Source organism: Polypterus senegalus, chromosome 2 (genome assembly GCF_016835505.1).
Source record: "Polypterus senegalus isolate Bchr_013 chromosome 2, ASM1683550v1, whole genome shotgun sequence".
NCBI lineage: Eukaryota > Metazoa > Chordata > Cladistia > Polypteriformes > Polypteridae > Polypterus > Polypterus senegalus.
In genome coordinates this window covers 55,266,664-55,541,257 of record NC_053155.1, presented here as the reverse complement: position 1 = coordinate 55,541,257, position 274,594 = coordinate 55,266,664, and the positions used below count along the sequence as shown (strand labels likewise).

Below are 274,594 nucleotides of genomic sequence, written 5' to 3'. Positions count from 1 at the left end.
AATCTATTAAATCATCTTAACAGTGATCGTAGGCAGTAGCTGCAGTGTTTAAAAACTAAACCTTCTAAACCACATCACAGTGGCAGTTGCAACTTAAACAATATAATATCTGCTAATTTTTTTGCAATAAAACAGAACAAAACCAGTTAGCCCTACGCAGATCACCAGCCCACACTGTTGTATAGCACACTACTTGGCCAATTTTGAAAAGTTTATCAGTTCATTACTGTCATATGTATAGAGTGCAGTGACATTCTTACATGCATGTGCTTATCAACAGGCTTCACATCATCATCCCACCATTCCATCACAAGCACCATGGTTAGCGAATACATTTAGCTTACCTTGAAACTTGTCGATGTATGGCAGCTATTTAAGAGAAGGAAGACATGTGACCATGGTTCTCAGTGTGGGAATTTTCTAACTCAGAAAATGTACTTTTAACCGGCTTTCATTTGACAGCATGTTCTTAAAGAACACCAATAAGTGCCTGGTGTCCACCTCATTGAAGATTTCCTCATGGTACATGCCAAGCAATGCCAGAGTTCTCCTCCTCTGACACCGATATGTCTTCGCTTGTAATAAGTATACATTTTCAAAGTAATGATTGCCTAACAACATATGAATACTACTGTAACGTAACACATTATACTTGGTTCATTTGTGTAAGTCATTTACCAAGTCCACCCTCTCGAAACTTGTAATAAATGTGTAATCTTCATCAGGACTTTAAAAACTACCAAAAATGATTAAAAAGTACCTGGGATCAGAAGCTTGTAGGCTGAGAATTTCACATTGTATGACTGTCCATCTTGAAGTTGTTCTCAAATCGGCTGCTGTGCTTAGGTCATCTACGTACCACAACAACGACTAGTTTAGGAATACAAAATAATCCCGTTATTGTTGAATACAAAGGAGATTCTGGGGGACTTGTAGTAGCTGTTGGCAAGCAGCCCAGGAGTAACAAGTAATAAATGGGAGTCCACAGGGAGAGTCCCAGTAATGACAAAAAAAGCACCAAGCCATACTGGTAAAAGTGTACAGAAATGTATGTTTGCTTCCCACTATGTAAAAAAGTACACTGCAAAAACCTGAAAGCTTCCATTTTTTAATTTTTAAATATTACAAAATACATTTATAACCAAAGAAAGGTTTGACCAAATGTTTCAGTGTAGCTTTGGTAAATCAAAGAAAGAATGAATGACTTGACTGGTTTATAACCGTACCTTTGCAGTGTTTTATAAATCACTATGTGAATGCTCAAATGTGTGTGTTTCGCTGGAGCCCTTTATCCACCCTTACCCTGAATTGCTGGATTTTTCTTTTTGGACGTGGCAGATCTGTAACATTTAGAATATTGTACTTTGAAGAATTCTGACTTGTTTAAATGTTTTTAAATATTTGTTACACTAGCTCACCAAGTCTTGCAAACTTCCGGATGTATACAGACGTCTTAAGAGATTCTAAAGACACTTAAAGTAATCTGTTCATATACAGATACAAACTCTTCACCTGCCTAACACTAATCTCCACTGGTATACAACAGCTAGCTTGTGAAATCGTTATATCAAAATGTTGATTTAGTGTCATCTAGTGGTCACAGTCATAATTAGTATTAACAACTGAATCGAATTGACATGGCAGAACAAGAAGTAAAAACATTGTGTAAATTTCAAAACATTTTGGGTCAGGTCACTGGGGGTCTTGGTGAAGAGTTCAATTCTCATTTTGCTGACATTTTACTTAAGACTGAGATCGTGGAGTTGTGCACTTCACCATCACATGCTTCCTTTCTCTCTTTCTTAAGAGGTGTCTTAGGTTTGTTTCTGCAGTGATGTCTGTGACTTTATGAAGGTGCTGTGACATTGTCATTATGGTAATGTGGGAGGAGAAGCGTTCCACTAGAAAGTCCAACTAGAGGTCTTGGCAGGTCAGGGCCTGCTTCCCATGTATCGTTTTCACAGTTGTACACATGAACACTGCTAAGAAAACCTTCATACCACCAGGAGAAGCCCCCTATTATATAAATCATATTGTCTAAGACAGTGGCACCATGTTGACTGTGTCCCACAGGTAGAGGGGATAGCTCCGTCCATTGGTTTGTTGAAGGACAATAACATTCGGTTACTTTGACATCAGAGTAGGAGCGACTCTGTCTATTTGTTCTTATAATCAAAACTCCACCTGTAAAAGTCAAAAGGTATGATTTACTTTAAATTCTACATATGAATGAATAATTGCCGACATGAAAACAAAATGTGCTAATGTAAAAATTCAGAAGCATCCCCTTACCAAGTTAACAACATTAACGCACAGATTCAGCTAGCTTTTCAAGCACACTCTTAGATTAGCTTAGCGCACATGGCGCTTCTCTGAGCCATTCTTGCCAATTAGAAATTATAAATAAATGTCCTAATAAACGGAATGAAACACGACTCTGAAATAAGACAGCAAAAAGTATGAACTGGCACAGTTACACTACAAAACTGTATCAAAGTGTATCACAGATACAGGAGTGACATTTGCACTCCAGCAGGTCTGGATCAAATGGTACCAATTCAGAAACATTTTATGTAAAATTAAAACATTCAAACAGCCTGTGATGCTGCCTCACAGCTCTAGGGTGCCATGTAGGCTATTCAGCTCACTCCACACTTCTTACAAATGTTACAAATACATGAGGATCCAAAACAACATAAAAATATTTTCATAATTTACTGGCCTATAAGAAGTTACTTTAGGAGTAATCTTTAGCATATATTTACGGTGACATGCCCGGCTGAAAGAAATGTTTTCATTTAATGGAATGTATTTTATTCTATGATTTTAAGCCTCAGAAATTTAATGTGGACCACCACAGGCACACTGAGTCACAAATTTCTTTACACTGACTTTTGCAGAGTACAATCCACAGATCAGTTATATTACAGTTACATGACAACATGCCAACAGCGTGCAGGAGCTAGTCTTGTGCCATAATGTGCATAAGGCATTATACTGCTATGCCAACATAAACGCTTGCGGCATGCACAGCACGTCATTTTCACATCAAGCTCCGTTTATCAATTAAACAAAGGTTTAGGGACCAGATACACAAGCCTAGGGGTGCTTCAGTGTGGAAACTCTATTCACAACAGTGACACATAGATGCCAGTTCTGGACTTGAACGATTGATACAACCCAAGCTTCAGACATTACAGCTTTCACATAAGTTTGGACATGTTGAAAAAGGACTTACTTTAGATGCTGCAAAGATTCCAGAGAAATTAAAATGGCACAGCCCTTTGACAACTCAATTTTCAATGTAATGTAAAACAAATGATTAACTGTCCATCCATGGTTATGTTATACTGTCAGAATTTATTTATTAACTTTCAATCTAAGGTAACAGCTCCATATTGATTCTTATCTCGGGTGTATTCTCGCCTTCCTTCATTCCTTTACTTATTTTCTGTCAGGACTGTAAGTCTATAGTGACAACACAGAGGCAAAGCAGGGCCCAGTATTTAATGGGATACAAGTCAACTAAAAAACACACAAAAAGGCATACAGTTCAGAGCTGCCAGTCAAACTAAACTCATCTCTTTTAGATTTTTCATGAAAAGTCCGGATGTGCAACCTACTGTACACATGGATGTTACTTTAGAGCTGTGAGGCAGCATGTGTGACCTCTCTCTATGTTGCCCCTATTTCCACATATTTCATATAAAAGAGACTTTCTCTTACCACTCCCACCACTTTAAAAGATTCTTACAGTAACAGTTTATCTGCCACTATGCTTCCATTCTCTACTTACCAATAACATATATCTTATCTCCAGCAGAAGTCATGCTATGGAAGCCACGAGCATACCGAAGTGGTGAGAGCACTTCCCACTTATTTTCTTGTTCACTATATCTGTATACGGAGTTTGAAAAAATTTCCCCTGATGAGCCACCTGTAAAATAAAAATGAAAAACATTATTTGATAAACAATAAAATATATACAAGAAACTAAACAAATCTTTTAAATCACTATAGTTTCTTTTTATAAATGTCAGAAAATCTATTTATTCACTGGCTTAATTCAACACAGCACTGCAGTGGGCTGGAGTCCATCCTTGCAACACTAAGTGCAAAACAGGAACCATCTTTGGACAGGGTGCCAGTCAGTTCAGTCCCAGAACACACCAACACGCACATGGAACTTCACTCATATGTGGCAGGTCATGTTTAGAGTCACCAAATGATCGAACATGGTGAGAAAGCCTGTGTGAATATGTAAAGAACATGCAAACTTACACAGCGAGAGGCTGAGCTACACAAATTATTACTATGCTGAGCATTATTCAGAAAAACAACCTCAGGTTGGTGTACTTCATTGGTTTAAACAACAAAAATGATTTTTGTATGCTTATTACAAGAGTCCCCCCTCTGTGCACCCTTTGATTTATTTCTGCTGATTCCAGGTTGATCTTCTAACTCCATCTAATCATTTTATCTCCTAAGTAGTTGCTATATCCATTATAATGTTTCAAATTTTAGGTATCTGTCCCTTATTACAAACTTCACTGAGACTGACTACCTTCTTAAATTTGCCCTTATTTGAAGACAAGTTATATTATGAAGCTGTTATAACTTAATGGCATTTGGTTTGATACAGTAGGTAAAAGTAAGATTAAAATTATAGTTTCTAGCATATGTCTAATCTTATATAACACTAAAGAAAGGCTCTGACTTCTCTGCACTATCTGGATATTGAACTGTGGTTAAGATGTAGGTCAATAATGTATATATTTAGGTTACTGTCACATTAATGTAGGCATTCCTCACTCACACACACACACACACACATATACATATATATATATATATATATATATATATATATATATATATATATACACACACACATAGTGTACTTATTCAAAAGCCCCTTGTCACATATTCAAAAGTAAAAAAAAAAACAAAAAAAACATACAAAATAATAATTTACCAATATACTGCTAAACAGTACAGTCATCAAAAGGTAGACTTAAAAGATATCTTAAAGTCAGCATCAAAAACTAAATATTAAAAGAAATACAAATGAATATTAGTAAATTTCACATTTTTGTTCAATGAGAAAAGTGCTAGTGTATTGTATATAAGTAATCAATAAGATTTATGATGACAACTACTTCAAAAAAGTGACATTCAGAAGTTAAATTATAGTGGTCTATCGGTTAGCCCCAAGTGCGGGGTGCACATCTGCTTAGATACCATGTAAAGTCCAAGCTAGATTAACTGAAAATTAAAAATTTGGCCTTATGATAGATAGATAGATAGTGTGGAAAGCAGCCCGGACACAGACAGACGGACATCATGTTAAAGTCCAACACACATTTATTTACAATAATATTAAAGTGCACAACCCAGTGCCACAGCACCAATCACCCCAACAGTCCAGGCCACCACACAATGCCTTTCCTCTCTTCAGGCCGCCTCTTTCCTCTCCCAGACCTCGTCCTCTTCCACCCGACTCCTGCCCTGAATGAAGGGAGGCGGCCCCTTTTATGTCCCCCCGGATGTGCTCCAGGTGTGCTCTGACATTCTTCCACCGACACGCCCCAGTGTGGCAGAAGTGCCGGCTCTATCCCCAGAAGCACTCCAGGTGTCCCTGCCCCTCTTCCCTTCAACACTTCCTGGTGTGGCGGAAGTGCTGAGGTCCGGGGCTTTCCAGGCATTGGGGCACCCCCTGGCGGTGACCACGGGCCCCTGCAGGGTTGAGGGTTGAGCTTCAAAGCTCTGCACCTGTGGCCCCCAAACCAACCAGGACGTACACCCCCTCGTGGTCTGGAGGAGGCACAAGCCCTCCTCCGGTCCTCCTGGGCGTCCTGGCTGGGTACCACCCCCAGCCGCGTGCCACAATAGATACTTTATTAATCCCAAGGAGAAATTCACATACTCCTGCAGCAGCATACTGATACAAAAAAACAATATTAAATTAAAGAGTGATAACAATGAAAGTATAACAGACAGACAATAACTTTGTATAATGTTAACGTTTAACCCACCAGGTAAGTGTGGGGGACGAACGATCTCCTCAGTCTGTCAGTGGAGGAGGACGATGACAGCAGTCTGTCGCTGAAGCTGCTCCTCTGTTTGGAGATGATCCTGTTCAGTGGATGCAGTGGACTATGTGAGGGTGAGTTGGCCCTAGAGAAAACCTGTGCCTTCATTTGGGCCTTTTGACGATTCTGCCATGATAGGCTCCAAATCCTTGTGAATCTGAATTGGTTTATGTGGCTTTGACAAAGTTATGTTAAAAATATTTTGTGTGAGAATAAATTGTACTTGTGGCTTGAATATAATGAACAGGCATGGAAAATGCACTAAATGATCTGAAAGGTGAAGCACAAAGCACTGAACAAGTGCAAGCTGCAAGTTTTATATTTCTGAAGACACTCTGAAGTTATCCAAAAAAGCTATTAAAAAGTAAGAGATTATCAGGATAACTTACCTAACTAACTAAATAAGATTTTAACTAAACTAATGCATTGTACTAATACCAGGAAAGACGAGATTATTTATTTTAAACATTAAAAATATTTAATCTATAAACTTGTGTATTTTTCTGCCTCAGTTGTATATCTTAAATTACTATAGAAACTAAAAGATACAATAATTACACGGCAGTATGGCTTAGCACTCTTGCCACAGAGCTCCAGAGACCATCTTGCTCTTCTCAGCCCGAGTACTGTATGAACATGGGAATAATTTTGAAGAGACAAAGCCATTCCGCTCAAAATGCTGCAGTTCGACATTTGCTAACTTCTAACTAACCTCTCCACAATATCAATTCCTGATTGGAAAGTCCCAGAGCACTATTACCTATTGTACTACATGGTAACCACTGCTAACTGTGTGAAGAATACATTTGTAATGTTTGTGGAAAGTTTATGTTTAGCCAGCCTAATATGTGAAGGTGTGACTGAGTGGCTTGGCATAAGTGCATGTGGGTATATACATAGGCGGATCCTGTGAAACACTGGTATTCTGCCCACATTTGTTTCCTGTCCTTTGGTTTCTTGTCATGTGTTAAAAAGGAATTTATAAATAAACATGACTAGATTGATCAGACCAAGAGATCTGATTAGAACATTTTTATAATGTAAAGATAAACCGTAGTAAATAGAGGAAAACAAATCAAATCCAATTCTCTTACCAGATACATAGAGCTTGTTCTGGTGCACCGTTCCAGCATGGCTAGAGAGTGGACAAGGCAAAGTCTTAATGTATGTCCACTTATTCTCAGTAAGACTGTAGCGTTCAGCTGAAAACAATATCCCACCTTCTCCTCTGCCTCCTACTGCGTAAATGTGACCATGCAGAGCACTGCAATGAAATCGTCGACGGCGTACCTTGGAAAAGAACAGTTCATTTAGAAATCTTTACATCTTTGAAATGTCAAGACAGTATCCCTTGTAGAATTATATGACAAGATTAATTGCAACTTTTTAATATTTCTAGAACATTTAATTATATGTTGGTATTTTTGTTTATAACTTACATTCATGTCTGTAAGGCGTGCCCACTGGTTAAAACGAGGGTCATAACGGTGTACAGATGCTGTAGCCTCTTCCTCATGACTACCACTCTGCAAGGAATTCTGCCCCCCTCAAAAAAATAAGTAAGAACACACTTTACATGCAGATTGAAGGTGATGTTTCACTTAATTTTTATGGAAGTTAAATACTTACAATTAAAAGTAAAATAGAAAAAAAGTCTATGGCTGAAATGTCCAAGAGGAGATTACCTGATACAGATGAGTAAGAACTTACTAATGTGGGAAAGGAATCTACAGACAAACACTCTCACAGATTTTACAATGATACTATCAGTGAGGCGCATGCAGCGCACGTCCAGGCTAGAAGATACAAACGGTACAGTGGATCAAGTTGTAAGAAACATGGCAGAGCTCATCTGCACCCAGGAGGATCTACAGAAAAATGACAGCTCAAGTGAAGCATCACACAGGCACAACATGCTTTACTTCACTTGTTGAGAAATTAATTGCTGGAAAAAGATGGGAAAACACGAACTACCTCAATGAAGCTTTTTTGTACTCCTGTACAACTGGTAATATTGATGTCTAAAATCAATCTGTGCAACAAACCTCTTTCTGTCATATTCCCCAATTGTAACTGGGTCACAATGCACTGAACCGGCCATGCTTGCCAAAATGACCCATGAGACTGTAATTCTGTAACACCGTATTCAATAAGTGAAAAAAATGTTAACCAAGCGCCTCTCCATCTTTTTACTTACTGGTTGGCAACATCAGGTATAAAGCCTTAATCAAACCTGGAGAGGGTCCTAGCACCTTGGAGACAAAACACATTCATACACAAACATACAGGTTTAATACAGAGACATGCATCAATGGATATTTGTAGATTATTGTCAAAAACAGTGTAAAATCAAAAGAATTATAGCATTTCATTTTGGGGAATGTTATATATTATATTTATATATTATATTGTCAGCATGTTAGTAATTTAAGATTTTACATATACACTTCAAATATTATACATTGTCATGGATGGATTGGCATCCTGACTGTCATGGATCTTGTTACTACCTTGTTACTTGGCTGGGAGGACGAGATGATGGATGTTCTGGAAGAAAGGCAGGCATTCCCTGTCTCAGCCAAGAGGCTTGCACAGAATACCAGCATGGTGTTAGAAACAGATGGACGGGGTCCCAGTAAGTAAGGGATAAAAGTCCCTTACCTGGCAAGAAGGCTAATACAATAGACAAGACTGCATAACGGATGAATGATCCTGAATGTGATGGTAAAGATGAAGTGGAAGGCTGCCTCCCATCTGCATCTCATTCCACACTACACAAGGAGGTAACATTTCTCTTAGTGAGCACCATTTGGATACCTTCAGCATTGGTGCTGTGGCTCCATAGGCCTGCCAAGTTGGGTTCCATGAGTGCTGCCAGGAGGAGCTTTCAAAAGAGGGAACCCCTGTCTCAAGGTGGTTCCACCTGACCTAGAAAGTGCTTCCTGGAAACTATTGTTTGGCACTGGAAGTACCCCTGAGTCAGGAGTCAGGGGACAAAGCTCACCTGGGAGGAGTGGAGGTGGAAAAAGAGACAGAATTGTATTGGCCTATTTATACAAGGTATTATATGCAAATAAAGACAATTAAATGCAGGACTGTTGCTGTGTGGTTGTATTTGTGGTTCAGGTGTTTGTGGCCACTATGTGGCCTAAAAGTGCAACGACTTTATGTGACTTTTTTTTTTCCATGCTTTAAATTGGGCTTATTTTAAAACCTACATATATATGTTTGGCATCATTGTTTTCAGAATTTATCGAACTTTATTGTGATGTTGTTAGTTTTTTTTACATTCTTATTCTGTTTTTAAATTATAAACTAAAAAATATCAAGAACTCACATCTCGCGAGACGGGACTTTGTGCCAAAAGAATTAAGAGTAAGAGAAAGAGTAGATGACAAAGACAGCTGCTGTACAGGCTTTTAAATGTTTGAAGCGCCACACAAGATGTACATCAAACAGCAGCAGTAGAGGTGGAGCCGTGGTGGGGGCAGTGGCAGCAGCAATCCAGCAGTTGATTGAGCAAAGAGGAGGTAAAAAAACTATTTGTTTCCCATTGTATCACCGTTTAAGAGGGGGTTTTGGAGAAGCGACCGCGTCTCTTTGGTGTGCGTTCAGCCCCCCTCTTCACAACACGAGCAGCAAAGACACAAAGTGGCTGGTGCATAGCGCAGGCAAGGCGGGGTTGGCCCCCTAGTGTGTGTGTGTGTGTATATATATATATACATACATATACATGCATACACACGTATTTTATACTTTCATATCCTACCTATAATATACAAGTAGTCATCAAGTACCAGTGAACAGTGATTGTATTTTGCCTCTGCCTGTGTAATAGTTCTCCAGGAATTGTGCTCAATATCCTCATCATTTGTCAGAATCTAAGGAAAAAAATAAAAAGAAATAACACCAATAACTTCCTTTATTTAAATCAGTGAATACAGAACACTGATCTTTACTAACTGAATAGTCTCCTGATTGATGAATATAGCAGACCAACACATTACCAATGATGTCAAAGGGAAATTCAAATAAGCTAAGGCATGCATTCAAGAAATTCACGTCACACTTAACTGTCTTAGACACTTGTCTCAGCCATCTTCTTGGTGTACTGCTAAGCTTTCTAGTAAAGGGTTAAGTTGAGAGTCTCTTTGATGTTCTATTAATGCAAAAATATGTATTCATAAGGAATTTTTTGGATAAGTGTATAATGCCTGTGGTTACACTTTCCTTGCCTACAGTAATTATTAAGACTCTGACACAGCTTGCACTGTAAATATGTATTAATGCAGGATGTAGTGTTATAAATTGAACAACAACTAGTGGTTTCTTTATATTTCTAAGCAATACTACATAACAAGGTATTATCCTTCTTGTTTAGTGACAGTACATTACATCAACAACCCCAGAATTAGAAGTGTCAAACTGTTTTTCAGGACCTTGTGGAGCTGGACAGTGTGTCTCTCATGATTCTGAGGTGGTAGGCAGGAATAAGGAGCCCCAACAGGCCACCTCAAAACCAGTTCCCAGAAAGAGAGAGGTAGTGGTAGTTGGGGACTCAATCATTAGGGGGATTGAAGCGCAGGTTTGCTCCAGAGACAGAATCTCACATGGTGTGTTGACTTCTGGGTGCACAGGTGAGGGACCTCCCTGGAAGGGTGGGTAAGCCCTTGGCCAGAACGGGGGTGGATCTAGTTATCATTGTCCATGTTGGAACAAATGACATACATAAAGGTAGTCTGTCAGTTCTACAATACAAATTCAAAGAGTTAAGTGTCAGGCAGTGGAGCAGAACTGACAAGGTAGTCTTCTCTGAGGTTCTGCCTGTGCCACACGCCGGTCCAGGTAAGACACACGAGATTAGAAGGCTTAACATGTGGCTCAAATCTTGGTGCAGGGCAGAAAGGTATAGGTTTATGGGGCATTGGGACTCTTTTTGGAAAAGATGAGACCTGTTCCACCACGACAGATTACATCTGAACTGGAGGGGCACCAATGTATTGGGGAGGTGTATGAGTAGACTAGTCGAGGATTATTTAAACAAGGGAATTCTGGGGCAGGGAGTTTAGGACAGGCCAGGTGTAGAACTATACGTGGAGGAACAAACAACAGTGTAGGAATAAAAATGAGTAGTAATGTACAGTAAATTCTAACCCAACATTAAAAAATAAAAGGAGTAACACATTAAAAATAGCTGGCCTTAATACTAGAAGTATCAAAAATAAGAAAAGTGAGTTGGAGCTGTAATAACAAATAATTTACAAAAAACAAAGTAAATAAAACTAAATAACAAAGATGGGATGAATGTAACATAGAGGGATACACATTTTTAGGAAGGTTAGACAGAACAGAAAAGGAGATGGAGTTACTGTCCTCTTCAATTGGATGATGAGCCCCATCTTAGTGAGGACATGTGGCTTTGCCTAAAAAAGCATTAGAGAAAAAGGCCTAATTTTAAGTGTGGTATAGACCACCCAATGCAGGCAGTAACTGCAGCACACATCTTTTCAGTAATTTTAAAAAGGCAATTTTACAAGGGGATATTATAGTCATGTAGGACTTTTAATTATCCGAATATGAACTAGGATAACCTTGCAAATGGAGGGGTAGAAGAGCTGGATTTTTAGAAATAATCAAAGAAACTGCAAAGGAAAAAAACAGCTTTATAAAGCATATAAGATTAATAACTCCAAAGTGAATTGTGGGGCATGTGAGAACATGAGGGCAACCATTAAGAAGGATATCAGGGAGGCTGAAAGACAGTTGGAGAGGAATATAGCAGATAAGGTGAAAGAAGACCCTAAGAGATTCTTTCAGTATTTTAGTAGTAAAAGACTGCGGTGGGTTGGCACCCTGCCCGGGACTGGTTCCTGCCTTGTGCCCCGTATTGGCTGGGATTGGCTCCAGCAGACCCCCGTGACCCTGCAGACCCCCTGTGTTCGGATTCAGCGGGTTGGAAAATGGATGGATAGTAGTAAAAGAACAGTCAAGGAGCAGGTGAAGTGCATCAGAAACAGTAAAGGGAATTAAAAGATACAGACAGTGAAATAGCAGTCGTTCTAAACTTTTATTTGTCTGAAGTCTTCACAAGTGAGGAGGTGGTTAACCTCTGAGCGGTAAACGTGACTACTAAGGAGGTACTGAAGGATTTGGAAATTGTAGAGGGAGAAGTGCTGCTCAGATTAAATAAGACGAAATCAAACAAATCACCAGGCCAAGATAATGCTTACCCTTGAGTTCTTAGGGTGGCTAGCGAGTACATTTATAAACCCTTGACGCATATTTTTAGGCAGTGACTGAACACTGGGGAGATTCCGAACGACTGAAAAATATTACTCTGTTATATAAAAATGGTCACCGGGCATATCCAAGCACCTACAGGCCAGTAAGCTTAACATATATCACAGGAACAGAATGGAAGGAATTATTAAGGATAAGATTGAGCAGAACATGGCAAGTACTGGAATTTTTCTGAACAGTCAGCATGGGTTCAGAAGAGGGAGGTCGTGTTTTACTAACATGCTTGAATTCTATGAGGAAGCAACAAAAGGATACGATCAAAGTGGAGCTTGTGATATTATTTATCTGGACTCTCAGAAAGCATTCGATAAAGTGCCACATGAGAGATTGGGCATCAAACTAGAAGCTGGAGTTCAGGGTAATGTTTTTAGATGGGTGCAGAATTGGCTCAGACACAGGAAGCAGAGGGTGATGGTGCGAGGAACCTCATCAGAACTGGCCGATGAACATTTGTGCATGGATTAAATTACTGTATACTAACCCAGAAGCTTCAGTTTGCATCAATAACATTTGCTCAGACTACTTTAAACTAGAACGTGGCACAAGACAAGGATGCCCTTTGTCACCACTGCTGTTTGCAATTGCCATTGAACCACTGGCAATACATTGTCGAAATACCGATCAGATAAAGGGGATTAGCAGAGAAGGACTGGAACAGAAAATCTCATTATATGCAGATGACATGGTACTGTATATATCGGACCCAGAAAATTCTGTGCCTGCAGTCTTAGCAGCACTCACAGAATTTCAAAAGCTCTCTGGTCTCAGAATTAATCTGAATAAAAGTGTACTCTTTCCAGTGAATTCGCAAGCATATAATATTAGATTAGACACCCTTCCTTTTATCATTGCAGAACAGTTTAAATACCTCGGGGTAAACATCACAAGTAAACATAAAGCTCTTTATCAACAAAATTTATGTCTGCATGGAAAAAATTAAACAAGACTTGCATAGATGGTCAACCCTTCATCTCACACTAGCTGGAAGAATTAACACTGTTAAGATGAATATTCTTCCTAAGCTCCTTTTTTTATTTCAAAACATACCAATATACATTAATAAATCGTTTTTTAAGCAATTAGATTCAACAATAACCTCATTTATTTGGAATTCTAAACATCCACGCATCAAAAGAGCGACTCTACAAAGACAAAAGGTAGAAGGCGGTATGGCTCTACCTAACTTCCAGTTTTATTACTGGGCGCAAATATACAGTCGATAAGAACCTGGACACAAATAGAAGAACATACACAGGCATGGACCGCAATAGAAGTAAAATCCTGCAGTACTTCTTTGTATTCCTTGCTTTGTGCTCCAATAAACACACGTTATCGGCAATACACTAATAACCCAATTGTGCTCCACTCACTTAGAATCTGGAACCAATGTAGAAAGCATTTTAAGACGGAGAAGCTTCTTTCTGTGGCACCCTGCAAAAGAACCACCTCTTTCAACCCTCACAAACATGTGCAGTTTTTAATATCTGGAAAAATTTGGAATTAACTTGCTTAGGATCTTTATATAGACAACGTCTTTGCATCCTATGAACAATTACATTCCAAATTTAACATTCCAGCTACAAATTTCTTTTACTATCTTCAAATCAGGAACTTTGTTAAACAGAACCTTCCAGATTTTCCTCATCTGCACCCTCATCCACGCTGGAAAATTTATTGCTCAATTTCAAGGAGTTAGACTCCATCTCTACAATATATAAAATCCTTTTACAATCCCTTCCTTTCAAAGATCCAAGAGGACACTGGGAAAATGACCTCTCAATTAATATATCAGAAAAGGAGTGGAAAGTAGCAATGCAGAGAATTCACTCGAGCTCCATATGTGCAAAGCATACAATTATACAACTCAAAATTATATATCGAGCACATCTGTCTCGACTAAAACTCTCCAAAATGTTTCCAGGACATGATCCAACCTGTGAACGCTGCAAATTAGCTCCAGCCTCACTAGGTCACATGTTCTGGGCCTGCACCAAATTAACATTATTCTGGACAAAAATTTTAATTACCTCTCAGACAGTCTTGGACTCACAATCCCTCCTAACCCATTAACAGCTGTGTTTGGGGTTCTTCCAGAGGGTCTTAAAGTGGAGAAGGACAAACAAATTGTGATTGCATTCACTACACTGTTGGCACGCAGACTTATTCTGATAAACTGGAAGAACCCAAACTCTCCTCTTTAAGTCAGTGGGAAACTGATGTGTTATATTATTTAAAATTGGAAAAATCAAATACTCAGTTAGAGGATCTGTGCAGACTTTTTCAAAACATGGCAGGATCTAATCAGTAATATTTTGAAATAAGTTTATAAAGCACAGAGAATTTGTTGATTTAGGTATTTTTAAAAGCCTTAAATTTTACACCGTTTGGCTTGCTCTCTCTCTCAAGGGTGGGGATCGATCTGTTCTTAGCATAATTCTTTTTTTTTTTTTTTGTAAAAATGTGATTGCTATGTATTGATTGTAATAAAATTAATAAAAAAAAAAAAAAAAAAAAAAAGAACTGGCCGATGTTAAGAGTGGTGTTCACGGGGGTCAGTGCTAGGGCCGCTGCTATTTTTAATAAATATAAATGATTTAGATAGGAATATAAGTAAAAAGCTTATTAAGTCTGCAGATGATACCAAGATAGGTAGATTAGCAGATAATTTGGAATCCGTTATATCATTACAGAAGGACTTGGATAGCATACAGGCTTGGGCAGATTTGTGGCCGGTGAAACTTAATGTCAGTAAATGTAAAGTATTACACATAGGAAGTAAAAATGTTAAGTTTGAATACAGAATGTGAGGTCTGAACATTGAGAGTACACCTTAGAAGAAGGACTTCGGAGTCATAGTGGACTCTATGCTATCAACTTACCCACAAATGTTCAGAAACCGTTAAGAAGGCAATCAGAATGTTACGTTATCTACAGTGCATCCGGAAAGTATTCACAGCGCATCACTTTTTCCACATTTTGTTATGTTACAGCCTTATTCCAAAATGGATTAAATTCATTTTTTTGCTCAGAATTCTACACACAACACCCCATAATGATAACGTGAAAAAAGTTTCCTTGAGGTTTTTGCAAATTTATTAAAAATAAAAAAACTAAGAAATCACATGTACATAAGACTGTTACTACTTATAAATAAAACTTGCAGCTGAAAGATCCTGTGGAAATGTATCAATTTGGGATACTATAAAATAATTCTTAAATCTAAGCACACGCACATCACTGGACAAACCATATTGTAAAAGTTGCCACTCTTTATCCAGGTGTACAAATTTCATCCATCCATCCATTTTCTAACCCGCTGAATCCGAACACAGAGTCACAGGGGGTCTGCTGGAGCCAATCCCAGCCAACTCAGGGCACAAGGCAGGAACCAGTCCCGGGCAGGGTGCCAACCCACCACAGGACACACACAAACACACACCACGGCCAATTTAGAATCACCAATCCACCTAACCTGCATGTCTTTGGACCGTGGGAGGAAACCCACACAGACACGGGGAGAACATGCCAACTCCACGCAGGGAGTGTACAAATGTATTTATTTTTTTTACTGTGCAACCTTTATTTACACAGAGGTGTTTATGGCATTCATTTTGATTCCTAAATTCTCTACAGAAAATGAATAGTAAAAAATAATCCTGCCCTAGATCTGCTTCTGAAACTCCAAATCAAAACTTAGAAGCACTAAAAATTAACAGAACTCTAAAGTGGATAAACAAGGATTTAAAAGATAATTTCTAAAAGATGTGTAGGGCAAATAAGTCCAGTTCGAACTGCAGGGCATATGAGAGCATGAGAGGAATTGTTTAGAAGGATTGTTTAAAAAGCTAAAATGTATTTACAGAGAAATATTGCAGAAAATACAAAAGGCCCTGAGATTCTTTCAGTATACAACAGTAAAAGATCAGTTAAGGAGGAGATGAAGTGTGTTACAAATGGTAAGGGTAGACTCACAAAATACAGAGAAAGAAACTGCAAAATGTTCTGAATTCATGCTCTTTTCCAAAGTTTTCACGTGCATAAAAGTTAATATAACACTTCTGGAACCTTCCAAACTCTACTTGATTTTTCATTTTATTTTTAACACGAGCTGCATGAATAGAAATGAAAAAGGTTTTGGTGGACTGAATTGACAGTTCTCATCATAATTGTTCCAATGTTCAATTTAACATTTAGATAGACAGATAGATACTTTATTAATCCCCAAGGGGAAAATTCACATACTCCAGCAGCAGCATACTGATATAAACAGCATTAATTAAATAAAAATGCAGTGCAAGTTAAATAATGCAGGGTGGAGAGTGTGAGGCAGGTCTAACAGTCTATAATCCTGTGTTGTGTTAACGTTTACCACCCAATCTTGAATTGAGATGTGCTTATGTTTTATCTTCTCTGCCTACCACAGTGGCATTGACTCTGTTTTTCTGTGTCTTAGTAAATTTAGCTTCACTTTTTACTTTTATGGACACTTTACATTTTTTTGTCCTCCACTGTGGCATGTGTTTGATCTTTCAAATTACACATTTTGATATTACTTTCCTATTCTTGCCTAGAGATGTAGTGCAAGTTCTTATACAAAATATAAATGACCCTGACCAGACGTTAGAAAATGGACAAAAAGCTGATAAAGAACAACTATGTTTTATGAAAAGGATAAAGTACCAAGCGCTGAAGGTAACACTGGTCCAAGGCATGCAGTATGGCCTATCTGTGAAGGCACCCGACTGTAAACCACCTTATTCACCTATAACTCATTCACTTAAAAAATATCAATCCATCCATTTTTAACTTGTTTAAATCTAGTTTGGGGTCAAGGGAAACTGCTGCCCAACACAGAAGCAAAACACATACTCAATCGTACAACTACACTTACTGACATATGGCCAATTTACTTTTAGAACTGAATTCTATATATGGTTCAATTCTTGGGAACTGTATCAGAAAGATATTAACTATTGAATGGTCCATCCACCCATCAGGTAGTATAAGAAATCCTCCCAAAGCTGTGCATGACACACAGCTAAATTGTGTCTGTGGCAGTAACCTACTGGCTATGTGCCCCATCTACTTGTAGAGCAGTTTCAGCCTGATGTGTGGTGCTGCCAAAATGATGCCTCCATTGTGACATTAGTGAAAATAGAAGGTTGTAGAATGGATGTTGTTGCTGATGTTGTTGTTGGGTGATGCTTGTCCTGTGCACACAGAAAATTACCCTTTACCTGTTCATGCTCTTGTCCCTTTTCCCCCTTTTAAAGACATTATCCTGCCTTGCTTCCCTGAGGACACCCTTTTTAAGTACCATTATTTCTTGGCAGCCCTGGCTCCCGTTAGTTTTGCCACACGTGGCCAGGACCCCCTTGCGCGTTGATCTTATCCTGAACCAGTTTTTAAATGGACCCTCTTCTTCGTGTCTCACTGCTGGGCCCGATAGCACGCTGATGTAACTCTCCGCTCCGGGGAACAACTTCAAAAGCGCGACGTCGTCATTTCCACCGCTGTCTTCAAAGTTATATCCCGGTGGGAAAATTAAGCCAAGGCGGACACTATCGACAAGACAATCCAAATAAGGAAGACGATTCTCCAGATCATGGCTCAGCCACCTCCAAGCTAGAGACATAATGGCTCTTTCGTTCATTCGGGGGCTAATATCGTCTCTCTGCAGTAGTGCCAACAACGAACAGGCGTCCAGCCGAAGCAATGACAGCTCGTGCCTTTCTAAAATGACATGTAGGTTTTGGGAAATGAATGACAAGCACGCCTCCTTCAAAGGAAGCAAGTCGTACTTTTCGGACAGCGTGAGAATCGTCAAGAAGTTGTCCGTCTCCAGAGCTCCCTGCAGCAGTCGGGCGCAGCACTCCGTGAGCTGCGCGATCTGCAAGTATGTCGCCGTGAGCAGCACGTCCTCCAGGCTGCTCGGGTCTGCGCTCAGCTGCGACGTGTACATGAAATGCAGGGCCACCTTCAGTCCCGACGCCGTGACTCCCTTCAGCTCTACTGCGCCCATATGCTTCTCCCGCATGTCCGCGGTAAACATAATCCTGAAATACGAGCTCGCGGCCGCCAACACGGACTTATGCGCTGCGAACGTCTCATTTTCCGCCACAAGTCGAATATCACAGAGACAATTAGCCTCCCACAGTTCCCGCAATCCGAGCTGCAATGCTGTTGGAAAGTCCTGACTGTACAGACAGTGCTTCCCCATTTCATCACGAGAAACCATGTTACTTCGTAAGTGCTGCTGTTAAACACATGGAAGGAACCGCGCCCACCGCCGGGGCGGGGGAGTCGTAGCGCAAAGTCTCTTGGGAAATGTAGTTGTAGCTGTCCGGCTTTCAAATGTCAGGTAAGAGCGATGTGCATTTCCCATGTCAAAATTGTTTGATAACACTCTATTTAAGTGCGTATTGTATTGGCAGAATAAAACAATTCGAAGAGAACACGAAAAAAGTAATCACAAGTTTAAAGGAATTACTAAGAATTTACAAGCGGTGGATTTATACTGTTAAACTAATGAAGCTTAAGCTTCAGGGCCCCAGAAACGATTTTAGTCCATATTGCTTAAAAATTTTGGGTGTCTACTGTATGAGAAGGATTAAAAAAAAATAATAATATAAATAATATAGTGTAATTCAATGCAAAAGTAATATTTAAAATAAAAATGTAAAGGTTATTAAACTATCATGTCTCTCTATTAAAATAAAAAAATCCTGGGACGAGCTGTGACTTTTTCAGAGAGACACATTCATGTCCCGCGAAATGAGACTTTGTGCCGAGAGATTTAACCACACCTGGGGCCGGAAATAAAAGACAAAAGAGTAGAGGACAAAGCAGAACGCAGTATAGAATTCAAAAACGTTGGTGCTGTACACATGCAGAGCAGGTAAGAGATAATGAAAGTACTAAAATTCCAAAGTCTCAAAAAAATGCTACAAACAAACAGACGTTATTACAGACAGCGAAAAGAGATCGAATATATTGGCGAATATGTTGTTCAAAATTAAACTTTTAAGTTGTAGATCGTTTAATTTGTGTTGCCATCAGGGAAAAGTAGTGTTTCTTCCCAAGGAAGAGGTGTATCTGCGAGAATTAAAAGATTTGTCGTTTGTCGAAAGTAAAATCCACATACGCAAGCGGCAGAAATGCAAAGAAGCTGGCGTGTAGCGCAGACTGGGGGTTGGCGAGCAAAGCAAGCAGGAGGCAAAGCCCCTTAGTAAAAACAAAAAATAAGTTCAAATTAAACATGTTTCATTCTAAATTGATTGAAGATAATTAACTATAAATCATTTAAAACACTATTAACATTGTCACAGGCGGCTGGGGGCCAGACTCAGCCGGGGAGCCTGGAAGGACCGGGAGGTGGCATATACGTCCTCCGGGCCACGAGGGGGCAACCACCCTTGGTCGGGAGAGGATCATGGGAGAGGAGCAAGGAGACTCAAGCCCATAGAGGCCTGTGGCGACCACCAGGGGGCGCCCTGAGCTTCATGGAGCCCGGGAAACATTTACTCCCACCACACCTGGAAAGATGGAAGAAGAGCCTTCCAGGGACACTTGGCGTGCTACCGGGTGCAAGAGCAGCACTTCCACCACACCAGGAAGTGCTGCTGGAAGAACGTCATCAAGCACTTGGAGCACATCCGGGTGGAAATAAAATCGGGGAGCTAGAGTCAGGAGTGGGAGCGGGACGAAGCTCCCGTGGAGAGAGGAAAGGCGGCCCAAGGACATTTGAGAAAGAAGCCCGGAGTAGGGGTGATTGGTGCGGGACTCTGGTAGTTGTGGAGAAAATAAACGTGAAGTGTTTTATAAAGATGCGGTCTCAGTCTGATGGTGTCCGGGCATGTCTCACAACATTTATGACAGGAATTACATTTCGTATTAAAAGTATTCATCTTAGGCTAGCCATAATCAAAAGCTTTGTCTGTTGCTTGTGTTCATTGTAAAGGACAACATTTTGGGAACATTTTATTTACACAAATAATCTTATAAAATCTTAAAAAAATACTAAACATATAATAGTATACAATAAATAATATGTACACAATTAAAATACAGTAAAAATGAAAAGGTAATCTTCTTTGGTAGATACAAACAGTGGATGATGTCTCATAATAAGAAAGGGGAGCCATTATAAAGACGATCACAATGCTATACAGCAGTGAATCACGTTAGCATTGTGACTGCCTGCCTTTTCAACGTGATGGCGATCTACAAATGAAGTTTTTTCAATAAGATGTTCGTAAGGATACTATAGATTTTAATTAACCCATCTCAAAAATGAATGTTGTATTTTGAAAAGTAAGGTAAGCAATAAAGTTAAAATAGCATTAGATTAGCGTGAACTTGTTGGTTTTATGAACAACGGTTTCACAGACTTCATTGATGGTTGCAAAGGGGCCCCCATAACAGTTCAAACTTCAGGGCCCCAAAAATGTAGGCCTGCCACTGGAATGTACAGTGAAACAGCAAAATCAAAATGAGTTGTAATGTGTTCTTCACTAACTCTTTTAGTAAGGAGGAATATTTTTGAACCAGATATACCGAATCAATAAATTATATAAAAGTACTGTGAAATGTAACAGTAAAAAAATAATAACAACATGAAATGTGAGTGTAAATAATTAAATGTGCCATGAAACTATTGCGTATTTCTTTATGTATTTAATTATTTCTTCATATATTTATTTCGGTGTCATCCCAAACAATATGAAGGACAGTCCGAAATGAAAATGGTCTTTTTCACTTGGCAAAGTTTGGGTTTCTAGGAAATATTAGCTGTGGATTGGTGAATCGACTGTAGAGCACACGTAAACCTTCAGCCTTCAAGTGCCACATTTACAGCAGACACTTCAGATGTAAACTCATAATGAAGAATCGTGAGTTTCTTTGCAGATGTATTTTAGGGTTCCAACCTGATGTTTGGGAAATAAACTGCAACCAAAACTTATTTAGTCATTCAGTTTAACTACTAAAGGACAGCATAAGAAAACAGTTCAAACTCAATATCAAATACTCAACACCGAAAGCAGAAAAGCATTGAATATTCATTCAGTTTCTAATTTTTGTTCAATTGGGCAGAATGCTAAATCCTATAGCGTATGAGTAGTCAACATGATGTGCGAGTTGACACACTCTATAAATTGCATCACAAAAATGAATCCATGAGTCCTATAAAGGGGCTCATTCCCTCAAGCTCCACGGTGGTGCTGACACATTTAGTCTGCACATTCACCCAGCTGAGCAAATGTAGTATTCCAAGAACACTGAAAGGTCAAAGGGCCTCCCCTGGCATCACAGAAAGAGGCTAACAGAGAAAATTTCACATACTCCAAAAATAAAGTTAAAAAAAAAAGATCAAAAATTGCATAGAGCATTTCCTGGAAAATTAGAAAAAATGATTATGGTAGTTGAGCTGAATTTTCTATAAACATCGTAACAATATTTAACATTACAGTATTCAGTTTACTATTTTACAACAGCACCATCTGCTGGATGCCTCCTGCCTTTAATGCAAAGACTGCACTGGTTAAAATTGTCATTGTCCATCTCAAACATGTTGTTGGTAGTAGGGAATCCATTCCCAGGCTCGGATTCCTGGACATTTTTCATTCCCGCATGCCCGGGAGTGAAACTGCTGTAATTCCCGGGAAACCGGGAATGGCCAAGCTTGCATATATAGCATGTACTTTGTAAAAGTGTAAAAATCGATCAAGAAATAACAGAGTAATAGTTAAAAATAATTAAGTGGCACGGTTTTTTGGCCCACGGTGTAGTGTTTTGCAGACTGATTCAGTCAACCAGCAGCAGTCGTCAGTCTCTTGGCTCCGACTAAGAATGAGTACAGCAGACTGGGAGGAGTCTGCACTCGGCAGTTCACGAATGCCGGGACAGGGCAGACTTCATTGACGTCTGTCAGACAACAGCTTTGAACAGCAAATTGAAATTGCAATGTGTCAGTCTGTTGCATCTGCATTATCTGTCCCAAGAAACTTGCCATCACCGAATGATGACAAGAAACTGGATGCATCAGTAAAAGCTGAAATGGCAGTGTTTCAGAGCAATGGCAAGCGCAGGCGTTGTTTAGAACAAGTGTATCAGTATCTGATCAGGTAGATTGCATTGCATTCAAAAAAATTTTTTTTTAAACGTTAGTCTATCATATATCCTCCCTATGGCATTTGCCACTTGATTGACATACAGGGCGGGCAGTCTGAGATCTCTTTCCTTCTAATACACTGGTCATCCCACACGCACCCATACAATCAGATTGTGATTCAGACTATGAATGCCATGAATGTAATTACCCTGATCTACATGCTGCCAAATAAACGAACCACACGCCGTGGCGCAACGTAAAAGGTGAAACACGTGTCTCGTACTCTTTGTGTTATTTGACAGTAAAACTATGCAATATATATATATATATATATATATATATATATATATATATATATATATATATATATACTGTATATAATTTTTAATGTAGGTAGATCATTTCGACCTGGTAATTTTAAAAGTAGCTGTAGCTCGTAAGCCAAAAAGTGTGGGCACCCCTGAACTAGATACATGTACTTATATGACAGCATGAACTGGAGGGTGCATGGGAATTTGCCCAACCAGTCTACATGTGTTTTGTGGACTTGGAAAAGGCGTTCGACCGTGTCCCTCGGGGAATCCTGTGGGGGGTGCTCCAAGAGTATGGGGTACCGGACCCCCTGATAAGAGCTGTTCGGTCTCTGTACAACCGGTGTCAGAGCTTGGTCCACATTGCCGGCAGTAAGTCGAGCCCGTTTCCAGTGAGAGTTGGACTCCGCCAGGGCTGCCCTTTGTCACCGATTCTGTTCATAACTTTTATGGACAGAATTTCTAGGCGCAGCCAGGGCATTGCGGGAGTCCGGTTTGGTGGACTCAGGGTTGGGTCACTGCTTTTTGCAGATGATGTTGTCCTTTTTGCTACATCAGGCCGTGATCTTCAGCTCTCTCTGGAATGGTTCGCAGCTGAGTGTGAAGCAGCTGGGATGAGAATCAGCACCTCCAAATCCGAGACCATGGTCCTCAGCCGGAAAAGGGTGGAGTGCCCTCTCAGGGTTGGGGGAGAGATCCTGCCCCAAGTGGAGGAGTTCAAGTATCTCGGGGTCTTGTTCACGAGTGAGGGAAGAATGGAGCGTGAGATCGACAGGCAGATCGGTGTGGCATCCGCAGTGATGCGGGCTCTGCAACGGTCTGTTGTGGTGAAAAAGGAGCTGAGCCGTAAGGCAAAGCTCTCAATTTACCAGTCGATCTACGCTCCTACCCTCACCTATGGTCATGAGCTATGGGTAGTGACCGAAAGAACGAGATCGCGAATACAAGCGGCTGAAATGAGTTTCCTCCGCAGGGTGTCTGGGCTTTCCCTTAAAGATAAGGTCTCTCGGCTGGCCTGGGAACGCCTTGGGATTCTCCCGGAAGAGCTAGAAGAAGTGGCCGGGGAGAGGGAAGTCTGCGGGGAGAGGGAAGTCTGGGCAGCTCTGCTCAAGCTACTGCCCCCGCGACCCAACATTGGATTAGTGGAAGAGGATGGATAGATGGATGGACTTTTGCTGTTCTTTTAGAGCTGTGGTGACTGGTGCAGGTGCTCATATCTGGTCACATAAGGCCAAGTGAGTGAAAAAAGTCCATGTGAGCTCAACCATAGGACTTGGATTTAGATCATATTTCCAGAGAATTGTTTGGGCGTCTTAAGGATTTTTGCAACACTTCCTGTTATTGCTACTAAGAAGTGACTCAGTGCTTCAGGTTCTTTTATTTTTTTCACTTTTTTAATGCCAGTCAAGTCATAACTGTTGGATGTGTTTAGCTACCTCTAATGGATTGGCAGTGAGGAAATGCTTAATCTTGAAACATTGCTGGCTAAGAAGACTATGAGAACATGAAGTCGACTGGGCATCTTTGAAGTACTGACTGTGATGTTTAACTGTTCTGAACTAGAAATGGATCTGTACTGTCAGAAAACTGATAACTGATGATGTCCACTTTAAGTTCCATTTGTAAAATAAAAAACTTGGTTGCATAGTGTCTTTTGGAAATCTGTCCTTGCACTTACTAACAGGCAATTGATGACTTCTGAATTTATCACTTCCAGGCAGTTAGTATGTTTTGAAAGAACTGTGTAGGGTTCTCTGCCAAATGTTGGTGGTAGAACCCTTACCTTTCTTTACACACAACCTGCTGGAGTTGTCTGCTGAAAGTGCTGAAGTGTATTGAAATTTAATGCTTCATCAATAATCATCATAGTACAAGGCCCAAAAACCTCTTTAGAGATGCTGCACTTAGAGGTGCCAAGCATGCCATACTTCCCTGCAGAGTGAAGGTCTTGGCTTACTTATCTGGCCTCACCGTGAACATCCAGGCTTTCTCTGACCACCAAAGAGCTTACAAGGGTGCACTAACCGCTGCCAAGAACACCCACTATGGCAGAATAATAGAAAGTGGCCACGATAACCCAAGGGTTTTGTTCTCTGTAGTTAATAAATTACTTTAACCCACATCTGGCCCAATTACCTCCTCCACTAAAGTCTGTGAAAAATTCCTTCACTTTTTCCGTAACAAAATTAAAGATCTAAATAATTCAACTAACATAAATACATCATCTGTTTATATCTCTCCCTGTTTTCCCACTCCATCCAACTTCTTCTCTAAGTTCTCACCAGTCATATCAGCATTTGTTAATAACCTGCTTTGTAAGATGAGGCTGACTACTTGTGTACTGGACCCCATCCCCAACACACTACTTAAATCCTGCCTTCATGTCATAATCCTGACTATTACAACAATAATAAACTCATCCCTTGAAACTGGCTTTGTACCGCTCACTTTTAAAATCGCTTCTGTAACCCCCATGTTAAAGAAGTCTGGTCTTGATGGTGACAATCTTAACAATTTTTGGCCTATTTCCCACTTACCTTTTCTGTCAAAGTGTGTTGTATCCTCCCAGCTCACCAACTACCTAACCTCTAATAATTTGATGGAACCCTTTCAGTCTGGTTTCAGGGTGCAACACAGCTGTGAAACTGCTCTGCTACGGGTAACCAATGATTTGCTTATGGCAGCAGACTCTGGACAAACCAGCATATTAATTCTATTAGACCTCAGTGCAGCATTTGACACTGTCAGACATGACATTCTACTGTCCAGAATGGAGAACATGCTGGGTATCTCTGGCACTGCCCTCCAGTGGTTCAAGTCCTATCTGACTGATAGGCAAGAGTTTGTTAGTCTTGGCAACAGCAGATCCAGCTTGGCGCCAGTCACACAAGGAGTTCCTCAGGGCTCTGTCCTCGGCCCTCTTCTCTTCTGTATTTATATGCTTCTCCTTGGCCATATTATTCGTAGCTATGGACTGGGCTATCATTTTATGCAGATGATACTCAACTCTACTTCAATGTTAAAAGTGGAACTTCATCAGAGCTTTCTCAGCTCACAACCTGCCTTAGTGAAATTAAAACCTGGATGGAGCAGAACTCTTTAAAATTAAATTGCAACAAAACTGAACTCCTGCAAATTGGGACTAAAATGCAACTTAATAAAATGAGCTCCTTCCCAGTCAATCTTGGGTGATCTCATCAGACCTGCCTCTACTGCAAAGAATCTTGGTGTCATTTTTGATTCCTCCCTTTCTTACTCCACCCACATAAATCACATTAAGAAACTTTCTTACTTTCACCTCCATAACATATCCCGTGTTCGCTCCTTCCTCTCCTTTTCTAATGCTATGAAACTTGTCCATGCTTTTATCACATCCGCATCGATTATTGTAACTTCGCTGCTGGCAGGTGCTCCTTCTAATCTTATATCACAGCTCCAGCTTATTCAAAACTCGGCTGCAAGAGTCTTTACTCGAACCAGCAGCAGCGAGCACATCACACCCATCCTGCTCCGTCTTCACTGGCTCCCTGTGTCTTACAGAATCGAATATAAAATCCTACTAATAGCCTACAAAGCCTTAAATAATGTCGCGCCAAACTACATTGGTGACCTTCTCCATCACTATGTGCCTGCCCGCTCACTAAGGTCCTCTGATTCTGGTAATCTTGTTGTGCCCCACACTAATCTACACTCCATGGGTGACAGGGCCTTAAGCTCCATAGCGCCCAGACTCTGGAATGACCTACCGAAATTAATCAGGTCAGCTGACTCCATGAATTCTTTTAAAAAACAACTCAAAACTCATCTGTTCAGGAAGGTTTTTAGCTCTACTTGACTTTATTACCCTTCTCTCAGTTTACCTCTCTGTCAAGATGCTCATTCAACCTGTGTGTTTGTGCTTGACCATCAATTCTGTTGTCTGTTAGGTTTTCTCTGAATTTACTGTCTTAATCTTCTTTATTTATTTATCAGGTTTGTACAATGCTATATACTGTATACCCTGCTGTTCTATCTTAAACTCTGTGAAGTGCCTTGAGCTTGGGAATGGTGCTATATAAATAAAATGTACAGTAATCCCTCGCTATATCGCGCTTCGACTTTCGCGGCTTCACTCCATCGTGGATTTTAAATGTAAGCACATCTAAATATATATCACAGATTTTTCGCTGGTTCATGGATTTCTGCAGACAGTGGGTCTTTTAATTTATGCTACACGCTTCCTCAGTTTGATTGCCCTGTTGATTTCATACAAGGGACGCTACTGGCGGATGGCTTAGAAGCTACCCAATCAGAGCATGTATTACGTATTAACTAAACCTCCTCAATGCTATAAGATATGCTTGATTGTTTGCTTGTCTCTGCCTCTCTCTCACCCTGTCTGACATTCTTTGTGCCTGACGGAAGGGGTGTGAGCAGAGGTGCTGTTTGCACAGAGGCTGTTTGCTTAGCGGATACGCACGCACCTCTAAGAAATGCCGTGGCAAACTTAAAAGCACAAGTATTGATTTTTTGATGGTTTGCTTTAATCTCGCTCTCTCTGATATTCTCTGCTCCTGATGGAGGAGATGTGAGCAGAGGGGCTGTTTGCACAGAGGCTGTTTGCTTAGAAGATACTGACGCTCCTCTAAAAAATGCCGCGGCAAACTTAAAAGCACACGTATTGATTTTGTGATTGTTTGCTTTTCTTTGCGAGCGCTCTCTCTCTCTATCTCTGAAATTCTCTGCTCCTGAAGAGAAGAAGATATATTTGCATTCTTTTAATTGTGAGAAAGAACTGTCATCTCTGTCTTGTCATGGAGCACAGTTTAAACTTTTGACTAAAATGTGTTATTTCATGTCTAGAGGGCTCTAATAATGTTAACAGTGTGGGAGAGTTTATAAGGGCTTAAAATATATAAAAATAACTACACAAACATATGGTTTCTACTTCGTGGATTTTCATCTATTGCGGTGGGTTCTGGAACGCCACCCCCGCGATCGAGGAGGGATTACTGTATTATTATTATTATTATTATTATCAGTACCCATTCGAAGACCACCTGTGTTTCCAATATTCTGAGTACACTAAACCAATATGTTGGTAACACTTTAGTTTAAGTACTGCAAAACTGAATTTATTACTTATGTATCAAAATCTAAACAGTTACTTCTAGAAGTCCTTAATGGCACTTACAAAAAATCTGTAATGTAGTTACTCATCTATGTGGACTGTTAAAATAAATTCCCTTTGGAATGGTCAGAAGTGGCTTAAGTTGGACATATTTCTCTTGATATTTCATACTTCATTATGCAGCAGTGCTACCTAAAATGAACTGCAACCGGACTGTGTCATGGGTGTTTAACGTTTAGTGCCTGAGGTTTTGTAGGTTTTTGTCTGTACCTGGAATAGTACACTGGCATTAATAATAGCAAAGAGCCTTTGTTTTCCTCACATTAAGTTGGAGGTTCTTCTCCTGGCACCAACTCTTCTTGTTTTGGCTTATTCCTCAAAATGTGCCACATTGTTAGTGGTGTCATTCAATGTTGTATCATCTGCAAACTTGAAAGCTAAAACAAATACCGTCAGATCCTCTTAAGCTATCAATGTATAATGGACTAAAGAAATAAAACGATCAACCTTAACAATCTGCACCCTGTTAAGAAGAAAGTCCATAATCCATAGAGTGAGAAAGGGGTCCAACTGTAACTGGTCCAATTCACTGCAAAGTCTATCAGATTTCATGTAGTCAATAGACAGCCTTCTCACAAAGGAGTGTGGCTTCTCCAAATGTGTATATCTGGCATAAAGAGAAGTCCTCCATTCACCAGCTGTCTGTACGCACACTGTAGCAGTTCCAAAGAGAAGCCAACCTGTACAGTAAGGCAAACAAGAACCAGCCGCTCCAGACGTTTTTGCACAGTTGATGTAATGAGCTTCTGGACGATAATCATTTAATTTCATTGGACGGTTCTATTTTGGAAAAGGCCAAATTTCAGAGGTCTTCTAAAGCTCCTTCATTCTGTGCTCTTTAATTAAGCAATTGAAAAGCTGACACAAGATTCCTGAGAGCTCTGAGCAGCATAATGTTCCCCAACAGTGGCAAATGAAAAGCTTTCAATTGTTGATTGATATTTGTAAAAACTAAAATGAAATGTTAGATACATTTATTTTATTAATTAATTGTTAACATTTGTCTTTGTTCCTCATTATATATTCTTTTTCATTAGTATGACACTTTCTACAACTGTAATGATGGTACCCAAAAACCAAAATTAAACAAATTATCATTTTTGCGGATTGGACCACACAGAGAGGGAGAAAGAGACACACACAATGTGCAGACTTCTAACTGGACGTGAAGGGAGTGAGAAAGAAAGCACTCACCTGTTAAGATGAACTTTTTCACAAACATCACTCTGTTTTGACGTGAGGCTCCTGGGCAGTCTCGGTTCTGGCAATAAAAGGTGGAGACTCGAGAGTGAGGGAGTGGGGATACATCAGACTCCATCTAAGTGGAGGGAGACTTTGAATTGGCACAAAAGGTGGACATATAAGAGTACAGCGAAGTGGGGTGTGTGAGATGGGAGTGATGTCTCGTACCAGGAACACAGTATGGCGTAGTGGAGCAAAGCCTATAGTAGTATGGAGACAGTGTGAACCCACAGAACCAGTCAATCACTACATTGATTTGGGACTACTATACTAATATACTACTTATAGCAACAGTGAAGAACATTTTAAGTTACATATAAAATCTACGTGAGATAATTTACAAGTAATATTTAAAATTGTACTTTTTTTTTTTTTTTTAAAGCTGGCCTTAGCAGGGTTGCCGTGGATCCCCATGTATGGCATGGCGGCCCCCCAGTTTGAAAACCCTTGCTCTACAGCAGCACCTGACTGATGGCAAAGCTATAAAGCACCTTGTGTAGCCCCTGGCTACTTCCCTATAAATTGCTTATATTGAGCTTGCTGTTCCTGACTATGTGCACATTCAAGGAAGGAGGTCCTTTTCTACAAGAAATTGCACATGTCCTTAATATGACTAATCATACTGGAAGTTAGGGTTTTTATAATTTTAACACAGCCGATTCAACTAATCTACAATATGTGAGTTGTAAAACTTTTTCAAAAGTAACAAAAAACAGTCCAGTTTTCAACTCCGACTAGCTTTATGGCCCTGAGAAAATCTCTTAGCCTGCCTATGCTCCAGTCGTAGCAAGGATTTACGTAAACAGCTGGTCGTGATCTTTTAAGTCACCTTGGATAAAGAGACCAGTCACATAAATACACGATAATAATACATAAATCAGAACTTTTAGAAGACATGCAAGAATATATTGCAAAGCAGTACTAGATAACAAAGTAGACATGAACATGATTTAAACAGAGCAACAGAACCTAGAGTCGGGGCTAAAAAGCTTGAGTACAGTTCATGAAAAAGAGTAACACACACACAGACACACACACACACTGCCATACAGCCTACATATACTGTATATACAGTGCATCCAGAAAGTATTCACAGCGCATCACTTTTTCCACATTTTGTTATATTACAGTCTTATTCCAAAATGGGTTAAATTCATTTTTTTCCTCAGAATTCTACACACAACACATAATGACAACGTGAAGAAAGTTTACTTGAGGTTTTTGCAAATGTATTAAAAATAACTGAGAAATCACATGTACATAAGTATTCACCGCCTTTGCTCAATACTTTGTCGATGCACCTTTGGCAGCAATTACAGCCTCAAGTCTTTTTGAATATGATGCCACAAGCTTGGCACACCTATCCTTGGCCAGTTTCGCCCATTCCTCTTTGCAGCACCTCTCAAGCTCCATCAGGCTGGATGGGATGTGTCGGTGCACAGCCATTTTAAGATCTCTCCAGAGTTGTTCAATCGGATTCAAGTCTGGGCTCTGGCTGGGCCACTCAAGGACATTCGAGGGAGTTGTCCTGAAGCCACTCCTTTGATATCTTGGCTGTGTGCTTATGGTCGTTGTCCTGCTGAAAGATGAACCGTCTCCCCAGTCGGAGGTCAAGAGCGCTCTGGAGCAGGTTTTCATCCAGGATGTCTCTGTACATTGCTGCAGTCATCTTTCCCTTTATCCTGACTAGTCTCCCAGTTCCTGCCGCTGAAAAACATCCCCACAGCATGATGCTGCCACCACCATGCTTCACTGTAGGGATGGTATTGGCCTGGTAATGAGCGGTGCCTGGTTTCCTCCAAACGTGACACCTGTCATTCACACCAAAGAGTTCAATCTTTTGTCTCATCAGACCAGGGAATTTTGTTTCTCATGGTCTGAGAGTCCTTCAGGTGGGCTGCCATGTGCTTTTTACTAAGGGGTGGCTTCCGTCTGGCCACTCTACCATACAGGCCTGATTGGTGGATTGCTGCAGAGATGGTTGTCCTTCTGGAAGGTTCTCCTCTCTCCACAGGGGACCTCTGGAGCTGTGACAGAGTGACCATCGGGTTCTCGGTCAAGTCCCTGACTAAGGCCCTTCTCCCCTGATCGCTCAGTTTAGATGGCCGGCCAGCTCTAGGAAGAGTCCTGGTGGTTTCGAAATTCTTCCACTTACGGATGATGGAGGCCACTGTGCTCATTGGGACCTTCAAAGCAGCAGAACCTTCCCCACATTTGTGCCTCGAGACAATCCAGTCTCGGAGGTCTACAGACAATTCCTTTGACTTCATGCTTGGTTTGTGCTCTGACATGAACTGTCAACTGTGGGACCTTCTATAGACAGGTGTGTGGCTTTCAAATCATGTCCAATCAACTGAATTTACCACAGGTGGACTCCAATTAAGCTGCAGAAACATCTCAAGGATGATCAGGGGAAACAGGATGCACCTGAGCTCAATTTTGAGCTTCATGGCAAAGGCTGTGAATACTTATGTACATGTGCTTTCTAAATTTTTTTATTTTTAATATATTTGCAAAAATCTCAAGTAAACTTTTTTCATGTTGTCATTATGAGGTGTTGTGAGTAGAATTCTGAGGGAAAAAAATGAATTTAATCCATTTTGGAATAAGACTGTAACATAACAAAATGTGGAAAAAATGATGCGCTGTGAATATTTTCTGGATGCACTGTATAGTCAATCATTTTCTAAGCGGTTTATTCCTACACAGTCTCTCTTGGAGCCTAGTAGCAAGTAGCATAGGGCATAAGGTAGGAACAAACCCTGGACAAGGCACATGCACAGACAACCCACACACACACATGCTAGCGTCAATTTAGGATCGCCAATCCACCTAAGCTGCTTGTCTTTGGACTGGGGGAAGGAAACCGGAGCTCCCGGAGGAAACCCACGCAGACATGGGGAGACCATGCAAAATCCATGCAGGGGGAACCGGGACTGGTCACCTTACTGTTAGACAGCAGTGCTGCCACTGTGCAAAGATAGATACAGTAGAAAAGTCTCTGTCTCTCTCAGATTTCAATGGACATGTTGGTGAAGGGAACAGAGTGGACAAGGAGGTGATGGGTAGGTATGGTGTTAAGGAGAGGAATGAAGAAGGTCAGATGATAGTGGATTTTGCAAAAAGGATGGTTTCACACACGTACACATGGGAAACAGCTAAAGGGCCTAAATAATAGCAATTCTACACCAGACCAGGGGGCGGCGCAGTGTGCTAACTGTCTCTCTCAGTCTCTTGCGGAACTTTCTCGGGAAATCCTGCTTGGTTCCAGTGATGACACCACTTCCGGTTCCGGCACTGACAATGACATCACTTCCAGTCATGAAGACGTCACTTCTGGTTACGGCCCCGATGACATCATTTCCCATTCTTTCTGTTAAAACTGCCATCTTGTCAGAATGCAAATCAGTTCTGTTCTGGACTCTGTTCTATGCACATTGTGCTAATTCAAATCAACTTTTGCAGCTGGGAAATGAAAAAGAATGAAAAAACAACGTGTGGTGAATATGTATTTTAAGAAGAGGGAGGAAAACAGGGTGACATACAAGAGTGAAGGAAGATACACACAGGTAGATTATATCCCATGAAGGGTCAATCTAAAGGAGATTAAAGACAGCAAAGTGGTGGCAGGGGAAAGTGTAGTTAGCTAGCATAGGATGGTGGTCTGTAGGATGATGTTGGAGATCAAGAAGAGGAGGAGAATGAGGGTAGAGCCAAGGATCAAATGGTGGAAGTTGAAAAAGGAAGACTGCAAGGTTGAGTTCAAGGAGGAAGCAAAACAGGCACTGGGTGTCAGTTACCAGACAGCTGGGCAACTACAGCAGAAGTATTAGGAAGGGTGACAGCAAGAAGGTTGCTTGGCGTGACATCTGGACAGAGGAAGGAGGAAAAGGAAACCTGGTGGTGAAATGGTGAAGTACAGGAGAGTATATAGAGGAAGAGGATGGCGAAGAAGCAGTGGGATTGTCAGAGAGATAAAAAAGTAGACAAGAGTAGAAGGAGATAAGACATAAGGTGAAGAGAGGGGTGGAAAAGGATACAGAAAAGGTGTATGATGAGTTAAACGAAAGGATAGATACTAAGGAGGGAGAAAAGGACCTGCACTGATTGGCCAGACAGACAGACCGACCGAGCTGGGAAAGATGTGCAGTAGGTTAGGGTGATAAAGGATAAAGATGGAAAGATACTCACAAGAGGAGGGTGTGTTGAGCAGATGGAAAGAGTACTTTGAGAGGCTGATGAATGAAGGGAATGAGAGAGAGAAGGTTGGATGATATGGTGATAATGAATCAGGAAGTGCAACAGATTAGCAAGGAGGAAGTAAGGACAGTTATGAAGAGGATGAAGAATGGAAAGTCTGTTGGTCCAGATGACATACCTGTGGACGCATGGAGGTGTTTAGGAGAGATGGCAGTGCAGTTTTTAACCAGATTGTTTAATGGAATCTTTAAAAGTGAGAGGATGTCTGAGGAGTGGAGAAGAAGTGTACTGGTGCCAATTTTCTAAGAATAATGGGGATGTGCAGAGCTGTAGTAACTACAGGGGGATAAAATTGATAAGCCAGGAAGGAGCACCACAGATGCGATGTTTGCTCTGAGGGTGTTGATGAAGACAATGAAGTATAGAGAAGGCTAGAAGGAGTTTAATTGTGTCTTTGTGGACCTGGAGAAAGCATATGACAGGGTGCCTTGAGAGGAGTTGTGGTATTGTATGAGGAAGTCAGAAGTATGTAAGAGTTGTATAAGATGTATATGAGGGAAGTGTGACAATGGTGAGGTCTGCGGTAGGATTGACAGAAGCATTCGTCGTGGAGGTGGGATTACATCAGGGATCAGCTCTCAGCCCTTTTTATTTACAATGGTGATTGACAGGTTGACAGACGAGATTAGACTGGAGTCCCTGTGGACTGAGACCCTGGAGAAGTGTAGATATGTTCGAGAGAGGAGAGGAATGAAGTTCAGGAGGAACAAGGCAGAATACATGTGTGTAAATGAGAGGGTCAGTGGAATGGTGAGAATGCAGGCTGGCGAAGGTGGAGTTTAAATATTTGGGATCAACAGTACAGAGTAATGGGGATTGTGGAAGAAAGGTGAAAAAATGAGTGCAGGCAGGGTGGAATGGGTGGAGAAGAGTGTCAGGAGTAATTTGTGATAGACGGGTGTCAGCAAGAGCGAAAGGGAAGGTCTACAGGACGGTAGTGAGACCAGCTATGTTATATGGGTTGGAGACGGTAGCACTGACCAGAAAGCAGGAGACAGAGCTGGAGGTGGCAGAGTTAAAGATGCTAAGATTTGCACTGGGTGTCACGAGGATGGATAGGATTAGAAATGAGGACATTAGAGGGTCAGCTCAGGTTGGACAGTTGGGAGACAAAGTCAGAGAGGCGAGATTGCGTTGGTTTGGACATGTGAAGAGGAGAGATGCTGAGTATATTGGGAAAAGGATGCTACAGATAGAGCTGCCAGGCAAGAGGAAATGAGGAAGGCCTAAGAGAAGGTTTATGGTTGTGGTGAGAGAAGACATGCAGGTGATGGGTGTAACAGAGCAAGATGCAGATGACAGGAAGATATGGAAAAAAATTATCCACTGTGGCAACTCCTAATGGAAGCAGCCGAAAGAAGAAGAATATTTAAGAGCAAAAACATTGCCTACAATAGACAAACTAAATATCCCAAAGTCTTAAGAGGATTTCTTTGAAATTTGGTGTCATTATAAAAAAAAGAAAATTAGCTGATATTTTTTTTTTAATGTCTTAATATCTGTCAATAATAATTTTGTAACAAGGGGGTTATTTTAACGCATCGCAATGTTTTCTCGGCACAACAATGGTAAGTGCGCAGTTATGGGTTTGCCGCGTGTGCAAATAAAAGCTAGTGGCCAATAAGCTGCACTAGCAATAGGATGGAAGACGTGAAGAACTTGAAATGTTCTGCATAGGAGAAAAAGAGGGGATCAGGGCATGAAGGGCTCTTTGATTTCATATACTGTACTAACTTCAACACACTCTTGATATCAAGCTCCCTGCTCCACAATATCACATGCTAAAATAAATGTGTCCTGTCCTGTAAACACAAGACCTCATGCTGCTTGATGCCATATGCTAAAATAAATGTGCTCTGATCTCCAAGGGGGACCAGGACCACTAGATTAAAGTGTCATGTAAAATTTAAAACTCGTTGCAAGGGGGAATCAAGAAGTCGACAATACAGTGTAACCCCCGTATGACTTCACTTTAACCACTGGACTAGGTACAATGTGGTGTGAGCTGTGAAGTGGGAGGAGGAAGGTTGATCTAAACTCAAGTAAGACGTGTTTAGGCATAAAGCTCAAATGGTGTTGCCAGGGAGGGATGGAGAAGTACAGGAGAAGCGGTTTCTTCACGTCCAACACAAATAGTGACTGTGTCAGTTTAAATACTCACACAGCTCAGTTAACTCGTGCCACATGACCATAAAGGAGACAAGTAGACAATTTTTCTCTTCATTCTGCCTTATACAATTTATTTGTTAGTTTTCACATACCCCTTGGGGTCAGAGCGCAGGGTCAGCCTGATTCCGGAGCAACTGCAGGTTAAGGGCCTTGTTCAAGGGCCCAATGGATTAGGATTTCTTTGGCAGTAATGGGGATTTAAACTGGAAACCTTCCAGATACCAGCGCAGATCCTTAGCCTCAGAGCACATATACTGTCGTTCATGAGATTATTTCTTTTTTTTTTTACATTTTTATATTTATTGGGAAAATATTAATTTTTTTTAGTTTTAAAAGTACTTGAGTTAATTTAAGTCTGTGCTTTTATATAAAATATTACAGTTTATGCAGTTATAGCTACACTTTGATAATGCATTACAACCCTATTTTATTGCACATAAAATAAGCTTTTCATTTGATAATAGCAGCTTTTATATTTTAATATAAAAATGTAGTTCATAAAATAAGCCTTATTAACACAAAATAACCCCATTTTATTTGCAAGTAAAATGTATTAGTGATGGAACCTTGTAAAATACTGCATTTTTAAGACACGGTTTACAGGTACTTTATTTTTCACTTTTTTCAAGCATTATCAAAATAAGACATTTCTATTACTACTCATAACATGATCTTTACAGTACATACAAAGGGTGAGAAAATTGCTTCATTGATGTACTAATGATTGGTAAAAATGTTTAGAAGAAGGTTGGTTTTGTATCAACATTTCTGATTGAATTTCCTTGTAAAAGACAGACAGTGGAAGAAGCTAAACCAAGGGAAATAATTTACAAGTTACTGGACATAATCCTACTGTGACAAAACTTTGAGAGTTAGTATATAGGCTGTAGTTCCTGTATAGACTGGAAATCATTACAGAGACTAAAGTCACAATATTTTGAAATAGATATTAAAATATTGAAAGTACTATTTCAGAAATAACAAAGGGGTCTCTCATATATAAATTTATTGTGCAATTAGTACAGAGGTTAGCTAAAGCCTAGGACTCATAAAGTCCTGGTTCTTGTTTTCGGACCTGTGGAAAACTAAACGGTGGAGTCAGTGAGAACTTGAGGCTGTAAGAGAAAGCATGGTACCATTCAAGGACACTACAAAGGCAGGGGTCCTCAATGACCTTTGCTATTATATTTTACCCCAAGAGAATAAGAACCTGCATCTATCTTGTCTCTTTTTATCTTTCTTTCAGGTTTAAGTTCTGTTTCAGATTTCTTATATTGATGGTGTTAAGATGATCAGTTAAAGATTTGGCACTAATGCAACTCTGCATTAATGTTGTTAGAAGTCAGTGCTCACTTTCTGACTAGCCAAAAGCAGGACATGGTGTGTCTCCTGCAGCTCAGCTTGTCTGATAATACACATACAGTATTCCCTAATGCACCTTCTTATTCAGGCTGAGTGAATTTAAATTGGTAAGAAGTATAATCCTGACATTTTATAAATACTCTTAACACTATCTACAATTTATACCCTGTGTTCTCTTTCCTTCAAAACGTGGACAAACTGTACAAGGTCTCAAATATTTAACTTATGGTAAAAAATCTCTCCTTTAAAATGTATGTAATCCAGTCTCTACACTTCTTCAATCCCAGTGATCACACTTTGATTTATCGAGCCTCTACGAAACAGGAATTCTGCCATAACTTAAGCATCCATATCCACTCCCATTTTTACTAATAATAATTACAAACTAACATCATGGCTGTTTTTCATTTTAGTCACACAAAGCCAGTTAACACTCTTTTTTTTCAAATGGTCACTCACTTGAAGTTTAAGTTCCTTTGTTCTTGATATTTTTCAAAGGCAGCTTTGTGTGTTTTAAAAATTAGTCCTTGCAACAGAGATTAATATACTTAAGTAAAATGAGTGTCGAATTCTGAAAAATCTATTTGTTTCCCTGAATACAGCATTTCTTCTAAATTTACAAATCAATTGGTCTTTCCATACAGCATGTATAGCATATCAGCAAAAGCTCTGCCTCAGAGCAGCTGTAATATTCCATCCGTTATCCAACCTGCTATATGCTAACTACAGGGTCACGGGGGTCTGCTGGAGCCAATCCCAGCCAGCACAGGGCACAAGGCAGGAAACAGACCCCGGGCAGGGTGCCAGCCCACTTCAGGGCACACACCAAGCATGCACTAGAGACAATTTAGCATTGCCAATGCACCTAACCTGCATGTTTTTGGACTGTGGGAGGAAACCAGAGCACCCGAAGGAAACCCACGCAGACATGGGGAGAACATGCAAACTCCACGCAGGGAGGACCCAGGAAGCGAACCCAGGTCTCCTAACTGCGACGCAGCAGCGCTACCCACTGCGCCACCACGCCATCGCTGTAATATATTTAAAAAACAAAATATTTTCTGGGTATCGGCTCCGGCAGACCCCCGTGACTCTAGTTAAGATATAGCGGGTTGGATAATGGATGGATGGATGAATATTTTCTGGATATAAATGAAAATTTAAACAACAATAGACATATAACACATAAGTTAACGCAGTAATGCACGGAAATAATTCCAAAAAAATAGCATTTTCTCTATATTCTCCAGACATGGACTTGATCTACACCTTCTGAAGCCTCTGCTATAAAAGTCTGTATAGGATCTGCAAGAAAGAAAAACAAAATTAATATAATTTTTTTTATAATTTTAGAATTAAATTAACTTTTCAGATAGGCTTCATTAAATGACTTAGTAAGTAAATATTACGAGCGGCATTAAAGATTTGTGAAAAAAGTACACTTGTAATATTCAACCAGACTCTACATATATGGTATTATGGTAATAATAATTTATTTTAAAAATAATTTACGTTCTCCTAAAGGAAGAAACATTGGAAAAGGATTTAGGTGTTTATGTTGACACATTTTCATCATCTGAACGTTGTGCAGAAACAATTAAAAAGGCAAATAAAATGTTAGGTTATATTGTAAAAACGTCTGAATACAAATCAGGGGAAGTTATGTGCAGACTATTTAATCCAACAGTAAGAGCAAATCAGGAGTATCGTGTGCAGTTCTGGTCACCATGGTACAAGAAAGACATAATAACACCAGAAGCTGTGCAGAGAAGAGCAAGTAGGTGCATCCCCGGAGTTCATGACAAGTCGTACTCAGAGAATTAAACCTGTTTAGACTTCAGCAGATGACTCTGTGAAAGACCTTACTTCTTCAAAATCCTCAAAGGCATTAGTAAAGTAGATCCAGCAGAATCTATCCGCTTAAGGGTGAATCACAAAATTAAGGAGAAGTACAATTAGGGCTAAAGCAAAGAAACACTTCTTTTACGCAAAAAGTTGTAGGAATCTGAAACAAACTACCAAGGCATGTGTAGTTGAAGCAGAAACACTGGCAACCTTTTTAGAAGTGTCTGGATCAGATATTTGGGACAGCACAGCTATTAACTAAACAGATAAGCTTGATGAACTGAATGGCCTCCTTTCATCTGTCAAATTTCTTTTGATTTTATATTCTATGTCTTTATGTTTCCACCAATGTGCATTCTTGTAGACGTATTAGAAAGGCAAAAACAAAAATCGTAAAACAGAAAACACATTACAAATAATATGTAAAATGACAAACAAGTGGGACAGGCGAGTGCCTTAAGGGTCTCATTATACTGAACACAGGAGAAAGAATAAGGGTGTGTCAAAGTCTCTAATCTGTTTTCTGCTTTTGTTCTAAGAATGGAAAAAGATGTCTCAGAGGACTTTTGAGGTCTCTTCTGTCCTGCCATCAAAGCCATGCCTCTTCTGGTCCTGATCCCTAAAAGAAACCGCACCACCAGAAGTTGGTGTTTTGCCGGAACCATTGTCTGAAGGAGGCAGATCTTTCCTTATTTAAGCTAAGTGGGGTCTAAAACAATCTGAGGAATCATCCTCCCGTAAGCTCAGTTATTCTCTTTGTTAGTTTTTTGTTTGCCTTTGCCAATTTAAGGCGTGTATTCCTAGCTGTAACCCCAACAATCATGACATCTCTGTCTTGCCTTTGTATTTACAACAGACAGCTTTTTGACATTGACAACAGAAAAATATCCATTCATCCATCCATTATCCAACCCGCTATATCCTAACACGGGGTCAAGGGGGTCTGCTGGAGGCAATCCCAGCCAACACAGGGCACAAGGCAGGAACAAACCCTGGGCAGGGCACCAGCCCACCACAGGGCACACACACACACACACACACCAAGGACAACTTTAGGATCGCCAATGCACATAACCTGCATGTCTTTGGACTGTGGGAGGAAACCCACGCAGACATGGGGAGAACATGCAGACTCCATGCAGGAAGAACCCAGAAAGCGAACCCAGGTCTCCTTTCTGCGAGGCAGCAGCGCTACCACTGCGCCACCATGCCGCCCGACAGAAAAATATTCTTTAATTAAAAAGTGAAAACAGATCTATACAAAGTTGCCTTTTTAATTAAAAATATTAAACAGAAACTAATTGATCACTTAAGGATTCATCACATTTAAGTCAGTATTTAGTAGATGCCCCTTTGGTAGCCTTGGCAGCTTTCAGTTTGTTTACACAAGTCACTAACATCTTTGTACATCTAGACATTGAAATTTTTCCCATTCTTCTTTGCAAAACAACAAGTTTTGTAAGGTTGCTTGGGGATTGTGAGTGAACAGCTTTCTTCAAGCCCAGCCACAAATTCTCAATTGGACTGAGATCTGGACTACCTGTGTAGCTTTGACTCTATGCTTATAATCATCGTCTTGCTAAAAAACACATTTTCTTCCAAGGTGCAGGTTTTTTGCAGATTGGATCAGGTTTTTCTCCAGGATTCCTCTGTATTTTACTGCATTTATCTCTCCTTCTTCCCTCACAAGCCTTCAATGGCCTGCTGCAATGAAGCATCTCCACAGCATGTGCTGCTACCTCCATGATTCATGGAAGGATAGTGTGTTTTTAATTAAGTGAAGTGTTCAAACATGACTTTGATCTGATGCCAAAAAAGCTTGATTTTGGTATCATCACACCATAGAACCTTCTTCTAGCTGAGTACAGAATCTTTCATGTGCCTTATAGCAAATTCTAACCAAAATGTCATATTCATGTGTGCAACAGTGGCTTTCTCTTTACTACTCTCCCATAAAGCTGTGGCTAGAGAAGCATCCCGAGAGCAGCTGATGTCTGCACAGTCTCCAATCTTGGCCACTGTTGTCTTTAACCTCTTCACAATTCTCATATGTCCCTTTGATGGTCTCCCTCATTAGTCTTCTTCTTGTACAATCACTCAGTTTTTCTTGAAGACCTGCTCCAGGCAGACTTGTAGCTGTGTCAATTTCTTAATGAATGACTGAAAAGCACAAGTCAGTGAATGGAAACAAAAAATATTCAACTCAGTGAATATCCCTAGGAGTCCACTTAAATCATCCCTTATTGGAGTTTCTTGGAGTGTTATTTTGTCTTCATTGTGTAGGTTAGGCCATAATATTCACTCCCCACAAGTTGGCATGTCTACAAATAGGGGCATTTATACTAAAATCATTTGAAAATTCAGACAGGTGATCTCCACTGAAGTAATAATATGACTTCTAAAACCATCTGCTACACCAGTGATGAGTCACATTAAATGGGGTGAATACTTTTAGAATCAATTATTTTGTGTTTTATATTTGTGATTGGATCACTTTAAAGAGATCTGTTTTCAGTATGACTGCTGATTATTGTCAAAAAGTTAAATCCACTGTGATTCAATGTTATATAATAATACCATGTCAAAACTTCCCACGGGTGAGTAAATATTTTTTTTACAGGGACTCTGACCCATTATTCCTGTTGTGGAAATGGTGGGTGATTTTTTTTCTTTTTTCGTAGTACCAGAATTTCCATGCCAAAAATGCCACTGTTTTACAAACAATGTGTTGCAACATTTTCCCTGGTAGAAAAGGGTAACTGTTTATACCCATTTCAATTAATGTAGTTCAGGGGAGGGTTACGTCAGGAAGGGCATCCGGTGTAAAATTTTGCCAAGTCAATATGCAGACAATGTACAGTAGATGATCCACTGTAGCAACCCCTAACGGGAGCACCGAAAGAAGAAGAAGTAATACCTAGGGTTATCTGATGTCACACACGTGTGCATGGGAGGCAGCTGAAGGGCCTAGAAAATACTGCTTATACAACTGCCCGGGTTGGGTACGCTGACGCTCTTTCTGAGTTCTCTGCAGGTCTTACCTGGGAAATCTCACCAGGAGCTGCCATTTCCAGGAAGGACACATCACTTCCGGATTTCCAGGAAGGACACATCACGTCCGGTTCCGGATTTCCAGGAAGGACACATCACTTCCGGTTCCGGCCCAGAGGACGACATCACTTCCGCCCTCTGTGCTATAAAGCACACTGCCTTTGCTCTGGCAGGCAGTTCTGTTTTGGACTCTGTTGTATAAACTGTTTACAATGCCTCAAAGACGTTTGCAGCCAGGAAACCGAATTAAACGGGTGGCTGCCCCAAACCTTTCCATGCCTCTGGTCTCCACTTATTACACTGAGTAAAAACTTCTTAAACAACCTTAAAACTACTGATGCATATTTGACTGGCAATATTTATATTACTTTTAAATACGCAAACCACAATTAAAGACAGAGCTACGAAATGGAGAAGGTTTCTACGATCACTGAATATACTTATTACTTATCTCACTTCTGAAGGAAACGATAAAATCATCCACAAGTTTGATCATCCTGGCTGCACTTACTGAAGTTAGAAATTGTGAAATAAGGTTAATGAATTGTAGATGGTAATTGCATTTTTACACAAGGACTTTTCATTCATTTACAATAAATATACTTATTTCGTAATATAATTTGGATGAAGAAAGTTACGAATTGAATGAAAAAATATGCAAACATTTTGGAAAATAAGTATTATTTGTTATATTAATATTATTTAAGTTAATATATTAAATTAAAACATTAATTTCTCTTTAGCTTACCTTCTGGCCTATATAGGTTTTTATTAATAAAAGAAAGTATTTAAACAAAAATATAGACAGACAAACTTACATTATGTTCTGTGAGGCCGGATTATCCCGAGTCTGGAGGAGGGTGAAGCTGAAATCAGTTGAACTCTTGGTGCTGCCACTCCCTGTGGATAGCCCTTTGGCCTGTTTTCATATACTGCTTCTGTCAGAACTAGTGCTTTAATGTTAAGAACTCTACGCCAGTCATGGTAATGTATTAATATTTGATATAACAGTAGAATAGTGCTAAAGATGAAGGAAACTCCAACTTATTCAATATTCATTTATGTTAATTAAACTGTAATGGATAAACAGAGTAAAGTGAGCTATGCTGTAGTTTATTGTACTGATGGTGATTTAAAAACAACATGAAAACAACAGCTATGCTGTGATTATTTAGAGGCAATGCTTAGGACACAGATAGCATAGCCTAGCAGCCATAGAGCTGGACTGCAAACTATGAGGTTTCTGTTTCAGTCCCACTTCAGTGAGTGATCTGCAGCATGTTACAGCAGGTCTGGTGCTGGAAATATGGAAACAACAGTAATTAGCAACTATATTTGTACCTTTTTTGGATAAAAGGATAAGGTATGTCATACTGTACAATTATACATCTTCCAAAACCCATTCAGCTAAATAAAGATATGTCAGCAACATCAGGCTTAAGCCATGAACAAATGTGAATACAGTGGCAGTCCATATTAAGGCAGCTGACTCATACAGAGCAATTTACGATGTAAAGTTTAAACGTAGTCAGTGAGCTATTGTTGACTACCATTTCTTTCACCAGTGTTAATAAAAAGTTAAAACAGCCCTTGAGCTGTTTGGAGTTAAGAAGTGGCCAAAGCTTGAGTAACTGTTTTCCAATGCCAGAATCATGTCATGTCCCTTTCTAACCTGCTTAAAGCTTAAAAAAAAAAACTCACTCAGTAATCATTCCAGCTTGAAATCAGTTTAAGGAGTCCAGTCCTACCATTTAATGCAACAAGAGCACTCAGATGTACTGAGTAACTGGTATCTCATACACTTATTACCAAAAGTATAAAAAGAGCATCAGGACTTTGGGAAGAATTAGAACTCAGCATTAAAACCCAGCAGAGCCAAAAAATGTTCAAGAGAAGAGCTCAGTGGTATGATCAACAAAAGGACAGCAGCAACGAGAGCAGTAATCTGTTTTTATGTATAGATCCCTCCGAATGATCAGGGCGATTTAAAAGTGTGTGGAGATTTACAGATTATCTGTGTACTTCTGTATAAAAGATTTACATGGTCTAGTTCGGAACTGGCTCCTCGTAATTTTCCCTGTCCAGGTATGCTTAAACACTTTCAGTTACAGGTTGAATACTTAGGCTAGGTCCAGGTACCGTAATAAAAAGAAGACCAATGCCTTGAAGAACTACATAAGAATCATCGACTAAAAGTGTGACTTGGGAAATCATCATTAGCCAAATGTGTTTTTGTTTTATGATTTTTCACTTTTTGAATTTTCTTTTTTTAGAGTAATTACTTGTGTGGAGGTTAGCTGTTAATAAGGAAGCAGTTGGAAACATAATTGTTTGGTTTTCTTGTTTGCTATTTGATTGATTAATATAATTATATTTGATTGTAGCCATTTCTATGTCATTCATTACTAGTTATAACTCTGGATTGGTATTTGGTTAAATTTGTGTTTGTGCCATTGCTAAATGCTCATCACATGCAAACTGTAACTGCTACTGCAAAATTTGGTTACTACAACGCATACAATTAACTGGATGCATACATCAAGTGGCAGAGTGTTTTACGTTATTGTAGCCATCTCATTTAAAGTTAAGTTTACGTACAGTGGATGTCTAACTTTGTGTAACAAAGATTACAAGAAAAAGAAAACTACTTTAGTTTCCCAATACAGATCTTGTTTTGACTCAAGTCTGCCAAGTGGTTAAGAGTTTATTTTGTCCTTCTGTTCTGGACACCAAGTGTTTGCCATTGATATGTTTAACTATCCTCTTGAAATAGCCCCTAAACTATTTGCAAACTCTGCTTGAATTTCAGATATTGTTTTAATCTTGTATGGAAAGGATGAAAGGGTTTTGACCCTTATTTTGTCCTTAATATTTATTTACTACCATTGTATCACTCACCGCTCATCCACATTCTTGGAGATGCAGGTAACTTCATAGTAGTACATGCAGAGGCTGGGTTTGGGTTTTTGTTTAAGTTCACCCTTTTAGGTGGTCCTGAGACCTCAGCACGCTACTATATTACTGCTATAGGGCACTTTGTGTAAAATGGAGAGCATATTTTCATTCTTACACTCTTCTTGTTTCTTGTCAATAACAGTATATGACAGAAACCTAGTTTAAAGGTTTTGGTATACAGCAGAAAGCACCCAGGCAGTTAACTGACTAAAGGTTACTCTTTCACACAAGTGAGAGCTTCTGGGTGTTTCTTCCAGAAGGAAAGTTCTTCTACCCATTAGGAATAGTGGGCTTGTTATAAAGATTTTAAAAAGTGTGCTAATTGATTTTGGTGCAAGCTAGGCCATCAGCTTGTGGTCAGCTGCCTATCCAAGACCTCTGGCGCTATTCTCATGATAAGTCATATCTTAAACAGTCAGGCATCTTGTTAAAATTACTTTTTCTTTTCCTTTTCCAAGGAATGACCAAGAAATGGGAACTGTGGGAATGTGGCTGGCATCATTACAACTTTCTGCTTCACATCCATTTTCATGAGTGAGTGTGTAGAATTTATCTCCCTTTTCTGTTCCAAAGGGGAACCCTTTCAATCACCTGTGCTACACAGGGAGCCAAATGTACTCACTTGTGGCTCCATGATGTCTGTAAAAACAAATATTCTATTCTGTTATTAAAGGATATTTGCAGTAACAGGCAGAAAGAGCATCTCCATCTCTGTTTGAATTTCCACATGGTGAGAGATATATCCAACTCCTTCTGGTCTTCCCATGCCAATTGCCATTGCATACAATTCTATTATTAAATCAGTCTTCATTCCTGCAGCCACCTTTAAACAAATTATAATTACAGTAAATAAGGTAAGCTAAAGATAAAGGAAGGGAATAAAAAAACTCCCTTTTATAAAAATCACAGCTAAAAACAGTTTACGGGGGTCTTAGAGGAAGGACAAAGGCAAAATCTAATGCCCTTGTGCCAACTGACTGGCACGTACATACCCATTCATGCTACAATATGCTATGGTCCAGAATTTTGTCTAACTCAAATAATGATCTGATTCTGGGTCTGTTACCTATGATTCCATTCCAAGGTCAGGGATTTATTTTATTTTATTTATTGAAATTATTTCAAAGAAGCATCAAGTGCAAGAAAGTCCAAGTAAATACTTACAGGTCCAGGAGTATACAACACACGAAGTCCTGTACTAGGAGGAGGCTGCTTTACTTTAAATCTAAATAAAATAAAAACAGAAACACCCAAGTTTACAGGAATAACACCTATTTAGTCTTGAGAAGTAAAGGCTAGAACATGTATAGACCAGTTCTACATTTTCAAAAGTCTCAGAAACATTAATAAAGATGATATATCAGAATCCTTTCAACTAAATCATAGATATATACCTAATGCTGGCAAAAGAAATTAAGGGAAAGTGCTTTCAAGATGGAAGCTATGAACAGCTTTTTCTTGCAAAATCTAGAACAAACTGCCAAGTCATATAACTGAAGCAAAACCTTGTCAATTTATATAATGTACATGAATGAGATACTGGCTAAATTAGCTCTATAAGCAAGCTTGAAGGACTATATGATCTTTTGTTTATTAAATTTAAAACATTAGAACACTCTAGACGAGAACAGGCCATTCAGCCCAGCAAAGCTCACCTGTCCAATCCACTTATTTTCTTCCAAAAAAAAAATCAAGTTGAGTTTTGAAAGTACCTAACGTCTTACTGTCTACCACACTACTTGGTAGCTTATTCCAAGTGTCTACTGTTCTTTGTGTAAAGAAAACCTTCCTAATGTTTGTATGAAATTATCCTTAACAAGTTTCCAGCTGTGTCCCTGTAGCCCTGGAATCAGCCTAGTCGCTCTTCTCTGGACCTTTTCTAGTGCTGCTATGTCCTTTTTGTAGCCTGGAGACCAAAACTGCACACAGTACTCAAGATGAGGCCTCACCAGTGCATTATAAAGGTTGAGCATAACCTCCTTGGACTTGTACTCCACACATCGTGCTGTATAACCTTACATTTTGTTAGCCTTCTTAATGGCTGTCAGGAAGTTGATAGCTTAGAGTCCACTATGACTCCTAAATCCTTCTCATAAGGTGTACTCTCAATTTTCAGACCACCAATTGATCATATCCTTTTGTTGCATCCTCACAGAATTCCAGCGTGTTAGTAAAACACGACCTCCCTCTTGTTCTTGCTAAGTGTTGCTCAATCCTGTCTTTAATAATTCCTTTCATTAATTTTCCTGTGATGCATGTTAAGCTTACTGGCCTATAGTTGCTTGGATCTGCCCTGTCATCCTTTTTATATAATGGGATAATATTTGCCATTTTCCAGTCCTTCAGAATCTCTCCAGTGCGCAGTGACTTCCTAAAAATATGTGTCAAAGGTTTATATATGTATTTGCTAACCTCCTTAAGAACTCGAGGGCAAATATTATCTGGGCCTGGTGATTTGCTTGATTTCATCTTATTTAATCTGAGCAGCACTTCTCCCTCTACAATTTCCAAAACCCTCAATACCTCCTTAGTAATTTATTTTACCGCTCAGAGGTTATCCACTTCCTCACTTGTAAACACCTCAGAAAAATGAAAGTTTAGAGCGTCCGCTATTTCACTGTCTGTATCTTTTAATTCCCCTTTACTATTTCCGAAGCACTTCACCTCCTCCTTAACCATTCTTTTACTACTAAAATACTGAAAGAATCTATTAGGGTCTTATTTCGCCTTCTCTGCTATATTCATCTCCAATTTCTTATATTCAAACACATATTGGTATAGTGTTTGGAAATGATGATTTAAAGAAAATTTGAAAGAAAAAGGATCAAATAGATAAATAAATTTATGAGGGGGAGTCAAGATATAGTTAGAAAATGGGATTTATTAGAAAATGGAACAAACCTTAACACAACTGATAAATGGCATTTCTCAATGTAGTCTCCACAATTCTTAATGCACTTGCGCCACCTGCCTGGATTCCAGCAGAATAAAAGGTTTTGCCTTGTCCTTGCAACCACTCGTGCACTGCTTTCTTCACATCATCATCTGTCTTGAACTGACGACCACCCAGATGTCTTTTTAGCGGTCCAAAAAGGTGGAAATCACATGGCGCCAAATGGAGGATGTGGCTATACCTCAAACTTCAGTTTCTCCAGACAAGCCTTAGTGTTCTTAACAGTGTGTGGACAGGCATTGTCTTGCAGCAAAAGGACTCCTTGAGACAGCAGTCCCCACCGCTTGGATTGAATAGCAGGCTTCACATTGTTCCCCAGCAAGTCAGAATAACTTGCACTAGTGACCGTAGTACCCCTTGGCACGTAGTGTTTGACAATAACTCAGGTGCAAGAGTGGTTACGAGGACAAGATAAAACATTTTATTCTACTGGAATCCAGCTCAGTAAAATTTGGACTATTGAAGCAATTGATGTACCAGTTAAAATATACTTGAATAATTCACATTCTGGAGAAATGTTTAACTGCTATTCTAAATTAATACCAATTTACTAGAGAAAATATTCTGCTGAAATAACATAGAATAATAAATTGTACCTGCAGGAATCAATTCCAATATTCCTTAGAGAAACACAGAAGGAGTAGGTGTACCCTTCTCTAAGAATACCAAACTTCACATCTGCTGGAAATAAATCAAACCCACGTGATGGAGCCGACTGTGTACTGCGAGACTGTGGACCAGCCACTGATACAGTGTTCACTTTTCTTCTTACTGGGTCTTCTATGTCAATAAACTAAAAGAAAAACAAAATAATAAAATGTATGCTTACAGGAAGTATAAAAGAAGTGCTTTCTTTAATGTACATTATCAAAATTTTAACTCAATACATTATATTAAGCAAAATAATACTTTCCCGTTACTTGGTGGTATGGTAATGCACTCATAAAAAACAGAATGATGGCTAGATTTTTATACAGAAACATTACAATTAGTTTTGCATTTAGAATTTTTAAATGATGGTTTACTTTGCATTCGACACAAAAAGGATACAATTTTAAAATACAAGGATTATGCTAGTCTCCAGCATAGGCTTTAAATATGTTTGTCTTTTTTTACCTAGAATGACCATGCGATGTACAACACAAACTAACAGATTCTTGGTTTTATTGTTTGGTTCAGGCAGGTGAAGAAAGACCAAGACATAGTCTTAAAGGCAAGTGTTAGTACACTGGGTAAGAATAAGGTTGAAAACTAATCAAATTTAATAAATATAGACAAAAGTAACAAAATTCTTGAAAACATTAACAGTGGAGCCTGAACAACAACAAAATCCAAATTGAGGGTAAATAAGACGAATGATGAACATCAGAAAATTAGAACACTCTAGATGAGAACAGGTCATTCAGCCCAACAAAGCTCGCCAGTCCTATCCAAATAATTCTTCTAAAAAACATGAAGTTGAGTTTTGAAAGTCCCTAAAGTCTTACTGTCTACAACACTTCTTGGTAGCTTATTCCAAGTGTCTATCGTTCTTTGTGTAAAGAAAAACTTCCTAATGTTTGTGCGAAATTTACCCTTAACAAGTTTCCAACTGTGTCCCCGTGTTCTTGATGAGCTCATTTTAAAATACAAGTCTCGATCCACTGTACTAATTCCCTTCATAATTTTAAACACTTCAATCATGTCACCTCTTAATCTTCTTTTGCTTAAACTGTAAAGGCTCATCTTTTTTAATCTTTCTTCATAATTCAACCCCTGTAGACCTGGAATCAGCCTAGTCACTCTTCTCTGGACCTTTTCTAGTGCTGCTATGTCCTTTTTTTAGCCTGGAGACCAAAACTGCACACAGCACTCCAGATGAGGCCTCACCAGTGCATTATAAAGCTTAAGCATATCCTTCTTGAAGCATGAGATGATGCTCTGCAAGCAAATGTTAGTATACAATAGCAACAGAACAAACATCTTACATCACAGAAATTATTTAAAATGTAGTTTTAGTAAAATATGACTAAAAATAAAATCAAGGTGGACATTTAATCATATTGAGGCAATTGAGACTCTAAATGAAAATTTGATAAGTGCCCACAGTGAACTCATGCAATATTATTTGTTAGAAAATATGGATTGAAAGCACATAATTGTTTAGCAGGTTGCTCTGTTGTATTTATCATTTACGTCTTTATTACAAGCACCATCACAAGATGCTTTACAAAGGCACCACAGGCATACACTTCAAAGCAGTAAAGTATAAAGGGCAGTGGTTTTGCAAATTGGTGCTTTCAGGTGTTTACAGAAAAGATTTTAGTATTTTAGCAAACAGTGGATATTTTGACACAATCAGACAGTAATAAAATGACATGAGGTGTGTACATATCTGGAAAGACTCACATGGCAAATGACACTACTAATATGAGAAGCAAAAGAGTATGGATGCACTACATGCAAATTCTAGGCTGATACCAATAAATAAATCTTTTTTCAATTCCCAGACTGGTATTTATTATTTCCATTTTCTCTTCATCTTGCTTACATGCAAATTGCAACTAAACAAACATGTAATCTGATTACATTAAATCAGCACTGACTGCTTAAGCAAGATAAATATTGTGTTTACTTACAAATAATTAGCAAAGTTTCAGGTACAAATCAAATAAAACTTTGTTAATAAACAAGGAGTGCAGCAGAAATGAGTATCAGAGTAATGCATTCTGCTTTCTGGATGTTGTGACTTAAAGCCTTAACTTTCTCACATAACACGTATGTTGACGTAACAGCAGCAAAGTGCAGAGCATCCACTGTAAGTTGTTCCCCTTTAACATTTAGGTGAGCAATGTACTTGTCAAATTGGTTCTCTTTTATATGACTAATTAAATTCTAATTTATGTATAACTATTTGAATCTTTGTAAAACTGCTGAATTTAACAAACAGTAGAATCCATAAAGCATATCAGTTTATTATCAAGTTAAATCAACTGTGGATAAAGAGGCGATCTAAGAATTGGTAGGCTTTAGCAGATCCTGAAATACAGTAAATCTTTTTTTTTTCAAAATTAGTTTACATTTAAAATGTGAGTAAAGATTTAGCAGGTGCCATCTCCTAAGGTGACTTATAAAATTAAATTAAAATTAGCATGTCAAGTCATCTGGTAATGGAGGTACAGTGAGTTGGAGACAGCCTTCATCCATAGTTTGAGGTGTAATGTCCTAACCACTACACAACAGTGTCTACCAAGAAATATGATGCACACATCTCTTAATGTTTTAATCACAGCTGATGTGGTAATCATTGTTTATGAATGATGCTGCTACAGCGAAACACTACAAAAATATGTAAATGCTGTATGCTGAGATAAGTACAAGTAACTTAGTTAACTTAGCTGCGGTAACTAGAGCAGAGAAGGATGTGAAATGAGGAAATTACACCTGAAATAAAGGTAAACTCTTAACATTTATACTGACGAAAGGCTGAGTACTGGAATAGGAAACTTTTCACCATCTACTACATTTAGCAGAATTAGGAACCTGACTGAAAGTTTAAATTTCATTATTTCTGTTGCTCTTGCTGACACAAAAAAAAACTTCTTGGATTATCCCTAATCTCATTTTAACATAATACAGTAGCTACTTATTTCATAAAGATAAACAATAATGTTTAATTGCCTTCTAGTTGATCAAATCAACTAATGCAACTTGTGGAGATTTAATTAAAATAATGTGTGCATCTATTATATATTCTTGCCTCTTACTTAGGGTATACATAATCAGCAAATATTTACTGGGTCGATCTCAATTAAACTTGTAGAAGACATCTGCTAAAACCAATAATAGAACAATTCTTACCTTTAGTCTACCTATTCAGGGTTTGAGAGCAGAAATTAAAGTGGAGCATTTTCCAGTTAAAAAGCATTGTGGCAGATTTTACAATTCTCAAAGAATAATCCAAACTACATACAGTCACATAATTTTCATTTTTAATATACTGACAGTATGTGGTGCACATTATTGTCATCAAGATAGGCTTGATTGTTGGCATGCACTTTACCACAAGAAGGACACATTCAAAATGGCACATTCTTTGAACTAAGGTACATATTGCAATAAAAAAAATGTATATAATAGGTATGCTAAATTTACTATGGTACAGTTGGTCACATGGTCTCCTGGTTTCGATGTCAGAAAATGAAATGTATCTTCTCATAAGAAAAGCATGGTCAACAATATATTGATTTTGGAAGAAAGTATGCAAGCCAGGATGAAGAAAATGTTTGAGGTACATGATACTCTTTGATAGTATGTGGGAAAACCAAATATGGGTTCAACTTTAAGAGAAGCATATTTTAGACTTTGCATTCTCCATAAGAAAAGGATTGTAAAGGTCTTGAGACAGTGTATTTGGAAATCCGTTGATGATATCAAAGCAAAATACTGAAAAATGCCGATAGTTTGTGAGCATTCTGACAGTATTTTAAATTATAACAGTACTCTCTGTTGGATTCCAGAAAATTCACTATATCTCCCCTTTAAAAATTATGGAGGTTTTAAAAATATACAAGCCATAAATAAAGTTTCTGATAAATATTTGTAAAACTAAATATAAAAATGGATAGTTTTATAGAAAAATATGTCAGACAAAGTGGACAACCTCCCTTGCAATCTTAGTAAGGCTGGTTTATTCCACATGCATCCAGTCATGATATGTGTTATGATATATAGCTGCATAGCTGATCAATATTGGGTATGTAAATATCATGAGTTTCTTTTTATGAAGTCTAAAATGTAGCTCATTATGGAAGGAAACTTTAAAACAAGAATATCACTGTAAGATTCTAGCCTCTAATGGCCACAATACATCTTTCTAAGCTAAAGAAGTCTTTGATAAATCAAATAGTCTTCCACCATAAATTTTCTGAAAATACGTATAACTCCTACACATAAATACCACCTTCTGGTAGTTACAACAGTCTTTATACTTGATAATATATTACTAAGCTCTAATATATCTTGCTGAATATCTTATAACTAGACATTAAGCCCGTTACAATAACGGGCGCTAGAACAGTAGTGCATAAACATTAGTAGGAACAGTCTATATTAAATGGCAAGGGACCTTGACCTCATTCTGTTTGCTGTCTTAATTTTTTTTTGTCAAAAATATTTTTGCAAGAAGCCTAAAGTAAAATAATAATAAAAATAAAATAGAAACGTATATCACAATACAGTAAGTATAATTAATATTGCCTTAGTGTAAAACTTTGTAACAATCTGTAATACACAATATCTGAAGAAGATATATAGGAAAAAATTTCCATTTTTTTACCTCATGAAATGTTTCTATAAAATTTTTTTATAGACAACATTTCTTGTAAATATTCTGTCTGAGTTTGGCAACAGTTTGCCTTGTTCAGGAATCTCTACAACCTTGACAACAACATCTGGAAAACTTCTAACTCTTGATAATGCAACATAAAACTGACCATGGCTGAATAGTGGTTCTGGCAAGTAAATGCCAACTTTTTCTAAGGTTTGCTCTTCTGAGTCTTTCTCTTTTAGAGTTTTTGTGAAGCTCATTTTCTTTTTCTTCAATCAATCTATTTGCTCGTATTTTTCTTTGTCTTTCAGCCTTTCTTTTGTTGATGTTTACTTGTTGAGATGACCGTTCTTCCGGGAGATGTTGCTTATATAGGATTTGATTGTCTGTGTCTTTTGTCCTACTTGACGTGTCCTTTTTTTTTGGGTGGCATGTTGTTAGTAGATATGTCCGTAATATTTCCTCTTACAGTAATACTGGCTTGTATGTGGCTGTAATATGCGTCACTGTATTGTGTGCCTTTAATTTTCTCTCGCAGTAATACTGGTTTGTATTTCCGTAAAATGCCTGTAATTTTCTGTGACAGTAATACTGGCTTTGATGTCCGTAATATGACTTTAATTTTCTGTCACAACAGTGGGCAATCAGCAGTGTCCCCAGCAACTGATGTAATGTGTGGCGTGTAGCTGATAATCGTGCCCGTGGCGTCTCCCCAGCAAGTACTGTGCAGTTCCCCAGCAAGTATTTTAATCTGTGGTGGTGTGCAGCTGATTATTGTATGTGTGGTGTCTCCCCAGCAAAGGATTTTATATGCGTGGTCACGACTACCCAATCAGCACTCTCCCCAGCAATGATGTCCTTTATTTGCTTATCTTGCGCGGCCGCGGCTAGGCCATTCACTGTGTGCCCAGCTTCCAGTGTGAGTGCGTTCACTGTGCCGTGCGCATGGGCAGGGCACAGTGCGATGCGCGGTGCAGCCGCCGCGCATGCGCACTTCACCAGAAGACACACATATGGACACCTGGACGCACACAGGGGTTTTATTAAAGAGGATGAAGGAATAAGTATAAAAAAAGTAAATTTAAATAAAAAAAAAATTCAGCTATAATTGTCTATTTCTCATTACAAATGCACAACAGTATATATAATATGCATATAAATATACTAGCATGCCTATGTAATTGAAAAACTGGAAAAAAAAAATGAAGTAATATGTTAGCATTCCCTTTTATGGTAGAAAGTAACAAATTGGTAAAAAAAATAGCTTGACCTTATTAGACTTTATTGTGTTTGTTTAAAAATAAAACAGAAAAATATGGAAAAGGTTATCCAGTGTTTATATATATATATATATATATATATATATATATATACAGTAATCCTCGCTATATCGCGCTTGGCGTTCGGCTTCACTCTATCGCGGATTTTAAATGTAAGCACATCTAAATATACATCACAGATTTTTCGCTGGTTCGCGGATTTCTGCGGACAATGGGTCTGAATTTATGCTACACGCTTCCTCAGTTTGTTTGCCCTGTTGATTTCATACAAGGGACGCTATTGGCGGATAGCTTAGAAGCTACCCAATCAGAGCATGTATTATGTATTAAATAAAACTCCTCAATGATATAAGATATGCTTCCCGTGCGGAGCTCTATTGTTTGCTTGTCTCTGCCTCTATTTCACCCTCTGACATTCTCTGCGCCTGACGGAGGGGCTGTGAGCAGAGGTGTTGTTTGCACAGAAGCTGTTTGCCTAGTGGATACAAACGCACCTCTAAGAAATGCCGCTTTATCGCGGTGCTTCCAAACACACACTTATTGATTTTTTGATGGTTTGCTTTAATCTCGCTCTCTCTCTCTGACGTTCTCTGCGCCTGACGGAGGAGATGTGAGCAGAGGGGCTGTTTGCACAGAGGCTGTTTGCTTAGAAGATACTGACGCTCCTCTAAAAAATGCCGCGGCAAACTTAAAAGCACACGTATTGATTTTGTGATTGTTTGCTTTTCTTTGCAAGCTCTCTCTCTCTCTGAAATTCTCTGCTCCTGAGGAGAAGAAGATATATTTGCATTCTTTTAATTGTGAGAAAGAACTGTCATCTCTGTTTTGTCATGTAGCACAGTTTAAACTTTTGACTAAAGGGTGTTATTTCATGTCTAGAGGGCTCTAATAATGTTAACAGTGTGGGAGAGTTTATAAGGGCTTAAAATATATAAAAATAACCATACAAACATATGGTTATATATATATATATACAGTATATATATATATATATATATATATATATATATATTGGTATGCTGCAAATACAGTCTGCTGGATCTGCAGTTATAACCCTTAAGACAACTGAAAAAATAAAATGTAGTACTAAATTGTGAACTGGGTCTAAATTTCTGTTATAGATCGAGATTGTAACAAAAGTATATTTAATAAAATAAAAAAAAGAGTTTAGTCTCTGTATTGCATTGATTATGGGCAGGTGACTATGTGATGACTCCAAGCAGCCTATATCTCCTTATGCTTTATATGGCCACCTACTGAAGTACAGACAGCGTCAATACAAGCATTCATCTAAATGACCTCTGAACACATTAGCTTTCAGTACACATTTAGAACATTCACCCTCATCTGCTTACAGACACTATAAGCTATAAGCAGCTGGGTAGGATTTTGTTGACACCATGTGTAAAAGACTATAGTGTTTTTTGGTGGGACACAGAACAGCAAGAAAGGTAAGGCCTTGGAAAGACACATTACTCCAGTCAACATTATTTATGAACAGTAATTGCCAAAACTTCTATATAACGTCTATTTATGTTATGTTACTCTTTTGGACAGTTTCAGCCATTGCCATTAACTGATAAGCCCAATAACTCAGACAAGTAAGATTAGAAAGCTGGACCTGAATAATGTGATTAATTGAATCCTGTTTTGCTTTGTTTTTCCTTCGTAGTTCTATTTTCCCATTGTTCTCTTTGTATTCTTTTAGAAGTAAATGGATGTATCTGTTACTATATCTTTGACTGATTAGCATGCCATTGTAATATTCGTGTTTTCATAAATATAAAAAAAATCACCAAAAAAAATTGTAAGGCAATACATATAGCGGTTGAGTAGGTACCTTTTGGTTTATGACTCTTCCAGGTCTAGAACTAAGCATGGATGCTGGCAATCTTATTTTTTCTTTTCGGAGTGGACTGGTAGGATCCACTACTGAATTCTGAAAAGCACCTTCACCATTAACATCAGGTGGCACGGTCTTCATTTCATGCCGCTTTGATTGAAAGTCTAAACACAATGAAAGAGTTACAAAGGATTAACTGAATCTTTGTCTGTTTTAGCTAAATTGCAGCATGTTGTTCTGGACATCTGTATTAATCAACAGGAGAAAAATATTAATATATATTATTAAACTTGTTTGTAAAGCACCTCTAGTGTTGTTTATGAAAGGTGACGTAACAAATTTAGTGCTAAATAATTCAAATCTAAAACTTATATTTCAATGATTCCTTTTCCTTTTAAACAAATAACTTATTTTTCAAAAAAGGTAAGAAAGTATAACAAAAAAGGGAAAGGAAAGAAAATTTAACACAATACAACACAGACATTCAAATTGTGTGAGAGGACAGACACTGTCACATGCTTTAGGGTGTTCAATGATTACTCAAAAATGTGCTAGTTTAGGATGTGTAATAAGTACATAAGTTTAATATGTCACTGTGGTCTATACAAAAAATATTTTATAAATCCACTCATATGTACTGTACAGCTAACACAAGGCCAGATTTAGTACACAGGGGCTCATCATTTAGAACTGCTAGGCAAGCATTAGGAGACAAGAAAGGGACAACTGCGAAATGGGCATTGTACTATTTCTGTGTGTCAGAGTCAGCATGACATTGGATCTTCTTTTCCTTGTTTGGAATGGCATGATTTACCTAAGTGGGGGCCTGCACATGGAGAAGGAGTAAAAAGCCTTGGAACATTGCCTGGCACACCTTTGAAGCCGATTTTTCATCTGATCTGGAAAATCCTTTCAATGCAGCGATGAAAATGTCAGACTCTATACACACTTTGGTAATGGTCTTGTCATGGCTTCCTCGTCTGTTATGCCATGTAAACTGTCATTAAAGCAAACTAGGTTATTTCTCCTATGTGCTTTCTTACTGCTGTATCACTAAGGGAAGGGTATCACCTTTTAATATCATATCTATATAGTTTCGGGTTATGTAACATGCTGCAATTACAAAAGAACTTATTCTGGCATCCTGCCCAAGTTTATTCCTGCCTTGCCCTGTGCTGGCTGGGACTGGCTCCAGCAGACCCCCGTGACTCTGTGTTAGGATGTAGCGGATTGGAAAATGACTGACTGACTGACTTATTCCAACCAGAGAGTTAGCACCCGGTGCTGGATTCAGGAAGTTTTATTAATTAAAGCATAGACAGAGCCTATATTTGTAGATCACACTCACAGCGATACATACCCACACTGACTCATGCTAAGCCAGTTTTAATGACAGGAATTGACCTGTCTCCACTTCCTTGAAATATTTGTAAAATTGGATGGAGACAAAGTCCCCAGGAAAAAAAACATAAATAAAATAAAAGAGAATGTGCAGACTCCACATTGTCAGTGGCCAGGCGTAAAATCCAACCACAGTTGTTTATATGTAGAATTGTATAGGGATATGTACAGGCATTTTGATTAATCTCCAAACAATCTGAAACTGTAAGACAAATATTTTATTTGAAGCTTACCTGGAGATCCCATTTTCTCTTGTGCCTTTGCAGGTGGATTAATCTCCGCAGTTGCCTGATATGTAGTGGAATAAACTGGTGATGGAGTAATTGGTCTTGCAGCTGCAAATGTGTGTTTCAAAATTAAAATCATTATTCATGTATTACTATTTTAGATAAGCTTTATGGATGCTTCATTATTAGACTCTTATGTGATTTTGGTGAGGAATTAAAAAACAATTCTCTATATTATCACATAAAATAATTCTGATTTCACTTCAGTTGCTTTAGTGATACCTTGTGAATTTGTTCTTGATGTGAATGAAAATGTGAATGTCAAGCACAATTTCCACAATTGTGTTCAAGTTAATCTTGTAAATACCCTGTGGTTAGTAATAATTCTTTCACATGAAAAATGACCTAACTCAAAGACTGAAAGAATGATTGGCTTGTTACTGATTTTTGTGAACACGTGTTGCTCAAACTCAGTCATAAGTAGATCATTGAAGATCTTAATGTGGACATATAATTTGTCCAAAATATCCATGAACAGAAACACTGATTCTAATGTCTTTTGTGGTATCTATATGATTAACAGATGTGATCTCTACTAAATCATTGCAAAAGACATTAATTTAAAATAGCAGCTGTTTCGACTCCTTGTGGTAGAAGACTGACATACATACAAGAAAATCAAGAAATACTAACTGCATGGTTTACCCATCTCTCAATCTTCTTCTTAACTCATTTTCCCATTTCATGGTTGTAAAGAGTTGGGATCTGTCCTGGCAAGTCTTACTCAAGTCAAATAATGCACAGCAGCCAATATAAATACAGTACTATGCATGTGTTTGATCACTACCGGCAGGAAATGCAGGAGAAAGCCAGAAGAACATGGTAACTCCACATACATCAGGACAGGAACTGAGCCTAGGACCCCTGTAGCTATTAAGGAGCAGCTCCAAACACTTTGCCACACAAAAAATACATAACTTTTATTTTTACTTTAAACCTGCAAAATATAAGATATATAATCTATCCTCTGTTATCTGTCAGTAATAGCAATATAAACACATCAAAATTCTTAAACAAGTATACAATCTTATTGAGGATAATAGGAAGGGAGGAAAATAATTTTTGGAAGTAAATATTACTTTTCGTGAAGGACATACTTGTTTCTGATTCAGCAGTGGCTGGAGAAGTTACAGATCTGTTTTCTGTTTCACTTTTCTTTGGGAATGGAGGAAGCTGTTTAGACAAGTACTCCATATTTGGAATCTGAAAGAATGTGAAAAAAGCAGCATGTTAATTACTGCTTAGATGCTATGCATATAATATCTATACTAATAAAAGGCAAAGCCCTCACTCACTCACTCACTCACTCATCACTAATTCTCCAACTTCCCGTGTGGGTGGAAGGCTGAAATTTGGCAGGTTCATTCCTTGCAGCTTCCTTACAAAAGTTGGGCAGGTTTTATATCGAAATTCTACGCGTAATGGTCATAACTGGAAGCAGTTTTTCTCCATTTACTGTAATCACGCCTCCCACGTAATCACGCAGTACATAGAAAACCAGGAAGACCTCAAAAAAGCGCTGAAGAAAACATGCATTATATAATTGAGAAGGCAGCGAAACAATAAGCAGCAAGCGAGTGACATATACAACCATACTGATGAGTTCTGCTACTTCGGAAACAAAGCACGATGTAAACCTACACTTTAAATTAAGTTCATAGACAGGCTGCCGCTGGCGTTTGTAATTTAGTGCCTGCCCATATAAGGCCGTCCGTCAGCGGCAATCCAATAGCAAACTGCCACGGGTAAATATTCACGGGTGAAGGACTGTGTTTATGGAGAGGAAGATGAGATGGTCAGGGTGGTGTTTGACACAAACTCAGCGAAACTGCGAGAGAAAGTTTTAAGTGCCAGGACTAAGGTAACATTAAATACAGCCATGGACATAGCACGAGATGGCACCAGCACAGCTGGGAACCTTCAATGCATGTACACCGAGTGGCTCACGTGAACTGACGCAGTGCACAGATAAAAAGCAACAGTTCCAAAGAGCTGAACAAAACCGAATTACACAATTGAAAAGGCAGCAAAAAATATGAAGCGTCTGATAAGCATATTCATAAATCCAGCTACTGCGGAAACAAAGCACACGGTGGAAAAAGTCAATGTCCCGCTAAAGGAAGACAGTGTAAAAAAACCCGTGCATGCAGTGTGTCAGGTCTCAGATAAAGAAGAAGACGAGCTGTTTATTGATGCAGTAAGAAACGAATCGATGAATGAAACCCGTCATCTTTACAATGATTGACAAACACGGAATGTAACTTGAACACAACACATCCTACAAATACGAACCTGATTGAAAGAAATAATGATAATCAAATCCTTGATGACAGCAACACTCAGTAACACTCACAAAACAAATACTGTATATTGACAGTCATGTTACGTTATTTTTAAAATGTTCCCTTTTCTTTTCTAGCTTTTTAACACACTACTTCTCCGCTGCGATACGCGGGTATATATATATGTATATATAAAGCCCGATCTACATACTCGAATAATGGATACTTTATTCGCCATCAATGATTGTTTTGGTAAAGCCATACTCAGTGTATTCATTAGATGAGCGGTAAAAAAGTAAGAGCGAGGGGAGGATGCAGGCTGTAGTGCGCGTCAACTCTATCTGAATTGCGCGATCACATTTGAAAAATATATCTTTTCAAGTTCTATTTAGTCCATATGTGTCAAACTCAAGGGCAGGCCACATCCGCCCGGCGTAATTATATCCGCCCGAGATCATTTTATATACTGTATTATTGTTATTAATGGCCGGGTATATGAAGCGCTGGTAACACAATAAACTACAGATCCCATAATGCAGCGCTTCAGCTGCCTTGCCGAACACTTACCGCGTTAATCAAGTCTACCTTATGATGCTGCAAGTTATTGCGAAGCTAGAGTTATTGCGCACTGAGTTTGCACGGCGCTTTGGTGACTTTGAAGAACAAAAAAAGTCCGTCTACATGCGGCTCGAACCTTGTGCATGTTTGGTAGCACATATCTGTGTGAGAAGCTCTTCTCAGTGATAAAGACTAACAAAACAGCACACAGGAGTCGCCTCACTGATGAGCACCTGCAATCCATCCTGAGAATCTCCACAACACAGAACCTCACACCAAACAGAAACGAACTTGTGGCCAAAAAAAGATGCCAGGCGTCCAGCTCTAAAATGACATATGAGCAAAGACAACTGAATGATTTGATTTGTTATTGCACGTAAGAGCGGGAGTCAACCGTTTTAACAAACAGCGTATTGCACTGATACGAAATAGCTGTGTGTGTATATATGTAGATATGTATGTATATGTATATATATATATGTATTTGTGTGTATGTATGTGTGTGTATATATGTGTGTGTATATATGTAGATATATATATGTATGTATATATGTGTATATGTATAGATATGTATATATATATATGTTTATGTGTGTGTGTGTAAATATATATATATATATATATATATATATATATATGACAACAACACTCATCACTCACAACAGTGACAAAACAATTACATTGACAATCAGGTTACGTTATTTTCAAAATGTTTCCTTTTCTTTTCATTTCTTCTTTAACACACTACTTCTCCGCTGCGAAGCGCGGGTATTTTGCTAGTATATATATATATAGCATATGTTAATTAGTGTTGTCTTATTTTAATTCTGACTTTGTCTTTTTTTCTCTTTCTTCATCATGTACAGCACTTTGAGCTACATTATTTGTATTTAAATGTGCTATATAAATAAATGATGTTGTTGTAATGTAGCTAGATAATAAAATGAATCTGCACAGCATAGAAGCATGGATGTTTAATACTTAGCAGAATGTCTGCTGCACTATACTTGGCCATTTACTGTTTCTCCATTGCAGAATATATAATAATAATAATAATAATAATTATAATAATAATAATAATAATAACAATAATAATAATGCCATTATATATATATATATATATATATATATATATATATATATATATATATATATATATAAAATAAGGTAAATAATCATCAAAAGAAAAGATTACTGTAGTTGAATTCTACATAGCTCTTTTTGCTATACTTTGCAGTATTACCAGATATAAATGAAATTATTGAAGTGTAAGGGTCTCAACCAAATACCTGGAGTGATCAGAACAGAACAGTGCACTTTGTAAACCTCCATTTTATTACACTATGGGCAGAAGGACAAACCCATAAAATTATAAAGTACTAAATAGAAACAGGAGTACTGGATCTTGATGGTGTATAATTATTTAACTATTTTCCTTAAAGATCTCAAGGTAAAGGAGGTTTAAATTGTACTTACTAAGCAGTCAAAGACAGACCCTTCTCCCCCATGGATATTATAACAGCAAGGATCCTTACTTTACGTTTTTTATTGCTAGGATTTTACTGATGTTTTTTTTTTTTCTTTTGTTGAGATTCATATTATATGCAATTGTAAGGGCCTGTCAAAGCTTTTTAACACCCCATTTTTGTTTACCTTCTTGTTGCTTCTAAACATTCGCTGGTGGTGAGTCAGTGTTGTGTTTTTCTGCTGGTTTTAACAGACATGGTACTTTTTATTGAGTGTTATTTTGTAGTTAGATTATATTTGTAACTATATACAATGAGCAGCTGTTAGTGGTTCCGTGAGCTGCTGCTTCAAAGATTCAAAATCCTAGGTTTGAATCTGGCGCCTCGTCAGTGTTGGTGGTGAGTCTGCACAAGTCACTTAATGCAACACTGTAAGCTTGTAACAAGGAAATGCATGGGATTTAATTCTACATACAGTAAGAATCCTGTAGTATAACTGTATAAAGAGCAACATGGCAACTTTGAGGGTCTGTCATATTAGAGCTTTAGGAGCAGTTAGGCACTAGGGCTTTATACTATATATTTCTGAATTAATTTAGTCTGTGCAGAGCTGATAAATATGTGCAGTAATTATGGCTGCTGCCTTTGAATTTGTGACACTTTACTCTACAATCACATTATCAAAAATAAAGTTTTAAGTGCAAAAATTAATTTTCATAGCAGTAATTAATATTACACTATCAAAGTTCAGGTAAGAAAGACATTACAATGTTATGGTCTGCCTTGTCCAACTCCTAAAGCTCATTCTTTTTAGTCAATTTTTGTCTTAATATCGCCAGCTCTGCTTTATATTCTGGTTTGGGCATTACTCACCTTGACTATTTGCTCAAGCTACTAAGCCCTTTAATTTATTTCCAACCTCTGTGTCCTAAATGTCTTTCAAGTGAGCTAAAGTTAATTAGTACTTAATTAGTCAAGTGCATACATGCATGGTCTAAACTATAAAAGTAGAACCAATTTGTAGTGAGATGTTCAGGCGTTGTTCTGTTCTGTTTGTCGTGTCGTGTCATGTTAAGCCTTACTATTGCTAATGTTTTGATTCTCCGTCTAGTTTTAGATTTTTGTTTTTGTTTTCTTTTGCTGTCACCTAGCATTCTGTTTTCTAGAGAGTTCTGTTCCTTTGTAATTAGTCAAGTGCATACATGCATGGTCTAAACTATAAAAGTAGAACCAATTTGTAGTGAGATGTTCAGGCGTTGTTCTGTTCTGTTTGTCGTGTCGTGTCATGTTAAGCCTTACTATTGCTAATGTTTTGATTCTCCGTCTAGTTTTAGATTTTTGTTTTTGTTTTCTTTTGCTGTCACCTAGCATTCTGTTTTCTAGAGAGTTCTGTTCCTTTGTTTTCATTTTATTGATGTCTATGCTATGCTTATGTTTGTGCAATTTAGTTGTAGGTTTACTTTTGTTTCCGATTAATTTAGTTTAATTATTTAACTGCTGTTTTTTCCACCTACTGTAGTAAGACTCTCCTTTTAATGGTAAAATATTTTTTTCTTTTCAGTTTATACTTAGTCCGGTGTGTGTTCATTTTTTATTTTACAAACACTAATTTATAATTAACTATTTATTATAAGGAATTCAATTCATTTACCTTTGTTGTTCATTGTGACTCCAAACAATATGATGGCATTTTGCCAAATTAATTGCAGCTTGTTAAGTTAAACATTGGGTGGTTGTAGGGCCTTTGCCTGTATCATAATAATATCACAAATACTTTTGTTCAAATGTACAGATATCTTTCATTTGATTACCTGTGTCATCAAAAAAGCCTTTCCCATTTCTGACTGGAAGTATGGAGGGATGGTTTTAGTCTTCATTGATTCTCTGTATAGCTTTTCTTCAAACACGTCCTGTCTAAATTATATGGTTTACATGTGATTATTTAACTAATAAAGTAATAAAGCATTTCCAAATACTGTAAGATAAACCAATGTCTTAAATAAAATATGCAAATAATCTATATTGTTTTCTTTTTGCTAAAAAAAATCATAGAACAAATGCCACAAAACAATGTTGGTTTTAAAATGCTTAATGTTGGAAATCAAACTTCATATTTAATTACATTAGTTTATACCCATGAAATATAAATATACTGTAAGGAAATAACAAGACTTTGCACCCCCAAAAGGTTGTTAATACATAAATACTTTATATATAAAGACCAGAAAGCTGCTACTTGATGCTATCGTCCATATTGTCATCTTCAGTTTTCTGTGAGAGGAAATATTCTCTCATATTTGTATAAAATAACTTTTAAACTACTATTATTATTTGCATCCAATTCACAAGTTATTTGTTATTGTAAAACTTAAAATTAACTTTCCTGACTTCATTTAAAAAATTTCTATCAAAAGGCATCTTGTTAGGTATGGAGTTACTTATTTAATTAAATGTGTTCTGGTCTGGTTCATCTACTCCATGTGGAAATATAGGCCCAGGCAAAACAGCAAAGCAAAGGGAGTTTCAGAAGCCTTAAAGGGTAAGTTTGTCATTTTTCCAGAAATTTGTCACATCACGTTTCCATTTAATCAGCCCAAAAAGGTCACTTGAAAGCTCGGAGTAAGACGTAAACCATGACAGAACATGACCCAGCCTTCTGATTTCCTCTTGATGACAGTGACAGTTGGGAATGGTTGAAAAGACAGAAGTTTGCATGGAGTGTGAAAAGACCAATCAAATCCACTGATACATTAGCTCTGGAAACTCAAGAAACAAACAAATTTTCCAGGGAGATTGTCCAGACAGATAACTCAAAAGATCTTAGAATGAGACTAACTGCAGTGTCCCGTATCTTGGCTTGCTTGCCATCTCTTAGTTGTTACAAATTACTGTTCCTGCCGTTACCCTGTGTTGGCAGGAATTGACTCCAGCAGACTCCCGTGATCCTGCATTAGGATATAGAAGGTTGGATAATGGATGGATGGATGAGTTTCATAGGGGTTCTAAAATATGAATTGGTGCTAAATATACATTCATTCATGTAATAAGTGTAAATCAGGGATTTTATTAGACTTAGATAGTAAAGAAGGTGACTCAACCTAAAAAAAACATATTAAAGATAAACTAACAGTAAGTTTATTTTTCTTATCTAATACTGATGCAGGATAGATAAGGTACTCCTAAAAAATAACAGTTTAAGATGTAAGCAGCAAACATTGAGGTATTGCTATATAATGGAATATATTAAAAAATGGACTGTTTTGCTATTCTGTTTACTTTGTTGTACAAGTTACCTGATATGTTCTAACATGACAGCATACTTGGATACCTGTTTTATTCCATTTTTGCTGCATGTTCAGGGAAAAAGAAACAAAATAGAAATTGTGATGCTTTGTGTAAAAAGAAAACCAAACATACATTGTTAAGCCAAACTGGTACAAAATCATATAACTCCACGTGCACACCACACAAACCAGTTCAACAGAAGATGAAATACTAAAGTGTTTACCTGTTCATTTCACACACTCATGTCTGCTTCATTCAGTGTGTGGGGTACAGAAGGAATAAACTTAAACTGCAATCGGTCACAAGGTATCTACTGGCACATTACTTAAATGAATGTGGAATGGTGGCTGCTCATGGGTGTATTCTCAATTCCTGTTTATTTAAAAATGTGTGTTTTGCATCTTCCTGAACAATTATTTAAGGTTTTGCTTAGGTTAATTATGATGATTACTTATAAACAAAATTATTTATAATTATGCAGTAATAACTCCTGGGTTTATATGCCAAAGTGGATGATGTCTCTGTAGAGTTCACAAGTTCTCCTTGTGTCAGTATCAGCTTTTTTCTGGGTATTGCAGTTTTTCTAAAACATACCACATTCTTTGCTTAATTTTTCTTAAAATGAAAACAACTAATCCACAACAACAATATCATCATCCTCCAACCTGAGTAGAATAAGGGACACAGACTTTGCAAAATAAAGCTAAATGATCAACACAACAGCATGACTGTATCTATAGGCTTTGAATGCACTGCTAAAAACTTACATTAAAGCCTGCATTAAAACTTGGCAAATATCATCCTCTGTTGTTCACTATTATGTATGAACTAACTGATGACACTGCTCACATTTGCCCCGGTTTACTAAAATGTTCACTATAGTTAGCTTAAAAACTGTAGATACTGTAGTGTTAAAAGTGTTCTCTACATACACTGAAAATAGGAAACATAGGTCAGCACTTAAAGATGATCGTTCTAGTTTAATTGCATCAAATTTTGTAATGACATTGGACTGGTCAGTTTATTTCAAGGACCTATATTAAATTTATATGTTTATGGTTTGTGAGGCTACTTTGGTAAGGCTTTCATTTTGCTTTCACCATAAGCTACCTGTGAGGTTGACAGGTCAAGTGCAGATCTTCCTATAGCAACGTATTGACACAAACACATCTGTTATAGACATCTGGAATTTACCAAGTGTGACTTCCTCTAACATCCCTCCAAAAGTGGGGGACATCACCTCCCGAACTTTAGGATTGAAGGATCATCTGACCCAGTGCCCCCAAAGATGACACCTATGCTAATCTCATTACTTTGCAATTGCATCCATATAATTCATTTGCAACTTTGATTTGCTCTTACTTAATGGTAGGCAAAAAAGTGCGTATTTAACCTGGAGTGGGCTCAATTGACTATTTTTCTTCTAGTGATAATGTTCTGTTTTTGTCTAATACTACATTTTATCTTTTGTGATCTAAAAGGAATGCATGCAAATAAGGAAGAAATCAAATAAAATATGAACTCAGTATAAATCAGCACATACATTTATTTGCTTCCTTTTAGCATTCAACTTAACACAGATTGTCAGCATTTGGATATAATTTAATGGAGCAAACACCACAGAAAGAAAGTTAAGTGTTTAAAGCTATTGAAAAAAACACATTTCTGAATTTCTACAAAATTTTAACATCATACTAGTACTCTTTTTTATGCAACACAAGAGATGATAAAAGTAAGTTAATTAAACAAGTCAATTCAATGTAAGAATGACTCATTGATTTGTGAAACTGGTCAGAATCAAAATCTGTAGTCATAGTAGTATCCCAGGACTGAAGCTGGGAACCACTTCTCTCGATCATCAAAAAGAATACAACAACATGTAAAAATGTGATAAAAACCAGTGGACCAAAGCTACACACTTCCATATTGACTTTGAGATTAATACATTGGTTGGCTTGATTTTTATTTAGACATTTATAATTGTTATTTGTGTTGGGAAAATGTACCATCAAGGGTTGGTTCCTGCTTTGTGACCAAAGTCAGCTGCATGAAATTCAATTGGTGACATTCATAAAAATAAGATTTATTAGCAGAGTTTATGTACTCCCTCCCTGATCACATGGGATTCCATCCATCCATCCATCTTCCAACCCACTGAATCCGAACACAGGGGTCTGCTGGAGCCAATCCCAGCCAACACAGGGCACAAGGCAGGAACCAATCCTGGGCAGGGTGCCAACCCACCGCAGGACACACACAAACACACCAAGCACACACTAGGGCCAATTTAGAATTGCCAATCCACCTAACCTGCATGTCTTTGGACTGTGGGAGGAAACCGGAGCAACCAAAGGAAATACACGCAGACACGGGGAGAACATGCAAACTCCATGCAGGGAGGACCCAGGAAGCAAGCCCAGGTCTCCTAACTGCGACGCAGCAGCGCTACCCGCTGCGCCACCATGCTGTCGCTGTAATATATTTAAAAACCAAAATATTTTCTGGGTATCGGCTCCGGCAGACCCCCATGACTCTGTAGTTAGGATATAGCGGGTTGGATAATGGATGGATATTTTCTGGATATAAATGAAAATTTAAACAACAATAGATATATAACACATTAGTTAACGCAGTAATGCATGGAAATAATTCCAAAAAAATATCATTTTCTCTATATTCTCCAGACATGGACTTGATCTACACCTTCAGAAGCCTCTGCTATAAAAGTCTGTATAGGATCTGCAATTTCTTCCATATTTAAAAGACAAGTTAGTGCATATTGTCTCATAAATCATTGTGCTTCTTCTTGACTGTAAATATCAACTTCAAAAGAATGCTTCCCCATTTAAGTATATGATCTGTGTAGTTATCTTTTTTACTTGCGTTTTCAATGACAACTCTTAAGGTGACAAGCCTCAATTTAAACCAGCCTAACTCATTTGTCCATTAGTTTTTTAAGCTATCATACCTTTCTCTTTCCCAGCCTTCTGCTGTACTTTTAGGTGCGGCCCGTTCAGGAGGGGTTTTGGGACGAGGTGCAACTGCTTGTTCATAGACTTTAACAATATCAACTGCAAAATAACAAGCATAAGAGTTTTTTTTATTACATGATTTTGCCAAAAAAAACCTAACAACATTTATAGAAAATGTAAATAATAAAATAAAGTATATAGGATGTCAGTGTGTGCAGTGTTACGTTGCTGTCTCACAACTCTTGGTCCCCAGTTTACTTCTAGGTTAGTGTATATTTTGTGTGGATTTCGAAACATTTCCAGTGTCTCAGTGAGCTTTCTATAGAGACTATTGTCTCCTCCCAGTACTCCAAGTACATGCTGTTAGGATATGCGGCAAATCCAGATTAGTCTGATATGTGAATGTGTGCTCTTCAATGCACACTTTACGCAGAGATGATTCATAATTTGAGCCCATTGCTGTCAGGATAGATCAAGCAGATTTTTAAAATAGATAGTGTCACAGTTCACTCTCCCTCCTAGAAAAGGGATTTGAAGAGCTAAGATACCTCAGAGATAGTTTTGCTTCCTTTACAGGACAGATATAAATTTCTGTTGCACCATACACCGCCCTTAAGTTTGACAGTAAAGCTGTAGGGGCCACAGAGATCCACGGATGTCCAGAAGGAGATCAGGGGACCTGCTCCTTGTTCTCATATGACTCCCAGACCAGATACTGAAGAACAGCACAGGAGGATGGCAGGCACTTTTGTCAATGGTCACAGCAAGTGAGACAATTACTGTACACAAAAGAATGGGCTATGTCGGACTACTTCTTCTTTTTCTAATGAAACTCCCACTGTCCTAACTGGGATTTGATTTAGCACTTTTTTGGCTAATATGAGCCTTGTTTACTTATTAAGACAATATCTATATTCAAAATAATACGCCATTCTGGTAAATTGGTGAGTAAAGAAGAAAACCCTTTATTCTTTTTCTGATTGAAAGGAAAAAAAATCTTCAGCATGGCTGGAATTATACTTTCATCTTGGTTTGTTATAAACTCCCTCAGTACTAATACTGTAATACATATTTAAATTACTAAAAAGTAACTAGAATACATCTGAAATTTATTCAAACTTTCATCTGAAAGTGTGAAAAGGAAAAAAGTCACTAACTGCTTGCCTATACCTGATTTACTGTCCAGTTCCTTTGCAGAATGTCAGCTAAATACTCAAAGCCCATTGCATTTTATACCATGCTGCTTCCAGACTAAAGGGTCCTTGGGAGTTTATTCATGGTATGTGTAAAGAAAAGATCCACAGAACACACTGTCCTGATTTACTGTTATGGACTGCTTAAAGGTATTTTTTTTTTTTTTGTGAAAATGTAATTACCTGGGACCAAGTCACCAACTACATTGGACATGGCACAATGAGACAGAAAAACTGATATTGAAGTTGGGGTCCATTAAAGCTGGATACTTCTCTATACCATACATCTGGCACATACTGGGTTCACTGAGGTATCGTCTGTCACTATTGTAAATTATGGATATGCATTGTTAGTCATTTTTCCTCATGTTAATTATTCATTTGAAAAGAAACACCATTTTATCTGCTTATATGGTTAAACACTAGCACTCATTGTGCACAGAAAACATATGAGACAAATGAAAGGAACTGTCTACATCAATTGACTCCACAAATGCTTGTAATGTGTGCTGAGATTTAAAGGAAAATGGAGCTCAAAATAGACAATAAAGAGAAGTAAAGGGATGCTTAGAAAGCGTTCAAATCAATTTTTTTTTCAAATGAAATTCATCAAAGCATAATTAACCCTGCTTCAAACATTTGTATAGGTAAAGTTTTGTGACAACAATATCACTGTAATTTTAATGTCACAAAAGCAGATCATCCATTTAGAATGGGATGCCAGTACATCAAAAATTACATGTACACACACCTACACTTAACTCCTGATGGGCAATTTAATCTAACATGCACACCTTTGAGCACTAGGAGAAAGACCACATCAACCCAGGGAAACATGCTAACTTGAAATGGACAAATTCAAGCTAAAATCAAATTCAGGCCTTTGGAAAAGTGTGATACCAAGCACCCCCAAAACAGAACATTCCAAGTTCAAAACAAGTTTTAATATATATAACATTCAATTGTTTTGTATTGGTGATCATATTTCTAATTGTTTTCACATGATGGATGTTATTTTTTATGTAATTATCATTTTAAATTCCCAAATCCATCCAAATACCATTATGGATCATGGGGAGCTAAAGATGTTGATGTTAGTACCACATATATTCAGAAACCAATCTGGATAAGACCACTCAGTCTATTGCAAGGCACACTCATGCAAACAAACACAAATTTGAGCCTGCATTTAAATTGTGGGAAGAAAACTTAAGAGAGGGATGTTGTACAGACTCCATATAGACAGTGAAATCAACTCTGGTCACTGGAGGTAAAGTTTAAGTCAACACTGCTAACCACTGAACCAACATGCTGTCCAAGAACAAATGCAAATTACTCGTATTAACAAATCCAAACAAAGCTTTAAAAAACTATTTGGGATATTAACACAAACTCTTTTGTCAGTGTAAGTGAATTCCCCCACTAAATGATTTTTGAATGCTATTCATTTTTATACAACTGTACAGTTTAAATGCTCTGTCATTTATTTGTGTCTTCATTTTTGAACCTGCTTAATATAATTCAGGGTTATTGGGATTAGAGTCTGGATAGGGTACTAAACCATTGTCAGCAATACTCACTCAAAAAGGGCGACTTTACTTTGCATACAGGTCTATGGGGTGTGAGATGAAAACCACACTACCTGGAGGAAAAGCCATTCAGAAACAAGTAAAGCATGCAAACTCCACACAGAATGTGACTCGCCTGGGGTTCAAACCCAAGATTCTGGAGATGTGAGGCAGCAATGCTGCTGAATAATTGTGCTGCCCCTTGTTTGATCATTGCCTGTAAAATTATATTTTAGAAAACACAACTTTAATAACATCACTAATATACTGTCTACTGTATTTACTGCACCTTACTATACCATATACTGCATATGGATTTCTTTCATGAAAGACTGATATCCTTTTCTGGGCTGACTCCTGCCCTTTAGATAGATAGATAGATAGATAGATAGATAGATAGATAGATAGATAGATAGATACTTTATTAATCCCAAGGGGAAATTCACAATTTACTTAATTTAATTTACTGAGTCTATCTGAGGCAGACAATCAATCCATTCACCCATTATCAGCCCATCTTAAGCTACAGTGTGGTCCAGATCTAATTAAGCAATTTTCATTACACTGTAACTTATTAAGTTTATTACTCTGAATGGAGGACAAGTGGGACATTACATGGAAAACCAGTGAATTAATTCAATGTAAGTCCATTTTCATTTATTACAAGATATATTACAAGACAATTCTTTCGTCTTGTATTGTTTCCTGCATTGCATTAAAAGTTGCATAATTAGATCTGGACCACCCTATATTTTGGGGTTGCAACAATCCAGAACCTACCAGCTGCATTAGATGATTTTTTTTTTCATTTTTATTACTATTTAATTTAATATTGTTTCTTTGTATCAGTATACTGCTGCTGGATTATGTGAATTTCCCCTTGGGATTAATAAAGTATCTATCTATCTATCTATCTATGAAAGGCAGAATCTTACCCAGAAAGAGGTGGTAGATGGGTATTCTGATTCATACATATTTTTCAATAAATCTTTAAAAGTAAATAAACATACTAAATAACACAATTTTATTTAATGCTATTCAGAGTCTTTAATACTCCAAAATAACTTACTAATTACAGAAATTATGTTTGAGGAAATATTATCTTACCATGGTTTTGGTGTTTTTCATCAGTTTCCAAGGAATCATCAGAATCTGGGAGAGACTTTAATGGGAGAAAAAAAACAGTGAAAATGTCAAACAATATTCAATTACAGTTTGTGTTTTAATTTAAAAGTGAGACTTTGTGATTAGTCAGGAAGCTGTAAATACATTTTAGAAACATTTAATTTGATCATTTACAATCACATGAAAAACTAAATACAACCCATGGCAGGCAAGCATTAGATCATCATGCAAACAGATGAAGGTGATGTACTTGAACAAATGACCCATAAAATTGACATGACGTAGTCATTCTTATACTGTTCAATGAACAAAACTGCAGATTTGTCACATGGAAGTAAAATACCCTCCTATATTTATCACCACTTCAAGATTAGGTGTCAGTGATCTGAACCTTCTTAGGGAGTATGCAGGTGGACCCAACTATCTTTTTTAAGCTACAGATATCTACAGTCTGGTGTTCTCTTGACTATTTATGTTTCTGGTTTCACCATGCCAAGGCTAAAAAGAGCTCTCTAAGGCACTTAAAAAGAAGGTTGTAAACACCTTTGGGTCTGACAAAGATTACCAAATTATTTGAAATTAGTCATTTCACTGTAAGGAAATCATCTACCAGTGGTGTAGATTTCAAACAACTGATAACTTGTCCAGGACTGTACAGCACAGCAGATTAGTCTGATACTAAATGATCTCTCCAAGAAACCACCAAAATTTCAGGTTTGTGTCAAAGTGCATACATCCACAATGTTGAACCAGCAACTCCTTTCAGTTTTTGCTCAGATTACCCACTTGTACAGGGGAGGACCATAAAAAAACATATTCGGCGCACACACCCAAAATATCCCTGCTTGTGTTTGTCCATTTACAAATCCACACTGTTGAACTTATTTCCACCAAATTTTGTAAAGATTTTTCTTTTATACAGGAGTACATCTTAAGCTGTGTATTATTCTAAAATTTAGTTTGTGTCTCTACCCAAGGCAACTTTCAGTACCCCTGCTTTTTATTCTTCTTCTTTCGGCTGCTCCTGTTAGGGGTTGCCACAGCGGATCACCTTCTTCCATATCTTTCTATTCTCTGCATCTTGATCTGTTACATCTATCACCTGCATTTCTTGCATATCTCCTCTGCACATGTCCAAACCAACCCAATCTCGCCTCTCTGATTTTGCCTCCCAACCTTCCAACCTGAGCGGACCCTCTAATGTACTTGTTCCTAATCCTGTCCATCCTCTTCGCCCACAATGCAAATCTTAGCATCTTTAAGTCTGCCACCTCCAGCTCTGTCTCCTGCTTTCTGGTCAGTGCCACCATCTCCAACCCATATATCATAGATGGTCTCACTACCGTCCTGTAGATCTTCCCTTTCACTGTTGCTTATATTCGTCTGTCACAAATCACTCCTGACACTGTTCTCCACTCATTCCACCCTGCCTGCACTCTCTTTTTCACCTCTCTTCCACAATCCCCATTACTCTGTACTGTTGATTTCATGTATTAAAACTCATCCACCTTCGCCAGCTCTACTCCTTATATACTCACCATTCCACTGACCTCCATCTCATTCACACACATGTAATCTGTCTTGTTCCTACTGACCTTCATTCCTCTAGTACACATCTAGTTTCCAAAAAAAATAAATTCCAAAGCAGCGTACAATGAATTTCAGCAACCATTCAAAAACCAGACTCCTCAGAAGTGTTTGACTTTTAATGTTTAATGTTTCTGTTAAATACAAGCATTTCTGTGGTCCTCTGCTGCTGAATCTTCCAATATCAATCAAGAATCTCTAAACTTTGTCAATAAGTGTTGTCAATGATAAACTGTCCAATATGGACAAACTGAATTATTTTTATTTATGTTGCAGCCTAGAATTTGTATACTAATGAGAGTAAAATAAAATTAACTCAGAATTTTTCCTCCAAAAGACTGTTATTTTTCACTTTTTCAATTTGCTATGTTGATTTTACAGTACTGATCAGATTGTATACCTGTACTGTATTTGTGAATATATTGTAAACTTATTTGCTTAGTAAAGGATTTTATCATGTGTCTGAATGTTTCTTTAACTTTCTTTCTTAAAACTGACTATGGACCCCCCAGTGGTTTAAATTCTGCAGACATGCTGCTGACTGGAGTTTTTGTTTTCTTCTTCTCTGTTGCCATCAGAAACATAATAAACATAAGAAATCTGACAAACGAGAGGAGACCATTCAGTCCATCAAGCTTGTTTGTTTAGCTAATATCTAAGCTGTACCAATAACTCATCCATATTCTTCTTAAAGATTGTCAAGGTCTCTGCTTCAACTACGTGTCTCAGTAGTTTGTTCCACAATCCCACAACGATAAAGAAGTACTTCCTGGCTTCAGTCTTAAATGCACTTCCCCTTAATTTCCATTGATTTCCCTGAGTATGTTATTCACCCTTAAGCTGAAAAAACTGGCCATAGTTCAACAATTAATTAATAGACAGATATCGTTGGTTTATAATTTATGTTAATCAGTTTTTAATTATTTTGTTTTACAGTATATTTAAACAAGTTGGTATCTTCATGCATACTGAACATGTATGTAGCAACTTGTAAAATGTATACTTGCAGTTTACCTAAGAACTTGTCACAGTACCTACCCTGTGCATGCACTCAGCGAAGATCACTACACAAAAATATAGTGAACTGAATGGCACTACAGTATACAAAATAGAATGATTCACCGACAATGAGGCAGAAGGCTGTGATGATGATGAGCGGTATACACTTATATTGTGGTCACTTCTTTATTCTTACCAGAACAAGCTTCAGCAGGTCTGCAGCATGGACCTTTTCCTCTTCTGTTCTGGGTTCTTTAACCATAAGTTCATCATATTCTTGTTGTTTTTTCAAAATGTTGGTGATACATTCCTCAAAAAATTAAGAAAAGCAACATAAAAAGATGTAATTCAAAAATATGCTGTCACACATAAATCAATTCAATCTTAACAATTATAAATACAGTGCATAACATAACACCACCTTGCCATAGAGCTGCATTAGACTGCTAATTTATCCACTGTAAAAGTAAATACATTAAATGGGGAGTACTTTGTAAATTGAGAAATGTTCTGATTTTAGAGTCACTACAGAATGCAGTGGAGAATGGGCTCCATCTTTTGGAACTCTTGATTCATGTCCCCCAACATTGTGGCTTATTTCTGACTTACTATGTAAATGATAAGAGCTCAAAGACATTGAATTTGTATGAAGCACCTTTGTATAAAAAAATATTTGCTATTTTTTAGAATATCACTACATAGTTTTTAGGAGAAACACAACACCTGATTCATTGTAGAATGTCTACATTTATAATTTAACTGGGAAAATAACAGACTGCAGAATGTAAACCATGACACCCTTATAAACGTATTTCAGGGTGCTTACCTTTAGAGACTGCTCTAGTTGCTGTCGTAATGTGTTGCTGATTGGCTCATATTGGATAAACTGGCGTGTCTCAAGTACTTTTGGACATTTCAGAACATGAGTAGCGTCAGATGGTGTTGGTCTGTCTTTCACATAAAGACTTCTTCCGACCAACATGCCAAAAGGAGGTCCAATGGTCTTTTTCTGAAACAGAATAATATTAAATTGCAATGCTGACTTCTAATCTAGTAATAATTTCTCAAACCCTTTGATCCAGTTCAAGGTTTATTTCAGACACAGAGCCCACTCATGCACATACCCATGCACACAATATGTAATTTACAAAACGCAGAACAATACATTTTTAGTGTCTAAGATGGAAACAAGTAATACTCAGATAAAACTTGAAACACAGGGAGAAAATACAAATTCTTTAAAGACCGCTACCACGCACAAGATTTTAACCATGATGTTTAATCCATGAGTTGGCAGCGCCAGAACCTGATCCATCATGAAACAATTAACAATGTGTAGATGTTTAATTGGTTCTGTTATTTTTTGTATAAATTGCTAGACTGAAATTTCACTTGTGCTTTACTGTATATGTGTATTAGGAGAAAGATAGGCATATGTACACATGAGAACGTATTTAAATTCAGATGAAATTGTAACCATCACATTATATTGATCCAACAAGCTAGAAGCACAAATATATTATTACAGTCTAAGCATTTTCTGAATCTGCTGTTCTTTAATTTTATATGTTGTACAGTAAAATTATTGGACGTGATAATGGCTTTTTCGTTTCATCTCATACAGTCTTAATCATTTCTTCTTTGAAAAGCTCTGATCTTTGATGTTCCAAGTAGTATATACTCAAACGAAACCTAAATACAAATACAGTGGTACCTTGAGATACGAGTGCCCCAATGTATGCGTTTTTTGAGATACAAGCCCTCACTAGGTCGATTTTTTGCCTTGAGTTACGAGCCAAAATTTGAAATACGAGCCATCAAAGTGCTCGTCGCCTCACATTCCGAGGAACTGACGACAGAGGAGTTGACCGAACTACAAACGCGGCAATATATGGAGGTTCTGCAGGAGATCGGTATCGCGGAAGAGGCAGAGGAGGTTACCTCATAAAGTGAGATAAAGGAAGTGTTTGCAATGTGGGAAAAAGTTTTGAACTTTAAAGAAAAGAAACACCCTGAAAAAGTTACAACTGATAGTGCAGCGGCGCTATTTTATTACACTTGCCTAATGCTTGACTTTATTGAAAAGAAACCCTGAAAAAGTTACAATTGATAGTGCAGCGTTCCTATTTAATGACACTTGCCTAACTCATTTTAGAAACATTCTAAAGGGGAGGACTAAACAAAGCTCCTTGGACAGGTTTCTATTGAAATGCCTTGAGAATGAAAGTGAGGAAAGCGTGGCAAAAAAGAAAAAAAACTAGTGAAGAAGAAAATTAAGTTAAGCAAAAGTGAAAGAAAAAACATTACAATACGCTAATCGGCTTCGCCAACATCTGTTTATTTCTTGAGATTCTCTTTTATGTATTAGGTTTTATTTTGTTTGTATACAATATTTGTTCATTGTAAATACATTTGTCTTATGTTGAAAACATTTAACAAAAAATTGGGGTGGTTTTTTGGGGGCTGGCACGAATTAATTTCATTTCAATTAATTTCAATAGGAAAAATTGATTTGAGATACGAGCATTTTGATTTACGAGCTCGGTCACGGAATGAATTAAACTTGTATCTCAAGGTACCACTGTATTTTCAATTTTTTATGATGTTTTGCTTAAAAGTTAAAATATCAAAGCAACATATAGCAATGGAATAATGATAAACAAATGTACTGTATTTGATTTTGACATTGTTGCAATGCATATTCTTATTTTCAGTGATCACTTGTAATTTTAATGGCAGCACATAATGCTCTTACCTCAAGTGAAGGGAAGCCATCCCACTTTCTAGACTTGAGGTTTACAGGAATAATGTTTTCTAACTGTTTTTTAGTTATCCAGCGAGACCAAATATCCTCATTACAAGGACTGAGAACAGTTATTCCAACAACATCTACAAAAGACACAAGCAAAAACTTTCAAAATAAAAAGGGACTAAGGTTTCATCAGAGTCCATTTGGTTCACCCAGTGCAATTATTAGATTACACAGACTTCAACAGACTGCTTGGTATAGAAGACCTTCAGGATGGATAAAGCTGCTCGGTTTATACATTTGATATAAAATACTGGGATTATTGAAAAAGAGCTGATATCATGGAATTTATAATTGTTATACTTGACATGACAAAACTTAAAAGAATTAAAGTTCCTAGAGTAAGAGTTTCACATAATGATATATTTTGAGCTAAATAAAATGTTATTTTAAAATACATGTTTATACTCTAATCATCAAGTGGTAAGGAAGTGAAAAGACACACTCACGTACACATGGACACATGTTAACACTGTTGTGAAGAACAAAAAACAGTATATTGATTCATCTAAGAGAATATTGTGATTATAGAATTAGAAGAGAATTGTACCAAACATAATCAAGAGAATTGTACCAAACATAATCAGGACATTGGAATAATAAACAATACTAAAATGAGTTTTGTTATTTTTATCTAGCACAAAATATTAAAGTTCTTGCTGATTTAAAACAGGAGATGTTTTAAAGAGTTTTAAAAAATAAAAATTCATATCATGTATATCCAAATAAAACTTTCCATACCTGTAAATTCAGGCAGAGGTTCCTTAAGTACTGCTACAGTCTGATCTGTGTAGGCCTGGGATAGGTACCACTGGACATCTTTTGAAAGTAGAAGCTCAGTACCTGAGTCATCATCATGAACAATGAAAAACCTACAAAATTAAGAATGTGATTATATATCTCAGAAAAAAAAATGGCTCCAGTTGTAAAGCTGCTTTGCTCTTTACAATATCTGGACTTCATGTATTTACAAATTAGATCAAAAAAAGACAACACAAGCTTGTGTCCAGATTTATCATTTCTGTGTGATATGCTCCACTTTTTCATGGCTGTGAGTGGATCTATGTTCTCAGTATTACCATCTTATTTTCCTTGAAATTCTGGAACAAAATATACAAATAAATGTATATGGGATATCTTTATAATAAGAATAGTTTACAGATAAATAAATCTGTCTTTCTTTATGGTTGCACTGATTCTCAAATTAGTTGCATGCTATACCAAAGGATCTCCTAGAAACTGTTTAGTCTAGAGTGATGTTCATGGCATGCAGGCGTTCAATTTTAGTCTGTTTCTTAACAAGACGCTAACCTTTGATATTTAGAATTTTTTTTCTCAGTTTCTGATTTCACGATGAGGATTAAAAAGCAGTTCACTCTTTTGTACTTTTCTTCGATATTTAAGTTAGTCATTCTTCTCTTGCATTTCAGTAAAAAGGTGTTTCTGCCCACATAACCAAACCTCATTGGATGTTTTTTGTGATGATATTCAAAAATTTTATCTCACAGAGTTGTATTCTATATTCCTGTTATTGTCTCTCATATGCATTTTAAACAACGTTATGATAAATGAGTTCTGTTTAAGTACACAAATTTGGCTACATGTAACAAGGCCTCTCAAAAGGCTATATATTTATTTTCCCTTACACTTAATTTAAACTTCACTGGCACTTTATTACTATGTACAACTATTTTTTAATGTAAAGAGTCGTCTCCACTAAACAGCCTATCACGTACAGTTAGGTCCATAAGTATCTAGACAGTGATGTCATTTTCATAATTTTGGCTCTGTGTGCCACCATAAAAAATTTTAAATGAAGCAATCAATATTTAATAAGTCTAGACTTGCAGGTTTAATTCAAGGCGTTTCACAAAAACATTGTACGAGCCATTTAGAAAAGACACCCATTTTTATACTGTACATGATCTCCCATTTCCAGGGACTTAAAAGTATTTAGACAAACTAACATAATCATGAAAATGAAAATAACGATCATTTTCAATACTTGGTTGAAAATCTTTTGCAGTCAATGACTGCCTGAAGTCTGGAATCCAAATGCTGGGTTTCCACCCTACTGATTTTGGCAGGTCTTTACTATAGCAGTCTTAAGGTGCTGCTAGCTTGTTGGACTTTCTGCCTTCAGTTCTGTCTTCAGCAAGTGAAATGCATGTCCAATTGGATTAAGTCCAGTTGGTTGACTTGGTCATTGAAGAATATTCCACTTCTTTGCCTTTAAAGGCATTTGATTTACTGTTACAATTTTGGCTCATTGGTCATGTACTGTGAAGCATTGTCCTATCAGTTTTGCAGCATTTGTCTGAATCTAACAGTATACAGTAGCCCCATACACTTCAAAAATCATCCTGCAATTTCTGTCAATATTCATATTATAAATAAACACCAGTGACCCACTTCCATTGGCAGTCAGACATACCCATACCATAACAATGCCTCCACCATGTTTCGCAGATGATGTAATATGCTACAGATCATGAGCAATTCCTTCTCTTCTCCATATTCTTCTCTATGCATCATTCTGGTACATATTGTACTTAATTTCATTTGTCCAAAGAAAACTGTTCCAAAACTGGACCTTCTTTAAAAATATTTTCTGTCCTTTCTAAGCCTTAGGATTACCAATGATTTGCAACTTGTGGTAAACCCTCTATATTTACTTTCATGAAATTGTCTCTGATTGTAGTTTGGCAATGATAGGCCTACCTCCCAGAGATTGGTCTTGGTTTGGCTAAATGTCATGAATTGGTTTTCCTTTGCTAAGGAATACATTCTGCAATCATCTCTAGCACAGTGGTCTTCCATGATTGTCCAGGCCTTCTTCTCTTTAGGAATGTACCAGATGGTTGATTTGGTTGGTGTTTCTGTTATCTCTCAGATGGGTTTGTTTTGCTTTTTCTGCCTAATGATGGCCTGTTTTGGACAGCTCTTTGGACCTCATATTGAGAGTTCACAGCTACAGCTTCCAAATACAAATTTCACACTTAATGTCAACTTCAGACCTTCTACTTGCCTAATTGTTTATGAAATAACGAGGGACCTGCTCACACCTGGCTATGGAACAGCTTGTCATTTAATTGTCCAAATACTTCTGAGCCCCTAAAAATGGGGGGACCATGTTTAAAATGGCTGTCATTCTTAAATGACTCATACGATATTTACATTAAACCCTTTGAATTAGAGCTGAATGTCTACATTTCAATTATGTAATTATTTCTTTTTTCAAATACGTTGTGGTGGCGTAAAGAGCCTAAATAATGAAAATTGTGTCACTGTCCAAATACCTATGGGCCTTACTTTACATGAAGACATTGTCAAGAGGTTTAGTCGTTGCTTAATCAAATATTAGAAAGGACAAGACACAATATCTAAGTGACTTTGACTATAGAATAATTTGTGCTAGACATGGTAGTTCTCAGTAAAAGTTGTCCTCTGGGTAAAATCTTCTATCTTCTATAGTTTAATGACATGGCCATCAAAAAACACCCAATGAGCTTAAGTTTTGTGTGCAGAAACACTTTGTTATTAAAAAAGTCAGAGGGAAATGACCAGACTTATTCAAGCTAGCAGAAAGGCCACAAATGCTCAGGTATCAATCATATACACTGATGATAAGTATAAAAACATCTGTGGTAGTACATTATACTGCATCAGATTTTGAGCTGATAATCTTTAGCAGCAGACAACCATTTCACATCACAGACACTCAATCACCAGAACCAGACAACAGAGAATTGTAAAAATGTTTTCTATTCTGGTGAATCTCAGTTTTTGTGATGGACCATTCAGGGTAGGAATTCAGAGTAATCAGTTGGAATCCATTGACAGGATGATGAGGATATAATAATGTGTGGGAGAAGTTTTCTTGATACACATTAAAGCTCATAACATTAATTGAGCATCATTTAAATTCCTCAGTATACTTGAGCAATTTTGCTGATCATAGAATCTCTTTATAGCTACAGTCTATTGTTTTCAAATTTACACTTCCAAAAACATAAAGAGCCAGTTTAGAAATCAGACATTTCAAGCTTGTTCCCTGAACATGAAAGGGAATTTATTTTACTCCAATAACCAACACAGTCCTCAGATCTCAAATCAATAGAGCAGCTTTAAGATAAGGTGGAACAGGATGCTAATAGAATGAAAGTGTGGCCAAAAAATCGAAAGGAGTTGTGTGTCAGAATGGACTGAGATCTCTACAGAATGCTTCCAGAACCTTGTTGATATAATTCATCGAGAAGTTTGGCAATAATGTATGTGATAGCTTTGGTCTTTTAAAGTTCATTTTTACTTTACTGCAAAAAATGGTTTGCACTCCAGGATTGGCTCCTAATTTTGCACCTGAAGCTACCAAGATAAGCTAGGACATTACATGACACTACAATATACTCGGAAGAATAGGTTACAAAAACAGATGGAGGAATGGATGAATTTTAATACCAGAACAAAAAAATACCTCGGTGCATGCACTTTGTATGTAATTGCTTTGTCAGTTGCAGTATGTTCTTTAGGTGTGTCCTCCTCTTCAGTGATTCCCTCGGAATCAGAAATAATGACAGATGTGGTGCCATCCACCATGGCCTAAAAAACAAATATCATATTATCCACACTGTTATAATATACAATATATGTAATGCATTTAAAATAAAGAACAGAGCTGATTGAAGTGCTCTAACAGTTTATATTGGTAGTCGTAAACAATATAAACCTAAAATGCCTAACACAAAATGACTTGCACTTTTGTTTTAAGATTAAAGTTTTGGCTAGTAATACACCCATCAGAAAAATCAACTATTATTTATTTTCTTGGTGATAATTACTATGGAGACTGGCCCGGACACAGACAAGTGGACACCGAAGGTTCAACCACCAACACACGTTTATTCATTTCTAACTATTATTTACAGTGCACACAACCCAGTACCCTGTACCAAACACCCTCAGTCCAGGCCTCTCTCAGTGCCTTTCTCTCTCTTCCTGCCTGCTTCCACTCTTCTCCTCCAGGCTTCATCCTCTTTCACCCGACTCCAGCTATCGAATGGAGGGAGGTGGCCCCTTTTATCTTCACCCGAACGTGCTCCAGGTGCCTCCTGATGAACTTCCACCAGCACTTCCTGGTGTGGCGGAAGTGCCGGCTGAGCACCCGGAAGCACTCCGGGTGTCCCTGGTATTTCTTTCCCCAGCACTTCCAGGTGTGGTGGAAGTGCTGACGTCCAGGGCTTCACGGGCATTCGGACACCCCCTGGCGGTGACCACGGGTCCCTATAGGGATGACTTTCCATGCTCTGTTCCAGTGGTCCCCATACCAACCAGGGCGGCTGCCCCCTTGAGGTCCGGAGGAGGCGTAATTCCTCTTCTGGTCCTTCCGGGTGTCCCGGCTGGGTACCCCAGCCGCTCACCACAGTACATTCTGTATCATGTAGCATTGCTTAAAATGCAGTGTACATTTCAAGCTTATGGATAAGAACATACAGTAGGTAACAAGAGATTTTTTGATTCAACTAATTTGTTTGGTCAGTGACTACATACCTTATCATAATATCTCATACACAAATTTTTTTTAAAATAAATAATTACGCAAAAAAAGCATGAAATGCAAGAGTAAAAAATAAACGTGCCACAGAATATGTTTGTTGTTGCTTATTTCTTTTATATAATTTTTTCAGTAATATTCCTCCAAATTTAAAACTGTCACTATTACTTGTCAAAGCTGAGAGGGCGGGTGGCTCTAGCAATGACTGTTTTTTGATTGGTGAATCATCTGCGGGGTGGACAAACGCGCTTTGCTTAACTTTGGAATCTGGTGGCTCATACACATACTGAAAGTTGTGACTGTGTGCATTGACTATGAGTACAAGAAAAATATTCCCAGAATTACTGTGCGAAGCAGCTACTTTAATTATATAACTCCAAATCCATCATTAGGAGCCTCTGTCTAATGTGCCTGCTGTAAAGTAGATGTGGGATTTGATGGCTGAAGTGGTTAAGTCTGATGTACAGTTGATTCACAAATTAAAACACAGATTTTGCTGAAGTCTGCTCTCAGCTTTGATAAGTGAAAGTGACAGCTTTAAATTCAGGCTGTGTTTCATGTTGGAGTTGGAGGATTACTAAGGACCAAATGATACAAATAAATAAGGAACAAAAAACATATTAAATGATACATTTATTCATTTACACTCACGTTTCATGCTCTTTTTCTTTATTTATTGTCACATTTCACATAACTTTTATTTGGGCATTTATTTATTTAATTTTTTCCAAAAAATTCCCTCAAAGATTTAAGTAAATTTTCTGAATAGCCTTCAGGGATTTAGAATATTATAAATATTTGCAGTTTAATAATTTCCATGACAATTAACATATTTTGAGTTTTGCATCTTGACCAACTGTGCCTTCTGTGTTGGTAAGAACACTACAGTGTATTATTTTATTTTTATATTTTTATATAAAAATGAACTGTGTCAAAACAACTTTTGCATTAATGACTATACAACTATCAATACAACAGGTTACAATTTTATTCTTTGATCTTTAAGAGTGTTTCATCATTATTGAGGCAAAGATGTATTTTACAGTGTTAGTTCTTGCTCTTTATTTATTCTTTATTTTAAGGTTAAATTGCTTCCTTACTGATTATAAAACAAGCCTTTCGGAGTAACATTCTTTTCACTTCTTTAGTCCTTTACACCTGGGATTGGGTTGGTGCCATTTGTGTTTTATTTCTTTAACTGTTATTTCTGAGAAAAATAACATTATACTGCCAAGAGATGAAGGATGGATATACAGGTAGGTGTCATGTACAGTAAGTGATGTCACAAAGCGTGACATCAAGAAACCACATCCTCAGAAACAAGTCACTGCATTGTGGTGATGGAGTCACAAAACAGAAGTGTCCAAAGAAAGGCGATAAATATGAAATACAAGATAAACACAAAGCCTAATATTAATGAAAAATTAACTTTGGTCTAGAGACAAAGTAAAAAGAAAATACTAATAAATTTAGATTCTCTAAAACCAATAAGAAAACTATATTTGACCAAAATAAAAAAAATTTTATAATATCATAGCTGTAAACCATAAAACAGGAGTTATATAAGAATCCATTCCAAATATTTACCTGAAAAAGGTTGCCTTCAGGATCCATAACCTCACAGATAATGTCTGTAGTATGTCTCATTAAATAACTTCCGGGTTGTACTTCTATACTACCATCAGAGGATGGGGAAGTTCTGTTACTATCATCGTATGCATTGGAGTTATACACTACACATCCATCCTGATCGATGTTCAGGCATCCTTTACTTGATGGAAAAACCTGCCACAGATAAATTCATACACAGCTTTACTACTGAATGGACACTTTATTAGGTGCAGTTACATAACAACAAGGTGGGCCTCCATTTGCTCACAGAATTATTCATGTTTTAGAGCAAAAGAGGTGTTTAACAGTGCGGCACAACAAGCTTTGTGAACACAAAGTGTATTGTATAATAATTACTAATTAATTAGCTGTCCCTGAGCCACTCCTCTGTTGTCTTTAGTTAGTGCTTAGGGTCATTGTTCTGTTGGAAGCTGAACCTTCAGCTCAGTCTGGGGTCCGGAGCACCCTGTAACAGGTTTTCATTAAGGATATCTCTGTACTTTGCTCTGTTTGGTTTTCCTCAACCATGTCTTGTCTCCAAAGGTCTACCACTGAAAAACAACTTAACCCAATGATGCAGCCACCACCATGCCTCACCATTGGAATGGTATTGCATTTTTTGTAGTCTTCCCCATATCTGTACTCGACACAATACTTTCTCTGAGCTCTGCAGGGCTATTCCTTCAACCATATGGCTTTTACATGGTTTTTGCTCTGATGCATATTGTCAACTGAAAAGAGTGTGCCTTTCTTAAGAACTGACCACAGATGGACTACAAACAAGGCGTAGAAACACCTCAATCATGATCAAACATAATGGAATGCTGCTGAGCCAGATTTCAAGTGTCACAGCAAAGGGTCTGTGTCAACAATATACAGTAGTTGAGTTTTACATTGTAAAACATTGGCAAAACCTTCTAATATTCCGTTTTCACCTTGCTATTCGGAGATATTGAGTGCTGTTTAATGTGGGAAAAGCATAATATATTTGATTTTAGCAAACTGCTACCATAATGTGATGAAAGTGAAGAGGTCTGAATACTTTATGAAACCACTGTATGTATGTAAAGTAGCAGAAAGATGAAGAAGAATATAAAAAAACTACTTAAATTAAAAACTCAATTTATGAGGGATTTAATTTTCCTTTAATAATAAATGATTCTCTTGTCATTCACAGAGGAAAACATAAGATATTTGGTCTCAATAGCACTAGTAACTATGGTAAACTAAAGAAGTCTTTAATCCATCTATTCATTTTCCAACCCGCTGAATCTGAACACAGGGGTCAGCTGGAGCCAATCCGAGCCAACACAGGGCACAAGGCAGGAACCAATCCCGGGCAGGGTGCCAACCCACCACAGGACACACACAAACGCACCCACACACCAAGCACACACTAGGGCCAATAGAATCGCCAATCCACCTAGCCTCCATTTCTTTGGGAGGAAACCCACGCAGACACGGGGAGAACATGCAAACTCCACGCCAATCCAGGTCTCCTAACTGCGAGGCAGCAGCGCTACCACTGCGCCACCGTGCCGCCCTAGAAGTCTTTAATGTTCATTAGAATTTGCTACTGAATGTCCAAGTTAGCATGGATGGTTTTATTGACAAATAAAAACAAAAAAAAAAAGAAAAAACTCATGGTCTACATTTTTGACAATGCTTATCCATTTCTAAAAAACATTACTAATTAAGAAAATATAAAATCTCTAGAAATAAGTGGAGCCTGAAGGCAGATGTTGAAACCAATCATTTAAACTGTATAAAACAAAAATCATTAAAAAAATAAGCTAGACAGGTACACTAGGATCAACCAATAAACTCGAGGGTCTGTAACCATTCCTGGTCTCAAGGATTTATTGGATCATGTAATATTTCTAAGTCAACTGCAACCACAACATATAGCTTTCAGTGATAACAAATGGCTTTATCTGAGTCACTTGTTGCCAAACTGCAATCATTACAAAATATGATGACTAGTGCCTTTTGATATGCTGCTTTCAGTGCTACTGTTGTCCTCAGCTGTTAGTTGACAGTCTGGAGTGTGTCTTTTACTATGTATAGATTAAATACTATACATGAAAAGTCTGTTTACAATGGATGAATAATTTTTGCACTGAGACTAAGTTTGACTTGTTTGTGTGGAATGTTAATGTTTTTAATGTATTAAAAAAAAAAATCAGTCTTGTCCATTTTTTCTCAAGATTACACACACATACAATTTTTTGTTACTCACTTAAAGCAAAATTGTATGTACATGTTGAAAGTGGGTCTCATTGACTGAGCAGTTAATTACATGAAAAGAATTGTTGGATGGGGCGGCACGGTGACGCAGTGGTAGCGCTGTTGCCTCGCAGTTAGGGACCTGGGTTCGCTTCCCGGGTCCTCCCTGCGTGGAGTTTGCATGTTCTCCCCGTGTCTGCGTTGGTTTCCTCTGGGTGATCCGGTTTCCTCCCACAGTTCAAAGACATGCATTGCATTAGGTGCATTGCCAATCCTACTGTGTGTGTGCACCCTGTGGCGGGCTGGCGCCCTGCCTGGGGTTTGTTTCCTGCCTTGTGCCCTGTGTTGGCATGGGATTGGATCCAGCAGACCCCTGTGACCCTGTAGTTAGGATATAGCGGGTTTGATGGAGTTGTTGGATGTAATAAAATAAGCACTTGGTGTATGTTACATGATTTTACATTAGGCATGTGCTTTGATTTCCTTCAGATAACATATTGCATACAGTATTTCACATTCAGTATTGTACTTGGAATGTAAACTAAAGAATAATACGTTTAACATGAAGTAACAGCTTTTGTGTGGCACAGCATGCTGTCAGTTCTTACCTGGTATATCCCTTGTGGTTTAGTAATAATTGTAGTTTCATCTCCAAAAATAGTACTGCAAGAGCTGTCTTCACAGTTGAATATTACAGTTGCATATCCCAGGCTTTCAATCTGAACAAACTTGATTTTGTCAGATGCTGTGAGAAACCCACTCCCTAAAAGAAACAGACAAATTTTATTTTTTTTTTACAGTCTATTGATAGTGAACATCACAAAGCACTTTGAATATTATAGTACAGTTCATTACAATCATGTGATGTAAAGTATGGCTTACCAAGTGAATCACACAATGGAAGAGTAGGGGGTTTGATACAGCAACTTGTCTTATATATAAAAATCTACACGTGGAAGTGTGTGTGTTTCTGTGTGGCCCGGAAGTGAGAGGTGGAGTCGGGGTAAGGAAACCGCGTCCAAGGAAACAGAAAACTCGCTTAGTCGCTAATAACACAAGCAAGGCCAGCGCGTCAGCAAAACGAAACCTCAAAGTCTAATATCCATTAACATCGCCAAAATGGTATCCCTTTTACTTTTCCTCACGCCGCTAATACAGAAGTGTGGGGAGCATGCCGACAAAGCAAAATATCCGAAAAGAAAGACAAAGTCGCTTAGAAGCCAAAAAAACAATGTGAGCACGTCGGCAAAACGAATCCTCCTAGGAGAGAGATGCCCGGAGTAGTTCCTTTCAATTACCTGACATCTCAACATTTCATTTTCTTTCTGATGATTTCAATAGTTTCAAGGACCCCGGGCTTTTTACAGCACTGGCTTACACTGCTAGTAGTTTATATAATTATCGACATTATAAAGAACAGACATTTTCTGGGTTTACCTAGGTTAATTGGTTACCCCCAAATCATCTTCCTCTCTGTGATCTTAGAAATTCATTTTTTCAAATTATCTGACACAACCTCTGGACTTTTTCCTCTCCACCTCTATGTTATACCGCTTCACACATCTTTTCCATTTCATTCTGAACACTCAAACCATCTTAGTTTGTTTCTCCTCAGCAGACCCCTGGCTTTTTACAGCACTGGCTTACACTGCTAGTAGTTTATATAATTATCAACACACTGCCACACCAAAACTCAGTATTCGTCTTCTTTTCATATCACTCTACTTACCTACCTCATCACTCATCTCTATTCTTTACAGCTTTTTTTACCTTCATTGGTATGCTACACACAGCTTTCATAAAATTTGCCCTTCAATGATATAAGGGGTTCTTTAGAATTTAGAAAGGGGGCAGCTCCTGGGAATTTCTTCCATGCTCCTCTCACCCTCATTAGAACTATTTTATTTTACTAACTTATTAGATCACCATATCACCTTCTGTCTTTGTTTTTTGGGTGCCATGACATAATCACACCGGCAAATGCATGCTGACAAAATCACGGTCATAAAAAGGGCAGTGACAAATGAGTGCTGCAAGGTAATTTCCCTGGGTAATAATGTTTCTGTTACGTATACATAGGACTGTGTGTCTGAGTCAGGCCTGTCAAGTTAACTTCTCTAACTCCAACATTTCAGTCTCATATTCTCTAATAAGCAGGACTAGCACTCCGGCTTGACATCTGTCAGTTTTTAGCTGGCTCATATATTATTAAAAACACACACTGATACACCAACTGTAAATGTAATTTGGTTTCAGCCTTGCTGGGTATACCATGTAATTTAAGCTATGCAGTACAATCTAGACATACTAATGAGTGGCAGTGTACTACCAGGGTGTACATATACAGTACCTGTATGCTGGACTAGTTTTCATACTCTGACTGCATCAACCTGCATCCACCTGTTAACTGAGGATAAACCCTTGTAAAATTAAGAAACAATGCATACACACATCTTTGATGTGAAAATATGTTTATGTTTTAATGAAAGTGCTTGTTTGGCCAAAATATGGAAACTGTATCCCATTCGGTAAGACCACGTTCATGATGAGCACACATGCATTGAAGATGTATCACAGTGCTCTTTATATGGTAAGATCTTTATTTCGGAGATGTGTCAAATTAAATCAGAAACATCAAAATGTGCCTGGTTATAATTGTACTTTGGCGTGCATTGCATTTTGGAACAATATTAATATATAGATGTTAAATCTGTTGTATTTCACAGCCATGTCAACAAAGTATTAAGCAAATGACACAATGCCTTTAGTTGCTACAAAATCATATAAACCAAAGTCAACTGAAACAGGTTTAGTTTGGGATGTATGCTGAGCGGAGAAGGGATAGTACAGGAAAGAGAGTGGAGAAGGGAACTACAAAAGACAGAAGAACCCAAAGAACTTGGCAAGACCTCTGTGGACTGAAGAAAATCTGAAGCAGCTCTGCTCCTAGACTTGAAAAGACTCATCTCCCCTCATCTGTATTTTTACATAAGTATTTTTTAATATGACTCTTTTTCAAGAACACTTCCAAACTTTTTAAGATTATTTTTAATATACTTTTGTTACCATGGATTTTACTGTGTTTTTATTAATTTTGCTTTATAATAATATTGATGTTATATTGCTTGTTTAGGTCAAGGTATATTATGATGAACACCTGGTGTAGATAATTGCCACATTCTCACTGAGGTTAGCAGCTGAGAAGAGACGTCTTCAATAGAAAGCAGTGTGGTGAGCGGGTGTGGTGTTGTGGGTCCACAGCTTGTTTAGCAAAGGCCATTTAAATAAATAATCACCGCTCTCACGCCGGCTTAGCGAGGGGGCGTTGGGCCATAGCAAGCCACAAGGCGATCTGCGGTGTGGGCGTTTCTCACCGAGTGCACAGGAGAGGGACTGCCCACATCCATGATTGTTCCCGTGGCTAATATGCTGCAGCTGCTATGGCCCCTCGTTATATAAAAAGAAGCGCGAGTTGGATAGAGGGAGAAAAAAAAGAAAGATCAGAGAAAGAAAGGACGGAGGTTACAGGAAGCGGGAAGTGTTTGAACAAGTCGGTACAGGAGAACGAGCAAGTGAGTGGGCGAGCAGGAGTTAGGCTCGCAGGCAGCTGGACAGTGAGCCCTAGCGGGGTGTTCGGCCGACACCCATGGGCTGTAGTTAGTGGTCGCTTCTGCTGAGCATGTTTTAAAGAGCGGAAGTGATGGGAAGAAGGATGGCTGGCCGCGTAAGGCCGAGAAGGCTGTGGGAGTCGGGAGGCTTGGGCGATAAAATCCCTGGCATGAGCGTCCTGGTTGTCAGGGAAGCCAAGTCTCGGTCTGGAGGGAGCTGAACCGAAGCCAGGGATTGGGACCCCACCAGATCATTAGTGGAGAGAAGGTCAGCTGCAGGTAGAGTGGCTCCCGTGTTGCGGAGCCTGGACAGGGAGAAGCAGGGGAGTCACCAGTTAAAAGTAGGCACTGAACTTGTTGTTGATTTTTTAAAGACTGTTTCCTGTTGAACATTTTAACCTCGTCATTTTAAAAGGATTATTTATTTATTGAACTATTTATTTAATGAAGAATTCGAAGCACTACACTTTACATGGAACACTGTTTTGTTTTGATTGTTTCTTTTAATAAAAGCACTTTTGCACATCTTTACCACCCCCTTGCTCAAATGTTGTCTCATTGTTTAGCTCACTTGGTGACATTATCGACGGTGTTGGGTTCAAGGGCTTCCAAATATCAGATGGGAGCGTGGAGCCAGAACTCACATCATCACAGCAGGCACCTGCTTTGATAATTGGCACAAGTTTAGCTTATGCCTGAAGACAACTGTTTGGTCTGCATACGCAGAGCTAGTTAGTCTCTTTGCTTAAGGCGGCTTTCTACATTCAGGAAAGGCTGTACATGTGCGGTGTTATAAAGCAGATAAACCTATCACTCATATAAACAATATAGGTAACAGTGGCTATAGTGTAGGCAAACCAAAATAATGAACATACAAATTTCCATCATAATATATTCAAGGTATAGTGATAAGAGCACCTGGAGGGGGTGATTGCCATATTCCTATAGTGGTTAGAAGTTGAGGGGAGAAACCTACAATAAAAAGTAGCGTGGTGAGCGGGTACCTGTTTTGGTGGCTGGCACAGGTATAGCTTAACCATTTGGTCTGCTTGTGCTGAGCTAGTAAATCTCTTTGCTTTAAAGCAGCTGTCCATGCACAGATAAGGCTGTAAATAGAGGGTGCTATAAAGCGGCTATATTAAGGCAAACTTCCACAATAACATAACCACAACTGTAAAGCTAGCAACATTTTAACATGCAGAGGAACCTGTTTGTCATTCTAGTATGTTTCCACTAAGTTAGATTTCACTAGCCGTGTGCACTTGTTGCCTTTTAATTATTTTCTGTGCCCTTTTGTCGACACACACTTTTGACCTGCATGCTTTTGTTGGTGCACCATTTTCTGCCACTCCTTATAGCATCTCCTGTTTTCCTAAACTGCCATCTATTTCTCTGCATTTCAATACCATGTTTCCTTGTGCCTTGGCAGTTCTGTTTTCAAACCAACATTCCGCCTGTCTTCCCATTTGACCTTCATACTTGACAAAAACTCATTCGCTGATGCTACCAAATTCCATCCTATAGATTAGGTACATACTTACTAAAGCTCTTTCATCTTTTGACTGAAAGATCTCCAATAACAAAGTGATATTATGATACACTGCCTTCACCAGGGATCACCTTTATGTTTTTTTTCAATGCCCAATCAACGGTCCTGAATACCAAATAGTCTATTATACTCCTTATGTCACTAGATTCATTTAACACCAAATTATTTACTCCTTCTTAAAACCAGTGTTGCACACAACCATCTCCATTGCATTACCAAACAACAGGATCTTCTCGCCCTCAACATGAGGCAGGCTTCGACTCCCTGTGAACCTGAACTGGATTACGCAGGTTTGAGAATATTATGTAGTAACATATAACATACTTCTTTGATTACAAATGTTACATACATGACATGTAATACTCTGCACTGATTACAAATGTTACCTGCAAAGGCCTTTTTCTTACCATTCTGAGATTCATCCCTAGAAACTGTAATATCTTGATAGAAAGTGGTTATTCTAGTACCATCAGCATGTTCAACAATGACATGTCCATCATTACCCAAAACAGTGACGACCTTGTCTTCACGGGTTATCATAACCTAAAAGAATAAAAATACGTTATTATACAAGAATTGACTTATTAACATAATTTAAAATTAAGATGGTAGATTAATTCTACAGATTGTAAATATACAGCATGCACATCTTTGAATAAACTTGACTGGATGTGTTATAAGGGCATGGTTTTATAAAAATAATTACTAGTTTGAGAAAATATACAATTATCATAACAGAATAGCTAATTAACCTAAAAATTGCACAATAAAAAGTAAAATATAATTTTAATACATAAAAAGAAGGAAACTATAGCAACATAACAATTTTGATATCAAATTATGTAATCCACAGAAGAGGGGAGTCTGGTTCTTTTCAAAGTTTTTTTCTAACTCTTCAAATAACGAAAAATCTAAGAAAGGCAATACAGTGGAACCTTGGTTCAAGTACAAATCAGTTTACAACCAAAAAGTTCACCAAACTTTTGCCTCTGTTCACGACCACACACTCGGCATACGAACAAGCCAGTTTCCCTTTTGGTTTGTACGTGTTCAGTCTCTCCTTGTGTATTTCCTGTGCAGCGAGCAAGCAAGAGAGCGAGAGAGAGCGCGACACACACACACACAGGCGCGCGAGAGAGAGACACACACACACGCATACACAGGAGTGCGAGAGAGACACACACGTGCATTCTATGGTATAATTAACTATATTTGTGCTTAAAAACTAAAAATATATATATATATATATTTACATACAGTTTTTATGGTCTGGAACGAATTCATTGTATTTACATACAATCCTATGGGGAAAATTGCTTCGGGTCACGACCAAATTGGTTTACGACCAGAGTTTTGGAGCGAATTATGGTTGTGAACTGAGGTTCCACTGTACAATACTGGTAGTAAATAGGGTAGTTGTAAATAAAAATAGTAACTTCTACTCCTATTATAAAACATCTAATTTAAATTCAAATGTTATGTAATCAAATCTGTTAAATGAATTTTTTTTCTTTCAGTGCAGATTTTTTTGGCAAATGGATAATTTACAGTTCACTGGTGTACATAAATATTCCCCATTCATATTCAAAGATTTATATGTAAAAAATAATGTGAGATTCACCATTGGGTAGATACCACATCTCTCCTAAAGGTGATATGTTTAAAAGGTTTATTCCAATGTTACAGCAGGCCATTTTATGTCACTAGATCAGCAGTGCTTTTATTTAAAAACCAGCACAGCGAAATTCCTGTTTAGTAAAACTGCACAATGGTATATCCGTCCATTTCAATCACACTGTGCATTAAGGAACCTCAGTTGAACAGATATGCTAGCCCTCACTTCCCTCATTCGCTGCGCTTCCTGTTGTCTTTATACCTCTCGTGGACGGCAAATAACATTATGCCCAGCAACAGACAGATATGGATATTTTGTCATTTTATACATAGAAAGGCTGCAAAGTCCCTTTTCAGAATTTTTTTTTACCTATCTAAATGGTAAAAAAATCATTAATCTACATTCATCCCAATTAATGTCCACTCTATAAACTGAGTAAAACCCTTGTCAGTCTTACAAATGAATTTTGCTCCAAGGGTTAACATTTTAGACTACATCTTTGGCCACTTGTAAACAAAAAGATGTGCTAAGCTGCTGCATATTAGGATACGGGACACATTGACTGTTCATTCTATGGAACGCTTGGTCATACTGCTGTCTCTTGGGGTAGTTTGGCAGCATTTGAGAATAGGAGATGCTGTCTGAAAATGGGCCTTACTACCTACTTATACTTTACTTAATAAACACAGCCAGAACATTTTCAATGTAAACTGCAGAAAATCTGCAGCAGCAAAAACAAGTGAAACGGTTTGTAACATCTACATGCAGAAATAAATGCTATACTGTAATCAATCTAAGACTGCAGAGTGGAGATAAATGAGTAGCACAGAAACAATGTTTTATTATTTATTTATATTTATAACCAGTGAAATAGTCAAACATATTGGCTTTCCCAGCCCCCATGTAAAACAGATAAATCAAAAAAGGGGACTACAAAGAGTGCACTTTACAGGTGACATTTTCCTGGCTCTCAAATCATATGTATGCATGCATATTATCGATCTCATACAACATCACTGATTTGATGTTAGATATCTTTAAAAGTAGTTACCTTTTGCCTATATGACTTGTGTTGTGGTGACAAGGGGTGAGCAGCACAAAATTCTGAAAACAATCTTTTTTTTTTTATGGCTTCCAGGTTAGACAGTGATTGGTTTGTTGCACCAAAATATTATCATCTTAAAGTTACAAAAAATGTGTTACTACATCTCACATCCCCAGACATGCTGGTCCACCACAACCACTGATCTACTCAGCCCTGAGACTTACAAATTCAATTCAATTCATTTTTTTTTTTGTATAGTGCTAAGAATACTGTAACAAATCCAAAGATAAAATGCAATTATCATTTTAACAATTACTAATTAGATAATGCAAACTCATACACAGATTTGTATCTGTATGTAAAACTGATTAACATAAACTGAAGCTAACAATATCTGTCCATTAACATTATTGTTGAACTAAGACCAGTTAGCAATGGATGAGAGGAAAAGAAAAACTCCAGTGAGCAGCACACCTGAAGAAAACAAACCTCTGTAACCTTTATAATGCCATATAATATAATGGCATATAATGACAGCTAGAGCACCAAAAGGACCTCAGCTAACAAAGAGAGAGAGAGAGAGAGAGAGAGAGAGAGAGAGAGAGAGAGAGAGAGAGAGAGAGAGAAAGCGTGCGTGCGCGAGAGAGAGAGCATTTCCTAACAGCTACAGAACCATTCACCCTGAAGATGTTCATTGACTACACTAATTTACAGCCTACTTAAACAGACTGTATGCCAAATGACTCTTTAATACAGACTAAGTATAAAATTATTATTTGTGATGCAATTGGTTGTTGCTATTTTGTTGTGCCTTTAAGGTGTACTGTAAACATAACTTCAGTATCCTCCCTCAGTGTATTTCCAAACATTAAACCTGGTCCATTCGTGGAGTTAATGTTCCCTGCTGGACAAAATGACGAAGTAAATTGGTATGACATTACAAAAAAAAAGGTTTCTCCAAAATCCCCCAGAGTAGCATAATTATACTCTGATCTTCAATCTATATTTCCCTGTGAAAGACTTTGATATATTTAATAATACACCTAAGATAATGGGGGAAAAAATGAAAAACTGATATATAGGAATGTCTAATAACAGATAGATAGATAGATAGATAGATAGATAGATAGATAGATAGATAGATAGATAGATAGATAGATACTTCGAATGAAAAGAAATATATACTGTATATATACAATTCTAATCCTTGTTGTAGCAGTTTGGGTAAATGTGTAAACCACAATTTATTCAAGGCGTGCACTTGAAAATTGCTAACCTCTTTGGTGACTGGATCTGTGGCTTTGAAAGCATTCAAATTCTTCATTTCAATTTTTTCAGAACCCTTTGTTGCTATTCTATGACCAGATGGTGTAGTTGTAAGCAAAGTTACTATTGTCATGTCTTGTGATCCTCCTGTGGCAGGCTTTGCCTCTGAGCCATTAACTTCAACTGGTTCAGCCTTAATGGGGGTGGGATTTGCTTGATGAGAAGATTTTCCTGTAAAAAATAATGACATTTGGACATTCAGAAAATCAACTCTAATCACTTGAAATTAATGTGTAAATATAAAACATGCAGGAGCTAATAAAATAATCATTAAAGAAGCATGTGTAAAGCATGTGTATAAAATTATGATGTGCTAGAAAGGCAGAGAAAGGAATAAACCACAGCTATCCTAATGCTTGAGACCCATAGATGAAAGGGGGTCTATTTAGTTCACAGCTTCTGGTCCTGCATGGCACTCTGAGAAGTGTGACCACACCTAGAAGGCACATACGTCATACAGAGTGATAGCAAGCAACAAGGTAAGAGAGCTAGTTCATAAGAGGGCAGGCTTTAAATTGGGTTAGTCAGAGCAGATCTAAAGTTTCAATGTTGTTCTTTTGATTGTGTCTCCTGTGGCCCAGACATAAGAGGAACTGGGAAAAACTGGGAAAAATTGGGAAAAAAGGAAAATAAAGATGCCTAGAAGCATGTCTGCTTTACCCGTCAAACACTGTGACAGCATTCTTCATTCAATACAGCAAGTAAGGATATCAGTCCTCAAGAAAATCAACATCTTTAGAGAATATTACTAATATCTTTACATGGTTCACACCATTGAAAAGTGAAGTGACCCATTAACTTTAGATGAATCTTGGAAGTGGTCTAACTGAAAACCCTGACCTAGTGTATAGGGTAATAGATTAAGTGCCAGTTTCCTCCAAGAATCAACAAGGTTGTCAGATATCAGAAACTGGAAATAAAATATATCTGTCTGGAATGACAGTTTCAATAGGACCCTGTCTGCTTGTCCTTTAAAAGGTAATTTAGAGAAGGTGCTGTTATCTGTGACCAATAGAGGGCAGGACTATGGTTGTCACATTTTAGCATATTATGACCTATACTCTGATTTAACTCTACACCCTTCCTTTCATCCATCCAACCATTTATCTTTTGTTTTAATACTTTTTATTCTGTTAATGGCTTATAGGACATTGCAGCTCATTCCAGCAACACTTTTGGGTGCAAAGCAGGAACCAGCCCTGGACACGGTGCCACTCCATCACAAAACACAATTAGACACACATAAAAATGAATGTACAGATGTAGATGTAAATATAGAGTTCAGTAAACAGATTGATTTCAGTCAGTTGCACTATGAATCATTTTTATATCATTTAGTTATCTGGTACTTTATCTTTATTTGTGATTTTTAAATTCTTTGTCCTGAGGTCCATTTGTAGAAAATGGAAAAAGAATATTACAAATTATATGTTGTTATTCTGCGGTGCTCCTCCTTGAACCGTCACCTTATCGTGGTGGAGGGGTTTGCGTGTCCCAATGATCCTAGGAGCTATGTTGTCCGGGGCTTTATGCCCTGGTAGAACCACCAAGGAAAACTGGTCCTAGGTGAGGGATGAGACAAAGAGCGGTTCAACAAACCTCCGATGAAGAGCAAAAACTTTGGACAACGTTTTCCCTTGCCGGACGCTGGTCACGGGCCCCCTCTGGAGCCAGGCCTGGAGGTGGGGCTCGATGGCGGCGCCTGGTGGCGGGCCTGCACCCATGGGGCTCGGCCGGGCACAGCCCGAAGAGGTAACGTGGGTCCTCCTCCCCATGGGCTCACCACCTATGGGAGGGGCCAAGGAGGTTGGGTGCAGTGTGAGTTGGGTGGTGGCGGGCGGGACCTTGGCGGTCTGATCCTCGGCTACAGAAACTGGCTCTTGGGGCGTGGAATGTCACCTCTCTGAAAGGGAAGGAGCCTGAGCTAGTGCGAGGTCGAGAGGTTCGGCTAGATATAGTCGGACTCACCTCGACGCACAGCTTGGACTCTGGAACCAATCTCCTTGAGAGGGGCTGGACTCTCTACCACTCTGGAGTTGCCCCGGTGAGGCGCCGAGCAGGTGTGGGCATACTTATTGCCCCCCGACTTGGAGCCTGTGCATTGGGGTTTACCCCGGTGGGCGAGAGGGTGGCCTCCCTCCGCCGGGTGGGGAAGGGTCCTGACTGTTGTTTGTGCATATCGCCCGAACAGCAGTTTGGAGTATCCACCCTTTTGGAGTCTCTGGAGGGTTGCTAGAGGGCATACCTTCTGGGGATTCCCTCGTTTTGCTGGGAGACTTCAATGCTCACGTGGGCAATGACAGTGAGACCTGAGACAGGGATTGGGAGGAATGGCCCCGATCTGAACCCGGCGGTGTTTTGTTATTGGACTTCTGTGCTCGTCATGGATTGTCCATACGAACACCATGTTCAAGCATAAGGGTGTTCATATGTGCACTTGGCACCAGGACACCCTAGGCCTCAGGTCGATGATCGACTTTGTGGTCGTGTCGTGGACTTGCGGCCATATGTCTTGGACACTCGGGTGAAGAGAGGGGCGGAGCTGTCAACTGATCACCACCTGGTGGTGAGTTGGCTTCATGGTGGGGAAGATGCGGTCAGACCTGGTAGGCCCAAGCGTGTTGTGAGGGTCTGCTGGGAGCGGCTGGCAGAGTCCCCTGTCAGAAGTAGCTTCAACTCCCACCTCCGGCAGAACTTCAACCCGTCCCGAGGGAGGTGGGGACATTGAGTCGAATGGGCCATGTTCCGTGCCTCTATTGTTGAGGGGCTGACGGAGCTGTGGCCGCAAGGTGGTGGTGCCTGTCGTGGCGGCAATCCCGAACCCGTTGGTGGACACCGCGTGAGGATGCCGTCAAGCTGAAGAAGGAGTCCTATAGGACTTTTTGTCCTGTGGGTCTCTGGAGGCAGCTGATAGGTACCGGCAGGCCAAGCGAACGCGGCTTCGGTTGTTGCTGAGGCAAAACTTCGGGCATGGGAGGAGTTTGGAGGCCATGGAGAGCGACTTTCGGACGGCTTCGAGGAGATTCTGGTCCACCGTCCGGCGTCTCAGGAGGGAAGCAGTGCAGTGTCAACACCGTATATGGTGGGGATGGTGCGCTGCTGACCTCGACTTCGGGCGTTATGGGTCGGTGGGAGGAGTACTTCAAGACCTCCTCAATCCCACTAACATGCCTTCCAATGAGGAAGCAGAGCCTGGGGACTCTGAGGTGGGCTCTCCCATCTCTGGGACTGAAGTCACCGAGGTGGTCAAAAACTCCTTGGTGGCAGGGCCCGGGGTGGATGAGATCGCCCGGAGTTCCTTAAGGCTCTGGATGTTGTAGGACTGTCTTGGTTGACACGTCTCTGCAACATCGCATGGACATCGGGACAGTGCCTCTGGATTGGCAGACCGGGGTGGTGGTCCCCTCTTTAAAAGGGGACGGAGGGTGTGTTCCAACTATAGAGGGATCACACTCCTCAGCCTCCCTGGAAAAGTCTATTGGGGTTCTGGAGAGGAGGGTCCGTCGGATAGTGAACCTCGGATTCAGGAGGAACAGTGTGGTTTTAGTCCTGGTCGCGGAACAGTGGACCAGCTCTTCACCCTTAGCAGAGTCCTGGAGGGTGCATGGGAGTTTGCCCGACCGGTCTACATGTGTTTTGTGGACTTGGAAAAGGCATTCGACCGTGTCCCTCGGGAATCCTGTGGGGGTGCTCGGGAGTATGGGGTACGGACCCCTGATAAGAGCTGTTGGTCTCTGTACAACCGGTGTCAGAGCTTGGTCCGCATTGCGGCAGTAAGTCGAGCCCGTTTCCAGTGAGAGTTGGACTCCGCCAGGGCTGCCCTTTGTCACCGATTCTGTTCATAACTTTTATGGACAGAATTTCTAGGCGCAACCAGGGTGTTGAAGGGGTTCGGTTTGGTGGACTCAGGATTGGGTCACTGCTTTTTGCAGATGATGTTGTCCTGTTTGCTTCATCAGGCCGTGATCTTCAGCTCTCTCTGGATCTGAGTGTGAAGAGGCTGGGATGAGAATCAGCACCTCCAAATCCGAGAGCATGGTCCTCAGCCGGAAAAGGGTGGAGTGCCCTCTCAGGGTTGGGGGAGAGATCCTGCCCCAAGTGGAGGAGTTCAAGTATCTCGGGGTCTTGTTCACGAGTGAGGGAAGAATGGAGCGTGAGATCGACAGGCGGATCGGTGCGGCATCCGCAGTGATGCGGGCTCTGCATCGGTCTGTCGTGGTGAAAAGGAGCTAAGCCGTAAGGCAAAGCTCTCAATTTACCAGTCGATCTATGCTCCTACCCTCACCTATGGTCATGAGCTATGGGTAGTGACCGAAAGAACGAGATCGCGAATACAAGCGGCTGAAATGAGTTTCCTCCGCAGGGTGTCTGGGCTTTCCCTTAAAGATAGGGTGAGAAGCTCAGTCATTCGGGAGGGGCTCAGAGTAGAGCCGCTGCTCCTCCGCATCGAGAGGAGTCAGATGAGGTGGCTCGGGCATCTGATCAGGATGCCTCCTGGACGCCTCCCTGGTGAGGTGTTCGGGCGTCCAACCGGGAGGAGGCCCCGGGGAAGACCCAGGACACGCTGGAGGGACTATGTCTCCCAGCTGGCCTGGGAACGCCTTGGGATTCTCCCGGAAGAGCTGGAAGAAGTGGCCGGGGAGAAGGAAGTCTGGGCCTCTCTGCTTAAGCTGCTGCTCCCGCGACCCGACCTCGGATAAGCGGAAGAGGATGGATGGATGGATGGATATTCTGCGGTGGGCTGGTGCTCTGCCCGGGGTTTATTTCCTGCCTTGCACCCTGTGTTGGCTGGGATTGGCTCCAGCAGACCCCCATGACCCTGTAATTAGGATATAGCAGGCTGGATAATGGATGGATGGATATATTGTTATTATTCTAATGTTGGCACAATACGGCATTAATGCTGCTGTCTCACAGCTTCAGGAGACTAATGTAGAATCCCAAAGCTCACAGCCTGAAGTTTGGGTTTTCTTATATTACTCTGATTTCCTCCCACACCTCAAATTTTTTGTATTACTGTTAAAGTCAAAATTTGGTAGAATATGGGATGGATGAATATAAAAAGAGACAATTAAGAGGATATGGACAAGGATAATGTGAAGAAGGTAAGCATGTAACCTTTAAAAGACTGGGAGAGAGGAAGGGGTATGTAGTGTAGTGCCATCCCACACCCTTCAATGATAAATAACAGGCACTTTGATTTGGCATATTGTAGCCAGTCATTGTTTGTGTTAGGCTTGTGATAAATTAAATACTGACTCATTATTGTATTTGAACAGGATGGTGGCATGACAAAAGCACACAGGATAAAAGAGTGCAGAGAAATGTGTGGTGAGAAAAGGGGGCATTGATAAATGAGCAGAGGGAAATCCAGCACAGCCCGTAAAGGGCCACGACACTCTATAATTTATAGGATCATGAGAACACTTGCAAAACAAAATGTATAATGCAAGGAGAACCATCACTCACATATGGAGAAAGAGCAAAAATCATGTCAATTAAAGAGAAAACACAGTCGAATGCATAACATCACATTATGTGCAATGCCTTGCAAAAGGTCCATGTCAATATTAGGTATTGCAGATAGCAATTAAACTGGATATCTGTTGATTTGGATGCCTTAATTTCTGTACTGGAAACATTGTAATGTGACAGACAAGCAGACACCTCATATGATTAACAGTATGAGCTCTGAAACAAACAGGCATAAATATTGTTTTACTTCACAACAGAACAGAACTGCTAAATCCTAGTGTGCCTTTCCAAACTTCAACACTGTAAAGGGCCACAGGGAACACCAACAAAATGCAAAATACACATACCAGCACTGGGAGTCACATTTCACCTTACTTGTCCCTCTCCACATACTGTACATGGTCACAGACTGGATTCTATTGCACACCTAACAACTTGCATCCAACTTGTTCCGATCCCCTCTCTCTTTTTTTTTGTGGAAGATGAAATTTAATAAAAGTAAATTTAAAATCAGGGAGAGAATCTGCTTCCTCAATTTAAATGCTTATTCAAAAATGTACAGTAATTGATTAGATCCTGTCAGGTTTTAAAAAAATGTTTTGTACAGATCCTCTAAGTGAGAATTTGATTGTTCTAATTTCAAATAGAATAAATAGATAGAAAAAATTCAAAATTTCAACATCACTTACCCACTGAGGTGAGTTAGGATTCTTCCAGTTGAGCATGACAAGTCTACATGCCAGTGTAGTAAAGGCAATTACGGTTTGTTTGTCCTTCTCCACTTTAAGCCCATCTGGGAGTACACCAAACACAGCTACACACAAGTCATTAGACTTGCTTCTGACTCCTGTGTTCAAGACTGCTGATCGACTTGTAGCCTCTCTTAACTCTGTCCAGCTGCATAGCTAAACCTGGATCCTCACAGCAGCACTTTGGTTCCTCCATTCAACTCCATTTATTTACCTGCAGGCTGCTTCTTGCACTGACATACTACATGCTACTGGAAATGCAGGACCACCAGATAACTGCAGTACATTACCACAAGGTACCAAATGTACAGCTTCTGAAATTTACATTTTTTGCAAGGGACTGCTCATACAGTACTGTGGTGCTATAAATTGCACAATGCAGTTACTCTTTAATTTACATGGTTTTGTGTTGTGACTCCATTTGTGTTTTCTGCTTCCCCTCTAGTTTTATGTTACAACTTTTGTTTGTGGCATAATAACAGTACAGTGACCATTCAATAGCTGTGTGGATTTCTCTTCCAAACAACTGTCACTAGGCCCATTTGTCATTACTGTTTTGAACCGTGCAGTGTTGTTGGTGTACCAAAAAGAATATTTTGATTTGCAACATCATCAAGGTAATCCCCAAGAAGGATCACTAAACATCCCAAACTTTTCAGGTGTTGTTATACCTGTACCTTTTTTATCTGTATCTTCTTTAGAATCTTTCTTTGGTGGTGGTGGTGCAACCTCTTGTGGACTTGGTGCTGGCTCTTCTGGCTGAGGGACAGTGTAATCTGTCCGATGTATTACAGTACCATCAGCAAAAAGAAACTAGAAAACAAAGGGTTAAACAAATTGTGACAGTAACATTTCATAGAAAATTCTTATAGATAAGTGAGACATTTATGGTCACAAAAATATTGTGATATGCAGTCAGCCACTGATGGACTAATGGAAAAACAGAGTACTTTAATTGAGAGGGTTGTAAGAGGTGATTGGTAATTGTAAAGGGTGGGCATACCTCTTAGCAGATGAAGAACAAGGAGATGGTTTAAATGAAAGAGGAGCACAGGGTCCAAGAAGAAAGGAGACAAGGGATAGCAGTAAAGAAGAGCTGTAGTAACAAGTAAAAGAGCAGGATAAAATTTCATGAAAAAAGGGTGTCGAATGGCAAATTAACATAAAAGCAGAGTCTTCCTTTATTTTTTTTTTTTGAAGATGTGCTCCATGCTCTAGAAAACATTGGCATTAGATCACCTTTTGTTACAGTGGTAGGACAAAAGTAAAAAATGAAAACCCTCTAGCAACTGTGAGTCTTTTGTCGTTTCATTACATCAGTTTTTAGTGATGAAGAGTACTGTATTTTATTGTGATTTAAATGAAAAGTGTGGAAAGAAATGGAAATTAAAAACTGATTTTGTTTACCTGTATGGATCCATCTCTCATGCATCTGATTACAGTTCCTTCACTTGTAATGACTCTTGACAACTCTTCTATTACAGTGAGTGGCTTTCTCTCTAACCGATAAGATGTGTTGTCTTGCATGGGATATTTCTGCCTAACAAGGATTTTGTTAGAAATTTGCATGTTCTCGTACTGTATACCTGAAAGCAACAGTTACGTTGTGAAAACAGTTAAGTTCCAAGTAATTTTTAAGCCATTGATTACATTTTTAGCACAATTCACAATGTCAGAGTTTTCTCAAAACAAACAAAAATATACATTACAGTCAGCTTCCTGCCTTTTACTCTTTGAATACACACATTACATAACATTACCCAATCTGCTTAATATAATTCTGGGTCACAGAGTGCCAGATCCTATCCCAGCAGCATCAGGTGGATATAAAGAGTGCTGTGCAACAGTTTGCTCTAAGTTTACTAATTTGCACATAGTGATGGTCATGGCCAGGTCTCTTGGAGAACTTCTGATAAAGTCTGTAGGTCTTTAATGGACCTCATTCAACATCATCAGACTCACACTGGATGCTGATCTCAGGGAGCTCTTAGAGATACACACATGGTGAATCTAAAACTGCCAAACAACTTGAGAACAATTCATGTTCTATTGAATGTGTCGCTGGTGTGAGGGGTGTTGTCATGTTTTGCTGTAGGAACTGCCTGTCCCTGTGCCCTTGCCTACACCTTTAATGCATGACTTGTCTCTTGCCATTGTTCTTGTAAGTTGTGGAGTGTTATCAGTTATTATACAGCTATTAGCTATAATTCATAAATCTCATTTTGTTCCTGTCACAAAACAATATTAAATTATTGCAACTAGTTTAATTCTGCTTTCTCATAAGTACCTGTTAGTTCATATTTTGAAATTTTGTTTATCTCCAGTGTTGTTTCTGCTTTTGCTAATGTTTCTCCTATATATATGTGTTTCAAACTCCTTATCAGCATTTTGTCTGAATTTTACCTGCTTCTTGGTTTTGTTTTTGAAATGATCAGCATGTCTGATTTTTTTTTTTTTGTATTCTCTGGCCATACATGGCTGTATCAAGTCAATCTTTAAACAAAGCTACCACAAGGCAAACATTGAATGTGCCCATTAATCCCCAGCTTACTAGAAAGAATGGGCAAATCAAGATGCTAAAGTCTCAGTGCAGGTTAATGAAGCGAATGTATTGCAATTGTTGACATATGGATGGCTGGCGTAGATTATTGATTTTGGTCATGGCACAGGTTTAATGTTCATGTCTGTGCTACAAATCGTCCCAATTTAGTGATCCTTTATACATACATTTTCTTCATCTTCAACAGGATGATGGACTTAAGGACTTCTTTGAAGTGATTCCTTTTTGCCCTTCACTGCTGTTTGCCTGGTGAATCATGTGTTTGTAAGCAACAGGTGGAAGTTGCCACTTCTTAGTCAACAACCAAAATTAATGACATGGACAACATGAACAGTAGTGTAGGATCCCAAAATTGATCATTTATGTCTGCAGAATGTAGACAATGGCTTTGAAAGAATCCTTCCTGTAGGTTGATATATGATGGAACTTAAATACTTGGGCTAATTCAACAGCTGTGAAGATTCACTATTAAAGTACAGTATGTTATACTCGGTGCAATAAAGTCCAGTGCTCTAGATATATCTTGTCTTGTCAAGTTTCACTTGAAGATAATGTACAACAGTTCCCTTCAAGTTTAAATATTTTGCACATGGTCATGTCTCTTGGAGAACTTGTGATAAATCATGTAGGTCTTCAATAAGCCTCATTAAACATTATCCAACTCATATAGAGTCCATGGAGTAAAACATTCTTCCTTGCAAATTTGAACTAATAACAGAAAGACATTTGTGCTTTTAAGAATAATTAATTTCTGAGTAAAAATGAGGATTTCTTTCAATATGAGTTCCAGATAAAAGAATGAATAATAAGTATTATGTTTAAAAGCTCTTTAGACTTGAGAATACTCTCAATATATTAACCAGATTTCGTCACAAAGTATTTTAATTGTACTTTGCTTTTCGATTATGAAACTGGAAATTATTATTGTTATGCACATGATTACATAATTCTTGCTATTGTTCCCTCACTAGACTACTAGCATCCTGGGTCCAGAGTTTGTGCTTAGTTGCTTTTTGTTTGTATTTCATCTGCTCTTCTCTTTCTTATATGGACTTTTCTATATTTAAAAAATGTGCAAGAGTTTACATTGTCACGGTGTGTGTGTGTTACAATTACAAGTTACAATTATTTCCATTTTTTTCACAACTGGAGCACAGAGAGGTTAGGGAACATAATTAGGTACACACCGTGAGTCAAAGACAGGAAATGAACCAAAAGTTTGTGACTTAAGAGTCGTGCACTTTAAATGCTACACAATACTGACTACCTAAAATAAAAAATTCTTATATCCTTAAAAATTTCAACACAAACTAGACTGACCTAATGAAGACTCCGTAATATAGTTTACTAATAGTCCATTGGGAGTGCACACATTCAGGGTCTGGAAAGCTGGTCCTAGTAAACTATCATCTGTGGCTTCTGTAGGTGTAGTATCATCTATTACCTGCAATAAATCAGAGATGACCTACAATGAAACATATTTGTAAAAGAAAATAAATAAATAATATATATAAATACGTAAATATGTATTTATATTTATAAATATAAATATATATATGTACACACACACACATTTTATGAAATTTACTACACTTTTAATAAAATTGGCCACGATGCACAATGACATATGAATTGAGAGCAGTCCAAATTTCCCAGAAAATATAACAAAGCAAATGTAAAAGTATTACTACTACCATAACATTATCAAACCAGCATAATCCAGTTCGGGGTCAAATCCTATGGTGCCAGTACTGGGTTCAAGGCAGGAATAAGCCCTGTGCAGATGGTCAGTTTATTGCAGAATACTACCATGTATGAGACTTCACATTTATTAACATTAAACTTACTCTGCCATGTATATACCTAAATTTTAAATTTGTCCAATTTCACTTGCAAATACTTTAATGAAGGTATATAATGTATGTAGTAATTAACTTAAATTATAGCAATTTACAAATTTAAGAGTTTGCTTTATATATAATTTTCTCTAGTATAAGAGTCTGATGATCTGAATTAATGCCCAAAACTACCAGGACAGTTCCTGTAATTGAGAAAATACAATCACAAAACAAATCACCTGCACCATAATTACTATTTTTTTGCATTTCAGTCAATTCTGGACTTATTTATACGTCATCCAGAATATGTGCCACTTATAGAGCTAAACTGCTCAAACAATAGAATGTAAAATTCAGATTAAATAATAGCCATCTCCCCAGTGCTACCTGGAGTTTTTCTTCCCTCATAAAACCCTAGCATGTTAGTAAAACAACACCTCTATAATATGCAAACTGTTTGTTTGTCTTAGTTAGGAGATCCGGGTTCACTTCCCAGGTCCTCCCTGCGTGGAGTTTGCATGTTCTCCCCGTGTTTGCGTGGGTTTCCTCCGGGTACTCTGGTTTCCTCCCACAGTTTAAAGACATGCAGGTTAGGTGCACTGGCGAGTCTAAATTGTCCCTAGAGTGTGCTTGGTGTGTGTGTGTGTGTCTGTGCCCTTTAATTTAAAGTTGAAGAGAAAAAAATCACAACCAGTTCAATTATACTAGAAGTCCAATTTCAGGCAAGAGTTGCTTCCAGATTTTAAATAAATTGGAATATAAAAAGAGTATCTGATAACTATAGGGCTGATTTCAGGAAACACTGATAAAATGCATTAGAGTCCATTTAACAGTAGGCCATGCATACATGCACACTTCATGCTATCACATAAATGCTTACTGTAAATAATAAAAAAACAGATGTGGTAGTGATGATGATAGTCTGCCCTCTGTTTGCATGCATAGAGAATTTAGTTAAAGCATATGATGAAGGAATCTCTTAATACTGCCTATAGATACAGTAATCTAACATTAAAAGTTCAACTGTACAAAGAGTTTGTTTGAACAGCCCAGCAGCACATTACTGTTCACGGCTGGCATTTTAGAAGTGAATTAGTTATCATGTTGCTACAATACTAAAAAATTACTACGTCTGAAGTGTTACCTATGTTGTGCTTTTTTCTATCCTGTAAGAAAGGCACTATATTGTGCCCAACCCGACACCGATTGGACACGTGAGGCACCTGTAAAATAAACACTCTTTTATTTTTCTTCAGCTGGAGGGCACGTCTACCCCGTAATCCCTCCAGCCACAAAACAATCTCAAGCACAAATAAACACACAAGCACTATCCTCTATCTCTTCTTCATCCACTTCCACCTCCACCTCCACCTCCACCACCACCACCACCACCACTCCTCCTCCTCCTCCTCAGCAAGCTTCGTCGTCCTCCTCCTCCTGATTCTGGCTCTTGAGTAGTGGCTGCAAGCTTTTTTTGTAGCCCTCCCAGAAGTGCTCCAGGTGGTAATTGGCCTAATTAGGCTGCACTTCCAGGTGTGGCTGCATTCCAGCCCACAGAGGCTCATTAAGCTGTGCAGCTCCTCCGGGTGGTGGCCACGGAGCCCAACAGGTCTGAGCCCTGAAGTCCCACACCTGTAGCCCCAAAGTACGTCCTGGGGACGTAGAGTGCATCCCATGGCTGCTCCCCCGGATCCAGTGTGGAAGCGGAATCCCGGCCGAGCATGGGACCCGGCCGCCCATCACAATCCACTTATTTTTCTTAACCTGTTTAGTACAATAAAGCTTCTCCAAAAGCCATAACCCTCATAGCATTATCAGGTACAAGACATAAACCAACAATGGAAGGAAAGTCAGTCCATCACAGAAAAATACTCACATACATAAACACGGTCACACTATATTCATTCTTGCAAGGGGAAAATCAGTCTTACATATAATACCCAACTCAAGAAAAGCTGGATGATATGGAAAATGCAAAAAAAAAAAACAAAATATAAAGCAGTAATTTTGAAATTCTTTTTTCACTTGTAATCCATCACAATCAGTACAAAGACAAGATATTTAATGTTTAGTCTGGTCAATTTCATATTTTTTCGTAAATACACATCCATTCTTGCTGTTGAGGGCCAGCAAACATTACAAAAAAAAGTTGAGCAGGAGCAATTTAGGGCCAATAATAAGTTAAAAAAAGTAAATAATAATGTGAGTAGAAACAGATGTTTAACAGGTAATTGTAATCATGCTTTGGTATAGAGGCCTAGTCCTTTAAAAGAAAAGATGGGTCGAAAATCACCAATTTTCTCACAAATATACGGAAAATCATAAAAAAAATTAAAAAGCAATGTTTCTCAAAGAAAAAGAAAGATAGGAAGGGATTTGGGTATTTCACCCTCAACAGTGCATAATATAACTAAGTGATTTGTGGAATCTGGAACAATTTTAATGAGTAAAGGGCAAGGGTGCAAGGTTAAGCTGACTGCCCTTGATCTCCGATCCCTTAGATGACACTGCAAAAAGAACCATCATTCACCAATAAATGATATAACAAGATGCGTTCAGGAGTATTTTAGTAAACCTTTATCAAACAACACAATATGTAGTTACATACACAAATGCCAGTTGCAGCGGTACCAGGCAAAAGGGAAGCTGTATTTTAGCAGTGTGCAAAAGTGCCATCAACTTCTCTGTACACAGAGGCATCTGGGATGGACACAGTGGAAACATATATTGTGGATGGACAAATCAATATTTCAGGTCTATTTTGAAAGATATGCATGTTGTAACCTCCACACCAAAGAGGATGCCAGCTAAAAGTCCAGATACCAGTGTCTGTAATGGTACGGGGTTGTGTCAGTACCCAGGGCAAGGTTAAATTGCACTTTTGTAAAGGCACCAGTAATGGCAAAATTTACATCCATGAAGTACTATGCATATTTCAGCAAGACAATGAAAAACCATATTTTGTACGCATTACAAAAGCATGGGTGCATAGGAAGAAGGTACAGTTGCTTGCAGTACTAATCTGTCCCTAACTAAGAATGTGTAGTGCATTTTGAAATGGAAAATGCGACAGTGAAGACCCCATACAGTTGCATACCTTAAGACTTGTTTTCAAGAACAATTGGACAAAATTACACCCAAAACTCTCAATAAATTGGTGTCTTTAGTGCCTAAACATTTATTATCTATTTTGAGAAAGAAAGGTAACATTACAAAGTGGCAAACTTTTTTACTGTCCAAACATTTTTTGGAAGATATTCCAAGTATCAAAATCAAAATAAGTATTTTTTTTAAAAAGCAATAAAATGCATTAGTTCTAACATCAGTTATTGGGCTGCTATATTATTTTCAGGTCAAATATCATTTACTATTGTTTATTGATCATTGCTTTCTGTTTTTATTTTCTTTTTCCATACTTTCCCAACTTTTACTGTGTTGGGGTTGTACATGCCTTTTGAGTATGGGAAGAAACTGAACACTAGTTGAACACCAACATCAACACAAGTAGAACTTGTAAACCCCATACAACTGCAGTAGACCTTATGTACTGTGCCACTATTCCGACTGTTTGAATTCTTGAGCAAAACAAATTAATTCACTGGATCAGAGATAAATGCAGATGTTGTTGTTACTCTGAGTTTTATTGAAATAACTGAATTACGAAAATACATATAGTTTTACTGAAAGCAAAACCTACCTGTTCTTCGCATTTGATAGGTTCTTCTACTACTGGGGGTGTCGGAGCACCGCTTTTTCCCTTTTCACCTTTAGGGGAACGGGAAGATTTTAACTTTGGAGATTTGCCTCGTATTACTGGTGTTGTAGGAGTTACAGGCTGAGAGGGAGTAGGAGAAACCATCTGGACAGAGGGGATGTTCAGCATTGACTCTAAATTGGGATCTTTTTCCACTGTATCAAAACAAATAAATACATTTTTATCACATTTTGAAAAAAATCAGTACGAGACAGTCAACATTACTTTATTTGCTGTTATAAACTAGCAATATTTGTACCTTTGCATTCCCCTGAGGAGCCATAATTACTAAAAGAAAGGTGAATTCCATTTTCTAAAACAGCTGAAAATGATCCAAACTTGCTGACACATCTCTTCTCCTTCTTCACTTCTAATAGGAAGACAAGATATCTTTAATCTTGATCAATTACTCTCTACGTATTTACAAGGAACAGTGAGCTGCATGAAATTGAGTTAAATACAAGATAAGAAAATTAAGTAGATACTTTATGATGGTGCTTTATGTGAGATGTGACATTAAGTAAAGACTCCTTGAGGATGAATAATGAAAAATAACCTTGTGAATGCAAATATAAATTTGGCGACTCAGAACAGTTATGATGCTTCACATACCATATTTATTTTTTCTCAAAAGGTCATGACAATTCATTTATGACACACAGTCTACACATTTCACTACTTCTTGCCTTAGCCATCACAAGTGAACCCAGGTGAAGCGTTGTATGACTCAGGGTGTATTTTTGATTTCACTTGGAGCCACAAGTATTTCTTTTCCTTCTGAAGCAACACAGATCAGGGCTGGCATTTAGATGACCATTCACTCTAAAGAACTATAACACGATCTGACAAAGACATTCCTCAATGCATGTATTTTATATTATAAACTATTATAATGAACAACTTTCACTACATAATCATACCTGAAAAGTGTTGTAAATTTATAGTCTGAGAGACAAATACATAAAATGAAATGTGAAAATGGGAAAGGAAATGTACATTATCACATAATAAAAATATTATTAAACTGACTTACCATCCTCAGGTGCACTTTTACTTTCAGCATCCTTCTGTGGATCAATGATGTGTATATAAAATGAGTGTCCATCAATCATTACTGTAAAGTCAATTAATGATAAACCTAAAGCAAAAAAGTACTTTTGATTAGATTAAACAGTTACAGCAGCAAAAGTATTCTTTTTTGGTATCTAAAGTTTATAAAATAACCAAATGTATTGAAATGACATTGCCAAACTCAGTATAATTCAGAATGATGAGAGCCTGTGGCCTATCCATGTAGCTCTGTGTGCAAGGGAGGAAACAACTGAGACAGGGCACCAGACTATAGCAGTGTCCACTTACACACATCCACACAGGAGTCAGTCTAGAGCTGCCAATTAAACTAACTTGCATGTCTTAGGGACGTAGCAGGAAAACTAGAACACCCAGAAGAAAACCTACTCAAACACAGGGAGAAGACACAAACTCCATGTGGACAACATCCAGGTATGGGATTCAAACACAAGATCATGAAGCTGTCAATGCTACACTGTGCCACTTTGTTCTTGACTAAATGTACTTTTTAAACATTTTATATCTTTATGAAAGTTAAGATCACATATTTTGATCTATACATTCAGGATATAACTGTATCTAGCAGACAATGAAGAAATGAAACACATATTAAAGAGATTTAAAGATACAGTATGTCTCAAAAATATTCACATATATCAATAATGCATACATCTACGCAGATGCTCCTTGCAGACTTGGTTCCTGCCTTGCACCCGGTGGTACCAGTTTTAATGTTATTATGAGGGGGAGTCCAACTAAAGTTAGAAAATGGGATTTATCAGAAAATGGAATGAACCTTAACAAAACTGATAATGCCATTTCTCAATGTAGTGTCCACCCTTCTCAATGCACTTGCACCACCTGCCTGGAAGTGGCTGGATTCCACCAGAACAAAAGGTTTTGTCATGTCCTCACTACCACTCGTGCACTGCTTTCTTCACGTTGTCATCTGTCTTGAATCCTAAAAGGTGGAAATCACACAGTGCCAAATCTGGCGATTAAGGAGGATGTGGCAATTCCTCAAACTTCAGTTTCTCCAGATAAGCCTTAGTGTTCTTAGCAGTGTGTGGGTAGGTGGGTATTGTCTTGCAGCAAAAGGACTCCTTGAGACAGCAGTCCCCGCCGCTTGTATTGAATAGCAGGCTTCACATTGGTCTCCAGCAAGTCACAGTAACTTGTACTAGTGAGTGTAGTACCCCTTGGCATACAGTGTTCGACAATAACTCTGGTGCACAAGTGGTTGCGAGGACAAGACAAAACCTTTTATTCTGCTGGAATCAAGACACTTCCAGGCAGGTGGCACAAGTGCATTGAGAAGGGCAGAGACTACATTGAGAAATTATATTATCAGTTTTGTTAAGGTTTGTTCCATTTTCTGATGAATCCCATATTATAACTTTAACTTGACTCCCCCTCGTAGTAACATAGAATTAAATAAAAATAACATTAAAAAAGTTATAGAGTAGGTATTCTCTTAGGGTTGCATCTGTCCACTTCCTGCACTGGTGTCTCTACCATTTGCCCTACCTGGGCATGCGGTACATATATAGGACCTAAAGTAAACTAAATCAACATACTAGCATAGGTTTTACGCTCCGTTTAGGGTTCTGTCAGTGTTTTGTGACACATTTTCACCTTTCCAACCTCTTAAAAACTGTGAAACCCGTTCGCGTTGGTGATTACTGAGATTACGTTGCGCACTTGCTTGTGAATTTGTTGAGCTAAAAGCTTATTAGCTTTCTCTGCATGTTCATAGTAATGATGTCTGGATTTATAGATTAGTTGTTCAGTTTCTTTAGTTGTCAAGAGGTTTAATTCTGAATGTAGAGCCTGCCTTTTCCTATGTAGAGTCTCGCTTGGTAGTCTGGCGTGTTCTTCATCTATTTTAGTAATTTCGCTTTTTATCTCTGCTACTTTCTTGGCTTCGGATTTTTTTCTGTGGAAGATATGAGATAATCTGTCCTCCTAAGAAGGCCTTGAGAGTTTCCCAGAGTATTCCTGCAGAGATCTCGGGGGATGTATTTGTCTCTAGAAAGAATTTGAGTTGTTTGGATATAAATTCCGTACAATTCTCGTCAGCTAATAGAAGCGGGTTGAGGCCATCTCTTGGGGTGAGTGTATGGGGCTTAGTAATTTTAGCTCCAAGACCATAGGTGCATGGTCCGAAATAACAATAGCATCGTATTTGCAAGATTTAATCATAGGAAAGAACTAATTGTCTATAAAGAAGTAATCAATCCTTGAGTAGCAATGATGTACTGGTGAGTAGAAAGAATATGTTCTTGAATTTGGGTTTAAAAACCTCCAGGGGTCTGATAAGTTGTGATCAGTTATAAACTTTGTAATTATCTTTGCGGTGTTAGATGCCGTTCCCCTGTGGAAAAAGTCCTATCTAAAAGTGTATTTAGAACACAATTAAAGTCCCCAGCCATTATAACTTTATGAGTGTTCAGATTGGGAATGGATGAAAATAAATTTTGTATAAATTCCTTATCATCAACATTAGGTGCTGTGAACAATACCCGGGCACAGACAGGCAGACATGTTGTAATCCACCACCACACGTTTATTTACAATTCTATATACAAGATTAAAGTGCACACAAAACCCCCAAAAGTCCCCAAAGGGCATCCACCCTTCGATTCCTCCTGTCACTCTGGGACGCCCTGACGATCTGAGTCTCCTTACTGCGTAAAAAGAGACTCCTTCCCGTCTGCGTCCCTGTAGAGCGGCGCGAGACTGCTGCCGACTCGGGGCGGAGGGCGCTAGGACCTGGGGCACTCAACAGCCCGTGTCCTGCCAGCCCCCTCGCTGTCTCTCCCCTCATCTCGCGCCCAGCCCAAAAAAAAAAAAAAGATTATTGCACTTAAAATATATATATATAGTCTTCCACAATCTTAGTGCATTAGGATGCTACATCCAGATAATAAAGCCGGGGGATGGGGTTAAAAATGTGTCCAGAATAAGAATAATGAGTCTTAATGCAATAATAGCAATAACAATAAACCAAAGGTATGATATTGAACAGTCTCATTTAGGGTAGAGATGAAATAATTAGCTAATAAAAAAAGAGAAAAAAAAAGAAAAAGAGAAAACAGAAAAAGTAATTAAGCACAATAAAACATAAACAGATAGCGCCCTAGTAATACTAAGTAATAATGAGAATATATGAGAATATATGCTGATAAAAACCCGTATTTTAAACAAATAGATCAGACAGTAGATTATTAATCCTTGCTATATCATTAACCGCCATGATTCACTATTATGTATCAGAATAGTCCCGGGATCAGCTTTCTTAATTCCTTTTCTGCTTCTTCCTTGCTAGCGAAGACATAGAATTGACCCTGCCATTCCACTTTCAGTTTTGCCGGATACAAGAGGCTGTATTTGACGCTGGCTTGCCGTAACCTCTCTTTAATGTTGTAGAAGGCTGCGTGTTTAGTAGCTGTTGCTGGAGAGAAGTCAGGGAAGATATGAATGTGGTTACTTTCATATATAACATCTTCCTTGTTTCTGAGGAGTGCCATCACCTCTAGCTTAAATGATAATCTTTCAAAACAAATTATAAAAGATCTGGGTCTAATGGTGTTTGATCTGCGTACGCGGTAAGCCGCTGCTATCCCAGATTCTGCTTTAAAGTTGTCCCCGATTATTTTAGAAAGAAGTTCAGCTGCGAATTTCACAGGGTTTGAACTTTCTCGATTCTCAGGCAGACCTTTAATTCTGACATTATACCTTCTGCTTCCATCTTCCAAAGCAGCCAGTCTGTCTCCGAGTTTTTTGCATTCAGAGCTGACATTTACTGCTTTTTCCTCGGCACTGGCAGCTAAATTTTCGGCTATTTCAATCCGAGTCGTGAATGTCTCCTTGAGATCCTCCAATTGATCAGTAAGCATGCTCAGTTTAACCGAGTTTTCCTGAATGTGCTCTTCAATTTTACCCATCACCTGTCGCAGCTCAAGTTGCATCTCCTGTCGCAGCCTTTCATTTGCCTGTTGCAGTCTTTCATTTGCCTGTTGCAATTCCTGTCGCAGCCATTCATTTGCCTGTTTCAACTCCTGTGTCACCTCCTGTCTCAGTTTTTCATTTGCCTTTACCCTTGTTTTCTCATTAGCCTTCTCGCTTTTCTTTATATCTTGCATGAGCTCAGCGAACATCACCTGCAGTTTAGACATTTCAATTGTGCTTTCTTGTACCGTAGATGAAGTAGCCGGTGTCCCCACTGCTCCCGGCTCATGTGGAGTAATTGAAGCTGCGGAGTGCAAGGCCTTTTCCAGTTTCAGGTGATCTTTTCTGATCAGCGAGCTATCGAGATCTGCACTCATGATCGTACCTTCACTCCCCTTTTTGCTCTCAGCCGACGACGATGTAGCAGACCGTGGTCCCGAGGAGTCTGTACTTTCGCCCATCTGATCCAGGTCTGTCTCTACAAGGCCGTATCTTGAACTAGGGCTTGCTGATCTTAGCTTGGGTGTAGCTTTAGTTTTCGATTCTTTAGGACCACCTTTCTTGTTGGCCATGTTTATATATGCTTACATATATTGTAGCAGTCCCTCTTGGGTTGAATAAATACAGGATATCTCAGGATAATAAGCAAATAATACGAAAAATAACACCGCTGCTAGCGGAGCTCCACTTAAGATGTCTATCTCTCGCATCGGACGAGACCAAATAAAAAAAAAAAGTCGAACACAAAAATATAATGCACACTTTCAGAGACTACTATACAGTAGATCCCTATATACTACTGAGTTTAAAGATGACAATACACAATCTAATGCATTTCTGGATACATTACAGATACCACAAATAGACACTTTTAGTGCGAATCAACTGAATAAACCTCTGGTGTTACCAGAATTACTAGATGCTATAAAGTCACTCCAAGGTGGGAAAGCAGCAGGCCCTGATGGCTACCCTGCAGAATTTTACAAGAAACTCCTATTAGCAACATTTACAGAAGCCAGAGATAACCAATCTCTTCCTCAAACCTTTTGCCAAGCACTAATCGCCGTTTTTCCAAAACAAAATAAGGACTTATTACAATGTGCATCATACAGACCAATTTCACTTCTGAATAACGACGTTAAAATACTCTCTAAAATCATAGCTAGAAGGATGGAAAAAGTGCTCCCCTTGGTAATATCACAAGACCAAACCGGATTTATTAGGGGCCGACACTTATCTTCAAATCTTCGACACCTGTTTAATATAATATACTAACCAACTTAATCAAACACCCCAGAAATATTATTATCATTGGATGCATAAAAAGCATTCAACATGATTGAATGGAAATACCTTTTTACTACATTGGAGAAGTTTGGGTTTCGCCCGAACATTTGTGCGTGGATTAAATTACTGTATACTAACCCTACTACTTTAAACTAGAACGTGGTACTAGACAAGGATGCCTCTTGTCACCACTGCTGTTTGCGATTGCCATTGAACAACTGGCAATACATTGTCGAAATACTGAGCAGATAAAGGGGATTAGCAGAGAAGGACTGGAACAGAAAATTTCATTATATGCAGATGATATGGTACTGTATATATCGGACCCAGAAAATTCTGTGCCTGCAGTCTTAGCAGCACTCACAGAATTTCAAAAGATCTCCAGTCTCAGAATTAATCTGAATAAAAGTGTACTCTTTCCAGTGAATTCTCAAGCATATAATATTAGATTAGACACCCTACCTTTTATCATTGCAGAACAGTTTAAATACCTAGGGGTAAATATCACAAGTAAACATAAAGCTCAATATCAACAAAAGTTTGCCGTCTGCATGGAAAAAATTAAACAAGACTTGCATAGATGGTCAACCCTTCATCTCACACTAGCTGGAAGAATTAACACTGTTAAGATGAATATTCTTCCTAAGCTCCTTTTTTATTTCAAAACATTCCAATATACATTAATAAATCATTCTTTAGGCAATTAGATTCAACAATAACCTCATTTATTTGGAATTCAAAACATCCACGCATCAAAAGAGCGACCCTACAAAGACAAAAGGCAGAAGGCGGCATGGCTCTACCTAACTTTCAGTTTTATTACTGGGCAGCAAATATACAGGCGATAAGAACCTGGACACAAATAGAAGAATATACACAAGCTTGGTCCGCAATAGAAGTAAAATCCTGCAGTACTTCTTTGTATTCCTTGCTCTGTGCTCCAATAAATACACATTATCGGCAATATACAAATAACCTAATTGTGCTCCACTCACTTAGAATCTGGAACCAATGTAGAAAGCATTTTAAGACGGAGAAGCTTCTATCTGTGGCACCTCTGCAAGAGAACCACCTCTTTCAACCTTCATAAACATATGCAGTTTTTAATATCTGGAAATATGGAATTAACTTGCTTAGAGATCTTTATATAGACAATGTCTTTGCATCCTATGAACAATCACATTCCAAATTTAACATTCCAGCTATACATTTCTTTCACTATTCTTCCAGATTTTCCTCATCTTGCACCCTCTTCCATGCTGGAAAAAATATTGCTCAATCTCAAGTAAAATCATTTTACAGTCCCTCCCTTTCAAAGATCCAAGAAAAGGATCAGATATCAGAAAAGGAGTGGAAAGTAGCAATGCAGAGAATTCACTTGAGCTCCATATGCGCATAGCATACAATTATACAACTCAAAATTATATATCGAGCATATCTATCTCGACTAAAACTCTCCAAAATGTTTCCAGGGCATGATCTAACCTGCGAACGTTACAACCAAGTCCCAGCCTCACTGGGTCACATGTTCTGGGCCTGCACCAAATTAACATTATTCTGGACTAAAATTTTACCTTTCAGACAGCCTTGGACTCACAATCCCTCCTAACCCATTAACAGCTGTGTTTTGGGTTCTTCCAGAGGGGCTTAAAGTGGAGAAGGACAAACAAATTGTGATTGCATTCACTACACTCTTGGCACGCAGACTCATTCTGATAAACTGGAAGAACCCAAACTCTCCTCTTTTAAGTCAGTGGGAAACCGATGTGTTATACTATTTGAAATTGGAAAAAATCAAATACTCAGTTAGAGGATCCGTACAGACTTTTTTCAAAACACGGCAGAATCTAATCAGTAATATCTTAAAATAAGCTCATAAAGCACAGAGAATTTATTAATTTAGGTATGTTTACAAGCCTTAAATTTCACGCCGTTTGGCTTGCTCTCTCTCTCAGGGGTGGGGATCGATCTGTCCTTAACTCAATTTTTCTTTTTGTAAAAACTTAATTGTTTTGTATGGATTGCACTAAAATTAATAAAAAACTGTGAAACCCATCACAGACAGACAGATAGATGGATGGATTTTGTTTTTTTTATTTATTTTACATGAGAAATTCCTCAACATACATGAGAAAGTAAGAAAAACATACATCCTGAACTAAAATTTCAAAGTCCACTCCTGACCTACAGTATATAAATAAAAATCCTGTGCCATTATTGTGATTTCCTAAAGCTTTACAAAAAGTATTTCTATAGAAATTCCACCAACCCAAAGTAAAGGACATATTGCTGAAAACAGGATATAAGAAAATAGTAAATTTTTCCAAGACTGAAGCATAAAATCATTCAGTACAACATTGGGAATGCTTTGCTATCTTAGGACCCACATGACTTGCTGCTATTAAAGGAAACGTTAATTCTGGATTTAATTGTAAAGGAATGTACTAAAGTTAAAACTCGTGCAAACATGGAACATGAAGTGAGACATGAAAGAATCATGCCATAACTACAAGCAAGCCTACAACATAACTGCTGAAGATAAACCAACTCAATACTGTGGAATTGTAAGCAACATAAATGTCTAAACCTAAATTGCATACTGTAACATGAAGAGCCATTTAAACTATTACATCACTATATGACATAACAACAGCAAACAGAGTTTAGATAATCATTGCAGTCTAAGGATTTGCAACTTGTTAAAAAGCTGTGGTTATTTTGTCATGGCACATTTGAATTTCCCATTAGAACTTAATGTTGAATTTTGTTTTAGTTACTTGTTTAGACGTGCAGTCAGAAGTTGGATGGTGTTTAGCATCTGTGCATCTACTTGGTGGTGTTATTTAGATTTGTTGATTCAGGTGTTTTAAGCACTGAAATCTGCATCTCCTTTGGCTCTTCCTTATCAGTTCTCTTAACGGTAGTCCTTTTGACGGAGGGTGACATACTGTATCGTTTACTTCAAATGCATATTTTGCAGTTCATATTTTCATGAAAATAGCTGTCAATTCTTTCAAGATCACATCGACTCCTATACTATTGTCATAATGCTGAACAACAGAGATCACACACAGCATCTGTAATAGAATATCGTTCACATTTACCATTCGTGCAATCTTGCCAATGAGCGTTAAGGTATAATGTGATGGTATAGAAAGTTTTTTCCCATGCATCAGGTTATGTTTATTTTTAAAACTTGTTATGTTTATTTTTAAAATATGCAATGTGCGCTCTGCACACTTGACAAACATGTCTAATAGGGTTTTTAGGAGACTCTTTGACTGTAGATGGTTCATCGTAAACAGAAGCTTGCTCTCTGTTGGATCAAATTAATGTAAGTATCTGTGATCTTTGCAGATCTTTACATTCAATTAGCCATCCAATTGTCCCCACCCAGTATTAAACAAAATTCATTCATGATTGTCTCCAGATGTATATATTATATATATATTAGAGTGATTAGAGAATGTGCACACCTTTCCTTGGGTAAAACAGCAATGTAAACATCATTAATTTTTAAAATTATTTTACAATAGCTATAATATTTGCAATGTGTTTTATTATAAATGAATCATGTTTGAATTTTTATATTTAATTATGTAATTTATTAAGTAGGTAATTAATGAACTAACTGAATTATTATTCTTTATAGTAAAGAACATTTGGTTAGTTTTCCAAAAAATTAAATTTCCAAATATAATATATAAAATATAATATCTTGTACATTATATATTACAAAATTACCTTGGATGAAGTTTATGCGTTCTATCTTTATTCTTCCTCCATCTGTGGGAAAGAGATTTCGAATTTGACCAGAAACTTGAATTAGCTCATTTCCCATATTGTATCCTGTGAACTTAAAAAAGGCACATTTTTAACAATATTTAGTACAATGCCTATGTTGAGTTTGCAACAATATTATTAGTTTGTATTCTTAATGATAGCAACTAAAATTAAAGCTAAAAGTAAAAAATCATGACTAAATATGTAAGCATGTTTTTTCCAACACAGGAATCACATTAGGGTGGTGACATACCTCAGTATTAACCACTCGGTGCAGAATTTAATTTTTGCAGTGTTCATGTGGGGAGCAACAAATGGATACATTTATTGTCTATTTTTACACATAGACCTACTCCATACTTTTAGTTGTTATATCCAATATAATAATAATAATAATTCATTACATTTATATAGCGCTTTTCTCAGTACTCAAAGCGCTATCCACACGGGGAGGAACTGGGAATCTTCCACAGTCTCCTTACTGCAAAGCAGCAGCACTACAATATTATATATATATATATATATATATATATATATATATATATATATATATATATATATATATATATATATATATATATATATATATATATATACTAGCAGAATACCAGCTTGCAGGAGAAGTAGTTGTTAAAGAAGTTATGAAAAGAAAAGCAAACATTTTAAAAATAACGTAAGATGATTGTTAATGTAATTGGTTTGTCATTGATATAAGTGTTGTTGTCATATCTGTCATATCTATCTATTTATATCTATCTATTTATATATATCTGTGTTTGTGTATATATATATATACCTGCGCTTGGCAGCGGAGAAGTAAAAAGAAAAGGAAACATTTTAATAATAACGTAACATGATTGACAATGTAATTGTTTTGTCATTGTCATGAGTGTTGCTGGCATATATATATATATATATATATATATATATATATATACATATACACACACATACATATATATACACATACTGTATATATACACACACACATATATACATACTGTATATACAACATATACATATCTACATATATACTGTATATACACATATATATACAAATCTACATATATATATCTACATATATATATATATTAGGTGGGACTCGATTAAAAAATTAATCCAATTAATTAGAGGCTGTGTAAGAATTAATCTTGATTAATCGTATGTAATCGACACGTAAATTTGCCCCAAATCGCAAATGTTTTTTTTTTTTTTATTTAAAACGGTTTTAGTGGGCGACAGAATCAAATAATAGACATGGACATGAATATTGTAAACTGAAGCTGTTTTAATTTCTGAAAAAAAAGCTTTTAAACTGCATTTGAATTCAAAACAGAAACAAAAATATCATCCCTGGTTAAAATTGGGCAGACTTAAAAATAAAGTGGTAGTTTAAGTACTTTAAGTACATTTTCAGAATAGTATTGTCTTTAAATAATAATAACCAAAATTTCACCATAAAGTGCAGTTTTTCTTCTTAAAAAATAAGTCAGAAACATAAAAGGTAATTTGACCAGCTTACTCTTTAAACTCTGAGTAACATTAGCCAAAATTATTTTGTACATTAGGCTAAAACAGTGTGATCATTGAACATTTTGTAATTAGATGTATTTAGAATTACTAACGGTCACGGAAGTCCAATGATCCCCAGTAAGAGCCACAAAGTCCGCTTTCTGTAATGCATCTAATTTTGCTTGCTTTTCAGTGTGCACAAAACCATGCTTTTATCAAGGCTTCGCGGGTAGTCGAAATGATCAGTCGTAGGAACGCGCTTTATTCCGACTCTAACATTTTTGTAGCTGTGATGTGTGCATCAGTGTAATGGATGTACCAGGAAATCATGCATTGACAAAAGTTCCGTTTGCTTGGAATTGAAAGTGTGATTAAATGCGTTATTTTTTAACGCGTTATGGAGTACATGCATCGAAGCTTCTCAGCTGTGCTTGTGCTAAGAAAGGGAAAATTTTAAAATAACGTAACATGATTCTGCGTTAACCTAATATTTTTTCATACGTCCCAAACCAAGGAGATGCGAAGGTAAAATGAATCGGGTAGCGCGTACATAGTCAGTACATCCCTCTCGGGAATCGAACCTCGAATGTCGGCTTAGAGGCTTAAGACTCTACAATTAGCCACAGCGTGTGGCTTGTCTATGCTAAAGTATGTATTGTAGATCGGGGTATATATATACATTTATATATATACCCGTGTATCGCAGTGGAGAAGTAGAAGTTATGAAAAAGAAAGGGAACATTTTAAAAATAACGTAACATGATTGTCAATATACAGTAATTGTTTTGTGAGTGTTATTGAATGTTGCTGTCATCAAGGATTTGATTATCATTATTTCTTTCAATCAGGCTCGTATTTGTAGGATGTGTTCAAGTTACATTCCGTGTTTGTCAATCGCTGTAAAGATAAGAGGTTTCATTCATCGATTAGTTCCTTACTGCATCAATAAACAGCTCGTCTTCCTTTTATCTGTGATGTGACAAACTGCATGCACGGGTTTTTTTTCGCTGTCTTCCTTTAGCGGGACATTCACTTTTTCCACCGTGTGCTTTGTTTCCGCAGTAGCTGCACTTATGAATATGATTGTATGTATAAGACGCTTCATATTTTTTTGCTGCCTTCTCAATTGTGTAATTCGGTTTTTGTTCAGCACTCTTTGGAACTGTTGCTTTTGTCTGCGCATGCGCCAGTTCACGTGAGCCGCTTGGTGTTCTTGCATCGAAGGTTCCCAGCTGTACTGGTGCCATCTCGTAATGTCAGCTAAGACCCGCACTTAAAAGTTTCTCTTGCAGTTTCAATGAGTTTGTGCCAAACACCACCCTGACCATGTCATCTTCCTTTGCATAAGCACAGTCCTTCACACGTGAATATTTACCGGCAGTGTTTGTATTGGATTGCCGCTGATGGACGGCCTTATATGGGCAGGCACTAAATTACAAACGCTAGTGGCAGCCTGTCTATGAACTTAATTTAATATAAACTTACGGTTCACGCCGTGCTTTGTTTCCGCAGTAGCTGTACTTATGAATATGCTTGTATGCATCATTTGCTTCATAATGTTTTTCTGCCTTCTCAATTGTGAAATGGCGTTTTGTGCTCATCGCTGTTTGAGTTCTTCCTTGTTCTCTACGTACTTACGTAGGAGGCGTGATGATGTCACACTAAACTCCGCCCGCCATCTCCAACTCAAGACTCCATTACATTATATGGGAAAAATAGCTTCCAGTTATGACCCTTATGCGTAGAATTTCGAAATGAAACCTGCCCAACTTTTGTAAGTAAGCTGTAAGGAATAAGCCTGCCAAATTTCAGCCTTCTACCTACACGGGAAGTTGGAGAATTAGTGATGAGTCAGTGAGTGAGTGAGTGAGTCAGTGAGTGAGTGAGGGCTTTGCCTTTTATTAGTATAGAGATATATATATATATATATATATACAGTACAGGCCAAAAGTTTGGACACACCTCCTCATTCAATGTGTTTTCTTTATTTTCATGACCATTTACATTGGTAGATTCTCATTGAAGGCATCAAAACTATGAATGAACACATGTGGAGTTATGTACTTAACAAAAAAAGGTGAAATAACTGAAAACATGTTTTATATTCTAGTTTCTTCAAAATAGCCACCCTTTGCACTGATCACTGCTTTGCACACTCTTGGCATTCTCTCGACGAGCTTCAACAGGTAGTCACCGGAAATGGTTTATGAAAATAAAGGAAACACATTGAATGAGGAGGTGTGTCCAAACCTTTGGCCTGTACTGTGTATATATATATATATATATATATATATATATATATATATATATATATACAGTGGTACCCGGATAGAGGTGGTACCCAGCCGGGATGCCCGAGAAGACCGGAGGAGGACTTGTGCCTCCTCCAGACCTCGAGGGGGCAATTGCCCTGGGAGCTGCGGGTAAAGAGCTGGGAAGCTCGACCATGTAGGGACCCAGGGTTACCGCCAGGGGGACCCCAATACTTGGAAGACCCTGGACCTCATCACTTCCGCCACACCAGGAAGTGCTGGGTGGAAGAGGAACAGGGACACCCAGAGTGCTTCTGGGGAGACAGCCGGCACTTCTGCCACACTGGGGCATGTTGGTGGGAGATTGCCGGGAACACACCTGGAACACATCCGGGTGCTTATTTAAAGGGGCCGCCTCGCTTCAGAGAGGGCCTAGAGTAGGGTGGAAGAGTGGACAAGGTCTCTGGAGGAGGTAGGAGGCGGCCTGAAGAAGAAAACAGAGAGAAGGCATTGTGTTGGCCTGGACTGAGGGGTATTGGGGCTTGTGAGCATTAACTTTTGTAAAGAACAATGGAAAATAAATGTGTGTGGGGTAATACTAACGTGTCTGCCTGTCTGTGTCCGGGGCAATGTCCACAATATATATATCTATACTAATAAAAGGCAAAGCCCTCACTGACTCCCTCACTCACTCACTGACTCACTCACTCATCACTAATTCTCCAACTTACGCGTAACGGTCATAACGGTCAACAACATCCGCCATGTTGAACTTTCTTATTCATGGCCCCATCTTCACAAAATTTGGTAGGCGGCTTCCCTGCGCTAACCGAAACCAATGTACGTACTTAGTTCGGTGGTGTGACGCCGTTGTCAGCCGCCATATTGAACTTTCTAACGTCACTAATTCTCCAACTTCCCGTGTAGGTAGAAGGCTGAAATTTGGTACTTATTTCGGTGGTATGATGCCACGGTCGGCCGCCATATTGAACTTTTAAACGGTCTTTGTTACTTATTGGCCCATCTTTAAGAAATTTGGTACGCGGGTTACCAACGCTAACTGAATCCTACTTATGTACATATATACGTCCATAGCCTGCAGCTCGGTCATCGTGTGAGGCGGCGTTGGGTTGCCCATCCCAACGCCTCCCACGTTGTTGGCTGCCCCTTGCTATATAAGGCCTCTGTCGCTCCAGTCTCTACATTCCCTTCCTTGCTTCGCCACGGGATTCATGTCTCTCTGCTGATAACTACAGCCTTTTTATTTAATCCAAGGCTTCTCCGCTGTTTTATTGTTCATTTATTACGATTATAGTTATTGTGTAGGTATTTTACTTTACATTGTTCAGGTACCCATTTCCTTTATCATTCCAACCGTACCCGCATTAACATGTCTATCGAGGTGATCACCATCGATCAAAGAACTGTCACTTACCGAGTGGTTTCTATGCCCGGAGATGCCACCTACCTTTTCCATTCTCTTTGTTCCATATTGCACGGCCATATCAGGCTCACTCTTGATATCCGGAGGAACATTGTGTCTTATGTATTGAATGACTGGGACAGGTTTAAAGTGTGGACTGATGACGGTACAGGAGATAATTATACTACACAGGAGCACTATAAGAGTGAAATGCTTAAGCCCTTCACCTATGCATCTGCATGTGAGTTGATGTTAGTGAGTGAGTGAGTGACTTGACAACCGCCAATGCCTCTTAAACATCTTAGATTCACAGGTGACGATTTCAGTAGTGGACACTTTGATGTTTATAAATGTTTAAACTCTCAAAAGCTGAATGTGAAGTTATCAATAAAACTGGTTGTATACTTACAATGCTTGACAGATGCCGAATGTCTCTTCAACACAAGTCCTACAAATACTGTCGTAATTGAAACAAACCATGAAACTCAAACCGATTATGACAGCAGCAATCCAAGCTGTGAGATTTGAAACAAGATTACTGTTCACATTGCCAACTGTACGTTGCTTGCTTAAGAGTAATTATTATAGTTATAAATTATAATAATTATTGGTATATTTTCCCTCAGTTTAAAAAGGTTTAATTTTCTTCTTAATGAAAATTTTAAGGCAGTACTTCGCTGCTGCGAAGCGCGGGTATTTTGCTAGTATATATATATATATATATATATATATATATATATATATATATACTAATAAAAGGCAAAGCCCTCACTGACTGACTGACTCATCACTAATTTTCCAACTTCCCGTGTAGCTAGAAGGCTGAAATTTGGCAGGCTCATTCCTTACAGCTTACTTACAAAAGTTGGGTTTCATTTTGAAATTCTACGCGTAATGGTCATATTACGTGAACTGACTGTCAATGCAGTGCATAGAAAACCAGGAAGACCTCCAAAAAGCGCTTAAGAAAACATGCATTATATAATTGAGAAGGCAGCGAAACAATAAGAAGCGAGCGAGTGACATATACTACCATATTCATGAGTGCTGTACTTCGGAAAGAAAGCAAGGTGTAAACCTAAACTTTAAATTAAGTTCATAGACAGGTTGCCGCTGGCGTTTCTCATGCCCACGGGTAATGCGGGATACAAGTTTAATGAGAGGATGCAGGATATAAACGAGAGTTTTGATCACTTTGTAACTAAGTTAGAATTGCAGGTGAAGGGGTGTGCTTATGCAAATTCCGAGAGACTGTGTTTGTGGGGGATTGACAGTTAAGGCAGGTGGGGGAGTCACATCTTTATCTCCCCTCCCATTTACCTCATTTTGCTCTGAGCTGAGCTCCGCGGCTAACGCCATCTTCCGAAGCAACTTCACACTGCCACCAAATACTCACAGAAAAATCCACAAGTTAATACACACGCTGTCTCTAAAGTTTCTCCACACTGAATCCTCCAGGCACTACTTACAAAAGGTTACATTGACAATCGTATTACGCTATTTTTAAAATCTTTCCTTTTCTTAGCACAAGCACAACTGAGAAGCTTCGATGCATATGCTCCATAACGCGTTAAAAAATAATGCATTTAATCACACTTTGCATTACAAGCAAAGGGGAACTTTTGTCAATGCATGATTTCCTGGTACACCGATTACATTGATCAGTGCATTTTACCCTCGCACCCTCTTGGTTTAAGAAGAAGTATGAAAAAATATGAGGTTAACACAGAAAAACAGATCACCAGTTCAAGCTTTATGAATAATCGATTCGCCATCAATAATTGTTTTGGTAAAGCCATACTCAGTGTAATCCTCCTTCCATTTTATAATTTTTCTGCCACTAGCCATGATTAAATGAGCGGTAAAAAGTAAGAGCTAAGCGAGGGTGACTTATTTAGGCAGGCATATATATGACAGCAACACTGATGACAATGTCAATCATGTTACGTTATTATTAAAATGTTTCCTTTTCTTTTTCATTACTTCTTTAACACACTACATCTCCGCTGCGAGGGGCGGGTATTTTGATATATATATATATCATATAATATATGAATGACCTCCAAAGAGCGCTGAGACTTTTGATATCATGAACGTGTCTGCAAAAACTGTGGTCTCCTGCCCAGCAAAAGTCGAGCAGCCAGAGCGCGTGCATAGCTGTACCGGCCTTTGAGACGCTGACTGCGCTTCTGCCTTAAGTCAAAGTGAGCACTTTTGATTTTTTTCATCCTCCCCCTGAGTTATAGCCCAGACAAGTGCAAACACGTGACCCCTTTTCTACATTGCGGCAAACTAATATTAAGGCGATTCGCATTTTCTTTTGCACGTATACGATTATGAGGTCGTCAGCTCGGATTATGAAGACACGCACACGAGTGGAGGACTGACAGTGCCATCACAGCCGATTAATGGCAGGGACGTCTCACCAGTCTACACAAGACCCACGCGACTGTCCCCAAAAGGTGATCATAACGTCCAGCGAACACATCTCTCTATACTATATAAAAGAAAAAGGCAACTTTCCTTTCTTTACACCTTTTTCCTTTTATCCCAAACCAAAGCCTTTCTCTCTTAACACTGCAGAGGACACAAAACTAATTTTCTTTAATTGCTGGTAATGCCGGTAAGGCACATTACCAGAGGCAGAAATTTGAACGTTCACATAGAAAATGTCATTTTTATACCACAGCCGTCGTGTAGCGCCTTTCAAAAGGGATCTACTACCGAGAGATGATCCATATACAGTACATTTTAGCTGCTGTTAGTACTACTTACCTGTTGTGTTACAAAATCTTTAAAATGTAGTTTACCCGCAACCACTCCAGTAGTGCTCAATGTACCTGTACTTCTTGAAACCAGGACGGACGCCCCCTTGTAGTCTGGAGGAGGAACAAGCCCTCCTCTGGTCCTCCTGGGACCACACGGGATATTCCGGCATCGGGGCACCGCCTGGCTGGGCTTCCAAGCCTTTTACCCGAGGCCCCCAACATAACCAGGACGGACGCCCCCTCTCGGTCTGGAGGAGGCACAAGCCATCCTCTGGTCATCCTGGGCGTCCCAGCTGGACCACAATATATATATATATATATATATATATATATATATATATATATATATATATATAGATATGAGAACAACACTTATATCAATGACAAAACAATTACATCAACAATCATGTTACGTTATTTTAAAAATTTTTCCTTTTCTTTTTCATACCTTCTTTAACACACTACTTCTCAGCTGCGAATCGCGGGTATTCTGCTAGTATATATATACACACCAGTGCTCGGCATAAATGAGTACACCACACTACATTTGTCAGAAAACCTTTAGTTTCCTTTCAGTATCAACATTTTCTATGAGATACTGTACTACAAAATACTCCCACAAATGTGGGCCATTGATTGCAAACAAGATTTGTTAATTTGCACACACAAAAAAGTGATTTTCCTAACAAATTCATTCAAGCCCATGTTGCAAAAATGAGTACACCCCAATTATATTCTTAGGGGAAAAGCCACACTTAAGACTACAAAATTCTAATTAACAGGCATTCAACTACAGGTGAGTCTAATGATTCATTTAAGAGGTGTCCAGCAGACAGGTGACTATAAAAGGACATTACTTAACAAAGAAAAGCCCTTCATTTTTATGTTGTCAGCAATGGGTCCACATGGAAGAGAAATGTCAAAAAATCTGAGAAAGGAAATCATTACTTTACACAAAAAAGGTGAGGGCTACAAGAAGATCAGCAAAGCTTTACATATCAGTCAAAATACTGTAGCAAAAGTGATCCAAAAATTTAAGAAAGATTGAAGTGCAACCATCTTACAGAGACGTCCAGGCTGTCCACGGATGTTAGCATCTCGACAGGAGCGTCTTTTGATGAGAAGGGTTGAAGAAAATCGGCATGCAAGTTCACTGCAGTTAGCTAAAGCAGTAGACAGCCAAACTGGAGTGACCGTTTCCCGTGACACCATACACTGCAGAGGAATGGCATGCATGGGTATCGTCCACCAAGGAAGCCTCTCCTAAAGCCCATGCACAAAAAAGCACGCCTAGAATTTGCTAGGGCACATGCTGAAAAAGATAAAGACTACTGGGATTCTATACTCTGGAGTGATGAGACAAAGATCACTGTTTTTGGAACTAATGGTTTCAAAACTGTATGGCGTTGTAAAGGCGAGGATTTCAAAGAAAAATGCATGGTGACAACAGAGAAACATGGTGGTGGCAGTGTCCTTATGTGGGGCTGCATGAGTGCTGCTAGTGTTGGGGAGCTGCATTTCATTGATGGTATCATGATGTCAACAATGTACTGCACTATACTGAAGGAGAAGATGCTGCCATCACTCCGTGCACTTGGTCGTCGTGCAGTTTTCCAACACGACAATGATCCAAAACACACATCTAAAGCTACTGTTGCATTTCTGAAGAAGAACAGGGTGAAGGTGATTGAATGGCCAAGTATGTCTCCTGATCTGAACCCAATCGAACAGCTGTGAGGAATTCAGAAGTGACAAATTGAGCATCACTCTCCATCCAACATCCATGCTCTAAAAAAAGTTATTCTTGAAGAATGGAAAAAGATAGATGTTGCAATATGTCGCCAATTTGTTTATTCCATGCCTAGAAGACTTGGTGTTGTCCTTAAAAATCACGGTGGTCATACAAAATACTAGATGTAGTAGTTTTTGTTGCGGGGTGTATTCATTTTTGCTTCAACCAATTTGAGTAAAACTGAAGATTTTGTGATCTAAGTTATATTATTAACCTTAATTTCATGTTATGGAGTTAAACAAGTGTTCAACAAAACTCAGCCTTGTGAAAATTTTGGAAATTGTTCTTTTGTTCATTGAGCTACTGATTAAATTCGTACTTTTTAAAGGGGGTGTACTCATTTATGCTGACCACTATATATATATATATATATATATATATATATATATATACTGTATATATAAAACATATATATCTGAGAAGAAATATTTGTTGGCGTTCAAAATTCACATCAGACTGGAGTTTGTGTTAGGCTGCTGTCAACAAATCTTGGGAATTTGCCATACATCTGTAATGTAATCTTTAAGTGTGTTTTGACTTTTGAGTCATGTAATAATGACAGTAGCTATATGTGCATCAATCCATTTTCTGAATCTGTTAATTCAATTTTCAGGATACAGTGAAAGCAATTGTACAAAAGCAAAATCTCTGTTTATCACAAGACAGGAGAGTGTTGTAATAGGCCTGAAAGAGAATGAATGGTGTAATATTAAATAGGGGGATTTTCAGAGAATTGTTTTTGAGTTAGTACAGTTGGAGGACCACAAAGTGTCACATATAATATTTTGTCTTTTGCTTATAAACAGTGTGGTATGCGTGAAGGGAGGTTTTATGCGGTAAATATATGGAAGTACACCTGGTTAAAATTTCCTATTTAAATTCGTTCAATGTTAAATAGCATTTGTGCCTTTACTGAAAACACAGAAAAGATCTCACCATAAATATCATAAACAATTTGCTGTGTTATTACTTTTTGTTGACTAAAAATTTCCATGCCATATTAAAAGAAAAATAAAAAGTTTTGAACAGATCCATGAAGCAAGAATTAGATTTTCTTCCAATTTCAAATAGTATAGAACATCTATTACCCACTTACTTATAAAAGGCAGGTGGGGATTCTTCCAGTTAAGCAAGATAAGTCTATGTGCTTGTAGTGTGGTATAGGCTATTATAATCAATTTGTCCTTAAAGCTCATCTGGAAGTACACCAGCTTTACAGCAGGGAGTAAAAATATCATCTTACTTTTTAGAAAGGTTTAGAAAGTGAATAAAGTAACAAAATATACACAAAACCCTTTCATTGACTTACTTTGTACACCTGTTCAGGTAGTAATGAAGCAGTTGGCTCATGAATTACAATTGCAGGCTCTGGAGTTTTTGGATCGTCTTTGCTTTTATCTCTTGGAGATTTTTTTGAATTTGCCGTTATAACACTATCACTGGATTCTGACCGATCCTTGCTTTTCTCTTTTCCCTTCTTCTCAGCAGATTTGCCTCTTTTGTCTTTGTCTTTCTTTACTTTTTTAAATATCTCCTCCTCTTTCAGGCGATCCTGCTCGTCCTTCCAAGCCTATTGCAAAATAAAGTAAAATAAAATAAAAACCAACAAATTTACAATCAAGCCACAATGCTATATAAAACATGAATAATTCACTGTCAATATAATAACCAGTAGTATCTCTGCATTTAGGGCAATTGGGACACTGCTTCCTATCTTCCAGCTGTTGTATAAAAGTGAAATACAGTAAGTAGTAAACTCATCTCAATAATTTAATGCATTGTGAAAATATTCATAGAAAACTCAAGTTAGTCTTCATAATCCAATTTTTCTCATTTTATGGTTAATACAATTATTCATCTAGAAAAATATTTACTTTTGGATTTTGCTAAGTTCTGCTTTAAATGTTAATTTTCATGTTGGGGCTTGAAGGATAGAGCCTTTGAAGTGACTTATTGGTTGATTCTTTGTTATGAAATTTACAGGGTGCATGAACTTGTATATCTCACTATTTTGGTGTAGACATCATCATTATCATGAATCATGTTGACTTCTTGTGTACAATATGATATGGCACTGTGTCCATTGACCAAAAAAAAGTAATTTTATGAATATTAATTTGCACCTGTGTGATTTTTATAGCATTATTTATTATTTAAACTATATCATCATTGGTGCGAGTAGTTTAATATATTGTGAAACACAGTGTCTCTCCCTCTCTTCCTCATGTGAGATTTCTGATCTCATTCCTTGGCCACCATTCAGTGTTGCTTTTCCTGCTTTGATCTTCCATGGTTCCTCCCATGTACCTCCAATAATTTTTTTTTTTTGCCAGACCTACCACCTGTGCCTCCAATCACTTACTTGGGGTTAGAAGTATCCTACCCAAGATATCCAGTGGCCACATACAAAGGCCAATGGACTTAAGTAGAGGAGTGAGTCTTGTTATTCACTGACCCACACATATCATCTGCAAGGCTTCTCAAGGTGCCTGAGTAGAGTACAGTAGGCCTCAGCTATGTGTTGTTTATACTGGTAATTTTTTCCTTCAAATGTTAACATTTCTTTTAAGAAAGTATCACAATGACATGAATAGGGTTAATAAAACTACTAGATTTGAACTGAAATGATAAAGCCATATCCTGGACTACTAGTGAGATATGGTGACATTCACATTTTCAGCTATCCCTTATTATATGCAAAGTCTCTTTTTCACTTTTGTGCTAGTTAACCTTTTTGATCACTTCATGGTTGTTCTCGCAAACAACAATCATTGGGTACTTTGTGTGTCTACAATAATGTTAAATTCTGGTTGTCCTAGATGGTAACAATACTAAACTTTATGCACAAGCCTATGATTATTTTCCATTCTTTATTTATGATTGTTTTTACTTTTCTTTCAGTTGCAGCCATATTATTTTAGTAGTATCACTACTATTAGTAGTATCATTACTTTTACAACTATTTAAGATGATGGTACACATTTTTCAGTGTCCTAACTTTGGAAGAATGCTAATCAAACTGAATCATGTTACATTACTTAAGGAAAGGGACTTTTAGACTAGGAACAAACTTCTAGCTTTAACTTCTAGCAATGATTTCCATTTTTTGCTTTATTTGTGATCTGTAATGTTATTTTTTTATGTATATGACCACTGTTTGGCTATAGACTTCTTGCCCTTAAGGAAAGTCATTCAGCTTCTGTTCCTAAATAGAATTTTAAATAAATGTTACATATATATTAATTCAATAGAACTATTGGATAGAAGCAAGTCAAATCTCATTCTACTTAAACCACTATGACTAATCAAAGACATTAATAAGATTATATAGGCATAATTAAGGCAAGACTGTCAGGGAGCAGCTATTAACCCAATAAACTGTGTAAAGTTACTAGGAAAGTTGGAAAGATACATAAAACAACTTATCATATGATCAAACCTTCACCTTTCTTTAGGTGAGGCTGGAAGAAATTCTTTGATCTATATAAGCAATACTGAAGTATACATATGTATAAAACTGGCTATACACACTGTATACATCAAAATACAGAAAAATATGCATAAAATACATTAAACGTTCTTCACACTTAAAAACACATTTTAAATAATTTTCTATTCACATTTTAAATAATTTTCTATTTTAATTAATGATTACCTTAAGTGATCCTTCTCGAACAAAAGGACTTCGAATATTAAGAGGTTCAGGACTAACTTCTGTTTTGCTGGGCGGTCTAGATGGGGTGCCTTTACCACCTATGAGAGAAAACAGAAATTTAAGAAGTTCAGAAAATATTGAATATAAGAACATAAACTGTATGTTGCATTTATTGAGCAGATCAATTCTTTCACAGTTTTATTCCATAGACTAATGGCACATGTCAGAAGAAATGGATTACTGGTAAATATATAGATATCTTGTTAAAAGAGGTTTGCATTACTAATTCACAGAGTCACTTCTGGAAGTCTTAGGATTTGTGAATCTTCTCATTTTATTTATATTTTATACACTGTTTAATTTAGTTTGAAACACCCTATCTGTCATCTACCAGGTGCATTTTTTATCTACTGTATTAGTTTGGCACACTTAAAACATTAGCATACCAAATATGCTGATGAAAAAACTTGGGGCAGGTTTTTTTACTCTGCTGCTCTGTGTTTGGATTTACAGTTGCACTAAGAACACATTTTAAATGTTTCCCCACCACTCATGTTCCAATTCACTCATGAATCTGAGCCCCTTTATGCTAGAACTGTTAAGCATCCATCACAGCAAGCAAAGATTGGTTTCCTTTCTCATTAAAAATAATCTTTATATATAACACGCTACCGTGGCTATCCATTTGTCTGTCCAGGATTTAAAATCACCTGTTGCTCGCAAACCTTTTGACCTATTGACCTGAAATTTGGTACACATATACTATGTGATGTCTACTAACTGCTTTCGGGTGATGATTGACCTCCAAGGTTATTCCTATTTTTATTTTTATTTTATTTTATTGTAGAATCAACTCTCAGCAGCGGCCAGCAGGGTGGCTGTGTGGCGCATGCGTACTGGCGCCATTCTCATCCCTACCACCTTCGCCGTCACTTCCCCTACCTCTTCATATCTTAAATCATTCTTAAGTCTTTAATCTGCCTCAAGTGCCAACTTAAGTGAAAATTTAAAGGAAACGTACTAAGTAATAACACAAACACTGACTTAATCAGTTGTAATGAGAAAAGATGCCGACGAAAGAAGAGAAGAAGCGGGTCGCTAGAATGGAGAAAAGAAATGCTGCTCAGGAACCTCTGAGCAAACGAATGATAAACGTTCAGAGAAAGAGTATGAAAAGTATGAATGCTCAAGTCAAGTGTATTCACTGCACATTATCGTGCAGTGGGCCGTCACTGGTGGAAAACAATTACCATATTTCTGTTTTTTATTTTGTTAGTATAAAAAGCAGCATTTTAAAGTGTCTTTTCAATGTCATCAAGTCAGCTTAGCTACCTAAGCAAACAAGTATCTTCATACACAGTCTGTTTCTTACTTGGCTGCTGACTTGTCACATAAATTATTTGAAGTATAATGAGGCATAATGAAAACATAATTACTGTAAGTTTATCTATATTAACTTTTTGCTGCAAATGTAAAGATTAGAAAAAAGAAAACCTGTTGTTAGTTTAGTCCTGTATAGTAATTTGCTCCTGACAAACTACTTCAAGGTATCACGTTGGATCCAACACGCGCTCTCAACCACTAGCTGCATCCTTATTTTTTTTTAAGTCTATGACTTTTCATCTAGACATGGAACTAACTATAGCCTAAGCCTCTTGTGTGTTCATTTAAAATTGTGTTCTGTATTGTTTGTTAACTTAGTAGTTTCCTGATGAATACTTAATATGTAAGTACGTAATACATAATTTTATATATTTATTGTAAGTTACTTTGTTTTATGGCATCTGCTAAAAAAATATATATTAAAATGAGGATGAAAAGTATCAAGATCATTGTAATTCAGCATTTAGTACATTGAGTTCTTTCATTCATAAAACATTTTAGGGGCTCAGAGATTCTCCAGGATATGTCTCTGGTCTTTAGAATCAAAAGGAAAAATCAATTAAGTTACTTCCTTTAACATGTTGAGCAATCGTAAACAGTTTCCTCTAGGTTCTTATGTGCATTACAGGTAGAAAGAGGCAATGCTAAGTGTGTTCTCTTTTTCTCTTTGCAGATTCACCTTGAGCAAAAAAGTAAAAATATTAATGAAAATAATAAAAAAAACTGTAACTATAACTAAATGCACACATGGTACAAATATACATTCAGTACCCTACATTTTTAATTTACATTTGAATATATTTGAATATATGATCATTTAAATATGAATGTTCAAATTAGAGTTTTTGCCTAGCTTGACAGTCTTAGGGTACATTAGATTGATTGGTGATTTTAATTTAAGCCAGTCACCCTGACCAGTCTTTATGTGTGGGTTTTAAAATGGATGGGCCTCTGCCAAGAATTACCTCTTTCCTTGCACCCGATGCTGCCAGATTAAGCTCTGCCCCCCATTGACCCTCAATTGAATTTAGCAGGTTGCAGCATGCTATATTGTGTTAGAATAATAAAGCAAATCAGAAATATTCCAGAAACCATACACTGTACAGTATATAGAATCACTTGGAATCATACTTTCAGATTTTTTTGGCGATGGAGTTCTTCCTTTCTTCTTTTGTGCAGCTGCTTCTTCAGAAGGATCAGGTATATGAATTCTCCATCTGTCTAGTTCTTTACTGATTAGCTGTTTTTTCCATTTATTTTCTTCTTCTAATACCCAATCAGAAATGGAATCTGCAACGTGTTCGAGGTAATTTCTAAAAGAAGAACATAATTGTTAAAATGTTGTCTATCAAGTGATGCAACTCAATGGGAATTAACAAATGTGACATATGCTATACTGATGCACATATCAATTTCAACATTGTGTGACTAAATATTTGAACATATGCATGAACTAATATTGGAAGTGCAGAGTTGGGTTGGTTATCACAGGTATTGTGGTCTACTGTTCCTCATTATTTTGCTGTTAATAAATGTGTTGTTTTCCTTCTGGTTTTTACCTGAAGCCAGTATCAGAGTGGAGTGCCATATCCCAGTCTTCTTGACTCTGTTGCATATTATTCATAGGATTGTGGAAGACCAAAAGAACAGAATTATCCTGTTTCCGCTTATAAAAATCAATGCATTGATATGACTGTGAAGCATTCTGAAGAACCTGAAAATTCAGATGGAACAATGTTACTTTAATTCGACAAAGGTGGTAGCCAACCCTAGATGAGATGCCAGCTCACTGCAGGATAAACTTAATAAAGAAAATCAACAATAATTTATTATGGGTCTATTTGGAAACATAGTGGTTATGTAAAGCTCTACAGGCAGCGACTGAGCCTAAAGTCAAACCCATTTCCCTGGGGATGTAAGGCAGCAACTATAACTACTGTTTCAATGTCCCTCTCTCATTATTATTTCATAATTTCATCCATCCATCCATCTATTATCCAACCTGCTATATACTAACTACAGGGTCACGGGGGTCTGCTGGAGCCAATCCCAGCCAACACAGGGCGCAAGACAGGAAACCAACTCCGGACTGGGCGCCAGCCCACCACAGGGCACACACACACCCACACACCAAGCACACACTAGGGACAATGGCCAATACACCTAATCTGCATGTCTTTGGACTGTGGTAGGAAACCCATGCAGACACAGGGAGAATATGCAAACTCCACGGAGGGAGGAACCGGGAAGCAAACCCAGGTATCCGAACTGCGAGGCAGCAGCGCTACCCACTGCGCCACCATGAAAAACATACTAATAAAAACAATTTGTATGAGACCAAGGCTCCTTTGCAAAATGAATGATTTCACAAAGGCTCTCAGCTGTTTACTCATTGCTGGAATTTAAGAATACTAGTTTTTCACACATACAGAGCTGAACCACTCAACACTGCTTGTTCAGATATTATTAAGCATGTAGAGTATGTATTCTGGCTGTATTCATTTTCCTCAAGCCTGATGACTAGTTATGTAATAGACACTAAACAATAAATCTGCTGAATAGAACATACTGGCAAAAAAAAAAAGCAATGACCACATGGCACAAGATTCAATTGCATTCGGAGACTTACAAACTGTTTTGGAGCATTATTCATTTTTGTTTATTTACTTCATCAATGAGACAGAAATCAAAATTTTATTTATTAAATATTTTGGTAAGAATTGGTCATATTTAAAAATATAAGTGATATGGGAATGCAATTCCATGTTTTATTAGATTACATAAAATACCTGCTTTACAATATCATTTAGTTAAAAGCCAGGCCCATAAAGACATGTTATGACCGAAAATGAGTTCATAGACACCAGATTCCAACTCAGATGATGCAAAATTGCATACATTGATGTACTATTGCTATTTGTTTTCCGAGGACCATCTACTTCTTAAACACAACATTTTTTTAAAAAAAGTACTCCAGGGAGAGTTAAAATGTATGTTGAAGTCTCCAGGTAAAACCTTTGGCTGCAATGGTGTTAGAACTTTGTTGAAGATAACTCTGAAAAAATTTGGTGATGTTTTGGGTTGAAGAATACATATAGATGAAATGTTTATTGTTCGATTTCACGATGACTGCAGCTATGTGCTACACTCCATGTTTGGGACATTGATAGTTTGTAACAGAAAGTGTGAAATATTTCATGTGCATGATTATCGAAAAAAACAAATATTAGTTTCACTTTTGTGGTGCATTTAAAATTCATCACTAAATAAATGTCCATAAAGACAGTGCAGTAGAGTGTTCAAGAAATAACTAAGATCAATAAAAACAATAGAAAAATAGATGTAACATTTACACAGCAACAATCAGTCAAGTGTTTTTCCTGTACTCACTAAATGGAACTGTGTCCATCTCTTGCTCCTTTACAAATGAGAAAGCCAAGTGAAGCCTTGCTCACTCCATAAACTCTGTTTTTGCCCCAACACTTAAGGTCCAACTGTCCGCACTTCCCTCTCAAAAGAAACATGATGTCAATCTTGCTTTCCTTTAGCTCTTCTTCTGTCACCTCTAGTCAGTACCCACAGAAAGATTCCAAATTCCATTATGTCTCCTGCTCCTTACTGCATCGGGGCAGGGTTGACCCCACACTTCATAAAAGCACACTGCTAATTCCAAGAGATGACCAAACTCATAGTTCAGCCCCTTCTTCCAGTCTCTTTCTGTCCCATTTGGCTGTCAAGAGTAGTCTTTTTTTGCTTACATTTCCTCCCCCTAATGCATTTACTCAGACTGTTATATCTTCTAGTGTAGGTGCTATGCTAACTGACCTACAGAACTGCTAATGAGGGGAGGCTACACAAATCACTAACCCAGACATGCATAAACAAGTAATCCATGCCACCATCACCTCTTCATGGACATACGGCTTTCCTAATCATCTGCACTCCCTATGCTGGGTATCACTGTTTCTAAATAATAAAAACAACTGCACCTCGCTGTTCTGCTATGGACATGCTGTGCCACATATTGTCCAGAAAAATTGAAGAAAGAGACATTTAAGTGTTTCATTGCACTGTCTTGAAATATGTAAAATGTTTCTCTGTTTAATAATACACAATTTGAAACATTGCCAATTTTTTCTTATATGTGACTTTTTCAAATTTCAAAAATCTGTTGTGTATTCTGATTAAAATATGTCAACAACATTTACTGACAAATATCTCATGCTTCATTTGGACAGACATACAAACATGTGAATGGGTTCTTTTACATTTAATGTGAACATACCTAAATGGATGTGGCATTAGAAGTATAGGCAAAGACACAGAGGACATTCTGTGAAATAACATTTTACAGTTGGACAAGTTGGTACAAAGTTGGTGCAAGGAGAAGTAAAATAAATATTCTACAAATCTAAGCAATCAGTAATGTGTAAAGAATTATGTAATAAGTAATCATTGAACTGAGGCTAACATTAACCTCTGAATTTCAGAACGGTTATTGCAATTGTTCTAACAGTGCCTGACTTTTAGAAACAGCTGACTACTACATAAGTGACACAAATCATGTATGTACACAAAAGCAATGTTGTGGGGTAGGTAGGATTACCACCACTTTAGTCTTGGATTTCAGTTTGATTTTTGCTTAAGTTGCTTCGATGTGGAATTTGTAAGTTCTATACGTGTTTATAAGGTTTCTTTCAAAAACTTTTATTCAATCCAAATACAGAGATGGCATGCTGAATTGCTGGTTGAATGGTGACCCTGAATGAATGAATTTATATGAAGTGTCCATTGTGATGAAGTGAAATTTCACTCGATGTGCTCACCTCCATTGTCTATCAGCGGCTAAGTGAGTTTCTCTCTCCCCCAGAGGTTTTGTTTTGCCAATGTGCTCGCCTTGCTTGTGTATTAGCAGCTAAGTGAGTTTCACTTTGGCAACAGAGACACTTTCTTTGAGCATCATGCTGTAGCCTTGCACTTCCAGGCCAGACAGACAGGCACACACACGTCTACTCATAGACGTTTATATATAAGATGACTGTTACATACTGCACTAGCTAATAGTCATTCCATATGTTTTCAGGTAAGTTTCATGATCTCTGTCTCAATAACATAAATATAACTAAAATCACCCACAAAGTAAAATGAAACATTGTATAATGACACACAGCCTAACTATATTTCAGACTAATAGTATAAATACAGTATATTTTTAATAGAATGATATTGACAGTCACACACTGGACAGTGTCAAAATTGACCTCATCAACAATGAAGTCAACACCAGAAGGTTGTCTTTAAATTTAAACAAATGGCATGCTGGTCAAGATTGCTTACAATTTTCTAATTTGATAAGTGAATACTGTAATTGTGTCTTAGATTACTATTTGTATTCATTAAAAACAACTGAACAGCTTTGTCATAATAGATACTGAAGTTACCTGTAAAAACACATTTTTATCATGGTGTTCAGCAAAATACCAGTCATTAAGATATCGGACAAATGTTTGTTGAATTCTTTCAATAACAACTTGAAGAAACTTGTCATTTGTGCCATCTTCCTACAAAAATAAAGAAAACTTTCTCATTTAAGGTTATTTATTTGACAGTTATTATTATTATAGCCATTAACTGACGCAGTATTGACCAAGGACTTCATTTACAAAACTGTGCGTGGATTCGAGCATGAAAATATGCGTACAATAAAAAAAATCAGATTTATGAAACCTGGCTTTGACACATTTCTTCTCAATTTACGAAAACTGGATGTAGTGCCTCACCGGTCAGATAGCGGCTTCCAGCATAGCAGGCATTATGGAGTGGAGCTTAACAGAGATATTTCTGACCTGTCAGCCAGTTCGATAAAAGTTACCACTAAATTATCAGGTTTTAAAGTAGCAACAGGGACACTGAATGCAAATAAATGCACATGATGCAACAAGCCATAACAATCCATTAGTAGCCCAAAAGAACAGATCTAAATGACAGAGTTTTCAAATCTTAATATCTGTGATTCATACTAACTCTTGCAGTGCATCCTCTCCAATTTCTGGCTGCAGACACTGCCAGTCGTTTCTAAATCACACTGTGTGTTTTAGGCATAAATATTACACTAACCTGATGTTTAATAAACATTTCTGGAAATATCTCCTTGTATCCCATATATGTTAACATTATCACAGTTGAGAAATGTTAGGTATTAATTAACTTCACCTAATATTAAGTCTTGCATAACAAAGTAAACAAAAAGCAAAACAATGTACCTTATTCTTCAATGTATCTTCTGGAACACTGTGACAAAAGTGCACTTTAAAAACAAAAGATTTACTTGATTAATTTTTCAATGTACTTTTATTTAGGACATGCTTCAAGGAAAACATGCAGCAGTAAAAAAAAATATATATAGCAGGGGTTTTAGCACAGTGCTACATGTAAGCCGAACACAATGCAGATAAAGATAATATTACTTTGAATGGATACTAACATCAGTAGCCTGTTAAAACAGTTAATAAAACAAAAAGCATATTGCCTGTTTTATGTGGAGAGAACATCCCAAAATATTTCCCTTACTTCAAAACTTCAATCCAGGTTATGCTGAACCAGAAATTTGGGATCCCAGCCACATTTTGCAAATCATATATTTGGTTATATTTAATCTAACCACAAACCACACTGTTACAAACTAATGGATTCCAGGCGTTTTGCTTTTTCACATTCTGACTGATTTAGGACTTACAAAAAAGGTAACAGATGCAATAAGGTTATGACTCAAGCTTTCCATATAATATATCTAAAGTACAAGTGGAATTTAGATGACCAGATCTTCATGTACTTAGGTTTCACATGACAGGACCACCTATGTTTAATTTCCCATTTCATTTCAATCATTTAAGAAGCATGAACTGTAAGAAATAAAAAGCTAAAGTAAGCTCCTTTTACTAACTAAACATTTTATCACCTCAAAAATAATAATGCACAGTAGTTGCATTTTTAATAAATATATTTTACTTCAGTTTAGTTAAACCGATTATAATAAGTTATGCAGTGAGGTACATATTTACAAATAAAGACAATCACTTTTTGTACTGAAACAAACAAGAGGAGCATAGGGAGTACATAAAATGCACAACAAATAGCAAAGGACTAGCTCTGTCCTGTAAGTGGCTAAATAGTCAACCCTGACATGCCCCTAAGCCACGCTGCACTGCCACAGATATTTTATTTTCGGTTGCCCTTCACCTTTTTTAAAAATTTGTTGGATCACTAGTTCCTCACCAAGCTCTTTCGTCTGTTTCTCAAAAGCTGATCGAAAATCCTGGCTAACCAAAACCTTTTATTTCAAGAAGCATGGACACCTAAAGCTTTGATGAAAGTAGCAGTATTAAAACAAGGACCCAATGCAAAGCAATTCACAATAAAGAAAAATTAGATCATTTGAAAAATCAGTATAGGAAATATTGTAAAAAGTGAATGCACACTGAGGACTGCCCAGAAGGCTGTGATGAATGTTCTAGAATATGTCTCTAATTTAAGGGGAAGATTTGCTAATGTCAGGTCCTTGTTTAGGAAGCTTTTAGAAAAAGTTCAGAATTTGCAGAGTCACCTCTACAACCTTCTAGGAGATCAGTCCAGGAAATTGGGTCATGCTGTTGGTCCCCATGTCCCACTCTAAACTCCTCACCCATTGACAGGGTCTGTTTGAAGTAAATGAAAGCTGGGACTGGTGGACTACCTTGTGATTGAGCCTAGCAGGCACCCACAGGAGTAAATTTACCACGGGAGCATACTGAAGTCATGGAAGGATCGTGTGGAGAAGGCCAGAGCCGGCCCTAGTATGGTAGTGTGTGGGTGAGAGAATGGTAGGAGTTGGGAAAAGCCAATAGTATGGTTGACCACTCTGGTGTATAACAACATCATCACAGAGCCTGGAGTAGTAGAAGGAATGCCCCATCACCTCTCCTAGGCAAACAGAGATTAAGAGAAGCTTCAGGTCAAAAGCATGCTGGGTTATTAAGGAAAGTCATAGCCCCTGGTCAAGCCCAAATGTAGCCAAGAGATAGCACTTTTGCAATTCCTTCCCGAGTGGAGCATTTTCACCATTTTGGATGTCCTTTATTCCATCCAGGATGTGGGTCTTAAAATTAATCCAAAATATATATACCAAAAAGGCAACTCCAATGTACGCACATTGAACTGAGGGGCTATAAGCAAACCCACACCTACGCATCTAACCCTGCGCAACACCACAGGGAAAAGGAGTCCAGTCCATCTCCAGGGGTTCTGTTCCAGACCCTTTACTGTGCGTTGAGGTGAGCCTGACTGCATCTAGATGGTATCTTCCTACTTCATGCACTAGTTCGGGGTTCCTCCCACCAGCTAAGTCATATTCCATGTCTCTAGAGTCAGTTTTTGTAATCAGGGATTGGCCCGCCAAGTCACCTACAATTGATTGACACCCAAGTCAAAATGCACCAGACTATTATGGCTCCTCCTGCAGTTGGTGAACCCATGGGTAAAGGCCTGACCACCAGACACTCACCGACGAACTCCATCTCCAGGCATGGATCCAGGGCAGGGCTCCAGTTTCCATTTTCAGGGCGTGGTTACTGAATTCTTGATTTCACTTTTCATAGAGGTCAATATGAACTACACTTAGTCTGGTGCCTCACCTAGGAATGTGTAACACTACCAGGGGCAATGAACCATGGATAACATAGCTCCTAGGATCAATGGGACACACAAATAACTCCACCACAATTAAATGGCTATTCATTGAGTGGCTAAAAAGACAGAAATATTTAATAGTAATAAAAAAATAAATGGATATCTATTTTTTTTAATATTTAAAGTCTAGAACATATATAGTTTTAAGAGTAGTTTCTAAGACTACAAAATTGATTTTGTTGAAAATAATTTATTTCAGTTTACGTTTGCTGTGTGGCTATATGCATATATTCATCCATCCACAAATTTTCCTACAGCTGAAGCAAATTCCATTGTATTGCTTATTCATTTGTGTGGCTGCTACTCACAGTAAATTAATAAACTGAACAAACTGGATACTTCAACATTCAGAGAAACGTTTAATTTTCGAAATGTGCACTAGATATACCTGAGCTGGTTGATGATGAAGGCTGCTTCTTGCGCCCTTCTCTGCTTGAACTGTTCGGTAATGCTGAACTTAAATTTTTTTCTTGACCTGCAATTATGCCCAAAAATTAATTAGCCTTTATATTTTCATTAGCAGTTTATCCCAGAGCAGATTACAAATGCCTTGAGGGGAAGATTATCTATAAATTGTATTATTTCTTACAGACAAGATAAGACACCTGAGGACAAAGCCCAATAAAACTTTAAGAGAGAACTACTAAACTCCATGAGAAGATGCTATGTCCTATAAAAGTACCTCCACAGTCGATTCAATGTTAAGATTTTCTGGGGGTTTATACCCTAAATAGAAATCACTAATGGTATGGATATACTATCATGATAACACCTTGGTATAATTTGCAAGAAAACCACTGGGTCACTACAGAATACTTGGCAACGCTGCTTTAACTCATTTGTATATAGGACAATAAATATCTGTTGATGCCAGTCTTCTTGTATTCTAAATTTTCTCTACATAACTATTCGGAAAATACATAATAATTTGTGGCAGCAACTCTGTAAAACTTTCTATCAAAGTCTGTTCATGAGACTCCATCATTTACAACATTAACTAAAGACTGAAGATCTTAACAAAGATTTTTCTTATCAAGAATTGTTCTTTGTGTTCCATAACTGATTTCCCCTTTTGTGTACTGCACTAACAAGTGCCTTTTATTACAGTCAATGCTAAATTCCTGCTTCTATTTCAAGGAATTAATTTATAACTTACTCACAACTCTGTGAGTAATGCAATGATGTGTACCTATAGAGTACCTAATGATTTTGCAAGCTGCCAATAGTTCTATATAAACCACGGATTATTTGAATAAAGTTAAACTGACTAGGTGATAATACCTCACTTTATTCCTAGTACGAGTTCTGACCTTAGACATGAAGGAACTGAAAGTCGTAAATGCTGTTTAAACAGCTATAATGCACAGTAAGCTATAGAATATTTAAATACAAGACTGACAATGGTTTCAATGGATGTACTCTAACCATTTCAACAACTATCATATTTAACCTTGTATATAATTAGTATCACTGTAATTGACACTTGTAATCGGAATTAATGTATTAAAGTGTGACAGTTGACTTATGTATATTCCTACTGCATGGTAACATTAAAACTGTTTGGCGGTATTGCAGTTATATATCCATAGCCACCTCATGTATTAGGCAGAGAATAAGTACTTTTACTAAGCATGCTTTTATCTTAAACAACATACCATATGACTCAAGAAATATTCACATATTACTAAAAAATGCTTAAATATGGCAAGTAGTGAAACTGCAGTGTACAAGTAAACATCCAAGGATTAATAAAAGATGAACTGCGTAACATACTGTAAATACCAAGAAAATATTTTATTTTTCAGTCTTTTTTCAAATCTCATTATCTTTGTTTTGATAGTGTTAGAATTTAAAGACAAACAATTAAAAAAAACAAAATCTAACAGAACAAGCACAGCAATAGGGATTTGAAATTTAAATACAAAATATTACAGAAATATTAAAAATAAATAAAACAATATGTGATTGAAGCACAAAAATAAGAACATTAATAATAAAAACAACTTCAAAACAGCAGCAGAAACTGAAATTAAATCATAGATAAGCAATCAAATCGAAATGAGAAAATATTAAAGGATAAGTTTGGTATTTTTCAAGTCAAAGTTAATTCTTCACAAATATGCTATACATGCATTTTCCACATGAAATTGTGTTCTGAGGTTAACTGCTTTATATAAATTATAAAAAAATATATCTTGCCCGTACTAGCACTTTACATCATAGTCTGTAAGCCATGGATATAAAGTTTAAATATGTACCCAATACATCCATTTTTCAAGCTAAGGCAGTGGTCGAGTATTGATCCGCGTCTTGCGATTACACATACATTGTAAATGTTTATACATGTAATTTTTCAACAGAAAAAATCCCACAACATTATGAGATTCCACAATTTAAAAGAAGATCAGCTGTGTGTGATGGCTCAGCATTTAGTCTTCCTGCACAATAACATTTCACCCCCTTGGGATGACAGACCAAATCACAGTAAACTTTTCATGCCACATGGTCTAATTTTTTTATTTACTTCCATATTTATTTGAAAATTCACACAAGTGAATAGAAAATGTATCTTTACCATGAGAAAACTAGTACCAGGAATATGCAATAACATGATTATTTCTAGTTCTCTTTTGTTGTCATAAACATGCGTTGGAAACACATAAGGTGCAGATCAATACTCGACAACTGTCTTGGCTTGAAAATAAACATATTTGGTAAGCAATAAGCTTTTCCTCCATGCCCCATACCTCCATTGTAAACAGCTGGAGTGGGCAAAATATTTTTTTTAATTTATAGAAAGTGGTTACCTTGAGAACATAATTCTGTGTAGTAAATGCATATACATCATATCTGAGAAGAAATAACTTTGACTTGAAAAATACCAAACATAAAACATTTTCTAAGATTTAAAAATAACCTGTGGAAGGTACAGCAGGAAAGACAACATAAAGGAACAATACAGAGTCATATTTAAAGTAATCAAAATTAATTGAGTTTAGAAGAGAAGCATTAACTGTAAGCGAAATAAAGTTTGAAACAACACATACAGTAAACACAAATGTGGTTTGATCATCAACAAAGTGGAGACACTGTTCAATCCATGAAAACTGTTTAATATTACTCTCATCAAAGGGGAGTTTTACAATCGCCACGACCATAATTGACTGTCTTTTGCCAATGATATTACATGTAAATTCCAATCATTAACAATTGAAATATGAGAAATAAGAAACTGATTAAAGACTAACCTTTCAATGTCTTTTCATTTTTCATTGTTAATGCTCTGATTTCTTGTACATATCCTGAAGGATCATCCCATGGTATGGTGCCTGGGGCATTCGATGCGTTCTTTATCAGATGGCCACTGCTGTCCACTTCAGTCAGTTTCATACTTTCAAATACAAACTGACTGAGAATCCTTTCCACCTGTGACCAGCTAATAGATTCTATAAAACAAAATCAATATAACATTATTATTAAACAAAGTGATATGCCCTTGGCATCTGCCTAGGCTGACCCTGAACTTGAAGCAACCCATGCAACATGGTACTGCCAGATGGAGTCTCCTCCTCAGGAAACCTGAGCATTTCTTCATGTATTTATTAATAGGTATGCTCCAAAACTGAGTAAAAGGAAGTTGTAGAATATCCTGATGTTACTAAGCACAAGCCACTACTAACAGCAAATGCCTTGTATGGGAAGCTAGTCTGTTGCAGGATTCATTAACCTGCTAATACCAGGCCAACTAACTAAGAGTAATCTACATGACAACATTTCTTTAAACTAAGGGATTACATTGGAGGGACTGCCAGGGGAACCTCAGTTACTATTGGGAGTTATTGTCCTTTCCGTAGGGCTACCGGAAAGCATAAAAAATTACACTTTTTAAAAATAGTAACTGTTAATAAGTGTTTTTAGAATTGGTTCAAGAGAGTCAAAATCTAACATGGTGGTTAAAATTACATTTTTTTATCACAAGCAGATAGGGGTCTTCTTTATTGCTGAAATCAAACTAGAGGTAAAGGGGCCTACATACAAAAAAGATCTAAGACATCTTGGACTGCTGTATTGTTATTGTTGGGACTTATGCAGGCCAATAGTTGGACTGAATATACAGAAATAATAACAGAAAAAAAACATTTCTTTTTTGTAGCATTTTTAAAATAATTAAACAAACTATGCTTTAACATACCACTAGTAAAGAAATTGAAAAGTTCTTGAAGTGTGGCCAGACGTTTTTTATTTTCCATAGGTGATAGAGGCAAATTGTGAAGAAACTGTGACACTGGCAACTTTCGTAACATCTCCTTTTCAATTTTCATTGGGTCAAGTTCTCCCTGAGACTAGAAGGATGTAAGCATATTAGAAATGTAACAAGCTAGCAATTACCAGTGCCCATTTCAATTCTGAACATTTGTTTACACTTAAATAAATGTTAACCTTAATTCATCAGCGAATGTAACTTCACCACATATAATATGCTGACATCAGGAAATCTAACATCAGTTTTATCAATATCAGTTACGTCAAGCAACCAAATTTACTCTCATCATAATTCAGTGGTTCAAATAATGCAGCACAGTGGAACAGCTGTAAGGGCTAAGTTCTCAAATTGAGAAGCTTGCTTTAAAGGCAACATATCATAACCTTCTCAAACCCCTTTAAAACAATACAAGATTTTTGGGCTTCAAGCCTATTTTGACTAAACTGGAGGCAAGATGGGAAATAGACTTAAACAGTGTACTAATCCATCTGACAGCCAACTTCTCAAATAATCTGATGCCTTTGCATGTCTTTAGAAATATGAGAGGAAACCACATGCAGAGATGGGGAGAATGTGTAGACTTTACATGGACAATCACCAGTTGTTAGATTCAAGTTTAGGATTCAGGATCCATGAGACAGAAGAGCTAACCACTACACCACTGTGTCACTCTACTTGAGAAACAAATCTGAAATAAATAAATACATGTTAATATAACCTTATCAATGAGCCTTACTTGAAAAATGCACTACGTTTAAATAAAATTAAACCTAAATGTGCCTCATAAACATTTTTAATTCTACTTTAATATTCAAGTAAAATGACATTAAATGAAATGCTCACTTGAATTTTATGCCATCTTCGAGTAATTTCATCATGAAAGTTCACAAGTTTGGGGTATTTTTCCTCCTTTTTATAAAGTTGTTTTTTGATACCAAAATCTTCTTGCAGTTTCTGTGAAAAAGTCCAGAAACACACAAAAATATTATATCTTCTACTACAGTTTAAATCTTTGGCATCAAATGCATATTTAATGTATGATTGTGGATTTTCTTCATTCCAAGATAGCAATCAAGTTTATTGGTCTTTGAGACAAAAAATATTTAGTTAGAAAAGAGAATAAAGAAAAACAGAACAGTTTGAGTGTACTGAGAAAAACAAGAAGAAAAAATGAGGTTTGGTAAGAACATTAATAAGGACGAAGATAATGGTACTTAGTATGGACACTTTGTTTTATGTAGCTCAGAACAAGGTAGAATAGGTAAAGCACATAGAAAGCAGAGTGGCTTAGAAATTGTAATGCTGTATGGAGGCACATGGAGGCTTGTGTGTATGTTAAAAGCACAGAGAAATGTGGGTGTGGGAGAGTCATGTATGGGAAGAAGATTAAGGCATGTAGAACATGGAGATACTTTAGAACATTAGAACACTCTAGATGAGAACAGGCCATTCAGCCCACCAAAGCTCGCCTGTCCTATCCACTTATTTCTTCCAAAAAAACATCAAGTCAAGTTTTGAAAGTCCCTAACGTCTTACTGTCTACCACACTACTAGGTAGCTTATTCCAAGTTTCTATCGTTCTTTGTGTAAAGAAAAACATCCCATTGTTTGTTCAAAATTTACCCATAACAAGTTTCCAACTGTGTCCTCGTGTTCTTGATGAAATCATTTTAAAATAATAGTCTTGATTCACTGTACTTATTCCCTTCATAATTTTAAACACTTCAATCATGTCACCTCTTAATCTTCTTTTGCTTAAACTGTATAGGGTCAGCCCCTTTAATCTTTCCTCATAATTCAACCCCTGTAGCCCTGGAATCAGCTTAGTTGTAGCGTAGGTTTTTTGTCACACTTTAAATCGGACTTATTTTAAAACCTACATTTATATGTTTGGTTTTATTCTTTTCAGAGTTTATCGAACTTTAATGTGATGTTGTTAGATTTTCAGATTCTCTCAGGATTTTTGGTGGCAAATAAGAAATAATTATAGGTCTGTCTTCATTATTTGCATGTAGTGAACTAATGACTTGCACTCCATTGCTGCTAATCAAGTCAAGTTGGGGAGCATGCACTGGTACAGTGCGTTGCCACACCCATTATACGACGAAATAACTTGGGATCCTGGTTGGCAACATCCCAGGCAGACATGCGGTCCAATCCCACCCTCCGGAAATTACCCTCGATATGCCGCAGCCAGGTGTTACGTGGCTGACCCCTTGGCCTGGTCCAGCCACTTGGGTCCCCAACAATGAGGATCTTACGAGCTCGATCACCTTTGGGGAAAATGCGCCACATGGCCATAGTACCGTAAGTGATGCTCCCTCACAATGTAGGTAATGTGTCTCATTCGGGACTCCATGAGCAACCGCTCAATCGACACAAAGTCAAACCAATGGTACCCAAGTATTTTCCGGAGAGACACAGTACCAAAGGAGTCCAGTCTTTGTCTCAGGTCACTGGATAGCGTCCATGTCTCGCAACCATTTAGCAAGACAGGAAGCACCAGGACTCTAAAGATTTGGTCCTTTGTCCTTTAGCATAGATATCGGAAGTGCCACACACCCCTTCCCAGTGACCTCATAACCCCCCATGCTCTCCCAATCCGTCTACTGACTTCATAGGAAGAGTCACCAGAGACATGAATGTCACTGCCAAGGTAAGAAAACCTCTCGACAAGGTCAACACTCTCTCCGCAAACAGACACACTGCTGATTGCTGTGCCCAAGAGGTCATTAAAAGACTGGATCTGTTGTTAATGCACTCTATTTTAAATGGATTGAATTTCTGACTTACCTGAAAAGTAATGCATTCTTTAACACGTTTGCCAGTACTTTGATACTAATAGATTGATTCTTTAAGGCTGCTCATTTCATTCTGCTCAAAAATATACCCATGCGTATATCCAAAAACCCTGGTAAATGTTTCCTTGTTACAGATTTTAAATATGTCTGTCTTCAATTGTGTTAGGGATTATCAATACAATAATAATAATAATTCTTTACATTTATATAGCGCTTTTCTCACTACTCAAAGCGCTCTCCATGCAGGGAGGACCCGGAGAGCGCTTTAAGTAGTGAAAAAAACACTATATAAATGTAAAGAATTATCATTATTTGTATTGTATTGACAATTCCAAGCACACTTGAAAACAGAAATTGTGAGTAATTGTGCACATTATGATGGAAATATCTGACAAATTACTTTCAATGTTTATATAATATGGTGCTAACTAGTAAATCTCTTTTTGTGCAGTAATGTAGCACTGGATAAGCTTTAAGTGAAGTGGAAAACAACGATTTGACTTCTGTTATACCACTAAAGCATATGACATGTGTGCTCCCTATATGAGAATAATTTGTACATACTGTACTGATTAGAGTGGGTAGATTTTCCCTTAACAATGAGTAGTTTAGAAAGCTGCTAAAGATGCACTCGTTATTTTCAAATTCAAACAAACTCGCATTAATTAACATAAAGTTAATGAACTCATAAGAATGTATTAAAATTGTGGAGTGTTAAGACTTGTGCAGTAAAGAATCTGAAAATACGGTACCTTCTTGTCTTCATCTGAAATTGCAAGACTTAATATTGATGACATCATGTAATCTACAACCTTGTGATCCAGCCCATCGGCACGTGGCTCTGGAATGACTTCACTTAATGGGGGGATTTCTTCCTCTGTGGCAACCACCTGGACAAATTATTTACAATAAACCACTTAGAGTCATTGCTACTGACACCGATGTTGACAAGAACATTCTTTACTTCAGCAGACTTTTAGGTTGTTTATGCACTACACAAGCATGTTATACAGCTCTGTGTTGTAGGATTACATGCCAAAGAGGGCAGCTCTATTCACTCACTGCCAGACACCATGAATGCTCTTACTCATCTTCCTCAGCATTTCCTCATCTTCATCAGCATTTCCTGCCTGTAACTCTACTTCCTTAGTAGCTACACTGCAGAGAGTTGCCATATACTGCTAAGCACATACTGTAATGTCTAAACAGTGGATGAGCTTTTATTACCAGCACAGTAGTCACTGTTGCAATGTTAAGGGTCAAAATACAATACTGCTGAACACCAAAATTCCACCAGCTAGATGTCACAAATTAATACTGTTTTTTTTGCCAATAATGAAAACCAAATGTTTACAGTATATTAAATCCAATGGTGGGATTCAGATTTTTTGTATCTAGTTCTTCTTCTGCAACAGAAAAACATTCTGGATTGTTAACCCTTTAAACAGCACAACAAATTATTTAACTCAATATGGCAAGGAGCAGTACCATTAAGCTAACGTATCATGGTGGCTTAATACTACAGTTTGTAGTGACAATTTTACAAAATTTAGCATTAAAATATTATGTGACTTCACACAAATCACAAAATAAGAATATCTTAAAATGAGTTACATAATTGCAAAATATACTGCATGGGCAGAGAAAGATTTTCCACATGAATATAAGAAACATCCATCCAACCTTTCATCCACCCATTCACTTTTTGAAGCTTCTTTTTCAGTTAGCTTTGTTAAGGAATGATTTAGTCTATGCCATCAGAGTTAGACATAAGAAAGAAACCAACCCTGGATGGCACATCAATTCAGTGCTGCTTGAGAAAAGCAAAAAAATCAATTCCAGGATATTCACTCCATGAGTGAACTGTATTAACCACTATGTATATAAATTACCATTACCATTATAGATTTAAGGAGTTTTAGTGTGTTTTATGACAAAAACTCAAAATTGCTTCTGTGATATACAAAATTGACTGCATTTGTGATTGAACAGACCTTTACATTTCCTAATTTTGTTTCATCGAAAACATATGTTTGATTTTCATATTATGACACTGGTTTTGTAATACATATATTTGGAACAAATAAAATAACAATATACATTTACAGCAATGACATATCATATTGCATACAGCTGCTTCAAACCAGAATTTGCATACACTATATTAATGACATGCATAAAATATTAAAATTCTGAGTAAACTTACCTGTTCCAGCATGCAATGAAGCATTACAGCTACAGTGACATTCTCAGGAGGAATGGTGTTCAGTAAGTCTGCGTAGTACCTCATATCCACTTCATCAGTCAGAGACGGAGGAGGCTCAACTGAAATTAAACAAATCAATTAATTATAATTAGTAGATGAAATGTACACCCATCTAAACACTGCCCATAAATCTGTAGTACTGTACTCTTTGTGTGGATCTGTGTATTAAATTAAATTAAAGTTTTCTTTTTCTTAGAAACTTGGAAATTTTGGCATTTATGGAGAGAAACACTAACAAGTTATTTAGAAATATATACCACATAGGATAAAGTGTAAGGATTTGATTCACCTTTTGCTTAAGTGTTTCTAAGAGTCTGGGAAAGTAGTTGATATGAAGTTCAGTCTCAACTGCCTTGAAAGTACTCATAAGACTAAAAGATTTCTGCAAGATAAAAGTGGTAGTAGTGTCTCAAAGGGGATGTCCATCTTCATTTTGTAACTCATTTACTCAATTCAAGGATATGTGGAGTCAAAGCCTGGGAATGCAGAGTGCAAGGCACAAAAAACAATCTTGAATGTGGTGCCAATCCATTACTGGGCACTCTTGCACACATTCAGAGATAATTTATAACCACACGAGAAATGCAATTTCTCAAAAGCTAAACTTTCACTAATTTCCAATAATCACTCAGTCAATGTACAGTATCTTTTGAGATTATACTGAATATCTAGAATATATTTATACAATTTGAAAATTTTATTATGCCTCGCAGTTAGGAGACCCGGGTTCGCTTCCCGGGTCCTCCCTGCGTGGAGTTTGCATGTTCTCCCCGTGTCTGCGTGGGTTTCCTCCGGGCGCTCCGGTTTCCTCCCACATTCCAAAGACATGCAGGTTAGGTGGATTGGCGATTCTATATTGGCCCTAGTGTGTGCTTGGTGTGTGGGTGTGTTTGTGTGTGTCCTGCGGTGGGTTGGCACCCTGCCCAGGATTGGTTCCTGCCTTGTGCCCTGTGTTGGCTGGGATTGGCTCCAGCAGACCCCCGTGACCCTGTATTCGGATTCAGCGGGTTAGATAATGGATGGATGGATGGATGGAAAATTTTATTAAATTTGCTAAATCCATATAATCTTACTGTTGTTAGTTTATTAGAATTTCCAAAATGCACTGAAAAAATATAATTTGAAGTATTTGAACCGCATGAGAAAATGTAAAAATTTCCTAATTGAAAATGGCTGTCCCCTTTAGTATGGATATACTGTAGTGAGAAAAGTGAACACAAGGATTTAGAAATCCGTACAGCAGTTAAGTGTTTTACTATAATTAGGAGCAGGCTACAAGTAAAAGTATCTTCATCTGTGCTACTGTGTTACGCATAAATGCCCCTTAGCAGATTAAGTTTTGGGTTGAAGCAAGATGCATGAACTCCCCTCTGAGAATTCCACTTCAAAAATTGGTTATGTAAGCAAAGAAACCTTCTTGTAGAATGAAACTGGTCAATATAAGCCAAGTAACAAACACATTTGTTTACATAGACACTTTTGCTAGTAAACAACATCCCATAGCACTTTACAATTACAGAGCTATAGTACAGCTGTGCACAATACATATTGTAATTGTTTAACAAGTGGTGCAGTAATGTCTTAACTACATAGCCTTGTATTCATTCAGTAACAAACAATTGGTTTCAAAAGGCACTTCCATCACTATATTACAAATATTTTTTTATGTATTGAAATGTACAATTACATTTGATTAACACCCTTTTTTGGAGTGGATTACTGTGGGTGGAACCATCATAACACGTTATTATCATAATATATGAATCACATTACAATAAGTTTGTGCTTTTGCTTACATTTTCTAATATGTATATTGTGAAGGTCAGCAGGGTGCAGAGATGCACTGCAGGGGTTTTCTTGTGCTGTCCAGGAGGTGGTTAGGACCACAGCCCAGATAGAAAAGAGACATGGAAAAGTCTTTGATGGAGAAATGGAGGTGGCCAGAGGAGGACTAGAGACCATCTATTGGCCGTTTCAGTCATAAGTGAGCAGCAGAAAGCTAATTCCAGGTTACAGCCAAATATAGGTTTACCTGTCCCTTAAAAACAAAAGTTAGTATGGTCTGAAACTGCCATTTGGCAATGATACCAGAAATAGTCAAAGGCCACACTTTAAAAGAAGCCTCCTTTCCTCAGTAAAAGTGGAGGCAATACCTCCCCATCCAAGGAAGTGGAGAAAAACCTGTCAGTATCCTTGGGGGGACAGGAGAGCTGTGAAGAATATAGGCCATGGACAGAATATTGTGTATTGTAGTGATAGGCTCTGAAGTGGTAACTGTACCTCCCTGGAACCTTTCTTTATACAAATAAAAACCCATGTGACTGAACTTTGTGGTGTCTACAGGTCCTTTTAAGTGAGGGGTCACAATATATACTCCATCCATTAGCCAACCCGCTATATCTTAACTACAGGGTCACGGGGGTCTGCTGGAGCCAATCCCAGCCAACACAGGGCGCAAGGCAGGAAACAAACCACGGGCAGGGCGCCAGCGCACAGCAGCAATATATATTGGATATTGTAATTAAATTCTGCAATTTTCAGCAAATATATTCATTTCCTTTTCTCATGGGTGGAATTGTGGCTCTGAGGCTGGGAATCTGCACTGGCAATTAGAAGGTTGCTGGTTTGAATCCCGTAAATGCCAGAAGTGATTCCACTCTTTTGGGCCCTTCAGCAAGGCCCTTAACCTGCAATTGCTCCGTCCTGGGTTTGACGTTAACCTGCATCCAGCCCTGCCACCAGGTCCTCCAACTTGCAGTGAAAACTTGGGGATTGGTGGCAGGACTGGCACTCCATCCGCTGTTAAAAAACCTCACGTTGTTCCATTCCATTTAAATTAGTGTGGTGATGAGAAGTCACCTGTTGCACGACTGCACTCAGGTCCTAATTTGGGATCCTGAGGTGGTTCATCGTGTAGATAGATAGATAGATAGATAGATAGATAGATAGATAGATAGATACTGTATTAATCCCAAGGGGAAATTCACATAATCCAGCAGCAGTATACTGATACAAAGAAACAATATTAAATTAAATAGTAAAAAAAAAAAATGATTTTAGCATTTACTCCCCCGGGTGGAATTGAAGAGTCGCATAGTGTGGGGGAGGAACGATCTCCTCAGTCTGTCAGTGGAGCAAGACAGTGACAAAAGTCTGTCACTGAAGCTACTCCTCTGCCTGGAAATGACACTGTTCAGTGGATGCAGTGGATTCTCAATGATTGACAGGAGCTTACTTAATGCCCGTCGCTCTGCCACAGATGTTAAACTGTCCAACTTTACTCCTACAATAGAGCCTGCCTTCTTAACAAGTTTGTCCAGGCGTGAGGCGTCTTTCATCTTTATGCTGCCACCCCAGCACACCACCGCGTAGAAGAGGGCACGCGCCACAACCGTCTGGTAGAACATCTGCAGCATCTTACTGCAGATGTTGAAGGATGCCAACCTTCTCAGAAAGTAAAGTCTGCTCTGACCTTTCTTACACAGAGCATCAGTATTGGCAGTCCAGTCCAATTTGTCATCCAGCTGCACTCCCAGATATTTAAAGGTCTGCACCCTCTGCACACAGTCACCTCTGATGATCACAGGGTCCATGAGGGGCCTGGGCCTCCTAAAATCCACCACCAGTTCCTTGGTTTTGCTGGTGTTAAGATGTAAGTGGTTTGAGTTGCACCATTTAACATATGTATAACATATGTAGTGGGTTCGGCAACATGCTGTATCAGTGCATGCTCTCAAGCTAAAAACTAAAATCATAACCTATTACTGAAAAATACGACAATCTATTTACACCTACTAATAAAAAACATTGATTCAATTCAGCCCACTTATAAGATATTCATAATGTGGAAACTGATTTCAAATGTCTTTAGTGTCTACTATAAAACTGACAAAAATGTAACTCTGTGCGAGTCCTTGTAAGATGAGCCCTTATGTTGTAGCAGGGTATCCAAATAATATGATGGTTGATTGTTTAATGTTTAAAATACTATAACTTTAAAAATTTTATGTATTTGAATGTACTCTTAAAGCTGGGGAGGGCTAAAAATACATATATTGTTTTCATACACAAACAAAACATGATTTCCACATCAAAGGGAGCCAAACTTTATCTAATCATAATGTGTATGACCGTTGCACCTGAAAGTGGCAATCAGTTTCAGCAGATGTTTCTTGTATGCAAAATTCTAATAGTTCTCTGAAATTGATAGGAAGAAAGAGAACTACAGCTATAGTGGGGAATACAACCTCATAGCACCTACACGGAAGGGACAATAAGATGTGTCATGTTGCTGAGTAAATTATTTTAATCTAAAAATGTTTGTGAATTGCATGTTTACTATCACACAGTCTTTTCTAATAGCATTTTAAGATCCGCAATGCTCAGCGCATTTTGTATTGAATTTTGTACTGAATTTGCTAAGAGACCCCAGATCCAGGTAGAAATAATGATATACCATATATAACATCAAAATAAGTAAATTAAGACACTAAATGTCAAAATGTTTAATTATTATTATTATTATTATTGTACTGAACACTAAGATAGAAAGACTGAGGCACACATCAAATAGCAGCTAAACCCAACAACAGCTATGTTAATTTCATAATGTCAAATTGTCTCTTTGCCGATTGTAAAGATTATCATTCCTAGTCTCACTTTTTTGCTGTTATAGGCCATTGGAAATGCCTCATAATCACACACTTGACACAGATACCCTGGTGCTCTTCCCCAGTCTTGTAGGATGGTCAATAGGTCTGACTGTTCCCCCCACTCTCTTGCTCTTTCTCTATGACCAAAGACCAGCTGCTATCTTTAGCATGGAGTTGCTGTTTATTCTCTGAAAGTCTCCGCTCTCCACCAGCATTCTTAAATGTTCCTGGGCCTGTAGAATGTATTCCCAAAATTGGTAGAATACATCTCTCTCTGTGTACCAGTGTGACAGATCACTGGCAATCAGGCTTTTAGACCTGCCCATCGTCAGGGCAATCTGCTGGCTGCTACATTATACAGGTGACAGAAAAAATGCATTTTGTTATACAGGTACAAATACAATGTATTGCATTTAAATTTTCATAAACGGTGCACAAATTACAGTATGTTCCAATTATCCTGGAAGATGTGTTATTTATTATTTTGATATACTTTGTAAGTGCATTGTGATGGTATTCTTAGAGTCAGGCATTATGTAAAATAGTTCATCAGTTTATTGCCCAATGAATATAAAAGTCATAAGATCAAGCACAAATGACGACAGAACAGTTGGCCATTTTAATCAATTAAATATCATTGTATACAGTACATGCCATAGCATGCCCCATGACTACAATCTACAGGGACTAAATAACAAAAGTGCAATGAATAAAGATATGACATTATTACAATACAAGATAAATAAAGTAGGTTATTTCTTGGGCATCAGAATGCATACATTCAGTTCAGTAAAATAGGCAGAGAAGTGTATATAAAACGTGAAGGAAAAGGATCAAATTTACCATATATACATGCAGATAAGTTCAAGTCGGGACTTGATTTTACCATATAATTTCTGGTATTTTATAATGTCAGTCGTATACGTTGAATGCGGAAAACTCGCATTATTGGTCCAAGAGATTACGATATGCTATATGCCAACCTGAGAGAGTAACCACAGAGCACACTGCCTTTTTTTCCTATATATTTTGTCTATGTGACCACACGGTAATAACCAAACTATTTCGAAGCAACTTTTGCACTGATTTGTGTTTTTTGTACCTCACACCCTCATAACACCTTTATCATAAGAGCATCCCTTATCTATGATGGAGCATTCGATCAGAAGAAAATAAGGTATTAAATTAAATGTCGTTGAAGTAGCAAAAGAAATTGGTAACAGCGCTGCTGCAACAAAATTCGACGCATCTGAGAAACCGATGAGAGATTGGAGGAGGCAAGAAGATGTAAAAAAAAAAAAAAATGTACGTGTCGCATTTTTGAATACCGTATAAGTCGGGGTCTGATTTTATGATCGATTTTTTGGGTTTCAAGGCCTGTGGTAAGTGTTATGTGCTAAACACGCAAATAGTAATTTATGAAGGAAAGGCAGAAAAGGAATGACTTCGGCATGAGTCTGAATATTAAAATAGAAGATGCTTACACATTATTCAAAAAATTATACTGATTATTATATCACGTTTATATGGATATTCATTTCAATTGTTCATAAAGTATGTCTTTTATTGTACACCACTCCTTGCAAGCTAAACATTACAGAGAATGGAAGTGTCTTAAATAATTTTTGTGTTACATAATACATTTATTAAAAAAAATCAAAAACACATTCATCAAAAAAGATCAACAGACACAGGAGAACTCACCACCAACACCACAAGCACATTCAGAATGAACCGCAAGGGGCTGTGGGTTATCCCAGCCTTTATAAGGCTGAGGAATTCTGAGACAGTGATGGGTTTGTGGCCCTGGGTCTTGGAGGACTACCCACAAAATACATGGAACACAAAGGAAGATACACAGAAACATAGAAACTAAATGACCAAAAATATTAACATAAACAAAGAAATCAAAAATGAAAAAAAAAAACACACAAACATGTGTGTGTGAATTTGAACCCCTACCAGTGGAGGAACCCTGGCTGAAACATAGCAGACATATGACATTAAATACATAAATACGGAGATGTGCATCAAGTACATTAAATTACCTTGCACAGGAGTAGATGGTTCTTCTTCTACCACCTTCTTTTTACCAGGGGTTTGAGCTCCAGTATTCAGGACTGTCTGAAGAAACAAAGTGAAAAATTAGCGTGTCTCACTTTTCAGTTTTACAACACCATTCAAGATTAATTCAATTCTAAAGTACTCAATTTATACAATATAGAGTATAGTTTTATGGAACTTTGTGGCCTCTGGAGACTAGGGGATAGTTCCACTTCTGGTATGACTTCTTTGACCTCATGCTATAGATTTGAAGAAGGTCAAACCTTGACAACTGCTGTAATGCTTACCACTCTGACACACCATGAAAGCATTACATGATTCTTCCCAGGCAACTCATCTGCCTTATCTATGATGATGCCTCTGCCTAGTATGTTTTCAGGGCATGCACATATGTGTGGGGTACACTGCGCCCTAGTGGACTTTGCACTCCCACAGTGATATATGGACAATCTCTCCTGTTGCTGCCAGTGTCTTTATCCATCCTTCTCATTGTTCTGGAGACATTCTGTGGGAAAACAGTTTTATGTAATACTATTGTTGCTCTTACCCCTGCCAACATGTTTCTAGCCATGCACTCCATCATATGAGTGTTAAAAGAATGGTAGAATATGATGAAAGGCTGCCAATCAATTATTAAACTAGAGTTATGTGAATCTAACAAAAACTTTTTGATACCTCCTCCTAAAATGGAATTACTTCTTTATTGGCCCCTTAGACTAATGTAATTAAGGCAGTTGTAGATGAGGAGTTTAATCGCCATATCCTGTAGACTGTATGCCTCTGTCAAGCACTACAATTATATTATTTTCCTTTTTACTTTTACAAGCTAAGTCACTTTCTCAGGAATGTGTAGCTAATCAGTATAGCAATTCATATTTCCAGTGTTAAGGAAAAACAAATATAATTCATTAATGAAATGACCACAGTACACCAAAAGTATGTTCAGGATTATACACATTGTAATTGAAATAATGCTTTTACTAACATTCAAACATGTTACATATGCTGTGAATTGTTATTTTGTTTTAAAAGAACAAAGCAACAGAATAAAGTAGCTATGCATCCTAAAAGTTTTCTTTAGGGTGCCACCATTTCAAGGAATGTCACAGATACAATAAAACAATTGTGGATATATCTTTGATGCAAACACTGCCTAACTAAGCAAGGCAACCTTGTTAATTACAGCATAGGCAACAAAATCCACTAGACTACAATACCTGTTTAAGAGATCCTATGTTTTGAAAAAGTTAACTATTTGGAGACAGGAAAAGTAAATATGGAAGGACAGGAGAAGAAGCAAACCCTCTGAGAGTCATATTTATTTAAAAACAAAAACATAAAACTATTGCCACTCTACAGGATCCCAATTTGAAACCTGGGATCTAGGCCTTTTGTCCAAAGCTTGCTCCTGATCAGTCAATAATATAATGCAAGTAAAATTTCTGGAACACTTAATGTAATATGTGTTACGAGGAAGTCTTAGACAACATTTAAACCATTTACAATATCCACTGACAAATATTACCCAAATGAGTGCCATGAAGTAATGCCAACACTGCCAAAAATATACTTACATTTTTGTAAAAATATCAGTTGAAATAGGAAAGGTATTATATTTTTGAAAAAAAAAAAAGATTAAAAGAGATACACAAATAAGACAGCTAGGATTTAGATAAGTGACAGTCCTCAGTCTTGGGATCAGAATAAGATGTTTTGCTTCACTAGATACACTAGTTACATATGCTTTGCATTTAACAGAATCATTTATTTATTTTCAAGATTTTGTTGCCTATACTGTACTCTGCTTATCCAGTTTCGAAAGCAAATTTTATTATGACAGGGCTGCATCAGATCTTCAGTATATCCCACAGCACTTGGATGGAAACAAACCTTGGTGACCATTCGTTGCAGAACACATTCACACACAAATCCAAAATAAATCATCCATCCATTTATCCATCTTTATTTTATTTTATTTGAAGAAAATAACACTGCATACAAGTTGAACTTATATGACAAATGACTTCATAGTCAAACTACAAAAGATAGAAAAGAAGAAAAGACAAAACAATATTAGGAAGTTAAAAAAGTAAGCTTGAACAAAAAGAGACAAAACTTAACAAAACAGAATTCAAGTTCCACACAAGACAAAGAGAAGACTGTCAGGAGCACTGGCAAAAACAGTTAGAAAAAAAAGAAAAAGGGACAATGTCCTTTTCTCTGATATAATGCTATTCTAAAATTTTATTAATGATATCTTGCCATATATTAAAATTGTTTTAAACAGATCTATATACAGTTCTCTAAGTGTTTTAATCCCAGATGTTTTCCAGAGATTAAATACTGTGTAGATTTGAGAGAGTTGAAAAAGGTGATTATTGCGTAGAGGAGCAACCGATTAATTGAATTATTGGTATATTGACAATAATTAGTATTTACTGGAGCACAAAACATAGCATATAAAGAAGAACAGCAAGATTGCATTTCCATTACAGACCAGGTTTGTGTATATTCATCAGTTTGTATCAATTTCCATGTCTTTATTTCTTGTATATTTGCTGTCCAGTAACAAAATTGAAAGTTAGGTAGTGCCATGCCACCTTCTTCTTTAGGCCTTTGTAGAGTCACCATTTGAATGTGTGTCTGTATTCAATTTCAGATAAATAACATCATAATTGAGAACAGTTTCTTAAAGAACGGTTTGTTCATGCACATAGGAATACTCTGAAACAGGAAAAGAAGCATGTGAAGGATGTTAATCTTAAGAGTATTGACTCCCCCGCTAAAGTAAGATGGAGGGTAGACCATCTGTTCATATCTTGTTTCATTTTTTCCATGCCGATAGCAAAATTGAGTTGAAAAAGATCTTTATATTTACTTGTGATGTTTACTGATAGATATTTGAACTATTCTGATAAAATGAACAGCTAGATATCCAGTTTAGTACTGTGTGCTATAGGGTTCACTGGAAAGAACACTTTTATTCAATTAATTTTGAGTTCAGATATATTTTGAAATTCTTCTAATTTATTAAGGACAAAAGGTAAACATGTTTGTGGGTCTGACATATATATAGTACCGTATCATTTGTTTCTAGTGATATTTTCTGTTCAAGTCTGATAATCCCCTTATTCTCTAACACATTTCAAAAGTGAACGGCCAATGGCTCAATGGTGATTACAAAAAGGAATGGTGATAGAGGCACCTTTTTGAGTACCATGTTGTAGTTGGAAGTAGTTTGAGATCATGCCATTAACACAGACAGAGGCTTCTAAACTGGTATAAAGTAATTTTATCCTTTCGCATATATTTGGGCCAAACCCATATTTGTGCAATGTGTTGAAAAGTGTAGCCCCATTTAACTCTGTCAAAGGCTTCTTTGGTGTCCAAAAATAATAAGATCTCTGGTGTGTTTTTTGGGTGAATATATTATAGTATATTACATTAAACAGATTCCGAAGGTTTGAAGCTATGTGTCTGCCTTTAATAAATCTAGTTTGGTCCTGTGATAGTACAGAAGAAAGCACTTTCTCAGTCCTTCTAGTTAAAACTTTGGAGAGTATCTTAACATCATTATTCAGAAGTGAGATTGGTCTGTATGATGCACAATGTAATAAGTCCTTATTTTAGTTTAGAAAATGAGTAATTCATGCTTTGCAAAAAGTTTATTTTGTTGTCTCTAACTTCAATAAATGTTGCTAATAATAGCAGAACTAACTTAGTTGATTTTTTTAATAAAATTCCACTAGGTACCCATAGGGGCCTGTTGCTTTTACAGTTTTCAGTGAGTTTATAGCATCCATAAGTTCTGAGACTGTCAGAGGTTTGTCCATCTATCCATTTTCAAACCTACTGAATATGGCCCAGGATCAGGTGAACCTAAGCATATTCTTGTGGCATTCACCAAAATTCACGATCCACCACAGGGTACACTTATACCAATGTACTATATATCAAGTCAACCTAAGTGTTGACAAAACACTTTTACATGGAATGTTAGATAAACCTCAAAGACACACATAGAGAACATATGAACTTCATACAGACAGTAATCTGGCAATGACTTGGAATCAAAAAACCCTGCCAGTGTTCCATTGTACAGCCTTTTGATACTATTGACATTGAGACACATATTGTTTTTAAAGTAATTTGATTCTGTCTTCCCTCTCTATGTTAACTTTACTCTGCCAGACATAAATATAAAGTCATCACCCAAAAGCATATTCTGTTTAATTTCTCTGTGTCTGGTAAATGGAATGGGTCTTTCAGGACCACAACTAGCTGACTCTAAAATAGCACTTGCCTAGAATTGGTGACAAATTTTAACATGTTTACTTTAGTGCTTCCTGTGCTAGTTTGATAAATTTGCCCAAATGTGCTTGTGATAAATTGGTTAGTTATAAACTATTGGGGAACATTGATTACTGATGCCCTTAAGCATATGAAAAAGTTTGGGAACTCCTCTTAATTCTTTGGGTTTTTGTTCATCATTGGCTGGGCTTTCAAAGTAGCAACTTCCATTTAATATATGGCATGCCTTATGGAAACAGTACTATTTCAGCAGTGACATTAAGTTTATTGGATTAACAGAAAATATGCAATGTGCATCATAACAAAATTAGACAGGTGCATAAATTTTGGCACCCCAACAGAGATATGACATCAATACTTAGTGGAGCCTCCTTTTGCAAATATAACAGCCTCTAGATGACTCCTAAGCCTTTGATGAGTGTCTGGATTCTGGATGGAGGTATTTTTGATCATTCTTCCATACAAAATCTCTCCAGTTAAGTTAAATTTGATGGCTGCCGAGCATGGACAGCCTGCTTCAAATCATCCCATAGATTCTCGATGATATTCAAGTCAGGGGACTGTGATGGCCAATCCAGAACATTGTACTTCTTCCTCTGCATGAATGCCTTTGTAGATTTCAAACTGTGTTTTGGGTCATTGTCTTGGTGGAATATCCAACCCCTGCGTAACTTCAACTTTGTGACTGATGCTTGAACATTATCCTGAAGAATTTGTTGATATTGGATTGAATTAATCTGACCCTCGACTTTAGGTCCCTGAACTAGCCACACAGCCCCACAGCATGATGGAACCTCCACCAAATTTGACAGTAGGTAGCAGGTGTTTTTTCTTGGAATGCAGTGTTCTTCTTTCGCCATGCAAAGAGCTTTTTGTTATGACCAAAGAACAAAATTTTTGTCTCATCAGTCCAAATCACTTTGTTCCAAAATGAATCCGGCTTGTCTAAATTACCATCTGCATAAAAACAAGCGACTCTGTTTGTGGCGTGAGTGCAGAAAGGGCTTCTTTCTCATCAGCTTTCCATACAGATGTTCTTTGTGCAAATTGCGCTGAATTGTAGAACGATGTACAGATACATCATCTGCAGCAAGATGTTCTTGCAGGTCTTTGGAGGTGATCTGTGGGTTGTCTGTAACCATTCTCACAATCCTGTGCATATGTCGCTCCTGTATTACATTCCTTACAGTTGAAACAGACAGTTTAAAACTCTGAGATAGCTTTTTGTAGTCTTCCCTTAAACCATGATACTGAACAATCTTTGTTTTCAGATCTTTTGAGAGTTGCTTTGAGGATCCCATGCTGTCACTCTTCAGAGGAGAGTCAAAGGGAAGCACAACATGCAATTAACCACCTTAAATACCTTTTCTCATGATTGGACACACCTGTCTATGAAGTTCAAGGCTTACTTAACAAGCTAATCCAACCAATTTGGTGTTGCAAATGATCAGTGTTGCATAGTTACATGCATTCAAATCAGCAAAATGACAAGGGCGCCCATATTTTTGCACAGCAAGTTTTTCACATTTGATTTAATTTCATACAACTAAATACTGCTTCAATAAAAATCTTTGTTTGGAAAACACCCCAGTACTCAGATGTTCCCAGGAAATGACAAACATACCATTGTTATCTTTTTTGTTGAAAGTACCTGTAGAGTAAATTATTATGCAGGCTGAGAGGGTTTCCCAAACTTTTTCACATGACTGTATATCTTTATATTAGTGTTTTATTTATTTAAGTTTCACAAAAGCAAATTCTATACAACTGACCTTGTTACAGATGTAAAATCCATCCATCATCCAACCTGCTATATCCTAACTACAGGGTCACGGGGGGTCTGCTGGAGCCAATCCCAACCAACAAAGGGCGCAAGGCAGGAAACAGGCCCTGGGCAGGGCACCAGCCCACCACAGGGCATCCACACAAACACCAAGCACACACTAGGGACAATTTAGTATCGCCAATGCACCTAACTTGCATGTCTTTGGACTGTGGGAGGAAACCGGGCACCCGGAGTAAACCTACGCAAACACAGAGAGAACATGCAAACTCCACGCAGGGAGGGCCCAGGAAGTGAACCCGGGTCTCCTAACTGCAAGGCAGCAGCGCTACCACTGTGCCACTGTGCTGCCCATCAGCTGTAAAATAAGTAAGCTAATTTTAGAAACACACGATTATAGTGTACAGTATAATTTAGGTGTGTTTTTGTTGATACTTAGAAGTTGAGATTAGACCAACAACTTTATTCCAATAGAAAATTATACCTCTTGGATGACAGGCTGTACTGGTTGACTCTCTGGTTTTGATAGTGCAGAAACATTGATGAGTTTCATATTATTTAAATAATTTTTATGCTGCCTTCTCCAATCAAGGCAATTGTACACCAGACAAGCAACATCTTCAAAGAGAGCAGTGGCAAAACACACCTGAAATAAACAAAGGGCAACTTGTTACAATTATTAATTTAGTAATGTATATAATAATTTTATAGAGTGCTTTTTCCAGTACTAAACCATAAGGAGGTTGATGGATGATGCTACAGTCATATACACATGCACACTTGCTCAGGTAATGTTACGTTTAAAAATGATAAAGCAGTCAAAACATTTTAAATGCACAACTAAGAGCCGATAAATAGAATATGCATTACATTTAATATATTCTACAAATATTTTTATAGAGCTTAGTTCTTTTTATTTGAGAAATAATGAAACATAAAAAATTTAAGATGAAGTAAAAATATAAGAATGTATTAACTTTTAGGGTTATAATTTAACACGATGCTTTCCCTAAAGAAGTTTACACCATAAAAAATATTCATTTGGAACTAAGTTTGTATGCCTAGAACATTACTATGTAAAATGATCTTTAAACAAATATTACCAGAAAATGTATGTTTCACACATAAAGTCAATATTTATTTTTTTACTTCAACCTACAGTAGTTGGCAGAAAAAAAAGAAAAGCACTTTACCTTCCAATGCATACAACATAAACTGTTCACTTACCAGAAACAGAGCTTGTAAAATAAATCTTTTTGGTTTTTATGGTGGCAGTGGATCTGAGAGCCCTGCCAACACTAATTACAGACCTTCTTCTTAAAAAGTCATATTGATTCTAATGTCCGTTGATTTCTTGCAATGATAAACAAATGTGTAAATGCATCGTGGATTTATGAACTGTTAGCTGGGTTAAGGGTAATGGAGACGTACTGTTGGAAGCATGCATTCTAGCTGTGTGAAGTGTTGCTGAATTTAAAACATATTGAAAAAAAGTATAAAGGGTCTGATAAAAAGCACTTTTTCTGTAAAACCAGTTATGTTAATGTGTAGACCATGAATCCTACGAGCAGAAGGTTATTTTTGGGCCAAGGAGTATAGTTTAATATTGCACCCTATATTTACTTGTACTTGAGCAAACTTGGGGCAATTTGGCAGGTTATATCAGAAATGATTTAGTACATTATTTAGGTCAATCTGTGTTTTTACTTTGCCTGGAAGGTTTCATAAAATACTTTTTGTCACTTACAATTATTTTGGGGTTTATAAGTATGAGGAGGGTCAAAAATTTCATAAATGAAATTGCACTACATGCTTCCAGAATAAAACCTTACACAATGCCAAGCATACATATTCAGTTTTTAGCTAAGGTTAGACTAACTGCAACATGACTGGCAGACCTTTCGTAAGAATGTAGATTAGGAAAAAATAAAAGTTGAACTGTTAGATTTTGAAGAGCTAAACTTTTTAATGCTACAGAAATTTGCATAAGTGTTTAATATTGCAAACATTTTGTGAAGTAAAAGAACAACTAAAATGTTTTGAAAATATAACATTATATAACATTTAGAAATGTATAGCAAGAATTAAAAGCATTTTTTCATTATCAGCATTATTATTGGTGCAATGTGTAACCAGAGCATTCTTCCTGTTTTCTATTTTGTTCATCCATTACTCACAATTTGAACTGCTCATTAATCAGGCATAATGCTGTAATCTGGTGCTTTCTGTGTGCAAACTAGAGAGTCTCAAACATCAATTAGTCATTGCAAAAGGTGCATTAGGACAATACTTTTGATTGTGGTAAAGTTGATCACAAGGGCAATGAATATTTGGGAAATGCTGGCATGATGATCCTTTGAAGTACTTGCTCAGAGTCTGACAATATTCAGGATGGCCAGATGTACTGAACAACAATTGAGAATAATGATGATTAAATTAGAAAACAGGTACTTGTGCTAAAAGGTTGCACACTCACTCTGCAAAAATACTGTATTATACAATTGAAGTAGGTATTTTATTTTAAAATTGACCATAATTGGTCAATGATATAATGGAATTTGCTATTCACTTGTAGATTAGTATGTAAAGCACTGCCATGTAAACACTTGTTACCATGCGATAGAAAGTTTAACTAAAAACAAATGCTGATTGTTCATACCACTCTTCCAAATTGTTAGGGACAGGGATAGCTTTACTGGATAAAATACACCTCCATCCCTGAAGCATGACATAATAATGTTAAAAGGTTTAAGCAATAAGCATTTTGAATTGATTATAAACTGATTAACCCAATAGTTTTGAAACACTGTTCCACAACTGTCCCTGTTTTTGCCAGTTTTGGCTCCATTAGGTTTCCTAAGGTACTGTATACCATACCTTATCATACACTACCCTGTTTAATCCAGTTCTACTTTGCTATGGGCCAAGAGGCCAAAGCAGTATTGAACAGGTAGAAAACAACCATTCAATCACACAGGGCCAATTTACAATTGTCAAATAATTTAACCTGAACATCTTTAGTGATGTTGGTTGATAATAAGAATTATAATATATAAAACTACATGATTTTTCACCAAAATGAAAGCCTGTACAGAATTTTGGGATTGTAAATAAAAGAGTACTATGAATAAACAAAATCAAAAAACTGACATGTAACTAGAGAAACTTTAATATAACCATAATTTAATCCTAAGTATAAGAGAAACAGATGTTTCTGCATTTTTCCATTTCAAAAATATTTTCTGCTAGACTTGTTCAGATCATTACATTTAGTGTTGCAATTTGAAAGTAATAAAAGCATAACAAAAACCATTTAAATACAAATGATGAGCAGTGATATCAAATTAAAAATATACTATACAAGCTATAAAGCAAGGCCAGCCAGTATCATTCTGCACACATTTCAGTCATACAGAAGATCTAGAAGCTTACCATGAACTCTGTAACGAACTTTAATTATGCCTCCACTAACCAGAGATTCTGGATATGTGTTGAGGGACAACATTTGTTATTTTTTTTTATAATTTTCACATTATCAGCTCTCTGTCTCCTGAATTTAATACACCTTTATATTGGCAGAAATTATGTTTTTAAATAATTTTGAAGCATACTCACTAAAAAGGGTCTGCTACAAAGTTGCTTCTTACAAATCAAGTAAACTCAGGTGAATTTTCTTACCATCATTTCATTATTAGACCAGTCTTGAGGAAACACAGACTCCTTCACAACATATGTTAATCTGGCAATGTCACAAAGCTTAGAGGCAGCCTTGCTAGAGTTCAAAATAAACTCCAGATACTTCCAGAATATCTCCAAAGATTCACCTTCTTTTTCCATCTTCTGTTTCTGAGCCTCAACAACTGTTAACATATGAAGGGAATAAATGAATAGAGGGTCCAAGAAGGAATGTGATATTATGCTCAGAAACATGAACTTCAGTCATATGAAATGTACTTTACACCATACATTACACCTTCATTCAAAGTTTTATTTTTGATAAAAAATTTCAATTTACAAGACACAAAGTGTTTTAATTAGCAATTGTAAAATTACAAAAAACTCAAAGTTGAAACCCTTCTCAAACAGTATACGCACACAAGATTTGTGTCTCTCTAACTGGAAACAATTTGCAAGGCACACAGAGGAAGGACTTTGAGGTTGCAACGCAGCATTCATGCTCTTTTTCATCCTTTTGGAGAACCTGTGATATCTCCTTAAACCCCACCTTCTCTACCAGTTCTTCCAGTATGCTGCACGAACAACCCAACCACTTTAAGATTTCAAAGTCCTTTGTAGACAAGCTCAAGAACCAGACCTCAGAGTGTTGCCAGTACCTACCCTTACTACTACAGTACCACTGCTACTACACAATTAAATGAGGTAGCCTTTGGCAACCCGTCACTTCTTATCTTCTTTTATGTTACATATAATGTATATATATATTATGACCAGTAGTGGGCACTGCAGCCATCCAAACGTCAGACACAATAAAGCCCAAACACACTTTATACTCAAATAAAGGCTTTTAATTGAGCCCCAGCACCTTCTTCACATGAATAACAACAAAATAAAGCATCAAGCACAGTTCACCTTCCTCCTCCAGGAATGTAGGCCACTGCCACCCGACTCTGACTCATCCATGTGTTGCAGTGGGCTCCTTTTATCCTTTTATGCTGGAACCGGGAAATGCTCCCAGTCTCCTCTTCAAGTTATCTGGAATACTTCTGGGTCATGCAGGAACCAGGGCAGTCTTACCCTGGTAGCTTCCCTCTGGTGGTCCCCAAAGGGTAGCATTTATGGATTCTGTTTCCCATGCAACCCTTGCAGGTGTACTAATTGGGTTTAACTCTAAGGAAAACTGCCACTTGCCATGTGGAAGAATGACCTGATTCTTCTATTATGGCCTCCCGGTCGGATATGAAAAATTTCCATTATCCTGGTTAAGGTGCCTGTGTCATTAGAGGAAAATAACTAGAATTACAAGAATCAAAGGCAATATATAGCAGGTGAAGGGTGGGGGTGGGTGCGGGGATTAACAGGTTGGGGTTCGGAAGGTGTTGGTCATAAAGTCTTTTTTATTATTTGAATGTTTTTTGTTTTAAGCCTGCACATGCTGGGTTCAAGTCCAAGTGTTTGCTAATGGCGTTTTAATTACAGAGCCAATATTCAGCCAGTTCTCTGGCACTCTGAGCATTGGCCCTTAATTTTACTTTCACAGTATCCAAGTTAAATGTGAGTCTGCTGGAACTTGAATGTGTGTAAATCAGAGACCGTGGGTCTTTCCTTCTGATGGCATTACAATATTCCTGTATACGTGTTGCATATTTTTTAGATGTTTGTCCCACGTATACCGCTGGGCACGCATTGCATGGAATGCTGTAAACTGAGTTTCTTGTCTCTGTGGTTGATTTTTTGCTTTTGGCATTGAAAAGGACAGTCTGTAAAGTGTTTGCCAGTTTGTGTGATATCTTGACCCAAGATCTGAATAGGGCCCGTGCTATATTTTCTGACACGCCACAATGGTGGCTCTGAAGTTAAGGATCTGTGGTGGTATCCAGAAAGTTCTCTGTCTGAACCCCCGTTACTGCCAAAAGAGATCCAATTCTGCTGGACACTTGAGCAAGGTCCTTAACCTGCAATTGCTCGAGGGGTGCTGCGCAATGGCTGACCCTGCACTCTGACCCTACAGTAAGTGATTTGTGAAAACTAACAAATTCCTAATAAAAGAAATTGTATACGGCAAAATAAAGAACAAAGAATGATAAGGGAAGGTATGGTAAGTGCTGGACCAAGTTGAAATTGACTGTTTGCTGAGGTCTGGGGCTTCTCCAATATAGGCATTGTTTAATAAATGTCTTGGGGAAGCTGTTTGATGTAAACAGCTGAAAAAGATAACATCTTTCATTCTTTTTTGTGTCTATTGCGTTGCAATAGGTGTTAATCCTTTTGAGCAAATCCTAACACAGCTTCATTTATGTGATGAAGGGTGGTTGCTGTAAGAGTATAGTATTTTGTCTGTGTAAAATTCCTTGCGACAAACACGCGTAATTAACTCGTAATTAAGCCGGCATGGTTTCAATGGAAATGTCAAGGAATTTGATGTGTCCGTTCATTTCTGAGTTGATGTGGCTGTATAATTCATTCAGCTGGTTACTTTTTAATATGACAAATGTGTCAATGAAAGCACGGCTCTAGCTCAGTTCACACTTAAACTCTGGATATGCTACATTGATAGCAGACCTTCACTTCCATACATTATATATAATATATATATATATATATACATATATATATATATATATATATATATATATATATATATATATATATATATACAGTGGTGTGAAAAACTATTTGCCCCCTTCATGATTTCTTATTCTTTTGCATGTTTGTCACACAAAATATTTCTGTTCATCAAACACATTTAACCATTAGTCAAATATAACACAAGTAAACACAAAATGCAGTTTTTAAATGATGGTTTTTATTATTTAGGGAGAAAAAAATCCAAACCTACATGGCCCTGTGTAAAAAGTAATTGCCCCTTGTTAAAAATAACCTAACTGTGGTGTATCACACCTGAGTTCAATTTCCATAGCCACCCCCAGGCCTGATTACTGCCACACCTGTTTCAATCAAGAAATCACTTAAATAGGAGCTGCCTGACACAGAGAAGTAGACCAAAAGCACCTCAAAATCTAGACATCATGCCACGATCCAAAGAAATTCAGCAACAAATGAGAACAGAAGTAATTGAGATCTATCAGTCTGGTAAAGGTTATAAAGCCATTTCTAAAGCTTTGGAACTCCAGCGAACCACAGTGAGAGCCATTATCCACAAATGGCAAAAACATGGAACAGATGTGAACCTTCCCAGGAGTGGTAGGCTGACCAAAATTACCCCAAGAGCGCAGAGATGACTCATCCGAGAGGTCACAAAAGACCCCAGGACAACGTCTAAAGAACTGCAGGCCTCACTTGCCTCAATTAAGGTCAGTGTTCACGACTCCACCATAAGAAAGAGACTGGGCAAAAATGGCCTGCATGGCAGATTTCCAAGATGCAAACCACTGTTAAGCAAAAAGAACATTAGGGCTCGTCTCAATTTTGCTAAGAAACATCTCAATGATTGACAAGACTTTTGGGAAAATACCTTTTTGGAAGGCAAATGTCCCGTTACATCTGGCGTAAAAGGAACACAGCATTTCAGAAAAAGAATATCATACCAACAGTAAAATATGGTGGTGGTAGTGTGATGGTCTGGGGTTGTTTTGCTGCTTCAGGACCTGGAAGGCTTGCTGTGATAGATGGAACCATGAATTCTACTGTCTACCAAAAAATCCTGAAGGAGAATGTCCGGCCATCTGTTCGTCAACTCAAGCTAAAGTGATCTTGGGTGCTGCAACAGGACAATGACCCAAAACACACCAGCAAATCCACCTCTGAATGGCTGAAGAAAAACAAAATGAAGACTTTGGAGTGGCCTAGTCAAAGTCCTGACCTGAATCCAATTGAGATGCTATGGCATGACCTTAAAAAGGCGGTTCATGCTAGAAAACCCTCAAATAAAGCTGAATTACAACAATTCTGCAAAGATGAGCGGGCCAAAATTCCTCCAGAGCGCTGTAAAAGACTCATTGCAAGTTATCGCAAACGCTTGATTGCAGTTATTGCTGCTTAGGGTGGCCCAACCAGTTATTAGGTTCAGGGGGCAATTACTTTTTCACACAGGGCCATGTAGGTTTGGATTTTTTTTTCTCCCTAAATAATAAAAACCATCATTTAAAAACTGCATTTTGTGTTTACTTGTGTTATATTTGACTAATGGTTAAATGTGTTTGATGATCAGAAACATTTTGTGTGACAAACATGCAAAAGAATAAGAAATCAGGAAGGGGGCAAATAGTTTTTCACACCACTGTATATATATATATATTTATATATATATATTATATATAATGTATGGAAGTGAAGGTCTGCTATCAATGTAGCATATATATATATATATATATATATATATATATATATATATATATATATATATATATATATATATATAAATCATTTCCACATCGTGAGCTGCCTCAAGATCATTGATAAAGCCTGGGATGGAATCACCAAGAGAACCCTCAATTCTGCTTGGAGAAAACTGTGGCCTGATTGCGTTTTTGGACATGACTCTGAGGGGTTTGCTCATGAACAGGAGCCGTCAGTTGTTGATGAAATTGTGTCCTTGGGGAAAACCATGGGACTGGAGGTGAATGAGGACAAAATTCAAGAGCTGGTGGAGGAACATGGCCAGGAACTGATCACAGACGAACTGCTGTATCTGCATCGCGAGCAACAGCAAGAGGTTATAGAGGACATCTTGTCTGAGGAGGAGGAGAAAAAGACGGAGGAATCCCTCACTTCAAATGAGATCAGGGAGATGTGTAAAATGTGGGAAAGAGTGCAAAATTTTGTAGAAAATCACCACACGAATAAGGCGGTAGCAGTGCAAGTGATTAATCTGTTTAATGACAATGCAATGTCACATTTCTGCGAAATCCTGAGAAGGAGGCAAAAGCAGCTATCATTGGACAGTTTCTTTGTTAAATTCGCACGAAAAGAAAAAAATTTTAGCGAAGCCAACAGACTGCAGTGATTCCGTGAGTAGTGAAAGACATCCTACACAATAACCCTCCTCCTGCTCCTCTCTCGTCTCCGTCACACCAGCCACGATTCTTTTGAAAGGTAAAGTGCAGGTTATTTTGTTTTATGTATTTTTACTTTATACAAGTATTTTGTATTAATTGTTATTATATAAATATTTGTGGGTTGTGAAACGAATCATCTGAGTTTCCATTATTTCTTATGGGGAAATTCGCTTTAATATATGAGTGCTTTGGACTATAAGCACGATTCTGGAACGAATTATGCTCGCTAACCGTGGTTCCACTGTATATATATATATATATATATATATATATATATATATATATATATATACACACTGCTCACAAAAATTAAAGGAACACTTTAAAGAAACACATTAGATACATCAGATCTCAATATGAAGTTGGATATCTATACAAATAACTACAGGGCAATGTCTTAGGAACAAAAGGATGCCAAGTCTTTTAATGGAAATAAAAGTTTTCTGCCTACAGAGGGCTCAACTGTGTAGACACCCTAAAATCAGAGTGAAATGAAGATGTGGCAGGCTAGTCCATTTTTTCAAAAACTTAATTTCTGCTACTCAAAATGCTTTTCAGTATCTTGTGTGGCCCCACGGGCTTGTATGCATGCTTGACAACGTCGGGGCATGCTTCTAATGAGACGACGGATGGTGTCTTGTGGCATTTCCTCCCAGATCTGTATGAGGGCATCCCTGAGCTGTTGTACAGTCTGAGGAGCAACCTGGCGGCGCCTAATGGACCGAAACATAATGTCCTACAGATGTTCTATTGGGTTTAAGTCAGGGGATCGTGAAGGCCATTCAATTGTTTCAATTCCTTCATCCTCCAGGTACTGCCTGCATACTCTTGCCACATGAGGCCGGGCATTGTCGTGCATTAGGAGGAAACCAGGACCTACTGCACCAGCGTAGGGTCTGACAATGGGTCCAAGGATTTCATCCTGATACCTAATGGCAGTCAAGATGCCGTTGTCTAGCCTGTAGAGGTCTGTGAGTCGCTCCATGGATATGCCTCCAAGATCATCACTGACCCACCACCAAACCAGTCATGCTAAACGATGTTACAGGCAGCATAATATTCTCCACGGCTTCTCCTGACCCTTTCACGTCTTTCACATATACTCAGGGTGAACCTGCTCTCATCTGTGAAAAGCACAGGACGCCAGTGGTGGCCCTGCCAATTCTGGTATTCTATGGCAAATGCCAATTGAGCTCCCCGGTGCTGTGCAGTGAGCACAGGGCACAGTAGACATATGGGCCCTCAGGCAACCCTCATGAAGTCTGTTTCTGATTGTTTGGTCAGAGAAATTCACACCAGTGGCCTGCTGGAGGTCATTTTGTAGGGCTCTGGCAGTGCTCATCCTGTTCCTCCTTGCCCAAAGGAGCAGATACTGGTCCTGCTGATGGGTTATGGACCTTCTATGGCCCTCTCCAGCTCTCCTAGAGTAACTGCTTGTCTCCTAGAATCTCCTCCATGCCCTTGAGACTGTGCAGGGAGACACAGCAAACCTTCTGGCAATGACACGTATTGATGTGCCATCCTGGAGAAGTTGGACTACCTGTGCAACCTCTGTAGGGTCCAGGTATCGCCTCATGCTACCAGTAGTGACACTGACTGTAGCCAAATGCAAAACTAGTGAAGAAACAGTCAGAAAAGATGAGGAGGGAAAAATGTCAGTGGCCTCCACCTGTTAAACCATTCCTGTTTTGGGGTCATCTCATTGTTGCCCCTCTAGTGCATCTGTTGTTAATTTCATTAACACCACAGCAGCTGAAACTGATTAACAACCCCTCTGCTACTTAACTGACCAGATTAATATCCCATAAGTTTCATTGACTTTATGCTATACTCTGATTAAAAGTGTTCCTTTAATTCTTTTGAGCAGTATATATATATATATATATATATATATATATATATATATATATATATATATATATATATATATGCCTTTCAATGAGGAAGCAGAGCCTGGGGACTCTGATAAGTGCTGTTCGGTCCCTGTACAACCGGTGTCAGAGCTTGGTCCGCATTGCTGGCAGTAAGTCGAGCCCGTTTCCAGTGAGAGTTGGACTCCGCCAGGGCTGCCCTTTGTCACTGATTCTGTTCATAACTTTTATGGACAGAATTTCCAGGCGCAACCAGGGTGTTGAAGGGGTCCGATTTGGTGGACTCAGGATTGGGTCACTGCTTTTTGCAGATAATGTTTTCCTGTTTGCTTCATCAGGCCGTGATCTTCAGCTCTCTCTGGAACGGTTCGCAGCTGAGTGTGAAGCAGCTGGGATGGAATCAGCACCTCCAAATCCAAGACCATGGTCCTCAGCCGGAAAAGGGTGGAGTGCCCTCTCAGGGTTGGGGGAGAGATCCTGCCCCAAGTGGAGGAGTTCAAGTATCTCGGGGTCTTGTTCAGGAGTGAGGGAAAAATGGACCGTGAGATCGACAGGCAGATCGGTGTGGCATCCGCAGTGATGTGGGCTCTGCATCGGTCTGTTGTGGTGAAAAAAGAGCTGAGCCATATGGCAAAGCTCTCAGTTTACCAGTCGATCTACATTCCTACCCTCACCTATGGTCATGAGCTATGGGTAGTGACCGAAAGAACGAGATCGCGAATACAAGCGGCTGAAATGAGTTTCCTCTGCCGGGTGTCTGGGCTTTCCCTTAAAGATAGGGTGAGGAGCTCAGTCATCCGGGAGGGGCTCAGAGTAGAGCCGCTGCTCCTCCGCATCGAGAGGAGTCAGATGAGGTGGCTCGGGCATCTGATCAGGATGCCTCCTGGACGCCTCCCTGGTGAGGTGTTCGGCACGCCCAACCGGGAGGAGGCCCCGGGGAAGACCCAGGACACGCTGGAGGGACTATGTCTCCCGGCTGGCCTGGGAACGCCTTGGGATTCTCCCGGAAGAGCTGGAAGAAGTGGCCGGGGAGAGGGAAGTCTGGCCCTCTCTGCTTAAGCTGATGCCCCCACGACCCGACTCTGGATAAGCAGAAGAGGATGGATGGATGGATGGAGATATATATATATATATCTCCATCCATCCATCCATATATATATATATATATATATATATATATATATATATTACACTGTATATACTGTAGATAGAGTGTATATAGTGCATTTTCCAGGGATTACTTTAAAATAAATTAGATTAGGTAGACTATTAATGCAATGGAGAAATTCAGAATATTTTCAAATGTTATTGAGGAAAAACAATGTATGTAATAGAATATAGTATAGCATACTATATAATATATGATAGGTGGGAAGTGAACTGCTTAACCTTGGAACTAAATATATTTATTTATCTTACTTGTTTTTAACTCATGTATATTGTATTAAATGTGTTTGCTTTTAATCTGTATTTTCTCTCATCTCTGATACTATTTCCCCAGGAAAGCCAGTCCACTGCAGGGCAGAAACATTAACACTCTTTCCCATCAGTACAATTTACTGTCAGTAATTAACCTAACATGCACATCTTTGGGTTTGGGAACCAAGAAAAAAGAGCAAATACAGAAAATAATGACACCCACTTGGGCATAACATGTGGACATTGACCAGGATTCAACCGATTCTTCTAGGAGTGGGAGGCAGCAGAGATAAACTTTGCTACACAATAATATTTACTATTTTAACCTGAAAATCTAATTTTCATAACAGCTTGATATGATGTGAGAAGTGACAGTTTGCTTCACAATTTTCTGCTCTTCATATTTGTAAAGTTTATAAACATGATTGGCAACAAACTGAAAATTTTTGAATTTTCGTTTAGGAACGAGTTTGAAAAGACAACCATACTTTTTGCAATCAGGAGGTTTCTCTCGGTCAAAGGTGTCCAACTCAGATTCTGGAGGGCTACCATGGCTGCAAAGTTTCCTTATTTAATCAGTGACCAAATTCTGCTGTTAAATTACTTCATTTCCCTTCATTTGAATTTAATTTTTCAATATTCAGTCCTCTGAATTGCTTATATTTTCCTTAAATGACAGCCAAACAAAAATGAGATGTGAAGTGAGCCAACAGATGATCAGCAAGGTCAGATCCAGATCCTCAAACACCAATCAATTCTACTCCACGTAGTCTCTAAATTAAAAACTAATTACTTTTGTTAATTCAATCAGTTATTTCATTTAATGATTTGTTAGTGCTACTATCGATTTTACTTTTTTCTAAGACCATTGTCAAAATGTTTTGTGCACCCTTGAAGACATCACTAAGACCTTCCATCATCTTTCTTTATTTTCAGATAATGTATGATGGACACTGTTTTGTACCCCATTATTGTTTGGCTGGTAATGAAGGAAAAAATAAACTATTAAGGGGCCTAAATCTAAAATGGTCAGTAAATTAAAATTAAGGCAAGCAAATTAGCAGGAAAAAAACACCCACTAATTAAGAAAGGGATAGAATGAAAATGTAGCCCTCCAGGATCACAGTTGGACACCCTTGACCTAAGTAGTCAGAAAGACTCACATACCTTCAGGTGCCAATGGAGGATCTGTCTGAGTAGCAGTTTCTTCTTTTTTCAACAAAATTTCATAGTTCTCTGACCCAATCTGAATGACATTTGAAACGTAAATGCCTAGTTCCGCAAGAACAACCATAAGTTGGGGATGGTGAAAGCCTACAATTAGTATATAATGTTGAGGTCCATCATCTGGTTCATCATCTAAATAAAAGGAAAAAGGGCCTTGTTATGAATACATAGCAAATAAAAATGACAGGTCGACCAAAAGTGCTATAGCATTTAATCACAAAACATCTTCTTATTAAAATAAAATAAAACAAGCCATTAAACTCTGTAGGCAATTATTTAATAATGCAATTTCAGTGTGATAGTTTTCTATTTCTCCATGTATTTCAAATGCTTACTTTTCTTTCATGGAAATTTTTCTTATAACAGTAGGTATAAGACCTATTAGATTCAAAGGTAAACTCAACACTATACTTTTAAATTGCTTTCTTGTGTGCAAAATGAATTCAACATGAAATAAGTCTGTTATACTCACACCCAAAAATAAAAGATGGAATCGTATGTTGTGTTTTTTTATCTCAAATTTCTTCTGCTAATGTAAATAGTAAAGAAAGAAATTTTTGACTTCACTTTCCCAAGATTTATAAGAGTTATTACAAAAGGCTGAAGAAAAGAAAAAGAGCTATGTTTTGAAACTGACTTTCGTGCAGACAGACTAGCAGCTAAGGGAGAAAAGGTGGTAAGTTTTACCAATCCCTAAAGAGGAGTTCACATGTGCACCAAGATATCTGCATAGTTAAATAGGAGAAGCAATGTGCTCTTTCACTTTCAAGGGGCTTGATTAAGGAAGAAGCTCCCTAAGGTATGCACATGACCTTTTCTTCAGATGGTATTTCCAATCAAAGCACTCTGCTGTTCCAACCTGCATGTGATGTTGGGTATGTCATCAGCTGAGATGATTTCCAGCATCTTCATAATCACCCTCTGGCATACACTTATCAAGTCATCCACATAAGATCGAATTATTCTCATTTCCTGCTTGTTAACCTGCTAGAACATCTTTAAAGTTTGATATGTTGGGTCATTAAACCAGGGGATGGTGTTAAAGTGATGATTGACTGGATTATGCTGCATTAAAAGGACAGCATGCAGACCCGGTCTACTTTAAAAAGACTGAGATTATATAGAACGAATAACATGTGACATATTAGCATTGCACATTTAGAGTATTATCTAACAGATAAATGACTTTCAATTAGAATAATGATTTCTCATCTCATAGCTGCATTCACCAGATTTTCTGTGCCATAGGTCTCATTTAATTTTAGCACAGGTTATATGTAATTCCAGTGCTTTAAAGAAGACAGATTACAGACTTAATATGTGTACTTAAAACACATTCTTAAAAACTGTGGAAATAGTTTTAATCAAGGCTAATGTCGCAGATGATTTTATAGTATTCAGAGCAAGAGTCCAGCTATAATGCAGATTGTTATATAACTTTCAATGTGTATTTGAGCCATCATGACATTGGGCCACTATACAGTATTGGCTGATAGGCAAAGGTGTTTAAAAGTTCCTCAGTATAACAGGTGTCGGCCTGACAATTGCTGTTATGGTTGGTATTCATTGTTATTTTTTAAGCATTATTCTGAAAGATTTTGCTGTTCATGATGTGCAAATACAGAATTCTGGGTCACATAATTCAGTTGTGTTTTTGTTTTCTTGCTGGAGTGTTGTTTTGAGAGAGTTATGATTTTTTTGTTTCTGTCTTGTAATTAATCATACTCTGATCATCAAACTTTATTTGCCTGTGAAAGACTTTGATATATTTAATAATACACCTACAATAATGGAGGAAAAATGAAAAACTAATAGATAGATAGATAGATAGATAGATAGATAGATAGATAGATAGATAGATAGATAGATAGATAGATAGATAGATAGATAGATAGATAGATAGATAGATAGAACAAACTTTATTTGTCCCCAAGGGGAAATTTGGCTTTTAAAGATCTGAACATACTCCAGAATGACCAAAAAGCAAGAATATTAAAAAGAAAGAAAACTTCTGACTTGGCTATCACAGTCATCATGAGGCATTATGCAGATGTATAGCCATTGGTATAAAGGAGCCCCAGCAGCATTTTTTGACACACTTCTGCTACATGATTCGTTGACTGAAAGTCATAAGTGTGCCAGAGTGTGGTTGTGTAACATTGTTCATAATGGCACTCATTTTTGTTTTAATTGTGTTCTTTTCTACTACCTCCAGGGGTTCTAGATTACATTCGGTAACTGAGCTTGCACTTTTAATTAGATTGTTGATTTGGTGAGCCTTTCTTGAAGTGATATTACCAGCCCAGCACATTATAGAATAGAAAATTATTCTGGCCATCACAGAGTTATAGGGGCTCTTTGGTACACTGAAAGGCAATAACCAGTTCCACGGTTTTGCTGATGTTAAGATGCAGACAATTCTGTTTGCACCAAGGAACAAAGTTCTCCACTTGGCTCCTATTCTCTGCCTCATCCCCTTTATTAATACACCCCATAAGTGCAGAATCATCTATGAATTTCTGCAAGTGACATGGCCTGGTGTTATATTAATAGTCTGAGGTGTACAGGGTGAAGAGAAAAGGAGGCAGGACTGTTCCTTGTGGTACTCCCAATGTTGCTTGCATTCATATCAGCAACACAGTCCTTGACTCTCACAAACAGCAATCTGGCCCATGGACAGTCCAATAGCCAGGACACCATAGGCTCATCCAAATGCATATCTGAGTTTATTTATTAACAGGAATGGCGGGATGATATTGAAGAAACTAGAGAAATAAACAAAAAAAAAATCTGCTCTGGTGATTAGATTAGTAACTTGTAGTTGGGTGGTTCATAGAGTCGGGTTTAACTTGTTAGAGGAATGATTTATTGTATTGTGGTGAAAAAAAATGCTTTAGGCACAATGCCAGAGAGTAAAGGATGCGAGTAAAGGATGCAAACTGTGTTTAATCTAGGTTCAGCGAGGAAACCAGGATTTTTTTTTTGTATACTAGGGGGCTTCCCCGCCTGCTTTACACGCCAACTGCTTTGCTGTAGTTGTGTTGTGAAGAGGAGGGCTGGGCTGAACGCACCACAAGGAGATGCAATCGCTCCTCCGACACCCCCTCTTAAATGGTGATACAATAGGAAACACATAGTTTTTTTTTTTTTACCTCCTCTTTGCTCGATCACCTGCTGGATTGCAGCTGCTGTTATTCTGTGTGATCTGCATTTCGCGCAGCACATTTTTGTCATATCACCTATGTCCATATATTCAATCTCTTTTTGCTTTTATTCAATATCGCAATTGAATTTTGATTCCGTGTTTGGAATTACATCGTGACAATGCAACGTATGACTTCCGCCATTGTCATTATTGCTTTGTTATTAAAATTCTTTAATTTGAAGAACTTTGACTCTCTTGGGCTTATTTTGGATTAGATGATGATTCAATAGCAAACTCTACAAGACACATGCACACACACACACACACACACACACACACACATACACACATATATATATTTGGACACATTTATCTTGACAAAGTGACAAGAAAAATCACAAACAGAATTTCCAGTCCCAGTTTAGCTTTGTCAAATACATTAACAATTGACATATATTGATACCACTTCATAAATTTAAGTCTACATGTATAATCTAATTTTAGAGAAAAGTTTATTTATAGTTGCTTTTCATTGTTAACTCCTTTGACCTCTTTGTAAATACAAAATAACAACTGCATTCAGTAGTGAGTAAAATGTGAATTAGTATTGTCTTATAAGTTGTTGTCAGGCAGGGTCTGGCAGAAAAGCCGTGCTCATATGTAGCAATTTAAGGTTACTGAAAGTCATTTTACTAAACAATCTGAAGTAGCCATCTCTGCAAAAGAAGGTTGCTGCCTGATTTCTAAGGATCTTTGGCAAACTAAATACCAGTTTTAAGTCAGCTGATAAGACAAGACTGTTCAAATTAGATAGGTGCTGCTATGGTGATTCACAGGAAGAGTGATACATGTCCAGATTCTCAGCAGTATATGCTTAGTCTACCCTACTTGCCCAAGAAGGGAGGTAGAGGCAGAGGAGTTGTTTTAATCTTAATCTTACTGAAATCACAGCAGGTCAACCTCATGATTAATATCTCTCATCAATCAAATAGATAGAACTTTATTTGTCCTCAGGGGAAATTTGTCTTTTCACAAAAGCTCTTTAAAAAAAATAGATACATAAATAGGTAGGTAAAAAAACAAAAAACAAACAAACGGTCTGAACACACACCAGAATGACTACGAGGCAAGAAAATTAAAATGAAAGAAAAGTTCAGACTTGGCAACTACAGTCACAGTATGGAACAAGGCAACTTGATACAGACAGAGAAATAGGTAAATCATTTTCTTCTTCTTTCAACTGCTCCATTAAGGGGTTCCAGGACCAGATCATCTTGTTCGATATCTTCCTGCCCTCTACATCTTACTCTGTCACACTCACCACCTCCTCTTAGGCTTTCCTCTTTTCCTCTTGTCTGACAGCTCTGTCTTTAACATTCTTCTCCCAATATATCCAGCATCTCTCCTCTGTACATGTCCAAACCAATCTGACTTATCTGGCTTTGTCTCAAAACCGTCCAACTTGAACTGACCCTCTAATCTACTGATTTCTAATCATATCCATTCTCATCACACCCAATGCAAATCTTAACATCTTTAACTCTGACAACTCCAGCTCTGTCTCCTACTTTCTGGTCAGTGCCACCGTCTCCACCCATATAACGTAGCTGGTCTCACTACTGTCTTGTAGATCTTCTCTTTCACTCTTACTGATAGCTGTCTGTAGCAAATCACTCCTGACACTCTTCTTCACCCACTCCACCCTCTCTTCCATACTCCCCGTTACTATGTACTGTAGATCCCAAGTATTTAAACTCATCCAACTTCACCAACTCTACTCCCTGCATCTTCATCATTCCTCTGATCTCCTCATTCACACACATGTATTCTGTCTTGGACCTACTGAACTTCATTCTAGGGCTGAAATTAATGATTATTTTGGTAGTTGACTAATCATTCAATTTATTTTTCAATTAGTCACGATTATTTCATGCCTGACTATTTTGATGCCTGAAACCTGTGGTTGCACATCCTGTTCTGGGCTCCAGTGCATGCCTTACCTCATCTGCTCACGTCTGTCAACCTGTGAATGTCACCCAGATGTCTCAGGATTAACACGATTAAAATTAATAATAATCAAATTAAAAGAACAACCAGTGAAACATATGAATTTGAAAATAATCAGATGTTTTTATATTAGTGTGACAATCACAATAAAAAAGAAATACATTAAACAATAAAAACTAAAGTGCATGTAGTTTTTAAACAAAAAAGTGTATTTAACTTAACCAAAAAATACATTGTTAAAACTGAAAAGTTTTTTATATTTTAGTAATAAATGACAAAATATGTAAACATAAACTAATGTATATAATGTGTAAAGCCTGAAGTGCAAAGATCAAATAAACACTTTCACAAAAGGTTCAAGGTCGATACAATAGCTTCCATGGTGCAGTGGTAGGAATTGCTGACTTATAAACAAGAGTCCCCCGGTTCAATCCTGACTGCCTCTTAAATTTACCGTTTTGAGTAGTGAATTGCTCTTACTGTTAATATAATACAATAAACACATACATTTGATTTGTGTCTATAACAGCCACTGTAAATGTATAGTACTTGTAAAAGTTACCATTTTTTTTTAACTTTTATTCTCTCAGTCACGATCACGATACATACTACCACACCCCAGAGATATGACGCTGTTACTTTTTATCTGAAACTGGGAATAACTGAATATGTTAGTGGTGTTTTGAGACAATCGAACTGGAAATTCTCTGATCTGGATGGATAAAAGCTGAAAGCTGAGACACAAATGCTGGCAAATCTGCCTTATTCGTATCTCGTCACTTGATTTTTTTATTCAATTTTATTGAGTGTTCCTGCTTATGCTGAATTAGTATGCACCTTATGGCCTGTGATGTCAAAGCCACACTGACAAAAAAACAGAGACATAGGTATATATGAGATTTGGAATTATTCATTTTATGACCTTATAGTACATTTTGGAAAACATTGTGGCACGGATGCAACATTATTCATATTCATTCGCGTACGTTCTTGCGGTTGTAATCAGTGACCGCACTTTTTTTTCCCCTGATCTTGCCCAGTCTGCACAGGACTCCAGGACATGCACAGGAAAGAATGTTCCTCTGCAAGGTGAGCTATGAACACTCTTCTTTTCTCAGTGGACCCGTACATGCCTTGCATATACATGTGCTTTGATCGCTGCCAGGTCAAGCTTGTTATAGCACAAGCAACTGGCCACCTGAGTGCTCAGCTAGCACTGAATAAGCTCACGCCTTCTGGTGTCAGTGCGCAGCACCAGGGAGAAAAGAAAAATAAAGAGACAAATAAATGTGACATTTTGAAGAAATCATTGTATGACCTGAATAGTACCAATCAGAAAACATCATCGCACTAATGCAATATTATTTGAAAACGAATAGATTGGGTGTAAATTTATACTTGTAAAAGTTAGCTTTATCACTTTTATTTTCTCAGTCTTGTTCATGTTCTCCCTCCCCTCCTGATCTGACCCTAACTAACTAACTAACAGAGTCAGCATAAATTCTGGCTAATAAATTAAAGAGACAGCGGCATCACATCTCCAGGATGCTTTTGTTTCAGATGCTCATGCATCATGAAGGTGCTGCTGTGAAAAGGAAGTTCCGCTTTGCATAATCTGCAATGCAGATAATAATAATTCTTTTTTGGTGAAGTGCTCCCACACTTTAGAAAGTTTCTGTCTCAATTTTTTTCCATCTCCTTCCCCCTCCTCTATCCAACTCGCCAGTGCAACCACGTTTATTTTCCACTACATTCTTCTTCTCCTCATACATTCTTCTTCGTTGGTAGGACTGTGTGTAGTCTTGACAAACAATAACAAACGATACTGCCCCCTGACATTCATGTAGTGCATTGCAGTTACAAAAACCAATGTGGTTCTTTGTGACTGGAGCCTCTGTTGAAGGTTCTGCTTATGACGCGTCGACAATAAAAATATCTCTGTTGACAATTTTTTTGTAGTCAACGTCATCAATGACGTCAACTAATTGATGCAGCCCTACTTCATTCTTCTCCTCTCTAGGGTATATCTCCACCTTACCAGGGTCTCCTCAACATGCTCCCTACTAATACTATATAGAAATTATAAGTAAATTTTAATAATAATAGTAATAATAATACATAGAGAAATAATGTAAATCTAATTATACAAATATCACAGTTTGCAAAGGTAGGCAAACTACTGACTCTTAACAGATGCCAGATTTATTCAACAATATACTGTGTGAGGTAGATTAATTATTTTTATTAGTTATATCAAATCACAGATAAAAGTCTGCAAATGTAAAGCATCCATCCATCATCCAACCCACCATATCCTAACACAGGGTCACGGGGGTCTGCTTGAGCCAATCCCAGCCAACACAGTGTGCAAGGCGGGAACAAACCCCACCGCAGGGCACACACACACTAGGGACAATTTCGGATCGCCAGTGCACCTAACCTGTATGTCTTTGGACTGTGGAAGAAAACCGGAGCACCCGGAGGAAACCCATGCAGACACACAGAGAACATGCGAACTCCACACACGGAAGACGCGGGAAGCGAACCCAGGTCTCCTAACTGCGAGGCAGCAGCGCTACCACTGTGCCACCGTGCTGCCCATTGTAAAGCATTGAAAACCTTAATCCATGTGATAACTAATGAGAACTGAATACTTTTTCAAGGCACCTACTTTTTAAATAAATGTTTATATTTTACACAATGAAATTACCTCATGACATAGTATATGTGATTGGGAAGTTCAGTGCTGGATTTTAGGCGTATATAAAGTCATGATATCAACTTCAGGTCCAGTCATGGCCTTTGCAGAGTTTGTATGTTCTCTTAATGTCTCTGTGGTGTTTTCCCTGGGAACTCCAGTTTCCCTCTCACATTCACAGAGAAGTTATGTGATAGTTTAATTGGTGACCCTAAATAGACCCATTGTGAATGAGTTAGTTAGTGCTTTGGAGTCCCATCCAGTTTGGTGTAACTGTAATGGAAAAAGTAGATTCATAAAATGAATAGATTATACAGTGGAAAAGGGAATTAACATTAGGATAGAGGGTGTATTTTTTTTTTTTGGCCAAACAAAATACGATACAAATCAATAATTATTTAATGGAAGTTTCCTTTAGTCTTCTCTTGTGTAAGCTAAAAATCAGAGGATCTGTGTGATACTAGTAATAAAAACACTTTTAATTTTATGAAAATCATTTAAAGTAGGGATGATATATAACCTTAAATAACTTAAAACAGATAACATTTGTATTTTAACTAAACGCTTTAAGTATTTAGAGGAAGTGTAATTCAATTACCATTTTCAACAGGGCTTATTCATTATTTTAAACAATCCCACTCCAGATATACATTTTAAAATATATAAATATATATATTATTTTTGCTAAACAAGGAGCTGATAGAAAGAATAAAATGCAATGCCTATTCCTGAATGATGTGCTGAATTTTGTAACATTCTGTGGTTAAAATTCACCTAGAAAAATAAATAAATGAAGGGATTCTGTGAAACACCACAGACCACAAGTCAAACAGAAGTATTTCTTGACGGCCTCACCTATAAATTGGCTGATTTCATCAACCTCCCCTCTTCTTTTCAGTTTCGTATCCTTTTTAGCTACTGGTGGCTCTGAACTCTTCTTTCCTTTGTCAGGTTTTCCAGCCGATTTACCGCGGGCTTTATCTTTAGCTGGATCTACAGATTTTGCTTTGGCTTTGTCATCTGCAGCCTAAACAAAAATAGGTAATTCAGGTCAGCGTAGCTGTTAACACATTATTACACATTAAAATTATAAAGTTAACTTTAGTAGAATTGGAAACATTACTAATTACTAATAAATAAAACATTTCTTATATCAATCTATTTCATTAACATTTTGTAAACAAGACGTGGTGTTCTGGAGCTGTCCAGTCCTCAAACTCAGAATAATGCCCAATGACCAAAAGAAAATTTATTTGGAAATAGACAATGGGAAGGGATACATAGGGAGAAAATCAAAAAACAAAGTAAAAGAATAAACACAACAAACAATTGAAGCCACTCTGGGATTTCTTCATATAGTTTGGTATCTCTGACTATCTCTGGGGTGACTTGTCTGCAACTTTGTATTGTACCAAACTCTTAGAACTCTACCTTGACCTTTTATTTTCATTTTATCATCTCTGTCTCCCTCATGCCTCTCTTCCTTCCACTAGCTGAGTGCTTGTCCTTCCAATAACCTTAACTCCTTTTACTGGCCCCAGGTGTTCCTGTAGCCCTGTGCCAAAATTGAGCCTTAAAGAACCAGGCACCCCCTGCCATGTAGCACATGTTTCCTACAAATCTAATCCCAACCAGATACTTCTCTCCACTGTTAATTTCAATTTTTCTGATAATTTGCATTTATTTACAACTGGACAAACAATTGGAGCAAGAACATATCCTAACCACATTCATTGCAAAGTGGGAACCAACACTGTTGGGACACACACATTTACACTCACTCATACTTGCAAATTACCATGCATATCTTTGTAAGAAAATACTAGAGTACCTATGTAGACAATGGATGCATCTGAACAACAAACTGAATTAGATGGACAACACAGACATGCTTTACTATAAGGGTCAGAAAGGGCTGTTATTGTTTTTAAAGGGTCAAGTCCTTTAATGTACAGTATGTGACAAGTTGTGTGAATTACCTACCAGTCTAATTTGCTAGTGTACTATGCTGTGATGTGCTCATCTGGGGGAATAGCACCAGCTTAATAAATGTTAGACATTTGAATAATCTGCCTGCAATAAAAAAACCTGAACCTGAACTTACTGGTTAGAAAATACTTAGTGGTAGAAAATAAGATCATAATAAAATTAAAGTCATCATAACTAATATTATCTATACTCTCCATGACCTATTGTCTTGGGACAGCATTACTCACAAAGCCTTTATATTTAATGTTGATACTGAAGAAAGTGTATTTCCATTTGTGGATAAATAAGTAAACAAACAAACAAACACAAAACACCTATCTATGATTATACACTCCCCATCTATCAGTCTTTCAAGGAAAAGGTAGACTCTATAGAGATATTAAGAAAGACACATAATAATAATATTTTAAAATGTATATATGTCTCACGTCAATGGCTAGCAAAAGGGAGAAAGGTTTTTCAATCATCCAGTAAAATTGGAAATACTCAATAAGTTAATTACATTTAAGAAAACATTGTAAATAATCAAAAGCCAGGTGAAATTATTACAAAAATTTCCAACCTGTTCGTCCAAGCTAATAAAGATCATACATTTTTTGTGTTAACATGCCTTTATACACTTTTACAGTCTGCTAGCTAAAATGAGGATTTAAATCTCTGCTGAAGTTTACACAGTGAATACACGAATGGCTGTCATTCAGGCTCAAGAATCTACCAGCTATTCATATTTTGATACAACCACAAGACCACCCGGCCTCAAATCTTACAGAATCTGTTTATTTAATCTGCAAGTAGAGCACAGAATCAACCATTCAGCAGTAAGTCACCAATGCCTTACTTTACATCAATATAGGTGTGGATCTTAGATTTGCTGTATTTTTAATACAGTAGACTTTAACAATGGAAAAAGTTTAATTTTATGCTGTGCTGCAGGTTGTTAATTATTCTTTAATTTTCATTTCTGTTTTGAATAGTACTGTAACTCCATTACATAATGTCAAAACAAACCAGTCTGAGAGATGGGGGGCTCACACAAGCTGTGGCTTATTGGTACCTATCTATATACCTGTTTTGCAACCATTTGTATACATCAGTCAATATTGACAGGAACTCTCTTCAACTTATTGAATAGTTCATTTTAAATGCTCCTCTTGCTACTGCTGTACCACAGAGCAGTCAGTTTTTCAGTGGATACTCAGTTGGCTCTGAAAATGGTAGAGTGTGGTTTTGTGGTTTTTGAACAATTGACTGTGAACGAATTTCTTGTGGTAGAGATGAATCAGTAACAGACATTCATAGGTCTTTAAAAGTGTTTCCACTTTGTTGGAGGAGTCAAAAATACAATCCATAGGAAAAGGTTTGTGTGTGAACACGAGATTAGTGAAGAACTAAAGGGGTGGCAGCAACTGCAGGATTTAGACCAGCACAGGAAGGAGGCACATGTTCTTGATTCTTGATGGCACAAGGCTGCTGCATTTGACATAGACTATGCTAAATACAATACAATAAAATTTATTTTTGTATAGCCCAGAATCACACAAGGAGTGCCCCAATAGGCCTTAACAGGCCCTGTTTTCCGACAGCCCCCAAGCCTTGACTCTATAAGAAGACAAGAAAAAATTCCCAAAAAAACCCTTGTAAGGAATAAATGGAAGAAATCTTGGGAAAGGCAATTCAGAGAGAAACCCCTTTCTAGGCAGGATGGCGTGCAGTGGGTGTCAAAAAAAAGGGGTAAATACAATACAACACACAGAACGGAACACAAGTAATCCTCACTACAATAATACAATAGTAATAGTGCAAGTACAGAGCAAAATGCAAGAGTAGATTATATCACATAATAGGATTCTGATTTGTTCAGAGTCCTAGAGACCTTGGCCATCAAGCTGTTTCACTGGCCATTCCACAGCTGAATCAGTGTTGTGCTGGCCAAACTGATGAAAGAACCTTTCTACCCCATTCCAGTGCTCCCCTGTCAAAGATGACTTTTCCTTAGGCAGGCAAACAACTTGCCATTAGGCTGAAAGAGGATGAGTATAGCAAATACATCTAATAATCCTACGAGTATAGTCAATCAGTTCTATAACAAATTATTAGACCTAAAAAAATTGTTTTGCAGACTTTTCTGGACAAAACTAATACATTCAAAATGACATGGCTATGTAAGTTATAATACCTGGTACAATACTACAGAATTTTTACTCCTATGGATGTTATGACTGACCACTTGAGTTTAGTTTGAAGCTTCTCTGCAAAGTAGGCTATTATGAAGAAGATGAATTTGTGTTAGGTGTTTTTGCTTTTTTTGTTTCATTTTTAACAGTATTACTTGCCTTTTAAGGTTTCATTTTTTATTATTATTTTAGTGACATCACCAAGAATTTTTTAGAGGCTCTGCCCTTTTGTGTGATCACTCTGATATTTATTGTCTGCTAAGTAAGTGATTTACACACCAGGGCAACCATGATATATACAATGGTCTTTTGAATTAAGCAAGTATTCAAACCTTAGTAAAATTTAAATTAAGGAAGACTTACAATAGACCAGCACTGTAGTAAACTATAACATTCTTGGAATACTCTATGTTCTGACTTAACCAAGCAGCATTTGTATGATATATTTATTACTGGGGAGTAATAAGCTTGATTTTAGAAACTAAAATAGAAAAGATAACAATGAATATATTTTGAGATGGTGTCCATCTGTTTAGAGATTCCTGAAGGGAAGAACACTACTAGAACGGCATAGGGCTGGACTTAGTCTGAATTCAAGAGAGGGATAAAGTGAGAGAAAGAGAGGGAGAAAGTGAGAGAAAGAGAGAGAAAGACAGTGAGCGAGAGAGCGAGTGAGATAGAGAGAAAGCACCACAGGCAGCAAAACACATCTGACTTATGACTGTGTAGGAGCTGCTTGGGGCAGTATGTCTTGTATACTGTATACAGGCACAAAAACCAATGTGTTGGATACCTGACCCTCTAAATAAAAAGAGAGTAAGGCTGGGGAGGATACATACTCAGTCTCAAAAGGGAAAATATGGGACCATTCTGATCCTTTGCTATCTGAAGAGTTGCCATCAGTTGGTGTTCTCTTTAAGGGCCACTGGAGGTTTACAGAGTTTAGAACACCAGAAAATGCTACAATGAGTTTGTCCCTGGTATCTCTGCAATAAATATAGAGTGAGCTCTTACCCTGGAAATGATTTCAGGGCTTGAATGGAAGAAACCCCAAGATGCGATTTAAAATCTAGTACTTGTACGAAGTGTCTTGGGACAGAGAAAAAGTGGGGTATTCACACTACTGGCTGAAGGAAGAGAGGCCAGGATCAGAAGACAGAAAAAGACTGATTGGAGGTAAAGGGGGTGCTTTGTGTAGTACTGTGAATGGAACACAGGCAAGCAACCCACTAGCCAGACAGTGTCCATGATCTGCTTAGCTAAACATTAGGTTAAGGTAGCAAGGCAAAATCACTGCAAAAAAAACTCCAATAGTATTAGAATTTTCCTTACTTTCCTTTCCGCTTCTCTCCTTATCTGGTCTTTTTGTTTTACTATGAACAGCAAGAACTTTAGCAGCTTTCCAATCAAGGTGAGTGGCAGTTCCTCTCCAGTGGCTAGGATGGCTTGGGCTGATTCAGTTACCTTTTAAAACAGAAAAGACATTTTATACTATGTGCCCATAATTACAGCATTAAAACACTAACAAGTAACATTTAGAACACACACTTTAAAAATGGGTGCCACATAAGACTTTGAGTGGCCCTGAATATATAGTGTAGACAAGTAACACATAAGACTCAATGTCTTATAAAAAGAATTTTGCATTTCCATTTGTTTTAGGCAGATTTTCTGAGTGCCAAGTATTATCTGAACCTTTTGAACATTTACTGCCCTGAATCAATTACCAAGAACACAGTAGAAGGGATTTATACTACCCACACATCAAGTACTGTTTTGTTAAGCTTGTATGGTAGTTTGACCTACCCTGAATTGGCTGAGAACAAAAAAGAGGATTGATGTGCTTTTTTTAAATAACTTATGCTCTCAGTATCTCTTCCTTGTGAGAGATCCCTAAAAAGATTACCTACAAATACCATTCTTTAAGGGAGCCCTGCCAACTGCCCTTCTAGAACTTCCATGCCATACATATACACAGTCATAGTGCAAGAAAATTGACAAAAGACACAGATATTACATCAATGAAAGACAGGAAGAAATACTTCCACAATGTGATAACAACATTAGGAAAGATGGTGAAAGAGCATGAAAGACAGAGAAACTAAATGGCAGAATAGCGACTGGTTTAAATTAGATATGCAACCCAGAGTCATAATGGGGAAAAATTAAAAAAAAATCTTATTTATTAGTGCACTCCCTAAAAGTCATAAATATTGAAGCACTAAAGAGTATATTACAAAAGCATAACAACACTTCTCAATGAATTACAATGAAGTCAGAAAATTGTATATTGTTTTACAAAAAGGGTTGGTTTAAAGCTGAAGCCACGGAAAACATTGCTTTGTTATCCTGTCACCATTACAGCATAAATGATTCTTATGAAATGTACTCTATTCATTTACTAAGCCTAATTAATCTAAATTTAGTGGTCATGCAGAGCCACAATATCTTATGAAAACATTGGGTGCAAGCCAAGCTACAACCCAAGAATTGTAATCACTCCATTGCAGAGCACAATCACTCATACATGGACAATCTAAAGTTAATAGTACCAGTTAATGTAAGATGCATGTCTATCAGTTACCTTGGATAAAGGAAAGACAAAAATATAATAGTACATTTTTACCTTAAGATATCAAAGTACTATACAGTATATGCAATCTTTTACTGGCTTAGGCACCTCTCTGGCCATTATCATTACTGCCTTAATAATGGTAAACTGAGGAATGACAGTTTAGAGTGCACTTTTAAAGAACTGGGTAGAGTACTGATAAAAATAATTTCATTTATCAAACTCACCCAAAATCAAACTCTATTGGTCTTGGGCAGTAAAACTTGATGATTTCCTTTTTATATTATACTAGGGAGTTCGCCCCCTGCTCGCTTTGCTTGCCAACCCCCCAGCCTGCACTACGCGCCAGCCACTTTGTGACTCTGGTTAAATCTCTTGGAACAAAGACTCGTCTCATGGGATGTGAGTTCTTGATATTATTTAGTTTAAAATTTAAAAATGTAATAAGAATCTGAAAATCTAACAACATCACTTTAAAGTTTGATAAATTCTGAAAAGAATGATACCAAACATATATATGTAGATTTTAAAATAAGCCTGATTTAAAGCGTGACAAAAAACATGACATAAAAATGTCACAAAATCATTGCACAAAATTGTTGCACTTTTAGGCTTAGAATTAAATATACCGATATATAGAGGAGATATCACATAAGCATGTCATTAACACACGCATATTTGCAAACTGTGCATTTTTTAACTTCCGGTTGCTGATACCAATGTACAGGACATGAAAAGAATTACAGTATGTAATGCTAAAAAACACATTTTATTCTACATCATCAATCCATTCTTTCATTTCTGTAACCTTCTTTTAAACATTGCAGAGTCAAGGGAAGAAGGAAGGATCCAACCCTACTAGCTTCTTGTACAAAGTAGTTACCATTCCATCTCAGCACACCATTCCATCAGAAGACTTCCATCATGTTCATAGCTGCACTCGACCAATTTAATGTCAGTAATTAACCCCAGCCACACACCTTTGGAATGTGGCAAGGAAGAATAGAACCCAGAAAAAACTCACAGATGAATGTACAAACTCCACAAAGGCAGTAACTGGACTGGTAATTGAACCTAAATTCCTGGAAGAGTGAGGCATCAGGTCTGACCACTTTGCCACCCCTTACAGCATAAAGACAACTCTAAAGCCTCATATTACAACATTCTGGACAGTACCAGGGCTTTCATAATCCTTCAAAGAAATTGCCTCCATTTCTGAAAGTGTTCATTTTAGCACAGATGTAGAAAATAAACACGGCCTATGAAATATACAGCTGTCCACATGTGTATCTGACTTTTTTATTATAATGTTTTATGGCTTGTTGGCACTAGATTTTATTACCACTCAGTGACACCTGGGATCTTTCCTCTTGAGAGCCGTTAACTTGGCTGATATTATGAAAACTCATTTTAAACTTATTTAATTCTTTTTACCACTAGTAAAGAGTGGCTTGCCAGTGTTGGAGGTCATTTTTTCTTTTATTCTGTATGAACTGTTCTATTTTTCCTTCATCCGTAATCTTAAAGAAAAATATAATATTTATAAGAGAGACACAAATTAGGTGTGAATAAAACCTATGACATGATTTTTTTTCTTAGAAATATTATTATTTTCATATGGCATTTGCTATACAGTATATGATAATGATTCATGAAACATGTAAGACCAATGTTTTTACAGCAGTGAGTTTCAGGCTGGCAAAAGACTGTAAGGTTTAACAGGACCATGAAAATGGCAGAGGGCAGGATAAGGGCACAAAACTGCCTACAGGAAGAGTAACACACACTGGAAATCTGAGAGGCACTAATGTGGGTAAATAGATGTTGCCAAGGATGATAAGCTTTAAAAGTAGAGGTTGGCCCATAAAAGGGAACTGATTTCAGAGAAAGGCTCTAGTAGCGAGTAAGTAAGTTTTGAGTCAGATTTTGTTCTTGTCAATGGACAACAGAAAAACAAAAACCTTTCATTAGTATCTCACTCTATAAAAATAAATAGTAGGGATTCAGAGTAATCTGGGATTGCCAGTAGTATCAAGATGGAAAGGTATTTTGATGAGCATCCACTGAATCTGAATCTGTGGATGGTTTGAAAGTAATACTATGACCGAGATTAAATTATCTAAATCTGTCAGTGGTCATTGAGACTACATTATTTAGTGTGAAGGCTCATGGGCGAGTAGAAAGGGTTATCAAAATTACCCTTAGAATGCAGAGGTCAGGATGTGCAGTGAAAAAGGGATGCTGTGAAAACAGGTCCCAGACAAACCTTAAGGGAACCAATTAGTACTTGTTCCTATAATGGTAGTAAGCAAAAGGGAAGGATTTTTAATGCCTGGCCTTCAAGTCTTTGAGACTACTACTCAGACATTGGAGGTCCAGATGGGAAAAGAAATGGGAGTACAGAGTGAAGCAAGCTCTCCCATAATATGGGAGTTAAGATAGCTCTCCCTGCTACAAAAAGGTGTCATCCTACTCAGAACTTGTTGGTCCTTGTTTGGTACTGCCCCATGGTGTAGTAAAGGCAACAGAGATGGCCAAAGGCCACTCTTTAATAAATAGAGGATCCCAAGCCATCCCATTGTTGGCACAGGAAAATGAGGAGCCCAGTTAAACATAATAAATTACCCAACAGTGGGCAGATCATCAATCCTAAGACCTGATTGATATCACCTGAACTGAGATCTTCCCCAATCCTCACCATGTTGGCTTAAGGAAAACAAGAGCAAACTGAAGAGCAAGATACCAAATGAGGGGAACACCTTAGAATTTCTCCTCTGCTTCAATAAGAAAAATGGAAAACCCACTGAATGTTGAGACTGTTGAGTCCCAAGAGATAGGATATCATTGGAGGCACCATCCTTTTCAGCTGTCCAACAGGTCCTGCTTCATAAATGTTAAGCCACAGCCACTACAGACATGAGGCTGTGGAAAGTGTCTACTGCACCCACTAATCATGCATTGTGTCTGGGGTTCAGTGGTACCCCCTTGTGGTCACAATGTATATGATATACAGTATATTTATATGAAAAATAATAGTATATTCAACAAAGGTTAAGAAATTTCTCAATTTTGCCTGATTCCACTTTAATAGATTAAAAACATTATAAAAAGTAAAAACATACCTCATAGTACAGTGGCATATCTTTAGCAGGTTTCTTTGCTTTTGAAGATCCAAGTTCACTTATCTGAAAATGATTTTATAATAATAAACAAAATAAGACACACTCAGATTATTTTCATTTACAGTCATGTGAAAAAGTTTGGGAACCCCTCTCAGTCTATAATAATTTTTTACTATAAATAATAATTTACTCTATTTTCAACAAAAAACATAACAATGGTATGTCTTTCATTTCCTGGGAACATCTGAGTATTGGGGTGTTTTCTGAACAAAGATTTTTAATGAAGCAGTATTTAGTGAAAAATGTGAAAAACTGGCTGTGCAAAAATTTGGGTACCCTTGTCATTTTGCTGATTTGAATACATGTAACTGCTCAATACTGAATACTTGCAACAGCAAATTGGTTGGATTAGCTTCTTAAGCCTTGAACTTCATAGACAGGTGTGTCCACTCATGAGAAAAGGTATTTAAGGTGGTCAATTGCAAGCTGTGTTTCCCTTTCACTCTCCTCTGAAGAATGACAGCATGGGATCCTCAAAGCAACTCTCAAAAGATCTGAAAATAAAGATTGTTCAGTATCATGGTTTAGGGGAAGACTACAAAAAGCTATCTGAGAGGTTTAAACTGTCAGTTTCAACTGTAAGGAATGGAATCAGGAAATGGAAGGCCACAGGCACAGTTGCTGTTAAACCCAGGTCTGGCAGGCCAAGAAAAATACAGGAGTGACATATGCACAGGATTGTGAGAATGGTTACAGACAACCCACAGATCACCTCCAAAGACCTGCAAGAACATCTTGCTGCAGATGGTGTATCTGTACATCGTTCTACAATTCAGCGCAATTTGCACAAAGAACATCTGTATGGCAAGGTGATGAGAAAGAAGCCCTTTCTGCACTCACGCCACAAACAGAGTCGCTTGTTGTTTGCAAATGCTCATTTAGATAAGCAAAGATTCCTTTTGGAACAAAGTGCTTTGGACTGATGAGACAAAAATGAAGTTATTTGGTCATAACAAAAAGTGCTTTGCATGGCGTAAGAAGAACACCGTATTCCAAGAAAAACACCTGCTACCTACTGTCAAATTTGGTGGAGGTTCCATCATGCTGTGGGGCTGTGTGGCTAGTTCAAGGACTGGGGGCCCTTGTTAAAGTCGAGGGTCAGATGAATTCAACCTAATATCAACAAATTCTTCAGGATAATGTTCAAGCATCAGTCACAAAGTTGAAGTTGAAGATGGTTCGAAATCTACAAAGGCATTCATGAAGAGGGAGAAGCACAATGTTCTGGAATGGCCGTCACAGTCCCCTGACTTGAATATCATCAAAAATCTATGGGATGATTTGAAGCAGGTTGTCCATGCTCGGCAGCCATCAAATTTAACTGAACTGGAGAGATTTTGTATGGAAGAATGGCCAAAAATACCTCCATCCAGAATCCAGACACTCATCAAAGGCTATAGGAGTCATCTAGGGGCTGTTATATTTGCAAAAGGCTCAACTAAGCATTGATGTAATATCTCTGTTGGGGTGCCAAAATTTATGCACCTGTCTAATTTTATTATGATGCTTATTGCATATTTTCTGTTAATCCAATAAACTTAATGTCACTGCAGAAATACTACTGTTTGCATAAGGAATGTCATACTGTATATTAAAATGAAGTTGCTGCTTTAAAAGCTCAGCCAATGATAAACAAAAATCCAAAGAATAAAGAGGGGTTCCCAAATATATATATATATATATATATATATATATATATATATAAAATAGTGATGGGCGGCCTCAGCCATTACCTGGCTTGGGGAGAGAGCATCTGCAGGGCACTACCTCACCTGGGACACTAGAGGGCAGCCCTCCTGAGCAGCTGTTGCAACACAGATTCACGCAGGGCATGCCGGGACTTGGACTTTGATAAAGCCCTGTTGGGTTCCATGGGGGCTGCCAGGGGGAGCTGCAGAGCTATTCAATGGATTTCCACCACACCCGGGAGTGATTCATGGTAATCCTGATGAACCACCTGGAGCAATCCCAGGTGCTGAATAAAAGGAGCCGCCTCACTCCATTCGGAAAGGCAGTGTCAGGAGGAAATGGACAAAGCTTGCTGGGTGAGGAATGGAGGTGGCAGAGAAAGAAAGAAGGAACAAGAGGGCTGAACATTGTGAGCTTTGTGTTTGATGTACTGTATTGAGACAGGGAGCAAAGGAATAGCAGTCCTCTGAGAAATAAACGCGTGTTGCTTTGGACCTGAGCCTCTGTGCATATGCCTGCATGTCCCAAATCAGCATTCACATATTGTAAGCTATAGTGTACTACTGCTTTATTTCACTGTCTTTAGTACATGATTTAATTATCCTATATGTATATAGTATGCATTTTAAGACCTACACTTTCTCAAAACAAAAATAAATGTGCATATGAAAAAATTGACAACTCTCTTACCTTTTGCATCATGTCATTCCATGTTATCACACTAAACAGTTTCCTCAAAGGCTGCTGAACAGCAGATACAAGAGCTTTAATGTTAGTATCATCAAGAACATTTGCTCCAACAACAAATGAGATATCAGCCTTCCAAAACTCCTAAAAAAGATGCATTACAAATGATGAAATTCCTGTATAGTATGTGATACACACACACACTAGAATATGTGCATTTACAGTGTATACTAAGTATAAACACATACATTTTCCACACATATATAAAGTCAAGACAAAAGGTATATCTAAAGCAACTTTTACAAAACTTTGTTAATATGTCATTTTTATATTAAACATGTTCATTCAAAACAAGAAAATAAAAATTGAAAATACAGTACAGATCATGAAACGTTGAGATGAATGAATTAAAACACAAGATGGCAGTGTGACTTCATAAAATGAGGTGTTAAAATAGAAGCACTTAAATGATGAATTAGAAAGTGTCTCTGTACCAAATTTTAAATATATTTATTCAACTTACAGCTTTATCCAATGCAACTAAAGTAAGTACAATTGTTTCCATTTTTCCATGCCTAGTCCTGTGGCAGGCTCAGTTGAAGACAGAGTCAGTTGTGAAGATCAAGCTGGCAAATCTGTGGCTGTCTTTCTTTCCTTAGCCACTAAAGTGCACCCCCCTGCATACGTCAAGTACAGTAAACTTGACCAACCTGTTCACACGTTATGAATCTGCTTCATCCATTACAGGATTTCATTGCGCCAGATTTAGTCCCAGCAGTGACATGTGGAAGGACGTCCATGGCATGGCACATTCACCTTCACTCATACAGTACCAAGGGACAGTTTTAGAGTCAGAACTCTACCTACACAGTTGACCTTCAAAGATTCTGTTCAATCTTCATTATATGTTGTATGCAGATGAATGCTTAGCTTTACTTGTGATTCATAAGTAAACAACCTCAATGTTAGATAGTGTCTTTTTTATGATGGACACCATCCTAAAGTCCTTTACACCCATGCTCAAGGCATATATAATATTATTGTTCCCAAATTTATTTTTAAGCACAGGCAGGTCAAGTGACTTTCACAGAGTTAAAGATGCAGCCTGTAGTGATTTGTGAATCTTGATGTTTAAAGTCAAATACCTCAGTAACTAGATTCACACAATGTTTAAATATGACAATGGTATGACACCAGTGGAGTTCTTTTGAAACCTGACACTTCCTGTGAGGAACAGTACTCTGATAACTTTCTAATCTCGGGAAAGTTTAAAAAGACTGACGCTGATTTTCATTAAATGGTCCTTTCTCAAGCTAAATGTGAGAAAACAAAAACAAAAAACAGTCATATAGATAAGAGAAAAAAACACTATTCTCATCTAATCAGATAAAATCTTCCATGTTACCTCCTATACTTTACAGATATTCTATGTTCTTATTTTCCATGTTTTTCCTTTGGTCTGATCTGTCTTCTTAGAGATACAATATGTGTGCTCAAGAGAAAATAAGCTGGAAGCATGAAGTATGATTAAAGCAGCAGGCTATTGGGGTTGATCAAATGTCTGTGAAGCACCTGTATGCAGTCTGTATCCTTAATAACACCAGTGTCATCTGCACTATAAATTACATTTTAGTAAGCTGAAAAATTGCAAAGCAAAATAAGAACAAAATGAAATATGTGAAAACTTGTACCTTCAGCAATAATGAAATTTAAGGAGACATTGTATATTAACAAGAACTGTAATGCAGTAGGTCAGCTTTTTTGCTTTAATTCCACCATTTTCCCTTTTTACTTAATATTTTTGCTGTTCATTTGATTCTTGGTGAATCACTGTATTAATAACATAATAATAAGTTATTTACAGTATCAGTCTGGAACAGTAGAAAGTAATGCAGTGATGATTGTTGCTGACTTACAGATCCAAATAACTAGGTTCTAATTCTGGCCTGAAACAGGAATTGTTAAATTTTCACATTGGCGTTCCCTTGTCTCCCTCCCCTAAAAGTACATCTGACTGTACACTGACATTGGCCAGAGTGTACCAGTCAAGTGACGGATGGCTCACTCACACTTAGTTCCTCCTTATTAGCACCTATTGGTACACCTCTCTACAAATCTGTATTACAGTAGAAAAAGAAGTAATGCCTTATCAAAGATAAATATGGTAATTGCTAATGTAAAAGTTCAACTAAGAAAAAGTATATGTTGTAAAAAAAGATATTAACGTTTAAGTTAACATCATAAAGTACTTTGAATTACGGAAGTTTATTCTTTTTGCAGATGTTGATAAATTTGAATGACTACATGACCTAATAATTTTACAGACCTTGTTCACAACTGTATGAAGTAGCTTTGCGTTTCAGTTAGAAACGCGGGTGTCAAATGATGAGTAAAAGCTATAATGCCAGCATTTTATGTTCTGTTTTACAACTCAGCAGCACCCCGTCACTGTTTACATCATAATAGGTAGACAGATACCTTTCACTGTTAACACTTCGACAAGTTTTGAAGGCAGTAAGTTTACGTGTCCAGACAATGAAACATATAGTATGTCTATAGTTTCTTTTTCATGCTCACCTCCTCAAACGGAGCTGCAATGAGCGCAGGTTCCCAAGACGTCGCCCCGGCGGCCGCAGAGGACGCGGCACTTTTGGGTTTTTTTGGCATCCTCTTCGGTGGTTATTAGTAGATGCTAACTAACTAATAGCTTGGAGATATGTTTAAAGTGTTCGTAACCATTACAAAAAACATCGGGTAATGGCAAAAACAAAAATCCTTAAATGATAAAATAAAAACCTCACTATAAATTTAGTATGTATATGTTAGGTTGCAAACGACTCGTTCGGAAAGACTAAATTCCAAAGTTCGAAGCCGAGAAAATACCACAAGGACTCAGCCTTGACTTGCAGGATTGTGTCTAAGCGTTGCCTAGTAACAACAAGCTGCGCTCAAGAACGGCTTCCGGTCTTCGTGACACTAAGAGCATATATCAAAATAAAAGTCAACACGACGCACTAATTCGTTAAAATTTCAACCTGCAGTTTTCAAAAATAATAACAATGATGGTTATTAAAACATACATTGATATTATTAAATGGAACAATTATAAGTTGCATTAAATTCTGAAAGTGCATTTCAAACCATACATATATTAATACTTTACTATTAAGGTAGTAATTAAAGTGAGGAGTAAACTGGTTCGCGCTTTGCTATTTTCCATCAGCCCTGAGCGGCTTATTAGGTAAATATTACCGGTAAACGAATGATAATAATAATCAGCATTAAAATGCATTTAAATTTTAGCATGATATAGAGTTAGAGTGAAAATTGCTAATAGTTATTAATTCATATGTAAGACTACTACATCTAATGCGATAAGTAATATTAACAATAGTAATTGTAATAATAAATTAAAATCCTAAAAGTGTAATTTAGTTCTGAATATTTTAATTCATCAATTTAAAAAAAAAGTTTTTCAATTGTATATTTGACTGCGTTCTCAGGTGATACTTTCAAACTGAGTAATATTAACACAAATTATTATTATTATTGTTTTATTATTATTATTATAATAGTAGTAGTTGTTGTTTTAGTAGTATATCATTATTACTAAATGTATTTTTGTTATTATTAGTAGTAGTAGTAGTCCCAGTCCTCAGTTGGCCAGTTTAGAAAAGCTAATGAACCCATTGCTTTAAATTTGAGTAGAAAGCTGTCTCGATCTCATTGTGTCCAGACTACATGGGCCAAGATACAAATCCAGTCTCCTTCGTCATTGTGATTCTTCTGCCGCCACTAAATCAGTAAATTCAATACAAGTTTAACAAATAATTCTGAAGGAATCTTTCCATTTATATTTCTGTTCATTCTTAGCAAGAATCTGTTAAATGAATTTACCAAAAAATGTGACCATAATAACAGAATGATTTCTAACACCACCGGGCGCGCATGACTTAACGCGGATGTCCAAGTCAGACCCTGGAGGGCTTCAGTGGCTCCAGATTTTTATTCCACTTACTTTTTAAATTAGTAGCAGATTACTGCCATTAATAGAACACATTTCTTTGCCCTACTTTTAAATGAGTTGTTTTTAAAGATTCAAGAGATTTGTTTCTTTGTTCCTAAACCAGCGCCCAAACAATAACGAGATGCAAACAAGACAACAGATGCCTTGGTCCCATTTATGTGTCCCTCATACCACAACTGTTTCAATACAAATGCGTGAAAAATAAAAATAAGAAGGTCCGGGAAATATATGGTGGTCCACAAAACATTTTGATAGAAAAGTGCAATGTCTAATGTAGTAGAGAAAGAGTGTGCCATAAAATGAAATAATTGGTTTTATTAAAGGCAAGTTCTGGCTTTCAGTTAAGAAGCTTGCAAGAGCGAAAATACTGGTCTCCTAGTAACTTGAGTTTGAGACCTTAAGTTAGTTTGACATCTGTTGCTTTACATCTCGGTGTTTGGCTGGTGAAGAAAAAAAAAAAAACTCATCTTAAAAAGAGTGACAGTATAAAAGTAAGGCAGAAGAATGCCCCATTTGCATTGGGCATGTCTATCTCAGGTCTCTTAATATAAAAAAAAATCTCAGAAATGTGATATTAACATTAAAATTATTGCTTTAACTTAGACTCCATTTTCACTCAAAGTGCCTCTTGTTCTACGCATGGCAAAGCAAATTCCTTCAAATACAGTCTTTACAAAGAATATAGACAGACAGAATCCGTGTCTATCTATGCCGTCATCATCAGAGCGGGTATTAACCCAGTCAATGCCAACATTCCTCGCAAGGAGCCAGTTTTGAGTTTACTGTTTACCTAACGCGCACCTTTGGGATGTGAAAGGAAACTTTTTCTGTACGCAGGATAAAAATTATAACGATCTACCTGAAGATTTGCGGCAGGAGTGCCATACCTGAAGCGTATCAGAGTTATTAAAAGAAAAGCTGTTTACGTTAAGAAACATATTCGAGAGCCAGAAACAATGTGAAGTTTACATTCTGATAAAAATGCCAGAACGGCCGCCTGCCTGCAGGTAGCAGCGACTTTTACTCGCTTCTGCCTGCAAGTGAAATCGAGTCGCGGAATGCTGTTTTGAACGCGTAAGAGTCCCGGTGCTCCGCTCCAAGACGCTCTTTTGGTTGATGTAGCAACCGAAAAACACGAACAGACAAGCGCGAGGCCGGTAACTTTTGGGAACTTAGTAGACCTCTAGTGGCAATTTGTTATTAATGCAGTCATTGTCATCTACCTTGATAAATGGAAGATGATCCAAGCAAGAGTTAGCTAGTTAGTAATTATTTATAATAATACTGCATTATCCATCCATCCATCCATTCATTATACATCCCCGCTATGTCCTAACTACAGGGTCGCGGGGGTCTGCATTATCTATCCAATTAAATAACTGCTAAAATTATATCGATTAAACCATTCCAATTAAAATATACACAAGAGACAGGCAGAGAGATACTCTAGTTTTATGGAAAGACTATTTATGGATAACTAAATCAAAGAATTCAAATCCTAAAACATTGGCTTCAACAGTGATTGTGTATAAAAAATATAAATAATTTACAACACCATAGACGCCAGCGCTGTCATCTAAAGTGAAATAAATGAATATGTCCAACTGTGATATATTGGAAATACCCCCACACAAATTGGCATACTTTTGGTTTTTGGATTATGGCTCTAATAATCCCCATCTGTGGCATTCTTTGTCTGGTAATATTTGAAGCACAGAAACAGTTGACATTTTTAAAGTTTAAATAAAAAAATCTCTCTCTTTGATTTAGATTTTGCTTGAAAGTTCTGCCAAGCATTGCTGATTAGTAAAGTATCCAGTAGAGCTTACTACATATGAAGGACATTTATCAAATATATTGGTGCGGTTGGAAAGAAAGAAAGAAAGAAGGAGAGAAGGAAAGAAAGAAAGAAATTAAAAAAGAAAGAAAGAAAGATGAACTTATATTAATATCATATTACAGTTAAAGAGACTGTGCATTATTATAGCTCCTAAAACTTAGATTAATAGGCTGTTTTGCTACATCTTGAATTACATAAAGATGCATAGTATCTTTAAGAAAAGCAACATGTTATTCAAGTTAGGAGGCATTCTTGCTTACTAATAAGCAAAAAGAAAGATGGATACACAGCAAACACAGCATTATAGAGTATGTTTCTAATTTTAAAAAGGGAAACACCAAATGAGCTAATCCTTGGACTCCCTGGCCCTTATTTGCTCAGTCTGTTCCAAGATAATATTTAAATGAAAACAGGCTACTAGAGAGCTGGGCATCCCTGGACCTGCAGAGCAATAATATGCACTGTCTTTGAAATTGAAGGCTGATTGCAGTGGACTGAATGTCACAAATACAAGGCAGCCCCTTGTTAACTTTCATGCCCCTTCACCCAACAGAGGTTACCCATTATGAGTCAAAAGGTAATGTGTAATGTACGGTAGAAGTAATGGTAAAGATGAAACAAATTTGAGAATGGATTAAAAGAAAACCTGTATGTATTATTATGTTAAAATACTGAAGCTGTTCTTTATCTGACAACCCGTATAACAGCAAGGCAGATGAATGACAAAGGCAGTGACCACAGAGTAAAACAGGGGCAAAAAATGTTGCTAAGGTGGCAAAAGCCTGCACTTCTTTTGAGCGCAACAACCGTCGAAGTAAGCTGTTGTCAGACTAGCAGTCTTATTGTTTTATTTTACCGTTAGTAAGACAAACAATGAGTTGGATGACACACTTAATATCAGATGATAATATTTTCCATTTGCTGGTTTACTGTTTTTTCTAATGATGATGAGAATGATGATGTTATACCTTATTAACCTATTGCACCTTGCAGAATGCATTTTATACCTGTACAGTTTTTAATTTTTATTATGCTTCACAAAGACCTATCATGGTTTGGAATGGGAGGTTGGGTGATGATTCTGGGTACAAGGTGGGGACCAACTTCAGACAGGGCAAATGCTAAAGATTTGAATTCCAGCCCTTTCATTATATATGTGGGGTTATGTATATATCTTCCTCAATGTACTCTTGTTTTCCTCCCACATCTCAAAGACAACTTAATGATTCCAAATTCAGCCATAGATTGAGCTTTTGGGTGAGTTCTAGGTGTTCTGCAATGGACTGACCAACCATCCAAGGTTGTTTTCTGCTTCATACCCAGCAATACAGGAATATGCCCCGGCCTCCATAACCTTGAACTGGATTACATGGGTTTGATAACAGATGGATGTAATCTTATTTGGTCTGTAAATCACAATGAGATACTTTCACAATCCAATGACACTATATACATAAAAACTACTTGACAGAATGCTTATGCCTAAATTACCTGCATAAAATTCTTAGTCATTTTGCTCTTTATTGTTATTGCAAAGTGCTTTGAAGCAGAGTTCACAACTGCTGTTACATTTATACACTGCGTCAACTTTTGCTTTCATCCACTTTGATTTTCTACACTGTGGCGTGCTGGACCGGTAAGATCATTTCAACAGAAGCCCACCATATGAACAAGATAATTTACAAGGCATGTTCAGATATGAGACCCTACTGGGTATTGTGGTGAAAGTGAGAATGAAGCCAAAACGGAGTGCCATTATGAAGAATGCTGCACATCCTCTCTGCATCTCACTATCATGGAGTACTTTAAGCCAATGAATTACTGAATAGAAGTGTGTCAAGATACGCAGCTGGGGCTCCTTTATGACAAGTAAAAATAAATTTAAATAGTTGAAATTAAATTTAAAAATGCAGAATGTACAGCACAACTCTAAGAAGTAAAAAAATACCACAAACCAAAAAACAGTTGTTGATTTTACGCAGTGGGTTGAAAAGCAACTTCATTATCTCTGCAGAAATTCTTATGTAAGTGGAGTACAAGTACAAAATTTCTTTTTCCTACATTTACTTTTTATTGCATGGTAGAATAACATTATCTTCAAACATATTAGTTTTTGTGAAAAAGCTAACCCAATAAGATGAAAAAAGATTGTTTTTGGTAGATACGCGAAACAATTTTTGAGTATTCCAGTTTAGCCTTTTGTCATACTTGTCTATGGTTTCTCAATTTCATGAATGCCTTTAGTCAGTCATTTTCCAACCCGATAAATCCTAACACAGAGTCATGGGAGTCTGCTGGAACCAATCCCAGCCAGTATAGGGTGCAAAGCAGGAACACACCCCGGGCAGGGTGCCAGACTTCCACAGGGCACACACACATCAAGGACAATTTAGGATCACCATTACACCTAACCTGCATGTCTTTGGACTGTGGGAGGAAACCAACACAGACATGGGGAGAACATTCAGACTCCATGCAGGGAGGACCCAGGAAGCGAACCCAGGTCTCCTTACTGCGAGGCAGCAGCGCTACCACTGTGCCACTGTGCTGCCCCATGAATGCCTTTATTGTTACTTAAAACTTTAACTTACCTCACAATACTTGGACCTGAGGTCAATTACCGAGTGCAGTGCATTTGTACGGGGTTGGTTGTTTCTTTCCATGTTTTGCATTTCTTTCAACAAGCTAAAAACTTCATTGTTTAACTGGTGATTTTAAATCTTCACAGTGTGGGGTTTTCAGTGTGCCCTGCAGGGAACCGTTTGATTCTTTCCTTGTGCCTACTGCCTTCAAGATAAACTTCTGCTCTCATTGACCCTGATTAGAATATTTAGTCACAGAAGCCTCTTATTTGATTGTTTTATATGTGCTGATTTCCTATACCTGCTTTATGTAGTTGGGCTGCGGGTAGGCAGAGTCTATAGTAGCAGCATCAGTAGCAAGACAAAGACAAATCTCTCTATGAAATAGTAATCACTTGCTTGGCACATTAATGCACACAACCTCTTTTCAACTAAAGCACTTACTTTCAGGAGGAAATTTGCTTTAAATTAATTGTAGTTTTTTGTTTTGCTTTGTTTTTTATTGGCTATGTACTAAGCCTTTCTCATTTAAATTTTTGTCTCAGAATCAGAAGATGGCAATTGCTCTGCCTTGGGCATTGTGCCAGGACCTGTTTTCTGATGAAATAAGGACCAGTTTTCAGATGTTTTGTACATCTAAAATTATAATAATTTCCCCTCAAAGTCATCCATTTTGGACTTCATCTGAATTAGGAGAGCTGAAATCAGGACAAGTGAAACTCTATATGTATTTGAAAATTAATGCATACATGCTCAGTTTGTTATCACAAATAACTTTCCCCTCCACACAGCCAATTATGTGGCTGTAACTCAGAATATACCACATAGCATGCAGATGTGGTCAGGAGATCTAGCTGTTATTTGGTCAAACATCAAAATGGACGGGATGTAGATAAGGGGGTTCCACCATCTCAGAAACAGCTGTTCATCTTGGATTTTTATTCATTGCTTTATGGTGAATGATTTGATAAACAGAAAACATCCAACTTGAAATATTTCTAAACAAAGATTTATATTTATAATAATCAAAATAAGAACAAAAATGGCAACAACAAAAAATAACACAAGGAGAAAGAAAAATCAGAGTCCCCAATGTGAAATTCAAAATTTAAAAACCATAAAACAGAAGCAAAATATTCAGAATCTATAAAAAAAATACTATAGCTAGGTTGCTTGGGGTGAGGCCTATGGACTTCTGACCTAAGTAAAATGCTGATCTGGCTCTTTTATGTATTTTTTTGAGGCCTGCATTTTGTGGTTTGTCAAGTCTGGGATCAGAACAATATATACACAGTTTATACCTACATAAATTTCATAAGAGGAAGGAGAGGAACTACATAAGTATACAGTATAACAAAATTTCTTGATGTTTTAAAGGTTGTATTAACAAAAAAATCAAAACAGTAACAAAAACAAAAGGAACCAAAAAAGAATTGCAAAAGGTATCCTTAAAGCAGGAAAATCTTAAATTTAACAGAGCAAATCAAAAACATCCCAAAAAATTTGAAGTAAATAAACAAGCCAAAATCAAAAACTAGTGAAACAGAAAAAAGTCCTTAAAAAGTCACAATTAAAAAGAACATACATTTTAAAAAAGGATTGTGTTAACTTAGCTTATATAAGACTTGGAGTGGTCCTCAATTGACACAAGACAGCCAGTTCCCCTAGGCTCAACAATGACAAGGAACTTTCAAAAGTAACAAATGTATATATCATAAGGAAAAGATAATCTGAAATTAATAAACAATACAGTACATACTAACAAATAAACAAAAGCATAATTAATAACATAATACTTAAAATACAACAAAATAACTAGATATAAAAAAGCATCTGAGCCTGTGTCAAAACCCTGGCTATTCTACAGTATAATAGGAAATAAATGGAGGAAAATGATCAAACTGATGCATCGATGACTAAAATGCTGTAATTTGAGCCAAGTCTCGTGAATATGTTTGCTACCTTGCTGCTTCATAAATATTTTATATATAATGTATGGCAATTTTACATTTAATAATTCAAAATTCTAAATTAAAAAAAAATATATCTGTTTTTATGCTATTATATAGTGCACTCCTCACATATTGTTTTTTTATTTTTATTTATTTTTTATTTTAAAATTCTGCTGTTAACATTTAAGGCCATTCATAACCTCGCACCTCCATATCTGTCCAATCTTCTTCATGTTACCATTCCCTCCCATAACCTCAGATCCTCTTCCTCCTTCCTCCATCTGACTGTCCCTCTCGCCTGTCTAACCTCCATGTGGAGCAGAGCATTCAGCCATTCTGCTCCCACACTCTGGAACTCACTACCTACTGAGCTTAGAAATATCAAACCATTTTCAACCTTCAAATGTAAACTTAAAACGCATCTGTTTAAAATGGCTTTTTCTCTATGATTACAGTAGCTTTGTTTGGTTTTAATTTTTATATTTTCTGATGTTTTAAGTTGTTTATAATGTGTTTTTTTCTATTTATTGTTTGTTCAGTGTCCTTGAGTTCTTTGAAAGGCTCCTTGTATCAATAAAATGTATTATTATTATTGTTAATATTATTATTTTATAAACAAATTCCCAAAACCTGCATCTTCAACACTTAACCATGCCTTAGATGCTGTCCTGAGTATTTCTAAGATGTCCTAAAGATAACAGCATCCAGTTTAAATATGGAAGAAATATAACAATTTGTTAATAAATGCATTTATCTCTTTGAAATTACAACAGTTTAAAAGCATTGCTATCAATTTATAATATATACAGTATACATATACAGATATGTGACATTGAATTGTCTGATATATATGTTTATGGACATATATATATATAATAACCTTGCATAGGTATACAAAGTAACTTAAATATGTAAGCTTAATAATCTTTATATATGCATATTATATATATAAAGAGTAATTTGCATGCAGCTGTGTCAAATTATTATTCAGGATTGCAGCTGCTCATAAGCAAAGTTAAATTTGTAAATTAGAAACCACTCACTCAAAGATTTACTGTTCACAGGACTATGTTCAAAGGGTTTGGCACTTGTTTTTATGAGAGCTAGCAACATTAAAAATATTCTCACCAGAAATGTGAAGCAGGTGTGAACTAAAAAAAATACATCACACATTTACAATAAATCACACACAAAAAAACTGCTTTAATGAAGAGAAAAAATATTAGATGGATCATTCAATATTAAAATGTTATAATTATCAACCATATATATATATATATATATATATATATATATATATATATATATATATATATATATATATATATATACTGTGTGTGTATATATATATATACATATATATATATATATATATATATATATATATATATATATATATATATATATATATAGTCTTTGGCTGCAATCCATGGTAATATCACAAAAGGGATTTGGTCATGCTGTAGATGGAATGCACTGAATGTTTCTATCCAAGGGCAGCATGGTGACACTGTGGCAGCACTGCTGCCTTGCAGTTAGGAGACCAAGGTTTGCTTCCTAGGTTCTACCTGCATGTGCGGAGTTTGCATGTCCTCCTTATGTCAGCGAGAGTTTACTCCGGGTGTTCCAACTTACTCCCACAGTCCATAGACATGCAGGTAAGGCAGATTGATGCTGCTAAGTTGAAACAAGTGTGTGGTTGTGTTCACCCTGCAATGGGCTGCTACTGTATCTAGGGTTTGTTCCTGGCTTGCACCCTGTGCTTTCTGGGATAGGCTCTAGCACCCCACGATCCTGCTCAGGATTAGGCAGGCTTAGCAAGTAGTATGATATGGCATGGGTTCTATCTACTGTAAGTGGAAGAAGTCTCTCTCTCTGTCTCTGTTTTAAATATTTTTAATTTTCTTCTTGTGAAAAATAATAACTATCAGAAAGTGACTGTTGCCAAAACTTACTTTTCTTTCACCCTCTGATGTTTTGTCAGACCAATATTGCTACATAAGACGGGTCTCCATTAATTTGAATTCAGGAAGTGTGACAAGAAAGTATATCATACTTTTTACATGTAATAAGAAATTGTTTGCTCTGCAATAGTTTGATGTTTGTGATTTGTTTTACCAAAAATTTTTTAATGTCGGTCGTATAAGTTGAATGCGGAAAACTCACATTATTGGTCCAAGAGATTATGATATGCTATTTTACTTATTGCACAAGTTTCCTATACTGAAAGCCCTATACAAGTGCATATTTATAGTATACTAAGGGGCTTTGCCCCCTGCTCGCTTTGCTCACCAACCCCCGTTTTTTTTTTCTGGATACACACTTTTAAGGTTTTTTTTTTTCTTTGAATTGTTGCCATTTCATTAGTTTCACTTTTATTTCAGAACTTCTACAAAAACAATACTTGGAATCTTTCGAGTCGCAATGTGCTGAATCTTTTTAATGAGGTCAGTGAGACATGTGTCTAATGACTTGGTACCATAATTCAGGATAGGTTTCTCTGTTTGGAATTTCAGCACAGACAAGATGATCAACATCATCAGCAGTTAATTTTTTTTTTGCAAAGTAACCAATAAATGCATGTGCGGTAAACTCCATTTTTGAAATTCTCTTGACTTAAACTTCAAAGCCTTACAATATTTACACACTTCTGACATATCACCTTTGTCTGTATATTCAATCTCTATTTGCTTTTTCGTTATTTCTCTGAGTAATAATTTCTCTGTTTGCGCTAATGCGATGTTTACTTTCTTTGTTCTGACACTGTCATTTTTTTTCTGGTTTCATATTCTGTATCTTGCTTCTTGCTCTGCATGTGTTTTGCACCTACACTTTTTTTGAGTCTTTTGAATTCCAGTTTTCATTATCTCTAACCTTCATTGCATCTGTTTGGCCCCCTTGTTTTTTAACCTCTTTATGACATTTTACTTTGTTTTCTACTCTGTCTTTTATTTCTGACCTTGCTTTATCCTGCTTTTTTTTCAATGACACCTGGTCTGTGGTGATTATTTTCCCTTTTTCGAGTAATAATTTCCATTTGTTTGCACTACTGCGATCTTTACTTTCTTTTTTCTATACTTATTTTCCTACTTTCATATTTTTTAACTTTCTCCACATGTGTATCACGTCAATGTTTTTTTATTTTGAATTCCACTGCTTTTATAATCTCTAACCTGCTCTGCATTTGTATAGCGCCAACGTCCGGATTGGACGTGCTTTTTTTTCAATTCCACTTGCTGATAATTACTTTCCTTATTTTCTGAATTTGCACCTAGATTATTCTTTTTCTTTTTTGCTCTTTTTTTCTCTCCAATGCTGCTTAGTCATCTACATTTCATTTATAACGTATTGTCCGTATACACTTTAAATGCGCTGAGACCCTGGATCTGTGTGTGCTCAAATCCTTTACACGACTGAATGTTTTGCTGCCTGTGCTCCTATTTGATATTGGTTGTAAGTAGTGTGTGTCTTGCAAGGATCTCATGTTCTACATCGTTGTGAGACAGTCCTGAGTCAATTTCTTGGTACAAAGCCTCATGTTTAAGGTCCCTGTGAGACTCTCCGTGGCCAATCTCTTTAATCTTACGGGTCTTTTAAGTGTCTTCCGTGATCTTCCTGAGAAGATCACGTCTCGTCGCCCTAGTGTTTCTCTCCAGGATTTTTTTTTTTTTTATAATAGAGAGATACTGTATGTTTTCATGGAGAATGGAGATACAAAATTCATGACAAAATGGGCTTCAATGGAGACCAAAATTGAACAACAGCAAACTTATCAGAACATCAATGAAAAAATCTCAAATTACTGTTGTGAACTAAACCAAATGTTAGGTGCCCTGTCATATACTCACAAATTCCCTAGCAGATGCATGTTTGCTAAAATATTGTTAAATAAATAATTTCTGGAAAATCTGCTTGTGCACCATGGTGAAGCTCACTCAAATGTAATTTAGTTTTTTGAGGTGGTCCTACCTCTCCACCTGTTTATTGGCCAGGAGTCCTGCCCAGGATTCCATGTAGAGAAAGTAAGTGATTACCATATATACTTGCGTTTAAGTTCTCCTGTGGATAAGTCGGGGCTTGATTTTACCCTATAATTTCTGGTATTTTATAATGTCCAAGAGATTATGATATGCTAACGCCCACCTGAGAGAGTAACCACCGAGTACACTGCCTTTTTTTCTATGTGGGTGCGGCAATGAGCTGTATCAGTGGGTGCTCCTAACCTCTCTGTCTCTCTATTGTGCCCAAACTATTCTGAGGCGACATTTGCACTGTTTGGTGTTTTTTGTATCTCACACCCATATGCACCTTTGCTGTAAGAGCATCCCTTATCTATGATGGAGCGTTCAATCAGAGGAAAATTTGAAGCTGGTTGTAATTTAAAAGTTTTTGAAGTGGCTTAAGAAATATAACTGTGCTGCTGCAACAAAATTCGATATGTCTGAGAAACTGGGGCGAGATTGGAGGAAGCACGAAGATGTAAAAAACAAATAATAATTTAAGTGTCGCATTTTTGAATAGGGTCTGATTTTAAAATTGATTTTTCGGGTTTCAAGACCTGACTTATACATGAGTATATAGGGTAAATATGTTTGGTATTTTTCAAGTTGAAGCTATTTCTTCAGAGGCATTGTATACAGTATATTAAATTACCAAATAAAATGGTGTTCTAAAGTGAAGCATTTTTGATACATTTTAAATAACATTTAGCCTGTCCTACTATTCTACTATTGAGTTCAACAAAAGCCTTACCATTTACTCAATATGTTAAGTTTGATCAAATATTGATTCACATCTTGAGATTGCTCACATACACAGTGCATCAGATTCATTTTAGGAAGGAAAAAGAGCAAAATGCAAAACATTTTTTGAGACTCAGCTATTTTAAAAGGAGGCTGGCTATACGCTTCTTTCTGCTTGTCTTTCTTCTGCAGCAACCTTTCAGCCAGAGAGATATCTCTGTTCTGTAGACAGCTAGAAAATTAGCACGTTTACATGCACTTCTATAACCCAGTTATTCATAGAAAATTCCTAAAATGCCACGCAAGCCCTTATTCTGATTAAAGAAATCAGGTTATTGGCCTCTAAGAAACCTGATTAAATGAGGTAGATTTCTCCACGAATCACCCGATTATGTGGCCATGTAAACCAGTAACTAGGTTAATATTAAGGATTTTGTATTCTGTCCATGTCTGTTACACTCTGTCAGCTTGAGCATGTATTTGCATTGCACACTGTTTCAGCCTCCACAAAATAAATTTCAAGAGGCAAATCTTTGGGCAGTTGTACTGTTCCTTTTCCTGGCTGAAATAATCCATCTCAACATTACAGAAATTTCTAAATTTATGTTGAAGAGCTGAACATACAGTGCTAAGCTCAGCAATGAAATCTCAAGAGCAGTAGGGTTATGTGTTAAAAGTAATGTGCATTAAGCAGTCTCATTACTTTAAAATAACGAGTAACCTAATGCAGTACTTATTTTACTGATATAAAAATACCTGTGTTATTATTATTTCAGCAGTGCTGGGTGCAAGGCAAGAAGCACACGTGCTGGGTCCTTTGCTGGGCTCAATAGCACAGCCAAGCAGAAAAGAGTGTGCGTCATGCAATCCAGTCACAGAAACGTATAAATAAAGCATCAATTTAACTAAACATATTGATAAAACACAAGAATTTTACCTCAGACGCCATGCTTATTTTCTGAATCACAGTGAACAAAGATGACGTTTAACTCCCTTTTCTCTTTTTTATTAAAATCGCAATGCATTGTAAGTGGTACAGTTTAGATTTTTTGTTATGTGTACAAAGTACAATGAAAGTCTTATGTGCATCCATCACCAACACGCACCACACTGATAATCTTGCTCTGTAGATTATGTAAAATAATCACACAGATTGTAATAAGTAAAAAGCAGATGCTGTGGAAAAAACTCATCATGTGATTTGAGCTTTAATCTGTCGATAAACTACTGGCTGGCTGAATGGATAGTATTATGCTGTCCTTTTAGGAAAGTGGAGAGCTTTAAAAGGAACTAAAATACCCTGATTTTAAGGCTATTTACGGGTTCAGGGATGCAAATAAATTAGTGGTGACTGACACAGCAGGTTCCACCCTTAGCAAAGGTAACCTCTCACATCACAGGAAAGGTGATTCTGGGGTTTACTCAGAAGTGATCCTTGGTAGGAGTATAAATCTGTCTAATGACAGACAATTGGGCTGAAGGGTCACTGGCCAGAGGAAAAGGAAACAGTCATTAGAGAAAGAGAGAGGGGAAGACGGAGACAGAGAGGAGTAAGGGATGGGTGATGAGAAAAGCCAATACTGCTGGTGGAACTTATAAAGTGAGAAACTGGGTAAACCACCCTCTCTAAGTAGTACTGTAAGTAGACAAGCCCAGATGAGCAGCATTTTTTTCTTGTTTGGTTTTTACTTTTGATTCTTTGCAGCTTGTGTTACCTCATTGTTTAGTACTCCCTTGTGTGGTTTATTTTTAATAAGCACAACTTTTCTTCTATATATTTGACTTCCTTCCTTCTTTCATACTACTCTTTGTGGAGAGGGTGGTCCTGAGGACATGCCCTGCTGTTAAAATACACATATGTTATAGGTTTTTACATACCCACATATACATAATGGCTTTGTGGGAAAGAATTTTAAGCAAACACAGTAAGAGGTGTCCATACATTGTTTATAATGGATTATTTCTAAAAAAAGTTGGGACAAATGGGTAAAGCATGGATGCAAAATGCATTAAAGGAAGGTACTTCTAATGAAGTATGGATCTTAAGGTAATTTATTAATTGATACCCAAGCATTCTCTGTGTCATGTGCAACAGTACCAGGCTGGTCTCATCAACTTACCTTTTTGTATACCTAGAAAATGAGATAGAAAATGACTCAGGATGTTGTGGGTCGGTGGGGGGAGTACCTCAAAGACCTCCTCAATCCCACTAACATGCCTTCCAATGAGGAAGCAGAGCCTGGGGACTCTGATGGGCTCTCCCATCTCTGGGACTGAGGTCACCGAGGTGGTCAAAAAACTCCTTGGTGGCAGGCTCCCGGGGGTGGATGAGATACGCCCAGAGTTCCTCAAGGCTCTGGATGTTGTAGGACTGTCTTGGTTGACACGTCTCTGCAACATCGCATGGACATCGGGGACAGTTCATCTGGACTGGCAGACCGGGGTGGTGGTCCCCCTCTTTAAAAAGGGGGACCGGAGGGTGTGTTCCAACTACAGAGGGATCACACTCATCAGCCTCCCTGGAAAAGTCTATTCGGGGGTTCTGAAGAGGAGGGTCCGTCGGAGAGTCGAACCTCGGATTCAAGAGGAACAGTGTGGTTTTCGTCCTGGTCGCAGAACAGTGGACCAGCTCTACACCCTTAGCAGAATCCTGGAGGGTACATGGGAGTTTGCCCAACCAGTCTACATGTGTTTTGTGGACTTGGAAAAGGCGTTTGACCGTGTCCCTTGGGGAATCCTGTGGGGTGAGCTCCGGGAGTATGGGGTACTGGACCCCCTGATAAGGGCTGTTCGGTCCCTGTTCAACCGGTGTCAGAGCTTGATTCGTATTGCCGGCAGTAAGTCAAGCCCGTTTCCAGTGAGAGTTGGACTCCGCCAGGGCTGCCCTTTGTCACCGATTCTGTTCATAACTTTTATGGACAGAATTTCTAGGCGCAGCCAGGGTGTTGAAGGGGTCCAGTTTAGTGGACTCAGGATTGGGTCACTGCTTTTTGCAGATGATGTTGTCCTGTTTGCTTCATCAGGCCGTGATCTTCAGCTCTCTGGATCGGTTGGCAGCTGAGTGTGAAGCGGCTGGGATGAGAATCAGCACCTCCAAATCCGAGACCATGGTCCTCAGCCAGAAAAGGGTGGAGTGCCCTCTCAGGGTTGAGGGAGAGATCCTGCCCCAAGTGGAGGAGTTCAAGTATCTCGGGGTCTTGTTCACGAGTGAGGGAAGAATGGAGCGTGAGATCGACAGGCAGATCGGTGCGGCGTCTGCAGTGATGCGGGCTCTGCATCGGTCTGTCGTGGTGAAAAAGGAGCTGAGCCTTAAGGCAAAGTACTCAATTTACCAGTCAATCTAAGTTTCTACCATCACCTATGGTCATGAGCTATGGGTAGTGACTGAAAGAACGAGTTCGCGAATACAAACAGCTGAAATGAGTTTCCTCCGCAGTGTGTCTGGGCTTTCCCTTAAAGATAGGGTGAGAAGCTCAGTCATCCAGGAGGGGCTCAGAGTAGAGCCGCTGCTCCTCCGCATCGAGAGGAGTCAGATGAGGTGGCTCAGGCATCTGATCAGGATGCCTCCTGGACACCTCCCTGGCGAGGTGTTCCGGGCACATCCAACCAGGAGGATGCCCCGGGGAAGACCTAGGACACGCTAGAGGGACTATGTCTCCCGGCTGGCCTGGGAGCGCCTTGGGATTCTCCTGGTAGAGCTAAAAGAAGTGGCCAGGGAGAGGAAAGTCTAGGCCTCTCTGCTCAAGCTGCTGCCCCAGCGACCCGACCCCGGATAAGCGGAAGAGGATGGATGGATGGATGGATAGAAAACAAGACTACAGTGACTTTGAAAGTGGGGTGATGGCTGGCAGTCAAGACAGCTCAGATGTCCTGCACTTGATGAACAACAGTGTCTAAAAATGTGCTAGAAATGAACTCAAAAAGAAAAAAAAAACGAAGGCAAAGTCACCTTGTTGCTGAATTAAAGTGAAGGTTATTTTTTTTCCTTTTGTTAGATTTATTTGGATTGTTTGTATTGCAGTTTCCTCTCAGTTTCCAAAATTTGAAATGTTTTTTTTTATTGAAAAATAATGTTTGTATTTAGGTAGCTGTGTTAATGTATTTTAGAACTATATCCATTCATCCCACCATATCCTATCTACAGGGTCATAGGGGTCTGCTGGAGCCAATCCCAGCCAACACACACTAGGGACAATTTAGGATCACCAATGCACCTAACCTGTATGTTTTTGGACTGTGGGAGGAAACCAGCGCACATGGAGGAATCTCACACAGACACTGGGAGAACATGCAAACCCTACACAGGGAGGACCCAGGAAGCGAACTCAGGTCTCCTAACTGAAAGGCAGCAGCACTACCACTGCACCACTGTGTCATCATTTTAGACCTATATGAATAATTGAATTATTAGTTAGTAGCTGTGTAAGCCCATGCTGTAAAAAACCTGGGCTTCTAGAAACTATTGAAATCGTCAGAGAAAAAATTGAAATGCAGAGTCGGTGGTTTCGTTTTGCAGACATGCTCACCCCCTTGACTATCAGTGGCTAAGTGAGTTTCTCTCTCGTTTGTCTTTCCTCGGTGGATTCACTTTGGCAGTGGAGTTACTTCCTTTCAGCTTCATGCTGTAGCCTCGTACGTCTTTTTTCTTCTGACTTGTTAACTTGGGGCTGCCTTACCGGCTCTTTGAGCTTCAAGCTGTGGCACTGCACTTCCTCGCGTAGACGCTTATATATAAGATAGTGAGAGCGATTGGGCAAATATGGATTAATGAAGGCCAGTTAAATTTTTTCCTGACTTCTGTCCTTTCTCCTCTTACCAGCATTTTTTTGGACTTGCAAGAGATTTTGGTCCAGAAACCTGGACAAAGATGTTGGTGACAACTAGTTAAAGAAGTTACAGTTGATTTTAGAAGACATATGGCTTTTGGTTCTATTTTAAAAGTGTTTTTCACTTGTTGAACTGCTTTTAGTGTGAAGACTGTCCAAAGAGTTTTGTATACAGCCCTTGCAATTAGTGGAGGGAGAAGTTATCAGTCACATCAAGTAATTTCTAATGTAACATAGAAATAAAGGAAACCTGTAAGTAGCAGAATATCAAGCTAAAAAGTGTGTTATATCAATCACACCAAATGATTTGTAATTAGCAATTTAGTTACAGAGAGAGCAGCTCTTCAGGACTAGACCTTGGTGAAGAATAACAAGGAGTCCTATACTTGTCAACATTGACAGCTAATAGTGTTTTCTTAAAATTAAATTATCTAAACCTGCAGGAGCTCAAAAATAAAGCATTGATCATAGACCTATTTAACAGCATCCTTGTCTTTCCGTATGCAGACACATGTGCGCTGTAAGTAATATTACGCTTTCTTCTTCTGCTGGTATACTGCTTTAGGTACTTAATTCAACTCAAAATTTCAGTTCATTGTTTAAATTCCTAAGTGCATTTGTTTGATACAAAGCTTTCCACGCCTGTTGCTTTATTTACTGTGAATGTGGAACAGCATCCGGAGAAAATGCAAACACAAGCCTAGTGCCCAACGAATCTCTCTTGTACTGTTTAATGAAAACATAGAGCAATAGAGGACCATGTGTTCTTATGGTATGACTTACATTCTGACACGTTCCACCTGTCTTTTCACAGAATTAATGAATACATCATGTCAACTAATGAACATTCTTGCTTCACTACATCATAGTTGTGGCAAAAAAACTAAAAATATTTCAACGTTCTGCACGCTTCAGCTCTTCGGTGCTCAGCATGCAGCATGAAAAGATAAATTATACACTGGATGCTATAAATCTGGGGGTTTGGTTCAATTCAAACATGGGTCTTCACTGTTCCATTGTGTAATATTTTTTCTGGCATGCTACATCATGTTAATGATGCATTTTTCTCCATTTTTTACACTTCGGCTCTGGAGCTCTGTCCTCAAGAGATGCTCTTTCATTTGCCATAATGTTGTCTCTTTTTCCTTTTGCCAAATAAAACCTACAGGCTAAAGTATGTTGGCTTGTTTTCCTGAAAGATTTGCTAGATTGTTTTGTTTTTCTCCAATTCTTAAAATTCCACTTCAAAAAACAATATAATCAATTAATCAATCAATCAATCAGTTGCTTTTGAGATTAAGTTTTGGTTTCATTATTTATTTTGTCCATTAAAGTCTTAAAAGTCCATTGCATCCTCTTATGTTCACCATTAAAATGGTACTTACATATTTTTTTCCCTTTTTAGATTCAGATTAAGGCACTTTGTGGGTACCTTGTCTGTTGTCTCAGTGTATGCTCCAACTGCAGTGACTGAAGTCTTGGTGAGGGAGACACTCTATTCGCAACTTCAGTTGGTGGTTGATGTGTGCCAGCGAGGTGACACTCCACTCGTCATGGGTCACTTCAATGCGACCACTAGCATTGACAAGGCTGGCTATGAGGATTGCATCGGTCTCCATGGGTCTGGCGACCGTGGTGAAAGTGGTTCCACGTGCCTTGATTTTTTAAAAGGTAAAGGGCTGTGGAGTGCAGGATCCTGGTTCCATTAACCTGAGCCACATCATTGGACTTGGTACGCCAATAATGGTGGTGTGGTGAAGGAGATCGGTCACATTCTTGTGGGCAGAAGCTGGAGGCTCCTACAGAACTGCAGGGTCTACAGAAGTGCCCAGTTCATGAATTCTGATCACAGACTTGTTGTTGCTACTCTGAAGATCCAGCTTAGGTCCAGCAGGCTAACCCCTTCTAGAAGAATGAGGCTGGACCTGGCCAGACTCCAAGATCAGGCTGCTTCTAATGAACTTGCATGTAGTTTGTATGAGGAGCTTGCCGACTTGGGTGTGAATGCTGATGTGATGTAGGAGACCTTCTGTGACCAAACCCTGAAGGTTGGTAAAGGTTGTGTTGATGTTGCTGGTGTTCCCAGAAGGAGGTGCTTCATCTCCCAGGGCATCCTGGATATCATTAAGAGAAGTCACAGCATACGGCTTGATGGCAACTCCATTCTGTACTGGGAACTGAGAAGGATGGCTGGGAGAGCTCTGAGGGTAGATAAGGAGGCGTTTTTTAGAGGAATCTGTTAGCAAGTTACACACCATCTATGGTCTAGTGATCCACATCCTGCTTAAGGGGAATCGAAGCATTACGCACATCTGAATCTGATTGTTGGACATTTACAGCCAGGCCAGGTGATGGAACGGTCGTTACAGATGATGCAGCAGTTATGGCCCACTGTTTAAAGTCGATCCTCCAGTTAGTATGCTGGTCATCTCTGGGTCCATGGTTCTTGAGGCCGATCCTCCAATTACAACAACAAAAACAACAACATTTATTTATATAGCACATTTTCATACTAACAGTAGCTCAAAGTGCTTTACATTATAAAGAATAGAAAAATAAAAGACACAATAAGAAAACAAAATAAATCAACATTACTAAACATAGAATAAGTAAGGTCCAATGGCCAGGGGGGACAGAAAAAACAAAAAAACTCCAGACGGCTGGAGAAAAAAATAAAATCTGTAGGGATTCCAGACCATGAGACTGCCCAGTCCCCTCTGGGCATTCTACCTAACATAAATGAAACAGTCCTCTTTGGATTTAGGGTTCTCACGGAAGAACTTGATGATGATGGTCACGTAGACTTCTGCCTTTTAATCCATCCATCATTGTTGGAGCATCATGATGCTTTGAGTAGGTGGAGGTGGCGCAGGCCACCACCACAAAGAAACTGGAAAAAGAAACAGAAGAAAAAGTAGGGGGTCAGTACAGATTTTAGAGCCACCATGAATAGTTATTATGAAAATTTGAACATACAGAGTATCAGGATTAAGTTAAATTAAATTAAATTGTAGTTATAAAAAGGCCATGTTAAAGTAATGTGTTTTCAGCAGTGTTTTAAAGTGCTCCACTGTATTAGCCTGGCGAATTCCTATTGGCAGGCTATTCCAGATTTTAGGTGCATAACAGCAGAAGGCCGCCTCACCACTTCTTTTAAGCTTTGTTCTTGGAATTCTAAGGAGACACTCATTTGAGGATCTAAGGTTACGATTTGGAATATAAGGTGTCAGACATTCCGATATAAAAGATGGGGCGAGATTATTTAAGGCTTTATAAACCATAAGCAGAATTTTAAAGTCAATCCTGAATGACACAGGTATCCAGTGTAGTGACATCAAAACTGCAGAAATGTGTTTGGATTTTCTTTTCCTAGTTAGGATTCTAGCAGCTGCATTCTGCACTAGTTGCAAACGATTTATGTCTTTTTTGGGTAGTCCTGAGAGGAGTGCGTTACAGTAATCTAGTCGACTGAAAACAAAAGCGTAAACTAATTTCTCTGCATCTTTCAAGGATATAAGATGTCTAACTTTTGCTATGTTTCTTAGGTGAAAAAATGCTGTCCTAATGATCTGATTAATATGCGATTTAAAATTCAGATTACAGTCAACAATCACCCCTAAGCTTTTTACCTCCGTCTTGACTTTTAATTCTAATGTATCCAGTTTATTCCTAATAGCCTCATTGTATCCATTATTGCCAAATTAGCAGTCAACCAACCAGTCGCAATGAGATTGCACAGGTGGTGAACCAGCTAAGGGTAGGGAAGGCTGCAGGAATCTGTGGTATTCCAGGCTGAGCTTCTCCAGGCTGGTGGAAAGGCTATCCTCCTGGCATTGTAAGCAATCTTTGCTTCCATTTGGGAGATGGGCATCATCTCAACTGACTGGAAAACGGAACTTGTCTCTATCTAGAAAGGGAAGGGTGATCACCTGGATTGCTGAAACTACAGGGGGATAACACTGCTCTCGATGCCGGGTAAGGTCCTCACTAGGATCATCCTCAATAGGATCCGTGATCACTTGCTCACCTAACAATGTCCGGAGCAGTCTGATTGTACGCCTAAGAAGTCTACCATTGACTGCATCCTAGCACTGAGGGTTCTTATTGAGCACAAACATGAATATCGGCAGAGTTTCTTTGCAGTCTTTGGTGATTTTAATAAAGTGTTTGACTCAGTTGATTAAGCTGCCCAGTGGGACATCCTGAGACTTTGTGGGATCACCTCAAGGTTGCTGGAGATTATGGCTGGTCTGTACAATGGTACTGTGAGTGCTGTGCAGAGTGGAGGCAGGACCTCTTTATTTTTCCCAGTTGATTCTGGGGTTCGTCAGGGGTGTGTTTTTACTCCTACTCTCTTCAATGCTTGCATGGACTGGGTGTTGGGCAGAGTCATGGGGTTCAGTGACTGTGAGGCATCTGTTGGTAAAGAAAGATTCACTGATTTTGACTTTGCCGACGATGCTATGATCTTAATGGAGTCAATGGAGGCTCTTGAGAGACTCAGCAAGGAGTCTGAGTGTCTGGGCTTGCATGTGTCCTGGATAAAAAACAACATCCAAGCCTTTAATGACCCTTTGGGCACTACCATCAGCAGTGTGTCTGCCTGCATAGAAAGTGTTGACCTCATCGTGAGGTTTACTTACCTCGGCAGCGACATTTCTGTCACTGGTGACTTTTCCTATGAAGTCAGTAGACAGATTGGGAGAGCATGGGGGGGGTCATGTGGTCGCTGGAAAGGGGTGTGTGGTGTTCCCCATGCCTCTACAAAAGAACAGAGGTCCAAGTCTTTAGACTCCTGGTGCTTCCTGTTTTCCCATATGGCTGCAAGACATGGACACTCTTCAGTGACCTGAGACGAAGACTGGACTCCTTTGGTACTGTGTCTCTTCGGAGAATCCTTCGGTACGGCTGGTTTATCTTTGTTTCGAACAAGAGGCTGTTCATAGAGTCCCAAATGAGACACATTACCTGCATTGTGAGAGAGCGTAAGTTACAGCACTATGGCCACTACGATTCCCTGAGGGTGATCCGGCTCGCAGGGTCCTCATTATTGAGAAACTGAGTGGCTGGACAAGGCCAAAGATATGCCAACATAACACCTGCCTGTGGCAGACAGATGGTTATTTCTGTGATCATTTCATGTCTGCCTTGGGGGTAGTCAAACAGGATCACAAGGTGTTTTGTTGTGTGGTGGGTGTGGCAATGTGCTGTACCAGTGCATGCCCCCCAACCTGACCTTACCTGACTTTTTATGCTGCTTCTGAAGTCTTTCACGCTCAGTATAGCACTTTTATTCTTTACTAATTATTTCTGCTTCCAAGTTTTACTCATATGCAATAACATTATGTAATATAGCGATGGACATGTGTCACTGAGAAGTTAGATTCCATGGCACTGCATTCTTAGGTTTATAAGGTCATTTTGTCATATGTACAGAGTATAGTGAAATTTTTGCTTGCATGTGTAAATCAAGATGAAAACTTCACATTTGATGTGTACCTACAACATATCTCATGTATATATGATGTGTAGTGTCCCAAAAGAAATACAGATCCTAAGCCAATGTGTCAGTTATGACTGGCAAGGAAAAATACAGGCAGTATATAGTTGGATGGCTGTACGCAAGAAAAAGCACAATTGGTGGACTGAAGCAATGGCTAAAGTTGCTCCAGGTCAATATGTCATGCAGACAGTGGGCAGCATTTTTCACGATAACCACAATATTTGCTATCGTCTTCTTTCTTTAGTGAATCACGTGTCAGTCCTATAATGTACTTGATTTTCACAATCACCATCTTCTGAGCTCAGTACATATATTGTGGCCTGTAGGGGGTATCTTACAAACATGAACAATGGAATTACAAAAAAAATTAAAAAGGATTTAATAACAAAACCTAAATAAATACTACAGGTCAACAGCAAAGTACAACAAAAGACAGAAAAAATAAACACTTCTGTCCCCAGGGACTAGTATCAATGACTATTCTATTACCTGTTTCCCCTGTTTACCTTCCACTAGTTTGGTTCTGCCTCCTCCCTTTGACCCACTGAGCTCTTCTTGTCCACTGCCTCCAAACTCTATGCTCTCTAAGCAAAGGAAGCAAGGCCCCTATATAGTGTGCCCCAACAGCCTTCCGAGTACCCTACCATAAGCACTTCTTTGATGCTGGCTGACACCATTACTCACTTGTCTCATATGGGTAGAACTCCACCTAGCTGCATCAGAGATTCATGCATACCAGCCTCACCCCAGAGGTGTCCTGAGGATGGCCAGATTGGCTATTCTTCCCGGTACGTCTGTGAGGCCATTACATGTCATCTGGAGATCCTGAAATCCTGTATTAAGGCTTATTTTATGACCTATGGAATCTTGAATGACCTCCTTTTGTGATGGTAGGGTCCTCTGATTGTCAATAAGGGTACCACTACCTGGGTTAACTTCACAATAAAAGAAAAGAAATCATAGCATCATTGAAATTTGATTAATCCAACTCAAGCGAGCGGTGGGCAAAGCAGGACAAGTCCTAGAAAGGGTATGTGGTTATTATGGTGTCCAAACATGCACACACTTACATGCACAAAGGTTTCATTTAAAATCACCATGAGGATGGCGCAAAACAAAAACAAAATATTAAAATGAAAATTTAGTAAGAAAAGACTGACAAATTTGGAATGCACCAGCAATTTCATCTGTTGTTTTACTCTTTAATGAAAAATGGCATTGCCTGCCTTAGACATGTTATAATAATTCAGGGCTAGAAAATTTGTCACAAGAATCTGTTGTTTCGATACCATCATGTGATAGAAATTTCTTGCGAAGGTGGAATTCACTCATTTACTGTTATGCTCATTCATTTGTTTTGTTGCTCTCAGTGGAAACAGTTTGCTGACTGTCATAGGACTGGTTGGGAAAACGCAGACCTTCCTTAAATGGAATGCAGTCATAATATGTTGTTTTCTGTGCAGTTATTGTAGGCATTAACTGGTTTGTAACAGGGACAAGCACTAGAGTTCTGAAAACAAAAGAATGAAAGAATGGCAAAAAGAAAAAAAACGTAGCACCTTATATGTAGAAGTTCAGGGAAACTAACTAAAGCTACAAAGACACAAAAATGTCAAAATGACAAAATCTGGTTTTTCCAAGTGTTTGGAAGAGCTGTCATTCTTACCATTATGCAGGTCTGCTTTTTATAATAGACGTGCCTACATGACGACTTTCAAGGCATGCGAGAAAGACAGATAGATAGAAACTTTATTAATCCTGTTGAAGAGGCTGGACATCCCTGGAAATGCATATATTTTGTTTTAAAGAGCTTTTTTTTGGAAGTTGGTAAATGAAATTTGCCATACATCCTCCTTTATGTTGTTAGGACTGAACTAGTATTAAATCATAACATTAAACAGAAGACAAAAATAGTTTTTCATCCTCTAAAATGTTTGTTTTCAGTTGCTGTTTGAGCTCCCGTCTCTAACAAAGTCTTTTCAGTGACTAGTCAATGTTTAGATGTCTACTTGACAGCAAAACATGTGGCCACACCTGAGACATGATGCAAACATCTCGGAACCTTGGAACAATGAAAGATCAGCAAATAATAGAAACATAAAGGTTAAAACAAAATAAATAAATAAATCATCCATATTGCAAACATGCAATAACAGTGATACTTTAAGCTTTTCAACTAATTGATTTCAGGTAACAGGTAATTCTCTTTCTCTGTCTGGCAAGAAATCTTTCATTTGATTTTTTGATTAAGGATATATGAATTGTATCTAAGGAACTGGACCACCTGGAACATCTTGCTGATATGGAGTGTCACACCTTTTGTGCGTGGAAGGCAGCTAAAGGGCTCAAATAATGCTAATCCCACACGGGACCCAGGGGTGGCAGTGTGCACTAACCCTTTCTCTCTTTCTCTGCAGACCACCCAAAAGGAAATTCATCCTAGGCCTATCGACAACACTTCCGGTTCTGGGCCCAAAGATGTCACTTCCAGATGACCTCACTTTGTCCATCCGACTTTAAAAATGGTATTTGGTTAGCCATGAATTTGTTCTGTGTCTGTAAAGACTGATTGATGATCTTTTTGCTCTCTTTTTCTGGCTAAAATCAAGTATACAAGGTGGCTACCCCAAACCATTTTCTGTGTTCTTCTCTTTTATTTACAGCAGACCTAACCCAGATATTGTAATTTTTTTTGTACTGATTATGTTTCCTGCTATTGTTTTTGATGTGAATAAATATAATTTTTAAGTAAAAGCCTATATGTCTCTGTTCCCTACCAGCAAGTAAAGAATTTAAGATTGTTCATTTTTTGTCTAGTTGTGGTCCCTTAAGATCTTAAGGAGATGTGGTTGAGAAGCCCTCTATTGGTGGTAAACTGGACTGAAGTAAAGGATTAAAGATAAAAGACATTGAAGATCCCGAGGGGTGAATATGAAGGGTAAAGTAAGGACAGTGATACAGGTGAGAGGTTACAGATAACAGTTATATAGGTGGTGTGATAATTGGGCTTTATTGCACCCGACCTGGCACAGACTGACCCAGAGGCATTTGTCAACACACAAAGACTTTTTATTTTTGTTCACCTGTGGGGCACGTCTTCCCCGTAAACCCCACAGGCAATACACAGTCCCAAAAGCACTTAACTCCACACCAACAAGTCTCCACCTTGCACACCACTGCTCTCAGGCAACCTCGTCCTCTTCCTCCCAATTCTGGCCGCTCTTGAAGGGAGGCAGGCCCTTTTTATAGTCCTCCCGGTGCGGAATCAGCTGGTGCTAATTGCACCTCCGGGCAAGGCTGTAGAGTTGTCTAAGTTGGCTCTGGGGTCCCTGCATCCTCCCTGGTGGCCACCCCAGATCCCCACAGGGTTGGGGAGCACTCCAACTCCCATGAAACCCTGCGGGAAACTGAGGCACCATCATGAGCCAGGGAGGCTGCCATCAAGCGTCCCGGGAGAGGTACTGAGGAGCCCCTGGCTGGATCCGGCCACCCGCCCCAGTGGTTTAGACATTTTTTCTCATCTCCAATTAAGGAAAGAACCTAAGAAGTTAGTTGGTACCTTTCATGTCATGTCATGTCATGTCATAGGAATTTTGATAACATAATAAAACATTCACAATTATAATCTGTAAGCACACTGACACACCTGGCAAACAGGAAATAAACCCTGAAATGTCAGAGTTACTCTACATTTCATTACACAAATCTATAAATTCTGAATTAATCATCTGAGAACTTTATATTCTCTTTGCAGTTATTTAGACTTTTCCTTAAAACAAGAACTTGCAAAAGTTAGATATATGGCTGCTGTAATGTCATGTGCCAATGTATGTGTCCTCACACACCGCAACAATAATGGGTAGTTGTACTCTTCTAAAGGCAGTAATGGCTCCCAAATGCACAACATAAACAAAAATAAAATATTTAATTCTCATTATAGCGAAAAATAAAAATAACTGAGGTAAATGGTGGTCAAGAAGGGGAATATACTGTATGACTCAATTAAAATATGTTTCTGCTTTTTTAAGAAATATAGGAAAAACATTCCATCTGTATTTTATTTTTATCAGAAAATACCTACAATACCTTAGTCCAGATATAACAGAAAAGGTGGGAGAATCTGGCCTTTTTTCTACATTTTATGTATTTAGACCTTATAACTCCAGAAGTGCTTGAGCATTATGGCAATGTCACAAAGAATGAACTTATCTACAATTTAACTTTCAAATGTTTTAAAAATAAAGTTAGAAAGATTGAGATTTCTTTTAATTTAATTGAGCAGTAAAATGTCTCCCCAGGTGGATAATACAATTGACTCCATCTCTGTATTTATTGATTACAGCTTGCATTCCAATGGGCTGGGGTCAGTGTTACATCAGTGATATTATTTTTACTTACGATCTGTTTAATAAAATCAGTAAGTAGTTTCATCCCTTCACAGACATTGCATACTTTTGGCTACAGATCACTGCTCTAATAATATGTAACCTTGTTTTGAACATCTGACTAAAATTGTTCTGTTAGTTTTTTGTTCAGCAGAGGTCCGTTGTATGATTACAGAACTTTATATAACAGAAAAGGGGATTTAAATGTAATCTCCTTAAAAATTACCACCAGGTAACAACACTGTTGTGTAAAGTCTTTTTCAGATGTCGTTGGAAATCTTGTTTAGCAGCGGTTGATTCACTTCCACATGTCAGCTTTATAAAAAGAAGGCTTTAATGGGGTCAGAAAAACTTTGCCTTTGCTAGCGTTTTTTTTATCTTAATACAAGGAATGTTTCCTCAAACTCCCAGCTGATGTCATTTATTTGATTGTACTCAAATTACCCTTTCATAAAACTCACTATCCCAGAGATTCACATAGTTGTTAGAAAAGACAGTGAATATTAGATCATTGTATTCAGCAAGAGAATTAGGAGTTGGATAAAAAAATATTTTATACATTTTGGTCAAGACAACAAATCTTTGAAAAGTCTTTTTAATGTACTGACAGAGGTTAGGAAGCATAGCATAATGTAACATTCTCAAACCCACCTAATCCTTGTCAGGTTTATTGGAGGATGGAGCCTGCCCTAGAAGCACTGGGCACAAGGTATTAAACAGCCATTCACAGGGTGGCAATCAATTACAGAGCCCACACACACACACACACATACACACACATTCAGACTTGCCCAGGGCCAAGCTAGAATTGCCAGTTCGATTAACAGGTTACTCCCACACAGGCAACAGGAGGACATTCTCATATAACACAGTCAAAATGGAAGTGAAACTCATGATGTGGGTTTATGATTCAACAGTACTGCCCACTGAAACAAAAATCAAAACCTAAGGAAAAGCAAAGGTTGATCAATGGAGTGAACTCTAGTAATGGGGAAAATACAAATACAGTAATCCCTCCTCGATCGCGGGGGTTGCGTTCCAGAACCCCCCGCGATAGATGAAAATCCGAAAGTAGAAACCATATGTTTGTATGGTTATTTTTATATATTTTAAGCCCTTAGAAACTCTCCCACACTGTTAACATTATTAGAGCCCTCTAGACATGAAATAACACATTTTAGTCAAAAGTTTAAACTGTGCTCTATGACAAGACAGAGATGACAGTTCTTTCTCACAATTAAAAGAATGCAAACATATCTTCTCTTCAGGAGCAGAGAATTTCAGAGAGAGAGAGAGATCGCTCGCAAAGCAAAGCAAACAATCAAAAAATCAATACGTGTGCTTTTAAGTTTGCGCGGCATTTTTAGAGGAGCGTCAGTATCTTCTAAGCAAACAGCCTCTGTGCAAACAGCCCCTCTGCTCACATCTCCTCCGTCAGGCGCAGAGAATGTCAGAGAGGCAGAGAGAGAGAGAGAGAAAAGCAAACAATCGAGCACCACACGGGAAGTATATCTTATAGCATTGAGGTGTTTTAGTTAATATGTAATACATGCTCTGATTGGGTAGCTTCTTAGCCATCCGCCAATAGCGTCCCTTGTATGAAATCAACTGGGCAAACAAACTGAGGAAGCATGTACCATAAATTAAAACCCATTGTCCGCAGAAATCCGCGAACCAGCAAAAAATCCATGATATATATTTAGATATGCTTACATTTAAAATCCACGATAGAGTGAAACCACGAAAGTCGAAGCGCGATATAGCGAGGGAATACTGTAGTATTTGCAAGAATGTCTTAAAGGATAAGTGTGCCATTGTTCATGCCTAAGTTATTTCTTTAAATTAAAGGCATGTTTTAAAAAAATAATCAGCCTCCTTTTACATTTTATAATGGACCTAATGCGTACTGGGTCCCCATTCTGAAGGAAAAATCTTTAATCTTCCCGAATATGTCCACTTTGAAGCAGCAAAGGTTTTGTAACTGGCAAAATCACAATCAATTCACAGGCACGATTTAAGAAAATCAAAAGAAGTAATCAAACATCAGAGAGAAAAAAAAGTCCAAAAGTCTAGGAAAATGAAGAAAAGATCTTAAAAAAAGAGTTTTCTTGGAATCCTTTTAGCTTTCTCTGTATTAAACGAACCTGCAGTAATAAATAAAGGAATCTGAAAGCATGGATGTCTGGGATGACTGGCTGCAGTCTTGTAATGATGTCATATGTCACAATGCTGCCCTATCACAACACATCACTAACAGACAAAGTGCATTATGTACTGTACATAAACAATATGGCTGCAGACATCAGAGACTAAAAGAGGATGTTCAGGTCTATCAGCAGACATTCTTCCAAAACGGCATTGCTGTGACATCACTGTCACAATGTTAAATATTATAAACTAGTAACAGCGCACTGCACGAATACAGTTGACTTGACCATTCATAGATTTCATCCTCTTTTTCTGTACATTTATCATTCGTTTGATCAGAAGTTGATGACTTATTTTCTCCACCCTAGCGGCCCCGTCTTCTCTTCTTCTGTCAGCATCTTTTCGCGTTAAAACTTATTAAGTCAGTGTTTGTGTTGCAATTACTTAGTAAGTTTTCCTTAACTTTTCACTTAAGTTGGCACTTAAGTCTTCAATCTGCCTCCAGAATTATTTAAGATATGAAGAGGTAGGAGAAGTGACGGCGAAGGTGGTAGGGAAGAGTACTGCGCCTGTACACATGTGCCGCATGACTGCCCTGCTGGCCGCTGCCGAGAGTTGATTCTACAATAAAATAAAATAAAAATAAAATGTGTAATAAAAATCATCACCCTGAAAGCGGACAGTAGAGGGCACGTAGTATATGTGTACTAAATTTCAGGTCAATTGGTCAAACGGTTTGCGAGCTACAGGCAATTTAAAATCCCAGACAGACAAATGAACAGCCATGGTAGCGTATTATCTAAGAAGACAAGGAGGAAAACATCAAGTCTAAAGAGTCCCAAAATCAAGTTGACTCAATCTTAGATGATCAAACATGACGTGAAAGATAATAAGACAGATAAAACTGAATTTTAAAAATCCAAAATACTGTAACCTTAAATAGCTGGATGTCATGACAACATCTAAACAAGGATTTATTTCAGTAAGCAAGAAGCAGCAAAAGAAACCTTATGCATCGGCAATGGTGGTAATGATGATATCTGTCACTAAAGGCAATTTAATAAAACTGGGAGCTTGCCATGACATCTACTAAAGAATTTTGCCAAAGAACAGTGGCTTTCCAAACCTTGTCAACAAAAACAGCACCATAATCCATCTAAAACATTTAACTGGCTTTGAAGACATATTACATTTTACGTCTGTGCTATTTTTAACAAGTGTCTCTCCATGATATCTATGCAATGTACAGTATTTGATTAATCTTTCCTCCACAAATAAATCACTTCAAATGTCTCCACAGAATAAGGGCTGCTTGTGAAAACATTTCTATTACACACTTTTGAGAATAATAAAAAAATTGCTAAAGTAGATCAGGTTGTGTGTGTCAATAGCACCTGCTTTGAAGATGAACTCAGCCATAACACTTACACATAGAATTCAGTCCTCCTTTTTGATTGTTAAAGAAATAATGTATTTTTAAAGAGCACTTTGGACCTCTTTTGGGGTCTCTTTTTTTATTTAGCAAATAAGAATTCAGTCACACCTCCTGTAAACCTGCTGGGTTAAATTAGATTAGATTAACTTTAATGTCATTGAACAAACTGCAAGCACCATGGCAACTAAATACAGTTTTGCATTTAATCAAAAGTGCAAATAGAAATTAATTACAATTAATCAGATACATATAAATATGTATAACAGTGAGGGATTCTACAGACAAAATGAATCAAGAGTATATACAGAATGATTGATTAGTGAGAGTTAAAATACAATATAAACAGTGCATAAAGCAAGTACAGTATGAATAGAATAGATTCAGTATAGTGAAGTATAAAAACAGTTTAAATAAAAGAAACAAATGTGCTTAGGGTGGCATGGTGGCGCAGTGGTAGTGCTGCTGCCTTGCAGTTAGGAGACCCGGGTTCGCTTCCCAAGTCCTCCCTGTGTGGAGTTTGCATGTTCTCCCCGTGTCTGCGTGGGTTTCCTCCGGGAACTCCAGTTTCCTCCTACAGTCCAAAGAGGAGGTGGATTGGCGATTCTAAATTGACCCTAGTTTGTGTGTGTCCTGCAGTGGGTTGGCATCCTGCCCAGGATTGGTTACTGCCTTGTGCCCTGTGTTGGCTGGGATTGGCTCCAGCAGACCCCTGTGTTTGGATTCAGTGGGTTGGAAAATGGATGGATGGATGGAAATGTGCTTGTACAGCAGAGCCCTGATAGTGGTGAGATAGTAATAGTCCAAGCCTATAGTGCAAAAATGTTAGACCTGCAATCAGTACAGAGTGCTAGGGTTTTAAGGTGAGGTGGGAAGGGTAGAGGTGGCCTAGCGCTTGTTAGTTTTGAGTTCAGCAAGGTGACGTTAAGAGGGTAGAAGCTTTTATTGAGCCTGCTGTAGGTATGTAGGCACCTGTACTGCTGCCTCCAAGAAGGTAAAAGGGTACACAGACCATGGCTGGGGTGAGAGTGGTCCCTGATGATGCTACATGCCCTCCACAAGGCATCGTTTGCATGTGAGGTTCTCAATGGCAGCTGACGAGGCCCCAGTGATGTCCTTAACACTTTTCACCACTTACTGCAGAGACGTCTGGTCTGATAGTGTGCAGTTACCCAAATAATTCGTCCAAATGCTCTTGATGATGCAGTGGTAGAAGTTCACTCGAATCTGAGGAAGAAGGTGGACTTTTCTCACCCTCCACAAAAAGTATATATGCTGGTCACAATGGTATGATGACAATTGCTTTTGTGGGCAAGCTATATATTAATTCCTCACTGTTTTGTAATTTACTACAAATTGGTTCAACTTGTTCTACCTTCTAAAATGATTGAAATTTTTAAATGTATTGTCAGGGATGCCTGGGGCGACGACCCAGTCGGGACGCCTTGGAGGACTGGGTGCGTGCCCATCTCAGACCACGTGGGGGCAGCTAGCCTGGTTGCTATGGGGACCACAGGTACAGAGCTTTGAAGCTCAACCCTGTAGGGGCCCATGGTCACCGCCAGGGGGCGCCCCCATGCCTTTGGAGCCCTGGACCTCAGCACTTCCACCACACGTACAGGAAGTGCTGGGGGGAAGAGGAGCAGGGACACCCGGAGTGCTTCTGGGAATACAACCGGCACTTCCGCCACACGGGGGCGTGTCGGCGGGAGGTTGCCAAGAAGCACCTGGAACACATTCGGGTGTGGATTAAAGGGGCCGCCTCCCTTCATTCGTGACTGGAGTCGGGAGAGAAGGAAGGACAAGGTCTCTGTAGGAGACAGGAGGTGGCCTGAAGCAAAGAGGCAGTGTGAGGCCAGGAGTTTTGGGGGTTTGTGCACTTGTGACTATAAATAGTGATTGTAAATAAACGTGTGGTGGTGGATTTACAACATGTCTACCTGTCTGTGTCCTAGGCTTAGTCCACAGTATGTAATTTAATTTATTATACTAACTATAGTAGGCCTCCATTTTTCAATACGTTTCTGTTACTTATTAAAAAAGTGATGTTATGAATTGTGATGATTTGATGGGCTAGATGTTTGGGTCAGGGCTGAACATTGATGACACTCAGTCCCATTCTCAGTTATTTCCACAGCTTATGCTGCTGTGTTCGGATGTTGTGCTCACTACAGTATGCCAGTCAGGGTGGAGCTGATCCACAGGCTGCAGTGCGGTGTACTTGTGCATTCACATGCTATGGTTCCCTCAACTTGTTATGTGTGTTCCATGCATGTCTTCTCAAATTATTCTTGGCATCACTTCTCCAAAACAGATCATGAATTAGTTGGAAAACCGTGAGGAAAAACTGAGAGGCCATTCCTTTGAATGTGAAACTAACTAAACTCTTTATTAAACATTATTTGTTTAAATGATTAATGTTTTTATTAAACCAATTCTGGCTGTTTTTATCTAGTTTGTTGTTATTTGAACAAAAACAAGCATAATGTTTGAAGCCAGGGAATTGTTAAATACGTTTTTCATTTAATTAAATATAATTAGTTGTTGACATACAATACAAATACAATACAAATCAAACAGAAAAATAAATTAGTCCTAATTATTTTAACTTTACAAGAACATTGTTTTGACTATTTATAAATTATGAGGTGGCACATATGTAGGGCTGCTGCCTCATAACAAGAAGCCTAGGGTTCAAGCTCTGGTGTTCCCTATACGGAGTTTCCATGTTCTCCCAAGGTCTGTTTAGGCTTCTTTTGGGTGATATGGTTTCCTCCAATAGTCCAAAGACATGAGAGGTAGGTTGTGTTCACCCTTTGAATGGCCGGTGCCCTGTCTAGGGATTGTTTTGTGTTGTGCCTGATTACTTGCTGGATAGGCTCCAGCTGCTCCATGACCCTGCTCTGGATAAACTGCCATCAAAAATGGATGGAGAATAGTTTTAGGATGCAGAGAAATCCTATATTTACTTCTATTAAAATACATTTAATATCAGATACTTTAAAACATCTTGATGAGTAAGGAGCACATCTTAGTTTTTACAAATATAACTTTAAATCTACTAAAGTATGGTTTTTCAGTAGTTTATACAATACTGTTACAAGTTTTTGAAAAGTAAAAGTAAATCTGTGAAAAGAAAATTCTTTCCACAGCACTACATGACTCAATCATCTTTGTTTATGACATAATGACATAAGGAGGATATTACATTTTTTGTGACAAATATTCCATTTCAAAACGGAAGAAAGAATATTACAACCAACAGTTATTACCAAAATGAGTAGTAGCAGTATAAACTAAATCTCTAAGTAACACTGTATCTTCTCAGTATCATACTGTATATACAATGATATATGTACACACATTTATTAAGAATAGAAAGACTCCACCTATTCACTCTTCCTAAAGACCAGATGATTGACAGCTGTAATATCTCTGATGTCTCCATCCACCTGGGCCTGCCTCTTCCTGCTGAAAGGCGGGCTGAAAACTGGAAGGTTTGCCATCTTTGCTGTTTTTGACTGTTTATTTGATTTTTTTCATTGCAATCGAAGTATTTGGGGTGCCGGGCTTTTTCATTGTTCTGTCATTCTCTTACATTACTGACTGATGGGGCTCACTCCCTTTGTGACATTCTGAATTGCCTGGACTGCTTGTGGTTTGCATATTACCACTATACATTTATATTCCTTGAACATCATATCATCCCGTACATCTTTCTATTATATAAAAAAATCCTGTGAAGAGATGAGACTTTTTTGAAGAGATTTTTTCAAGTCCCTCAAGACTTTGGCCATGAGATTTTTTTCAAGTAACTCCATCCTCTCAACCATATTCAACCACGCACATGGTACTCTTGCCTCTCATTTGTGTGAATGCTTTTGTCAGACACAGTTGCTGCTCTCTCAGCTCTTATAAATTTTAATGTTTTCCTCACTTTAAGTTCCCAATTAAAGAAGACGTATTATGTCCAAATCTTATTGAAGAATTTCATCACGAGGGGTTATCAACAGAAAAAATGAGTACACGGGCAATCCTAGCACCGAGAAATGATGAAGTCAAACAAATTAACACCAAAAATGTCGATTACACGAGAAATTGGTTAAATGCGTATTAATAGACTATGCTGAAACAGTTGTTGGTGATCATGCGGAAGATGGAAACATCAACTTACAATATCCTGAAGAATATCTACAACTGTCTTCCACCGCATGAATTACTGTGGAAAGAGGGATGTATCCAAGAAAGTTAATGTAGTACATCTTCAGGGGATAAGATTAGGCAACAAGGGAGATCTTGATATGCCATTCATTTTAAAACATTAACAGTTTGCCGTTAAAATAGCTTTGCAAAGACTATTAATAAATCTCAGAGCCAAACATTCGAAAAAGTCGTTTTATGTAATAGAGAGAAAGAAACGAAATTCAATCACAGGTAAGTTACACGTCACATTGTCACAACGAAAGTCCAAACACTGAATTACAATTCAGTGTGATATTGGCGAAAATTAAATTAAAAAATTGTGTTTACTGAAGTTTTACAGTAAAAGTGTAAGTTTAAAAAGTATTTGCGTGTTAATTTTAAAGCCAAACAGAACAAAATTGTATTACTCAACGAATAACTAACGCAACATGAAACATAATTTACTTTCAAATTATTACATTTTTTAATGTGGTTAATTAATCGCTGTAATGTAAAATAGTTCTATTACGCAAATGTAACAATTCCTATGAAAATAAAAATCTGTTTTCATTGTACATCTGCATCCCCACGCGTGAGTGTCAGAACTGCAAAGAAGCTAGTGTGTAGTGAGGGTTGGCGAGCAGGGGGCAGAGCCCCCTAGTTTAAATGATAAAAGTTGCTACACTAGAGTTGTTTATAAATTACAGCTCTTCCATCAAAGCTTATATTCAAGCTTCTAGACTTGGGGATTACTGAGACCCTCTGCATATTAATATTAGCAGCATTACTTCCTTAATGCTGATCTGGAACTCAGGGACCCCATAGTGCACCAAGCGAACCCCTCCAAGTTTTCCTTCTTCATCAATGACTCAGTGGCCGAATACAAATTCCACTGCATGACATTTACACCACCATCATAGGCTTGATCGTGAACAATGATGAAACAGTTTTTAAAGAACAGATTTGTTTCATAATACAGTGTTGTTAGGAAAATAATCCTCCTTTAATACCAGAACCAACGAGTTGGCCTTGGACTTCATGAAGCAAGAGGCAAATCATTCTCCCATCTGCATAAAAGGGAAGCTGTGGAGTAGACTAGTAGCCTTAAATTTGTTAAAAAAAACACCATTATAACGAGCTTTAGTGGGCACAACACATTTAGGCTACAGATGTGCCAAGTAAACTCACCAAATCTTTTAGTTTCTCAGATGTCTCTATCTGTGCCCATTTACAGGTGCACAGTGGAGTCCATACTCTGTGGCTGTACTCCATCCTAGTATGGCATCAGTTCTGCTCCAAATCACAAAGCACAACAGAGGGTAGTGAAGTTGGCTAAGAATATTGTTGGCACACTGTTACCTTCTGTTCAGGAATATATACAGTATAACACAAGCTATTTTTGAAAGGCAAACACTATTATTAAATACCTCAGCCATCCTGAAGAGTCATTTGTATTCCTCCTCTCTTCTGGCAAATGGTTCAGTTCAATTGGCATATTCCTTGGTCATAAAAAACACTGACCAGTTCCTTATAACTGTCTTTGATGTTAACGTATTTTCTTTATATTGCCTAATGTTGCATTTAATTTTTGGTGCTGTGTAATTTTGTACTGTTACATTGCTGTCAGGATTCTGTAGAAGACATTCAAGAAAGAATCTAAACATAACACTAAATTTCAATTTGAAGTTCACATTGAATTTAATAATCACCCCCATTTATATGCGAATTGAGTTTAAAACAAGATGAAACAAGAGAATTAAGAAGGAAGTTATGTGCTTGCAAAAACAGAGAAGAAAAAAGTTTTGACAACAAAAAATTAATCAAGAGGAGACATTGAAAGTATTATGCAATCTCTGAGAAAATGGATTGCTTTGGAAAAAGATGAAAGTGAATGGGAAACAGATGGAAGGAACAAATAAAAAAGAAGAGGACAAAGTGGGAAAAATAAAAGAAGTAGAGAACAAGACAACTGAAAAAAGCAAAGGAAAAAGAAAGTGACTAGAGCATGAAATAATCAAATCAAAATGAAAAGAACAAAGGACTAAACTAGGAAAAAAGAAAAGGGACCATTAACAATACGAATGGCCCATACTGGAGAATAAATACAAATAGCACAATAAAAGGAACTTCAGAACAGGAAATTAATGAAATTCAGACAGCATTATCAAACCTGTTTAATTCAATTTGGGAATATGAAGGGCAGGAGTTTAGTACTGGGTGCTGGGCATAAAACAGCTCTGGACGGGACACCAGTCTGTTACAGGGCCCACTCACATACACACTAACACTCAACCAATTTAGAATTGCCAATTTAAATTAAAAAGTCTCTGTGAGAGTGTGTGTGAAAAACTGAAGTGCCAAGAAAAACCCACACAGACAATGACTGGGCAAGGGGTTGGAACCTGGAGGGTTGGATCAATGAGGCAGCAATACTGACCACTGAGTCAACATGCTTCCCAGAAATGCATATGTCAGCTTTGCAAATACCAGAAATGGTTGAAAGAGTATTGTGCAACTGGGAAATCAGTGCAAAGTCAAAGAACAGGGGATAAAGTTACCAAAGCATTTGTGTGAAATTATGAGAGTTATTGCAGATTTTAACCAGTCACTGCAGGTTTAAAGATGAAGTAGAATGAAACCACTAGTCATAGGACCTCTTGAAGACTAAAGAAGTATGACCTGCAAACATAGAAAAGATGAAATACATGCACAATTAGCAGACGTTCATTTTGTATGAGATTTGAATTTAATGTTTGAGATATGGCAACTTGTCTTTGAGCTAGGAACAAGTATGTCTGTCAAGTCACCACATTTTCTCATATGACTACTTTCAGACTTATCTCCTGACTAGTACCATCTCTATACCCTCTATGCCGAGTCACCACATTTTTTTGTAATACATTCATTTAGAACGGCGGTTCTCAACCTGTGGGGCGCGAAAATATGAAAAATACATCTATTGAAACCAAAACAAATGAACTTAAACTACATTCTCATACTAGAAAAATAAATATAGAGTTAGATAAATGTCGATAAAAGTTAAGTAGGTATAATAAAACTTGTAGCGGTGAATCGGCAGAAAAAATAAAGGAATACATTTTATTAGGGTTCCAAAAAATGTTAGGGGGTATGATTAAAACTGTTATGAAAACTCTGGTCGCAAATACTTAAAGGTTGAGAAACACTGAAAGCACGTGTGAGTAGGAAGGAGCTGTATGGACCAAGAGAAGGTAATAACACGCCAGGCCAGGGGGTGGCAGGGTGCATTAAACCTTCTTCTGTTGTCTCTGCAGTCCAAACATGGGAAAACCTGCCTGATTCACCCTTGATGATGTCACTTTTGGTTCAGCCGCCCTGAAGAATGTCATTTCCTGTTCTGCCATGTCACTTCCAGTTCTGGCCTTTAAAGCTTCCATAATTTTACTAAGAATTCAGTTTAACTGTGGACTCCAACCTATGCACATCAGTGCCATTTGCATAGGCTTTTGCAGCCAGGGATATTTTATGGGTGGCTGCCCCAAACCTTTTTTTGATTGTGTCGAGCCTGTTTATTTCACAGTACCCTAAAGCAATTCAAGCAGGCGACTGAGGAACCTCCCTTTGAAGTGATTCCAAAAGTACAATACTCTCCCTCTGCTCTTTGCTTATAAACTTAAAGGTTACTTTCATGGCTCTCTGACTTACTCACATCAATCCACACGTTGACACAGTTGTTTAAGCAGGCACACACATGAAACCGTCTCATTCATAATGTGTGCCTAGCATTTTTGAAGTCATTTTGTCAAACAGAAGCATGCCAATTTGAGTATACAGATGTGTAAGGGTGGTATAAACTTGTCCAAAGGTGCCTCTAGTTAATATTACTGTGAAGAGATTTGGAGTTATGGATTATTAACATTCTACTGTTTCTTCATAGTTAATTTACAAGGATATTTTAAATACTTTAATGTTCCATATTATTAAATTATAACATGCAACAGGGCCAAGGAGTAAATGTTTGTTATGTTCTCTATATAAATATCTTATGTTGACAGCGCTTGAGCATACGTGAATAATCCTCTTTAGTTTCTGCATATTAACTTTTTAAACTTGCAAAATACACACGGTAACACGAGGAACATTTTGTTATTATGAAGTAATTTTTGCTGATTTCATCATGGCATTAAATGTGAGCAGATTGTTCTTCATGTCTACAAGTCCTGCAGTGTTTGCATCTCAACTTCTGGGTCGACATTTGGCTGACATTTCAATTATTAAGCCAGTAGGGATGCACTCCAACAGGACTAGATTTAGTTTTAAATTACATATGTGACAGGCCAACCTGAGTCCTTGGGTTGACAGTCAGGTGCACAAACAACCAGAGGAAAAACTCATGCTTTAACAACTACATATTTTTTAAAAAGTAGAATTTTACTTTAACGAAAGTAGGATCACAAAGGTAATTCTTAGCCCCAAGACACTTCTGAACTAGTGTGTTAGATCCTTTTAAGTTACTAGTTGATTCTCAGTTCTTTAATCCATTTTAATCAGCTGTTGGAGCATATGAAAGCTAAGCGCCACACTGTTCATTTACTGAAGGCTCTTCCTTTCACAAAGTATACACATTTTGCACGGTAGATTTCCTTCATGTAGGCTGCTCTGATGTGAACTGAACCTGTGTGATGGACAGGGGCAGGGGTGGGCTGACATCCCAGCCGGAATAAACCACCATACCCTTACCTAGGCAGGGAGGTCAGTATAGTGGATGGAGAAGGCATACTGCCTCCCAAGAATACATGCTCCCCTGACACACTGGGTGGCAGAATTCCTGGACTGGTATGCCCATTCATGTGTCTGTAGGAAATGCTGGGAGTTACAGTCCCATGGGACCGCCGTGCTGGACTCTGTGAGGGCCAAGAGGGGGGCCTCCTGGGGAGGACTTCATTCAAGGGCTTTCGCCTGACCTGGGAGTACTTTCTTCTTGACACCAAAAATATTATTCCTGGATCTGGCATAAAAGGGGCTGCCTTTGTTCACTCAGTAGTCAGAGTTGGGAGGAAGTGGATGAGACTGCAATGGAGGTGTAGAAAGACAAGGAGGAACTTATTGCTTTGTCATGTGGAATGGAAAGGAGGAAACCAAAACCCTGTGGAGGTATTGTGTGAAATAAACGCTTTGTATCTGAAGGCAGGACTGAGTTGGGTAGTTGTGTCTGGGGGTTTGGGGCACTGCAACTCCCCATTCAGGTCACACCTGCCAGTTCCAGTCTCTTTCGTCATCAGTACCCTGGTGGGGTCACATGACCCAAAGGAACTTGTCCTGCACTCTGTATCACTGCCCTCACTGGGAAATCATTGTGCACTTGGTGTCTGGTGACCCTACTTGGTGTGGCTTCAGTTGCTCACCTGGAATGAAAGAAGAACACACAATCCTTGTCTAGGAAGAGGATGAGAAGTCAACCAGGACAATTATACATAATGGATTAGTGAGTGATTTGAGCAAAGATAAGTAAGGGTTATTTCCAGACTAAAAAAATAGAAAAAAGGTTATTGGTGCAACACTTTGGCTGTATATGCTTCACCAGATATTGCTTCATTTTTTCAGTGTGGAAATAACCTTTACCTATTTTTTTCTCAAACAATGTCACTGCATACCAACAGAATGCATCAGCATTGCTGAGTTCTTTTTAAAATTCCACAGGGTAAATTTGAACTGGATATGCTTTGAATTTTCCAGATGGATTTGAGACTTTAGTACAAGTTCAGCTGTTGCTGATATTTTCTGAAGGTGGCTTACAACTAATACCAACTCACAACCATGTATGAGCCAAATGATATTCGCTTACCTCCAGCTTTGATTTTTACATAAGGCGTATTAATAATAAAAAGTACAGAAGTTGATAACAAAACTATTTTAAAGCTACTGACATGCTGACAAAATAGAAAATATATTACTAAAGTGGTAAATGCTGTTGCTTCTCATCTTTACGGACCTGCGTTCAGATTGCACCCTAGTCATTTTCTCTGTTCACATGGCTCTTTCTCCTTTGGCTTTTCCCAGGCATTCATGTTTCCTCAGTGTAAACATGTAAAATTCGAAAATCTTTTTAGGTGTGGGCTCATATACTGTAATATTTTGACAAGACCACAGTTACTGAAGCATTGCACCTTAGAAACATTCCAATTCCCACAGAAGAAAGCCTTCTTGGCATAAAGGAAAATCCCTATGAACTAAGAGGAGCATTTTTACAGTGCCATGGAGATGCCTACAAAGAAGTGGTTTTATGGTTCAGAGATCCTATCGGACACTGAGACCAGGAATGCAGAGACTAGAGAACGGTTCTCTGCATACAAATGTCTCTTGTAGTATAGACAGATTTAAAATATTGGAGATAAAGGTCCTAGTCATTCTTATCTCATCAGTCTTAAAAGGTGCTGGACACATTTATTGACAGTTTTGAAGTCAGAAGGGAGGTAGAATATGCAACTTGTACACTTATTGTGGTGGAAGGCATTCTGTCACATAGTCCAAATGATATAAACAATAATACTGCTTAAAGTGTTTTTGGATTTTTTTTGCTATGGTGATCAATAGTCAATCAAAAAAGAAAACACATAGAAAGAGCTGTAGCGTAATAAAGCATGACCTGGCAGAACAATTTAGGAACACATTAGCATATGAAATAAGTGCATCTTTCATTGAATGAGCATCCGCAAATAAAAGACATGGCCAACCCTTGTGATAACCAGGTCAATTAAACAGGACATACAAGATCACATGTAGCACTGTTAACGTGCAGAGAAGCAAGGCTTTCATGTCGCATACAGAACAAGATTTTATAGAGAGAGATATGACAGAGGAAAGGCCCATTCTGTTCTCCCACATAAACCAAATCAAAGGGTTGCAATAAGCAATTAGAGCAAGAGTTCCTAAACTTTTTTCGGCCGCAGACCCCTTTACCAAAAACGTTTTAAAACCGTTGACCCCCTAGTCATTTATAATATTTCACTAGATATCAAACTTTTCATTTTAATCACTTGTAATTAATGATTGAAAAAGATAAAAGGACTATGGAATACGGCATTATCTTGTGCAACATTTAATATCGAAACCTGCACTAACGAAAATTAAAGCAAAAAAATATGAGCATTTTTGACATTTATGAAATAAATATGTAAATTCAAAATAAGTACAAATAGTCCAAGCTGTACTGTCTGCATTTCTTTTTTAGTTCAGTCATATTATTATCTGAACAATTTCGACAGCCCCTGTGATAAAAAAAAAAAACAAATAAAGTATGTACTGTGAAAGCTGGCCCCGGCACAGACAGACGGACATCATATTGTCACCACACACCATTTATTTACAGTATTATTTACAGTAATTGTGCTCACGTGCACCCCCAGTGCCTTCTCGCACCGATCTCCCCAAGTCCAGGCCCACAGTCTTTTGTGCCTTCCTGGCCGCCTCCCGTCCTCTCTCCAGTTCCGTCTGCTTCCACCCGACTTCCACCAATGACTGGAGGGAGGCGGCCTCTTAAATAATGCCCCGGATGAGCCCCAGGTGCTTCCGCCATCCTTGGCCACGCCCCAGCGTGGCGGAAGTGTCGGCTGCCTTCCTGGCAGCTCTCCGGGCGCCACACAATGTCTTCCCCCCGGCACTTCCTGGTGTGGCGGAAGTGTCGGTTCCCGGATAATCAGGCACCGGGCGCCGCCTGGCGGTGGCCACGGTCCCCTACAGGGCTGGGCTTCAAAGCCCTGTACCTGAGGCCCGTGCCTAACCAGGACGGACGCCCCACTCTGTCTGGAGGAGGCACTCGCCTCCTCCGGTCCTCAAGCGTCCCGGCCGGGCTCCTGCCCGACCGGCAACCGCCGGGATAAACCGGCATCGGGCGCCGCCTGGCGGTGACCACGGGCCCCTACAGGAAGGGCTTCCATGCCCTCAACCCGTGGCCCCAACAGAACCAGGACGGACGCCCCCTCGCGGTCTGGAGGAGGCACAAGCCCTCCTCACGTCCTCCTGGGCGTCCCGGCCGGGCTCCCGCCCCGGCCGGGGGCCACAGTACTTACTGAAACAGAAGATTTTTTTTCAAACTCGAATATATAAATTGTGTCCTCTGATTTTCTTTTTTGTAGTACTGCTCCTCAATAAATAATTATATTCAAAGTTTAAATTACAAATAAGTACATGTCACATCAAACGAACCAATTTATAGTGTTTTATGAAAGCATGACCGTACAAGATTGATAGATTCTGCTAATCTTTCTATATAAAAGCGGTCAGGATTGTCCTTCCGTCCCGTGAGTGCAATGCACGATGGGATTTGTAGTTTCGTTTTTTCCAGGTAAATGATGATTTTCTACTCCAGACTGTGCGATATCTTCTTCTTCTTTCTTACTATATAAAAGCGGTCGGGATTGTCTTTCCATCCCGTGAGTGGAAAGCGTAGCGGTATTCCGCTTATCACAGACTTACTACTTGCAGCTTGCGGTACGAAGCGACATGATGTGAGCAGAGTTCTGGTGCTCCCATCGTTCCCTTGCTTTTGTGTGTGATGCGCTGGAAAAATAGACAAATAAATGTCTCTGGAAATAATTAATGTTGATGGAGTACAAATGCCTCACCGCATAGTAAATATCAGGGGGGTTCAAATGGGCGACCTCAATATAGAAAAAAAGTTTAAATTTCATCACAAAAATAACAGAAACTACGAGTATTAAAGTAATACCGCTCAAATGCAATATAACCAAATTAATGAGTTTGTATAAAATATCAAATTGATCTACATATTGAATTGCCTTAAGAAGTGGTCAACTTAAAAGTCGGTCGCCTTAAAAGGCGGGTCAGCCTAGTATCGAATCTCCATCGTCTTGTCCCACCGCGAGCAAGTGCGGACATGCAACAGTTTTTCATGTCCGTACTTGCTTTGATACGTTCAATAAGACAATGCACAGACATGTTTGTGCTACATGTATTTTCATGCGTTCTTATGTGTGACTCTTTTAATGACACATTTTACGTTTTCGTTTGCAAGTTTGGTATGTAATGTATTTTTATCAAAAAATTTTTTTTTGAATTATTTTACTTCTTAATTAGATACCTATTGGAATCGTAGATATTTTCAAGTAACACAAAAATAGCAGTAATAACGGGGTCTATTTTTGCTGTCGTTGACCCCCAAATTTTTTTATTGAAACTATCGACCCCCTAGAAAGTTCAAATTGACCCCAGGGGGGTTGATATCGACCACTTTGGGAACTTTTTTGAATTAAATTATCAGGGACAGAGACAATTACTGATAGCAGTAGTGAAAGCAGATAATTGGTAGATTGAAAGCAGTTTGACAGTCATCAAAAGCTTAACGGGTAACATCTTGGAGATATAAAGAGTAAATTCCTGAAGATTACTTTGAAAAAAGTGACACTATTTATGAAGCCATCTTGACAAAATGAATCAGCAAAGCTATGATTATAAGAAAACTAAGCAGCCAGAATGAAAAATTCATATTTCTCTTGCAACACTGATCCTTCTATCTTCTATCACAAAGATTTAAAAATACATTTAAATGAAACATAGCAGAAAACAAACCTCATTTTTATCTTTGGTCATATTTTAAGTAACGAAAAACTACCAAATCTTTTTATCCATTTACATGACAACTTTTTGCACTTATTTAGGATTTAATCTTTTTTCATCATCTTTCTTTAATCTCCTTCATTACTCTTCTGTTAACTCCATATCATGTTTTGCACTCCATATAATATTCTCAAGCCCACTTAATTCAGTTCAGTTCAGTAAAGCCTGTTCCTGCAGCACTGTGTGCAAGGTATGAAACAACAACAACAACATTTATTTATATAGCACATTTTGATATAAATGATGCAACTCAAAGTGCTTTACAGGATGAAGAAAGAGAAAAAAAAAACAAAATAAAAAAATAAAACTAGGCAATATTAATTAACATAGAATAAAAGTAATGTCCGATGGCCAGGGAGGACAGAAAAACCAAACAAACAAAAAAATAAAATCTGCAGGGGTTCCAAGACCATGAGACCACCCAGCCCTCTCTAGGCATTCTACCTAAACAAAAATGACCTCAATCAGTCCTCATGGTATTCAGGGTTCACATGAAAAAACTTGATGATGATGGTCACCTGGACTTCTGGCCTTAAATCCATCAATGTAGGTACATAATGGTGCTTTGATCAGGTGGTGGTGGCGTAGATTGCCACCACAGAAAACCGGAAAAAGCACAGAAGATAAAGTAGGGGTTAGTGCGAAGAAACAGCACTCACAAACTCTAGTGCATTTACATAAATCTACATTATTATTATATACTTGGCGATTACAGGTTTAGCACACAGTATAACTGCTTACATGTGTATATTAATTTTGGGACTCAAGAAGGTTAAGTGAGTGCTTCAGGATCACACTTAGTTTTAGACACTGAACTGACAATATTACTTACCTTAACTACATTACCACAGATCCTGCCTGCTACACAAAAGTGAAATTGTAAAGTTTTTGGTTCAGTTTTAATTTTTTAATTTAGTTTGATATCATTAATATATTGTAGTTGGTAGTGCCTTCCTACTTTACATATTATTGAAGAGTTTAATTTTAGCTCTAATAAACAGCCTCACATCCTGTAATCACAAACATGAGAGTGACATTCCAGGGATGTCTGGCAATACTCTGACTAAATATTGGTACTGAAAATTTAATAACAACTTTCTCAAACCTGCTCTAATAAAATTTTACTCACTTCATTATGTGAACAATGTGCAGACTTGTATTATATGGGTACCATGGATTTAAAAGATTTTGTCGGCATCTTTGCTCCCACGCTTCCCTTCTGACTTTTCTGAATCCTAAATTAAAATGTATGTAATTGAATCTGAATTCCCAGCAGGGTTTTCATCACAGCAGCATTTTACTGCTGTCGCCATTAAAGCTTCACTTTACAAAAGTGCAAACCTAGTAGCTGAGCTGATGTTTTGGTCTTAAGTTGCAAGTGAGTTTGTGTCTTATGAAGTCGAGCCTGAGAAAGGAGCCATAAATTAAAGTACAGATGGCATAAGCATAGGGAGGTGTTCTCACAGTTACTGACAAGATTGATATGCAGTTGATGGGAAGGTTTTCATGAGAGGGTGCCAACAAATAAACACAATTCAAAAATATCACCCTACCTCCCCCATTTTCCTTGCAATACAACTTTTGGGAGTGCAAGGAAAGAAAACATGGGCAGAGTAGAAAGTATCATTTCCCAAATTCCTAGTGACAGATCAGATAACATAACGGTTCCCACACCAGCAAGGTTTAGTAAGATTATACCTTTCTCGAGAAAAAAGGGACTAATAAAATTATAAGGTTTATGTCACTTTCAACAGCTGGTAGCTGCAGTACTCCATCTGTTAACCAAGAGTGAAGATAAAGTATAGACAGTTGAGTACTTGTATTTTTAGACTCAAAGGGACTGCAGGTTGTTAATTACAGTATATCTCTTTATATTTCATACTTTGTTGTCTACCTCTGTTCATTCCTTGGTTCTCTCTTTTTATATATGTTCATTTCTGGTGCAAAAGAAACATGTATATATATATGTATATTTCTACTCTCTATATATAAAACCCTAAGCCTAAAAGTGCAGCAATTTTATGCAACGATTTTATGTGACTTTTTATGTCACATTTTTTGTCATGCTTTAAATTGGGGTTATTTTAAAACCTACATATATATGTCTGGTATCATTCTTTTCAGAATTTATTGAACTTTAATGCGACTTGTTAGACTTTCAGATTCTTATTCTGTTTTTAAATTATAAACTAAAAAATATCAAGAACTCTCGTCCTGTGAAACGAGAATTTGTACCAGGAGATTTAACCATGCCCAGGGCTGGAAATAAAAGACAAAGAGTAGATGACAAATACAGCTGCTGTACAGGCTTTTAAATGTTCGAAGTGCCGCACTAGATGCAGATCACACAGTATGGCAGCAGCAGCAGCAATCCAGCAGCTGATTGAGCAAAGAGGAGGTAAAAAAAAAACTGCATTTGTATTTGTATATACATATATACCATAGATATATATATTCATACGTTTTGAATCGCAACCTGATTATTTGGATGGTTACCTTCCAGGTAACGCTTTATGGTTGGTCAGCCATTGGACAAACATCTGCCATGTCCTCTCAGTTGTGACAAGAAGATCATAGATATGCGATACAGTACCTATTTGGAGCTCATCAGGTGTATGCAGTTTTGCTTCCCCTTACAGTGATTGAACCTTGGACATCAGCACCTGAAGCAAAGCCAATCACGTGGCAGCAGCATAATGCATAGCATCCTGCAGATACAGATCAAGAGCTTCGGTTAATGTTCACATCAATACCAGAATGTGAAAAAATCTGATCTCAATGATTTGACTGTGGTATGATTATTGGAGCCAGACAGGTTGGTTTGAGTATTTCTGTAACTGCTGATCTCCTGGGATTTTCTCAAACAACAGCCTCTAAAGTTCAATCAGAGTGCAAATATCTAAAAAACATCCAGTGAGCTGCAGTTCTTCAGGCATAAACACAAGTCAGAGGAGAATGGCTAGACTGGTGTGAAGTGACAGAAAGGCCAAGCTATCTCAAATAACCACTCTCTATAACTGTGATGAATAGGAAAATATTGAAGAATACACAATACATTGAACATTGTGGCAGATGGAAGAAAACAGCAGAAGACCAAGTCGGGTTCCACTTCTGTCATCCACATAAAGCTGAGGTGGCTCTAGCCACATACTCACAAAAAACTGGATGGTTGAATACTGGAAAAATGTATTCTGCTCTGACGAATCTTGATTTCTACTGAAGCATACAGATGGTAGGGTCAGAATTTGACTCCAACATCATGAAACCATGTACCCAGCTTGCCTTGTGTCAACAGTCCATGCTGGTGGTCATTGTGTAATAGTGTGGGGAATGTTTTCTTGGAACACAAAAGTGTACTGTGCAAACTGTTAAACCACTAGAAGCAAACATTTATAAGTAATTTAAAATTCAACCACATAGCCCAGTATGAAGAATGCATGAAAGCTAAGCAAGCAAGCAGCATTAAGTTTGAGTATGGCTAGGTCTACAATGCAGAAAACATTAATTACCTGTTTATGCTAATGCATGCACGTATATAGCAGTCTATCAAAAGTAAAATCAGATATCAGCAGTCATCACCTTTTAATTATCAAAAGAAAACGCTCAGATTAAAACTGTGTACAATAAAAGTTTTAAAAAGTTTTAAAAAGGTAAGGGAAATCTTGCCCTGTAAGAGTTACTCTTCTAAAGTCATGTTGTACTCACTTTATATTGAATGTCAGACCAAAATCAAAATGGATCTAATACAAGTAGCACTTTGTGCAACCACAACTGGTTTATAATGGAGTAGAATTATGGAAGCATGCCCAAGCATAATGGTTTATTGTATTAATGAGGAGTATACTCTGAAAATCAAATGCTTGCAATGCTATGTCTTTAAATGAGTGCGCCTTTAATTACAATACTTTCTTTTAAGAAGGGGGGCCACCACTATTCCAGGACTGAGTCCAGAAGAAATATAATGTTACAATGTGTTACTATCGGGTGGCATGGTGCCTCGATGGTAGCGCTGCTGCCTCACAGGAAGGAGACCCAGGTTCACTTACCGGGTACTCCCTGTATGAAGTTTGCATGTTCTCCCCGTGTCTGTGTGGGTTTCCTCTGGGTACTCCGGTTTCCTCCCACAGTCCAAAGACATGCAGGTTAGGTGCATTGGCGATCCTAAATTTTCCCTAGTGTGTGTGCCCTATGGTGGGCTGGTGCCCTGCCCGGGGTTTGTTATTGCCTTGCGCCCTAGGTTGGCTGGGATTGGCTCCAGCAGACCCCTGTGACACTGTGTTAGGATATAGTGGGTTGGACAATAACTAACTGTATACTATCGAAATACTTCTTGAGCTTACTATGTATTAATATTGTTACATTTAATACTTTTAAATACCAGTACACTAAAACTCTCAGGTTTGTGTTTATATTAACTTCATAATGGTATGTTACTGTGATTTAAGATTTCATCATGTAGTTTAATTTTTACATCACGTAAAATTTGTTTTCCCTGAAACTAAAAAACTTATCTTGGTGTCAAAGTGGGAGATTTAACACCTAAGGATTCCAATTCTGCAACTGGAATTTTGTCTAGAGCTTCAGTTTAGAAGTTTAATATTTTTACCATTCTTTTCAGATGCTATTTTGTTTTGCCGAAGTGCTCTTATTTTGTGGGTTTTGTGTTGTCTCTTTCCACTGGGATTGCCGAGGTTGCCCCCAGGTTGTGCTGTTTATAATGTCATCAACGTACCAGTATAAAGGTCACCCTGAAATAGTTATGAGTATATGAGATTGAACCAAGCTAAGCATACTTCTGATTTCTAGTATTTTGAAATAAAACTCTTCTTTGCCTTTTGGATTTCGATTTTGCTCTGACCTTTCTCTCTTTTTGACTTTTGACCCTTGCTTTTGCCCTTTGACACTGTTCTTTCTCCTGATCCTCACTTTTTAACTTTTTGGACTGACTGCCCTTTTTACCATCAGCCTGGAACAGCCTCTCAAGTAGAATGTGGGATTGTCTAATAAAGGTTGTTGAACTGACTCCTCCCTTTAATTCTTTCAATATTTCAGTAGACCATGACTGGAAGGGATATTCCTTTCACCTCCTCTTTAGCCTTCTTGGGCTGGGTTGTCCTGTTGTTCTTAAACATATAAATGTGCCAGTTTTTTATACTTTATGGCTTATTCAGGACTATTTATCCTAGTCAAAACACATCCAAAATGCTGACTTCCTGAATAGATTTGAAAATTATGTTTACCCTAGGAAAAAGGAGCCAAAAGCGTTACCTTTTGTTCAACAATATTAAATGGTATTATGTATAAAAGAAATGTTTAAATACCAAAATGTCATAAAAACAGCAGAAAAAGTATGCCTAGTGTTCAATGATGTACTGATGCAGAATTAGTACACGTTCTTTGCACAATATACAGTATTTTGTTAACAGTCACCAACGCACAGCCTGATGCTGCAATCAGGACAGTAGAAGCAAGTTTCTTTTCACATCTCTCTTCATTATAAAAAAAAATCCTGGAAAGGAAAAGCAGGGCGACAAGACATGATCTTCTCGGAAGTTCTTGGAAGACACTTAAAAGACCCGCGAGACGCAAACAATATCAAATAAGAGCACTCAGTCGTGTAAATGCATGTAGCACACACAGATCCTGTGCTCTCAGCACATATAAAGCATACTGTATAAGGACAATACGTTCTAGTTGAAACAACAACGACTAAGCAAAGAAGAAAGAGCAGCGCGGAGAAAAAAGACCCAAAAGCATTGGAGAGAAAAGGCAGATAAGAGATTATGAAAGCAGTGGAATTCGAAAGGCTCAAACAAATGATGGTGCGATACACATGCAGAGAAAGGTAAAGAATATGAAAGCAGTTTAAATTCTAAAGTATTGTAGTGTCCCAGCCAGGTTGGAGCCTTTTTTGTTTTAAGTGACTGTTAGGTTCGATTGAGGGAGGGCGGAGTACAGCACGAAAGACTGATAGCAGCGCGACAGCAGCAGAAAGACAGCAGATAATCCAACGACACTTCCTTATCATGCGTTCAGCCTTCCCCCCCCCTTTGAAAACACGAGCAGCATTATACGTCCTGAGAAAGCAGATGATCAGACTGCTTCTCTTTAGCGTGTGTTCAGCCAACCTAACCCTCACCCCTCCCCACCTTCATAATGCGAGCGATAGAGATGTAAAGTGGCAAAAGGACAGCTGCTGTAAAGGGTTTGAAATGATCGGGCAATGAGACAAGCAGAACAGGCAGCTCGCCAGCAGCAGAAAGACAGCAGATTATCCAACGACATCTCCTTAGCGTGTGTCCAGCCGCACCCCCTTCACAACGCAAGCAGCGTTATTTGTCCTGTGAGAAAGAGATGTAACCATGCCCGGGACCAGAAATAAAGTATTGTTTTTACAAAAGTTTTAAAATAAAAGTGAAAATAATGCATATGTAACAATTCCCATGAAACTAACAATCTCTTTAAATTGTATATCTGGTAAACCAAACCCCGGGGTGGGCAAGCGAAGTGAGCAGGGGGCAGAGTCCCCTAGTTTCTCTTATAATATTTTTTATGTCAGGGCTAAATCTGTATGATAGACATGCTTCTTGTGTTTCTGTAGTCTACCACAATGCAAGGCTTAGTGACTTCAACATTTCCCTCACACGAACATTGACAGTTGCTGCATTATGAGCAGTGCTTTAAGGGGTGACGTGGTGATGTCATGTGTCACGACTTCCATTTGTTACGTGGTAGCTGTCATGACTGTTTTTTATTTAAATGCTTTTTCTGCATTTAATTTGTGTTTGTGGTTCAGATATTCCTTTCAGACAGATTGACACACCAAACTGTCTCAAAGAGATTCATTCTGCATCGAAGAAATGCTTACAGGCCTTTATTAACCAATTCACTTTTTTCAATTGATTTTAGGATGACAGTCAATTTAATTCGTAATCTTTCGCAAAATTAGTGCCAGAAATGAGAAATAAATTGATGTCCTTGATCTGAATCACATGAAGTGATGAAATATTTTTATATGATGCTCTACAGAAAAAAAAATGTAGGGTTAGGATGATCAAATAATAAACATAAATAGAACCCCAGGGCCTGCTCCCCTGGACTTCCAAATACAGGTTTAAGAACCAGTTTATATTGTAGGGACTCGACATACATTGCCTCTAGAGCCAAAGCACACTCCCGGTCTACTCCAAAGACTTTTTCTTTCCTTCAGGCATTTTATTATGTCTGTGCTACCTTGCTGCCATTTGATACCATGGTGGTCATCTTCAGAATAACGTGTGAGATCAGAAGCATTTTCAGAGAGTCTTGAGAATGACTGCATTTCATTCATTTAAAGAGACAGGCATCCATGGCGTCTTTGATATCATAGAAGCTGTATGTTAGTATGTGCCAGTTTAGGATAACTCTGTTAGGCCTTTGCCCATCCCCTGTAACTTCCTTGCCCAGTCTATCACTGTCTGTATGGCACTGGCACATGAGGGGCATAAGTTAGGAAAAGTCTGAGCATGTAGATATGCAAGAAGACTTGCAATTTCTGTTGGACTGTCACAGCATGCAAAACCAAAACCCTGTGGAACTACTTCACCATCTAAATATTATGGGAAATGTCACCATAAACTAGCTAAAACACAAAAAAATGTGTTTATGTTAAATGTCATGTAGTTACTTATAAAAAATATATAAGAAACAGTAACAATTTAAGTGCACAAATTCCCCATGGGATTAATATAGTTTATTTTATCTAATCTAATCTAAAAGTTCATGTTGCAGTCCTATGCATAGCAGTAATTTGCCGACCTTTTCACTCTTTTACTCTTTTTGTCAGTGCAATGCATGTCAACTTTGTAGCAAAACTTACTATTATTAAATATATAAAATCAGTCATAAAGCACACCCGTATTGGTAATAATATCAAAAAGTGATAATAATACAACCTCAAATCAGAAAATGTTGGGACAGTATGGAAAATGCAACTTAAAAGAAAGAAGAGGATACAGGTACTGGACTGGCCTGCCTGCAGTCCTGACTTATCCCCAATAGAAAATGTGTGGAATATTTTGAAACAAGAAATGCGATGACATCCCCAAACTGTTGCACACCTTAAGACATGTTTGCAGGAAGAATGAAACAAAATAACACCTGAAATGCTTCATCGCTTGGTATACTCAGAGCCAAAATGTGTTTTAAGTGTTATAAGAAGGAATGGCGACAATACAAAGTGGTGAATGCTTTACCGTCCCAACTTTTTTTGGAATATCTTGCAGACCAGAAATGCAGAAATGAATGTATATTAACAAAAGAAACGAAGCTGATCAGACAAAACATGAAATATATTATATACTGTCTGCAATGAAATAAAAGTCAAAGTAAGTTTAAAAATCACAGTATTTTTTTTTATTTGCGTTTTCCCTACAGTCCCAAGTTCTTCTGATTTGGAATTGTACGAAAATAGATGTATTGATTAAACTGCTGAGAATGCAATAACTGAGAAAAAAAATTTGTCTGGTAAAATGTGAGAGCTTTTACAAAAGATCAGATTTACATTCACTCACTAGTTCAGTTGGTGCGTGTTGCATTTAGATGTGTTATTCACACGTGGATATCCATTTTTCCATATACCTACACAGCTACCCTGAATGTGTTTTTCTTTCTTAGTGAAGTTCTGCATAAAGCACTTCACTGTACTTTAAAAAGGACAGACACACTGGCATGCCAGTGTCAGTAAATGGACACTGCTACAGTTAGGCCTCAGAGGCAAATACTCCATTTGTATCAGAAGGGTAGAGGGATCATGAAGTAGTGTTAGATGGCCTGGTGAAATTCTCCAGGTATCAGGTGGCTTCTGTCTGGAACTTGTGAGATGGGAGCTATCAAGAGTGCTTGACCTTTTCTTTTGGAATTGTTGTTTAGGAATGCAGCAGTGGTACCTGCAGAGGGAGTACTAGTGAGACAGCTCCCGAACTTTTAAAGAGTATTCCCGACCTTGGAAATGATTCAGGTATTGTCTTGGTAGTATATCTTGGATAAAGATTAAAGTCCAGAGTTGATTTTTTGGATAGGTACACAGTGCAGGTGACAGTTTGTAAGTACTGTAAATCATTAGGTTTTCTCTTTAGCATGGATTCATTTTTTAGATGGGGGGAAAGAACAGTCTGCTGAATTAAAATCACAGCTGTGCCAACACCTGCACTTACTTGTTGAAGTTTTGTCTCCAAATCACTCAACAGCATCAAGCCAGACTTGGCTTTTCTGTAGTGTGTTTTGGCATCAGTGACAACAGAAATGAAAGTTTATTTGCTGTAGGATTTAAAATAGCAGCGTGCCGCTCATATTTTTAGAAATGCCTATAATGCAACTGATTCAGGGCAGTTCTCTCTTGAAAAAGTGTTTGCCGGCAGAATAAGAAGTTTATGTCAATGTCATGAGCTTGTGTGTTATGTACAGACTGCAAGGTCGAGGACTTCAGTTCACGGATGTGGGAATGGCAAGGATGGTAATAACTCTGCTGACAGATGCATTTCACCAACTGTCACTTCTTAACCCTTACATAACCACCTAAAGCAAAAGAACAGAAGCTGTTACTCTGTCTCCTGTCATCAGGTAAAACTCTAATAAAGAGGAACATTAACACAAAAACAGGATAAGACCCTCTTTCTGGTACTTCATATAGAATAATTTGCCAATAAACAAATGAAATAGTTGTACAGAAGAATCAGTGCATTTTAATGGACAATTTTGCCTGTTGATATGAAAGGAAAGTCTAAGGGAAATGGTTTGTGATTCTACTGGGTTTTGTAAATATAATCGCATTAATATATTAAAATGGTTTACACAGTTTCTGCAAAAATGACGGAAATGCTTTAAACATTTTTAACTACCACCTGACTGTTACCATTAGTCATCTAAACTGTGTGTAGAAAGGGGCTTCCTATCATCCGGAATTGCATCAAACATGCACAAAAGTTGCTACAAACTAACCTTTGAAACAGTAAAGAGAGGATACAAAATATTAAATGAATTAAAAGGAAGCACATTCTGCTGACTCCTTGGACTTGCCAAAATGATTTAGAACTCTGTCTGTCAGGAGGGGTGGCTCTCTCACTTGTGTACCTTCAAGTGGCACACTGATCCCCATTATTACCTTCCAGTTCCAGCCCTCTTCTTCCATCCATTCAAGCGGTTGCATTATTCACCTCCTGAATTCACACTCAATAAGAAGATCTTATAGGGGTGGCCTTTAATCCAGTTCAAGGGTATATTTTTATGGCGATCTCATAAATTAACCTTGGGGTGCCCTACTTTGTCTAGATCCCTTTCTTATGGTAGACATCTCATCTACAAAACCAAATCCACAATTAAATAGCCGGACACTATTGGTATCTGCAATGTGACCTGACCTCCATAATATACAGCAGGCACCTATATATGTCCAAGAGAAACCCCTTGTTGTCACCTTTTGTGCTGGGGGAGTGCTCCTCCTGACATCTTAGCAATTGCTCATACTGTCTTTACTCCATTGCACTTTTTCAATGGATGTGTCTCAGCTCTCCTTGGTGAAGCTCATCCTTCTGCTACTACTTGTTTTCGCTATGGACTAACTTCGTTTCCATCCTGTGCTGCCCTTTCTAGTGTGCAAACCCATTGTTGACCTGTCCATCCATCACAAAAGAGTAACTCACCCTTTCATTCAGTAAATTACTTCATTCCAGTTCTGGACTGAGATGAAGTTGCTGTTTGTCTGACATGGCAGGATAGATACACACAGAAATCCAATTCGTGTTAACTATATCTGCCTGATTTTTGAATATGTGAGGAATCTGGAGTACCCAGAGGAAAACAGAGAGAATTTGTTAATATTGTACAGTGTGGAACAAGCCCTGGACACAGACAGATGGACAACGCTTGGTTACCCAACACACACATTTATTTTACTCCAATATTTACAAGTTTGGTGCACAACCCAGTGCTTCCAGCACCAATCCCCCAAAGTCCAGGCCTCTCTCTCCAGTGCCTGTCTTCTTCAGGCCGCCTTCACTCCTCTCCAGCAAGACTCTTGTCCACTTCCGCCCAACTCCAGTCATCGTATGGAGGGAGGCGGCCCCTTTTATACATGCCCGGATGGGCTCCAGGTGCTTCCTGACACTCGTCCTCCGACACTCCCCTGTGTGATGGAAGTGCTGGCTTCACACCCGGAAGCACTCCAGGTGTCCCCAGTCTTCTTCCCCCCAGCACTTCCAGTTGTGGCAGAAGTGCTGAGGTCCAGGGCACTCCCTGGCGGTGACCACGGGCCCCTACAGGGTTGAGCTTCCAAGCTCTGCACCTGTGGTCCCCAACGCAACCAGGGCGGTCGCCCCCTCGTGGTCTGGAGGAGGCACAAGCCCTCCTCCGGTCCTCTCGGGCGTCCCGGCTGGGTACCACCTCCAGCCGCACGCCACAACAGGCAATGCTTTAGCTGAACTTTGAACCCAGTAGAACTAACATTGCACCACTTCTAACACATTCAATTTAAATTTGAAAATAAATGCAATATAAAACTTGTTACAAATTGTAAAAAATGGCTTAATAATTGACCTATAACACCAGACCTGTTCTTAAGCAACATTTTTTTTCTATAGCGGTGGACATGACATGGTCTATCAATACTAACCTGTAAACAGCAAACAAACAGCTGAACCAGGAAACATGCCAAAGGTAAAACAAAACAAATAAAATATAAAGAACAAAACCCAGACGCAAAGCAAGAATTACAGTCAAAAATCAGAGAAGTCTAAACCTGACAAAACATAAATATTAATAAGAAAGAGAGAGTTTGTATTACAGTTTTAAAGGATTTACCTGAAGATTGGATAAAGCTTGGTGCAAACAATGACCTTTTATCCTGTTGGGATGATGAACTCAAGGTCATGACCCTGAAGATCACGCCCCTAGAAACACAGGAAGCAACCCTAACAACTGTTACTCAAAATGGTGTCTAATAAAGAAAAAGTCCATAAGACCCTATAATTTAGCCCTGATCATGTCAAATGCCTCCTCCTTGACCAAGAAAGGACAGCAGCAACGCCACTTCCTGTAGCACCTGAAGAGGGCAAGCCTTCCAGGCCATATTCTATACAGGCACCATTGAAACCATCCCAACCAGTTCCATCACTATCTGCTTTGAGAACTGCACTGCGTCTGATCATAGGTTCATACAACAGATAGTGAACACTGTGGAGAATGTCAACAGGACTTCTTTCCCTTCCTTCATGGACATGTTCACAAAGAACTGCATCCGTAAGGAAATCAGTATTGTGGGGGAATCCATCCCACACCTCTGACAATTTCTTTTCCCTCTTTCTGTCAGGTAGAAAGTATTAGAGTCTGTGGACCAACATTGCTGGACTTAATAACATTTCTTTCCCACAGGTAGTCAGGCTCCTGAACACAATGTATGTTCACCCTTATTATCAGCTCATAACTAATAAATATTCTGCTCTGTATTCCTTTGAAGTCCTTGTTCATTGTATGTGCCTCCTATTATCACTAATTGCGTTTGTAAATATAAAAATTTGTATGGGTATTGTTCCTTGTTGTACACTCCCTTTTGTAAAATTACACACCCATCTGTATTATAACATTGTCATATATATTGTCTTGATATTGAAATGTGACCCTGATAAATGGAATTTTTTGTATAATGAACCAAGTTATTTGTGTAGATGGTATGACCACTTGACTTGAAGTGACATTTTCATACAAAATATGCAACTCAAATTGCTTTACAAGAAGTTAAAAGAAAAAGAGAAAAAAAAGTATGCCACTTTTCCATAACTGCTTTGCCAAATTCAGGGATGTGGTGACTGGCACCTACTGTATTCCAGCAGCATCAGACACAAGACAGGAGCAAGCCCTGAATGAGGTGTCTGTTCATCAGAGGGCACACCTTCTCACTGACTGATATGAAACAATTTACAGTTCATGTCATGTCTACAAACAGACCGCTGTCCAGCATGCATAACTACGAAATAATTAAACTATACATTCAGATATAATAATGAAAAGTTTTTAAATGACATGTATGGGTAGGTAAGCAACACGGTGAAGCAGTGGTAGCACTGCTGCCTTGCAGTAAAGAGACCAGGGTTTACATCCTGGGTCCTCTCTGCATATAAAATTAATGTTCTGCCCTTATCTGTTTCCTCTGGGTACTCTGGCTTCCTCCTGTATTCCAAAGACATGTAGGTTAGTGGACTGGCAATGTTAAGAGTTTGTTCCTGTCTTGCACCCTATGCTAGCTGGAATAGGCTCTAGCACAAATGACCATGTTCAGGGCTAAGTGGGTTAGAAAATGAGTGACTGATGAGTGGGTAGGGTACAATCAGAGCATAAGCTACCTTTATGACTACGTAACATTTAATGTGTTACCATGTTATAAAATTGGAAATAACAAAATTATAAGCCATTACAAGCGAGATCCTAGTGGTGCAGCAAAAAGAAAAATTAAACTGAGAGAGAGAGAGAGAGAGAGTGTCAAAAGTCACGCTTTTGGAAAAAATTAAAAAATAAAACAAACATCCTAAGCGATGATCTCAATAAGTTGTAAATTTCACAGCTGAAACTACTGACCCTGACATTACACGGAGTCGATAACACCAACATAGATGTGAAGAACAATGTGTGGGACAACAAGGAGGAGACAAGACACACCAAACAAAACTTAACCTAAACATAGGAATCCCTCTATATGGTCTTTTATTTTATTAGATGTTAATATGAGAACCCAAAATGATCAGTTACATATTACCTTCTGCTACATTTTTGGGCATAAGCCTTTTAAACTTTCATCAATGTTCGCTAACTCTGCAATCAGAAGAAAGCTGATTTCCAGCAGGCATGATGTTTGTTACATTAATTTTAAAGCAAAAATGAACAAAAATGAAGCTAAAACTGGCCAGATATAAACTTCTAGATATGAGTGTGTTTGATGGGGTAGTGTAAGTGAGGTGGGGGACTTTTTCAGTCTTAATCCAACTATGGGTGGCTGGCTCTCTTCTTGTATCTCATACTGAAAAGTCAAGTTCCAGAACCTCATAATGTGAAATGAGTGGATTCAGTATTATTATTTTTTAGTTAAATTTGATGCAAAAAAGTAAATTGATACTGAAATATTTCATTCATAACTCATTTTAATTTTAGGGCCCTGCCAACCATTTATACTGCAACATGATTTGACAGTGTACTTCTCTGCAACAGTTTGCTTCCTGTTACAGACTCATAAATAATTATTTTTCTTAGGAATGAGCCGTTTACCTTTAGATCAGAAAAAGCAGCGTTCCAAAAGTGATTACAAATGTGCACTGATTTATGGACAAAGGAAAAGCTAGAGTAAAATAAAATCACTATCAAATACTTGTCCTTTACTGTAAGTACACTGATTTTGAAAGGTTGACTTATTGTACAATCTGCCAGAAGTACCTTGGGTCTCGTTCACAGAGCAGCTGGGGAAATATGACTCACATGAGACTTGTTTCTCCTAAACAGCTGGGAAAACAGTGGATTCTTCAGGCTCTTGTTCGCTCTGCTACGGTTCAAAACACTTTTGCCATATTTATAGCTGTGCTAATAGGTCCACATATTAAATGAAAATATACATGGAGATTTTTCTTTTAACCTAGTTTTTTGGGAGAGTTTTATGGCCAAAAGTATAACAGCACATCATGAAAATATAAAACAGTGCTTCAAGAGTAGCATAAATGTAGATAGGAAATAATTTTTCTATTATTTAGTTTAGTGAAATATTGTTGAGCACATATCATCAAAAATGGAAAGTAATGAGACTGTCATTTCAGGTTAGAATTATATAAATTGATCTTATTTTGCTTATTATCTTTTATTGAAAATTGCATTTCTGTATTAGATTAGAGGCCATCAAAGACACACTCATGCATTGGTCCAATTTACAGTTGCTAAATTTACCTTATATATGTATCTTTTAGATGTCAGAGAAAAATGGGAGAACCCACAAAGACACAGGGAGAACTTGAAAACTCTACAGAGTGACTGACTGATCTAGGACTTGAACCCAGATATCCTGGTGTGGTGAAGCACCAGGACTAACCACTGTGACACCAAGTCACCTATATTAAGCATAATGTACAACTAGATAGAGATACAGTTTTCTCTTAGCACCCCAACCTCATTTGTAACTCTACACAGAAGGCATCTACACTGGCTGGAATAGAACTGCAATTTGTATTTGAGTCATCTTACCTTGTAACGTGGACTGACAAGGATGAGTTATATGGGCAGAACATTAGAACATTAGAAAAGCTGAGATGAGAACAGGCCATTCAGGATAGCTTGTCCATCCTATTCATCTAGATTGTCCAAAATAATCTCATGTCTCGATCTGAGAGGTCCCTAAAGTTTTGGAGCCTCAATTATAAAGGTTGTGTACGCACAAAAAGAGGCAGTTTCCATGCAAATATCAAGGTTTATAAATAAAAACTTAACGGGGCGAACATGTGTATATTTACAGCAACTCTGGGTCACATTACAGAGAAACTGGGGAATTATGACACCCTTGATCAAGTAGGGAAATGCAGGCAAATCAGGTAAATGACATAAGATATTAAATGATTAAATGATATTTATAATCTATAAATATAATTCACTAAAGGCATGCAAGACAGTGAGCGCAAGCAAGACAGAAAGCCACACCCGCCAACTCACAGAGCCCCGCCCACCAACTCTAACCCTCCTCCTATGTCATGGGATACGCACGACAGAGCCCCGCCCACCAACTGTAACCCTCCTCCTGCGTCCACCGTCACTCTCGAGGCATGTGCACTGCCTGCTCATATGCCCACACACAACAACTCACCAAACACAGCCTCAGTCGCTTTCGTCTGTGCTACAGTCCACATGAGAGAGACACACACACACTGGCGCGCGAGAGAGACCCACACACACACAAGCATGAGAGAGAGAGACACACACACACAAGCGCACGAGAGAGACACACACACAGGCACACGAGAGAGACACATACACAGACACACAGAGGCACGTGTGTGCATTGTTGCAATGTTACTTTTCTTGGTTGTTTATTAAATTACGGATTTTTCAAATGTTCAATTTTTTCCCTGTGCTTAAAACTCACTAAAAAATGTTTTTAGCGAGTGGTTTGTAGCACTATAGCACGAACTCTTGCAGAGTTAGTTTTCTCTGTTGTTCAAGGATTTCTGAGTGTTATTCAATGTTTTTACATTTAGTTTACTATTACGCTATGAATTCTATGGTATAATTAACTATATTTGTGCTTAAAAACTTAAATAAATATATATTTACATACAGTTCGTACAGTCCGGAATGGATTAATTCTATTTACATACAATCCTATGGGGGAAATTACTTCGGTTCACAATCATAATTCATTCTAAAATTCTGGTTGCAAACCGATTTTCCACTGTATATATAATCGACCAAGTCGGCCAACCATGGGGTTACGCACGACAGAGCCCCGACCACCCACTCTAACCCTCCTCCCGTGTCCACCCTTGCTCTTGAGGCATGCGCACTGCTTGCTCATGTGCCCGTCCCCAACACGTCACCAAACACATCCTCACTCGCTTTGGTCTGTGCTACAGTTCACATGCAGCTGTGAGCCACGTTGACTGTTCACGTTGATAATTATGCGGCGTATGCTACGATGCGGGTTGGCTAGTAATTTATACTACTGAGCTGTTATAATAATATGTATTGACGTGACAAACATATTAAAGCTCAAAAGTGTTGAATATGATGTGCAGAATGTATTTTGGTTCCCTTTTAAGAGGACCAATGCTGCGTATTTGCACTGGAGAACTTTTTTGCTTTTGTTTTCATCAGTTTAGGCTACTTGTTGCCACTTCTCAGAGAGCTGGCTGACAGGTCAAGAATATCAAAGCCAAGCTTCACTCTGTCATGCCCACTGTGCTGGAAGCCTTTAACTGACTGACAAAGTGCTATATCCAGTTTTCATATGAAGTGGGTGGATGTAAATATAAAGGCAATTTGCACCAGAGTCCATTTTCCTAACATAATCGGAGCACTTTAATGCACTCATATTGTAATAAGGGCAGTTACATTTTATTAATATGTAAGACATCTGTGATGCCAAGATAAGACTGACAATTGTCAGGACTGCTCCGAAAGAATGCTGCCTAAAATGGCATCTCCAATTGCAGAAATCGAAATCAGAGAGAGTAGATATGTTTTTATCCTCTTCTCATTACGCACACACTCTGCAGGTAACTAGTGATCCACTTCATCGCCAGAGATTGGACCTTTTTTTATTTCTGGCATGTGTGGCTGGAGCTCATTACATTTACAGCAGCAATAACATGTTGTCGTTTAACATATTTGCACTTGTTGCCGACACCCGCGCTTAGGCCTTTAAATAAAGGTTCTTTGTGTGTTTCTACTACTGGATTTGTCATGTGACTGCACTACCGACAAATGAAGGCATGCATCATCATAATTGCATATGTACGAGGTTGATTAGCATGGTCCATATATGGTTGTTTCATGGTGGAATGGGGCAGGGTTTGAGACACGTTCACAAACACACACTTTACAAGATGACTGTGATTTATAAATTTGTAAATTGTGTAGAAATGTGTACATGCCAGGTTTAATAAATCTGATTAATTTTTGGCCTCACATGTTTTTCTGTTTTTTGCTGTATGCATGTTTTCATGCTCAAAGTTTTAAAAACGAGGCCCCTGCTCTCTACCACATGCCTTTGTGCCATACAGTATATCTATTGTTTTTTGCATGAAGAAAAATTTTGTAATATTTGTGCAAAATCTGCCCTCATCAAGTTTCCTTCTGTGTCCCTGTGTTCTTGTTGCTGGATTTATTTTGAAAGCAACAGCTGAGATCCACTTGTACTCCTTACATAATATCATTGCGGCAGTGCACAAAGGAGACCATATGATGCGTAACATTGTATGAAATGAATTTTTTTAACTTACACTACAGATTCACTAGGATTGTTTTGTTTACAACTTATTTGCCAGGTACATTCCCAATTAATCAAACAATGATTACTATGAGGACAAAGCTTAATAAAACTTTAAAACCTCTTTGACAAAAATCTGTGAGCAGTCATTTTAAAACTCTATTTATGAAGACTGTTCTATACATGTTCTTATTAATCAAGCATCTTTTGTAATTTGTGTAGTACTTTCATATTGGTTATGGAAACAAAGTCAACTTTTGTAAATACAAATAGTGGAGAATTGCAAATCAGTGATGAGGTAAGAAATCAAGCAAAATGACACCTTTTATTGGCTAACTAAAAAGATTACAATATGCAAACTTTCGAGGCAACTCAGGCCCCTTCTTCAGGCAAGATGTAAAGGTGTCATTTTGCTTGACTTCTCACTACATTCATAATGTCTAACACGGTAATGATGGCAAATCAGTGATGATAAACTTACACATCGGAGCTTTAAATTCTTAAGTCTAAGTATTCCTTTTATTTAAACATTTTATCTAAAGGTAGCACAGGGGCTAGTGCCTCTGTCTTACAGATTCATGCTTTTGAGTTTAATCCCCAGGCTTTCTTGTTATCAGGGGAGATGTTAAGTATGTTTGCATGATGGGTTTTCCTCCAGGTACTATACTTTGGTTTTCCAACCACATGCCTAAAGAAGTTTTTGGTTAGGTTCATTGGTGATGCCATCTGGCTCTGTGTGAGCTGGGTCTTGTTTCCTACCTTGTGTCAGATTCTGCACAGATGGGCCCTGGCCCCTCACAATTTTAAACTGGATTAAGTGACGCTGAGAATGTTACATTATATTAAAGAATACATACAGTAGATGTTCCTGTAAAGGAAAATATAGTAAATTATGTGTTTGTATCATCTATTTAATATATGTATTAGGGTTTCTACCTACTAATGCCTTTACTGCTGTAAGATGTCCATTTGGCCTGCTTTTTGAGTAGAGTGTATATGTTCTTCCATTGTTTCATGGTGTAACCACTAGGGGGGTGCCACCAAGCCCCAAACTCCTGACACAATCTCATTCAACACAGTCCCAGGTTCAAGTAAAGGGTTTTTATTCGTTACCAACACGTTCCCAAGTGCACAAGTCAATATTAACACATCTAATAATCAAGTGAATGTCCTTTTTGCCCTTCTGCTCCTCCTGAAGAGTGTTGCCCACTGCCTCCCAATTTTTACTTAAGAGATGATATAGCGGACACCTCTTAAACTGGACCCAGGAATGCCTCCAGAATCATGGTGTGGCCTGTTGGGAGCACTTCCAGGTTACCAGAGAGGTCCTCCTCTGGCAGCGCCCCCTAGCAGTACCCTAGGACACCAACAGGGCTGCTCTTTCACACTCCAAATCCCATGCAGCTCTGTGGGTGTCGAAACTGGAATGAGATGGACAGTGCCATTTGTTGTATGGGAGGATGAACCGCTCCTAGTTTCTATCTTTATCCAGTCCATCCATTGTTCTGTTATCCCAACTGTCTCCAGCTATGCAGTCCTTCCATTACAGCCTCCCCCCTGGGCAAGATATCCTCCATCCAAATCAGAATGCCTGCCCATCCTCTATGGCACTTACAATGGATCTTAAGTAGGTTAATTGGCAATGGACAAACATTGCAGATAAGAGGTGAATGTGTGGAGTGAGGGCATCAGTTGAGTTCCTCAGGGATTTGTCCTTGGACTGCTTCTTTTTCTGATTTATATATTAATGACATAGATTTTGGTATAGTCAGTAAACTTGTGAAATTGCCAGATGATACAAAAATGAGATAATTGGCAGACACTAAGGAGGCAGCAAAACAATTCAAAAAGACTTTATAAGTGGGCTAACACTTACTTGGAAAATGGAGTTTAACACAGTAAAGTGCAAAGTGCTACAGTTGGCAAAAGGAACATCAGCTATAAACACATGATGGGAGACACTGCCCAAAGGAAGCAACTTCTAAAAAAGATTTAGGGGTTCTTGTTGACTCAACATTTTCATCATCTAAGCAATGTTCATAAGTTATTTAAAAGGCACAAAAATATTAGGTTATACCAAAAAAATCTGCCGAGTACAAGTCAAGGAACTTTATACTCAGACTATATAATGCAACTAGTAAGACTACATCTAGAGTATCGTGTGCAGTCCAGGGGCCTCATGAATAACCCCATGCAAAAAAATTCACATTAAAACATGGTGTACGGGCAAAAACAGAAATATGCATACACACAAAAAAATCCAGATGCATACCTCTGTGTGTACGCTAACTTCCACGTTCTTCCGCTACATAAAAAAGAAGAATTTCAGCAAATACCAAGTAGAGGCAAGGAAAAACGTACTATTTGTTGGTTTAAGCAGTGGTATAAACAACAAAAGAAAGTTGATTGAGTGACGTAGAGTGGCGGAGAAACTCGAAAGTTAAAGTTAAGAAAGTCTCATAGTGCTCGAAATAAAAAAGAAGTGGTCAGATATCAAAGTCACAGTGAAAAGGTGAGTTGTAGCTCACTGTCTGTCAGTGTTTTATGGAAGCGTATTAGGGTACAGAAAAAACAAAACAAAATAGAGACACAGTGGACAAAAATGGTTGAAATTTCCACTTTAATGTAAATAGACACAGAATACATTACATTTATGATATTACAGCTCTCTGAACAATTTAAATACTAAGATGTATACTTGATATCATTTTCATGATGATAGGAATTAAAGAATGTATAAAACATGGGGGCATGGTGGCGCAGTGGTAGCGACTAGCTGGCACCCCGTCCAGAGATGGTTCCTGCATCCCGCAAGATGCTTGCTGTACTGTGCGTGACCTTCAATGAAATAATTTATTGCAGCAGTACTGTCTCTTTCAAACATACTAACCCCCAATTCCTGTCCTTCATTTTCTTTCTCCAAGTAACCAATTGCCACACAATCAGCTCTTTAATAAATATCAAGACATTTGTAAGCTTAGAATGCAGATGCTTCAAAACTTTTAAGAAACATTGACATATCTTTGTGTTTAATTACTCCATCTATCTATCTATCCAGGGGTCACACCAGTCCCAGCAAGCATACAGCGCAAGGCAGGACCAATCCCTGAACAGGTGCCAGTTCATCCCTGCCACTGTCCACATGTTTAATTATTAACAGTATACATTGTTGTGGACGGCCAGGGCCCTTGCCCGACCGGAACGCCTTCATACCGGAAGGAGCAGGGGAGGAGATATAGCCAGAACAGCAGCAAGGTGGCAGCTGCCCTGGATGACAGTGGTGCCTCAGATTCCTGCAGGACTCCATGGGAGTTGGAGTTTGATACAGCACTGTTGGGGTCCACGGGTGTCGCCAGGGGGTGCTGCAGCAGCCACACTCGGAAGTGCTGCTGGAAGTTCATCACTGAGGACCTGGATCATTTCCGGGCACATTATATAAGGGGCCAGCAGACACTACTTGGGGAGCCAGAGTTGGGAGGGGGAGGACAAAGCTTGCCGGGGATACTGGAGAAAAAATAGAAGAAATGAAAGAAAGAGAGAGAAAGAAGGAAGAAGAAAACAAAACAAAACAAAATAAAGAGTGTGTGTGTGCTTGTTGGGACACTGTAAATCGGCAACAACATTATTTAAGTGAAGTTAAAAACGTATTCGTATAATGTAATATATATACTTTACTGCATTTCATCTTAAAAATGACGTCAAGAACTCCAAGAAGAAAGCGCCTGGAAATCTAAATCGACTTAGAAGCCATCTGTAAATATGCACTTTCTATTATTGAATTAAATTCCTTTATTGATATTGTATGGTACTATGAGATTCAATATGCAAATCCTCCATAAACTTATTTTCCTAAAAAATTATAAAAAAACAACAATAATAATAATGATCTATACTAATAAAAGGCAAAGCCCTCACTGACTGCCTGACTGACTGACTGACTAACTCACTGACTCATCACTAATTCACCAACTTCCCGTGTAGGTAGAAGGCTGAAATTTGGCAGGCTCATTCCTTACAGTTCACTTACAAAAGTTAGGCAAGTTTCATTTCGAAATTGTACGTGTAACGGTCATAACTGGAACCTACTTTCATCCATATATACGACCATAGCCTGAAGCTCGGTCGCCGTGTGAGGCAGAGTTGCATCCCTCATCGTCACGCCTCCCACGTAATTGAGTGCCTGCACATATAAGGCCGTCCGTCAGCATTACACAATTGAGAAGGCAGCAAAAGAATATGAAGCGAGTGACTCATACAAGCATATTCATAAGTGCAGCTACTGTGGAAACAAAGCACAGTGTAAACCTTAAATTAAGTTCATAGACACGCTGCCACTGGCATTTGTCATGCCTACGACGAATATGATATTCGCGAGAAACAAGTTTAATGAGAAGACGCATGGTATAAACGAGACTTTTGATCACTTTGTAACGGAGTTAAAATTGCTGTAACGGAGTTAAAATTGCTGGTGAAGGACTGTGCTTATGCAAACGAATAGGAAAGCAAGGTGTAAAGCTTAAGTTTAAATTAAGTTCATAGACATGCTGCTGCTGGCGTTTGTCATGCCTAAGACGAATATGATATTCGCGAGATACAAGTTTACTGAGAGGATGCAGGGTATAAACGAGACTTTTGATCACTTTGTAACGGAGTTAAAATTGCTGGTGAAGGACTGTGCTTATGCAAACGAAGATGAGATGGTCAGGGATAGAATAGTGTTTGGCACAAATACGGCCATAGCCTGCAGCTTGGTCGTTGTGTGAGGCGGAGTTCCGTCCCTCATCGTCACGCCTCCCACGTAATTGAGTGCCTGCCCATATAAGGCCGTTCATCAGCATTACACAATTGAGAAGGCAGCAAAAGAATATGAAGCGTGTGACGCATACAAGTATATTCATAAGTGTTGGTACTGCGGAAACAAAGCACACAGTGGAAAAAGTCAATGTCCAGTTAAAGGAAGACAGTGTAAAAAATGTGGTAAATTGAACCACTTCGCTAAAGTTTGCAGGACTGGGAAAGGTAAACCCGTGCATGCAGTGTGTGATGTCTGAGATAAAAAGGAAGACAAGCTGTTTATTGATGCAGTAAGAAAGGAACAACCCTCTGAATCTGAACAAGCCTTTGTAGACATATCAATAGGAGAGCAAGGTGTAAAGCTTAAGTTTAAATTAAGTTCATTGACACGAAGCGTGATTATTTTGCTAGTAATATGATAAAAAAAGAATGAAAAATGTACAATATGAAAGCATAGGTGGCCCAGGTTCAGCAATATTACAACTGTAGGTTTACAGTGAAGTAATTGTACTTATAAGTACAAACAGTTATACTGAGAGTACTTGATGGACTGATTGAGTTGTAGCTCTTGGGGTGAAACTGTTTTTAAACCGCAAGGTCCCTACAGGAAAGGCTCTGAAGCATTTGCTGAATGGGAGAAGTTCAAATAGACTGTGCCCATGGCTGAGGCAGTGTGTGCTAGAAGCTGTATAATTCTCTCCCCTCTTAACACAATCTGCCGTAGAACTTTCCGATCAGCTGCTATACAGATGTGATTCCACACTCAGAAAAAATGGACTAAAATACTCTGAGTGGTGCTCTGAGAGTAACAACGTTAAAGCAGCTATGGTATTTGGAATAGTTTGGCAATTCCATGCACAATTATATTGTTACTGGTTGATTACAATCAGATGCCTTAAACTAAAAAATGATATGTGGTTAATTTCAGTGTATTTGATAAAGCTGTGTCAGGGATGTGAATCTAAAAAATAAAGGAAACCACACAGGAACAGTAGCACTGATGTGATGCTCGGTGCCGCCTGTCTGCAAAACCAAGCTGAAAACTTGAGTACGTAATGGTTTGAGCTGGTGTGAGAATGTGCGTGACTTTATGCCAAGTTTAGTTTTTATACATCATGATGTGAATATTTTTGCGCGAACACACCATTTATACATGAGGCCCTTGGTCACTACAATACAAAAAAGACATGGCAGCACTTAAAGCTTAGCAGAGGAGAACAATCAAGTGCATCCCAGGAAGTAAAGGCATGTACTCTGACAGACTCAGTTTAGTCCTGAGCAAGGAAAACTGTGTGAGCACCTGCTGAGGTATTTAAAATCCTCAAAAGAATTAATAAAGAAGATCCAGCAGAATTCTTTAAACTGAACAGTGAATCACATATTCAATGACACAAATAGAAATTAAGAGGCAGTGCATTTAGAACCTAAGACAGGAAGCATTTATTTAACAAAGAGTTGTGGTAATATGGAACAAATTACCGAGCCATGTAGCTGAAGAAGAAATCTTGACAACCTAGATTGCATGAGTATGAGATATTGGGAGATCTTAGCTATTAGCTAAACAAATGGGCTTGATGGACTGAATGGTCTCCTAACGTTTGTCAGAGTTCTTATGTATATGTTTTCCCTCACAGTCTGAAGACATAATGTTAACTATAATTGTTTCTTGAGTTTAAATCAGTCAAGCATGAATGAGTATTCATGTATGGACCCTGCAATAAATGATGGGCAAGTCAGCTTCACCAAAATCCTGTTGTGTTTGCACTATGTTAGTTTAAAAAGTGTAAGCATAAATAAGACTGAGGTTGAAACACAAAATCTAATCTATAGGGCAAGAACAGACCTAGTAGCCACTATTCTAGTTCAGTCATGTATACCTCACCTTAGATCTATTCAGTTCAATTTAATTTAGTTAATTTTACTCTTGTATAACACTGTTCACCGAGTGTAGAGTCAGAACAATTATAATAATTTAGAACCATAATATGATGACAATAAAATACTAAGCCTTTCAAGATTTACCTACATAAGCAAACATTATCAGTGTGTTATCAAATTCATGGAAATAAATACTACATTCCTCTTAAAATAATAATTGAGCTATGACCAGCTGACAATTTAAGAGAGGAAAACAAAAACTCCAGTTATCAAAATTCATGGAGAAAATTAATCTCTGAGCAGTGCAACAGTCTTTATAAAGAGTAAAATCAGAATATAGATGACTAAGGCCAGCACCCTTTTAATCATTGTACAATATCATAACATCATATTAAAGTCTACAACTGTATAAGATAAAGTAAAATAATAAAATTAATAATTGCATCAGAAACTGTTGAATTCCATGGCTCCCAAACACCTTAACTTAAATTAATTAATTAATTAGATAATAAATCAGTTAATTATTACATACACAAAAAACCTGTTATGAAACGGAGTCACATACATGGTGAAGTGGGTATGTGGCCTACTAAATAAGCCACAGCGCAGACCAGAATCCTTACTGGATTCTGCTCAGGTATAGCTTCACCCAAAGGCAGCCAATCCCCAACTACTACATGCTGGCTTCAGCCTGTACATGCCTGAAATTGGGAAACTGGTTTAAAAAGTTCAAAATATACTTTCATGTCCCAAAATATGAAAAATACCTCAACAGAAGGAGAAATCATGAAATCTCTGGATTTAAGAGACAAATCAAAATGAAAGATTTTTTATAAATCCAAATGTTTATTTGCCAAAATATCGAAAGCACTAAAACAAGTAAAAAGGAGTTACCTAAAAGGCAGTCTTAGGTGAACAAATCCCAGCTCACAATCCAAGAAAATAAACCAAGAAACACAGCAGATAAAAAGTTGAATGCCAAGAAATCCAAATCAAAAACTGTACTTGCAATGAGACTCCACCAAATTGCTGCTGAAACCTTTCCTCTGGGCTACTTATAAAGGCAGAGGGAAAACGCAGCAGCAGTGACATCAGGATGGCTCCGCCTTCTGGGGCTCCACCCACAGAGTACGTGAAAAACACAGACATCGAAAAAGACAGTACATAGTTTTTTTTTTTTCAAATATGATAAAAACAACAATAAACTTAATAAATTAACTCAAACAGGGTGAGGTCGATCATCTAAAAAAAAAAAAACTAGACCACATCTGGTAAATTAAAAAAAATACATGAGAATTGCCTTTGTGTCCAAATACTAGAAATATGTGATCACTTCACAGAAAAACTTTCAAATATTCCCATTATCTGTGAGCTTTTTCTACCAGGGTTATCAAGAGCAGAACTACTGTTCAGAAGCTTGGAAATGATTTGTTAACCGATTACTTCTCCACCCTTGGTTTGCTTTATCATTTTAGAAGTTCAAACATTAGATGAGTGATTTCACATTCACTTTTTATTGCAAATAAAAAACATTGTTTAGGTGTAAGTTTGAAGGATTAAATCACAAACTAAAATTTCATCTCATCCATGTACAACTTTTTGTTCAGTAGAAGGTTCCAAACATGGACAACATATTTAATGGTGGCATATTCTTAAATGATCATTTACCCTCAGGTTATATTAACAGTTTCTTTTTTTCTGGTAAATACTTTATTATACTTTTAACAAAATAAAACAAAACAAAAAATAAATAAATAATTGTAGATTAAATTACAAAATGTACTTGTTTTACATAATGCTTTCTCTGATATATATTACAATACTAAAAGAATATGAATGGGATTATAAAGTCAAATAAATAAAATTAATAAAGGCAAAAGAATGCTACATATCTGTGAGGCTTTTATGCATGCTTGTCATAACAAGCCAGAATCTTCATCTTCTCAGAGTAATCAAAACTGTCATTAATTAACCAACATTTACTGCACTGCCTTTAGTCTTTAGGTTAAAATCTAAATGTTAAAGGGAAAATACTGATACTTTTTAATTAGCAATGTTTCATTTTTTTAGGCAAAAAACCCTACTATATGTTATTTTGTACAAGTCCCATTTTTTGCTCCACTAGTGATATATAATAAGGGCGGGTTGCATACACTATGTAGTAGTTTAGTTTTTTAAAGCTGCCCCTCATATTTCTCCTTTTTTCCTAACTTTCTATACAGTAGGGGATAATGCCTCATGTAATGCCAAGGATCCTCCCTTATGAAATGTTTTGCACTAAATATGACTTCCTGCTCAAAAGTGCCTACTGAAAAACTGAGGTTTCAGTCAGTTACCTTACCAACAAACCAGGCTACACTCCATCATGTTTGCCAAAGCTGTTTGTCTCAAAATAAATGAATCACAAGTTGGCTAAGGCCATGGAGACATGATGTTTGCCAGTCTTATCTTGGCATCACATATGGCTTGTGCATTAATAGAATGTAGCAGCTCACGGTGAACAAAAGCAGCTTCATTCTTGCTAGATGCCCATATTGCAATAGGACTGTGGTAAATTGATCCGATTACATTAGGAGAGCCGCACACTTCTGCAAATTGCCTTTCTTATGTTAGCAAAAGCATGCTATGTTTTATGTATGTACCACCCACACCATATGAAAAGTGGAAGTAGCGCCTCCTCAGTCAGCTAATGGCTTCCAGCACAACAGGCAAGACGGAGTGAAGTTTGCCTAAGATATTGTTGACCTGCTGGCCAGTTCCCTGAGAAGTGACAACAGGTAGCTGATTTAAACTGATGAAAAAATAAAAAGGTTCTTCAGTGCAAACATTCAGCATTGGCCTTCAAAAGAAAGCTAAAATAAAGTCAGTGCATCATAGCCAACACTTTTGAGGTGTAATAAGTTTGTCACGTCAATG

General features: G+C 38.0%; 2 protein-coding genes across 3 annotated transcripts; both read right to left on the bottom strand.

The window, feature by feature from the left end:
• Positions 1 to 1,092: 1,092 nt before the first annotated feature.
• LOC120522933 (kelch-like protein 9) lies at positions 1,093 to 18,668 on the bottom strand. 2 transcript variants are annotated; one of them, XM_039743725.1, is made up of 7 exons: positions 17,710 to 18,668; positions 9,862 to 9,973; positions 7,532 to 7,638; positions 7,313 to 7,382; positions 7,187 to 7,227; positions 3,797 to 3,937; positions 2,098 to 2,184 (listed from the first exon to the last, which is right to left on the bottom strand). In XM_039743725.1, the coding sequence occupies exons 1-6, from the start codon at positions 18,628 to 18,630 to the stop codon at positions 3,827 to 3,829; spliced, it is 1,362 nt and encodes a 453-aa protein (XP_039599659.1). In that variant the 5' UTR covers positions 18,631 to 18,668; the 3' UTR covers positions 2,098 to 2,184; positions 3,797 to 3,826. The 2 variants fall into 2 exon arrangements, with proteins under 2 accessions (XP_039599658.1, XP_039599659.1); XM_039743724.1 differs by having other exon boundaries at positions 1,093 to 2,184; positions 7,187 to 7,382.
• A 19,441-nt stretch (positions 18,669 to 38,109) lies between these two features.
• spag17 (sperm associated antigen 17) lies at positions 38,110 to 202,680 on the bottom strand. The gene is made up of 48 exons (XM_039743723.1): positions 202,367 to 202,680; positions 199,793 to 199,933; positions 197,354 to 197,416; positions 192,992 to 193,123; positions 188,352 to 188,523; positions 179,587 to 179,778; positions 170,112 to 170,293; positions 166,918 to 167,079; positions 160,324 to 160,399; positions 153,564 to 153,682; positions 152,110 to 152,247; positions 149,400 to 149,510; positions 148,485 to 148,635; positions 147,541 to 147,738; positions 144,681 to 144,767; positions 141,832 to 141,875; positions 141,010 to 141,129; positions 137,128 to 137,282; positions 136,700 to 136,881; positions 134,186 to 134,283; positions 131,840 to 132,100; positions 120,745 to 120,856; positions 111,725 to 111,829; positions 110,951 to 111,061; positions 110,635 to 110,846; positions 106,420 to 106,543; positions 103,947 to 104,125; positions 103,217 to 103,352; positions 96,266 to 96,486; positions 92,737 to 92,872; positions 87,781 to 87,935; positions 84,923 to 85,120; positions 82,259 to 82,383; positions 78,526 to 78,656; positions 77,731 to 77,864; positions 75,802 to 75,984; positions 75,172 to 75,285; positions 72,372 to 72,426; positions 68,500 to 68,602; positions 64,058 to 64,160; positions 59,038 to 59,143; positions 57,887 to 57,988; positions 56,250 to 56,416; positions 48,418 to 48,614; positions 46,033 to 46,093; positions 45,547 to 45,691; positions 42,732 to 42,863; positions 38,110 to 38,322 (listed from the first exon to the last, which is right to left on the bottom strand). Exons 1-47 carry the CDS (start codon positions 202,454 to 202,456, stop codon positions 42,733 to 42,735), a joined length of 6,420 nt encoding a protein of 2,139 aa, XP_039599657.1. The 5' UTR covers positions 202,457 to 202,680; the 3' UTR covers positions 38,110 to 38,322; position 42,732.
• Between the last annotated feature and the right edge of the window lie 71,914 nt (positions 202,681 to 274,594).

What these genes read in the sequence shown, in the direction of transcription:
- LOC120522933 (XM_039743724.1), bottom strand. Translation starts at nt 18,630, where the DNA reads ATGGTTTCTCGTGATGAAATGGGGAAGCACTGTCTGTACAGTCAGGAC. An exon ending in CACGCCTTACAGACATGAAT is followed by an intron (nt 7,383 to 7,531) that starts GTAAGTTATAAA and finishes TTCTTTTCCAAG; the next exon opens with GTACGCCGTCGACGATTTCA. An exon ending in AGATAAGATATATGTTATTG is followed by an intron (nt 2,185 to 3,796) that starts GTAAGTAGAGAA and finishes TGACTTTTACAG; the next exon opens with GTGGAGTTTTGATTATAAGA.
- spag17 (XM_039743723.1), bottom strand. Translation starts at nt 202,456, where the DNA reads ATGCCAAAAAAACCCAAAAGTGCCGCGTCCTCTGCGGCCGCCGGGGCG. An exon ending in ACGCATAAACTTCATCCAAG is followed by an intron (nt 111,830 to 120,744) that starts GTAATTTTGTAA and finishes TTTTTGCTTTAG; the next exon opens with GTTTATCATTAATTGACTTT. An exon ending in AACCACAAGGGATATACCAG is followed by an intron (nt 85,121 to 87,780) that starts GTAAGAACTGAC and finishes TATCTGTGGCAG; the next exon opens with GTTTTTCCATCAAGTAAAGG.